The 285737-nt window shown below is 43.8% G+C and overlaps 3 protein-coding genes and 1 long non-coding RNA gene across 27 annotated transcripts; 2 read left to right on the top strand and 2 right to left on the bottom strand.

Moving 5' to 3' along the window:
* Positions 1-1598: 1598 nt before the first annotated feature.
* Positions 1599-73876, bottom strand: ACVR1 (activin A receptor type 1). Of its 3 annotated transcripts, XM_054830093.1 has the most exons (11): positions 73869-73876; positions 68016-68209; positions 34569-34642; positions 25500-25766; positions 24777-24994; positions 19204-19303; positions 16853-16999; positions 13968-14243; positions 10315-10512; positions 3917-4047; positions 1599-2874 (listed from the first exon to the last, which is right to left on the bottom strand). In XM_054830093.1, the coding sequence occupies exons 2-11, from the start codon at positions 68021-68023 to the stop codon at positions 2740-2742; spliced, it is 1554 nt and encodes a 517-aa protein (XP_054686068.1). In that variant the 5' UTR covers positions 68024-68209; positions 73869-73876; the 3' UTR covers positions 1599-2739. The 3 variants fall into 3 exon arrangements, with proteins under 3 accessions (XP_054686068.1, XP_054686066.1, XP_054686067.1); XM_054830091.1 differs by lacking the exon at positions 73869-73876 and having other exon boundaries at positions 68016-68274; XM_054830092.1 differs by lacking the exons at positions 68016-68209; positions 73869-73876 and adding an exon at positions 52511-52529.
* Positions 73877-90709: 16833 nt separating this feature from the next.
* Positions 90710-105942, top strand: LOC129207757 (uncharacterized). 3 transcript variants are annotated; one of them, XR_008577535.1, is made up of 5 exons: positions 90710-91960; positions 93187-95260; positions 97030-97183; positions 100084-101456; positions 101707-105942. It is a non-coding gene; the product is annotated as an uncharacterized LOC129207757 (long non-coding RNA). The 3 variants fall into 3 exon arrangements; XR_008577534.1 differs by lacking the exon at positions 100084-101456; XR_008577533.1 differs by having other exon boundaries at positions 100084-105942.
* Positions 105481-182955, bottom strand: CCDC148 (coiled-coil domain containing 148). 10 transcript variants are annotated; one of them, XM_054829118.1, is made up of 16 exons: positions 182729-182955; positions 163284-163363; positions 158243-158364; positions 153533-153636; positions 152830-152912; positions 152499-152662; positions 152151-152246; positions 151879-152060; positions 144042-144180; positions 141741-141947; positions 126777-126899; positions 123224-123364; positions 118959-119077; positions 112516-112633; positions 109737-109877; positions 105481-107787 (listed from the first exon to the last, which is right to left on the bottom strand). In XM_054829118.1, the coding sequence occupies exons 3-16, from the start codon at positions 158345-158347 to the stop codon at positions 107641-107643; spliced, it is 1869 nt and encodes a 622-aa protein (XP_054685093.1). In that variant the 5' UTR covers positions 158348-158364; positions 163284-163363; positions 182729-182955; the 3' UTR covers positions 105481-107640. The 10 variants fall into 10 exon arrangements, with proteins under 10 accessions (XP_054685093.1, XP_054685095.1, XP_054685097.1 ...); XM_054829120.1 differs by having other exon boundaries at positions 105482-107787; positions 158243-158327; positions 163288-163363; XM_054829116.1 differs by having other exon boundaries at positions 106001-107787; positions 163288-163363.
* A 159-nt stretch (positions 182956-183114) lies between these two features.
* PKP4 (plakophilin 4) lies at positions 183115-285362 on the top strand. 11 transcript variants are annotated; one of them, XM_054829108.1, is made up of 23 exons: positions 183115-183260; positions 213694-213827; positions 226863-226975; positions 239273-239307; positions 241522-241587; positions 243196-243321; positions 243484-243674; positions 244474-245032; positions 249782-249973; positions 251957-252173; positions 254291-254423; positions 257538-257751; positions 272809-272992; positions 274432-274549; positions 275049-275240; positions 275386-275559; positions 276253-276403; positions 278492-278687; positions 280587-280671; positions 280778-280895; positions 282451-282582; positions 283324-283397; positions 283989-285362. In XM_054829108.1, exons 2-23 carry the CDS (start codon positions 213699-213701, stop codon positions 284235-284237), a joined length of 3648 nt encoding a protein of 1215 aa, XP_054685083.1. In that variant the 5' UTR covers positions 183115-183260; positions 213694-213698; the 3' UTR covers positions 284238-285362. The 11 variants fall into 11 exon arrangements, with proteins under 11 accessions (XP_054685083.1, XP_054685086.1, XP_054685080.1 ...); XM_054829111.1 differs by having other exon boundaries at positions 243196-243327; positions 252038-252173; XM_054829105.1 differs by having other exon boundaries at positions 243196-243327.
* Positions 285363-285737: the final 375 nt, after the last annotated feature.

Below are 285737 nucleotides of genomic sequence, written 5' to 3'. Positions count from 1 at the left end.
ACACGGAGCCGTTTCCAACCTGAAGTCACGTCGTCGTTCTACGCACACAGCACTTTTCAGGAGATGCTACAGCTCAAAGAAGAGATGGATCAAGTATTTAACACGACCATCGTCCCTGACATCTAGCAAGATGCTGTGACTCGGTATGTTAGCATTTGAGAAAGGCACTGCAAATTCAGCCAACGCGGCCAGAACGGTTATTAATCATCAGCATGACAGATTGCCTCTCTCCTCCAACACCTGTACTGGAAAATGCTGGAGATGTGAAAACTCAAAGTAGAAAACCTAACGAGCCACTTCCAACTCGCACTGCACACTGAGCTTCCCCCCCAGCTCTGTCTCGGTCCGTCCCCTCTCGCCCTCCGCTGTCCAGACATCCCTGGCTGTCCTCATCTCCGAGCGCTGCAGCAGCCTGAGACCTCCACAAGCAGGCTGCCTCACTTCCTTTTGTTTCAAACACTGACGTTTGTTCCATCATGCAAGTACATGGGAAAGAGATACGTATGTGTGCGCACCTAGAACTAAAGAACTTCAGGCAATACTCTCCATCAGGAACTGTCGCTGACACAGCTACGCATTTTGCAGTTGTAACTGTCAGCAGTTACTTCCACTCCTACAGCATCTTCAGTCCAACAGACCGGTTCGCTCGAGTCTTTGCTGAAATACTGTCCCTCCTGTTATTTAAGTTAGCCCAGCAGGCATCACACACACAAACCAGTTTAAAGCAAACCGGAATGCATTCAGGCAACTGAGCCTTTCTTTGACTAACAATAAAACTGATCAGATCCTGCTTTTCCTATGGTTTTTGCAGCACTGGATCTGCTCGGATTCGCATCAAGTGTAATTAAGAGACCTAGCAACTGGTACCAATTCAGTCTGCTCTGCAGAGGTACTGTACCGCGCAGTCTCTTAGCCCCATGCAGTACCTACCCCGCAAACTTGGCTGTTATTTCTACGCTAGGAATGTAGAAAAAGAAAGGCACGCCACTTGGCCGGAGCAGGACAAGGAAGACTGGGGCTGAGAAGGAAAAGTTACAGAGAAACAGGAGAGCAGAATCTGGCGGACTTAATGCACGAAAGGGAACCTCAGAGACATTTTTTAACCCAGAGAGGAAGCATGTCTGAATGGCTAATTACTATCCAGGTCCTTAGATTACTTGGAGGATTTCAAGCCCGTGAATAATGGGGTTCTTTTCAAGGATGAAAGGGCACTGTCACTTCCGAGTTCCTCTTCCACGTGGCATAACAAGTAAGATGAGAGTATCGAGAGGCAGAGAAAACGGTTCTCTGGGTACAAAGCTGAGTTCTTCCCCTGAGGCTAGGGGATAACGTACCTCCTCCTGCAAGACGTGCTCTGGGCGGTTTGCACGGACACAGCTCACGTCATGGCCAAAGAGAGTACACCAGTTCCCTGCTGTGCTATTTTGGGATCCAGTTCAGCACAGGAAAGACACGGCCAGACAAACAACCGTTAACAGCCTCGGCACCTTGGTGTTCCACCCAGGACTGACCGGGACCAACGCTATCCACCTGCGAGACACCCGCTGCTGCTCTGGTATACCTCTGTACTAACAGGCAGGAAGAGAACTAAAACACTCTTTTGTTTGACTTGAAAACATTCTATTTAATTTATACAAATAACTACTAAATAGAAAAAGTAGATTAAAACAAAATAGTTATTTTTCTGGCAGAGTTTAAATGCATATTATATAGCTTAGAAGAAATAAAATGCATTTTCCCCACAGCATCCATGACCTAAAATTCTAGTTAATTCCTCCATTGCTTTCCTTTTCTAGATCAGTAAGATACTAGACACAATGTCATGTGGGTAATGGCTATATATATGTTCCGTATTTGAACTGAAAATATGTTACAGACCACACACCTACAAATGTGAAGCACTTAAAATGTGGCTATCGAGTTGTAATATGACAATACAGAAAACAATTTATGTTTCAGGTTATATTGTGTTACAAAAACATCTGTGTAAGAAATCATGAAAGAGGCCACATAAAAATAAGCTTTAACTTTATGCACTTATTTTACAGTTTAAAAAACTGGCAAGTGCACTAGTAATAAATAATTTGCAAGTTTTGTATAAACGAGAAATTCCTAATGTTCAGCATTATTGTAAACATCAGTACACATGTAAAATGCAGCTAAAATCTGACAGTTACATTTTCAGTTTACCAAATTCATTTCCTATTATTCAGGCATAGATCAATGTAGTGTACAGCCAATCATATTTTTGGCAAGTCATGTCATTAAAATTAACAGTGACAGTGCAAGTAAGGAATGCAAAGAATTCCTAGTGCAATAAAGAAGAGAAGCACAGGCAATATTGCTGATTAAAATTTACCACTTCCATGTGTTCGCCCTGGGAGTGATTAGGAGAATTAAAAAAAAAAAAAAAAAAAGAAAAAGAAAAAAGCTGTTCAAAGCCATTATTTAATGCCCTGATCTTGTCTTAGGATTTCTCTGTCTTCCTTCAGGCCACTACCTTTGCAACAGTACATCCAGCGTGAGTCCTTATAGCTTGACCATTTCTGAAATGCCCATCGTAGTCACTGAGCAAAGTCCGTCCGGTTCCGATGTCTCGATGTCTCCAAACAGATGGCTTGGTAAGAACTTCTGCCTCTACAAGTAGCCACATGGGGACCAATCGTATAAACTGTCTGGCCAGACTACTTCTGAACCAGACAAATGCCTTCCTATCAGGAGAGCACCACGAGAAGAAGGTCAACAGTCAGCTTTCAGTTTATCTAAGGAATTATCAATTTTGGTCAAAGTCTTTTTGATTCGCAGGGCTGTTAGTCTTGCTGATGGATTTTGATACCAGCATTCTTTCATCAACTTGGCAAGAGATGTTAATGTCTGGGAAAAGAATAAAACACAAAACACACATGTAAGGACACAATCACAAGCCAAGAAAGCACTAGATTGGGTTAAGCACTAACACAATAAGGTTTTATTGTCTCATTAGTACTCAATTTTCAGAGTCTACAGAGAGTTTACTGTTGTCTATCAACTATACAGCTTTCACGCCTTGAAAAAAACCCAGGTTTGATAAATTGGTTAAACTAAGAGAATAACCAGACAATGGGCCGACTGGAGTGACAAACTAGCGTAATTTTTAACAATGGAGTTTTGTTGTTTTTCTAATTAAGGAAAGACTCCACAGAATATCTTTTCAATGAAACAGACTCCTGCAAGATCAATGAAGGAAGCCAGAGAAGGCACAGATTTTCTGTCTGTGATTTCATCATGTCCAGCGCAGCTTTCAACGGCTGGGATTCACTGCTGGCTGGTGCGGCAGCGCAGGTCATGGTCACCAAAACCTTGTAGGTGGGACCTCTCGTCCTCGCTGGCCCCAGCCGGCCATACAGACTCCAACCGACCTCCATAGCATCGGTAATAAGGAACAAACAGCCGGTCAGCCTGGAGAGCCCAGACCGATTCTGCTGAAGAAGATGACACCACAGCAGCAGCCTTTCAGAAGGAGCAACAGTCCCTCACCCTGTAGGCAGGGGAGAGACCAAAACTCTGTCCTAAACCTGCGTGTGTATAAGCCACAGGAAGGCCTACAGAGGCTACCCTGCCCTTCAAGACATTTCCCCTTGGAGGGAGAACAACAACAACATAGGAAGGGCAGCTTTAAAGTAGTTACTGTTAAATCATGCTGCTAAAAGGCTGATCTGGGAACCGCTCAGGCTTAACAGTCAGAAGTTGGCTCCTAGTGTTTTCTTCCTGCTCCAAGACAAAGGTCCATGCCAGCACGCTTCTGAAATCTGTACCGGTCGTGCTCCTGACAAGCAGCATCGAGACCGTTTCAGTTTCAAGTGACAACTGAAAATAACTTCCACGACTGTTTCAAAAGAAGAAAGGGCAGCTCGTATCTTCCGGCACACCCACTTACAGGGTCTGAGAACCATCTGTTGGGAATGTTCGGCCTTTGCTGGTCTACACAGACCACTTTTCTCATGTCTTCAAAACTGGGATCGTTGGGAACCAAGTCATAAAATGGTGGCTTATAGTCTTCCACAATACCTAGTAAGACACAAGAGAGGCATTATTTAATGACTGTGCCAGTGAAAGACTATTTCTGCACAGAGAGAGAGATGACCCAGCCATCTAAGTAGCACAAAAATATTTTTAAAAGTTAACATCAGTGTCAAGCAGCCGTTAAACAGAATAGCGCTTACTACCACAGGAACAGCTTCTTCTACCCAAAATGTTAATTAATTGGTTCATGTTACAATTCCACAAAATAAGAACTACATCCATTTTGCAGATGCTTGAGCCGAAGTCATGAGAAATAAATCCACTTGCCAAAAGGCCATCTTTTATAATGCACGGAGGTTTACTGACTACCACAAAACTGGGATTTCTACTAGCAAACGTAAAAATTTAAGGTCTGCACTGTGGTTTTAATAGGCTTACCACACACTTTGCATGGGTTTATGATTCCCAAAAGAGTCCAATAAGCATGTCAGCATCTACAGACCCTCACGCTGGCACTTCAAATACTTTTATTTCTTGTTATTAAAATAGTAAATACTTGGGCTAATTGGCACCACATGCCACCACAAAGCCAAACACCCGAGAGCCTGTGGCACCCAGTGTCTGAATGCATTTTCCAGGATTCATTGGGAAAGTGAGTTAATGCGTGTGCTCCCACAACTCGTCACCCAGCTTACAGAACACTGGCAGGCTAAAAAGCCTTTTGCCTACTCTAAGGCATGTGTGCAGCACTGAGTTTCATCAGTGGATTAAGCTCACAAATGATCTATAGGGAGTTCAACTTTCTTAGGAAGCCAATTTAAAAACTGGTGTTCAAAGGCAGGCATTTGGGTCAGCAGCTTGGAAAAACAGCGAGCAAATGAGGCCCTCTACGTACAATAGAAATGTGGGCAGAACAATCTTAAAACTGCTTTTTAGCAGACTGGCAGCTGTCCCACAGTCAGACGTACATGAAATCCCAGAGAACTTCTGTTGCTTTGAATATACTGCAGTTGAAAAGAGGTTCTCAAGCTTTGCTACAGTGGTTGGATTTAGTTTTCTTGTTCTATAGGTGATGAAGATCATAGTCCTATAGATCCTTTGTAAAAATCTGTAAATCCCTATCTGCAATGACTAGTCGAAAAGGGAAACGGTCTTCAGGAAGTTACAGCTCCCTTTGAAAATAGTAGGACAGTTCAAAGAACTGGCTACCCGAGCGAGTTACCGTAACAAAGCACCGAGCAGGCTGCAGGGTTTGCCCAATGGTATTCTGACACGGACGCAGGAGGACAGACCGTATTACATGCTGCATCAAGAAGCATCAGCCACCCGCCCTCCTCCTTCGAGCAATTCCTAAGTGCATACACCAAACATCACCCGCAGGGCTGAACCCTTGTTTTTACACTCCTCCTGCTTCCTCCCAGAACACAGAATAACGTTTATTGTGAGAACTAAGAGTAGAAAAACCTCTTGTGTATCTACATTGTCTGTATTTCCGTTTCAGATAAAGCAGTGGCTTCATACATCATATGGCTCTGAAAACGTTTCCAGGGTCATCAGGGTATATCAGATGAACTTTACCACTAAAAGAGAGAGTCTGGCTCTAATTTACTATTTTCACATTGTCTTTCCAAAGTATAGGGTATATAACTGGCTATTTCAGCTAAGACATACAGTAATACGTATGAAATGAACTTTTACTCCAACGGAGTGCTTCTAGAGCACGCTGGTACGCAGCCAAACATCACTGACCCCGTGGGACCACCGCTGGCTCCGCAGCAGCCCATCAGCGGTGCCAGCGAGCCACTGCAACCTCTCGCCCACACCGCCCCGCTCGCAAAACCGTCACTGAACTGTGACACGCTTCCCTCGCACACTGCCCTGGGACAGCGAGCCTGCCACTCGCTACGGGGGACGCCCCAGGGCGTTCAGCCGACCTGCAGCTTGCTGCTTTCTGGACAGTTTTAAGACAACTTCTGTAATTTACAATATATTGTATTTTTTTCCCCCTGGGGTTGCTGGCTTTTTGGTACTCAAATCAACTAGAACTCTCACACACACACTAGTGTTTTCTTCACCTTTATTCCTCGTTACTTTAATGTCAGCTTGTCCTACGCACGCACGAATCTACCCGCTGGAGCAAAGCGGCATCTACACAAACACCTAAGCAACAGACCCAGCCTCGCAGGTAGAACGATGACCACACACAGGGGTGGCTTTGAGCAGTACCCATCTGTCAGCCTCTGGTGTCACTTTGATATTGAACACGATCACAGGACCGGGAATGACAGCGAAGGGTCCCAAGGAACACAACTGCAAGTGCCAGGTACCGATGAAGGAAAGACGCACGGCACTGTACACTAGGAAGGGGGCACGTTCAAAAGCAGTGAACAACCACTCTACAGGGAACAAGCACTGGTCTATCTAAAGAGAGTGAAATACTGATTTGGGGGTTTAAACTACATTTTTCAAGCACAGAGAGAAGTGCTGAGTGGCTCCTGCTGCAGCACAAAGACGAGACACAAGTACTCTTGGTCATGGCGAAGGAGTTTCCTACCACATTTTCCTCCTTATACTAAGCCGCAACAGAAAAATACTGAGAATCACTGTGTCACCTTGAGGACCATTAGGTAAGTTTAAAAAAGCTTAAAAATTTAAAAACAAACATTTGAAATATTAATTTTTTTTTAAAGATCAGACTTGTTAGTCAGATCACAACAACTTCAGAGTCTCCATGAACTGAAGCACTAAACCAGGCTGACCCGCTGGAACAGACTCTGCATTTCCACCCAGTAAATGAGAGATGCCAAGTGTCCATCAGCATGGGATAGCAGCAAAAGTCTCCAGCGCAGGTAAGTGACAGTGCCCTGGCCCACCTACGATACGCCGTCACCCAGTTCACAGAGGCATGCCACCCCGACCTCAGCGTGCTCACTCCCAGTGCCAGAGGCTTCCTGCAAATCAAACGGGGTTATCCAAGTGACCACCTGATAAAGAAATTATTTCCACACAGCTGAACACTTGGATTTGAGAGAAAACATTTACTCCATTTCAAACCAGGAAATGTAATTACTTATAGCAACAGCCAGAAATACAGAGCAACTGGAAGTTAAGTACTGTGGAATTAGTATCACCATCGTCTTAAGACCTGACACGCCCAGTGTCATGACATAGCTGTATCACCGTTAAAAGCGCTTCCAAGGCATCCCTGAGCTCAGCCCAAATCAAGTCACTGAAGCATCCACCCGCCATCTGTGGCAGGCCTGCAGTCCACGCTGAGTCTCACACCACCTTGGTGAAGCCGCCAGCACAACCCAAGCTCGGTAGTTTCAAAGTAGCTCAGGTAAACCGTCTGTGAACCGCGGCCACTGCACCAATGCCTACGTATCAAAACTTCAGCACGGGAATATTTAAGTAATAGGTACCGTTTCATGGAACTTTCATTTCAGGAGGTAACTAGGTAAGACTGTGTGTATTTTTTATATATGTTATGTACAGTGTACACACATACATATAAGCATAAAGGTATATTCATATACAAAGGGAGCGAGACATCTAATATTCCACACAGGATTACCAGCCTCCAAAAACAGCACTGTGGCAAGACAGATTCCAGATGAACGACTCAAAATTCGAGACTGGCAATAAAACCAAACTTATCGAAAGCTTCACGTGAAGTTTTGTCATCGCATAGGCCCACTGCTATGTTCAAACAGACAATACGCTACACGGTGCCTATGTGTGAGCACTCCTCGTCCCGTCACCCACAGCTACGAGCACGGTCCCTCCGCAGACCGACTGCCTCCTCATGCGCTGGCTTCCCTTCCCGCTGCAGCGAGCATCACCTCTTGCACAGTGAATTAATCAACCCCTGCCCAGCAAACCCATCATATTATGGCAACTAGGAAACTACAGTGCTCACAGACTGCCGAGACAAAGTGCAGAATATAAAACTGCGCTGAAAACAATGAAGTTACCGCTTAAATTCTCAAGGCACTCACGCTGACGTGAACTGCAACCCAGAGGTCTCCAAATATTGGGAAATGCAATGAGCAAGCCTTCATAACTGCCTACGACATACATTTGCCAATAAGCAGAAAAATTAAAACCATGCCTTCACAAGACTTTCCTCCTTTCTCTAATTAACCACATACACCTCCATCACCTGAGACCATCACCGCCCTGCAATTCAGCTGACATGTTCTCATACCAGAACAATACCTGTTCTGTTTGCTGCACAGGTCTTCACTGTCAGAGGAGTTACCTGAAGGGAGAAGGATGGCGAGGTCACGAGCTCAGCTCCAGCCACCCCACAGAAAGCTTATGGAAGTTCCCTTCGGCTCCTAGAGACAGTCCCGTGACAGCAAGACAGGAGCTGCTCACTGTGGACCCTGCAAGTTCAGATGCAGCTCCCCAAAGCAGCTGACCACCTGCACAGATCACCCTGCTCTCTTGATTGCAGAGAACCCAGCTGGATCTCTGCAGAGCTATCAGAGCAAGCTCTTGGCTTACAAGGAGAATTAAATTAGCCACCTAAGCCTACCTGATGCATTTTGCTACCCCCAAGTCAGCTTTGTTTAAGCACCCGGGACGTATCCTGGAGAAGACAGGGGCTTTGGACAGTGCTCCAGGCCCCAGGGAATCTCCCAGCTAGCTTGGAAGGTCTGCAAATCTTCTCGGAAGTGCCACCTTCCAGCAGCCTTCTCATAACAAGCCTGACTGCAGTGTTTCTGGAGACAGCTAGCTGCCTGTGGCTGCCATGCTGAGAGTTACCCTGAACAAGGGACCAATAAGATTTGGGGGGGGGTTTGTTTGCTTGTTTTTTACTTACGGTTAAATTATTTTGGCCACCAACAGATAACAGATGAAGTAAAAGGTTCATATTTAGAAGAAGTCCTGTATCTTAATATTTGTTTGCTTCTAGAGCTGCTGCACATTTGCCTGTCCTCTCTCCCCACTCCCTGTAGCCCAGCGTAACACCACCTGGACAGGATTCCCACTGGGGTGCGGGAGTGGAGGGCAGGTAACGTGTGAGAAACAGCACGAGGCAAGTACCTTAACTTCCACTAGAGTCTGAGTCAGGCATCGTTACTCCGTACCAGCTACCGCAAGCCTTCCCTGTCATGCCTTACTGCAGCCTGCCTCTGTCCACTCACTCATACTCTCTCCTTTGGCTCAACAGCCGCTTTTTGAGAACATCTCAATCCTTTCCTCCAAAGTATTCCCTCAAATTCTGACTTGCAATAGTTCCCACCAAAAAAAAGCCCTCAATTCTTCAGTTTGAGCCACCTGACTACTGCCTATCGTTCTGACCATGCCTCCTTCGAACAAGTTCGTACCTGGATCCTATGCTGGCAGCACCCCGGCTGGCACCAGCCCTACCTGCCCTGCGGGGTTCCAGCCTAACACTGGGGCTCAGAGCTACTGCAGCAAGCAAACGACCCGTCGCCTTTTCCTGAAGACAAACCCGTTGTCTGATGTCAGTTACAGAATCCCAGATCTGGATTTCGTGGGAATAGATCAGACACAGAGCAAATAAACGCGTATGACAATTCAGAGCTTCCTCAGATTTAAACATGTCACCGTCACTGCCAGTGTCTGCAGAGAAGCCTGAAGGGCATCTTCTGTGTTCTCCTGCCTGCTTGGGTCCAGAGAGCACGACCTGAGGTCCACAAGTCAGAAAGGACTTCTGACTTGACAAGCACAAGAAATCACACCAACAGACACCCAGCTTAAAGGTTCTTAAATTCAGAGTCCCTTGCCAAGGAAACACGAAGTAACAGTGTGTGCTACGACACAGGATTCCAGCGGCACTTCTCCCAAGCCAAACTGTGCTTTGACTATAGTCCGGCTTTGTGAATGCATTTAACTTGGTAAAGCAAGAGCATCTCTGAATTCTGATCACTTCACTTCTTCAATTCCTACATATTTTCCTTCTGTTCCTTAGGTTTTGTCATGTGAAACAGTCACCTAAAAGTGTACATTATGGTTTAATGACACATGGAAAAAGTTTAGAGACTTTATGATCTGAAATTTTAACTTAACTATGTGGTATGAATTATTTCTCGTCACGATTTAGGATGTAGCAGGGGACGCTCTTTCTTCTCTCCCTGAACAGAAGCGACAACAATACTCAGCCATTGTACCCAACATACCAACAACTTCACCACAGGCAGCAAAGCGTCAGGAACCAAAATACTTCAGAGGTCCAGTATTTTACTGTGCATCCCATGCATTTTGGTGGCAGATGCTTGGCCATGAATTCCCATTTCCTTAACCCCTTCTAAAACCAAGTAAAGAGCCCCAAATACTTACCGTTGCTAACCATGCGTCTAGCTACTTCCCAAAGGACCAGCCCAAAAGCCCAGATATCGACCCTTTTATACGAGTCAAAGCAGTCTGCCTGGATAGTTTCGTCCAAGACTTCTGGAGCCATGTAGCGTTTGGTACCCACACGGGGATTGTTCCCCACATCCAACTGATTCGTGCTTTGGGAGTGCATTACTGCGAGGCCTGAAGGACAGAAAAAAAAAATCACTGTTAAGTCCCCTTTAAAACTACAGCAGCACACATTTAAAATTCCATGTGAGCAGTGACACCCATCAGAGAGTTTCTAACAAAGAAGGAGCTGGGAGTCCAACTGTCCAAAGACCAACTGGGTCAGCTCCAAACCAGCTATCAAAAACAGCCACTGTGTCCGTAGACTTAGACCAATTATCTCCTCAGGGATTACCATTAAGCATGTTATTGCACTGTTGCAAAATGTTGTCATTAAGTGTTTTGCAGCCACTGGATGTCACCAGCACTCTAAGCACGTATACACAAAAGGCCAAGCATCTGTTACTTAGAAGAAAACAATTTTACACAGCATTCACATTTATTTATAGAACTTTTGGGTAGGTGGATATATCCGAACTGTGGGGAAGAGAGAAGAAAAACACTGCATGATGGATATACCCAAGTTAAAAAATAAAGCTGGAAAATAAAAAACACCGTATTTGCAGTAGCTTGAAAAATAAACATCCTCAAGCTGATCTAAAATGAGTCAGTCAAAACCACTCTACCTGGTTTCTACTAATTACTAAACATTTAAGCAAAGAACATTATGTGATGGACTAAATTACTGTAAATTTGGAAACACACAGAGTACTCATTTTGCCATGGTAAACAGAGAGCACTGCAAATTGAACAGCAACAGATGCATGACATAACTAAGCAATAGAAAAGACAACACAAACTCTCCCTAATTTCCTCAACAAATCTTGTAAGAATAACATATACTATTTACATTTAACATGAGTTTGTTTTAGATGAAACTTAAAAAGCTTTTTAAGTCAGTCCCATAAAAAATTAACCAATCACCAGATCATTAATTTCTTTTCTTTCCAAAAAATAGTCTGTACTTCACTGTAACAAAAATTTGGAAAATTTGGAAAACACTTTCCTACAATTTAAATGCACTTCAAGTAATTTCAAGCTGCTAAAAAAACGCTTATGGCACCTCTAGAAAGATGCCATCTATTAACCCCATGACTGCTGAGAAGATAATTTGGAAAGCCTGCTCACCAAGCAAAAAATATTTTTTGTGATATATATATACACACACAGAGGACATAGTTACACACACCCTCCCTATATATTTATGCATTTGTTCATATTCATTTATATTATACAATATGTATGGATTATAGTATTTAAAAAAAAAATTCACACTGGAAACAAAGGTTAGCAAACAAATTTCCTGGCAAACTGAAGACATCAAGACTTTGGAGAACACTTTGATAAAAACCCTACTACTCCATCCAAATTGGGCAAAACAGATTCAATGGATTGACAGGTCAAAGGTTTAAGGCTGAGGGATGCAAGTCAGCATCCCACACACTACAAACTAAGAAAGTGTTGCAATGGGGTCAAGGGACAACAATGTTGTAATCAGGTTCTCATCATGGTGGCATCTGTGCTGTTTATGAGTCAGGAGCAGACCTTGCACTGCTTCAGCTTTTCACCTCAGGAGCTCTCAATGCACATTTAACTCAGGGGCGCGTAACTGCTCGTCAGAGAAGCTTGTAATGGAAGTATTAATTCTTTAAAAAAAAAAAAAAAGCTTGACAGGAATACAAATTGATAAAACACTGGTTTTCAAGACACCAAAAAATCCTCTTTAGTATACTGAAGTATCTGTTAGAAACAAAACTTGAGCAAATTTTGCTAGCGTTCTTTGCACCTTCCTTACAAATACCAGTGTTAGTTTCAAGTGGGCATTCACTACTCTATATGGAGGGGTAGGAGAAGGAGGGAGTAAGAGAAGGGCTGGGCTGCTGCTTCTCTTTGTATAAGCATTATTCTGCTGCTCTGTAAAGTTGCTCAACTAAGACCTGTTGTCATGCACATGTATTGCTTTAGAAGTAGAAGGGCAGAACTTTTCCACAGCACTGACAGCTTGAAGCGAGGCTGACGCCCATCCTTGGACTTTATCGCACAGTTTCTGCTTAGCTAGAACATATTTGAAACAGCCCATGTCATAACTGCAGCCCTGGCTACGCGGGTTGCTGCCCAGAGACTCGTTTGCGGCACGCGTGCCGAGGGACAAGTGGCCAATTCACAGAGCTGCTGCGCTTGCTGCCGGCAGGACCAGGACCGGACGGCTGCGCACCCCAAGCTGCGCTGCAGTTCAGGCGCACGGCACCCGGGCTGCCGGCAAGACAGACAGCTACAAGATGTGCATCAAAGCGATTTTATTCGTCTTTGCTTTCAGAGCTTACACCTATTCTTAACGGGTACGTTGCAAGTGCAGAACTTGGTGTAACCGACAGAACCAAAGTCCAGCTGAGCTCTGGGCAGCTGCACTGAATCTTTCCATCTGCCCGGACTTACAGTCACTGTCATTCTTCTTGTATGGTGCACGTATTGAGACAGAGGAGGGAGAAAAGACACAGCTATACAGAAAATATAGGGCATGAATACATGCCAGAAGCAACAAACTCTTTGGTAACTGTCCTTTACAGATAAGGAACACATGAACACGTCAAATACACGCCTGAGGATTTCATGTTTAAAAAACCAGCTATTTTGCCACCACAGAAACTAACTGGGAAGTGTTTATTGCTGTGCTGAGAAAAATCTCTATCTAGAGGCTTCAGATATTTGAATGTAGTAGATTTCACTTTATTAGTGTGATGTCAATCAATGCCAATATGTGCTTCCCCCTCCTCAGTGTGAACTACAGACTTATTTAAAAGCCAGTCTCTGAAGTTTTGTATTTTCGACTTACTGCTCCATTTTTTATTTACTAATCCCTCTACAAATTTAGATAGGTCTAGGTGCGTGGCTTTCATGTTTTCCCTGTGCGTGTTTCACGTCCCTCAGGCAAAAGTGACAGGAACGATGCAGTGGAATTGTTACTGAAAAAAATTTGTGTCCAGCCAACGTCTCCCAACACTACTGTCCTACCGCTATGCCAGATGTCCCCCAGGGTGTGAAGGAGCCACGCTGCCCCAACTGTTCCTCAGCATCCTGCCAGCCTAAAGTCTAAAACGGGCTGGTGAGAGAACCCAACTTTGGGCTGGATTACCTGGCAAAGGACTCAGGCTGGTGGGACAGCGAGCGTGTAGCTCTGCCACTGGAAGTGGAAGGGCCCGTGCTAGCTCCGCACCGAGCTGAAGCCTGGGAACGGCGGGGCCCGAGGCTCTGCGCGGCACCCCGGGATCCCCCCACCCCGGCTCCCGGGATTCCCCCACCACCGCGGGTCCCCCCGGGTCCCCCCAGATCCCGCCCGGGTCCCCCCGGGTCCCCCCTCCCGCGGGCCGGCGCCTCGGGCTGTGAGCGCCATCTGGCGGCGGCCGCAGCGCCATGCGGCGGGGGGGGGAGCGGGCAGCCCGGCCCCGGCCCCAGCCCCAGCCCCCGGCCCCCGGCCCCCGGCCCCGCGTCTCTCGCCGGGCCCCCGGCCGCCGCCGCACAAAGGAACGCACCCAAGTCCGCGATGCAGCACTGCCCGTTCTTCTTAACGAGGATGTTTTTGCTCTTCAGGTCGCGGTGAGAGATGGCAGGCTTGCCCTGCGTGCCGAATATCTCGATGTGCAAATGTGCGAGGCCGCTGGCGATGGACAGCACTATGCGCAGGCAGCTGACCGTGTCCAGGGTGGTGAGCTGCAGGTAGTCGTACAGAGAGCCCATCTCGTGGTAGTGGGTGATCAGCCACAGCTGGGTACTAGAGTTTCTGGAGGTCATATCAGACGCAATAAAACCTAGGGGGAGAGGAAGAAAAAAGGAAAAACAACAAAGATGACAGTTCCTTCAAGACTCCCCCAGGAAAAGAAGCAATACTACTAGGCCCTTCCTGCAATTTAAAACTGTTTAATTAAAACTTTTCCATGAGTGTACTGCACTGAAAACAGACTGCAGGTATTACAATGGTGAAAAAAGAGCTGACATATTCTGGAACTCTAACTCGAATCTATTCACAAGAATGTATTTATGTATTTTGTCAGTCACACCAAACACAACTACTTGTTAAGACCACATACTTTGGGAAAAAGTACGTCATGGCTCGATGCCACGCAGGACCCCCAGCTGCCCTGTTAGAAACGGGACACGACATTGTATGGTCTGCGATATCCCTTTGGCCAGTTTGGGTCAGCTGTCCTGCCTTTGCGTGTCCCCCAGCTCCTTGGGCACCCCCAGCCTCCTCCCTGGCAGGCCGGTATGAGAACCTGAAAAGTCCCCGACTGCTTGGCAACAACTAAACACATCAGTGTGTTATCAACGTTATTCTCATCCTAAATCCAAACCGCAGCACCAACCAGCTGCTAGGAAGAACATTAACTCTATCCCTGCCAGAACCAGGACATCCTTCTTTTTGAAGGACTCGGGGTGGGGAAGTGTCCAGTTAAACAAGACCACCACCACACGTACCACCTCCGCTGCTGTCCACTCAACCCATCACACTGGAAAGCAGCAGGACCTCAAACAGACAATCCGTAAGTATTTCCATTTTTAAGGACAAGTAGCCAGTGCAGGCTGCTGAGAAAAGGGTTAAACACATTTCGTGTACACATCACATCCCAATAAACAGGTACTACGTGCTGTGCCAACTTCGCCTTTACATCCAAGGTAAGCCTATTCGGAGCACTCCCAGCAATCAACCTTGACGTGTCAAAAACTTGCTGTCCCCAACTGACAGAAAACGTCACACCTTTCTGATTGAAAATTTTGCACCACAGCAACGACTTGCTCTCCCATGACCCCCAATTGCTCAACGAGCTGCAGAGGGATGGCCGCAGCCCGCTGAACGATCAGACCTATGGGACTGCTCTAGACTGCCGCAGCCTCCAAAGGCCTCATCTTTTTAACCGTTCACCAGCTTCCGATATTAGACAGTTCAACTGGCATGCAACTTCCGTGGTGAAGTAAGGCAGAGCGCCTTTACGCACCATAGCTGTATTTCACAATGATTTTCTACAAAGCAACAGAGAAAAATTTCTCTTTGAAACTCATGAACCTCAAGAACTGCTTTCAAAAATGCAATGTCTTAAAACTGAACACAAAATTCAGGAGTAGCTCCCCTCCTGTTACCTCTGAATTTATTGTGTGTCAGCACACTGTTGACCTCAACAGACTTAGCTGGGAAGCAACAAAAGTTTTATTCCCAAGTCAGAGGAACAAATCATGTTTATTAAAAGCCCACATATGACATTTGTCAGAAAGAACACCCACTACTTTCTCTCCTGAAGTCAGATTTCTGCACAATGTGACACTTTTGTAATCTGTGATATTGTTTAATATTGCATCTAAAAAAATTCTGTAAAATAGCCAACAAATTTGACAGTTATCAAGAAAGACTAAACACAGAGAGAGGAACATGGGAAATGTGTAATGTAATTTCAGCCAAGTTACTTGCTCTCTTGGGAAGGAAAGTTCAATAATTCACATTTCAGGAGGCCACCAAATTATTTTTGTAGTTACAAAGGAACTGCTTCAGGAAACATTAGACAAACGTCTAGCAGGATGAGCTATAGAGCCAAGGAATATTCTCTGACAGGAAACAAGAATAAGGAGCCCAAGAAAAACTGATTACAGACAGACTGCGGGTGAGGTAATGTCAGCACACAGAAAACAAGCTGCTGCTTTTATCTGTAAGGGTGGCACACCAGTGAAAGGTGGTCATGCCCACCAGGAACCAAAAGGGCTGTTTAGACTTCAGCCACGGCTCACAACATAAAAACAGGGGTGCAGAAGATTCAAAATCATCTACTTTCATATTTACAGGGAAATGAAATACATCTTAAAGGGGCAACTATAGTTGAAGTTTAAACTCCAAAGGAACTTAGTTTGACCCTGAGCAGAACAGTTAAACAGAAGAAAATAATGGATTCATACTGCAGTTTATTCAGGCACAAGGAAAAGTATTCAAATATTTAAATCTCATTATAAACTCCTCCCCACTTTTTCTCCTTTTATTTCTCCCAGGTAAACTGAAGTTATAAAAAAGCAGATCCACCAGAACTTCCCCAGCTAACACATTGCACAGTGCTCTTTTGCCATTTGGCTGCCAAGGCTGAATTCTTAGCACGTGGGTCTGTGGCACCTTCGTTCTCTGTCTACACACTCTGTTGCCAACAATTGATCGATCTGGTTCACTGCGTCTTGCTAATGCTACGACACTTTCTCCAGTTGCGACTCAGACTTCAGCACCCTCCTGCAAGTCTCCCCTTCCCTTCAGCTATTTATCACAAGAACCTAATCTCAGATTGCAAGATAGCTGAGCAAACCTGCAGCGCTTTGCAAGTGAACTGCTCCATTAACTTGCCTTTACGCCAGCCACGCTAGGAAACATGAATATGGTTGTTCTACTTACCTAAAATATTTTCATGCCGCAGCAATACAGTGTTGTACAATTCAGTTTCCCTGAACCAGGATTTTTCATCCCTAGAAGAGAAGATCTTCACAGCAACATTTTCTCCTTGCCACTGGCCCCTCCAAACTTCTCCGTAACGGCCCTTTCCTGGTGGGGGAAAACACATAGAGAAAGTCGTCAACTAACAATCTTCACAGTGCTGAAGGGCAGGATGAGCTAACAGGATGGCAACTCAACAGCCATGGCCCCAACATCCCACTGGTGTACCCTGACCACCCCTGCATACGCTTTTTACCACTTTACAGTCACACTGTGCTCTGCTGTCCCTTAATTCTTCCTGTTTGCTTCAACTGCAAGCTCTGAGAGCACCGATCTCTCCTCCTTGCACGCTGGTACAGTATGCGGGTGTTTGTACTGGGCAGATGTAATTACTCAACTGCCAGCAACGAAAGCGCTTTTGCAGCTTAAGCAACTTTGGCAACACACTACAAGGTCAGTGTACGCAATACAAATAAATCTATGAATTCTGAAGTTAGGAGGACAGGAAGGATATGTAACGCTGGGGATACAGCCCTTACATTTCTGTTACATCATCAGCCCTTGCTAAAACAATCAGCACAGCCAAGCACACAAAATGCAGAATGACAATTTAAAAAAACAAAAACAAAACCAAACAAAAAACACCACAACAGAACAAACAAACAAACTCCAAAAGACCCCCAAAAGCCCACCAAAACCAGAAAAAAAGGATAAAGAAAAGCCCACCCCTGTCCTGTGGGGATCAGGGCACACTGTCTGCATGCCAAGCTTCTGGCCCAAATAGCGAGGAAGAACGTATGAAATTATCAAGTGCCCAACAGCACAGCCACATCCTGTACAAGGCGCACTGGAAACGTTCTGATCGTTGCCATTTTCACGGCAGCCTGAACACGATTTGTGCAATGAGTTGTGCTAGATTCGACAGCTATCATATCCAAATTCTGCCCTTCGGTGCTCTTTAGAGGCACGCGTGAAGCAGCAGCAGGTGTAACTAAATGAGGAGAGATACCCAACACTGACGCCTCGATGCTGTCACCCAGAAGGGACTTCTGCACAAGCACTTTCACCTGGCTCTGCTCCACAGGCTGAAACACTTGGTCTCTGGAAACAGCGCCAGCCCGAGGCATTCCAGAGACACACTTACTCACACATAGATATACACGCACAAAGAGATACGTCTATATTGCAGGCAAAATCATCATGCATATCATATTCTACAGTTTCTGATGAAGAGAAATTGCAGAGCATCAGAGGATGTACGCTTGGATTTAACGCAAGTGCGAACGTTCGTGCCTACTCAATACGTACTACCATAAGCCAGAAGCAAAGAAACAGTGGTAAAACGCAGGCCCAGTCCCTTCAGATTCACCCGGTTTAGTCTGGGGTTTGATTTAACACCCTGATGAGTTAAAGCTTCTAGTGACTTACAGGAAGGTGTTAACCCATTCTGAGTTCAAATCACTGCAGAACCAGCATAAAACATACTTAAACCAGTGGTTTTTTTCTAATAGAATCAACCATTATCATGCCTTCCTCACCTCTTTAGTGCCAGTGTGGCATCTTGGCTCAATGTCTCTGTCTCAGGATAATTGTGACCCAAATGCTTCCTAAAATTACTAAAATCAAATTTAACACTATTCAATTTATACATATATAAATATATATATTTAAAACTTCAGACCCAGAAGAGTTTTAGAGAAGAATTACTACAGAGAGATCTCTCTCTCAGGGGAAAAAGAGCAGCAACAGTACATCATTGCCTGCACAGTCCCAAAGCAACAGTGCAGAGCAAGCTACAAGACATTCCTGTTACCATTCTAATGGCACAGAATCACACTTTTTTTTTTTAAAATGTCACTTTAGCCACTTTGCTTGACGCTTCTACTCCAGATCTCAAATCTAGATGATCCTTTTCTAATCCTAAAGATTTCTAGTTGAACACTATTAAATGAACAAATCTTTGTTTCACAGTTTGACAGTTTCAAACTTCAAATTGAGCTTGCTTTTCTAAAAACATAGTTTATTTCGCTTACAAAGTACCCAAACAAGTCTAGTTTGTATTTTCTAACAACACCTTAATTTTTTCAATCAAAAAGCACAGATATTTGCCCCTTTAATCTGCATAGATGTGAAAGGAATTTTTTCATTTCACACATAGAACATATTTGGTTCTGGAAAGCTGAAGCCTGAAAAGTTCCGTAATATAATATAAGTAACTGAGGAAAAACAGATAATTAGGATGGGAGATAAAGCTTTCTGTCTGCATTTGCTACCAAGACGTGGCACTCGATGCGAACAAGACTTGTACTAACCTACACACTCTACAAGTGTGATCTGGCGAGCCACCGTTCTTTGCACCAAGAAAGGAAGTCCAGAACCACTTCCAGATGTGCAGGAATGATCCAGTAAATCCTGTTGAAAAGGAAAAGCAGAAGTTCGTAACCTATGAGAAACTACTTTTTCCCCCTGATTAAATACAGAAAGGTACCCCACTTCACAGGATAGGTGAAGTTAAAGCTCATCGGTATCTCTATGGCTCTGGTGATGCCATTTGATCACTCAGGATCAAGACATACTGTTGCCATCACCATACAGATGGGCAGAGAATGCTCTTTGCAAGTTTTTACCACTTCAAAGAACATCCCGCGCATAGAAGAGACTGGCAGGGGAGCCATAACTTATGCATAATCACTCTCTGTTGGAAAAGTTACACACAACAGTGAACAGCAAACAAATCAAGCATCGTTTCATTCTCAGATTTCTGATTCTGGCTCTTTTGTTTGGCATTACAGTATCATTTTGTTTAATAAATAAATCATTTTGTTTAATACATAAGCAACAACAAATTTACTGCCTGTGAACCTGGAAGCTCACTCGTAGCCTACGAGCTACCCTCTGTGACATTCCACTCCTCTGCAGCACTCTGATGTTCTCTAAAAGAATTGAGAGAGCATAAGTGAAGTATCTGTCACCTATTTCAAAAAGGTTAATATCAACTTTTCTTTCCTCCAAATTTTCTACGCCTTGCAATAATTTCAGCCGCTTCAATAAGAAATAAACTTACTTTCTCTAATTCCTCCTATACCCAAGGCCTTCATCCCTATACAGCTAGCAAAACCAGCCTTGATTTCTGAACGTTCCTGCAGACTTTTCCCATTCTTCTGGTTCCCTGTGGTTTCTTCCCAGTAAAGAAGACTAGGACGACACAGCAATGTGATCTGTCAGTATGGGAAAAGCATCCTTTGCTTGTCCGATGTTTTCCTTCAGCTTTTAATCAGACATTTAAGGCCACCGACTCCACTGGGACTGGAGGCTTGCTGCGCTGCTCCGCTCTCCCGCCAAGCCCACAAAGCACGCTCGGGCAGGTGGAGCAGGCGAGCGCCCCAAAACCGAACCCTTCTGGGAGGGCTGAACCGCAGCCGGACCCCCATCGCCCACTCACCATCCTCCTCGCTTTCCAGTCTGAGCATGAATGTACGAAACTACGTGCCCCTGCAAAGCAGTGCGTCAGCCGTAAGAGCAGGAGGAAGGCTGCCGCAGCAACCTTCGCCGCCTTGCTCCCGTGTGCCCAACTTTGCTTTTTGACACAGCAGGAACCACTGGTGAACTGCTGGTTAACTGCACCTAGTGCCGTTTGGGACATCCTGGTCTATCTCGCTGACCCACAGACACCCTCCCAGAGCAGAACAGGTATCCAACAGGTCCTGTATTGTACCTGTCAGACTCACATACATGCCCTAAAAACCACATGGCACCTCAATGTCACCAGACACCTCTGTTTTAGCAATCAAACCCCCAAATTAAGTGCTAAAAATTAACTTAGCAACAGTGAAGAGAAACCAAATAATGCAATACTTTGCTGGTTTGCAGGTAACCTGCCAGATCAACATTTGCAGATACATCCTCTGCAGCGTGGCAGCAGCTGCTGGCTGCAGGAGCCCGTTACCTTCGGCAGGGAAGGGGAGAGATCTGTGCTTTGGTTAGGGTTTGCTTCGCATGCATTACACAGAAACTTGAGAGTTTTCTCCACGTGGAGCACCAGACGGCGTCCACGGGGGAACGGACTCACGTGCCTACACAGACAGATCTTTTAAACCGTAAGCTTTTGAAGCGGCTCCAAACAGAGCGCCCCGAGGAGAACGGCCCCCAGCGCCTGGCACCACTGGGGCTTCTCTCACCAATTGCACGTCCCTGCCGCAAATCAGAACTTCCTTAAAAGACAAAAGACAACACCCAAATAATTTATTGTAGGTCTCCTTCCCTAAAGTGGCTGAACCACACTAGATGAACAGTCCCTCAAAAAAGAAAATTAAAAAAGTCATTCTGTGTTAGATAAGTCATGGGGAATTTTGGCCCAAACTATTCAAGTTTGGTACAGTTATTTAGAACCAAAACCAGTTTAAAAATAAACAAGGTGATAGGAGTACTACCTGGATCACCTACACTAGATATGTCACTGATACTCCAGAAAATTTTCGGTAACGAGTCTTTCTAAACAGTTTTTATCAGTTTCTGGTATTTTTAGTGCATGGAAATAAGACTTTAAACTGCAAGCTTAAAAACCCCACTATGAGCAAGATTCTAATTGAATGGTAAAATCCTATTAGCCTTTTAAAATGCTAATATCCAGCTACTTTTATGGCTAGGACTTCCATACTAGTTCAAATCATTAACAACTGTATTACTGGACTTTTTTTCTTTACAAAGGAAAATAGGATAAAAAACCCAACATAAGCATAATCAACTTTCTAGTATTTCCAGCAAACCGCACTACTGGGCTCTAACCAGATTCAATGAAATCTCATTACTCCTAACAATTTTTTAATGAGTGCTCAAGAAAAAGATAATTTAAGAAAGACAGGAGACTGCTGTTTTGCTTTTTAATACAAACTGAGAGCTCATTTTCCTTCCTGCTTGTATCAGAGGGGAAAAAAAAACCAACACAGACAACAACCAAACTTATCTGCAGCAACTGTAAAAACAAGATTTGAAGAGGCCACAGCTTTGCATTCCCCATTAGGAAGCTTAGGGCTTTAAGCATTTGCTACACTATGGAGACTAAATGTAAACTAATGTGTAACAAAACCAGCGATTTAAAAGTACAACGGAGAAGAAAAATCTGGAATTTAGGAAAGACTTACTGTTTGGATGAACATTTAGAAACATGGAGCTATCAATTTTCTTACATCCCCAAACTCAAGAGGCACACGGGAGGCACCGCAGCCAGAAAGCTGAGGGTCTGCCAGCTGGGAACAAACCAGTCAGACCAAGCCTTCACAGTTAGCAACTTCTCCAATTTCTTTTAAAAAGAATTTTGATTTATTCTTCTCAGGTTTTATCACCCTTTCCAAGTAACATTAAATGTCTTGAAGTGCAAAAGGTTTGCAAATGGAGTGGGAATGGTCTTGCACCGATAAGAGATAAGAGCTGGTAAAAGCTGGGAGTCAGTGCCTGAAGACAGATAACCAGTTGCACACATGCCTGGGTCACGGTGAACGTATCAAACCTGGCTGTTTTAAAACAGTATCACCAAATCAAGCCTTGTGGGCTAAAGAGAGCCAAAGGCATTTAAAAAAAAATATTATCAAGTATAGTTTTTATGGGGCCAAGCTGAAGCAAACCAGCAGGGCAGTAGTAGCAAGCAGCTGCAGTTTGCACACACTTGGTCCTGCAGTTCCATGAAGTGCTGGGACATTCCAAGCTCAGAGGGAGGCAATTTCCACTGCTCCATCTTATAAGGAAGCTAGCGTTTAAAAGCCAAACCTCTGTTATCAGAGCAGCCACCCTAAGGTCCCTCTAGATCAGTAACTTGTCTCTGACTGTACCCAAAAGCAACGCCCTTCATTAGGGTATTACAAGTGGAGTGAATTGGGGCAGTAGGCATTACTGGGAGTGTTAGGCATATGGACGTGTATAAGGGCACTGGAGGATTACTGGGATACTAGAAACGGAGTGAAATAGAAGTGATATGGGAATACTTTAACACACATCATACTTTCCTCTAATGCCCCCCCAGCCTCCAAGCACATTCAGCTCAGGGACTTCCTTAGCTGGATTTTTTATTTTTTTTTTTTTAATATGCTTAACAACATGCAGACTTGTCATCCTGTTGTCGAACGTATACAAACCTGTAGCATCTAGAATAATTGTCGGGCAAGGAGTTCCACTGCTTCAACTACCACTGTGTTAAGAACCACCTTCCTTATTTTTAACCTTGCTCTTGCTCATTTTGATGCCTCCCCTGTTACTGTGCTGCAGAAGGCAAACGACTGATCCATCCTCTCCTTACCCCTTGCCATGTTGTGAGTCTCCATCATCCCCCTCAACCCCTTAAGAGAACCAGGCTCTTCCTCCTGGCTGAAGCGTTGGTTTATTGCTCATTCCCCACACAGGCTGCTTCAAAAAAGCATATTGGGGCATCCAGATGATCAGGAGTCCAATTACTCAGCTTTAACCTGTTCTTCCCTAAAGAAGAATCTTCCCTGCTCCAACAGTATCCCTTACGGCCATCTCAAACCCTGAAAACATACTTGTCAGGACATGCTGTCTTGTGAATGAAAGGGTTTTCCACAAGACTCTTCCAGCACTCATTCACAGCAGTATTTTATAGAAACACCTCTGCCTCAAAACAAAGAGATGCAAGAAATAGTTTCCAGCTCCCTAAAACAGTTCCAGCTGTTGAGTGGTCCCACGGATCTTTCTTTTAATAAATTACCATCACTGGGCCTGCAAAGTGGTTGTCAGCTTTCAGGTAAGGAGGTGCAACCGTTTCCCGGGGTGTTTTGTTGGACACAGTCAAAACGGCTTCCCTAGTTGGTGGTAACCTACACGTTCTAAGGAAGATATTGAAGGTTATTCCTCACTTCAAGAAATACCCATTTCAGTTTCTCTCTCCTACAGAGAGAAACACAAACACACTCCGAAACACAGAAAGAAAAAACCCAGTCAATGTATTTGGTAGCATATTATTGAAAATATTTGTGTTCTGGACCATTTTTCTTTAGCCACTTTTCAACCCTGCAATGAAAGTACATAATGGCGGGAAAGCACCAAAATGGAAAGTGTTTTCCAGCCTCTTAATGTCGAAGAGATTTTTATCTTAGAAATGCAAGGAGGAGAACACTTCTCTTTGCATTGGTTTCAGAAACAAACACTCCTGCTGCCTCCGAAGCTTTACTTGCTCAGTTTCGGTAAAGCATGGGGAAGCTGCTGAAACACTTTTTTCTGGCCTGAAGTGAAAGGGTAAGATACATTAAGTCTTTAAAAAGGAAATACTTTCCCATGTCTTTTTATTTTCCAGAGACTATGCGAACAAGAACATATTTTACAAACTGAATTTTATGTTCTAATTTTTTAGAATTCTTACTGCTCTTCTGTCAACAAAATTTCACTACTTTCCTAGCCGTCCAAGAGCCCTTCTACTAAGATCATGGGAATCAGAGGTTTGAAGTTTTTAAAAGTTATAAATATCTGTGTTTTCTTCTTCCCTTAGGATCACATCTTTTCCAGCCTTTCAGGCTGTCTTTCGCATATCAAAGACACGGTACATTTTTACACATCGCAGATCACTTCAGGCTGCCCAACAATCAGACACACTCTGTTTTGCTGTTCAGGCATTGCTTTGAGGAACATAAACAGTTTGACTACAGTTTATAGTAATTCTCCCAGTCAAAGGAGCTGTACTTGCAAAAGCTATCTTCTGGTTAAACGTCATTTAAACTTCGGCTTTGCGAGCACAGGAACGTCACCATGGAAGCCCTGACGCTACGTGGGATCCCCTGGCAGGAAAAGGTCCTGTTATTGGCCACATCTGGAGGGTACGAGAGGGGAATTCGGAAGCAAAGAAAGTTCACACAAGTTCTCACCATGCACACAGGTTACTTACTGCCAACGTGCTGTCTCCAACATTTGACGCAATGAGTCCCTCAATTGTGCCATACTCTGCATCTCTAGAATTGAGCCTCTCCATATGGTTTTTCTGTATTCTCCGGATGATCAGCACAGCTACTGCAGAAAAAACTATCAAGACTATCACAGGAGCCAGTATAACAATGATTAGTGTTTCCATGCTGTAACCTGCGGCTTCTCCTTGAAAGGTTTGCCCTTAGAAAGGGGAAGAAGAAAAAAAAAGAAGGCAAAAAAACAGAAAGAGAGAGAATAAATAAATACATTTGCAAATTCCCAGAGAGTCTTTAAAAGCAGCAGCACTGACAACATTTAACTTGGGAGCCACCTGGTCTGAGAGAGAGGCATGACCCAGCCGGAGCTACGAGTGTGCGCTTACACAGAGGATGCTACGCAGAGCTGTCAGGACTGCCGGGTCCCTTCAGCACAACCCCCAGCTGTGACTCTGCAATTCACTCGCAGGCAGCGACTCAGCCCTGGCCCTGGCCGCACACTTTAACCCTCATCATTCTCCCAGCAACACAGATCATTCAGCCTGTGGACAGCAGATGAGGGCAGTGGGGAACGCAGCAGAAAGGGCCTTACCGCGTTGGTTAAACCCTTACTCTCGCTAGCGCTGAAGCCATCTCACTCCCACTGCTTCAGATGAAAGCCAAATATTTTTTCTGTCTCAAAACCCACTATTTATTAATTAACCCCTCACCTTTAGAAGAAGGCAACTGTGCAGTGATATTCATGTTGCACAGGTATCCTTGGCAGCACTCAACAGCTTGGTCAGGAGACGGAGGTGTTTTGCACGTCATTTTCCCTTGTTCATAGACTTGGAAGCAGCCTTTCTGGTAAACCTTAGCACCGTCATTAATGCTTAGGGAAGCAAAACATTGCTGGCCTTGGCAACGATCTCCATTCCCGCAGGACATGCCTTCACACACACATTCGTAGCGGACCATATTTAGCTTCAGTTCATCATCTGTAAAAGGGGAGAGTTGAGGAAAAAACACCATCGTTTTCTTAATAGCTTCAGTTATAAGAGATAATGAAATCATTAGGCAATAAAACTTTCTGTTTAAGGGAAGAAATATTACTCGCAACTAGTGCTGAAGAATGACCAAGTAGGAGCTAACGATGCTAATTTAGCCGGTTCAGCAAGACAAAGATATGAGCTCCCACCATCAAAGAAATACCAGTCATATTTGTGCACTCCAAGCACTCAAGTGTCGAGAGTTCAGTGACACTTTACATCACCTCTCACGCATACAGTAACGCGGGTATACAAAATGGGAGGGTTGTCTACACAGGGACAGTCAGAGGAAAAAAACCTAAAGAACAGTGTAAATTTAAACCAGATGTGTTAAACCACATTGTATTTCTATATGGAAATAGTTATTCTCAAGCATTCCAGAAATAGCATTAACTAAATCAAATTAAGGCCATTTAAATTTGCAGTGGACACAGCTACATGGGATTTAGGTTTAACCAGCTTGCTTGAAAAGTAAATTCCCAGAAGACAAGCCTTTGAAGAGAACCTTTCTTAAATTTCCCAGAAGTCAAGCCTTTAAGGAGAACCTCGTGAGTCTGAGTAACCAGGGAGATGAGCAGTGAAGCGAGAAGCAGCACACACTGTCAGCAGGTACAACACCTCCCTTCCAACTCCAGATGCTTCAGCTAAGGAAAAGAACTTTTAAGAGAACATATAGAGTACGAAACTAAACTTCCAAGCATCCTCAGCAAAGCCTCCGGGCATCCCCGGCTGGGGAAAACCCATTCACTCTGCGCAGAGCCGCACACGCTGCCGTCTCCAGAATGGCATGTGCTTTGAACACGCACACCGGGTCGCTCCGGTCTCTGTGGGAGAGGACACCGCTCTCGACTAGCTAACGCAGGACACGGGAAGCCCCAGTTTCCCAGAACGTACAGGTGCCCGTGGAGGGAAGCAGCCCTGTGCACTCGGGGGCTGAGGCGCACAGCTATGGAAAACAGAACAAGTCGCTGCTCTCTGTTGCACACATCCTGTGCGTGCACGCACGTTTATGGCAACTTCACTTGTTTTTACATTCTCTTTTTCAGTTCTAATACATCAGAAAAATGTCCAGCCACAAATACAGTGGATGCTCCTAAAATAGCAGCTGAGCATACCATGTGTTGGACTTTTTCAAGTCTATCATTAGAGTCTGCCCACTGGGAATATAACTTAGTTTGTTTTCCCCTTTGTTTTCTTCCCCTCCTCCCACAATCAACAAATACACAAATATAATTTTCCATATTTGAGCCGCTAACTAAATTAGGGAAAGAATCCTGAAATCAGCCAGCCTCTGTCACATTGATTTCAAGTATTGGTATACACAGTCCCAGTCATACACGTACCAAGCAATAACTTCGCTACTTTTGTGGAGCTCTTTAAAAGAAAAAATATTAATGCCAAACATCCCTATAACCAAAGTTCTGTTCCTTCTCCTCCCGTGACAGCAGCAGTAAAACACAACCGGTATTGTTACACACAAGCCCTTCACCCTGGTTCGCCTGGCTGGAAGTGCCGAAGGTGCTGGCAGAGACCTGCGAGGGCCTGGCTCCCCCCAGGGCCCGGCAGCGCCTGCCCCAAGGAGCACAGGAGCCGTACCTCCGTGAGCACGGCCCACCCCAGACAGCGCCTTAGCAGCAAGGGTTTCATAGCTCCCAGCGAGCGAGACACTTCTGTTGTCCTTGGCAAACGCCGGCCTGCGAGGACAGAGCTGAGGAGGTTTGCAGGCTGCAGTAACAGCCATTTCAGCTATTAAGTAACAGCAGAAATAGCTGCTACACGGAGTACGACAACTAACCTACCATCCGAGAGCCATGCAGAGTAGACAAGGAAAATTCACCTGGCTTGCAGCCTGCTCCAGCCTCGTGCTTCCCTCTTCTCCTGACCCACGGACCCTTCAAGGCTGAGCAAACCTCACGCAAGCCATGGGAGCGGTTCTGGCAGAAACCCACCTCCCCTCATGGGCCACCTCTTGGAGGAGCTCTGCAACCCAAAACGGGCCAGGAAGCGACTGCGCAGCCACAGGGCCGTTAATCAGCCGGCGCAGAGCAAACCTGCCTCCCTCGCATGCAATGAGCTAAGGCATTGCAACCACAAACACTCTACTCGTCCTTCGACAGGGCTGCTCCTGTCTGCAGGCAGAGTGAGCGATCCACCATGATGCTCAAACTGCTCCTTTCTTTACTTAGTTGGTTTTCCAGCTCCGGGGTATATTACCAGGTACCAGCCAGCCCTTCTCTCACTAATGCTCCCGCAGTGCCACACTGGTTACAAAACCAGGCTGAGCTTTACCCGACCAGGAAGGCTTATCTGGGCTGCAGAACTGGGCACAGCACTGACCGCGTGCCCCCATCCCTGCCTCTGCAGGCCGCCGGCTAAGACAGAGCTGCAGCTCAGAAGCCTGAGAGCAGACAGACGGGGTGATGCTTCAGTGAAGACGTCCAAGCCAAACACTGTGCTGTACCCACAAAGCGCTCTCCCCACACACAGAGCCAGCTATGAAGGGCTGGATGTTCCAGCCATATTTCCCAAAACGAACCAGCTGCGCCGGCAAAGCACAGTTTTGTTGGCACGCAGTGAATCCACAGCGGAGGCAGAGCTGGACTGGGTGATACCTCTCCACAGCTCGTGAGCATGGCTGTGCGAGCAAGTCTGCAGGACGGACGTGCCCGGCAAACGCCACAGGCCAGTGGCAATCAAGAGGTTACGGCTGAGGCAGATCAATTCCCCCAGACACACACACTCGGAGGTAAGCATCTACTCAACAGCTCCAGGCGCAGAAGGCTGTCAGGCCAACTACATATGTAGCAGTCGGGCAACTCACGCAGGCAAGAAGCCAAGCTTAAAAATACTTCCATTACCTAGACCGGGTCACGGCATGTATTTTTGTTCTCTAATACAGAGACTCATAGCTGCACTTCTGGCCCATAAATACTGTGCACGCACACACAAAATCTGACTTGCCACACAAAGATACGGAGATTTGCATTGACTTCTCACTAACCAGTTTATTAGTTCATTATTATGAAAGTGTCAAAATTGAAGCTCCTTTATTTTGTTTGCTTATGCACTTTATGAAAGTCAACAATTAAGAGTGCTGACTCTAATTATCTAGGTATTGCAACAGAACAAGAACCAAGACACTCCCCATTCTCATCTGTAAGCTGGAAGGTCCGGTGCTCAGCCACGCTGCGAGCGGTGCTGGTGTGCAGGCACCCCGACCCGGAGCTGCCGGGCTGCAAACCGCCACATAACGATGGAAACAGGCAGATGCAGGGGAAAAAAGACAAGGTACTTTCTTTTTCACATAAACATTTTTACGTGAAGTTTATTTCACACAACCAGTTACCCATCCAGACAGTTTTATTTCATAGTTTATATCCAATTCCTGGACTGTAAACATTTGTTAACTGTTTAGGAAAATACCAAACTACTGCTTTCCAAGGAGAAACACACCACATATGTTTCTGGTAACACGCCTTAACTTTGAGGTGATCTCTTCACATTTAGAAGAGCGATCCGTTTTCCGTCAAAACAGCCAGTACAATAGGTGCTTGGCCACTTTTTCTTATCGGCACTACAGCAACAGTTTCTTCAACTACCTCTGAAAAAATACCTACGTTAACTACGTGATGTGGTCAGCAAATACTGAAGTAATTTTAAAAAGCATAGAAAAGCAAAAACATATATCATAAGAGTCTCAGTTTTCTTTCTAAAGACACAGTCTCTAACTATATTACGCATAGCTTTTAAAGAAGGGCTCTCACAGTATCAAATCATTTCCTTCCAGCAATGCACCACCACCACATACCCTCCCTTTCAAAATACTTGCACAGAGTATCCCAAGGTGGAAGGGACCCGTAAGGATCATCAAGTCCAACTCCCTGCTCCTCGCAGGACTAAATTTCACCTGGCAGATACAGACTAGTATATCTTACTACACAGATACAATACACATTGAGCGCATGCACGCGAGCGGCCGTTCAGAGGGATAACCTACATGACACCACAAGACCTCTCAGTATGCGGCTGGCAGAAAGAGCCAGGTGGCCACGGACGGACAGAGGTGGACAGGCCGACACAAACCAGCCCCTCGCTCACCGAGACGTGCCTTTACAACGGCCTAAGTTTAAGGGGGACAATTCCATCTCATTGATTCCTCTTTACCGGAGAGTGAGGCAAAGCAAAAAGAAGGGACACCTGCGGCCCCAGCCGAGCGGGCAGAGAAGATCCACCCAGGAGCTCTCCTGCAGCCCGGCCCGCAGCTGTGCGGCAGGACGGCGCCGTGCCCCCGTGGCCGCATTCTGCACATGCACAGACGCTGCAGTCATCGGCTAACCTCGGGCACGTGCGGCCGATCCCAGCCCTCAGAGCCACCGGGATCCAGCTTCCCAAGCCGAGAGCCCTCGGAGCCGTACACGGTTGTTAGTTATCCCCATCGTCGAAGGCTTGCTGCTCGGCTTTGAGCGGGACCACCTGCTGAGTGGGGTCACTCTGTTCAAATGGAAAACCCGGGAATCGAACCGGAAAGGTTACAAGTCACAGGCAAAGCTTATTTCAGAGAGCTGCTGAAAGCTCTAGTAGGATGAAGGGGACTTCATGCTCAAAGGCCAAAATATTTAAAAGCAGCAATATTCTTTTTCTTTTTAAATGACCGGGATTGGGGAAAAAGGTGGGATCTGCTAGGGCTTCATATCATAATGAATTGAAGGAAAGCAGACTTGGAAAAATTAAAATCTCTTTAGAGTCTACTTAATTGTACATTAGACAACTCATTTGGTGGTTAGCTTCCCTTTATGATTCTTAGTCATTTCAGGGAAATAGAAAATAATAAACCTGTAGAGACAACTCCTCCATTCAGTTTCTCAATGCATACAGTAACAAGCATTATATATATACATATTATACTATATATACATTATACTATATATATATATATATATATAATACAACAACCACAGAATCATTTTGGTTGGAAAAGACCCTTAACATTGAGTTCAACCACGAAGCTCAGGCTGCCAAGTCCACCACTAAACCCTAAGTGCCACATCTACCTGTCTTTCAAATACCTCCAGGGATGGCGAATCAACTGCTTCCCTGGGCGGCCTACAATGATTTATTTTACATAGGATTTAGTAATTTATCAAAAGCCTTTGAATTTTGCAGTGCTAAGAAACAGCTGTTTGGCCTTATTATTGTTCTCCATATTACAAAACCCCTAAACCAGAAGAAGCACGACTGCTACGGACGGTGACAGTCAGCGAGCTCTGCGGCAGGGCAGAGGAGCAGCCTCCCCCAGCCCAGCTGCTGGAGCGGGGCCGGGCTGTTCCCAGAGCCAGCTTCCCCAGGCCAGACGGTCGTTCTGGGAGTTCCAGTAGCTCCCCAGCACTTCCCGGCCGTGGCGTGACAGGACACCCTGTCCAGCCTGCCCAGCTCTTGTGCCCGCGCTTGGCAGGGAAGCCATGGCAGGACAGGGCCCGGACACCGTCCCCAGTCACCGGAGAGGGCAGAAGCCTCGGCAGCATTTCACGTGCCGTGCTCCTAATGCTGCCATCAGGACCAGGAAATGGCATTTGTGCACACTCGCTACTAAGTGAAAAACCTCACGCTCTTAAGCACAGGCATTACATTACTTCGAAAGTACTCTGCTTTACTCAGGGTTTAGCTTCTTGGGAAATGAAGAAAAGCCTCTTTCCTCACTTTACAGCGCTAATAAAGAAGCAACAGAAGAAAGCGCTGCAATAAACCTATAGAATAAAAGGATTTTCTGGACACTCAAGTAGGAAAGAGATATGTTGCTGCACTTAGAATTCTACAGTGTTTGGGTTGTGGACTTTTTTGGTTTTTTGGTTGGTTTTTTTGTGTTTGTTTGTTTTTTTGAAAATCATAGACTAACAGATTGGTTTGGCTTCAAAGGGACCTCCCAGCCCACCCAGTGCCACCCCTGCCACGGGCAGGGACACCCTCCACCAGCCCAGGTTGCCCAAAGCCCCATCCAACCTGGCCTTGAACACTGCCAGGGAGCCAGGGGCAGCCACAGCTTCTCTGGGCACCCTGGGCCAGGGCCTCAGCACCCTCACAGGGAAGGATTTCTGCCTCACATCCCATCTCCATCTCCCCTCCTGCAGCTTCAGGCCATTCCCCTTGGCCTGTCACTCCCTGCCCTTGGCACCAGCCCCTCTCCAGCTTTCCTGGAGCCCCTGTAGGGACTGGAAGGGGCTCTAAGGTCTCCCTGGAGCCTTCTCTTCTCCAGGCTGAACAAGCCCAACTCTCTCAGCCTGTCAAAAGGCTTTGTGCCTTTGTTTGTTTGTTATTTTGTGCAAAGGGAAGACAAAGTAACTGTTTTCCCCCAAAACATCAACTTTTAAAAACATTCAGAAGCAGCAGATGGGAAAGCAAGCTGGTCAGGGTGCACCAGACCCATCTCTGTGGCCTGGCAGCAGCAGATCAACTTCCATTCCCTCAAGGATCTCCAAAGGCACGCTCTCCCTTGAATAACACCCCAAATGCAGGTCTACACCCCTGGGCTTACCACCTTCGCCCTGGCACAGGCTGCTGGCTCGTAGGCACCGAGCGGCACTTAGACCCCAAGGAAGAAAGCAGTGGGCTCTCCCAGTGCTACTACGTGTCTGATTAGTGAGGAAACCAAAACCTAGGTGACAAGACATAAATGAAAATCTGCTGAGGAGTCCACTGGGTATTGCTGCCCACTCCAAACACTCCTCTCCAATCAGCTTGGAAGGAGGAAACTATTTCCAAAGGAAACAGAACAGCAGTATGACTAGCAAACATGAAAAAAGGGAAAGAGCAGTATTGTTCATGTGTGTTAGACAAGTAATTGATCACAGAAAAGAAAACTCACCATAGGAAGTATGAGGGGAGGAGAAGGGAAGGAATAAAGCAAGAAAAGCAAAGCAAGATTGCCACATCTCTTCTACAAAGTCTTTCACAGGAGCTGTATCCCCATGGGAAAGAAACGCAGGCCCAAAGACAGAGCTCTTTAAAAAGTATTATTGGACAAGCTGTCCCTCGGCACGGCAGCTCCACGTCGTGAACAGGAAACTCTGTTCTTCATAGATGTCCAGTTGGCACAGGCAGGCAGACAGCAAGAACACAACATCTGCACATGTCTGCTCGCAGGCTCCTCCCCTGTAGCACCTCTGCCAAAGCCTCCAGCAGCACATCTGGTCCGGCTCTGCCTCGGCTCCCAGGCGAGGCACGACCCTGTACCTCCAGCCTCAGCACCACAGACAGCCGGGAAAAGACAACGCCTTGGCACGGATTTAGTAACTCTTCTCCTCCGGATCGCTTATTGGCGCCTTTTCAACAAAAAGATAACATTTAAGCCCTAGAACCTACTTTCCTCTTTTTAAGTGGAGTCAGGTCAAATGACTGAGATTTGAAGACCTGCAGGGTCGCTTTGGGTAGGGGTGGGTGGGCTGACAGCGCTGCTCTACAGGCTGCACTGCGCGGGCAGCGCAGCGTCTGATTCCGCACATCGTACGAGAGACGTGAACCAGGACTGCGGACTTTAACCTGCACCTTTCCCACGTGTTTCTCTTCTCCATCCACTACTCTTCATGGTAAGGATGTGAAAGGCAGGTGGTTTAACTTTAAGAATTTAATATAAGCGGTTCTGAAAGCTGGAAAAAAATGTTTTCAAGAAGCAGACAGCGGCACTTAAAGAGTGATAAGAAGGTCCAGTGTGATAACTGCTACCAAACCTTATTTTAAGATAATATTCTGTCAATAACATTAGCAGGTTAATGTATTTCCACAAGAATTCATCCTACATTCCTCCCTTTTTAAATTTTGTCTCAATTTCCTATTCATAGACATGACTAAAGTCAATGAGTAGACCTCTGTGCATTTTTAATCTTCCCCTTCCACTACCCATTCTAACATTTCATTTAATATACTCTGCCTTTTATTATTCACATCAACATTTGAAAATAAATGCATTTTGGCAGAGTAGTTCAGAAAGATATTTCACAAGGTAAATACAAAAGAGCATAGATATGCCATACACCTCTTGAGTCACTTAAAACGTAAAATTGAGAAAACCAAGTTACTCACAGAACCTTTTTAAAAAGCTGTTTGTGAAGTAGCAAGCATGCATCTTTCAGGAGGTCATCTCCCAAAACATCCAGAAGACTGTCATATGAACCATTCCTGCCTCCCCATGGCAGTGGAAATACCCTTCTCCCATTCTGCTGACACAAATCCTAAACACACTGCATGTCATAAAGCCTTTACGTGCACACAACTGCATAAATGATTTATGACAAAGTCACTTTCCATATCCAAAGACCTTACTGGAGCAATCATGGAAAAGTTATCAAACACCATACTAAATAGTCCAAAGAGCCTTCCCAGAGAAAAAAAAACCTTTGCTTTTAAGAACACAAGCCACACAATTGCACCTCAGCCCATGGGCTAGGAAGACCTACTCGTTACATAGCTCAATAATTTGTTATTCAAATAAAGTTTCCCATTTTCCTCCCCAGGCCCTGGCAAGACCTATGCCAATCACACACGCTATAAATTTTATACATAAACGGGCAACGAATATCCTTTGAACAACTCTGAATGGAAAAGCAAACACCACGTTCCTGAGAGGAACATGCCCAGGCTGTCAGCTCGGGAGCAGCAGGGTGTGTGGAGCGGTGCCAGTCGGCTCCGGCAGCTGAGCCGACGCTTGAACCCAGCTCCGCCAGCAGCAGAGACCTATGCACCGACACGCACGTCACTCACCTTGCCAACTTGGGGAGGGAAACGCCATCAGGATCAGCACAGGAAGAATCATAACTCCGTCTACCATTGCAGAGCTGCAGAAAGAGGAGAGACATGAGAGCTGTGTACACTTTCACTGTTGTCTTAAAATGCAACCACTCCAAAATCAGTGTTTAGCAACATCTTTCATCAATTCCTTATACAAAATGTAGAACCACCAAGGTTGATTGGTCTCCTTTTTACCAGGTCTTGTTTCCTAAGTAATTTCCTTAATGTAAAAAATTCATAATTTACTGCAATTTCTTAAATCTGACTTTTTTTTTTTTTTGAGTCATAGAAACATCACGTGCAACTACAGTGCACGTGTAGAAGCATGGTAGTAGGAAAACAGTACCAAGCAGGCATGTAAAATAGAAGATACATTATTTCAACTGGGTATTTAAAAGCTAAGTTTTTGTGAACTGAAAAGAAGGTCTGTAAGACTGCATATTATTTGAAGGGAAACAGAAAAGATCTCAGCCAGAAGACTCTGAATAACTGTAACCAGCAGAAACCGTTGCTAGATGGCAAGAAGAAGAGCAGGATGTATGTAAGGGAGACACCACTCTCAGAAGAGTAATTTCCCAGTGTAAGCTGCTTTTCCAAGGGTTTTCCTTTCAGTGGCCCAGCTCCACGTCCCTGCTGCTGCAGACAGGTAACCGCATCTTGCGTGAAACGGGCTGTTGCCAGCACATCAGCAGAGGCACACGCTCCCTCTAAAGCGGTAAATAAAGGAGTGAATTCTCTTATGTATATCAAATCTTTTCCAGGATACTCGGTCTTTACAACAAAGGAAAAGCCCCACTTTTTACTGTGAAATAAGAAGTATTTAACAGGCTTCTGAAAAGAAGCTTTTCTGCGGTTTCTTGAAGTCTACATTTAAATGATTCCTATTACCAAGGAACAGAGATTAACTACAATCCATCTGCATTGGGATTTAACCCAACAAGCAGGGCCAGATGACTTGGAAGGGCTCGTCCATCCTGTGCTACCATTTCCTACAGAGACTCTCTGGCCTAATCACGTACCATAAAATTTCAGTCAAAAGCAGCGGCAAGTAGCACATGCAAAGCAAAGTTACTCTCCTCGACCGAGGCACTAAGTCATTGCCAGTCTTCTTACGTGTAAGTATTTGTCCTAATTTTTCAGATTTAATTCTAGTGAGGCAGATGAAACTTGAAAATAAATTTGATACTGCCGTTTTTCTTTCAGATATCTTCTGTTGCTGCCTTCTCAAATCATTAGCAGGCTGCTTAAGTGCTTGGTGACGAAAGCCAAGCCATTTACTTCTATATTTATTTCCTGACATGGATTTGTTTTGCAGAATATGAGAAATATTTCAATAATTGCTTCATCATCAGTTAAAATGATCAAAAAATTCTGGACCCAAGTATTCAGAGTTTTCATTCTTACAGAAAGGATCAGGCAGCGCTCGCCACTTAACCTGCAGGAGTGAAACTCACTTTCAAACATCCATTCCCCAAGTAACTTTGCCTTCCTCGTTCTTGACACATGCCAGTGCATTCTTAACACGTGCCAATATTCAACCTTCAGCAATTATGCTGGAAACACGGTGAAATGAAGTCACGCACGGCACGATCACTGAGCAATCCAATAGAGGAAGTGTAAAGCAGAAGAAAGCTATCCCAGGGAACAATGAGTTGCTTAAAGCTCTGGAGCAGCTCAGAGGGGTCCGTTGCTCCAAAGGGGGGGTGGTGGCTGCGGGACACAAGAGCGATACCATCCTCCTGAGCCACCACGTGCGCTTCCTTTGGCCGAACAGCTTACACCAGCGCTTTCCTCGGCATTACGCCCGGATAACTCTGCAAGTCTAGACAAAAGGTGGCTCATGAGACCTGCCCTCTTTCTTTCAACACAGCAATGGTTCAAAGAGCAGAGGCAGAAAACTTTGATTTTAATGATGCCGGGCCACAGCCGCGGCGGAGCTGGGCAAGCCAGCCACCCTGGGGGCTGCTGGGCGGAGGGAGCGCTCAGGGAGAGCCTGCACAGGCAGCCGCTCCACCCGGACGGCCCCTGGACGGCACAAGGAAAAAGGGCTTTACAAGAGACAAAAAATGAATTTAACAGCATGGAGCGGGTTAAGACATTAAACAGCAGCACGCTGCCGACACGCAGAGTGGTTGCCGGGTTTTCTACAGATCTGTAATTCATGGTTGCACCCTCCGTGCCCAATTAAAAAGCGATAATTTGGTTGTTTTCTGCTGGCAGGGAACCATCACATCACCTCCAACGCCGCAGGTCGGTCAGAGACCCGCACATGCTGCAGCCCCCCGCCTCCTCCCGGCCACCCACAAGTCCCACCCTTGGCCCTTCCAGCCCTTCCTTCTGCCAAACCTGGCTGGAGCAGGGAGAGCAGAAGGGGAACCTGCAACCAATTCAGTTCAGTTTTGCAGGAAAGGAGGCTGAACACAAGAAATGTGAGCTGGCTAGAGAGGAAGAATTTAAGAGATAGTATGGAAACCAGGAAAACTCTGCAAGTTGCACGTGCCTATTTGTTTTCTTTTCAAAGTTAATTTCAATTCTCTAAAAATAAATATATATACACACACACAAGCCCCTGCCCTGCATTGCTCGGAGAGAGGAGGAAGAAATCGGCACCCCCTGAAGAGGCAACCAGCCGCCCAAGGGCGCTGGCCCATGGTGACTACTTCCCATCTCAAGAAGAGGAGTTGTAACACACTTGGGGTGCTAGAATCCACTCTCCATCCTCCGATTCCACATGTCCCATGTCCCCAGCCCACATCTGCGCTCCAGGTCAAAGCCAGCGCCAGCTGAGACAGACAGCAGTTCATCAACAAGTATGAGGATTTTCTACCACCCCCACCAAAGGGATCAGATAAGGAAAAAAGCCGTGAAACCTCAGAAGCAGTCATTCTTGATCCCTCATCCAAAACACTGTTCAGACTTCCTCTTCAGCAAAACCCAAGGATTGAGTAACACACCTGAAATTACACCAAATTTTTTTGCTAAATGGACTGAAGTGCCGAGCACAAGAAGGACTGGACAGCTGCCGGAGAGGTGCGCACACCCAAGTGAAGCCACCCGCGGTGACCAGTGGGCGAGGGACCTGGGTCAGGGGCTGCTCCAGCCGGGATCCTGGTCCCACAGCCCAGAAACGGCTTGCCCAGTGCCGGTGGAAAGGCCTGCTGAACGACCCGCATCCAGCCCTGCCTGAGCTAGCAACTGTTTGTGCAAGCCTCTTTGGTAGGGTTACATTTATGAACAGACATTATGAATAGACTTTTCCTATTATAAATGCAAAATCAGACTATTAACAGACTTCATGCATTTCACAGCATGCACGGTCCTCTCAAAGAAAAGAGCCAAATACTAAGAATTTAAACCCTGCTTCTATGAAACTTTGTTCCTGTCGACATTCATTTTCCCGAAAGCCTCAAAGAATATTTCGTCTGCTTTCACCAAGAAGTACCGTGCATACTTACAACAGCCTATAAAAACCCACCCTGCATGTACTTATCGCCAATTAAAATCCTGCGCCATGTATGTGCGGACTCGGTACAGCTCTGGGGCTTTTGGCAAGCTGCCCACATAGCCCTCAGCGCGGCACAGCCCAGTTACACCACCTCAACTGGGTACACTGGGGTTGGGAGACCAGAGGAGGGAAGGAGGCTCTGACCTTCACAAAATACTGATTTTCCTTCAAAAATTACTTGAAAGCAAGAACATCCACTTTAAAAATTAAAAATGACAAATAAAACTCTTCACTGTATTAAAACCATGCCAAACCCTTAATTGCTGCCCTAAGACAAGAGAACATTTCAGGTGGGATCAGGCGAGGTCTGCTCTCAGCCCACGCCGTTTGCCAGCCAACGCGCTGTTTAGGCAGCTGAAATCCTGCCAGAGCCGGGGAAGGTGGCGCGATCCCTCGCTGGTTGCCATTTTGCTCGAGGTATGCCCTATCTGCCACGCACCTGTTAAATCGGCAGTTAAAAATAAGCCTGGAGAGCATGCCAGTTGCAAGGCAGTCGTGGGACGCGGGGCTGGGAAGCCCCTCTCCAGGGGTCCCACCAGGCACCAGCCCCACTCAGAGCCACCGCCGGTGCTGGGGCAGGGACGGAGCTGCACCGTGCTGCGGCTCCGAAACGGTGCTCTGGCTCTTACAGCCGTCTGCGTTCCCACAGTACACTTTCAAGTGAAGGCACCCAAACCACACGCAACGCTGTGGCCAGGCTTTTGCTCCATTTCACTTTCAGGTTATCCCAGTTACAAACTGCAGACACAGCAGGGGACGAGTTTAAAAGTCCTGTTTCCATTGCTTAAGAAACAGAACAAAAAAACCCAAACAAACCCCACCAACAAAAAAACCCCAACCACAGCCAAAGAAGCACCCCCCCCAACTTTTTAAAATGCAATTAATAATACACATACGTTAGAACCAAAATCTGGTTCTAGTGACACCAGCAAGCACATCTCTTCCGCTTACTATTTTAGAGAGCAAGAAAGTTTAGAGAGAAAGCAAATACAAGTTTTAATATGAAGAACGAAACATTCTTTAATAAAACTCCATAGCACGAGATCCATAAGATATCCAGTTACTATCTGGTGTTTGAATTCACAAGAACTTCTTCCCAAGGGGAGGACTGGGATTTAATCCAGATAAAGGAAGAAGAACTAGAAAGCAACCAGCAAATAACACACAAAAATTATTTTCCCTTCTAGACATCTCAATCTTTACTTTTATTCAACTGCAACTCTTAAACGTGCCCTACAGGAGAACTAGGGCAGCTGCAGTAGCCGCGAGAGGGCATTCAAAACCTGAGCACTTGGGGGTCATGGGCTCCAGGCCATACGTCATGCATGCGCACGCCCAGGCCATACGTCACGCACGCCCAGGCCATACGTCACGCACGCCCAGGCCATACGTCACGCACGCCCACGTCGGATGCCACAGGGCAGAGCTGCAGACGGATGAAATTCACTGGCACTGCATCCCATGTCAGTGAAAAGAAGATCATTTGGTTTTAACTTTTTCCTACAAAAGCCTATAATTAGAGAACCTGAAACTTGCTATAGGTCACAATGGGAAAGTCTCTTTTAAAGCGGCAGCTAACAGATTTCCAAAGAAACGTGCTGTAAAGCGCAGATGAAGTGAACCTGCTCCAGAGCGGGCCGGTCTCTACTCAGAAGCCAGCTTTGGATTCCAAAGAAGGAATCAAACTCTTTTCAGAAGCCTAGATGAACAATAATAAGCATGTCATATGGCAGATATGATACTTGGCTAGGATACCCAAATTAACATACACAACTAATTGTTTTAAATAAAAGAATTGATAGAATTCCTACGGTTTGTATTCATAAAGTCCCAACACTTCAAAGAATCTATCCTGAAAACCTCAGTACCTTTTCCACTTTCAGAGCAAATATAAATTGCTTTCCCCTCTCTTCCTAAGCAAGCTATTTGCCTCCCGCCGAACCATTCCTTGCTGGCCTGACAGCACCGCAGGGGTGAGGGAGAGCTCGGAGCCGCAGCTGGGACCGCCAAGATCGCCGCTGCAACAAGCTGCAGGGGAGAGTGGAGCCAGGGGTTACGACGACGTGGAACACCAACCGACACAGCACAGGCTGTGGGGAAACTGCGTTCAGGCTCTGATGCCACCGCCCTGACACAGCAAAGACTGCACCAGACAAAGAGCAAGTCCAATTAGCGAAGAAATTGAAGGTTACGTTTCATCTCAATGGGACGCAGACATGGGAACACGAAGTGCTGGAGGAGTTCAGACTTTTCCGAGGAGATCAGAAGCACCCACACTATCGCTGACAGTCCTGGTGGCAGCCCGCCAAGAGCCCAAGGGCTGTACATATTTTGCATGTACCTCACCAGATTTGTATCAAAAGAAAACATCCATAATACTGGAGTGTAATCCTACCATCCACAATAGCCACACACAAGCTAAATTCATCAACAGCTGTGTCTTTAGAAGGAAAGAGGTTCATTTAAAAGCAATAATTCACAGCTTGCTTTTTTTATTTTAAACTGAAACTCATACAAACTAGCAACCAACCTCAGAACAGCACACACATTCCTAACGTCAGAGGACGGCAACCTTGGGTATTCCTTTCTTAAAGTTTGAACTGTGTCACCAGAATTCAGCAAGATGGAAGCCAGCCACAAACTCCATTTGGCATCCACCTGCAAGCGCACAAGGCACACATCAGTACCCTTCAGCTCAAGAAAGTCTGCCCAAGACTGCCACTGTGAAGGGCTGAATGTCTCAAATTCAAATGACTACGGAAACAGAGAGGGTGAAGTCTGCAAGATACTCGTTCCCCTATATTCCTCAGAATCACCACGCTGCTGAATAAGAATAAAACCACCAGGAGGAAAACAACCTATACAATGTAAAGTGTCACAGAACTTACTCCTCATGGGTTAACAGCTCTGAATATGCTCGTGAAGAACTGCTCCCTAGGTTCTTAAAAGAAAAGGAAGAGGTAACAAAGCACGAGTGTCACTTATAGAAATAAAATCCTGTCGGTCTCCCTCCTGGCTCATGCAAGTAATAATCCATTTATTGCCCATGCCGTCACCCAAAGGCTCCAGCTGACACACCAACTGCAGACACGGCATAGCACGGGACCACAAATCAGAAACACTCACAATGTCGGGGTGGGGGACAGACACATGACGACACGGAGGGACAGCACAACCACTTACCCAAGAGAGAAAAAAAGTCTTACCTAGGCAAAGAGGTGAGCCAGCAGCAGCACCAGCCCCTTCCTGAGCGGGATGGGGCAGACACGAGTCTCACACATACCGCCTTAACGGAGGGGAAGGCAGGGCGCTCTCCTGCCCACCACAGGGGTAATCCCCGGAGAACAAGCGGAGCAGCTGAAGGCCCAGGACGCACAAGGCTCACAGAAGAGACCAAAAATAATGCTAGCTTCCCCATGCAGGTCAGCTGGTGAGCAGGCGGACTCACGACCTTGTATGTGGGCAGCAGAACTTCTCTGTGTGGTTGAAGGAGACAGAAGACAGAAGCGGCTCGTCGTTAGAAAGCCCAAGGGTAAAAGTCCGGGTTGTCTGTAGGTATTGCATCAATACGGGTGTCTTAGGCAACCCGATGGTGGGTGGCTTACTCAAATCAAGAGCTAAGCACAGACATTTTTAGATTGATCTGAAAACCCCAATATACATTGCAACTTCCTGGTGCTTTTGAAGCCACGTGTATCTTTCCATATAATATACTCCCTTGCGGGGTAAATAAATTCACCAGGAGGCAGCTATCAAGGATTACCATTGCACCATGGAACAGCTTTCCTCTGCAGAGCCTGCACGCAGCAACATCCCTTAAACGCACTCACTCACTAAGTCACTGCATATGGTTCACTGATCGTGTCATCGCTCTGAGCATCTTGAAAGTTAGGTATGCAATTCCACATGCGCAAAGAGCCAAGTACACATGGTTCCGTTTATACGGGCAAATTAACAGATATGAACTTGCAAGCAGTTTCATGAGACAGTCAAGTGAACAGGCAAGCATGCAGTAGCTTCACCTTGCAATATATGTGCCTGAGGCATCGAGTAGGTATCAGTTCAAGACACTGTTAGATATACATGAATTACTGTGGCTTCTCACATATTTCACATATAAACAAAGGTGTTATTTTATTATACTACATACATTTTACTGCTACACAGGCATTATTACTACACGGCACACAGACAGTTCCTACCAGAGGGGAACGCTGCATTCTGAAATTGCCATGAAAAAAGCTCCATTGCACAGCTGCAACAAAATTTCTTGGACATTTTCCCTATTAGAAACAATTCAGAGTTGTAGACAACCTTGGGTACCACTTACTTTGCTAAGGCCATTCTCCAAGTGCCCACACAAAATGGAGACAATTTCCATTAACATCTAGTGACTTAATTTGTGCTGGGGCCTTGGGCACAAGAGGCAAGCAAAATACCCTCTCAAATCCTGCTGCAAGACACGGTACTTTTTCCCCTAGAATTGTTCTCTCTCAGAAGCCATTATCTGCTGTCAGGTCTCAGCACAAAACTTCCAATGAAGACAAAGTCCCTCTAATCTAAACAGAAAACCCGGGTTTATCCACCAGCTGTGCCTAAGACCCAAACACAAATATTTTCAAGTTATCAGAAATTGCCTGTAAAAGCTGTTTCTGCATTCTTTAGGGAAAAGAAAATAACCACACAAACCCAAAATGTACACAGCAACAGCTACTTACTTTTAACTTACTCAAAGTCTACCTCTTTAAGACTTGGCCTGTTTTCAGCCAGCTAGCAATACTTTATTTATTAAAGATTTTATCTGTGCAGTCTGTGACGAAGGAGTTCAAGGAGGAACACACTTTCACAGCTTGCAGGCGTTTCAAAATTGCCTATCAAACACAGCTTGTATCACATCCTGGGCGTGTCTGTCTTGACAGGTGACGAAAACAAGAAGTATGGGCAGAAACGCTGAGCTCAGTTCATATCTGCACAGAAAGGGCATATAGTCTGACACGGGATCAGAGTCAAGTTTTATCAGGGTCCAGTTTCACAACCGGCTTGGACCAATCCGGGACAGAGCGGTGCCGAGACGGGCTGTCCAGCCGTGCCCCCAGCAGGCTCCCACCCCTCCTCGCGGCTGCGGGGAGCCAAGGCTACGGGGTAAGCCGGGGCAGGCCAGGCATCAGACCACACGCTGCGACTGAACGCGCGAGGCTCAGCCCAGAGGTGCGACCTTGCCAGTGCTAGCACGGGAGAGGTGGTGGGAACACGGCTGATCTGAGACAGGCATCCCTTCAGTGGTTGCAAAATCTTAGTTTGATTTAAACAAACAAACAAACGAACTCCAAAAATCACAAACAAAAAACCCCAAACAAACAAACAAACAATCACAGTGAAAACATACCTTCAGTCCCTGCAAGAGAATTAGCAAGACAGACAGCAGGGTCTTAACCCTGCCCCTAGCTCTCCAAATAAAATATACTTTTTAAAGCAAAATCCTAACAATCTGCCAAGAAGTATTTTCAGCAGAACATTCCTCTAGGGGTTTTTGGGTTTAGTCTAAAACAAAGCTCCCGTTTTTATTCCTCCCTTTCACTGCCCTTTGGTCAAGCAGTTGCCAGTGCCCACCCCTGATCCAGGCTGGGTCGGGCAGAGCCCTCCCGGCAGGCGGGTCCGGCCCTTTCCTGAGGCCACGCAGAGAACTGCTGGTACATCCCCTACTGATATTTTCTCTTGAAAACCTAAGCACCCAGTCAACCTCGGGACAGTTTCAGAAGGCGGCCTGCGAGACGAGATGACAGAAGATCTCTGCACTGCAGCTTCACCAGTGGCCAAATACATTACGTCATCCCGCTGGAGTGAAACCAGGTGTCAGAACCTGCACCTCTGTCCAGCCCTACAGAGCCCAAGGCTGTGTCACGGCTTGCGTACGCTCCCGAGATACCGGGCATCCCCCCACGGACCTGTCCTACGGTTCGGCCTAACTCTTCCAGAGAACTGCATTATAACCTAACAAAAAGCTGAGGCGGCTGAAGTTATGGTCTAAATAAGATCAATGACTATTAATCTAAGATCAGGATTTTTAAATGCTTTTTATTAACTATTTAAATATTACAGAGATTACCTGTTAAAAGTTTCTCATAGAACACTTCAGCCAACACAAACCAAACATTTCTGAAAACAAATCTTTAGCTTCAGTCTCACCAACAAAAGTCCTAATTTTTCCTCAGAAAATTTCGATTTTTTTCTGGTCTTCCCCTCTCTTTTCTTTACACAAATTTTAAATACTCATTTCTTTGCCTTGGGTTGTTTTTGTGGGGTTTGGGTGTGTTGTTTTTTCTTTTAGTAGAGAAGCCAGGGTTGAATTATACGATGTGAACAGCATTTAAAAAACCATCTCTCACTCTGGCAAGCCCTGCTGAAAGATAAAAAATGTAGTCTAGTTCCTACAAATGCATTCATTAAGCAGTGTCTCACTACAGTCTAGCTCTGTGTTTTCACAGATGCAGGGACCTGAAGAGGTGCAAACGCTTTTTATTTTCAGCCTCTGGTGTTATCAGGCCAAAGCCAAAGTGAATGGAAGGAGCGGCTGGAAGCTCCCTCGCTCGAGTGACCCTTATCTGCGTCGCTATTTCACCACCAGCCAGGACCCTCATTTGCACATCAATAATCTCAGCGGGATTTTGTCTGCCTGGGTAAATCTCTACAATTATTTTCACAGGGCCGCTACCACAAGAATACTCAGGTCCCTTAGCCCAAGCATCCTAACCAGAATGTAACTCATGGTATTTTCATAAAAATTAACTGAAAAAAAAAAAAGTTTTTAAATCCATTTCATTGCATTGGCAGAGTAACTGCAGCATGACACAGCAAACACAGAGCCGTTCGTTAAAATAAAGCCACCAAATCCATAAAGACGAGGAGGAGAGGAGAGCCAGATGCGCCGAGGAACAAGCAGCGCGGCCGCCGGGCACGGGGCTGGCACGGTGGGAGCAGCCTTGGCACGCCGTCCCCCTCCACGGTGAGAGGAGGGACTCTGGGGGAGCCGGGCTGGGCACCTCCGGCTCCTTGCTCACGGATTACCCTGGGATTAGAACAGCATTCTTCAGGAGCGATGGGTTGCTACTAAGTAGGAAAGGTTAAGGGACATGAAAGAGTCAGGTATTCCTTTTGCACCGCCACTTAGAGCTTAACTGCTCCCGAAGCCAGCGAGCAAAGGAAGCCAAATACAAATTAACAAAATATTTTTAGAACAATCAGACTGAGAACAGAAGTTCCCAACACTCTATAGGCACGTGTCACTGAGCAGCCTTTCATCTCATCAGATTCTTTCATTAACTATTAGTTTGGAGTCCAAAAGGCTGAATGCAATTAGCAATCCAGAAAAGAAAGAAACACCCTGCTGCACGAGAAAGTAAAATTCTTCAGTTTATATTACACCACCACAGAATTTTAACAATATAGCTCTACAATTTGGTCTCGCCTGTTAGGACAGGCCAGAGCCGTATTATTCTCTTCTTAAATACAAAGTACAGACGAAACCAAGTTATATTACAGGCACGGTGGTCTGCAACCTTTCTTCTTCCACTGACATCACGCAAATTGGACACTACCGCGCAGAGGCATACAGAACCTCATTAAATCTAGAAACACAACATCAGAAGGTCAGTCATCATTTTAAGATCAATGTAACTCAAAGATGAGTTTAAGGAGCTAGTGAGGTAAAGAACAGTTGCGGGTTTTCTCCATCCTAGAACTCTCCAATGGTATTTCTGTCCCCCTCCCTGGGAACATTAACCTCAGAGTTACTTGTGCTGCTGTTCGCACCACAGCTTTACCCTCAGCCTCCACAGGATCCTTTCCCCTTGCTCTGCTCCAGCTCCCTCAATGCTCCCTGCAAGCTGTCCTCCTTCTCAGGTGAGGCTTCCTAACGCTCTGCAGCCCTCAGCACAGGCCTCTTACCTGCCCACAGAGCCAGCTAACATTCCAACCTGCGTGCTCAAACAGCTGAGATCTTTCCTTCCAAATTACTCTGTCCTAACGTTCCTTAGTTGCTGTTTTAGCCGTGTCTATCTTGGTCACAGAGGCAAACGTCTGTGTCCCTCCTGGTAATGGAACTACCCTTTCACAGTCACACCTGATGTTCACCATTGCTGTACCATGCAACCCTCCGTCTAATAATCAAGCATCTTGTCACCTCTCCCTATGTCAAATTTATTCCAAATATATACAATTCTGACACTTCTTTCCAGAGCCGTTATTAGTGTTCCCTTTCCACCTATTTAACTGTAAGCTTTCAAATTTACACATCTCACATGGCCTTGCCAAACCTGACTGTACTTGTATACCTTCAGAAAACGGTTCCATATATTTACCCAGACTTTTGTTTTAATTGCTGTTACAGATGCCAAAAGCAATCAAATTACTACTTAACAGCTAAATTATGGTGCTGACCTCGCACCTACTCCTAGCTGCAAACTGCAAATGTGAAGTAAAATGCAAGCTAAAACTCTCTTTACAGACAAGTCTAGCTGTGGATCTCCAGATGAAGGACCGCCTAAGAGCAACTCATCTATGATCACGCAGAAACAAAGCCATTCTCTCTTGATTAAAGTGAGCTTATGAAATACAGCCACTGGTGATTTCCAGGGTTCAACATCTCCACACAGAGGACCCAGCCATGACTGTTAATATAACAGCGTGAAGACAAGTCAAAGATAACCTTCATCGACTGCTTCTGAGAAAGGAAGCACCCAAATACGCTTTGGGCCAACACTAATGGGAAGCGAAGGAGTAAGAGACCATTCTGAATGCGATACAAGACAAGACAGCACTTGTTCACACAGAGTAGGTGACCAAAACACTTTTTTTTTTTTTTCCCCCCAATGTCAGGAAGTATTTGGCATAAAGCCCCTTTCCTCTGAGATGAGAATGGACAAGTTAAAAGGGTGAATACACTTTCTACAAATAACCTTTTATGGAAACTGTTCCTACAAAAGGGGCAAAAAGCATTGTCAAAGGCACAAAGAACTAAATTTTGGATGCCCTGCATTATTATTGTCATCAACCTGTCAACACAGATGATAATACTGATGAAAAGGCCCTACAGTCAGTATGAAAAGGCTTCATGTCCTTATTGCTGCTCAGTGGAAATAGAAAACCAGATCGGTCAGCAAGACCAGATTTACCTCCACAGGAATCTGTCGAGTTTTCACCTGTCTCCTGGCCATAAGATAGACTCTTCTGAGTTTCATGCTGCAAAACTTCCCACTTAAAGAAAAACAGTAACAAAAAACTTCCTCAGGATCTCACCAGCATGGATCTGAGTGCTCTGAAGTTAGCAGGAACACAGTTGCAGAGATAAAGCAGAAGCTGCCATGTCTGCCTATGAGCATTCAATTAGGCCAGGAATCATCTTAGCTTCAGCTGGACTAGACACTAAGGAAACCACAATAAAATGGACTGAGGTATCCAAAATTATTCTCAGAAAATAGGCCAGACCAGGCATGAAAACATCTGGGCTTGGCTTGAATCATGAACCACATGAGCAAGACACCCCACTGCCGCCTCCGGGCAGCCGAGCGAAGGAATGCAGAGCAGCACAAAGGTAGGCAGCAGAGGTCTGCTACACCCGCATTTTCTTTCTGCATCTTCCTCCAGCAAACGTGTGCAACAGCCCATTTATCCTGAAGCTCTTCCTACAGCCCAGTCCTGTGGGATTTCTAAGGATGGTGTTTCTGGGGCATCAGGCAACGCTTACACAACCACAGCTGGTCAGCCAGCTGGCTCCAGGCACATACTCCCACCTCTGTGGCAAAAAGGGTTAAGTTATTACAATCCTAGCCTACATTAACATGCACGCCCAACTGGCTAAGACTGTAGATGCTCCAAGTATCTCTTATCCTGTTACACCAACACGCACCAGTTCTCTCCCACCCACCCAAAACACAAAGACAAACCCTTATTTCAATAAGTTACACTAATTGTGACGTGGACGTTTATCCCAATTCCAAGCAGCAAACAGAAGACTTGAGATACCAGAAGAGCTGTAACAAACAGCTTGGCTCCTCTGTAACTTAGCATCGGCACTATTAACTTTTAGCTTTATAGTATTAAACAAGGCAAGTGAACCTAGCATTCTTGCAAGAACTGCTTGCCAAGGTCAAAAAAGCCCTGAAGGACAACTACGCCACACTGGAAGGGACAGGCGATGGGGGAAGCAGGCCATTGACCAGAAACTGCTATTTCTTGGTCGCAACAGTGGAAAAGAGGAAAAAAAGAAAAAAAATATGAAGGAGGAAATAAGCAGAACTGCAGCAATCATTTAAACATAAGCTGCTCGTATGTTTTAGAAATAAGCATGACAGGAGGAAGAGGTCAGGAAGAGACACAGCATATTTATATCTTTAATATAACATAACATGGAAAATGGATAGACTATTTTACATATAACCTACAGACTAGTACAGGAAATTGCATTCCTGGCCACCATATATACTTCTAACAAGCATTTCAGCAGTTTTATTTCAGAGTGGATTTAGCCCGGTCCCTTTACTGGAAGTTGCTGCTACCACACGTGGCTCAGAGCCGCCCAGAAGAGGCCGAGACCTTTCCGCCCATGTGTCGGGACGGAGCACATTTGGTACACACCAGAAACTGAGCTTGCGGCTTAGTTTGTTCCAGAAGGAATCGAGCACATGCATACCCAAACCGCTCTGCGACTCGCAATAAATGGAGCTCATCGGGGGGGATGAGCTTCAAAACCCACACTGGTGCTCCAAGACAAAACTCGGATGCAGTTGACAGCCATAAAGCCACCTGACCCTGAAAGCACATTTTACTGGCATCCCTTCGCCCCCGTGTTGCCCCCCCAGCCAGCAGTCGGTCAGCCACTGGAGGTAAGCAAGCAGGACCAAGATGTGCGTTGGGGGAGAAGAAAGGGGGCAGAGAATTGACTCTTCACTGAAAAAAGGGGGGGACGTGCACACCCGAACAAAACCCCACTGCTATCCAAGTAAGTTAATGTTTAGTTTTCCTTTAATACTTCCCAGCCTCTGCAGCTGTCTCCTCTTGCAGTTGGCACCGATCATTGCCAATCTGGGACTTATTTCCAGTGAAGACGGCATTGTTTTATTGGCTACTTAGGCAGCGCATGCACCATTAATGGAGGTTTTATCTCTCCATTTTCCTGTCAGTACAGAACCAGCCAGTCTGACTCTGTTAACATTAAGAATGCTTATTTTTCCCCTATTCACTATCTCCAAGCCAAAACAACATCTGGAACTTCAGCTTGCCATACACAGAAGAGAGACAGATTAAAACTGGAAAAAGCTACGCATCAGATTCCAGAGCTTTATATGTTTCTGCTTTTATCCAAATTTCCCACATGCACCTTCCAAAACAGCTCTACTGGGAGGAAAAAAAAAACAACAAAAAACAAACAAAACCCCCAAAAACCCACCAAAAAACAAGTCCCTCGTACTTGGGACTCCCAAACACAATGTAAAGCCCTTTCCACTTCAAAATAACCTCAGAAAGGATTATGGGGAAAATAACAGGAATAAAATTGATACAAAAGTTTAGAGTAAGGATTTACCATAGCTCTTTAAACAAAACAGAGGTGACATATCAGTGACCTAGAAAGAAAATTAAACAAAGAAATATGACTGGTGTGTGTTACTTGATAAAGTAATGGGGGAAAAAAAACCTGGCGCCATTTCAGCATACATAAATGTCCCACTTTAACAGACAGCTGTCTCCAGTGTCATTTAAGTATGCTTTTTGCTTAGATCACGTTCAATGAATCATGAAAATCAATACAGAGAAAAAACACAAAACCACGCTGCAGACATGCACAGAAATCGAGCATGTACCAACTAGCACCAGCCTTTTCTGGAGAAAGACATGCCAAATACACACAGACTAGTTTTTCCAACAACATTTTTTAACTCTCACTAGTTAATTAACAGAAGTCATGACTACCGGTTATTTTCCAACCAGCTATCACACTGAAGAGCATTACGCACTTCAGGCTCGCCACCAAAGACACACTCTCCCACTCGTTTGCCTGCTCGTCCCGCGGCAGACGGCACCCCGAGCCGTGACGAGGCCCCGGCACCCAGCTCGCCACGCAGCTCCCAGCCACCGGCGCGTTCAGTGCAACTGGGCGCCCCGGGGAGTGGAGCCGGGCGATCACAGCAGAGACGGTTCCCACCCGCTGCTCACCAGCGGCACCCAAGCCCAGAGTTCCCGGAGCGTGGTGCCATGAAACCAGTCCCCGGTCCTCGCAGCAGCGGGTGCATTCGGCCGGCGCTGCCTCCCGTCCCTCCCCACGGCGCCAGCTGTTTCTGACAGCCATGCTGCTGCGCACTAAGCAATGAATGCTGTCAGAGAAGGAATTTTCATTTCTGTAACGTGCAGCCCCCCCCCCAGACAAGTTATACAGCTTATAGTCCTGTGCCACAGGAAGCTGGCTTGCCGCTGAAGTGCTGCCAAATGCAGTATTTTGTTCAGCTGACAATCACATAAAATGAATTTGAATGACCAAAGCAGAATAAAGTGTATGTTTTCAGGAACAAACAAAACACATGTCACAGGTTTCTACATCTAGCAGCAGAGTTTTAACATGACACAGAGTGGAAGCCAATTAAAATAGTTCCCGTTGAATGGAATCTATCGTGTTGCAAGTGGAAGGACAGAGCGCCAACCACTACACTGTACAACCATTTTAACGGAGTCTCATAGCAATGACTATCAGCTTCAAATAGACGCCCCACACCAGCTTCAGCCAACTTCAGGGAAGTAACAATAGCATACGCTCAAATGGTAATTTGCTACTGAATACGTACAAAAAACCCTCTACGCTACCCTTCAGAAATTACTACTGTTTTAGCAGATTTTTGCTTTGCACCCAGCTGTTGCCTATTCCCAAGGCATCTACTAACTTAGCAGCTATTTCCCTTTTGAGAAGAAGGATTAACTACAAGCAATAGCACTCAGAAGCACCGACATGCCACCAGCTTCCCGCACACCCATCTCTGCTAGGAGCAGGCCTGTGCCATCATGCGATGCCCTGCAGGTCTCCCATCCACACCGCAGGCAGCCCTGCTCCAAATAAAGCTAAGCACTGGCGAGCAAACAAGCAAATTGGAGCTGAATAAATGAATTCTTTATCAATGCTTTCAATACGCTGGGTTTTTAATGTCAGTTGGCTGAATAAACACAGAAATTACTAAAACATCTCCAAAACTCCCAGAATTGACTGAATAATATGAACTTACTTGACAATTTGAGCTAGTAAAAATACAAGTTATCCCTCCTGGTGTGTACAACAGTCATTTGCCTTTTGTTCCTTCTTGTCCTGCTTGCAGTTTTCAGAAAAGATCACCTAATACTCGTCACGGATTCCCAGAGCAAAAATAATCAAGACTGGGGCAAGCAGAGTTTGAAACCAATAAACCAGTGAAATGCTACTGCATGAAGTTGTTTGTTGGTCAGGTTTGCTTTTCATGAAAGGCCATTTATGCAATCAAACAAAATCTACTCTCTGCCTAGAATTTTCCTGATTTAGCAGAGCAATGCAGCATTTTAATACCTAGTTCAGGATAATGCATTAAACTGAAATTTAGCTACCTACAAAAATTACACAGCATAAATCATTTAAGAAAGAAAAGCACTTAATTTTTCCCTTCTTTTTCTGTTCCTTTACTAACACCACAATCATTTTCACTCACTCCAAGTCCTTCAAAGCAATCATTTTCACTCCATTTTCTGGAATCTCCCCTATCCTTCACCTTCGCATCTGCCTTCCAGTCCATGCACTCTCCTTTTGGGCACCTTCTCTTCCGGCTATCTTCTGCACCAGAACTTCACATATACTACATAGCAGATCATTTTCAAACATTGTCACCTTGCTTACAAAAAGATTAGACTGAACTTGTGCTAATGTCAGAGAAAGAAGTTAAGGAAGGCAATAACGAAGGGTGCCTGAAATATTTCCTCCTTCAGCTGGCAGCTGACAGGAATGCGGAGCCTGGGGTTGATCTCATGCAGGGCACCTCAGCAGCAGAAGGCTAAGAAGAGAGAGGCGACTGACTGCCTCCTCCACCCTTGCTTTTTTTTTTTTAAATAGATTTCATAGCTGAATGCAGTGCATGATCTCAAACTACTTTCTTCTAGCTGGGACCAACATCTTTTTTGTTCCCTTTTTCCACATCGGGTTCCGAAGGGCGCAGCCAGGGTGCCAGGCAGCTGTGATCTTTAGCAATGACACTAACCTTCACCAAAAGCCAGATGCTGTGTTGTTGAAGACAAGCGTTGCTGGACACAAGTTAACACTGATCCACAGCTATAAAAACACTGCTGCAAGAAACATAACTCCTAACAACAGATCTCTAAACAACAGCTCTTGTAAGAGATGGCTTCTTACCTGCAGCTGTTTAGAGGGCCATGGATTTCTGGACCTGCAACTGTGCATTACCTTCCAGTTCTCCTCAAGCAGCGAGTAAACTGAACATCTCACTGCTGCACTCAGTCTGTTCACTTTAAAGTCCTGCAACTGTTATACCCCTGCATGAACAGAGGCAGAAAATCTCACGTTAGCACCACACGCAAGCCAGAGAGCGTAAGGCAGTTCTTGTCCACAAGCTGAATGTGAATTCTGAGCAAAGGCTCTGCTCGACAGTCTGTATTTGGCCATATCAACACAGCCTTAGCTCACCTGTCACCAGCTGGGGAGGAAAGGGCAAGAGACATTTGAACAGCTCTGTCATCACCCATGTAGAAGCCCGCACTGCCATCACACCACAACACGGGCTCTGGCAGCAACGCCAGCTCAGCGCAGGCATACTGAGCCATGGTACAAAGCCCAAAACCGCTGAGGCTCCCACAAGCAGGACTGCAAAGAAATCAAACAGCTTCGAAATAATTTTGTGGTAAACTTCCTAGGGGCAGAGTTGCCAAACTAGCAATTCTGGGGAGGGCTGTACGAGCAAGGGATCTTTGCAGGTCTGCACTGCTCCCCAGGAGAAAACAATCCCTGGCCACCTGAAAATCCAGCCAGTCTGCACAAGCTGCTTCAGGCAAGTAACGCTGCCCAGAACTATTTTAGCACCATATAGAGTGTTTCCATCCTTCCTTGACTGCTCCAGTTCTCTGCACCACTGCTCTAGGGGCTGCGTTATGCCACACTGGCATTAGAGAAATTTTCTTACGGGAGAGTAAAAGCTTCTTTGGACCTTCCACACTGCTTTAAGGCTTCACTCGATCTTCATCTCCCTCCTGTCTCCTCCCTCAAGTTCAAAATCTTACGCTTAGAAATGCCTAAAATGACAGTGACAATATTTCGAAGCACTTCATACCTCCGACCCTTCTCAGCTCACGTTGGATAAATCCACAGAATGAATATCCAGCACCCCTGAATGCAGCCATACTCCCCCTTTTGCTGCAGCCACTTTACGTGAACGGGGAATTCTGTACTCGGGATGGAAGTTTCTTTGGACTACTACCAGGAAAAAAATAGCTACAGAAATGGAAAATAAACCCTACTGAGTAATTGTGTGAGCATAATAATTCAAAGAAAAGCTATGCAAAATTCAAGGTTAAAAAAAAACTTTTTAAAACCCCCAAAACAAAACCCCCCACACCACTTGGAATTTTACCTGGTTTTCCGAAATTTTCAAACCAGCATTTTACATTTGCAGAGGTAGAATATTCATTTCAGGTTTTGGTATGTATTTTACATACTTCCAAGTTGATCAAGGTGATTTAAATTACCAAGTCGCAATTTAAAAACATAATTTTACATCTAATTTTGCACTTATTTTCTGTTATTTTCTAAAGAAAGGTTAATTATTGTCCGGCACAAAGAAGCATATTGTTAAGACTAACCAAATACAGACTTTAAAGACCATTTCCCAGGGAGAAAGGCAGCCTTACTAAGAATAACAGGGGATGGAAGGGAAGATGATGACTTTTGACTGTTACTGAGAGCACACTGTGCTGGCTTGCAGCAATGGGGAGGGACAGCCCCCAGAGTGACCACTGCAAATCTTTGCTCTCCCCAACCAAGAATTCAGGCAAGAGAGATGCAAAAAGCATCTGCAAAAGGGAAGGAGGGGGCACATGTAAGTCACAGCTGTGTGGGAAGGGCTGCTTTACACTGCATTTGGCTTATTTCGTTAAGCAAGCCTTAACCAAAGCAGCTCCACGCCTCCAGTTTAATATCCAGGAACCCAGGTTCCTAGTTATTCTAGTTCACATTTTACTATAATAGAAAGCGATACGTTTGACTATTTACTCTCTTACAAATAGAGTATTTCAAAACTTTACTTTTAATTAGAAAACAGGCTTACAACAGCTTGACTGTGCTAATTATGTAAGAAAAATTATCAAAACATTTTGCTCTTAAAGCCCATTTATTAGACAACGGACACCATAGCTGCAGTCACTGAACTAAGTTGACCAAACCCAGCCAGTTGATCTCATCGTCTGGGTGCGGGGCAGTAACATTGCCCTGCACCTCAGTTCATAGATCAGACAAACACGCTCTTCTGCTTTCAGAAGTCCCAGCTGGCTTCCCAGCTCTGAATCGAGGTGACCAGCGGAGCACAGGCGGAGGTGCCACCCGCCCGGGCAGGCGGCGGGACCGGTGACCGCACAGGCAGCCTGCCACCGTGCCTGGCTGAGGGTGCTCGGCCGCCTGCCCGCTCCCATCCCCTTCGGCAGCAAGCACCCGACAGCCCGCGTACCATCTTGAAGCGGAAGATTTGAAGAACTTCTCTGGCATCTCTGAAATGTCTTAGATTGGGAGGGAGTGTTTAAATCACCTTCATTATGCACCTGCGGTGAGCGTTTAATAAACTTTATTTAGCATTTACTGTGTTTTTATGAAAAACAACACACAAACAAAAATACAAATTAAATTAAACCCAAAACAGTCCAACTATTTAGGTTAATTTTAACTTTTACAACAGCAAAGGCAAGTCTATTTCTTCAGGCCCTCTGCCTCAGTAGCGCTTCAGGGGCGGGTCAGTTCTGGGATTAAAATCTCATTATTTCCTCAAATTCTTCCAGAGTCTAAGTTTTAGCTTTCTAGTTTTTTTCTCAATTCAGAGTAAAATCAAATGTTGGGTTTTGTTTTTGTGGGGTTGGGGTTTTTTTTTGCACATTTTACACAGAACATCTTTACTATGTTCATTTATTTTATTTAAACATTTTAAATTACTTACAACAGAGAAGACATGTTTTTGTGGATTTTTATTTGTTTTGCAAAAAGTGGCCTTTCAAGATCAGAGAATCAATAGAATCTCCTTTTAACATTTAGATATTTAAATATTTTCTGTTTCTCAAGAAAATGGTCAAATACTATGTCAGAAAACCCACTGTACTTTTTTCTTACTAACTCACGGTTAGCCGTACTAGCCTAATTTCTTTCCTTTGGTGTTGGTTTGCTTCTTGACACAGTAGCCACTGTAGCATTCTTGACAAAGATATTTAAAAAAAAAAGATAACATATTAAGCATACTTTTTTCTTCAGTTGTTAGAACCAAAAGATGATGGTGTATTGGCTGTAATCCTCAGAACAATTTGGGTAAAAACTATAAGCTGCATCAAGTTGTCAACTAACACATTTACAGACATCTTTTTCATACAAATATGATACGTAAATTGAGAGTGTTAAACCAGACATTTTTGGCCTGTCCAACGTTCATTTTCTAATTCATGTGTCATTATGAATGGGACCTGGGATGCTCCCTGTCCTCCTGGGATGTTCAGCAGTGCGGGCAGAGCACCCGCAAGCCACCCTAAGGCACTTCCACATCTGAGCGGAGCCACCTGGAGCATAACACAAAGGATGAGCAAACCTTCAATATACAGCTAAGACAAACATTTAACTAAAAAATGAACCGTCATTTATGCACTTGTTACAGGATAGCTATAACTCCAAAAGATGAGCTACAGAGAAACTGGGAGAACTGTTCTCCAAGCACCTGAAGACCTAAGGATAAGCAGGCATATTTTCAGTACACCAACTTTCACAACTGCAACATGTTCATTTTCAGAAGAATCCCTCACTTCACACACAACCAAATACACCTCTGGGACTGAAACAAGACCAATCACGTCAAAAAAGCCTTAACATTTTTGGAAGAATGTTTCAGGATTTTGAGGAAAAAAAATACATTTCATATGCTTTTACACTACTAGCACACTGAACCCTCAGAGATTTAATTTTACAGCTGATCGTTCACGTCTGTTTGCGGGGGGGTGGGGGGGTGTTTGGGGGTTTTTTGTTTTGTTTTTTCCCCTTCATGTTCACATTGGTCAGCATTTTAGAAAGAAGCCTTTTCTATGCACACTTAACTGTCATGCAAGAATTTAGCAGATGCTCACCGAGCCCTACTCCTTTGAGCGACCTTGAAGCTCACCCTGCAGAGGGTCATTGCCAGCACAACCCGCACCATGGAGCCTGCAAGGCCTCCAGCCTTCACACCTCCCACCAACAAAAAGCTGTTAAAAACCACCGTCCTCACCCTGTGAGATGTTACATGTCCTGCTAGGAACTGTTCACGTAGGACAATCCTGAGTCAAACACACAATCCGATGCCATCACCCTTCTGCTGACTTGACACCAAGAGCCTTATCATCGTGGGGCCATGGTACCACGGCATACCAGTTAGCGCACTAAGTAGGACACAGAAACTGCAGGGTAAACACCAAGACACACCACCTGAAATCTCAGTGAAACGTTTTCAGCTGCTGGTTTACCCGTATTCACAAAACATTGCGTACGCACAGAGCTGAACAGCACCCATTACCAGCTGACGAGCAATAACTGATTTTGTCATGGACACTCAGCCACATGACTAGCCCTTTGCCACCAACCCCTCTCACAGTGACACACGAGTCCCATGAAGCCTGCCTGAGCGTCCCTCTTTCACCTCTACCCCCCACCAATTACTTGTATCTGTAAAGAACGCCAAACCTCATCTCAGTTCTCCAGAACTCTCCTTTAAGAGGCCTGACAGAAGAGACCTCCACTCCCAGCGTGCAGGTGCTTCACCCTGTAAACCTTGGGACCCCAGGGCCACTTCTGGTTCACAGGCATTTCAATTCCAAGCTGAAGACCCTACACAAAGCAGGTCCTATCAGTTCTCCAAGTTCCAGTCTGAGTCCAGCCTCACTTCTACAAGCAGTTGCCTACACCCAAATTCTGCGGTGCTCTTTGCCTAATATTCCCTCAGGTCTTCTCCAAAGCTTGTTGAAGGAGGTTCCTTTAATCTCCCAGATTCTCCACAAAGTCCTCCAATTTCCCCCAACTGCTGTGAAGTCCCACAACCATATAATCCTACAAAGAAGTCCGTCCTGTTATGAACTTTTCAGGAGCAAAAAGAGCACAGAGAGTACTCCTTAGGGAAAGGACCATGTGCTACTCTCAACTAGGCAGCATCAAGGAAAAAAAAAAAAAAAAAGCTTTCTCCACTCAGCCCACTAGAAAACAGTCAAAAGCTATGAGTTGGGCTCCTTCCTTCCCCAGAAAAAGAGGGGTTTGCCAATTTGTTTTGGTCATCTTGTGGCACACACATGCCTGAAGAAGCACACTTGCTTCTCTTCCCAGATTTTCCATCGCAGCCAGGAAAAACTGTCAATTTCCCTCTTAAAGAGGGAACCCACTGATTTCTTCAGCCAGGTCTCGAAAGAACCATCAAGTACCACAAGACAAGAGCTGCAAGTTAAAGGCTTGCCTGCATCAGAAAACGGCCAGGACCGGTTCTCACTATTCCTCGCAGGAACAGCGCAGGCACCCAAGGAAACCCACTTAGGCCATACGAGGACTGATGCTGCGGAGCAAGAAGGACAAGAGGACTCTGTGCAGAGGAACAGTAGCCTCTGAATTGCATCTACTTCACTTCTGAATAGCCTCAAAATATACATAAGCTCTCAAAATCCCTTTCTTTCGTCTTCATCTGCCACTGTGTTGATGTGCTGTGGCTCTATTAACCCAGCCTTGCGGAACAACTTCAAGTTAATTCACCTTTTCCATTTGCTTTAGTCCACTCCCCAGGGCTCTATATCCAGTAGATATTTATTTTAAAGCTAAGCCAAAACCATTCAAATGCTAACATTTCACGGCCTTCAATACTCTTGTTTGCATGCAGTAGGGCCTCTTTTAGAATAAAGAGCGTCCACTTTGGGAACTAAACCAACATAATTATAATTGGTCTACACGTCAAAGTTTTACAAATCCCCAGACTGGGAATAAAGTGAGTTTTACTCCTAGCAGACCTTTGAAGGCATAAAACTGCATTGCAGACTCAGAAACACCAATTTCTCACCAGAGACTCCAGGAACTGCATAAGAAAACCGACAGCTTCTAAAAGAGAGTTTGGTCTTCTGGCTCACAACGGCCTGTCATTTTGGCCTTCCTAATGGAGAAACAAGATAAAGTTCCCTGAAAATCCTGGATGTTGTTGTACATTAGAGTCCAATAAATGTTTTATTTGAGTGTCTAACCAACATCCAGGATCAAATCCCAACTAAAAAGATGAAGTCAGGCTCTTCCACTCATTAAAATATGCCAGTTTTGCACAAGGCATGAAAATGCCATGTTTCTTTCAAATGGTATTTTAATGGTGCTTCGGTTTTTATTTCCATATTGATGCACTCATTCTTCAAAATGTTGTTTGTGTCATAAGGAACATGTATGGAGGGACGGGTCTAAATAGCTTTAGATTTTAGAACAGGTTTTACAGAACAATTATGCACAAGTTTGCTTCAGAGGTATGGACATGAGTCTTACAAACATGTAAAATGCCTACACAAAGACAGAAAAAACACCCTATTGTTTAGGCAAGTTGGAACATGTTACTCGTTTAGATTATTCTCTACTAAAGGCTGATGCAAACATGCCAGGTCCACAAACACACACAAAAGTGTCTATGTGGCATTTCTGGCACATTTGTAAAGGCTTAACTGACAATCAACTAATGCGAGGTTAAGAGAGATAGCAAAAGCAAAGCCAAGGAGTTCAAGAATTTTTAAGAAGTGCACAGTCCGGACAAAAAGAGTGAAGGGGCAGGATCCAAGAGAACAGACAAGGAGGAAAGGCCAAGTTATGACACATTTGAAGAACAGGAAGCCACCAGCCATACTCCAAGCTGTGCCTTTACTGGTGCTGCACGTGCACGGCACGGGAATTGGCAGGTAGGGGCAACATATCCCGGGTTTCTTCGCAGTCTTTTAGTTGGAGCTTTTTCTTCTGTCCTAGTGGCTTGAAATAACTTGCATGTTTCTTTCTGGGCAGAGAAGGGTTCAAATTATGCAAAGATGTTGGAGGATAGCCAATACTTAAATGATTTAACCTTCATCATAACCACAAAGTAAAGACGTACCTCTGCTCTTTCACAGACCTGTGTTTGGTTAGCTAGTCTGGACAGAAAGGGCTTCTCAACTGCAGCAGCAGGATTCTGCCTGAGAGAGAACTACATCAAAGAAAGACCCTATACTACCTCTTCAGTGAAGACAGCCCCTGAATCAAGATAAGCAGAGATTGTTCCACACCACATTTACGCCTAGTTACCCTTGAGATGAAAAGTGGGCAGTGTAAAAATTGCCATGCAAGCATCGTTTTATCATCATCACTTCATTTAGACTCAGGATGCACACAGGTTTTACAATTCAGTCCAAAAATACAAGTCAAGCGGAATAAAAATTAGTTAGGCTGAAATTCTTTTCCAGACATTCATTCTTACTGGGCATTGATCTAAGTTTTCCAAATATTTACTTTATTTTTCTATTGTAATCACAATCACCAAAAGCACACACACCCCATTTGGTGTTTTGTTGTTTGGTTTTTGGTGGGTTTGGTTTGTTTTCTTTGGGGGGGGTGGTGATGGTGAGGGGGTGTTGGGTGTTCTTTGCTTTTTAATTCATAAGCATCGGCACTTTTTTCATGAACTAAGAGTACATCTAAAGTACTTTTTATTGTCGTTTAACTTGAGCAAGTATTTAAAAGTCAAACTGAAAATAGCTTTTTTAAAATGCACAACTTATTTTAATTCCACTCCTAAGTAGATATGAATTAGCTAATTTAATACTCAGACTAGTGTACTACAAGTCATGTATCTTTTCATTCTGACAATAGAAAATAAGGACTTGCACACAGTATAATAGTACAAGATTGACTGCCACATAAAATCCATTGCCAAGTCATCCAACAGACTGGGATTTGTCCAGCCCATGCAATCAAAATCGATGTTTTAGCAGGTTGCCATACAGAACTGCAGCTTCAACAGGCAGTTACATTCCAGCATCAGTAAAGAGTGTAATTTAATGGATAAAAACCCCCAAAAATATTACTCCTTCTGAAGTCAAGAAGAGTTTCAACATGCAAACGGACATAGATTTTACCAATAATAAACAACCTGCAAGTTACCATCTATCTTTTCTCTAACGTAACACGATACAATTAATTTATTCTCTTAAACCAAACCATTATCTTTTCATTTTATTTTCTCTTTTAAGATTCAGCCTTAAAATGACTTAATTGTTGCAGTCCACCCACACAAACACAAGAGACAACTTTATTGCAGTGGAGAGCCCTAAATAGCACAGTCTGTTTGAGGATAATACAAACACGTATTTTGTTTAATTTTACATTTGTTCCTAGGGAGATTCAGACCTCATCTCTTCTACCTCCAATTCAATACTAACTGACATCGTAGGAAGTTATCCACCCCTAGAACGATGGGTAACGCAGGCAGATCTGCCACCGTGCATGGCATCTCACAGAGGACACGGCCGCTATGCTAGTCACAAGCCTTACAAGAAGGGTGGGCAGGCATTAGAGCCGTGGCACAAAAGCCGCGGCATGCAGAACTTCCAAAAACGTGTGTTTGAGCACACCTCAGTGTAACAACCAGGACCAAGAGCAAGCAGGCAGCAAAGGAACCTGCAGGAACTCTTCCGGGGGAGCAGACTACACCAGGTCCGCTCTGGCACCCACACAGCGGGCCAAGGCACTCTGCAAACAGCCTTGGTCACAGCCAGCAAACTCAGCATGCCCTCATGCACCCAATACGGCAATGGCTTTCACAAAGACACAGAGGCAGCACACGCAGTCCTCTGCGCCTGCCCCGCCACTCATACCCTCAGCAATCCCTCCTTAGCACCAGCACAAAAAACACAAACCGGGAATTAATCCGGGTTAGAACTAATGTGGCACAGACAGACAAAGTTCTAACCAAATTAATGACACGTTCACCACACAGCCACAGACATGCCAGAACAGGATAAAGAACAGCACATGGAGAGGGACAAGCGCGACGCCTTACTTCCCTGGCATTAGGAGCCGGCGAAAAGGCTTGCACAACCACAGCACCGACTGCCTAAAACTGCTCAGCCATGAACCCCAGGCCATTCAGAGAGGAAGGTTGGAGGGGCCTGCTGAGGCACACCGAATCATGAAAGCAGAGATCAGCAGCTTGCAGGACTTCAAAAGGAAGCCACTTCGAGCCTCCAAGCTATCCACCCAGCCAAAGGCAGCTGTCGAAAAGCTGCCAACCTGCTCCTACTGTTACAGGATACTTGCCAGACAACCAGCAGACCTGCAATTAGAAGAGGTGTTTGTTGGCCTCCCTTCTGCAGCTTATTAGCAGAGAGGTAAAGTTTGCAGTCAGAACAAGAAATGCCTGACCTCCAGTGAGCACAACTAGTTACAACTGCTCTGTAAGACAAGGAGGAGGTCCTCCTACCAGCTTCCATTCAACTGAGAATGATCTGTGGCTTCAGCATGCTGAAAGGGAATGTTCCACGTACTTAGGACAGAAGGTTCAGAGCTGCAGCATCATCCCCTCTTCTGTAAAGGGGCCTAGATAATAGCTGTCAGTGTTCCCCTCCACCAGCTCCCACCTCCATCTCTGTTAGCTTCAGACAAGGCAAACAGAGTCCAAAGTCTGCCTTGGACAATCACCAAACTGGAACTCTCCTGATTTAATAAGCTTTTCCTAATCAAACCATAGTCTTCCTTTCCCTAAAACAGACTTGAGTTAATTCACAACAAGCTACAGACACTTCCATGGGCATCTTCTCAGAAGCGCTACACGTAGCGAAGAGTAACATGGTTTGACATCGCCAGGAGTATTTCAAAAGGGGGAGATGAATGGACTAAAACGACTTCTGGGGGTGAGCAGCCATTTAGCTGCCTTTTCAGGTCAACAGGAGAAACAGAACAAAGCGTACACCTAACTCAACAACAACCTGCTGACTCCAGAAGAGGCCAGAGGCAGATGCTTAGGAAGCAGCAAAAGGACACAGCATGCGAAGGTCATTCTTCCACCCTCCTCTGCCCCGATCCCATGCTTCCCAGTCAGAGGTGAATTCCCAAGCCCAAAACTACATCTGGACCGCTGCATTCAATGCTCCGCCCATAGACCTACGAACATAATCCCATTTCTTTCTTAAAAACAAACAAACCAAGCATCTCTTGAATGTCCCACCACAACCATTCTACAACTTAACAGGCACCATGCAAATATTGTATTTTTTTTTTAAACTGCTGACTATTGACGACACATGGTATTCCCCATTTCTTACATCATAATAATGTAAAATCATCACTTCCACTTACTCGCATTTCAATCGTGACTTTAAGACCTGTATAATATTTCCTTTCAAATATTTCTCTCCTCAGCAGAAGAGACTGTTTATTTAGACACGCTGCATCTACACCATCTCACAAAGCTTTCTAGAACGAGACCAAGGCCATATAAAACTAAGACAGGTCCTGAGCACAAAGAAACTGCCGATCTGAAGGACAATGAGTTACGCTACTTGCTTAGGGACTTATGTTGCCTTTGTACTTAAAGACAACACAATCACTTGATACGAGGGAGATTGACGTCACAGCTTCAGAGGTGTTTAGGTGCTGGTGGCCCACTAATTTGCAGGCACAGAGAATGCAAAGCATGTTTTACCCAGAACTGGGCAGAACGCTCCATCCAGCAGGCCCTGAGATCCAGCACGCTGCCCAGCCTGCCAGGCACAGCCACCATGCCACGGAGCAATATTCACGGCCAGCAGTGGTTCAGCAAACACGGTGGATGAATTCAGCATGAAATGAAAGAGCAGATCAAAAGAACCCCATTTAAAGAGGGGATTGTATAATAACTGGCAAAGACCGTGATGCAGCACCTGATGTTGACTACACCGGCAGATGAATCATAAGGTCAGTTCTGGCCTTCCAGGGGAAAGTCGGCATCTGAACTGCTAGCAAAGAACACCATCACATTTCTAAAATACATTACTACTTTATGTGAAAGAAAGTAGTAACATACTTATTTCACTAGGAATATCGGCACACTCTTGATGTTCCTTCTAGAAGACAGCATCCCACGGAATTAACATCAAAGGCTGCATTCAATGCTGCTTTATAATCATAGTTGGTTCACTGTAGATCTTGTTATGAGATCAAAATTTTGAGAGCATGTACTGAATACCAGTAGGACTTACAAACGCACATCGCTTTGAAATAGGAACCTGTGAACACTGAGCTGTCTACACATAATTGCAAAAGACCACATTTTAAAGAAGGGATTACCCATCAGCTGAAACTGGGTCACGTGCATGCTCATGGTGCAATCTAACAAAGAAAATTATTTCATTACAACTACTTACTGCTATTTGACTACACTTTTATGCTTTTGAAAGCATTAGTCTAAAACTGTGTTTTGGCTGCCAGCATAGCTAAGAAAAAAGGAATTTCTTGAAAGCATTTAATGGAATTCCATACACTTCATAGTCAATAGCATTTTCCAAATTCATGATCCCAAAACACATCGTAAATTTATGTGAATTCAGCTTTCCAACACTGCTAAAAAATACTATCCTTCCTTACTTTACAGATACGTACAGATATAAAAGATGTAAATGACTTACATCCTTAATGTGCGGTCACTGAACTTGTCTACAGCAGGATTTAAAAGGTGTGTTTTTAGACGGTGTTGGATGCCTTTGGAACTAACATGCTCTTAAACTGTCTCAGTCTTGACTACCCTCGGGTCTCAAAGCAAATAAACTAACCCCTAATATACGTGCACACCCTCATCAAGGCCAACCTGCAATCCACCCTAATGGGTGTCCATGAAATCTCCTACACAGCGAGGTTGGAAGAGAGCAGTTATCACTCTGAAATCTACTGCATCCAACACCACCACTGCAATCTTCTGCAGCTCTATACAGCTGCACAGATGAGTGGGCTAAGTTTTTAACCTGTTTATACAGTAGGAGAGATAAGACAGTAGGAGAGATAAGACAGAAGAGCAGATATTGAGATGCCCATTTGAGAGTTCAAATACCCAAGAACGCAAGCGAATTCAAGCAGCTTTTTTTTTTTTTTTTTTTTGGCAGGGACAAGTGAGCTAAAAGGGTGCCTAATTATTTTACAACGGCTGTCCCTAGATCCTATTTTAGAATCAGGCTTTCATTAAATTTAAGTATGACTTCAGAGTACCAGCTGGCCAAAAAAAACCCCAACAAAACACACAAACACAACCCACCCACAACACCCCACTGGTGTTCTTTCCCCCGCCTATGTTCTCTTCCTACCCCAGAGCCCACTGCTTTTTCCCTTCAGAAGCGCACAGCTTCTGACAGCGCAATGCAAGGCTAGAGCAGGGGTTGAGAGCGCGAGCATGTTTGAACAGTTTTTTATCCTTCTCCCAGACTCATTTGCATCCCTCCCAAAGAAGCTATTTGATGCTGTTGCTGTGTCTGGCAGTTTTGGCAAGATGATGCAAGTCGCCATTCCTTCCCTGCTGGACACGGACTGAAGGCAGGCGAACGCTGCCGTGTGGAGTTACGTTGCCACATGCCTTTCCGTGTGCCCCAGCCCTGGCCACCGATCCCTCTGTTCTCTCACACACCTGCAGTAGGACTTACTGACCACAGTCGCGCTGCGGACAACTGCAATGTTATCTGTGAAGAGTAAGACAGGAAAAGAAACCCCCTCTGTAGGCTTGGGAAGACATGAAATTTCATTTGGAGAGCTAGCCTCAAAAATAGATACGTTTTACAGGAAATGGCTATATTTAGCCCTCCCCCTTTCACCTCAGCTCCTCAACACACTCGTGTTCTCCTGCGGAAGAATCTTTCTACATGGTGTTAGAGGTGAGCTTTAGCAGATCACCTCAGCAGAAAAAATGCAACCAACTTAGATATAGATATATCAATATAGAAGAGTGTCAGCAATCATCATATCAAATAAACAGCTACTAAGGCATAAAAAAAGGTCACATCTCAAAGCGTGTTAAATTGCAGGCTCCAAGAACATAATACGTCCAAAGTAACTTTATGAGTTAAGTCCACTGAGGGTGAGGCTGAACTTCTGCGTGCACCCTTCAGGTCTTCACAAACACTTTTGCAACTAATGCAGCCATAGTATTCTCTGCAGAGAGTAGGAACATTAAGTAACAACCTCAACAGCTATGCAACCAAAATATTTCCAGTTTTCTAAAGTACGTATAAAAATAAAAGTCATGAGAAAACGAGTAACAGTTACTGTGCAGCGGGACTTACGCAGAGACTGTTGATGATGTCTCCGGAAACATCATCAGGGAAATCCTACTGACCTGGTACTTTCTCAGCTCGCAACTTTGAGATGTGTTACAAGACTTAAAAATAAATAACACAGTTTTCTTCTCTCAGGCTGTTTCATTTAAATAACAGCCTCGCCTCCTATAGTTTTGGCCTAACTATGATTGAGGCCTGTAAAAGCTGATTATTTACAAACTGAAATGGTTGAGGGGTGATCTAAGTCACAGCAATAGACCTTAAAGTTTGTCCCGAATGGGGACGGAAGCAGACAAGTGAAACACACTCGTCACCACAGCGCGAGAAAACAAACAAGCGGAGATTTACAATCAGTAACTACTCCCGAGTCCTGTGCCACTGGGCAAGGAGCAGCACCCCCGTGCCCCCCTTCCTCCCCCAACCCGAAACGAGGCAGAGGAATGCAAGTCTTATCCCAGCAAACAAAATACCGAGATGGAAGGCAAACCTCTCAAAACATTGCACACACTTAACACCTCCAAGGGAGAGCACAGTGCACACAGGAACTTTTTGTTCCCCTAAAATAGATCCGTAACACCTCTGCCAAAAAAAAAAAAAAGTTACGGTCATCAAAGGAACCAGACACGCACTTGAGAGCTTTCCACATCCAGGGTTTCAGCTTTTGCCGATTCCAATTTCAAGGCAACCCAGGACTCCTCAAACAGCACTACACCTCAAGGGCAGAGCTTGGGGAGTATTTACAGAGCGTCTGCTGCATTCCAGGTCACTACCGTTCCTCTGAAGATGAAGTACAAGGATCATAGCAAAGATCCTGTTACAGGAAACAAAAGAAAACCGAAGATTTAAAAATAGACCTGTCATTGCCCACAGCAAACTGCTACAACCATAGGAGTTTTCTTAAATGAAAAGCTGAGCTTAAATGACAGATGAGCCTCAATGCATACCGTAAAAACACGTGAGATTTGGGAAGAGAACCTGTTCTTCTCTGAAAGCTCAACACATCATTTCTAAAAAGTGTTTTTATACAAAAGTGCCAGTTCTGTAGCTCAGTCCCAGAATCTGAAAGTTTCCACCTCGTGATGCCGCCATTACCAACACTGTTTTGATGAATTAGTCCCTCCAGCACACCTACATAAACCCCTACTCTCTCAAAACCTGCTGAAGATGAGTTTCTCTCTCAATTTGGGGAAAATAAAGTGGTTTAGTCCCCCTTTACTGTAAAAGTACTGCTGGAAACAAGTTATTTTAACACAAGTTTCTAGACTAACAGAGTTGGAAAGACTGCCCAGGCAGCTTCCCCTACTATATTCATGCCCCAGATTTCACAGACCAGCATGTGGTTTTAAAAGCCCGGAGGTTAACGTGCAGATCTGAGCAGGCTGAAAGAACGACTGCCTGCTTCTAGCGACCCGTCCTCGCTCACCAGCAAAAGCCTTGACAGGAGCTGAGGCAAAAGTCCTGCCACCCCTTTTGTTTCTCCCGAAACCCAGAGCTGCAGGACTGGAAATAAGCAGGCCGACTTAGTCCCCTACTGACTCACCGCGCAGAACGCCATCACATCTGGCAGCGAAGAAGCGCCTTTAACAGGTTAATATGCCCAGGGGACTTTGGCCTGTAACTTTCTTTTTGCCCATCAAACACGGACCGTCAGCACACTGACACGAGCGATGCCGGCACAGCCACACGTAAAGAGCTCACCGCGATGCAGCACAACCCTGCGCCTCCGCTCCGGGAAGTTTACGTGGTTAGAAACCCCAAAGCACCGTCCCTCTCGGCAGGCCCGGCAGCCCCGTTCCGGGGAGCAGGGCGATGAGCTATCCGCCGCACCCGGACTTTCGCCGCCGCAGGACCGAACCCTCTGTGCCGCCCCCCCCGCCGCAGCTCGGGCTCGACTCCGTGTGCAGCACCGGCTCTGAGGGCCGCGGCACGGTCCTTCCCGGGCGGAGAGCCGCTCGTCACTGCAGCCTTTCCGGTGTCGGGGGCCAACCCGTCCATCACCCCACGGGAATTCTCCCTCCCGGGTTTCACGGCGCTCCCTCCCCCGCGCAGGAACCGCGGCGGAGGCAGCCGGCGGAGCACGGGCAGGGCCTGCCGCGGCAGGAGGGGGGGGCAGGGCCCCTCAAGCCCGCCCGCAGCACCCGTCCCGGCTGCCGGTGCCCCCCCCGCCCCGCCGCGGGGACCCGGCTCCGCCGGCCGGACGCCGGCCCCGCTCCCACGCTGCGGCTCCCCCCCTCCCCACGGCCGGACACCAGCGCCTCCGGCGGGCCGCAGCCCAAGGCAGCTTCCTCCCGCAGCCCCGCGCCACCCGACCCGGGACTCGGCTCGGCCCGCCGCGGCCCCCGCCCCGCCCAGGCGGCTGCACTCACCTCCTCATCGCGGCGGCGGCGGTCGCGCTAGAGCCGCGGCGGGCTGGCCATGGGCGGCGGGGGCGGCGCGGCCGCCGCGCTCTAGGCCCGGCGCTCGCCCTGCCCGCGGCCCGCCCGCATGCCCGCGGCGGCGCCGAGCGGCGGCGGAGCGCTGACAAAGGGGACGGCGCGGCGGGGGCGGCGGCGGCGGCGGCGGCGGCGGCAGCAGCGGCAGCGCCCCGCCCCGCCAATGGCCGCCGGCAGCCGTCACTCCCGGCCCGCCGCGTCACTTCCGCCCGCCGCGCTGCGCCGCGCCCCCTGGCGGCGTCCCGCGGGGCCCGTCCGCGCCGGCGGAGCGTGTGCGGGGGGGCGGGGGCTGAGGGGCCGGGCCGGGCTGCGGGGCTGAGCTGGGCCGGGCTGGGCTGGGCTGGGCCGGGCTGAGCGGGGCTGCGGGGCTGGGCCGGGCTGCGGAGCTGAGCTGCGGGGCCGAGCTGGGCTGTGGCGCCGGACTGCGGGGCAACCCACCGGCCAAACCCCAGCAACCCGCACAGGCGCCGAAGGCCCGGCGGTCTCCACGCTGTGGGCCCCGGGCCTGGCAGCGCCCGCAGCGCTCACCTGGCGCACGGAGCCGGCGGCTCCTCCCTCGGTAACGGGCTCGCCCCGAGCCCCGCGTCCCCGCCCCGCACCAGGCCTCGGAGAAGGCAGGCCTCCGGCCGCCGGGCCCGGCAGAGCCGCGTTCCCCAGGGGCGCGGGGCGGCGGGGCAGAGGAGCGGGTGTGCGGGGAAGCACGGCGGATGACATCGCCCAGCACATGACGTCGCCCAGCAGATGACATCACCCGGCAGATGACATCACCCGGCGTGCGCTATGTACCGTCCCCAGAGATCTGTGAACCAAAGGAAGGGAAAAGCGCGCCTTGGGCTGTGGGCAACTTTGGCGCAGCTTTAGGGTGCGTTAAGGCTACCATGATCTGAACCCCCGTGTTTTGATTGGTTTGGGTCGAACCGCAGTCGCTCTGCCAGTTGCACTAAGTACACGTCGCAGGCACGGCTTTCCTTCTGAGGGGGACAGTGGAGCACATGTCCAGAACAGTTGCATCTAATTGCTATCAACAGAGCACTTAAATTATCACATCGTGGGTTAAGGACATGAAAACACGTTCAAGCCTGAACAATTCTGAGCAGACAGACTACATCGGAAATTCCCACACACTGCTGATCTTTGATGCTCCGCACACCTCCCTGACTTCAGTCCCGTGATACGGGGCTTCCCCGTGCGCTCCGCGTTTCCTCACGACAGTGAGGCGATGGCAGAGCGCTCAGTAGGCAGCGAGGAAGGCAAGTCCCACGACGCCGGCAGCTCGGGCTGCAGGACACCATTCTGTCAGGACTCGTCTGTCAAACCCTGTCTCAAACATTAACTTTGTTCCCAAAGACTTCAGACTTTATCAGACCCTCTGCCATCAACACAGGGCTGCCGCCATCGCCCCGTGGCACGCTCCCGCCCGCCCAGGAGCATCGTTCTGTGCTCGTGGCTGAGCTGGACCGCGTCTCTTTTCCCGGGCAGCGCAGCCGTGCGCAGCTCTGCTGCCCGTGGACGTGGAGCCCGGCGGCTGTAACGACCTGCAGCACGTACCGGCGGGCAAACCGCAGAGGCTTCGTTCCCCATCTGGGGGAGGCAGACGCCAAAGGTCTACGCAAGGACAACGGCAAACCGTGTTCTTGCGACGGTAACGAGCCCCCGCGGCTGGCTGAACCGCCGCCGGCAGCTGTGGAGGCGGCAGGGAAAGGTCTCGGGGCAGAGGAGAGGCGTGCTGCGCCCTGTGTCCTTTCTCATATGTGACGGAGGGCGTCTCATCATTTTTCTCAACGCATACGGCACTTTCCAAGCGGTGACATTAGCATCTGTGAGACGGGAGGTGAGGGACCGGGGGGACTGAAAACAGGAGACACGGAGACGCAGCGTGAGTCAGGCTGGGGCAGGATGGGCAGTGATCACCGCGGTGGTGTCGGGGTGGGAAGCCACCGCTGGTTCCCTTGGGAGAAGGCAGGCGCACAGAGGGTTTGGGAAGTGCTCCCTCAGAAGCTGCTTTGTGCTACAGCCCATTTAGGCACTGCTGTCCGAATGGAGCCAGGATTTGACTCATTATGAGTAATAGGAATGTTTTAAACAGAGAAAAGAATACTAATTCCTTTAAAAATACAGATAGGCTCAACAGTACAAGGCCAGTAATTTTCCACGGCGTACTGCCAAATAATGTGACATTCGAGTAGCTCATGTGTAGGTGTCCCTCAGGAGAAAATACAGCTCTAACAAGGACCGTTTTCCAAAAGAGAAGACTAAAGGTTGGGTATCTAAATACGACTTTACAGAATTGAAGTGAACAGCTAAATTTCCAGAAATGCCAAGCTTCCCTTGAGGCTCCACAGGTGGTGCTGACAGCCAACACTTCCGAAAATGTAGCTGCTTATTTGCAGCCTAAAGCACTTTCGAAAATAGTAGCCCACGTGGTTAATAGAGCTCGTAACAAAGGCTGACACTGTTGGATTAAAAGCCAAACTAATGACAGGTTGCAGGATTTCCAGGCGACATGAGAAACTGCATGGGTTAGAAACACTTCGCATGAAAAAGTTTCTACTTTACTTTTGGTAGAACAACGTGAGCTTTGGGAACTGTCATTGTGTGAGTAACTCACACACCGCTTGCTAAGGGACGGCAGTTGCTAAGTGCTCCTTCAAAGCCACAGAAGGAACCAGGGCTAGAAACTGGAATTAGGACTCGGCAGCTCCTGCCCGCAGCCTGGTGTAACTGGATCACGTACACTTTACACACAGCTGATTTTCAATTAATAGTGAAGAAGAGGGAAGGATTAGGTTAGTGAAATAATCTCAGCATAATCTGTAAAAAATGACTGTTTTTCTGTCCTTTTGAATACCACTTCTTACTCATCATCATAAGCATCCTTACAAATAAATTTGCTTTCCACAAGGTGCAGGCTTTTTTCAATTATATTTTCTGTCGATACCATGTGTTGATAGGAAATTCCAGCTGTAAGTAGAATTTTATCTGTAGTAATGTTATTTGGGGAGAAAAACAGGGCTGAAGTCTACGATGAATATTGTGACGAGGTGTTTCCTTCAGTGGCGGGCAGTGGTGTCTCAGAATTGGGACGGCTGGTTGTGCCGCTGACCGGGGCCTCGGGGAGGATGACAGTGCCGTCGCCGTGTGCCTCAGCTGCCGTGGTGGCACAGGGAGGGCCATAAAACACCCAGCTTTCCGAGTGTTTTACACTCCACCCAGGAAAGGTGGTACGGGTTTAACGAGCATGTGCACACACGGCTGTACAAGGAGCAGAGCACGATTAAATTTGGGGTCTTGCGGTTCACGGCAGAGTGCCTCTTGTAGCTACTCTTTCCACACCAGTGTACATACAGTTTGTAACTCTTTCCTGGATAGCGTTTGTACTAATCGAGGTGTAATAAGGGCACGTCCACGTGAAAGGAGTACCGTGCGCGTGAATTGCCACGCACAGACGTTGGAATAAACCCACTAATGTTAACGAAATACCATGCTCTTTAGAGTGCGTGGGCCCCAGAAACCAGCTGCAAGCAGAGCACGCCTTTTGCTGCAGAGCAGGTTCACCCTGTCATCCTTCCACGTAGAAAGCTCTCCCAACAAGACAGCAGGAACAGCAAAATCAGGCTTCTCTGTTTTGAAGTTATTACCATGGCAACCTGAAACCCTTTGTACTTCATCAATTCTGCCTTTCCCCAGAGCAGCTGAAATTTCAAGTAAGACCACTTCGCAGTGCTCCGTGAGTGCAGAAACAGCTCATGCAGTTTAAAGATCACATGGAGGAAATTTTTGGAAAACTAAGGAGTTGTTGGACCCCAGACCAGTCACCTCATTCAGTATAATGATCTCCCTTTAGACTCCTACGTCTTTTCAAAACTCCTCTCTTTTTCAAAATGTTTTTTTCAGCAAGAAAACCCACAAACCAGCACCACTATTCCTTCTGAAATACACGGTAAAAGATACTTTTTGTTAAGTACATGAAATGAGGCCATACATGAAAAAGCCTACCTAATAATTACTTGGAGCACTGCTAAGGTTTTAAACTCTCTTAGCATTATTAAAATCCGTACATAAAGACTCTGCTTATGTGTTGGAGGTGAGCTGCGGTACAGAAATAATAATCCAGATGACCTTCCAAGCTGCTGCTTGTCATGAATTATTTTCTTTTGCCTCGGGGAAGTTTATATATATATATATATACATGCAAATAAGCAAATCTTTCAGTTGTAATGTAGTGAGGGTTACATCACCGCCCCTTCCCAAGTGTGCGGCACAGCGTCGTTCCGAGTACGGCTGCTGAGAAAACCCCGGGAAGTACTTGGGTTTGAAATTAAAGAGTTGTTTTAATATTTAGCCGTGATAAATTTGCCTGAGAGTACATGTATTTCATCAGGCGTCTGTGAGTCAGGCGCGTGAGTCACAAAAGGAGCTGCGCTCGGGCTGCTGAAGACAGCCGGCGAGGCCTGTCCTAACAGTTCCAGTGCGTGCATGCAAAACTCCCATTCATTCCTCTGCGGAGATTTAATTAGTGTGAGGACCGGGCTGAGGAGGACACGCGTGCTGTCCCAGCTGCTCTGGAAAGGGCCTGACCCCACGCACCTTCCATGTTTCTCCTTGTGCAAGTCCTTACGCTGCGCGCGCGCCTCTACATCGTAAATCCCGCGGACCTCGGTGGCATCAGGGAGCCAGGTGCGATTCAGTACGAGCACAGAGAGGAGAACCCAACTCCAAGTAATTAACAATAACATATAATTGCTACTAATTCAGTTTTACACAAATTACACAGTATTATTAAATTAAGCAAACCATGTTCTTGCATCTGAGCATCAGCAGCACAACTCATTTTCATTCCATTTTTTTTTTAAATAGCGCTTGTAATTAGTCCTCTTTGCTTTCCAAACCGATCACATGCAACATTTTGTTTTTACCAAAACACCCACCAAAAAAGTGTTCAAGTTCTCTAATTGTAAAGATTCGCTTCACACGGCTGTGCAACTTCTTTCTGCTCTGGCTGTTATTTAGGAAGAGCCAACTGGAATTTATTGAAATTATGTCGAAAAATAAATGATGAAAATTGCTCCCCAGCTGGGCGGGAGACCTCGCGTGCCAAGTTTCAGCCCATGAGAACTCTCGCAACTGAGTCACGGGGCAGCGGCCGAGCGCGGGAGGTCGGGATGGAAAAGCCGGCAAGCTCTGTACCATTTCAAACACCGAGACGGTAATAAGGGCGAGCTCTCCCCTGCGGCCGACCGCGCGTCTCCACGGGTGCTGGGTGCTGGCACGCCTCCGCTCGTTGTCGTGCTCGGCGATGCACCGGCCCCTTCCTCCCCGCCGCCCAAGGCACCGTGGCCGGGCCGTCCCCCCTGCCCGCTCCCGCCTGGCGTGGGCATCCCCGGCGTGCCCGGTGCCAGCCCTGTGCCCGACGGCCCCGCTGGTGCGGTCACCCCCCTCTCTTCCCGCTTGGCTGTGGAGGGTGCTTTTTTTGGCCTCTGCTTCTGTCATCTGGCATTTAAACATAACGAGATCTCTCGTTGCTAACATTTATAGCAGCAAAATGTTTAAGTTCCAGGGCTTGTAACACGTTATTAATGTCCCGTTGCCGAGCCCAGCTGAAGGCTCCCCAAACCCTTCTCTGCGCTCGCTCTGGGCCCGTGCCAGCAAACGCACGTCACCCCGGCTGCGTGGCAGCGGGCAAGTGGGAGCCGCGGGGGGGTGACCGGTGAGCACCAGCACCGAGGAGGACAAGCCCACCGGCACTGCCCCAGGTAACGCCTGCCCGCAGGCGCCGCCGGGCCCCACAGCAGCGGCAGCGCGGTGGCAGCCGCTGCCTCCAGGCACCCTCGCGGGGTGTCCCCCACCCACTGCAGGTGGGCGTCGAGCTCACGGTGCCACCGCGCACCGGCTGGGCCAGAGGTGGTGATGAGCTCAGAGCAGGGATGGCCGCGTCGCCTCTGTCTCACCGCGGGGCACGGCTCTGGGTGCCGGTTGCACCCGGGAAGTGCCGGCACACGAAGGGCAGGTAGGGTTTGTCAAACGGTCCGTGCGATGGGGCAGAGGAGGAGACAGGAGAAGGACAAGCTATGGTCATCAGCCTGCCACGACTTCGGTCAGAGGCAGTAATGGGAGGAAGTGGTGTAAAGTGCCGGATTTAATAACGCAGATGCCAGGCCGCGTATTTAAACGCTCCCACCAGTCAGTCTGCAAGAACCGCCTGGGAAGGAAAGCAAGCACGGCACGGTCTGCGCACGTGGAGCCTCCTGTCCCTCGGCCCCGCCTCGCCCCTCCGTGGAGCCCGCAGCACCAGGCTGCCCGGCCGGACGCTCCTGCCTCCCCAGTGCCGGCACAGCGCAGGAGGGCAGCTGGGCGGAATCACCGAGGCAAGCAGAAAGCGATGCCTCGGTCCCGCGGCTGTCTAACAAAGGCGTTCCTGGCTTTTGAAAAAGCCTGAAGTGACATCAAACATTATAAAGAGTCTCTTCTTCCTGCTGCTGTTTTACGCTTTGTTATGACAACCGCCAGGCTGTGGAAGCTGGTCTGGAGCAGTCTGCACCGGGGTGCTGCACGCGCGAGCGTTTCTCCCTCGTGCGCGGGTGTTGCTCGGCACAGCCGCTCTGCAGCGGGTGAGGGACGGTGGTGGCTCCCGGCCATCGCTCACCTTTCTGGCAGTGGTTTGGGGTCGTCCCAAAGCCGCAGGTCCCGGACACCACAGGGGTTGTGAAGAATAGGAAGAGAGGCCTCTGACGCTTATGATTGCAGTGGGAGATTGGAGATGTAAACCCCAAAGGCTCAGTCAGACAACAGAGCAAAGATTTGCCATTTTTAAGCCCCCAGATTTTTGAGCCAGTCTCCAGATCTGTCTCCTTGTGGTGCGGAGCCCTGGGGTCGAATGAGGGAGCCCTCCCCTCTCCAGCAGCAAAGCAGGAGGACAGCAGCTGTCTTGGCCACCAGCGTCCTCTTCGCCCACTCGCCTTTCTCAGGCCTTCGCACCGTGCCGCGGGCTGAGGAATCCTCAAAGGTCTCGTCGCCTGCACCACCCCAACAGACCCACTCCGTGACAGATTTCTTCAGCCTTCTCCTTGGAGGTCGTGGCCAGGCTCTGTGCTGGAAAACCGCGCCGAGTATTTCAGAGCAGCTCTTGACACGTGCTCTTCTGCTCGAAGAGTAGACGCGGGAAAGAGAAGCGGACTGCAGTCACCAAATTCAGACCCAGGAGTGAGAGGAGGTGTTGGGTGTGAGGTCTTGGCCCACCCTTTTACAACATCTGCCAGAGACCGCGATTCAAATGCCCGCAAAGCACAGGGCATGAGCTCAGAGCAGCAAAGGACAGCTCCTCCAAGTAAGTAAAGGCTAAAGGGGTGGCAGGCTCAGTACGAAGATAGTTCTCATAAATCAATTCTCATAAAGCCTGGCACCGTTTTTATTTTCCTCCCCAGCAGCTGATTAAGTAGCTGGTGAAGGGAAGACGTGTAATTCATCGTCTGACTCAGGACAAGCAGCCGAAGTCTGCTGGCTGTGACACTTCTGAACAGCTGGAAAGGGAAGGAGGCAGAACGTCTGTTAACACTGGACGTGACAGAAATAACGCGGCAATATAGCAGAGGGCAGACAGCCTAACACAGTTAAGGGCAGCATGTGCTGTGAGATACCATTATACTTTAAATAAAGCACTTTGGAAGGTCCCTTGTCTCCTCCCTGAAAAAGACACTGGAGCCACCACTCTACAAAGATACAAATTTAGCAGCGCTGGCACTTAAAAATGTGAGTTACTGGCCTAAACACAAGAAGGCTGTGTGTTTACAGCCCGGCTGCAGGGCAGGGCACCCCCGTAGCACTCGGGATTTTCTCCGGGTTTCCTCCGCAGACCCCAGAAGATGTCCATGTGCCCAGCAGCATCACACCACATCATTTTGTTCCCTGCTGGTGGCTGTTCAGGCCCAGAATGCAGGTACAAGAACTGGAAATGTGGCAGGAAGCGAGCGTAAGCTGTGGGTTTGCTTGGCTGCCGGGGAAGCACCTGGATGACCAGCCCTGGACTACTGAGTGACCGCAGGTGGCCCTCAAAGTGCTGTCAGTGCCAAAAGCGACGTGCCTCTCTGAGCCGGGCACCTCCAGTGCACTGTCTGCCCCCGCGCCACTCACCGCCCCAGCCCCTGCCCGGCACCCCCAGCCCCTGCCCACTGCAGCCCCTGCCCACCCCAGCCCCTGCCCGGCACCCCCAGCCCCTGCCCACGCCGCAGCCCCTGCCCCGCAGCCCTGCTGGCACATCCCCAACGTGTCCCCGGGGTCAGCGCACCCCAGCTGCCCGCCTTGGCCTGAGGTCCGAGCAGCCAGGAGGGTCCTGCTCACCGCTGTCCTTGCCAGCTTCCATTACCCCATCTCCTCTTTCCAGGCACCCCGCTTGAACTCCTGATTAACTGGGGGGAAAAAAACAGTTTCTTTTAGCACAGGCACGTTTCCCAGCCCATCACCAGTGACAGGTCAGCGCTCACCGCCCTCTGCACATTTCCATCGAGCTCAGGCTGCCAGGAGCTGCGCTCCTTCCCCGAGCAGCCCTCCCGAGTTACCAGCAGTGCCGGCATCTCCTTCTGCCAGTGCTGCCGCGGGGGGTCTCGCTCGTGGTACCAGGCCAGCAGCGCTGCTGGCGCAGCCGGGGTGACCTGCGCCTTCAGTCTGAGGATATTGATTTCTGAATTAATTTTTCATAAAGGCTTGGGATACACAGCTCAGAGTCAACTGCTAGTGCTGTCTTAAAGGCTGCTATTTTTATCACCTTGATAAAATAATTACTGCTGGAGCTGGAGGTGAGCGCAGGAATGTAAATATTTATTAGCGGGTCTGCATGCAGATGTGGAGATGCAGTGCCAGCTCGGTGAGGACTGACATTTCATCAGCACGCCTTTCCCGCCTGCCAGGTCTGCTGGCTAGCACATAAATAATTACACTGGGAGCTGGATTTGGGTTGGCAGAAGGAGTTTGTACAGCATCTGCAGCACAAACAACGTAAGGCTTTCAGAGCAGCAGTGCCTGTTGCAGTGCGAAGGCACCGCAGCACAGAGAGGCTCCAGGTTGTTCAAGTAAACCCCACGGCAACGGTGAGGCAAGTAATTAATAACCGAAGCAGATGAACAGCAGGAGAGAAGAAAGAGCGCGGTGCTCTGGGCTCGGCTCTGCCAAAGCCCCGAGTCGCCCAGCCGGACACACGGGCTGGGGAGAGGGACCCGTCCTCCCTCGGCTTGTCCATGCTGCTCCTCCCTCCCGGCGGCGCTCTGAAAGGCAGAAGCACTGACACGGTCCGCTTTTCTCCCTTATGATTTGTCCCGCTGTGGTCAGTTCACTTCATGTTCAGCTGCAGAGTGCCAGGGAGGACAGCCTGCTCCTGCTCCTGCTCCTGCTCCTGCTCCTGCTCCTGCTCCTGCTCCTGCTCCTGCTCCTGCAAGAGCCAGAGGGCTCCGTTTTCCCAACTCTTACGTCTTGTTTCCCCAGGTGGTTCTTTACAGATCGGCTACAGCACTCTTCAGCATGTTCATTGATTTGCTTTTTCTGTTTATTTTCCTGCCCTCACTCAAGGACTGCTGCCTTTGACAGCAGCAAGAAGTGTGCCTGCCTGGCCGAGCCTCGGCGGCTGCAGAGCAATGCCAAACCCCACGGCACCTCCCATGGCCGCGCTCAGCGGCCCCCTGTGCCTGGAGACCCCGGACACATGAAAACATGTGTGTCCCCCGTGAAAACACGTGTGTCCCCCATGCGTGCTGCAGACGGCCAGCTGGCCTGGCAGGAGCACGCGCTACCGGCAGCGGTGTCGTTTCCACAGGGCCGTGCGTGGTGTGGGGATTCCCCACCACGGGGCAGATTTGGGCTCGTCACCACAGATCTGAGCAACCAATCTTCAGAGAAAATGATTCTGCTCCAACACCTGCAGCTAGTCAGCACAGAAAGCCATCGTGGGGCTGATTTTACTCATGGCAGAAAAGTCTGGTGAAAACCATGACAGCTTCAGTTAACCCCGCAGATGTCCCCATCTCGTAGGTCTCCTGGCATTCGGTGTTTCAGCTTGCTTTAATTACGTGACGCTGTAAGCTTTGAGCAGAAATGAAGGGACTGGTCCATCAGTGACTGTCAGCGGAGGCAGTCGCAGGACAAGGGCCCGCGCCGGCTGATGCACACATCCTGCACAGGCTCTGCAGAGCGCTGCAGGGGGATCGGGTCCTGTGACGGTGGCGGGGGCTCCGGGGGTGCGGCCCTCTGCTCCATGGAGAGCGTGCTCAGCGTCTGGCCCCTGGCACGGGCACTTTGCGTCTCCCTGGAGCCACATCGTGCTCCATCCGGTGCGGCCTCTGTCCCAAAGGCGCCCATCCGGACGGCCCCTTGGACGCTGTCCTCGCTTCAGGCTCGGGCCGGGCAGAGGTTCCAGCAGCGGCTGTGCCTGACGCACTGTGCGGGTGGGCGGCAGGCACCGACCCCTCTGCCCACGGCCACACAGCATCTCCGCGAGGTGGTCGGCACCTCGGGTTGCCCTGTCCGGAGCAGGGAAAGACGGACGGGAAGCGTGTCAGCGAGGGAAGGGACGGACCATGGAATGCAGAATGGAGGCAAGGTAAAACTGCATCCTGGTCTTGGTGAAAATGGTTCTGTGCTACTGCGCGTTTTTAGATAGCTGCCATGGTCTGAGAAGAGCTGGCTGCATTTCAGTGGTAAGTGAAGTGTTTATCAAAGACATGACCAAAAAAAAAAAGATTCTCTGCCTACTGCATGAAGAAACGTTTCCACACAAGGTGGCACCTGTCTCCTTCCCTTCTGGCCTCGCTCGGGAGAAGCTAAAAGGCACCTGAAAATATTCTCTGAGAATGAACTCCTAGCAAATAGGATGCATAATTCATCATTAACTCGCTCATTAGCCATCATTCCTTTCCTGGGCACTAACAATCAGGAGCAGAAGTAGCTTTTGCCGTGATCAACACTGGTGTTGAGCAGCGCAGGGCAGGCGGGACGGATGAGGCCGACGCCAGGTGAGTCCCCTCCCGAGCTGCGGGGCTCTGGGACGGGCAGGCTTTCCCTCAGAGCCTCCCACAGCAGGACGGTCCCGGAGCCGACGGGGAGCCCTGCCACCCCGGCTGGGGACACCCCAGCCTGCGGGCACTTCACGTGCTGCTGCAGGTGGGCAAAGAGGTTTGTGTACCCCCAGCAGATCTGCTCTGCACTTTATCTGAGGGTGCTTGATGGTTTGTGCCTATAATTTTAAATCACAGTTAAGGTACTTTAGAATGTTTTTTCATACACAGTGCAGACCAGGTATAGCTCTGCTGACATACGGCATGCTTTCGCATTCAAATGCAGGATGCTGAAGAGGCCTGCCTTCCACCGCAGGCTTTTTCTTTTGATCCTGACCTTTCCTCACAAAGAAAATGCAAAATATTATTACATGCTAGAAATACAGCATAGCTAGAAATAGCCTCTTGCGTCAAGTAGCGAGATGGTAACACCACTGTGGCCCGGCTGAGGCGCCCGGGCTGCGCTGGGCGAGGTGTCCACCGCCTACGCCAGCAGGACAGCCCGAGTCCAACTGCCCGATGTGCCCGCGCTCGTCCCCAGGGCGTCCCAGAGCTGTCCTGGAGCTGGTCCCATGGCTGGGAAACTCAGGGAGTTAATTTTCTGCAGCATCTGTCTAGGTTAGCAGACTTCAGAGAACGGCAGAGTTATGAAGGAATTACAGAGATAGTGCCTCTGTCACGTTTTCTGTAAGAGACTGAGGCTCCTGGATCGTGTGGCTTTGGCAAGGAGGCTCCATTTATAGACAGGTGCTGCTCATGCTCAGACTCCTCTCGAAGTGCAACAAATAGACCCCTGAAGGCTGGACGGGCTGCTGGGAGTGCATCCCGGGACCTGACCTCAGCCCCAGCATGGACCCGGCCACCGGCACAGCTGCCCTGGGCAGCACGGGGGAAAGCACACAGCGCTCCGGGCCAGGGCACAGTGCAGGCGGGGCACGGCCCTGGGCACCCAAAACCCTGGGCATCCAAAACCCCAGGCACCGAAAACCCCGGGCACCGAAAACCCCGGGCACCCAAAACCCTGGGCACCCAAAACCCCAGACACCCAAAACCCCGGGCACCCAAAACCCCAGACACCCAAAACCCCAGGCACCCAAAACCCCGGGCACCCAAAACCCCGGGCACCCAAAACCCCAGACACCCAAAACCCCAGGCACCCAAAACCCCGGGCACCCAAAACCCCAGACACCCAAAACCCCAGACACCCAAAACCCCGGGCACCCAAAACCCCGGGCACCCAAAACCCCAGGCACCCAAAACCCCAGGCACCCAAAACCCCGGGCACCCAAAACCCCAGGCACCCAAAACCCCAGGCACCCAAAACCCCGGGCACCCAAAACCCCGGGCACCCAAAACCCCAGGCACCCAAAACCCCGGGCACCCAAAACCCCAGGCACCCAAAACCCCGGGGAACAGGCAGCCCTGGGCGTGTGCAGCCCCCCCGACTGTGTGACCGTGGTGCGCGGAGCCCTGGGCGTGCTGCAATGCAGACCTGCTGTCGGACTCATTACCGCCGTCGCAGGGTACAAAATGCCACTCTTGCCAGCAGCGCCAGTTAATGTTTATCCCAATACTGAGTGGAAGTTAAAGTTTCAGGGTTTCTCCTAAAATCAGAGCTGGGTTGGGGAAGGGGTAGACTTTTTAGTGTATCAAAGCACTGCGGTTCAATTTCAACTTTTTAAAAATGGCCTTTTCTAATATAAAAGGAAATGCATTTCAGAGTAATGAAGTTCCTACATGGCAATCTAGACACCATGTCCTGAAAATGTCAGCTCGGGGTGACATTAATGAATCATTTTTTTGTTCGGGTGTTTGCCGACATGGAAATTCATCAAAATGGACTGTCTTCACTGAAATGCGTTTGCTTTTGACGACAGGGTGCTGCCGAGCCCCTTTGTCCCTTGCAACGCTGGCCGCAGCCTGCACACGCTCGCTGCACCTCACCCCTTGCCAGGGCGATTTCCCTGGCTCCTGGGCTCCCACGGGTCAACCCCAAATACCTTGGCGCTGAGGATGTATCGGCGCCAATTGTTTTAGAAGTTAACCATTAACTCTGACGCAATGTCTGCTCCGTGCTGCTGTGATGCGCTGCAAAATGAAAAGCCTGGTTCCTGTTGTGCTGTTAGACAGGCGTGTTTTGTCGCGGCGCTCTGACTCCGTTCAGCGCGGTTATTTCATCTCCTGCCCGTGGGCCTGGGGTCGGCTCCTCTGCTTTCAGGGACTGCAGGGGGGAGCTGAGTTCAGGCTGGGCACAGGGCAAGCGTCGCGCTCTGCGCTCTCCCTTGCTCACAGCCCCGGCTTTGCAGGGATGGCGTTACTTCTCATTCACCTCTTCTGCGCCGAAACCTGGGAAAGGTTAAATTCAGGTCTCGTGAACACTGGCAGGGTGTTACTGCGTGGGGATTGCACTTATCTCAGCTGAAGCGGTTCAGATTTAAACCCATGTAAGTGAGGGCTGGGGCTGGGGCTGAGAAGTAATTTATCTAAATTCCTGCCTCATGAAATGTAGCTACCATTAAATGTCCCGTTTCAAAATCATCAGAAGAATCACACCAATACTTCCAAGTGCTGCTGCTGCCATGAAGTGACTTTTCATGTTCCTGAGTTGCAGGAAACAGAATTCTTGAGCTGCAAAGGAGTTTCAATACAGCATGAAGAAATTCACAAAACAGTGCTCTTTCTGCAGCTAAAACTGTTTTTTTCTGGCACATGGCAGCCTATGGAGGGACTGAGTTTCTGTGATGGCTTATGCAAATTTAACTAACAACACGTGTGTTTTGCAGAACAGCTGGAATGATGGCATTAAAACGAATGCTGAAATATTGGAATATACAAATATACATACACGATTTAGTTTGTCCAAGACTGCAGGTGAGGTCTGACCCGAGTCGGACGGGGGGTCTGGCCCAGGCGACAACCTCGGTCTCTTCCAGCCTGGCCATCCCATGGCTCAGCCTTCTCCAGAAACTGCAGCAGGGCCCACAACTGCCAAGGTCAGCTATTCGGATGCTCCAGCACTCAGGCGCTCTGATCGGTAACTCCTCCCGGGCGCCGAGCTATGGCACTGTGCCACGGCCCTGCCGCTGAAATCACTGCAAAAACCTCCCCGTGCCACGCTCGGAGATGGAGACGCAAACCTCTTCTCTTCCGCAGCCGCTGGCCGGATGGGCTCGTGGGAAGGGTCCCCTGGCCGGGGGCACGGTGCTGCTCGCTCACTCCCGGCAGCGCCGCGCGAGGGCCTTTAATTGCCGTCATTACCAGCCATCGCTAGAGCTGCAGTCAGTCCTGCCGCCCGGTCGCTCTGGATGCTGTGCCACAGCCGCTCCGCACGCCAGCCAGCCGGGACTGGAGCGGCACAGGCTGGTCGCCCAGTCTGCGTAACACCACGCTCTTCTGCTCGCCTTCGGGCGCAGGATGGGTGCCCGCGAGGGGACCCGAGACCCTCCCACCCCGCAGGCACCCTGGCTCGTGTCCCGCGGGACAGGGACTCTCCGGGGCTGGCCCAGAGCCGCCCCTGCCCACCCTCCGGGTCCTGCCAGCGGCGCAGCGGGCGCAGGGGTCATTTATACAATTTTCTAATGAATTTCTAGTTTGAATGGTTAAGCAGCTCATCTGTTTAAAATGCTCAGTTTTATAAAGATAGACTGCTCCCTCTGTTTGGTACAAAACTAGAGTAACGTAGAGGGTTTCATATCTTAGGCTAGAAAAGAAAAAAAAACAAGTACTTTCAGGGTGATCAGTTTACTCCTACCTGAACTGAACATCAAATGAACATCATGTTACAGGGACTGTAACGTGACTGCTCTGTAATACACACTTAGCAAATCTGGAGGACTTCTAAGATAAACTGTGATTCTTCTGGGATATTTATATGCTTTACTGTACACTTTTCATCTACATCCAGTAAGTGCTTGGCACAAACACTTAAAAAATTAAATGGGACGTGCCAAAAGTGTACTTTCAGAGGATTATCACACTTCTTGAATGACTAAAGCCACTTGCCCTCCAGTCCCACGTCTCCCACAGCACCAGAGATGCCCTCAGTCCAGAAATCCCTTGTCGTAGTGGGCAAATGAGGCATGAACGGTGCCTCCGATCTGCAGCCGTCAGAGATACTAGAGTTGGACAGGGGAGGGATCTTATGGGTCACCTGGCCCATTTACCTCCATCTGCAGGTAATTTGGGTTTACGCAGAAGAGTCACAGTAAGAAAAGTCTCTCTGAGCCTCGTTGGCAGGGTAAGAAAGGAGGAGGGCTGTCCTCCGGCACCCGCGCTACCCTACCCGCACAGAGCCACCGGCCACTCTCACGACCCGCTGTCCCGGCAGCCGGGTCCCGTTCCTGAGCATCCTCAGGGGTGCCGTTCCTGAGCATCTCCTCTGGCAGCAGTGCCAACAGCCCAGTTCCCACCCGGCCCTTCTCCAAGGGCGTGCTGAGGCACAGCGCACCACCACAGCACCCCTTTCGCCTGCATGTCCAGCCTCAGCTCACGGGGCTGTGGGGACCCCTAAGGCCCCATGACCATTTATTTCTGCCCCCTTCCAGCCTCCAGTCTTAGTCCGTGGCTTGCTAAATCCCTAACTTCATGGACCATGAGATTTCAGCAGAAGCCTTGCAGTGTTTGGTGTTTTTAAACCTTAAAAACCTTGGTGAAGCTATGAAGCTGCATAATCACTTACTTGCATTAATGTCCTTGGTCCTCAGAGCTGCAAAGGCGAGGGTATGTCCTGAAGGCTGCAAGAAATCAGTTTGACTTTCATGTTGTTATTTTTAACCCCTCTCATGCTTCTCTCACCTTCTCCCGCTCCGTGGCTTCCACCTGCCCGGTGCTGGCACGCTGGCTGGGGGCTCAGGCTCCTGCGCCCATGGAGTGGGACGGTGGGTGGGCAAGGGGTGCGGGACAAACCCTCCTCCGTGGAGGAGAAGGGGAAAGGCCATGGGGACACATGGCCAAGGATGAGAAAGGAGATGTGTAAAAAGAGAGAGGTGATGATAAATACAGGGAAAAGGAAAGGATGTGTCCGAAAAAGACAAAAATACACATTTCAAGCCTGCTTGGCTGAACAGGGTGCAGGGAAGAGGGAGGAAGGGCAGGCATGGTTTTGTAATACTCCCGCATGTGTGTCCACAAGGCATTGAAGCGCAGAGCCAGCACCGGCAGGACCAGGACGCCTCCGCTGAAAGCAGTATTTATTCCCTTTATGTGTTTCCATCTCAATAAAGTTGGATAAGGCGAGGTCTGGACACTTCATTTTAAAACAACGGAGCCAGCGTAGGTTTGTTGTTGCCTGGAAGCCCCTAATCCTCCATGGGGTGTAGGAAACTCCCAAGCAGCTGCACAAAGAGAAAACTCGGATCCAACAAATTTAGCACGCGAAGCGATGCAGCGGCGACCACCAAGCCCAGCCACGCTGCCTGAGGCGGGGGACCAGCCCAGCCCCATGCTCCAGCCCTGTGCCGGCCACGGGCACCCCATCGGCGCGGGGCGTGCGGGCAGGAGCAGGCAGCTGTGGAGGGGACAGGGCTGGGGCACGGTCGGCCAAAGCCCTGTACGTCGCCTGAAGAAAAATTGTTTCTTGTCCTGTTTTTGAGCTGTGATTGGCCTTGACAAGCACAGCAGCTTTATGAACTCTGCTCAGGCCCTGCATCGTTTGCCTTATTGTGGTCGAAATCTCCTCCCAGCCCTCCCTCCTCGTGCCTGCACCCACAGGCACCGGTGTCTGTAACGTGCAACCACAAGCCCAGAGAGGGAAGGACGAAAGGATAAAAATACCCATGTAAAAAAAAAAAGGAAAAAAAACCACAAGCACCATCTGGATTCAGAGCCTGGAGAGCAGGAAAACGCTGGGCAGGCGGGGAGCAGGCAGAGAGGAGCGTGTTTGCTGGTGCCCAGTCGGGGAGCACTGCCGAGCCACGAACCCACTCACTGCAGCCGGTCCCTCGGGTGAGGGAGAGCCGCGTCCCTGCTCCGTCTCAGCAAACCGGGCAGTGTTTCATCCATCCGCACTTTGCATAAGCCTCTGTGGATGCTCTCAGCGACAACCAGGGGATGTGGGGCTGCCGGGGGGGGGGCTGGTGGCTCCACAGGAGGTGGGCAGCCCCCAGGAATGGGCTGCTGCTGGCTGCAAAGGGGATGGAGCGAGCCGAGAACTTGCTGGCGACGACATCGCCGTGGTTTGTGAAGGACTGAAGCACCTAACTAATAGAAAGAGGCACAGGGGAGCAGACATCTTAACGACAAAATCTTGCATTAGTTTCTTATTGCATAGGACAGGGACGGCGGCTGGACCAGTCGTGTCCGGGTGAGCGTTCGCGGGGTGGCTGGAGGGGGCCGTGGAGAAGCGCGAAACTCAGACGTCACAGTGTGCGGGGCCCAGGAGCAACCTGGTCCCTGGCTCTTTTAAAGCAGAGGAGCCCCTGCACAGGTGAGCGGACGAGCAGCAGGTGGAAAAGGAAAGGGATGAGCCTGACCGTGGACACATGCATTGCGCCAAGCCAACACGGGGCGGCCAGAAGGAGCTGGCAGTCCCCGGGCCCTTAGCGCTCCCCCGCGTGTCTCACACCCGTCCTGGGGCACGGCAAATACTTCCAGCCTGTCCTCCCTCTGCCGCGGGAGCGCCTCAACGGCGGGCTCTGAGCCGCTGGACGACCCTCCCTGTCACACTGAATGATGCAGCACAAACTCGTGCAGACGTACCCTCCGTAGGCATATGCAGCACAGAGCAACACAGAAAATATTAACGATTAAGCTGAGAATATAGTGGAGATCCTTTCTTTTCTCAGGATTGGGTTAAATACAGCCCCTATTCAGGATCTTGCAGATTGTTCCTGTTAAGACCAGAAATTTATAACAAAATCAGGTATTAATTTCTTGCAATCTTTTAAATTCTTTTAAAAAAAAAACAAACCTCAAATTCTTTTATTTCCTGCACATACTGCAGGACACAGTTTTCTTCCTCAAAACTGAAATGTCTCTTTTTACCACCAGTATTGCACCCAGAAGCATCCGCCTTCCACAAGCCTTGACTCTTCTGCCGATCCTTGGCTTTCTGCTGCCAGCGTTGCCTGCGGCCGCAGTTTCTGGTGGGCGCGCTGCCCCCCGCCGTCGCAGTGCCCATGCCCAGCTCCCAGCCCGGCTGTGCCGATGCGCAGCCCGTGCCAGCCCTGCATGCCCACGGCGGGGAACGTGCCCCGGGCAGGCGCTGCAGGCACGCTGACCCCCAGAACAGCCCCAGCTGGGCAGCTCCTACAGCCTGTTCTGAGCAGGGACAGAAACCTAACAGAGCTGAGGTCTCCACCAATTAACAACACTGTGTCCCGAGGCTGTTTCTTCAGCCCCCGCTTCTGAGTACCAGCCATCATTTTATCATCTACAAGCATCTGTGCTTTTGGAAGGAAAAGAGGTCTCGCGCGTGACCCCGCAGCAGGCTTTCTGCTGGCGAGGCTGAAGAAGGCAAAGCCCGGGACTCTGCTCTGCAGCGGAACGGCTCCCGCCCCCGCTGGCTGCTGGCTTTCGCGTCCCTGCCCTGGCGTGCCGCTGAACCGATTTGTGAGTGCTGGTGGCAAAGCGCTCGGATCTAAGGTCGCTCTCTTCCTTGCGTTTCCCTCAGCCACGCCGTGGCTGCACAAAGCCTGCAGCAGGGAGCGGGGGGGACACAGCCGGAGCGGGGGCTGCTCCAACGCAGCCATGAGAGGGGCTCTCCATCCGCCGTGGCGGTCTCTTCCTCGCTCCCCTCGCGAAGGCCACGCAGCTGCCACCAGTGCGGAACCGGGGTCAGCCGGGGCAGGAGCCACGTTGGCACAGAGGGGCACGGGGCAGGTGGGACAACGGGATGACCAGAGCCAGCCCCCTGCACCCGCTGGTGTGGGATCCCAGATCCCAGCTAGGGGATGGAGACCGGTAGCAGCGATGGTTTTAGCGACAACCGTACAGCATCACACCACCACCGGGTTTGCAAAGCACTTAAGAAAATTGCCTTTTTGGAACAATGATGCTTCATGGGATAAAGTATGCTCATTCTCCATGCCACCGGCTGAGGCAGGGTGAGGACAACAGACAACCCGCAGGGCGATGGCAGAGGTCTGGCAGGAGCTGGGGGCTGTTTCGGAGCAGGGGCAGAGCACCGCTGGCGGCAGGAGCAGGGAGGCAGCGGGCCCGCTGACGGCACGACCGTGGCACAGGAGAGAGCGGGCGCAGCCTCACCGTGCATTGCCTTGTGGCGTGCTCCAGCAGCACGCAGCTCCGTGCTGCCCACCCTGCCAGGCAGCGCAGCGGTGACACCGGTGGGAGCAGAGACCACGGGGTCTGCCGGGCCGTGGGGACCTCGCCTGGCTCAGGGCACCCTGAGCAGTCTGCAGCTGGGCTGGTGACACGGCGTGGGGACCGGCAGAGCCGACGGGCAAGGCTTCTGCTTGCCACGGGCCGTTCTGGCGTTCACTGAAGTCTTCCAGGATCTGATCCCCTCGTGCCAGCAGCGGCGCAGCAGCATCGCCCCGTGCCAGTCTCCAGCGCAGCATCAGCCCAGGGGTCCCCGTGCCCACCCAGGGTCTGTGCCCGCGGCAGAGGTGATGCAGCTCCTCCAGCCCGTCCCGTAAGCAGCCCTGCGCACAGCGGCCAGCGTGACAGCAGCAGCCGCCCCCCGAGCAGGGGCTCACCGCAGCTTTACCGCATCGTCCCACGCCCAGCCCTCACACTTTCAAAGCACATTTTGTGGCTGCAGCGAGCGGGAACAAAAAAGCAGCTTAAAGGAGGGCAAGGTGAAACCTAACCCAGCCTGGGCGCGGGGTCCCGGCCTCCAAACCACCCCACTGCTGATCTCTCACTGCTGATCCTGCCTCTCACTTTAATCGCCGCTCTGCGTGAAGGCACGAGAGGAACTCTGCATTTGGAGAAGCGATACGCCAAAACCAACGTTTGCTGTTGAAGCCGATCCTCTCTCCTGGGCCAGGGAGGGAAGTTGTCCAGGAAGGGCACGGGCGGGCAGCAACGACACAGCAGTAACTACAATAACCCCCCGCCGCCTGCGCAGCCCGCAGCAGGGCAGAGCCCGCTGGGTGCCGGAGGGAAGCGCCACGCGGCCGCGTGGGCCGAGGCCGCCGGAGCCGGGCAGGGCCGGGGCAGCACCCCGCATTCCTGCAACAAAGCCAGTAGCGACTCCGGCCAGAAACCGGCGGGTTTAAACCCAACCCGGAGCGGCTTTTTGTGAGGTGCGTGAGGGCCCAGCCTGGCGTTCCCCAAGCGTGCGCGGCTGCCGCCCTTGCGTCTGCTCCTGGTGGGCAGCCCGGCGGGGCAGGGTGCGTGGGCACGGCCCCTCCTGTCCGCCCGGGCAGCATGCGGGCAGAAAGGTGTCTGCGGAGCAGGCAGACGCGCTGCCCGTCCCTGGGAGGGAGCCAGCATGCTGCGTTCAAGGCTACAGAGCGGGTACGGACGGAAAAGCAACTCAACCTTGTCCACAACTCTAAGAAACATTCCTGTAATGAAGCAGCAGTGCTCAGCCCCTCCGGCACAGCAAACGGGGACCTCGCTACAACACAGGGGCCGGCAGATCAGCGGCTCCTCGAATAGCTGCATAGTCAGGCAGCTAATTTCTGCCTGAAATAAATGGGTTTATGGCAACGTTTCACCCCAGGGGAAGACATGTCCTGACAAGCTGTAGTTACTCGCGTGCCCCGAGGGTCCGTGGTGCCTGGTTTTTTCAGAGAGCATTTTACTGACTTCTCCCAAAGCCAGGAACAGATTTATACCAATAATAAACAAGGCAAAACAAAGAACCAGAGCAAACAGTTGATAAAAATCTACATTTTGCCCACCTTGTTTGCTATTCTGGATCTGCGGCAGGGCAGGGGCAGGGGCCGGGGAGGGGGAGAGGGAAAGCTTGGTACCGTTGGCACATAGCCTGGTTTCTGTCATGTAAAAACACTCCCCAGTGCTTTTTCTGCTCTTTCGTGCTGATTGCCAGAAATCACTGCTAGAGGAATACACCAGGCATCTCTTAGATTGTGAATTTTCATAAGCTCTCTGCTAACGAACCAGAACTGCTAATTTAAAAGCTGACACTAATGCACTTGTGTGAGCACGGGCTCGCACGCACTGCTGTGACGGCTCTGGATGAGCCTGCTCCTGCTACGAGCGCAATCTGTTCCCTCCTGCCCAGCCCCGAGACCTGCGGCTGCAAGGGGCTGCAAGGGGCTGCCCAGGCTGCCTGCCTTTGCTCGTAGACCGGGGCTGCTCTCCGAACTGTTGGAATATCTCATTTATCAGCAGCTTCAGGGAGCACGGCGTTGCAGTAGGTACCACAGGAGAGAAGTCAGAAATGAGCTGACTTGAGAAGAACCTGCTCAGGCTTGTCCGGAGCAGACATTACGGCAGCTCGGGCAGGACGCAGTGGGTGGGACGTCTTTCTACCGTGCAAAGGCTGACGTGCGGCTGTCTATTTTAAAATAGCATTTAACATGACTAGAGGTGTTGGATGGGTGCAGGAGCGCTGGCTCTCCCGAGCTCTTCTCTTGCTGGGAGCCTGTCTAGATTACCATATGTTATTCTGCCGTATACTTCATCGTGCTTTATTTGTCATCCTTTAGCACATATGCTTACAGCTCTACTGCCTGGCACTCAGAAAGTCTGAATTTAGCTCTGAATCAGTCACAAACAAACACTCGCCTGGGGCAACGATCTCTGCTGCTCACCATCCTCACTTCCCGACCCTGCCTCGCAAAAGAAGAAAGCAGGCAGTTGGACAAGATGATCATCGCGGGTCCCTTTCAACTGAAAATACGTTCTTTTCTCTTTTCTCTTCCCTTTTCTAGTCCTGCAGCCTCTGCCATAGCAAGCAGGAGGGCAAACCGTCCCTGCAACACCTGAGTTGCCCTACAGTTAGTGAGAGAAGAGCCACACTTCAGTTCGGGAAATATTTAAAGCCATCCTAAATGAGAACAACCACAGAAAAAATAATTACGAAGGAGGACACCAAACGTGAGGGACTTTTTGTACAGGCCATGCAGCGAGCCGACCTGCACGGAGGCAGGCGCCAAAACCTGTGCGGCCGTGGCAGCCGCTGTCCTTTCCCTTCAACGTCAGTTCTGGGAAGCCAAAAGCGCAAGTCAACTGTCCCTTGGTGCAACTGTGTTTACTTAAAAAGAACACGCTTGTTCTTTTTACCTTGAACGCAGCAGGGACAAACACCACCAGGAACATTGCTTACTCACGCTTGCTCAGCCTACCTTAGAGCTAGAGCTGCAGGAGATTTCCATCTCTGCTCGCTCAGCAGGACCACCCTCCAAAATCTTGCCCCTTTGCCACACGCAGCGTGCGAGGGGCTCCCTGCCCAGGGCTGAGCACACCGGGGGCAGGGGGCTGCGGCGGGTCGGGGACGGGGTTTCACTGACCACCAGGCACGGATGTCACCAACGGCAGCTGGGTGCACGGGAACGTTATTTTTAGTTCATAAGCAAATATTTAACTTAAGAAGCTGTTCGTGTGTTCCGAGAAATTATTTTATCATGATACAATTTTTAATCGTGCAGGTGCAGACCTTGCCAGGTGTGTACAAAAATGCTCCACCACGAAATGTGGAGAAGGGGGAGACACGGAAGCGCTGCGTGTAACGGACCAAGGCAGCAACCTCTGCCCACAGGAGTGTGCTGGCTTGGGGCCGTACGCGCTCCCGCCTTGCCGCAGGGTCACTCGCATGACAACGTCTGTCTGTCCCTCCGTCCGTCCAGCCCCCATTCTGCCAATCCTGCCTTTCCCTCTGGCACCACTGAATACTCGCTCCCAGCCGTGCCCTGCGGGTTGCAGAGCACCCACGGGTCGGCTCAGCCCGCTGCAGAGCCAGGAGACCAAGGTCCTTCCTCCTCCTCCTCATCCCCTCGGGGCTGTGGATCGCACGTCAGCGTTGGAGCCATTGGAAATGATGGAGCGGGGTGAGGGACTTGCGCCGTTCCTTCCCTCTCAGCTGCGCTCCCTTCACAAGCAGGTGATTCTTCTGCCCACTCAACCCACAGACTCGTCTGGGCCCAGCGCACAAGCTGTTCCTTCTCCTTCGCACATCATCAACAACAGCACAGGCCCTGCCTGCCAAAATAACCCCTTAACGATGGCTGGGTAACGGCCCTGGCTTCAGCCCCTCTGCGCTCGCGGGCAGTGGGCACGCGGTGAGCGCGGCTCGTGGGCAGGGGTGGAAGCCGGTGCTCCGTCCCAGCTCTGCTGCTCCCGCGGGAGGGCGTTTCCATCGGGGAGCGAGGGCTGCTGAAGGCCAGCGCGGGGCAGAGGAACCGCGTTTCCTCCACCGCAGCAGCGCCCAGGGAAGCAGGCGAACCCCTGGGAAGCCTGAACGGCGGGCTCACCTCCCCCAGAGCGCTTACAGCTGCCGTTTGGGAGTAGCAAACCTTCCTGTCGTAGTCTTTAAATCAAGTGACACTAATTGGACAAAACTGTAAAGATCTGCGTGACAATCGCTGCATTAACTGTGATGCGCGTGAAACATCGTTATATGCTGAAAAATACAGCAATTGCACCGAGCAACTTAGGCAGTTCCAGGCTGCAGGAGGAAGATGTGCGTCTATCCCTAAGGAAAGTTTTTTCTGTGTACCTCATGGTGCAATCTGGTGCACTCTAAAAGGAAAAAGAGACTACAGATTCTTATTCTACAGGAGTGCTGTGGAGCATCAGCAATAAGTCATCTTTGGCAGGCATATGTTAACAGCAGCCAGGGAGGGGAGAGCTTCGGCAGAGCAGAGAAATCATTCCAGCCTGACTTTGGTACGACTCCAGCAAGTCTGAAATATCCATAAGGACCCTGCTCCCATCCCTCCTCAGATCCATCCTGACCCTGTCTTGGGCAAGGTATCCAATTTACACTTTTCTACAGCACTGGTTTGTAACGCTTATTTGCTTTTATACAGTGTTTTGCAATTTTAAGGGTTTGGACGTGTATTTGCTCAGCAAAAGGCTACCTCAGTTACAGCAATTACCTCCCTCGCCCCGTTAGCGAAACAAGACCTCGTTACTGCCTGGATGCTGTGCTGCAAGCAGGCCACACACAATATGTTTTTAACTAGGGCTGCAATTGCAATGGATGGAAATCGTGCTTTGATTTTCTTCCATTTATTTTTAGTGCTTATTAACCAGCTAAATGGCAAGGAAGAAACCCAGCATGCAACAAAGGGTAAAGGCATCTGGATGGAGGGAGCCTTGCAAATCACTTTGAAAGAAGCCAAAGCTGTCATTAAGGACCAGCCCAAAAGATGGGGGGGATGCGGTGGCAGCAGGAGAGGAGGTGGCCAGGAGCAGGGTGGCGAGCCCGGCAGCCCCATCACCTGGTCTTGTGCAACACTTCACAGCCTGGGACACAGGAGACTTGCCTGCCACAGCCAAGCACCCCGCTGGTATCAGGATTTTATGCTGATTTGGGGCTAAGTCGGGACTGCTGGTTGCCCCGTGTTGCAAGCCCGGCACTCAGCCCAGGACCCTGGAGATGGGGGCCCGGCTGGCAACCAGGTGAAAGCAGGACAGCGGGGGGCCAGCTACTGAACCAGGGGCGTGGGGGGCGTCAGGCAACCCAGGCTGCTCGGCCATCCCTGGCCGGGCACAGAAGGGTGGTCAGGCCAGGGGTCCTGGGCACAGGAGCCCCCCCAGCACCCGAGGACGCCCAGCCCCCCACCCTGGATCTGAACAGTTCAGTCTGCAAAGTCCTCGGCTGGCCAGGCCCTGACATATTCACATGGCTCCAATTACAAAAGTTGTCAAAGCTAAAAAAAGAAAATAATAAAAACCTCTGTAGGCAACTAAAGGCTGCCCAGAGGCTGTAATGAGGGCGCTGGCTGCTTCTGCAGGCTCTTCGTGCTTCTCCGCAGTTCGCTGTAGGACGAGCGTTTGCCATAGCAGCCGGGGGACCTGCGGCGGCGATCACATAAATCACAGAGAAGCGATCCCAGACTGCAGCAGATCAAAAGCGTTGGCTGACAAAATCTGCGCTAAAATCAGCCGTGTTTCTTGGTTCAGTTCACCACAGTAATTAATTACCTAGCACTTATCTAATTAACCAGAGCTTTCATCTACCATTCCCAAAGGCCAATGGCGAACGCCAGATTCTGCCCCTCCAGCTGCTGCCTAAAATATCTTCCTGGGCAACATCTCACATCACGTCAGGACAGGCAGCAGGACCAGTATCTCCAGTCTTCTCCCGCTCCTGAAGCACAGGACACTTGTGCACCTCTGTCTGAAATGGCAGCTCGGTGCTGACGAGACGAACCCGAGAAGCACCGAGGCAGAGACGGAGCGCCGGCAGCGATGCTCGGCATCCTGCGGTTCGTGCTGCGAGCAGGGGCGACCTGGCCTGGCCGCTGCAGCACTGCCTCCACGCTGCCCTTTGGTCTGAGCTGCAAGCAGGGGCTGTGGTGGCAGTCCCGGCACTGCCACCTGCGCCCCAGGCCCTGTCCAGCACCCCAAGGCATGTCCTGCGTCCCACCACACGCCCCGTGGCCCTGGGGCAGCAGGCAGCGGTGTGTGCCCCATGGAGCGCTGCCATCACCACGGCCCACCACACATGAGGACGGTCACCAAGCGCTGCCGCGACACCCGTGGCTGACATTGGGCGCTTAGGTGTGGTGGGCTGCTGTGCCAAGTCCCCTGTGTCCTCAGGAGGGGTCTGAGCGGCGGCACCGGGAACAGAGGGGCTTGAGGGGAGGGCTGTGGTGGGGAGAGCCGGGGGAAGGCAGCACGCCCTCCTCCCACGGCCCCCAGAGCCAGCCGGCCTCCCCAGCACCAGGGCAAGCGCTGGCACCCCTGACCGCAAACGGTCCTGAGGGCTCCCGGGCTGAGACTGAGCTGGGTGCAGACTGTGAGAACAAAAATCATTGTCTGGACATCGCTGAGAAGAAAATCAGCCCCTCCAGACCAGGATCGGTCGCTCCAGGATCCATTTCTGAGCGGCAGTAGCCTGCCTCTCTCTGTCACCGACCTGGGCACGGCTCTGGTAATCATCAGGGCCGCCTTCCAGGAGCGCTGCCAATGAGAGAAACAAATACATCGCGAGTCACTTTTTTGTGTTAAGAGCTGTGAGGGTGAAGACGGGGATTAGTGGGAGCAGGCACATCCATCCGTTGGCGCTTGCCATTTTCCATCTCAATTTTCTGGGCCACCCAGGAGGACCATGATGGTTCAAAGTGTAAAAGGCGTCCCGGCCTACGGCAACCGAATGCTCCGACAGGCCGGCCAGGGCGTGCCGAGCCCCCACCTCGGACCCAGCCCCCCTGCCGAGCCCCGTCACCCCCAAGCGCCCAGGCTGGTGCCTTCACGTCATCGGACCGACGCCTGGGGCACTGCCCGGCCCCTGCCAGCATGGCTGCCCCGAACACACGTGCCGTGAGTGCTGGGCACGAGGCGGCTGCTCTGCCGGCACGGGTTGATCCAGGGGGACCCGTGAAACAGCCGGGGCTGCCGCAGCTGTGAGCCGCGGTGCCGAGCTCCGTGCACCCCGTGCTGCCCAATGCACCACCACCCCTTCGCTGAGCCTGCCGAGGTTTGCTGCAGCACTAACTCTTTTTGAACCTAAGAAAAACGCAGGCTGCTTTCAAATTTGCACCGAACGGGGCCAGAGAAAGGCACGGTCTGAAGCTGGGGGGCCCGCAGGAAGCACAGCCTGGGGAGGAGTGCCGCCACAGCGACCTCGAACAAACCCTTGGCACGAAGCTGTCGCCGGAGCCAGGCAGGCCTGCGCCCCGGTGCACACGTGTGTCTGCCACGCGCCCCGGCGCCCGCTCCGCCGGCCAGAGGGCAAGCGGGTCACCAGCACCGGCCCTCGCCGCCTGAGCGTGGCCGTGGAAGGCGAGTCGAGGTTAACAGCGACACAGCTGCAAAACCAGCCAGCCGGGGACAAACCGCAGCGCCGGCCGAGGAGGAACCTCTCACACCTGATGGGGCGAAGGGGAGCGGGCGGAGGGGACCGGCCACTGTTGGTCTTGGGAGCCGCACAAAGCGGAGAGAGGGTATTTAACCCCCTGCAGAGTCCCTTAAAACCTCTTCTGAGCTCCAAAACCCAACAGCTGAAGAAACAGCGGGCTGTTTTCCTTACCTTTGCTGCAGAGTATCGCTTTCAGCTGACTCTGGTAGAGCCGCAGTGACCGAAACAACAGGTTACTCCCGGTGAGTAACAGGGGAGGGTTTGAGTTTGTTTTAATAAGACAAGAAAAATGTTCTCTGGGTTTTGTTTAAGCCTTATTTGTAAAATTGACCTGTATTGTTACTTAGTTGCTTTCCACCTATTAAAGCACAGCAAAGGGAAGGCAAACTGGCCTCCTGCTGTCTACAGAATCTGAATTTAATTTGCACTTGTACTGCGAGGCAGTTATTGGGGACAATAGAAATATAAAATCCTGATTTGCTAAGAGCTTAATAAGCTGTCACATACAAAATAGCACAGTACATTACCCACTAGATATTTCTGGCAGAATTATATGAAAGAGCGAGCTAAGGTTGCTGTTGACTAAACATTTTTTGCCAAACACGCGGCCATAACAGAAGAGATGTCGAAGAGGTTACCGATAGGGATGGATGCCCGCAGCGTGACAGCCCGTGTGGCAGCAGGGCTCTGGCAGAAAGGCAGCCACCCTGGACGCCATGCAGAGCTGCTCGTCCCTGTCCCGACAGCAGGGCTGTGCCCCTCGCGGGGGCTCCCCAGCCACCCCACATCCCATCCTGCCCTGTCCCTGTTCCCGCGGGCGCTGCCCGGTGCCCACTGCCCCCACCCGTCTTCACCCCGTCTCCCCGCAGCAGTGGGCTTGTCCACGTTAAAACCCCACACTTGGACTCGATGGAGGAGGGCGTTCTGTGTCACTCGGACGTGGGAACGAAGACGCACAACCTGCCCGCAACAAGCAGGTGCAAAAGCGAGGCAGCAGCCCCCAGCCCCGCAGGGCTCTGCACCCCCTCGTGCCGCAGCTCTGCCATCCCGTGCCGGGGCCCCGCTGCTGCGGATGCTCCCACTGGGGACGGGGTCCGGCTGCTCGGCAAAGGGACCCGGCAACCCGGGGCAGACCGGGCAGGGAGTTTCTCCATCCTTGTTTGTTTTGGCAGAAATCCCAAAAGAAAATTCTCCTTTAAAAACCTGCGGTTCTGTAAACCCTGATTTTATATTGGCCCCCGTGCTAGAGGACAGACGGAAGAAGCATTTGTGCAAAGCATCTGATCATCATCTACTGGAGACAAGGGAAAGGGGAGGTCATATTTTTGGCTGAGACCTGCTGTCAAAACCAGCCTGTCATGACCACATTCCTCTTCCATTTGAAATCGGAGCACTTCCCCAGCGGCGTGGTGCCCCGGTGCTTGAGCAGCCCGGCACAGCCGCTGCCACACGCGGGCTCCCGCTCCCCTGTGCCGCTGGCAGCCGGATCAGCAGCGCTGCCCTTGCAGCCGCATGCTGGTCCCCCTCCTGCGTTCAGGGAGCATTTTTTCTTTTAATATGTAAAATTTGTCCTTTTTCCTCCCTGACTTCGTGGCCCCTGTGTCATCAGCAGTGCTCACTAATTGCAGTCGGCACTGTTGGTAGAATAAATTAAGTGATGAGCTACTCTGACATCTGGTTTTGCTTTGCTGTCAGTAGGAATACTAACAGCTTAAATTTGCTGAATTATTTTAGATTTTCTTGGCCTGGGACTGATACCCAAGTATGTGCAGCTGTACAGCTGTCTGGACGTAGCGTAGTCACAACCCTAAAGGAGTACCCGTTTGGTTGTAACTCCTGGTTTCGAGACCCTCAGTTGTTCCGATAGCCCCCGATTGCCTGTGAGGAAGCAGCATCCCACCGCGCTCTCTGGGGAGACGTGTCCAGCGCAGCCTGCCGCTGCCACTTTGTGACTGAATCTTGGTACCTGTGATAGCTAAAAAGTACCAACAAATTCATATTTTACATCCAGCTTGTCTGCGTTGGCAGCAGCCCGCACAGGATGAGGGCATTCGCCCAGCTGGTGCACCAGGAGCGGGGACTGGCGGGCGACGGGGAGGACCTGGCAGACATCTGCGTGGGGACGGACCGGTACGCCACGTACCAGGCTGGTGCTCTCCATCGGCGTAAGTACCGTGCTGGGCTGCACCGCGCCGCACGCGTTGTCCATCCCGGGCGCTCACGGCAGCCCCTGCCCCGGGGTCTGCTGCTGCCGGCGTGGTGCCGCAGCGGGCTGGTGCAGGGGCCCCGTCTCCCCCAGCCCAGGGAGGGTGGCCAGCACGACCCCTTCCTCCCGTGCCTCCACCTCCCGCAACGCCCACCGGCAGATATTTCCCTCTTCTCAGTTTTTCAGCCGTTAACACCAGTGCAACCTTTCAGCCATGGTAAAGCTTCTTCTGTTTGAATGATACTTCTCTGCGCCCTCCATGTTCAGTTTAAAAAGCATCATATTAAAAATGAACACGCACGTATTTTGCTCAGCTCAGCAGTCTGGCAATTTGAGAGGCGAAGACCACTTCGCACCACGCATGAACTATGAAATATTGCTGGAAGTATTACATTGACATGAGCTCTAAAGTAAAAACCTTGCTTTATTATTAATTACTCTTTAAGAGCAGCAATACGTTTGGCACCGCACAAAGGCAAAAGCTGTGCTGATGAGTGCTCATACCCCAAGGCTCGGTCCTGTCGTCATTTCTCCAGGCACAAGATTAGTCTTAAATCTGATTCACAGGAGCCAGCGTCACTCACACATCAGCTCACGTTTGGTCCCTCTGACAAAACCAAAGCAAACCCGACTGATGGAAAAGCCTGAGGGAACCAATCTGAAAGGATCCAAGGCGAAAAACCCCACAAGTTTTGCTATTCCCCAGCCTGACAGCAGTTGTGACACAGCTAGAAGAAAGGCGGGCGCTGAGCTCTGGGCCATGCAGCAGCCATCGACCCCCGGGCTCGTCCCTGCGAGGGGACACAGGGCAGAGCACGCAGCAAGCCTCCCCCAAAACGCTTTGTGCAGAGCAGCTGCCAACATCACATTTTTGCAAGTTGCTTAGAAACACAAATGAACTCAAACATACCGGAGGCAGGAACAGTTTCCTGCTTTGAATATTTACAATGAGAATAAATTTTTTAGGCATTGGCAAATAAGTCAGGCTGATGTTCCAAAATAACAACATGCAAAATGTTTTCATATTTAAAACATGATACAAGCCTAATAGACCATCAGTCTCACAGCCAAATGAAAAGAGACAAAGCAATCGGAAAACTGACTGCATACGTTAATTTAACTGTGCTGCTTTACATACGCTTCCTTCAGGTTTTCCAACAGGATAGCAAAACCGAGAAAACGTGAGCCATTTGTCATGGGGAAAAAACAAACCCCACAGCACCGAACACCTTTTGTTTTTAAAGGTAAAGCCGAGAAAAGGATGGCAGGTGAGCGATGGAGCAGAAAACCAAGATGATTGCGTGAGGGAGCTCTGGGCAGAAAGCAGCGGCAGCCTCGACAGCTCGAGATTTGCAAAACGTCTGCCGGCCCAGCGGAGCGGCAATGGAGCGGGCGCAGCGGGCACCACGAGCCGTGGCACAGGACGGGGAAGGGGCCGGCGAGGGGGAGAGCCTGCGGGCAGCCAGGCAGGCGCTGGGGACGGGGGGGACACCGGGGCGGGTGACGCGAGCCGGGAAGCAGGGCACCTGCAAGGCGCGAGGCTTCACGTGGCAAACGCCTGACCCTGAAACCGGTCCTCACCCAGGGGTACAAACCCATCCATCGTCCTGCACGCCCAGCGACGCGGGGGGAGGCGCTCCGGCAGGGAGCGAGGACGGGCTGGGAGGTGCCTGGAGAAGCGGAGGCTTGGGTTGTCCTCACAGAAATTCACCACTCCAAGAGTACGACCAGGACACGGCAAAGAACGGAAGTCAGCACGTGGCGTAAGGACGGGCAACGAAGGGGAAGGTCCTGGAGCGTTCAGCTGTCGGGATGCATCTGTGGAGAGACCTTTCTCGAAGGAGAGACGCCATCTGCGGGCCCGACATGCTGGTCCCCAGAGCTGAACGTCAGCTCTGCTGACAAGAGCAGCCTTCGAAGTGCCGAGGGGAGGAGAAGAGTTAGGCACTTCAGCTGGACAGGCTACAAAGACCCTGAGATGTCTCTCCCCCCTCAGAAAAATCGCTGTTGGCCTCATCAGTGGAAAGAGGCCACAGCGTAACCCTGGGCTCGGTGCAGTCACGTACCTGTCACCTGCCACAGCATCACGGGAAATGACGTTTTTCTTTTCCCTCCTGCCAGCAGCACGGGATGGGCATCTCTTCCATTTCTATCAACTAATCAAACTGCTGCACCACGCAAAATGCCGAGACGTCGCTGTTATAGGCATCGGTACTTCTGGAGGCTTATACGAGCTATCCGTGGTCTGTCTTCTGGGCAGAGAGGGTATTAATACAAAAAAATCTCAGCAATAGGTGATGTAATTATGAGCTTTACTCTTTTGTCAGGTCCCCAAATAGCAAAGAACATGGTATTTTGTTTTGGGTTAAACCCCAGCAGACTGGCTTAGCAGAGTGCACGTTTTCATCATGACAAAGGCCTTGAATTCACAACAATTTAGTATCACTTTTCAAACAGAAAACGCTTGACTGGAAGTCAGTCTCTCGCTGTGAGCTCCTCCCGGCTGCCCCAGTGCCTGTACTCCTCTGCGCTGGTGGGACCCCCGGCCGGGGCGCTGGTGCTGCTCGCGCCTGCACAAGCTGCTGGTGGGGCACGATCCCTGCAAGCCAGCCGCAACGCAAACGCTGTCACTCAGCACGTTCCCACAGTGGCTCATCGTGTGCTGATTCTGTACGTTTTACTTGTATGTCTGTGCTACTGCATGAATTTCAATTATTCTCTCACATCTGCTTTACTCACGAAAGAAACCAACCCCACGCTCGCACATACATCTGCAGAGATTTTTCTGTCATGCTGAGGTTTTGCAGCAGGTCACAAGTGTTGTGAGGTCTGCCTCAGCCTCAGCCTTCGTTTCCACAGGGATCGAGGCCGGGTCTGTTGCGATCACGGACACGACGGTGGACGACTCCTTCGAGCCACAGCTTGAGCAGGTGGTGCTGGATGACGTGGTGGTGCGGAGCACCGAGCTGGACAAGGACCTCACAGAGGAACTACGCGCCTGCAGCACGGAGATTCCTGGCTTTCCCACGCTCGTCAGCCGTACGACGTGCACCCGTGGCTTCTACAAAGGCAAAATGATCTTTGGCCGTCCTCCCTCCACCCAAGCATAACGCCAAGTCTTTATGTTCTTATGTGGGCAAAACTACCCACGCTACCAAGGCCTAAGAAAGGCTGCAGGATCAGACCCACCTGACGCGTTGGAGCTCGTTCAGCAGTCAGAGCAGGGGACGCCTTCAGAACACGCAGTACCGATTTCAGCGTTTTGCCAGGGCGAGACCTCCTCTGCTAATGGGTCTCTCGCGCGTCTGACGGTTAAATTGTGTAACGTCACCTGCACGGCCAGCGCTGCTGTAGCTGGTGGCGGATCCAGAGCGAAGATCCACCCAACAGCGGTCGCTCCCTGGGACAACGCAGGTGCCCGGGGGACCTCTGCTGCCCCTGGTCCAGCCGTTACGCAGGAGCCACGCGCGGTCGCAGACTTTCCGGAAAGCAGGAGGCCGGTAGCTGCACCCTGGCACAGAAAACAGCCCCTTGTCCGCAATCCTGTAGCGAGCCCAGCAGATGGGTTGTGCCGAGTTGTTTCCTACAAGAAGATTGTAACTTCAGAACTACCAAACACAAGAAAAGTGTCAGGAAGCGCGTGACATTTATGTAAACAAACTTTGGTTACTCTGGAACCGTTTCCTTTGCAAAATTAAATGCTGATTGCAGCGTAGATGAAATGTAATAAATGAAGACTTAATAATCTGAGGACTATTTATAAACCTTTGGATCTGCTTGCAAATGCGACCATCTGTGTATTGCTCGAGGCCATGTTTTATTTAAACAAAAAGCCATTTGAGAGGATTAACAGTAGGAACAGCAATAAAATGAAGCACTCTGCCCAGGTTAGCACGCCGCAGGTATACGTTTTGCTCGCACAAAGGACTTCACCTGCTGCGCGAGGGGAGTAGCTGCACCGGGCACGGGGCCGCTCTGTGGACCCCGGTGCAGCTGCAGGACAGCCAAAGGCACCAGCGGAGGTAGGGGAGAGGTGGGGACGCGTGCCCGCGCCGGGTCGCACTGAGCGCAGCGTCGGGTCCAGCCTGCGGCGATGCCCCGGGGCTGCGGCAGGAGCGGAGGGAGCGCCAGCGCCCCGGGACCCAGCTCCCTGGCCAGCACCGCTGCCGCCCCAGCGCGGAACACCACTCGCACGCGGCTCCAGCTGCCTGCCATCCGTGGCAGCTCCTTAGGTAAGATTAAACCTAAATTAAGGGGGGTTTTTCCCCAATTTTCCCTTTCTGCACAGCTTGCTATGCCCCTCTTCCACAGTAATTTGGCAATTTTTGGATTTAACCTGGCAGACCTTCACAGCTGACGTACGCCGAGGAGCTGCGATGACTGGCCCTGCAGACTGCGACACCCCCTGTACTTAACTCCCGTGGGCTTACTCTTCCTCTTTACAAACCTTACAAGTTGTGTAATTTTCTCCTCTATACACAGACACAGCGCACGGGCTTTAAACACTGCGGTTAACAGGAGTTCAGTAACTATTCAAAGGAAATAGCGGGGGCCCTGCGCAGCTGAGCGGGGTGGCCGGATCCAGCGAACATCGCCGTGCGGGAGCTGCGGACCACCAATACAGCTTGAACTGCACCAACACACCTACGCACCCCAGGAGCGCTCCAGCCAAAACTCGCACAGAAATTAAGTCTGTGTTACCAAACTGCAGGTTCTTCGCCCCCATCTTGAGTCGCTGTAAAGGATTGTCCTGTTCGGGTCGCCCCTGTCCGCAGCGATCCTCTCGGAAGGCGATGCCTTTGCATTTGGTATAAACTAAACGACACGCAAAATGAATCCGCATTTGTGACCGCTATTGTTATTTGTTGCTGTTACAAAGGCCGTTCAGACTGTCATCTGTACAATAATATTTAAAGATCTGTCAAAACCGGACGCGTGCCAGAGTGTTTGAACACGAGGTCGGTGTGCGGGAAGCACAAACTGTCCGGCTGAGCGGGGGCAGCTTCGCCCCCGTCGCGTGGTCGGCAGGTTTGGGCACGGGGAACCCCCGAGAGGGAAAGGGACGGGGCACACACGTTACTGAAACAACCTTGACCTGATTTCAGGTAACTGCCAGGGACCGCATCCTGCACGTTCACCCGCTGATCGACTCCCATCAACGATCCAGAAAATCCTCTCCACAAGCTGTAAGAGCCTGAACTGCGCCCGGGTCGAGGGGAGGGCGTTTTCGCGGAGGGTTACCGGCAGCCTGAAGAATTTCCCACTGAAATCACTTCCAGTTCTTACGGTTCAGTTACAGCTTGCCTCCAAATGAATTACACCACCTTTGGAACAGTAACTTACAGGATTTAAGAGTTCTGGAAAACAAAATTTTAACGTATCCAAAACCTTGGGAGAGGATCTTAAGATATTACTGACATTAAGAGCACGAACATGTAGGTCTAAAGATACTTACAGGCACGCTGAGGGGCTGCCCCAGGGTACTCGTTCTCCAGTCCGTATCCTAAAATTGGCTTCATCAGCAACCCCGGGGCCCTTCTCGTCCCAGAACTATTTCCAAACGCCCGGTGCAGCTCGATTTGCCTCCCAGACGTGCGGGTTTCTCTGGCGTCCCTCTTGTCACCCCACCACACCTCATCACGCTGCCGCCTCCCTTCCGCAGAGTCGGCTGCTGGGGCGGGGGGCTGGCAGCGAGCGGGGCCGTCCGGGGTGCTCCCCCGGCGCCGGGACCCCGCTTCCACGGTCCCGCTCAGCTACACCAACAACTTGCCAGCGCTTTCATCTGGGATACAGTCAGTTTGCCACTGTGAAAAAGCAAACTCCACTTTTTTACAAGACAAGCAGATTGGTTCCTAGTTTCCATCCCGCGATCGCAGTTCCTTGGCTCAGAGATTAATCTGCGGGGGAGGAATCCCAGGACAGGAGCCAGCGTCCTCCCAGGACTGAAACAAAATCCCTCCAGTCGCTCACCACGCAATCCGACGTACCATTCGGACTCAGTTCGGCTAAGTCCACGGTCTGCTCAAGAAACACATGCACTAATAGCGACGTACCTTAAGTCCTTTGTGAAAATAATTTAAAACCACTCCAGGAAAAGAAATACGCTACTTGAACGTTTTGCCTCATGTGATGAGTGAGGTTTACTCTGCTTACAGAAACACAGTTCTGGTCATTAACTTTGCAGGAGATGGTGAACTCTCCATTTTTTTACAACACTGTCCGGTGAAGAGATTCTTGGTTTCCTTATTTTGCTTTTAGCTTAATGATCATGTTGTTAAAGGTTGTTCTTTTTTGTGTTGCAGATTCTAACTGTGACACTCTAAGAGTCCGTAGTTTACAGAGCTCAGACTGCGTGTCCTTGGTGAGCTCCTTTTCAAAACACTAACCGTTACTGCAAAGCCCTCTCTGTGCTCCGAGGGGTAAGAGCTGGCGTTGCGATCACTCACGTTTTTCTTTTTCTATAAATACGCGCACAAGCGTGCGTATAAGCTTACGTGCACGTAAACTGGCTGTATTGGGTCTGGCTGAGATGGAGTTAATTCTCCCCACAGCAGCCCTCATGGTGCTGTGCTGTGTATTGGTAGCTAGCAAACTGTTGATAACACACCAGTGGTTTGGCTACTACTGAGTAGTGCCAGCACACATCAAGGCTGTCTTTCCAACATTTCTTTTTCCCCAGCAGCAGGCTGGGGGTGGGCAAGATCTTGGGAGGGGACACAGCTGGGACAGCTGACCCAAACTGACCAAAGAGATATTCCATACCATATGACGTCTGCTCAGCAATAAGAAACTGAGAATAGGGGGAGGAACAGGGTGGGGGCATTCGTTGTTTTTTTTTTTTTTTACAATGTTTGTCTTCCGGAGTAAGGGGTACGCATACTGAAGCCCTACTTCCCAGGAAGTGGCCGGACATCACCTGCTGATGGGAAGTAGAGAATAATCTTTTGCTTTTTGCTTTGCTTCCACGCGCGGCTTTTTTTTGCTTTAGCTACATTAAACTGCCTTTATCTTGACCCATGAGTTTGGGGTTGTTTTTTTTTCCATCCTCCTTTCTCCCCTCCCTGCCTTACTGAAGAGGGGAGTGATAGAGTGGCTCTGGTGGGCACCTGGCCCCCAGCCAGGCTCAACCCACCACAGTCTTTTTGGCGCCCAACGAGGGGCACGAGAAAACCGAGATAAGGACAGTAATTGGAAGAGGTAACGAGCAAAACATTGACTGAACTTACCTTGAGAGTGAAATAGTGGTGAAGGGACGAGAGGTGGATTCTGTGTGTATTGTCCACTCTTGTTTGGTGTTGTGATAGTGTTGCTTTGATTCTGGTGGGGGGAATTTTTTTTCTTTTCCTTGTTGATGTGATTAGTGTGTGTAGTTTTTGTGTTGAATGTATATTTTAATAATTCTTAAATATGTGATTCACAGAGGTGAGGGGTGGAAGCCCTCTGGCACAAACGTTAAGTGGTTTGCAACAGCTGGATACCACAACTGATCTTGCACCAGTTGGAAACTTGACTTTCAGGCACTATTTAACATTTAAGCTGCTTTTCTGACTACCAAAATTCACAGATAAGTTTAATTTTCATGAAGAAGTTTGTCTCAGGCTTTAAAAAATCAGATTGTTAGTCAAACTGCATACGCTTCATACATCAGCGTAAAGGATAGCTGAATTCTGAACCGTCACCCTTACGGAGTCAAAACCAACAAAGGGCTGCAGGAGATGCCGGCTGAGAAGTCAACTTCCCATTAACATTTTCTAAATTAAGATTTTTACATGCAATTAATTTCATCCATCTTTGTACAAAAGTAACTTGCAAAATTTCAGTTTTTCTTAAAAAGCGTAGAAAGCATTTATCATGAAAACAAATGTCCTTATAAGCATCCCCATTTCCCGGGGGGGTCTCGATCATCTCTCGTGGCCAGCGGTAAGGCGAGGCCGAAACGCCCGCTCCTCCCTGCAGAGGCCAGCGAGCGACCGAGGGGCTCTGCAGGAGCTCCCAGCAAGAGCCACCCGCACACGCGCGTCCCCGGGCGTGCGGAGCAAAATACCTGAAGCCAGGTTCACTGACCTGCACGCTTTCCATGCTCCACCGTCAGATGGAAATCCCTCTAAAAGTCCTCATTCCGGCCTCGCCGAATCGATAAGGAGCCCCGATTCACGGCTGCAGGGAGTTGGAGGTAAGCGGACTTCTACCCAGGCTATTCCCCGAGAAACAACAGGCATGAAGACGATGGCAAGACACTGCCTAAAAATCAACGCCCTTTATTTCAAACCCAAATATCTGCTTCATTTAAACTTTCTTTTTTCATAAATGTCTTGGTTTTTATAAAAGATGATAACTATAATCTGAAAAGATTTTGTGCCACTGAAATGATCTCGTAGATCTGCTTTTAACAGCGAGAAGAGAAAAAAAAGACTGCCTGAAGTTTGGGATCTTCCGTTTCTGGGAAGCAGCCTAGAAGCCAGCCTGGTCTCCGGAAGAGAAGAAAATCAATGCTGGTCTCCCCTGCAGGAACATCCAACAGGTTGTGAAGCTGGCCAAGTGTGTTGTAAAAATAACGAGTGACCTCAAATGAGATACCAAAATAAAATGCGCAAATATACACAGAATTGTAATTTTAGCACAAACATGCAAAGGCTAAATCCAGAAGACACACAGCTCCCACGCCTTTTGGGCAGTCTCTGTAGCATTATCCCCCCAATAAAATAACTTCAACACTCAGATTATGTTGCCCCAGTCTTAAACTCTGCTTGCCCTCGGGAGTCCGTCGCCCCAGCTCGTCCCCTGCCCTTCCGGCACCCTTCTCGGAGCGTCCGGCCGCTCCTGACTTTGCACCCTTGAGCAGCCAGGCGCGAGCAAACCTCCCTCCCCCCGGTGCTCAGAGACGCGCTGACATCGGGCTCACGCGACGAGATGCTGCCAGCGTTACTATCCGGTTGAGGTGTGAAAAACTAAACGCTGCTTGTCTCCGACTGCAAAACATTTGGTGCAGAGTCGCTGGATGTGTCACCGGCCGAGGGGCTGCCGCTGTGCAGGCGGGGAGGCGGCACGCGGTGCCTGGCGCGAAACCTCCCGCTTGGCGCCTGCCGAACCGGCGCCGTGGGCTCTGCTGGGAGAACACAGAGGTGGCCCTCATCTACCCCGATCCTCAGCTTTTTGTTTCGACAGCGAGGAATTACTTCTGTTTCACAAAGCATTGTAGGTATGGGATCCGTTAACGCCTATAAGGCATTACAATATTACCTTAATGAAGTTCCTATCATTTTCTAGATACACAACTATGGATGTTCCGACCTTTCATTGTCCTTAGAAATTTTTGTTTAAACTGCTAATTCTAACTTGTTCACATACATTTTACAGTCATCTTATGTAAGGCTTGAAAACATAATCAGTTACAAAATGAAATGACATCAATTTCCCTTTCATTTAATAGAATCACAGTCAGTAGTTTCAGTTCCAAAATAAAGATCCCAGATCTGAAATGTTATTTCTAATTTATAATTTATACTGAAAGATTAATCTGCAATATGAAATGACTGCATGACTGGTTTGCAGTAAATACGATGCAGCAAATTGGTTTCTAAATATAGGCACAGGTTAAGTTTCTTCTTATAAACACAGACTGACAGCCCGGTTTGGGTGGGCAGGGACCTCACAGTGCCACCCCTGCCACGGGCAGGGACACCCTCCACTAGCCCAGGTTGCCCAAAGCCCCATCCAACCTGGCCTTGAACACTGCCAGGGAGCCAGGGGCAGCCACAGCTTCTCTGGGCACCCTGTGCCAGGGCCTCAGCACCCTCACAGGGAAGGATTTCTGCCTCACATCCCATCTCCATCTCCCCTCCTGCAGCTTCAGGCCGTTCCCCTTGGCCTGTCACTCCCTGCCCTTGTCACCAGCCCCTCTCCAGCTTTCTTGGCCCTCTTGATAATACGGAGTAACAGAAACATTCATGATAACAAAGATTTCATAATTGAAAGAATCAAGCAACCTGGAATGAAAGTTATGTGGGATGTATTCACGTATCATAACACAATCCAAAGTGACCATTCTGCAAAGCTATTTTGGATTTATGCTGCCAGTTAAAAACCAGAGCTCGTACTCAAGATGCTTTGTATCCGATTGGCCTGTAACGTCTGTTGGAGTCTTTCATGTAGGGGTGTCCTGTCGCCCTGTAGAAAGGGACGTGGGAATTTACACTACAACAGCTGCCACCCACCAAACCTCCATAAAACCTGCACCAAGGCAGGCGTAAAATGCGTAGCACTGCACGAGAAAGGTGCGTTGTTTTTTTTAAATGATTGCACGCCCTGAGAACTAAGTAGTTCTGTAACACAGCCTAAGGGAAATTTATTTGAAGGTTTCACAGTATAGGCCAGGCGATACCCTGAAGCATCTCTGCTCCTGATATGAGAGGCGCTCTACATTTTAAAAGCTGTAGATTCCGTATCTCGTCTTGGAAGCTTCAGTGGTGGAATTTTTGGTAAAATCTCTTTGGCATAATGCGTTTTATGAAGTCCAGCTTCTCGAAGAGCTAGCTCAACACGAAGTCTAGGGTCAGAAATGATCTGTTAAAATAAACCACAGCAATATTAAATAGAAACAAAGCGATACTTTCCTCATACACACAGTGTATCTTACAGGTTATCTGTGGATGCATATATTTTAAAAGTTTTAAAAGACAGTCAAAAAAACTATGGTCAAAAAGGCCTTCAAAAGCAGAGAAACTCTACAGTGAACAAGCCTTATCTCGCTGCACATATCTTAACATTACCCTTTTTAGTATTAATGATCCCAAACGATTTTAACAAAGAGCCCTGCTTGTCATTCCTCAGCAAAACTCAAAGGGTAGATGAGAATCCGAGCGACTTAATTCAGCCGCCTTACTGAAGAGCTGCTGACTTCCCTAATGTTCCCATCAATACAGCCCAGCTTTCAGCACTTTTAATCCCTTCCTGTTTGTTTCTATGGAATCCGAGTCCTTCTAGCACATTTGTGGTTCTTCTCATAGAACTACTACCTGGCAGTGGCAGTACCACTTCCATTTTACATAGCAACAGTTACTGCCCAGGGAAATTACTTCTAAAATTCGTCAAAAGGTTATTTGACAAAATTTGTAAGCCTCTCTCCAATCCTTCTTCCATGGGCTACAGCGGGGGAGTACAAGAGGGTGACACCGCCTTCCGTTCCCGCGTCCCCTGCCAGTGCCCGGAGCTGCCGGGAAGACCAAGGCTCTCCGTAAGCACCGCAGCCCTGGGGGGCAGCAGGCTAACGTGCTTGGCAGGACTCACGGCTCGCAGTCTGAGCAGTGCCAAGACCCGGCTGAGGTCAGAACAGCAGGAATATTCCGAGAATTCAGGTATCAACCCCAAATACGCATGTTCAGAGCATTTTTAAGCTAAGGCTTTTCAGAACCTCATACATCAGTCAGATTTGGGTAAATTTTAATAGCCAAACAAAAACTACATCTCTTGTACCACATCTCTCCTTTACCAAACTGAGAAGCTTTAAAATGTCTTAAAATGGGAAGTGCTGGACAAGCTTAGTTATAGACATTGTTTAATTTCAGCTTATTCAGTCCTAAAAGAAAGCTTTTATGCCATCGAATGGTATCGCAGCACTTCTCTTTCTGTAAGCATGATTTTCAAATTCCAGAGTGGGAATAATTTCAAATGCATAGACTGAGCAGATGGGGAACTGTAAGGGAATAAAAAAATCCTCCCCTGTGTCGCTTTATTCCATTTGAAATTGAGCTAGCACTGTCCTCAGCGATCTGAGTGACCTGAAAACAGGAGCATAGTTACTTCAGTTTCCTGCTTCATTTACACCCAACTGGGTTCCTTCTCCTTTAGCCCTTGCAGATCACATCCCAACTGATCTTCAATCCAGCAGTCAAGCTCCTATTTTTCAGCTTATGAAGAGATTTGTGCTGTGCATAATCTTCCAGGAAGAAGAATACTCCATAATTAAGTTACCTGTGACATAGCTCTCTTGCGTACAGTCAGGAGAACTTTTACGCTGAGTCAATTCACCTCAAGTACTCAGCACAACACTAACTGGAGCAGGTGAAAAGGAGGCACTCTTTTAAATAAATGCATAAAAGTGTAAAAGGGGTGAGTTTTGAAATGAAATAATAGCAAACAGATCAGTCAAAACGCCTAGTGAACAGAGGGACTGCCTGACAGCCCATTTAGGCCAGTATCCTCTCCCCACTGGTGGCACTGGGAGCTGCTGTTCAGCGAGAGCCCAGGGGTCCTGCGCTGGACCTGAGCGGACCTTCGTGCTCCGCTCTCGTGCTCCTCCAGCAGCTACACTGGGTCAGAGAGATTACCCCATCTATTACTGCCAATGGTTTGGGGGTGGGTTGGTTGGTTTGGGGTTTTTTAAACACACATTATACTCTATGTTCTACTGTTAATATGGCTACTTAGCGTATATTATTCATATTACTACCATATATTGCTATTAAGATAGATGTGTATACAATAAACTATATAGTACGATTACAGACAATTACCTGCTGTTCACTGTACGTATGCAACTTAAACAGTGGCTTCTGAAGATCAAACTCTTCTTTGGTTCCAACGCCCATCCGAGCTTTAGATGCCACCGTATCAGCCACTACTCTAGCTGGATCTAATTTTGCAACGACGGCAACCTAAAATACATGATGTGAAAATAACAGTTACTCTATCTGTGTAGACCTAAGGTGAGAAAAGGTTATTATCAATAATACACGTCTTTGGAGAACACGATCATTTACCCGGTTTAAAAATGTCAAAAGCTGTCTTACACCACCTTGTATCCGTATATAAAAGTTGCAAAGCTTAAAACTTGAATCCAGAATAAAACCACGTTAACAGCGAATAATAATGAGGGAGAATTTTTTTCCTGTTTCCCCGTGGAGACAATTTAATCCGCTGGACTTAATACAGCACTGTGCATGCCCAGAACCACTGTGAAGCGGAGAACTGCCTGCCGCGCGGGCAGGCTTAACACGGAATAACCTGCGCATTGGCAACGCCAGTTGTCAGTCCTTGAAAACATAAACTTGAAAGTTGGCTGGCATTTCCCTGAAGAGAGAGCTCATGTTGCCACCTCATCATACCCCGGTAGGAAATCAGCTTGCGCTAAGCTTTAGGCTACCAGAAAGCAGCAGTTCCCGAACACGTGCACTACTGATCTTTGCACCGTAACAGCGGCGCGTGGCCCCGGCTGCGCACGAGGCCTCAGCTCTGCAAGGATGCTCTGAGAGAAAAGCAGCAGCATCCTCAGCTCTCCAGCAGAGATTGACACGAGCTCTGGCCTTCAAACCAGTAACCAAAAGGAAGCAGCACACTCATAATTTAGCAAAACCCACGTTCCTGGAAGGCCAAACTTCCTTCTTTTTCCTCTGATGGAAACAAAGCCGGTCAGGTCGGTGGTTCACCATTTTTACTGACTCATGGGCAACAACATTGAGTGATACGCCACAAACAAGAAAAAACCCAACGAATTATGTTAAGTGCCTCTGTTTTAACTGTTTAATTTCCTGTGGCTAGATCAGTATCAAAGATTCTCTCAGACACTATATTGTGCAAAAGTCAGTTCAGAGTCTACAGATTTCTGATCCTTTTTTCATTGCTTAGGTTCTTTGTGTTAAAATATTCAGATATAGGCTAATGCTACTTTGGAAAGTACGGAAAGATGCGTGAGCAAAATAATCAAAGTCAGGACACCATCTGAATGGCTAAAACGAGAAAAAAATATTTAAAATTGTGTATGATAATTCCCTCCCTGCTCCCCTTTAATAAAATATCATCTTTGCATTTACAGGCTGTCAAAATATACAGACTGGATGACTTTACTGAAGATTTTTTTTTTTTTTTCACATACAACCAAGGGGCATATTTTATGAAGCAGTATTTCATCAGTGTGAAACACAGAGAATAAATACTGGTTAGAAAAATGTAGTGAAGTGGGAGCTCTACCACACCGGTCAAAGGCCATTCCAGAAGCATCTTCTACTTTGGTAAGAGAACTGGGTCAGTCAGAAGAGATCAACAGGTCATGACTCTCAACCAGCCTCTCGTAAAATCTGACACAAAAGACTACGCAATTCACCCAGTAACTTAGAAAAGACATAATGGAGTTGTTATTAAAAATGCATGGACAACCTAAAATAACACTGTTAATACTGAAAAATATTTAATTGAATCGGATTCTTAAAAATAAAGCATTATTGACTGGAAATGAGCCCGAGTTCAACAGTTTAAAAAAAGTGACTGAAATAACAGACCAAGGATCCCTTTGGTTTATTTATTCCTGTTATGCTCATCTCTCCCACAGATGATGACTTGGAGAATCTCAACTGTGGTACGTTTTCCCTTCTTCCTGACTTCGCACACCCAGATGCTGAAGTGAAAGCGCTTGCAAGGCCACAAAGAGTCCCCGAGGGACTACGGGGAATTTCACTGGCGTGCACTCTGTGCTGGGATGGTTAACCCTGAAGCCAAAGGACATGCTGAAGATGAGGTCGAGGCTGCATCAACTACCGTATTTTTAAGCACGCATAGTCCCGGGGAGAAAGCTGCTGCTGCGTTAGTGCTGTTTAAATTATCCAAAATGAAAAAGGTTTGAAGAGAGCCTTTTCTCCCTCCCTTATCTTCCTTTGGCTGCACATTTAGGCTGCAGTTCCTGGAGTATAAAGAATGTGAACTCCAGGTTTTTCCCTTTAACTTTTGGAGGAAAAAACCAAGGAGATTAGAAACAAAAATATAAACGAAGGTAAAATTACTCCTTCAAAAGTCAGCAGTAGGAAAAAACCCAAACCACTACAGGTACTATGACAAACATTAGCAAGCATTTTTTGGGATATCCTTTTTAAAATAATGTGCAAACGTTCTTCAGAGAGAGATTTAACTCTCTGTGAAAAAGCTTCCCAAGGTCTGTAAGTTTTCAGAATTTAAAAAGAATTTAAATTAGTCATAAATCTTGCCTAAGACTCAAGGCAGACTTACGATTATAAAAAAAAAACCAACCCCAAAATCAAAGAAATCCCATCCAACTCAGAAAAAATAGTATCCATCTATTTTCAGATATCAACAGCTTCTACAGTGCAATTTAACTTCATCGCCTTCCTGTTGTCAGAGTTACAAAGCATATAGGATTTATAACTTGACAGAATTACTGTTAAAGCCTTTTAACTTTGTCATTTATTTGCTTTTGATAGATTATTTTTATCTTTCACGTAATATGACAGTATGTGTTCGTATCATTACTGTATATGGAAATGCTGTATAGAGGAAATAAACCACCTGTTGTCTGAGTGCGTCGAGGCATCTCGCTTTTTCCTCTTCTTCACGTGCTTCTTGGAGGGCCAGTTCCTTTTTCTCCAGCAAGCGCTTTTCCAGCAGCGCTTGTCTAAACTTTACCCTGCAACACAGCATCCACACAAACGGCAAAAACATTAGTCAAGTGTAATTGTAACTTTCTGTTATGATATTTCAGTTTGAAAACTGGTCTGGTGTTTTCTATATTCACCTAACAATAAGACAGTGGTTCATCAAAACACTTGAAAAATGCCAGAAATGCTTTTTCATTTGGATGTGTTATTTTTGTTGGAGTTTTTAGGGAAGGGGGTTGGGGGGAGTTGTTTCTTGGGGTTTGGTTTCGTTTTTAAACAGCTTGGCTAATCTTTCAGATTTCATTTCTGGAATGCAGATTTTTCTCTAGCATGCTTTATATAGCCCTGTTACTCTCCCCCCCCGTTTTCTTTGCCAAGAAGAAATGTTCTCTGACATCTGTGTATGGCAGGAGAACTCCTTCCTATAACCCTTTCCATTAAAAGAAACACATCACTCCCAATCTTCTCACTGGAAGAAGCAAGAAAACTTGAGAATTACATCTTTCTTCAAAAGGAAAAAACTGGAGGTTAGCACAAATAACCCTGAAACTTTACCTACGGCATGAGTTTTGCTGGTCAACTTTTCGCAATAGGTTTTTATTGTCCCGACAGTACCACCATGACCCTATTTTCCTAATAACCCTCCGTCCACTGCCAAACACTGTTTCCGATGAAGCTGTAGGGCATTCTTTGGTATGGCACTTCTGGTCCTTATAAAGGAGTTGCCATTGTCATGCTTTGCATTCAGAGCGTTATCCTACTTTTGCCCTTCAAATTTTAACTTTCCTTTAGAGAAATGGAGAAGGAGCTGCTTCACCTACAATAAAACATGTATTTTTATTTTCTTACTCTCGAAATTTTAGTAAGCTCAAAGGAGTATATAACTTGTGCTATAAACTGAAAAAATCAGAACTAAACATAGAGATATGTTGGTAGCTAGAGAAGACCACTGAATCAATATTCCAATAACAATTATCAGGACAAACAAATTTGTCCCAAGACAGCGGTACAAAGCTGCCTGAGGATGCCTCAGAGAGGCTTCCAGTTTCTTACTGTAGCCACTGTAGTTTAGGCAGATGAATGCTTACAATAATAATCCTCAGAGGTAATTTTGTTCTGGGAGAAAGTCTAAACTGCTTTTTATATGAAGAAAATTTAATAAAAAGCAGATATTAATATTTTTCTGAAAAATGACACAATTATATTATATTGAAAACCTTTCACTCTGCTTGAGCTGACTACTATGATACATGTTCTAAAATACTCCAGAGTTATCAAGTATGAAATTCAGTAGCCTGGAAACTTCTGTAAATTACCAAGAAGGAAAACTGAGGTGCACTTGTCCAGGTCTAATTTCAAATACTCTGTCTCTGCTGCAGAAGTTTTCACGTACATAGGCACGTAAAGCATTGCTAAAGAGAACCGTTTGCTGGCAGGCCCATCGCCGGTCTGAACAGGCGTACGCGATCGCAGTCCATTGCCAAAGCAAGCGTCAGGCAGACCGGGGCCGAGCAAGGACTTGGCGTCTTGCTCCTAAGAAGGTGGTTCGTGTTTTCACGACTGTTACCCTAAGGAGCCCATCATCTTGCTCACGCTGGAGAGACCGAGGCCAGTGTGAACAAAGATGAAGTTTCCTTGTCAGAGGGCAATGGCAGAGCTGTGAAATCTATGCGCAGGAAGGCAGAGAACCTTGTAAATACGTATTCAACTGTACACTGTGTTCCTAATTTGGAACATTGTTCCAGTACTTTTTATACTTGGCTCTAAATGTTTACTTGAGCTTTGATTTCGCAGTGTCCACATCCAAATAAGGTTGTTAATTCTCTTTCACTCTATTATACTTACTAATAGTTTAGCTACTATTTTGTCAAAGTAAACTTAATTTTATAGAAAAGCTTGAAATTAAAATGTCTTAATACTCAATTTTGACTTTAAGTACCACAGTAAGTAACAATTTTAATAAATCCCCAGCTGAAAAATGAGCTTAGCTGATTAGTTTCAGTCAGGCTACCTGTTTGAAGTATTGTGGGTACACACTTATGTAGTTTTTTCATAAGCATAATTTCATTAAAACTCTGCTTTCAGACATTGTCTCATAAATATTCAATAGGAACAAATGACTACTATGTTTATTATGAAAGCTTTAGCAAAACTTAAAAAAATTGGGTTATGATACAGATAAGTTTTTTGTCCTATATCACAACTTATCCTTTCACTGTTGTCAGTTGAATAAATCTCCTATAAACAGTCGAAAGCATTATCGCAGTCTGCTATCGACGGCCCGCTCGTGTTTCCACCCGTGACAGGCTGAACCGATGCCCGGTGTCACCAAGGCACGAGGCAGCTGGGACAGAGAGCGGCTCACACACCGATTCCAGCATTTCAGAGGTTCACCGGCTCCCACGACAAAACCGACGGATCCTTTGCTAATCCACGCTGCAGGTGCAATCAGGGCGCTGTGGCTACGTCGGGGTGCACAGCCTAACCCAGCCCTCAGCTCTAAAGACATCCTCAACTGTCACAGCACGAGCTCGAAGCAAAGCTGCCGTGAGCATCAACGCCGCCAGCAGCCCTCTGGTTTGCCCAGCTTTACGAACGGAGAACGCCCAGTTACTTGTCCACAGCTTTTCTGGATTCTTTCTGCTCTGCGGACCTTCAACGCGGAGCGCTGGCTGGCGTTTCGGGGGGGGGCTGGTGAGAGCTGTGCTTCAGGAAGGGGAAAACCCTGAGGTGGGGAGAGAGGGGAGAGAGGAAAGGCTGCCTGCACGCGTTCCCGGCGAGGAACTGCTGCAAAGAGCGCAAGGGAAGGGAGGGATGCGATACGTAAGCACCTTCCCCCCCTGCATGTGATAAATGCGATAAACAGAGCTGCATGGCCATCGGCTGCCATTGCTCTGTTTCTGTGGTTAGTCAGATAAAACTCTTGCAAAGAGCAATCCTTTCCTCCCGACTCTCCCACCCCTGCCCTTTCAATTCAGGGCCAGGACTGGCAGCAGTTCAGGTGCTGGGTTAAAACGCTTGCAAATGTTTCCCACTCACCGCCTCACCGGAGAACAGGACCGTGCCAATCTATTTCTCATAGGTAGCGAGTAAAAATATTTGCACAATTTCATGCCAATTTAATTCTCAGCCTCCAACATTAATGCAAAATCTATTGCTTTGGGGGGGGGAGCGTTCCTTTAGAATATTTTATGTATATTCAATCCATTCCATACCTAAGGGACCCAATGGAAGACCTGACTGAAATGCACTACGTAGATTTAAAAAGGGAGAAGTGGACTCTTAGACAAACATTTGCCCTTTGGGATGCTAATTCCTGAAGCACAATAAGACTTACATGCATTTTGTAGTTCTTGATACCACATTAAGAGAGAGCTTCAAATTTAGTGTCCTAAAGACGTAGGCACGTAGACCTAACTTAAACATCTAGGATAGCTGAATGCACGATCCTGCGTACGTACAAAGGACCAGCTGCAGCAGATGTCTATCCGTGCTTACAGCTCCACGTTCAACGGGCCACATGCAAACGTACCTTGCCAACGCTGACTTCTTACCCTCCAAGTGGTGCCACCAGCTACCTCAGTGTAAAGCGGTTAAGTCCTGCTGAATGCCAGTGAGGAGGACACGCGCCATTGATCTCGTACCTGCTGCGTTTCTGGAGCATTGCCCTCTCTGAAGCTGTCATCTACTAAACCTTTAACTTTTACTAAAAAAACCCAAACACACACATCAGAACTCTCTGCTTTCCTTTTCAAATGTGGCCAGCCCAAACCTTTTATGATACGTACCAGTAATCAGAGCTCTTGTCCAGACAGTTCTAGTCTCAGGTTCTTAGCCTGAAGGAGTTCAAATCTGCATTTTCTGCATTATCAGCAAGCATCACAACCAGCGAGAATATACAACAGTCCAGGTAAGGGCACCTCCAGCCCTGCTTTAATAGCTGGACCACTGTCAGCAAACAATAAAGTGAATGGGAGTAGAAGAAAGCAAAAAAGGAGTATGATTTTTGCCTACTTGTCAGGGCGTTTGACGGGATCTGGGCAGATCTGGGTTCTAATCCCAGCCCCTGTGATTTTTTTTTAACGCTGTTTTACAAATTTTGTGTGAAATGACTGTTGGAGAGAGACTAGATACTGTGCTTGGAGCAGCAATCATAGCACAATCTTTCTCCTCTCTCCTGTGTTTCTGAATGCAGATAGCATTGCTTATTAGGATTTTGTGTTGAACTCCAAACTCTCGCCAGCTTTTACTTGATCAACGGCTACGGGAACTTACATAAACTTAAACCCACTGGGGTTTGGGCAAGAGCTGGGTGGCCAGCTGCTCGGAAGACAAGAGTTCTAAGATACCCGCAACATAAAACTGCAGCTCCCTAGGAACTTCCAGGCCAAAAAATGAAATGTCCAATCAGTTACATGTCTCGCTGTCAGACAGTCGCTAAGCAAAGTAGTGGTAGAAAGCAAATTTGGACTTAGTCACTTGAAATTCTACATCCAGTTTCAGGTGCCTTTAATCCTTTTCTTTGATCTGGTCGTTGCTCTGGCTATTCAGCATCTTGCAATTACCAAGACCTGAATAAATAGAGCAACACAGTGACTCTACGATAATAATTTCCTTTTCTATAAAACTGATTACTTAATTTTAAGTGCAACTCAGGATAACAGCAAACCATTTTTTAATATCTTCTTGTACCTATTAGAAAATCTATGCGCTATCCAGGCCATATCTTGTACTTGGAGTAGTCACAGTCAGCTCACGATCTAAAAATCTCGTCCTTTCCCAAAAAAGCCTGAGAACAGATCAGATCAGAACTGCGGTACTGGCCTGTGCCATCTTTCACGGTCAATTCTGCAAAGACTCAGAACCAGTTTCTGAGTTGCAACTGGTAAAACATGTAAGAATACTATTAATTTCTACAGGACTGCAGTTCTGCACTGTGCAATCTTTATGCCAGCGTGTCTACCTTAGTTCAGTACAATATGCGTTTTAAAATGCCTTATACCACACTTGCAGCACTACAGTACCTAATAACAGTAACATCTCCCTGCCCTTCTATGATTAATGTTTCTGAAGGCTTTGAAGATGAAAAGCATTAAGTAATTTCAAAGAATTATTAATCTCCACAAACAGTAAGCATTTTTCTTTAAACTGTTTTATTTTGTACAGAAGTCAATTCTGGGAAACATAACGCTAAGCATTTACCGACTTTTGATTCATAATAGCCTGAAGGTGTGATTTTTTTTTCCTTCCTGCATTCCTCAACAAACTGTGCCATTTCCTTATATTTTATTCTGCAATGTTTATTAGCATAAGAAAAGAACATTCCCCAACTGTATAGCATAGCGCAGTACACAGCTTTAAAGAAAAGTCATTTTTTCCTGATCCGTTCTGCTGAAAACTCAGTAATTCAGGTCTGCGTGTTTCTTTCGCTATGAACTAAAAATCGTTGCAGGTATGTTTAAGGAAAGGTATAGATATGTTTGTAGCCTAAGGGCACAGACATTTATATTTAGCTGTCAGCAAGGTCTCACAACAAAATAAAATCAAAGCAGTGTTGCCCACACAATGTGGGAAAGATCAGGTTTAGTATTCTAATGCCAATGATACTTTAACCCTGTTTTAATTACATTTTAATTACATTTCTGGTCCACGCAATTTGGTGGCTCCCTCTATGTCAAAAAAGTACGCCTGTGATTTGAGAGCAACTATGACCAGACTACATACAGGTTTTTTTAATGCTCCTCTGACAGAGGAATTCCTCTATGAAATCAGGTATTTCTTCAACAGGTCATGAAAGGTCTTATTCTGCAATGAAGTCTGGACAACGATTCATTCAAACGTTAACAGGCTGAAGTCCTAAATGCCATCAAACAGGTGGACAGCACCTACAACTAGATGCACAGTTTAAGAGGCTCTAAAAGAATAATAAATATCTTTGAGGCTGTTAAGTGCGTACTGTGCTCCTCTCACTTGCCTCTCGAACCAAACAAACCTGATCGTAAATAATTTTGCAAAGTGGGAACGTAGAAGGTCTTATTACCCAGCTACGAGTAAAAAAATCATGAAGGGAGCTGGTTTTAATGTGTGTACTCCATCACGATTACAACAGTTTAGCACGGTCAAAGGTCTAAAGCTTTAATGGATGTGAATTAATTCAAACCAACAAATAAATTGCATCCAGGATACAATCATGATGCAACCTTGCTGTATGGACTGGGGTAACTGCCAAACAGAAAGAAAAAAAAAATTACTTATCTCAATTTGTTCTAATTTAGAAAGTTGTGAGATCAAAGCAAATTAGATTATAAGAAGTTCCTATTGATACTATAGGTATTCACATTTAATTTCTTTTACCTTTCTCTGTCTTTAACTGCTTGTTCAGCCATTAATTTTCTTAATTCCTCCAGACGTCGTAGATCTTTCTTTTCCTGTTCTTGCCACTCGAGCTGTTTCTCAGCCCAGTACTTTTTCACCTAGAGTTTGAACGACTACAGTAAACAAAAGAACAACCATTCACAAGCCAAGGTAATGAGAACAAATAAAGTTAGAAAAGCATTAAGTTAAAGAAAATCAAATTTTGATCTTTTCAGAATAAAATTTATATTTCAGAACAATATGTGCTAACAAAAGATTTACTAGGAGAACAAGAGGGTGGGGAGTCTCCAGTACAGTAATAGTAAAATCAGAGTGCAGACAGTTTAATGTGAACATAATTTTCAGCTCTGCAAACTGAAGACTACCACTCTTATTTGCTCTTTGCTTTCCTACTCTGCCATCGAAACCTTCACCTACACTGCTCCAGTGACTGTTCCTTGAGTTAAATGCCCTGGGTTAGCTCACACGGCTGGATCCGTGCCAGCCCAGTTCATTTTGGCTGAGGTGGAGAGCCCGCTGAGGAACAGGAGGAAGCACAGGAGTGGTCCTCACGTGAGCATGGGGCTTCTCCAAAGCTGAGCGAGAAAGGAAGGCCTCAAGCAGGACTGAGAAACCTGAGCAGGGAAGCTTATCTGGAAAGATGAGGGGTTTTGGATGCAAAATGAGGAATTGGGATTTAAAGTAAATATCGCTGAAATGAAATTCTGAATTCTTCATCTGAAAAAATTCTACGGGATTCCAGTCCCAAAAGCAGGGCAGTTCTTCAAAGACCACTGGTGGAATTTGCAGCAAGCTTGTAAATCCCACCCTGCCATGACACGTTACAGATGCTACCTTGAAAGAAAACTGCTGCAGTGGTACTTCCCCAAGTTTCTAACGGTGACGTGAGCTAACCTCACAAGCCACCAACCAGCTCAGAAGACTGATACAGCAGGTTTCTTTAGACACAGGAACAAGAATCATCTTCTCATTTTTGAAGTGCTGACTGCAGAATTTTTTTAATACAATTTTCAAGAACATCTGAATTATACTGAAATTCAGTAGCATGACTCTGACACTGCATTCCTAAGGAATGTGTCTATATATATAAAAATATATAAACATTAGGAAAAAAAGCCCTTTAGTTTACCTAATTTCAGCAACTAATTTTCAGGAAGGGTTCAGACATCTGTAGCTAGGAACCTGTGTAGAAGTTCAAAACCAGAGGAACGTATTCAGGGTGTTACACTCCTCCTTATTATGTTAATAATATAAACCAGCTAAACCTACGTAAGGTGATAGGATAGGACCATAATTCCCCAACTCAGCCTATGAAAGGTATCAATTATACTTATTGGCAACATGACGTTCCAGCCATTTCTTGTATCCTTTTGCCTACGGAAAACCCCAGCACACCTTGGTATAAGACCTCCTGTATTTCCTGATCCTGCAGCCTCTTGCCCTACCTGAAGCTAAGCTGACCTATCCTGCCTGGTCCAGTTATTAACACACAACAATAATAACAACACATAATAATGTAACTCATACTCCTGTAATCTCCAACAGGTATCATATATTCTCTTTTCTGTGTTATACTCCATACTCTGCTAGCCCAACAGGAAGAGTTAGGATGACGTGGTAGAACTACAAGGGTTAGCGCTCTTGCAATTTCTCTTTGTTGTACTTCTCACACTTTCATTTCCACTTTTTTTCTTTTTTCCATTCCACATGCAGGTACCAGAAGAGAAAGACAAGCTGGGACAGAGAAATAATGACATACCTGATGTACTTCCAAATCAGAAACCACAAGAATAGCCAGAGAATGGCATGGTGCTTCATACCACCTCAGGGCTGCATGAGAAACCCCTTAATTCCTTAGACCTTACAGACTTCTTGGCAATTGCTATGACAAATAGAAAGAGAAAAGCTACAAAATTCACTAAAAATTATTGCTTCCAACCTGGCCTTGAACACTTCCAGGGAGCCAGGGGCAGCCACAACCTCTCTGGGCAACCTGTGCCAGGGCCTCACCACTCTAACAGTGAAGAATTTCTAACATCTAATCTAAATCGACCCTCCTTCAGCTTAAACCCATTACCCCTTGTCCTGTCACTGCACTCCCTGATAAACAGTCCCTCTCCAGCTTTCCTGTAGGCCCCTTCAGGGACTGGAAGGCCACAATTAGATCTCCCCGCAGCCGCCTTTTCTCCAGGCTGAACAACCCCAACTCTCTCAGCCTGTCCTCATGGCAGAGGTGCTCCAGCCCTCTGATCAGCTTTGTGGCCTCCTCTGAACTCTCTCCAACAGCTCCATGTCTCTCCTGTACTGGGGCCCCCAGAGCTGGACGCAGTCAATACTCCAGGTGGGGTCTCACAAGAGCGGAGCAGAGGGGCAGGATCCCCTCCCTCGACCTGCTGGTCACACCTCTTTTGATGCAGCCCAGGACACGGTTGGCTTTCTGGGCTGCAAGCGCACACTGCCGGCTCATGTTGAGCTTCTCATCAGTCAATACCCCCAAGTCCTTCTCCTCAGGGCTGCTTTCAATCCATTCCTCGCCCAGCCTGTAGTTGTGCTTGGGATTGCGCCGACCCACGTGCAGGACCTTGCACTTGGCCTTGCTGAACTTCATGCAGTTCGTGTGGTCCCACCTCTCCAGCCTGTCAAGGTCCCTCTGGATGGCATCCCTTCCCTCCAGCGTGTCGACCACACCACACAGCTTGGTGTCGTCAACAAACTTTCTCCCGCTGTCCATGTCGCTAACAAAGATGTTAAATAGCACCGGTCCCAGTACCGACCTCTGAGGAACAGCTCTCATCACTGTTCTCCACTTGGACATTGAGCCCTTGACCATGACTCTTTGAGTGTGACCATCCAGCCAATGGATGCTCAGCTATAATTTCTTTTCTGCTTTTAGTAAGTGTTGTAAATTGTTTTAGTAACAACTTAATCACATTGCTGTAAGTATGGATGGTCTGGGGACTGGTTTTTTCCCCCTGCAAGGAATATCACTGCAACAGACACCTCTACTGACATGAGAATCCATCATATTCTAGGGTGTCTAACTGGCCATGTTGTAGTCCCATCAGTAAACGTTTGCTCCCAGTAAGATAAGTTACACAGAAACATGGCAGATAAGTAAAGGCAAGATGGCAGAGTCAGAAGAGAAAACATGATAAGGTAGATAGAGATTTTGTTTTCCTCCTCCACTTGCACAAGCTTTCTGTAGTGTGACACATACTGATGTCACTGAAGCCTTCAATATGCATCATGAAAATACTCTGTTAGGAACAGTTTAGCCTTGTTCTCTTAACGTTGCTTCTACCTGGCAGGTTATAAGAGCACAGCTCTTAGTGACCCTTCTTGCAAACGCGTTAGCATGAGTAGTCCCGCAAGAGTGAAAGAGACTATGTACTCATCAGCATTTGAAAGACAAAGCAGTAAGGATCTATGACATTCTCCAACTTATTTTTTCCAGAAATAATTCTGAAGTCTTAACAAATACATCACAGGTGAGTTGGACTCTAAGCAAGACAGATTTCAGTGTAAAAAATAATCAGAAAAAGAGGTAACATTTTAATAAAAACCACTCCTGGATTTTTGCCCTATCATTAAAATAAGAAGGTCAACACAAATACACGTGACAGCTTGATTTTCTAAAAGCATTACGTTCACTATAGTGGATTTCTGATTTTCTATTAAGTTGAAATTTGGACTTCTGCATCAAAGCCGTTTCCTAAGCAGTCACCATACAAGTACTTGGAATAACATAACACGTTTCTGACATCCTGAAATGGTTAATATTACCATTGTGCTCCAGGCCCACTTTGAAGGTCCTTGTGCTGCAAAGTGCAGTGCGCTATCTTGCGGACAATATACCGTAAGGCTCATTTGCTGCATTGCAGCATACTTAACTGCAGCATTGGAAGCCTTCATAGGCTTTGCCACATCGCTAAAAAGCACAAATCCCTAAGTCAGAAATCCAGTAGTGCCTCTGCGCTGATTTTTTGTGACACGGAGATAGTCACATACGCTTATTAGTTTACGTCTTTGGTTTTTTTTAGAAATGTAATGAAGTAACGTAACTGGTGTAAGAGCAGGCAGCTTTACAGCTAAAATGGACAGTAGCAAGAGTCAACTAACCATTTGCTCACCTCTGTACTAATACTTAATGCTTCACAAGAACACACGGTAGTGAGATCAGGTAAAGATTTTAAAGGCAAATGTACACATTAACATATGCAAAAATGTACAAAAGCGTCTCATACTTTCTCTTTCTCCTGAGCTCTACGAATCATTTCCTGTTCTTTCTGTAGCCTTTCTTTCTCATCTTTCTTTTCTTTTCTTCTGGCAGCTACAGCAGCTTCTAGTTCCGCAGCCTCTTCCTGCTGCACTTTCCACTGTAGAACCTGGAAGAAACGGTTGAACAGACAGTCCTGCAGCAGACTTGTGTAATGCCGTGACCCTGCCAAACCGAGACTAGGAAGGAAACCCATGTAAGCCATTTACAAACTAAGATTTATAATCTTATCAGCAATATATAACACTTAGTGAGCACCACCTTTCCACATGTGAATGTGCCGTTCGCGGCTGACTGGCATAACGTGAAGAGACTAGGTAAAATTGCCAAAACCATCTTTGTAACATCAGATTTTACATTCGGTAAGGTTTAAATTCCTTAACAAACCCACGAATGAACAGAGACCAACGCTAACAGACAACAGTCTGCTCGCATCCTTCGACTCGGGCATTTCTGTAACAGCACTTTGCTTCCAAGCAGGGCTCTGCAGAGATCAGCGGACTCCAGTGACAGAGACCTCACCTTTTGTCAGCTTCCAAACCGTGCAAGATTAGTCTCGGAGCCCTGACACCTGACCCAGGGCTGGGACCTGGTACACCTGACGTCCCACTCTTCTGCGGGAAGCGAGACCCCGGCTGCAGCTCAGCCGCCCGGCAGCCGCCCGCGCCGCGGGTGAAGCGTGAGCAGAGGCGCGGCAGGGACCGGTTCAGCGGCACCTCGTTACACGCAGGGCCTGCCACACTTTGCAAAACGTGTCAGGGACGGGATGGATCGCTTGGCTCAGCGTGCCAAAACTCCGCTCTTGACACATTCCTGACACGCTGTACTGGTTAAACAAGGCAGCACGGCCTCGGTAACGGGTAGTGACCTATTTCCAGTGTTCTCGAGCAGGCCGTTCGCAGACAGCGTGGATCCCCGATTTACCTTGGTGGTGTCAAGAGCAGTTCTACGCTCATCTGTTTCGCGTGGGTTTCAACAGGATTAACGACGTCTCCTTTTGGTTGGCTGGCCGCTCTCTTTGCAATGGATTTGTGAAGTGCTAACAGAACTCCGTATTCCTCAAAGGAACAAGCAATTTCAGCCATTTTTTGTCTGGTTTTCTACACTACAGGAAGTACTTTAATACTAAAATATTAAAATACTTGACACATTTTTTCCACCTTCACTGCATTTCACTAGCTGTGTGCGCAGACTCTATTAATTTTTCTGCTCTGTGTTTGTGGAAGGTTTTTGTTCAGAAACCCAGCGCTCCCTGTGGTCCCAGGTTCTCGCTGAGCTGCATCTCTGAGCGATGCCATGTTTGCCCCGAATTTTGCTTAAATAGCAATTATATTTTGGTCTTTGCAAAGTGTCCCAGTAGATTAAACACTGATATGACTTTCCATGTAGTGCAAAGTAATAACATGAAAATAACATGCAGTTTTAGAGTGGCTGTAAAATTAAACTCTTTCTTTATTAAAAGATTTAAAGATAGCTTGTTAAAGAGATACTCTGCCTGTAATGAATGCCGTATGTACACGGGACTAAGCAGCAGTTACTTTTGCCTCCTGCAACCTGAGTTTATCTTTAAAAGTTCAATGCAGTTTGCCACAATACTCAAGCATAAGCATTAACTGGTGTGGTTTTATGCTTTCATAAAAACTACTGAGTTTTGGGGTTCTTCAAGCAACTTGCATTTACACTGTTATTCACCTAGAGTACATACAACTTTTTCCAGCTTCAACTCCATCCCCAAAGTTAAGAACTACGATTTAGTCGAGCATTAAACTCTTTTAAACCTATATATAACTAATAATTTATATATAACTAATATAATATTTTATAACTAATTCTCAGTGCAGGTCTGGTCATAAATGTGTTTCACCTTCTGAAATCTCCTTTCTCTCCTTTCTAGAAAGGAAGAAAAAAAAGCAAACTAGGAAACAGCTATCTTTACTAATTAGATGTTTTACAGGAAGAGAGCAAAGGCCCAACTCAATAGTTGGTTCTTGCAACCAGGAAAACTTAGGCAGCTAGGAGAAAACACGGCACAAGATCCTGAAACCCCAAACCTCTCTTCTTCCCGCTCTCTCCACCGTATTAGGACAATGCTACTAATTATTTTATGGGGCAGTGGGGTGGAAACAGGGATAAGTTTGTCTGTGCCACAAGTATTGATGGCACTGAAGGAATGTCAAAAAATGTAGTGGGATGGTTTGCAAGGAGGGAACGCAAACGTGCGTACATGGACACTGCAGTTGGGCACGGATGCTTGCAAACGTGCAAGAGGGATGAGTTAGGACACATACATGCAAACTGCACGTGTCCGTATGTATTTGAGCGTGCAGTAACGTAATGGCAGACAGCATAGAAACAGCTATTTTTCTTTTAGCTATTCTTACAAAATGATTTCAAACCGGATTTCAAACTTGTACAGCATGGAAAGAAAAATTAAAAATGTTCCTGCAGTGCTCCTTAGCATAGATGCTGCTCTTCATATAGGATCTTTCTCCTCAGAACTTTGAAAATGTTCCCTTAAACAGGATCTGACATATATAATACTAACAACAACAACAACTGTTAATGAAAGACACATTTGGTAGAGCTTCTTTGGCAGTGGTAAAACTATTCCTTCATTCCTAAAAAGAAAAAAGCACAACTCCCCCACCCCGCCAATCCTTCGACCAGCCAGCCATAGGTGTGTGAGCTTTCTGTAAGAACTGGGGAGCACTCTGAGCCCTTGTGGGACACACAGAACACCTGTTCTCCCTCCCCTCGGTTTTCCATTAATTAGAAGTGACACATTAACATAAATAACCCTTAGACAGAAGTACAGTAATATAAATACCTCTAAGCATCTGCATTAAATCTTTTCATTTTTTCAGAAAAGAGAACTGAATATGACTGGTCCCACTCCAATATATACTGCATATGAATCATTTAAATTCTTCAAACAGGTTATTAAAAGTAGTACTGGGCAAAAATTTTTGCTTAGTAGTATGTTTCCCCCCAGTAATATCATGCTTTCAGTCATCCCAAATACGTTAATGAAGTCAAGCAGTATGTTCCAAATAGTTTCCAATTTTTTATTTAATGACTTGATTAATCAAGACTGCCATATCACAGCATAAATACCTTGAGCCCTTTTACCCAGGCTGCGGGACACCCACATTCAATTCTTTATTCTGTAAAAAGGAATCTGAAACCATGTTTACGGTTAAAATTATTCCAGGTTGCAGAAAACAGAGCAGCTGAGGTTGGAGGGACCTCTCAAGCCCTCTAGGCCACCCCCTGCTGAAGCAGGGCCAGCTACAGCCGGTTACCTCGGACCGTATCGAATCGAGCTGTAACTATCTCCAAAGGGCACAACTCCACGACCTCTCTGGCCAACACATTCTAGTGTTCATCCACCCTCTGGGTAGAAAAGCGATGGATGGAATTTCAAGTGGTTCAGTCTGTGCCCACTGCCTCTTGTCCTGTCACTGGGCACCTCTGACAAGACCTGGCTCTGTCCTCTTTGCAGCCTCCCTCCAGGGACTTACACACGGTGGTGGGATCCCCCTGAGCCTTCTCTTCTCCAGGCTGAGCAGGCCCAGCTCTCTCTGCCTTTCCTCACAGGAGAGGTGCTCCAGCACCTTCATCTTAATGGTCCTTCGCTGAACTTGCTGCAGTAAGAAAGAAATAATGAAGCACTTTTTGAGGCAGGGACCTGTATCCAGCTGTCCCCCATATTAAAAAGAACATCCTCATTTCTAGACTAGGTTGAACCAGGGTCTTCTCATTCCTGACACTGTAGCTGTTCCGCTTGAAAATCACCAAGAAGCAGAAGAGTCTCTCTTCCAGTGTCCAGACACTCACTTGGGAATGTCTTCTCTGCTGTCCACTGTCTGTTCTTTACTGTCAAAGAATTATTCTGGTGTAGAGAGGAACACATTTTCTCTGTAGTTCAGTCCTCACATCGTTCTCCCGTACCAGTTCCCATACTCAGTTCTGGGACTCAAGTCATTTTCTCCTGTCATCCGAGATCTTATTTCTGTAAGTTTGTTCACAAGTTAAAAACATCGAGTCAACAGGCAGATGCTGTCAGATTTAAGCAAGTTCCAAGAAAAAGAATCAGGCGTTTGGCTATGTTTTTAAGCATAACAGAAATGCATTTGCTTGAGGAATATGCAAAGCAAGGATTCTTGTCATGTAGTTCAGCGTAGGGGCACTGCCAAAAGGGCAGGAAAGCAGCAGGTAAGAGGATCTAACCCGCTTTCTTGGGAGAGTTGTCTGAAGAGAGCCACTGAAGGTGAGGGACAGTCACGTATAAGGAGCAGGACGTATTCAGACCTTTATCTCAGGGTCTTCTATAGTTCTGACACTGATAACAAATTCAGCACTAGATGGGGTCTAACCAGCTTGCTTAGCTGGGCAAGAATGAAAATCAATAAATGAGGACTTAAGCAAAAAATTGCTACGTGGCAAAGGTTTATTAGAGGGATCCTACAGAGGAAGCCAGCGGGTATGGGCCTGTCTCACGCAGAGGGAATGACGACCGGATTGGTATGTCTAAGCCACGCAAGAATAAGAATACCATCAAGTGGGGAAAGAAATCCACAGCAGCTCCACATCCTAAAGCAAGTTCCAAGGGAAGTGTCAGCAGAAGAACATTGTAATTGTCTGCTTTCATTAAGAGCAATACATTTCTATCTGTCCTTCTAAACAGAAATATAGAACAATAATAAGAATAGAACGAGGATTACATGAGATGACCATACTAGCAGCTAAGAGACTTGTAGAGGGAAGGTGTAAATTTTCACAAGACCCTATTTTCTGGAGCTTAGCTGTAATACCTGAATGAAGCCTCCCCCACACTGTGAAACTTGTAACACAAGGTCTTCGTCTAAATAGAAATTTTTATTTAGCAATTTTGACAGCAGTCTGCTCATGCATTTTAGCAGTTTGAGAATCTAAAATAAAACGCTAAATTGTTTTGGTTACCCTTCACTTGCTACACTAATAAACTTAAAAAGGAATGTTTTGAAAATGAATATGGAAGAACATGCAATCATTCCTACCTCACTTTTGAAACAGACTGAAGCAAAAACATATACATGAAGCTTTAAAATCTAACAACAAACAAAAAATGAATGAAATCCGCTAAGAGTCTACTCAGATTGGAGCTGGAATAAACTGCAGAAGCATTTAAAGGAACTATAGACTTCTGGAATAACATCATTGAGATTTTGTGAACTGAAATGAGGTAACCATCAAACTATGTAACAAAACAATTGCTTTTTTAAAACTTGTATTTTCCTACACCCTGCTTCACACTCCTTTCAAATTCTCTCCAATAACGAGATACATGCCAATGTAAGCGGGCTCATGGCACGATGCAGCTTCAGTTTCCTCCACCTCTGAGAATCCTCTTCATCCTTTATTGGTCTTCTCTAGATGTTAATCTACCTATTAACCAGGGATCTTATTTAGCTGTTTGGCTGCAATCGTTAGTTAGCACGGCGAGTCCATCAAGCTGGTCTCAGTGAAAGCTGCAGCTAACTGGTACTGCAGGGGACCTGCCGACGAAATGGACGTTGGGAACAGAATGGGCCCAGACGACAACTGACTGAAGGACAGCAAACACCGACAAAGCAGTAAGCAGATACAGGTACTAATCTAGTCTAAAACGATCTCAGGCCTCCTTATTCATTTTGATTAGCAGTTGTTTGCATGGCATATTTTACACCCCAATCTCATGACAGGCCATAATCACTTTCCCTGCTCATTTTCACATAGCTCTTCTGGTAAAGCCTTTTGATTCAGGCAGAAATCAATATTGGGGCACAATGTAGATTTTCAACAGGTTTTATACGAACAAGCGAGCATAACCAAGCATCAAATGTATAACTGGACTCTGCTGACAAAACATTAATCATGCAATGATGTGCCAATAATTCAGTGCATGTCTGCGCTACCTTCTACAATACTATCTGCACTGCCCTAAATCACTCCTAAATGCCTCTATCTATTCAGTGGGAAGAATCTGCTTTCCATTTTTATCTAGTTAGGTTTTTTGAATGCATGAGCCCATTGCCAATCAAGAAAACGGGTAATGACAGAGGGAAGAAAAGTTTCATTTATTCTACTTTCCCACAATATCCATTTGTTCTCTCCCGTAGGCAGCATATGAAGCTAGTTTACATTATCCCTGCCCCTCCCACATTCATCTAATCCATGTCTTTTCATCAAGGCAAAAAAGGAGGCGCCTCCTTTTAAAAAATGATTCACAATTGCAACAAAAAAGGAAACATTGGTAAAAAACAGAAAAGCACTGTTTGCATACTATTTATAAAATGTGATGCAGCAGATTGGCATTATGGCCCATCTTCCCCACATGAAGAGTTAAAGTCATATAGGATAAAATGTTCTTAACGGAGCTGAGCTAAATCAAAGTGCTTTATTATGTAAGAAATATCAAAAATTAGGAATTAAACTGCTGATTCAAATGTCAATATATTTCACTTTTTAAACCACATTCGAACACTAAAACATCTCTCTGCTAGAGAGGAGTTGCAGTCCCGCAGCCTCGTGAGTTTGTGGGCCAGCCTGCCTATAGAGGGGACCTTCTCAAGGGAGCACCGTCCCCAGAAGGTGGCAGGGGCCGGAATGAAGAGTCCCAAACCGGTCCCATGTCCATATTGTCACAGGTTCAAAAATCAGGAGCTAGACTAGCTTAAGTCATGATAACAAAGGATACAGTGGACTGCCTCTTACGGACACCCAGCCGGCATCTGTATTTACCTTGCAGACTGCGCTTGGCTGTGAGCTTGCACAAGACATGGCACCGTGGAAAGCCAACCCTATCCGAGAGCCTGTGGGCGCTGCTGCAAAATAAACGACGATGACGACAAAGGGCGGGCACTGAAATGGAGCATAATAGTGGAGGAATCTCTGTGGCACACATTTCCATACTTTTAATATTTTGCTGTTCAAAAGTGACTACCTGATGCTGAATTTCCAGCATTCCTACAATTTAAGCGTTTCCAGAAAACCCACTATATTCCCCAGGTTTTTCCTCCAGAGGTAGTATCGTACAGATCTGAAGAACAAGAAGAAATCCCAAACAATAATTCTGATTCACCAAGGCAGTAATCTGGGACCACAGAACGCACAAAAAAATTAATGTGCTCTTGATTCCTTCATTCCTATGAGTGCAAAATCAGAAGGGTAGAGTTTACTGTGTCGACAGTAAATGTTCTGTTTAAATATTAAAAAAACCCTAGTAGTTAAACTAATATTGAAAATACACTGAAAACTGGATGCCCTATTGCCTGTTTTGCAAAAAACCCTTACATTTTAGCAGTATAAGCACTGCCAACATTAAGTTCTGAAAGTTTTTAATTACAACCGGCATTTCAAGTACATTTCACAGTTCATGTATTATTAGAGGAGCTTTAGCCAAGTGAATTATTAAATTGCTGTGCAGAACAGAATGCGTACATACCTATTTTCAGTTCATTATTTCAATATTGCATATTACAATAATGTAAAGTACACTGCAAACTAATTAAAGTAATAAATTAGTTCTTTCACTCTAACATCTGAATAGTAATAATGTATTTACCACATACTTAATGCTACAGATACATCTCTCTCAATGCCAAAACAACTTTTGAGATACTTTCCTTGGGAATTCCCATTAAATTAGGACATGGTAACACAGCACCACGTAAGGTTTTCTCTTTAAGCAACACTGACTTACATTCTAAACAGATCTTGAAGCTGCCAAGGGTGACACAAGAGAGTTACCATCAAGCTCCTTCTAGCAACTAAACTGCACAGTTCGGTAAACAAGAACGCCGGACAACTGACTCGTGTAGAGAGGGTCTGCGAAGTAAAGGTCACGCAAGGAGCAAAAATGAGGCAAAAATACCCTACAGACCAAAAGGACATAAAATGACCAGGAGGAACAGTGTCACAAAGCGACTACACAGAGCTCCAAATCTGTATTTTTCGCTGGCTACGCTGTGCCACACAGATATAATAAGCTGCTAGAATTCAGATTCTAAGCAAGAATTCCCAATAATCCCAATAAAGCCAGTACTGTGCCATAACTAGAGGCATGAAAAGAAAATCCTCAGCTATCCCCACCCTGATTCTCTCTAGCTCACTCCTTGAACCTTATAAAATGACCCAATCCCAATACATTTTCAGAATCTCCCACAACTTTATTAATCTCTGAAACATTTCCACACACTGTTCCTTAATGTTATTAGGCTTTGCATGTTTTTTCCTTCTTCAGACTGTTCACAGCTGATTCCAAGAATGCTTGGAAAAAATTTTAGAGGGTCTCTCCAAGAAAAATAACTTCATAAATAAAGATGCTACGTAACAAAAGCACCACCACAAAATCTGAATGAGTCGAGGGAGCATGCAGCAGAGTGCTATTCCAGCACTGGTGAAAGAACCGGCATTGTCATGGTGGCGTCACCATGCAACTGAAAGCAAGAGCAGCTGCAGCAGGGTTGCATGCTCAGAGATGCTGAAATGGGGTTGCAAGAAGACTAGAGATTCAAACACTGTTTAAAGGAATTCGATATAAAAAAATCCTAAGCATAAACCAAGGAAACAGAGAATGCATCTACATATATTTGTCCCACAGTTCTCACTGGCTGTTCTGCAAAGTGGGTAGGAAATCCCCACAAGTAACAGCCATGAAGCGGTATTTCATGTTTCACAGTTGGGACAGCACAGACTACCTGAGCTTAGTGTTATATTGCGCATGTCATCTGTGCCAAATATTGGTATAAGTAGCAATAAAATTCCTATTGTGTGGCAAAGCTCCACATTAAGCTACTGCAGATACCTTTGAAAACAGAGAACAAGGTCAGCAGCTTTTTGGCTTGTCCAGATAGAGCCCAAGCAGTCATTCAGAACCATGAAACAAGCTCTGGAAAGGATGAGCACCAAATTGCATGGGAAGGCACACCCACTCCCTTTCCATAGGATTAATCAGGCTAGAGTCCTCTAGGTCATCTAAGGCTTTCCTACAGCTACTTACGCTGCGCTCATACGAAGCCCAAAAGAAAGAGGAAGCTTGGAATCAACAGAGTCCAAAGGCACAGCAAGAAGTGTCCACAGTTCAGATAACCAGACTGACCTTCTATTGCCAGGACTAGCTCCTCTCCTTTCTTACCCTCCTTCCCAACTTCATTGCGTCATCGTCATCTTCTCTGCCCAGCTTTTCTGCCCTGCTTCTCAATGAATGTGGAATTGAGAGTTACCGCATTTATGCTAAGTCAGAGATACCTCTTCATTTTTCCAGATGGAAGCCACAGGGCACAGAGGGGAAAAAATGCCTCTTAATTGCACGTTTGGATTCAAATCACATCAACCATGACATTTTTCCTTTCTGTTTTTAAGATAAGGACTGGTGCCTCAGAACAAGCTGGTGACCTAAGGAATTCTATTTACAGAGAAAGGGCCTTTTTAGAGCTATGCATCTCTAATGTGTCCTGAAAACCAGAATTAAGTAAAACGGATGTAAAAGGTGATTAAGTGATAAAAAGTTATGGGCTAAAGGAATTACAGGATTGCAACATCAGGTCTTCAGTAAAGATATTCTTCTCAATTCGGTTCCTAATGGACACATCATCCATTCAATGAAGATTTAATAAATTTGGCAAATTTCTTATTTCCCCACACAAGAGAAGGTCATTACTTTACTATAGAACTGGCCAAAGAGCACAGTCAAACTGAGATCACTAGAAGATTAACATGGAAAACTCATTAAAAGGTGACTTTCATTACCAGCAGTGTAGCCTCTTCACTTGCAATATAGATTAGTCGTTAATACTTCAGATAAAAGTAGTGCCTGCTGATCTATGTCTCTTGCCTGAGCAACTCCCTTCCATTCTAAGGTAGAAAAAAACAGAAAGATTTTTAAGAAAAGAGGAAAGGAAATGTAGAGGAAAATAAAAAATTAAAGACCTAGTCTCCCATAGAAGAACAAGGATTCAGCCAGATGATTTCTATTAAGGTTAATAGAAGTTAAGCACATAAATTCCACTTGGGTTAATGGGATAATAAATGCCTTAGACTTAAATATTTTATAAATGAACAGCACAACAGAAGTCTGTGTTACAAAACTGAAACAATTTTTTAAGACACTAATTATACAGAAATGTCTATTCAATGACTACTAAAAAGAAGTACATTCTACTACAAAAAAAAAGTGTTTTCAAACTTACTTGTATTCACCCACAATTTCTCATTACAAACCCCGCTTTGAGTACTCAAACTTTTAAGACTTTCTGCTAGGGACTAGGAAGAAAGAAACGAATGCATGTTGTAAAACATTTGCATCTCCAGGACAAAATTGCTACAGCTTTTCTCAGACAAACAAGCGAGTCTCCACAGTATTTGCACAGCAACCCCGGCACTCACAGGAAGCAATGGCTGGATATGCTCTTTACAGATGGTTTGGGCATGCATGAAAAGTATGAAATTTAGGAAACATTGGACCTACCGGTAATGTGCCGACATGCAGCAGTTTCAACAGCTCTCAGACATGCAGAACTCACAGCACAGGTACTGGAGAGTGGATTTATGCTTGTGCAGTGGGCATCCCTGCCTTTCTGGATTTCCAGTTAATGACTTGTTTGTCAAGACTTTGGAAATCACAGGCAAATTTTTCCCCAACAAAGCTGACATCTCCAAAGAAACTGGGATGAATAGTGGACCTGCTACCGATGAATAATTGTACCAACTGAAAATGAAAAAAACAACTTGCACTAATCAAACCCACCACACGTTGAAATATAAAATATTAACAGTGGTATTCTTGGAAATAAAATTAGAAAGTGTATGCATATATTCCTAAACATAAAGATAATGAGACGGGTGCCTCAGGGTGTGAATACTAGAGCTTATAAAAAGGAAAAAATTAAAATGTATATTAAGAACAGTTCCCTAGAGTCTAAAATATTACATAGCAGTGGGGAGTTTGTCAAAACAATGTGAAAAAGCCATCATTTTTTAAATTCAGAAAGTCCTAGAAAGTCCTTTTTTATAAGCATCATACATATTGTTTAGATTTTCTTGTGTGTCAGTAACCTTATGAACTGACACGAATGTTTAAAATAGCAAATGTGTCAATTCCTAGTATACTGTGGAAGGAAGCTCAGATTTACAAGGGGGGGTCCATATTAAATGTCATGACCAAGTAGGAAATATTTAGCAAGAATCCTTGCTGTTACATGTTCGGGTTCATACGCTGGCGTTCCTGCCTCCTGCCAGCAAGTTAAGCGGCACGCTGGTCAGACATCCTGCTGTCTGCGCCCCATTACACACCGCTGGAAGTACTGCGCGCCCTTAGCCGCACGGCAACACCAAGCACTCAAACTCCTTGCTAACGCCTAATCCTAAACGCAAAACCCCAACACCGCCTGCGACAGCGGTTACAGGGCAGCAGTCACTGAAACAGCAGGTCACTCGGCAGTCCAGCAGCGAGAACGATGATCTCCTTCCTTGGAACAAGACTTCGCTCTACTGTCGTGGTGAAGAACTCATCTGTATTACTCTTGTAGAGAGCGCAGCACCTCCTGAGACCACACAGTTAATACATGACATCAACAGGTATGTCAACAAGATCGACTACTGTGATATTAACAGATGGTGATCTGCAGTCTCCAGTAACTTTCAACTCTAAGAACCTGCTCCTTCTTCTCTAGGCTGGGGATTCTTCTACCCTGAAACCTTCTGATCAGCACCTGGAATCGCATCCAGACTCCACAGGGTCTTGAGTGACAAAACAGCAAATGGTACAAGCTAACGGCATTCCACTCCTGACTTACACGAGACCTATGAGAGGTCCAGTACTAGAGCACGTGGCAATGGGATAATTAAGAAATAATGCACTTGCAAGTTTGTTTGTTAATCTCGGAAGATAATCTTCTTCTGGCTGTGATTACAAAAACGGTGAAAGTTCACATCCCTAGCAGATTTTTGACATTTGAGCATAATCCTCAGTCATAACCTGAAGAGTAAAACAATACACAACTTTCAGTTAGGAAACAGTCACAAGGGCTAGGATTGGTACCTATAAAACTTGTGATCCAGTTTAGGACCCGTTTTTGTTCCCTGGAGCTGAAAGCACGTCTCAATGTTTTTGCTCAAGACAGCGTGTGAACAATTTACTGTTCACAGCTTGTCTTGTATTTCCTCTCTCTCGCCAGTCAGCATTATTCAGAACGTCTTTCTGTTCCTGACAACAGGAGTGTCAACATTTTATTAAAATGTTTAAATATTACGTAGGCTTAAATATTCACACACACATTAACCTTAAGTAAGCTGCGTTTCTATTTACAACTACTTAGCTAAATTGGCTGTCCTTTCTCATACAGTACTATCTCTTCTAGTTCCTTCTGCAGTCATATAAAGAGCTCTTTTGATCCTTTACTACTTTTGCAAAATTTTAATGCAAATTATTTTGCTTGACGTGCCACTTTCTGAGCTGAAGAAGGAAGACCATTCTCCAAAAGAAAATAAGATTAGCATGAGCCGTCAGCTTGCCCAGCTATCCATCCTCAAGGAATTTTGGGGATCACTGGACAATTTCAACTAAATTTGACAGATAAATGCATGTCTCCAACATACTTAAGAACCTACAAGCTTTGATAAACCTAGGAGCCAGGTAAATGAGCAAGATACGTCTCAGGCTGAGGCACCATGTGCTCCTCTGGTTGAAGTTTTGGGGTGCAATGGGTTATTTAAATGGATTTCAGAGCTGACAAGTCAGTCCATGGTCTCCTCCCTGCAGGGCATCCTCGCAGCCCCCTGTTACCAAACCCCTGCAATTTGTGCCCAGTACATAAGATTAAGCATGCAGTCGTGAGCATCCTCAGAAGAATAAAAAGAAATACACATAACAGAGTTACCATGGTTTAACAAACTGCCCCGTCAACTCCAGTGGAGCGTGTGGCTCTGGGTGCTCCTAGTCCTTCCCAAATCTCTTACGGTCAAATAATGCAGAAAGCATTTTCAAATGTGTATGATGTCTGATACAGCATAAATTCTAATTGCAACGCTGGAGCAAACCATGAAGGCAGTTTAAATTAATACACTTCCCACACAATTGGCATAGCACAGGGGGTCCACTGCTGCAGCCCGCCTGGTAACTCAATAGTTACCTTAAGCTTGCAATCACTTGCAATCACTGGTGCTGCCAAACTGACGTATTATGTGCAACTAACCACATAACTAGATCACTGGAAGTAGAAACAATGTGTGGTTATAAATTACACTGCAAACAAATTATGGAACAGGCAATAGCTAAAGTCTGAACTTCTATTTCGCTCAGTATTTACTAAACCCCTCTCAAATACAAGGTAAGGATCTGGTTAACATAATGAGCATCTAGTTATTTATCTTCGTATTCTGCAAATGACTTTTTCTTAATTACCAAAAAGGACAATTATTGTTTTTTCATCTGTAGCTTAAAACTCAGAGACTGTCTGCTTTTTACACACTTCATAAATTCATTTATCAACTACTTCTGTTGTGCGTGTATTGAAAGAGAGTGAAGTTATAAGAACACTTCTGCCTTTTTATTGTGGCCTTACAGTTGCATCACCATAACAAAGAGCATGAACTGCACCAGGAGGTAAGAAAAAAACATTTGGGATGGTAACCCCTTAAATCTGCCGTGTCCTCAGACAAAGTACTAGGTAATACATTGTGAGAAGATTTCAGAGAGATTGATAGATTCAGAAATAACAACATCATGTGAAAGAACACATGTGGTATAGGAAAACAGGGGAAAAAAGGAGGGGTGAAAGGAAAAGCTAGGAAAATTTGGAGACAGTCTCTGCACATGCTTCAAGCCTGCTGCGTATGAGCTTTATCTGACCCCAAAGCCATGTAATTCATCAATGCTGTGCTGACCTCAAACTAATAAATCCAGGTTTATTAGCTCTGGATTAAAAACATACTACTGGGTCAGAGCTGGCTCATCTTTGGTGAATTTTAAAATCTTAGATATTTGCTCACATCTGCTTTGGAGAAATATTATAGCATCCTACAACTTGAGCTCACCACATACTTCCTGAATGAGTACCTGTATTTAAAATTTAGTCTATTATAGCTTCCTTGTATTTCTCATACCCAACAAATGAACAGGTCACCTCAGTGGTGAATAGACAGTGCTTCTTAAAAAGAAAGAAAACTCTTAAGTCTCACTACTTAAATATTAAAAAAAAAAAATCCTGCAAAATGATCAGATTATAGTCAACGTACTAGATCTGATACCTATCCAGCTGACACTTTAAAAAAAAAATCAGTTGTAATATATCAATGTTGATGGCAGTCAAATAATTCAAATCAGTGACTTGACTATATGCTGAATAGGGAGATACAACTTTTTTCCCCTGAGTTTACTGACACATCCTTTCTTCTCATAATACAGGAAGGGAGAAGGAAGGTGATCTGCAACATGCTTTATATGATTTGCAATGTCCCAGTTAATTCCACCTAACTCTTTTCTTTTTGAAATTAATTTGTTAGTTTCTGCCAGGATAAGGAATGAGAGAATTGCTCTCCAAAAATTGACAATGTGTTGCAAGAGATTTTAGCACTGGAGTGGGGATTAATCCTGGAACACAGAAAGAGAAAAGATTTAAAGGCAGGCAGGCACGTAGCTTTATGCTAAGGGAGAAAAAGCCCACCCTATGCATCATGCACAGAAGATTCAACTGTCTTTTTGTCTACTGTTGTAGGTCTTCCCTTGAGTGCCCTTTTAAAATTGTTTTATATGAAGATGGAAAGTACTGGATTATAAGCGTTTTAAGATAAATTCAATAGAAAAATAATGTTTTGAATACATGCAGATACCTTGACTGAATTTCTAAACGTATTACAGCCATTACTTCAATCCTTCAAATGGCGACTCTGAAGCAGCACCCTACTAACACTCATAAAAGATCGCGCTCTCACTTCATTACTGAACTACCTTGTGACATAGAAAAATTCACTTCTCTATGTTGTTTAGAAAGAAGAATTTTACACAGAAAGAGGAATTTTCTCCACAGCATCTGCCGCAAAACCCCAAAAGTGGTTAAATCCACACAGTATAAAGCATACCAAATATGAGGTTCTCAATCACTCATTTAAAGCGTAACCCCTCCATGTTCTTGTTTTGTTTGTTTTCCCATGGCAAACGGGTATTAAAGGTATGTACCAGAAACATTTCCTCTTTAAGAATGTACAGTATATCCTCACTAGTATTATCCATTTCACACTTTCTTTCAGACTACCATATGGCCCCCGTGATTTATTTCACCTGAGCTTCTTGAGTTGTTTCAAAATTCCTCCTTAGAGACTCTGATTTCTGTTGACACAGATTGATCTTCTGTGAGACGGAACATGGGATAAGAATTTGAAAGTCCTTTTCCCAAGTAAAAACTGCTATACCTATTAATTTAATTAAAAAGTAAAGCAGCAGAGAAGTTATCACCTCTTGTCAGTCAGAAGGCCTAGAGTCTCACTGATGGCATAGTTGCTTCTAGTACATTTAAACTAGCTTTAAATAATGTATTCTGTAGTCTGTTTGCTATGCCTTTGGTTTGTTGTTGGCAGATGAAAAGTATATCAAAGTTAGGTGATATCATGTGGTTATTGCAGTAATAAAAAATGCATAGCCTGTCACACATGAATATTTTCTTTCTCTTTTGCATTGCTCAATCTGTACTACAATTAGGAAGAAACTGATTTTCACACACAGAGAAAGAAAGAAAAACTATTTTGAAACTCAAAGCAGCATAGAAATTTACAGAAAGATATCCCTTTTAAACCAAATAAGTAAAACAGGCTAAATGGTTTACTGACTGGAAGTTAAATGAAAGGTGTCATATTCAGACTCTACTCTTCTCCCACTCCATCATTAACAGCTGCTTAAACAATCCACTTTGATTTTAATGTATTTCTGCATATTCTATTCTAGAACTGCTTACATATCTTACAGCATGTGTGTCATAACTTCCTTTTACAGCTGACCAAAATAGGCATATAAATGCTATGACTTTCTCTGAAACCTGCTGGTGTAATGAAAGAGATCTCTCTCTCTCTCACACATTCAGGACGCAAACTCTTCGCAGGCATACCTAGAGTTTACTATACAGGTAAATTATTATAGCGACTACATTTTCCCTCTGGCAAAGTGATAGGAGTACAATTTCCTTACACTAAACTTACTGAAATGCAAAAAATTAAGTCAATTAATGGCCAAAAAGAAGTGGGAGAACAGCCCCTAATCCCTGATTTCCAGCTCTACACCCTTTCCTTTAGAGACAAGATTCACGTTTTATCCCATCTTATGGATCCTCGCCAGGATGGGTTTTTATCGGTGTTAATTAACTCACTAGACTGAGAGTTACTTTTTACCTGATAGCTGCCAACAGCCGCTTTCCACAGTATGATGCTCTGTAGTTGCACACTTCAGAAGAGTAGAAAGACAAGTCTGTAAAATGAACTATAACTGGGTAAAGTATGAGTTTTCAAATGCACATACCCATTGAATCCAAACAAAACCCAGGGATACATTCAGAATAATTTCTTTGAAAAACAGCTAGCTCCTTGCCCAATTTCAGCTTCCGTCCTCTAGCCCTTTCAGCTGTGGAGCTGATCAAAACAAGGTCACAATGATATCCTTTTGTAATGAAAAAAAATGTACCTTTTTCATTCCTCTTCTGGGAAACAGGTGAATTGTTTTTGATCAAACGTTCAACATTTTAACAAAGCCACCTTTGAAAGCAACCCTCGACAAGTGTAGGCCTAAGGGGTTTACGTTTCAAACAGTTCCAGGTTACTGGGAACAGGAGGTCAGAATCCAAAAGACTTTCAGACAACGTTCAATGCATCAGTGAGATTCTTAAGCTACGTGGAGACAATGTAAGTACTCCAACACTTCCTTGTTACTTTTTGTGGGGAAAGAAAAAAAAAAAGAAAAAAAAGAAAAAAAAGACTGACTCAGATTCACAGTTCTGGAATACATGGCCCTTCCTCCTCTGAGACACAGCCATTCCAGAAAGGGGAGCCTGGGTAGAAACCCAACCAACTCACCCCCCCCCGCCCCGACTCCAGAGAACTGCTCCTTGCTCCACGTGGCCCCAGGGAAGCCTGCCACAGGAGTTAAAATGGGGTACTCCACACTTAGTCAAGCCCAGCCAGTTTCCAACCCTAAAGCGGTTAGATTCACACCTTCCTAGGACAGACGGCTCCAGGAACAGGAGACAGCAGGGTCTTCTGTACTGTTACTGTAGTGACAAACTAGCATCAACATCAAAACCTTAATCACAATACGGGTTTTACTGTGACCTTTTACAAAATCAAGTGTTCAGTATTTTGCTGAAAAGTAAGGGTTCAGCAGAGATAACGTTGGTAAAGCGAGAATAATACACCATGTACGCTTCCAGGTGTTAACTTCTGTGCAAGTGGAAAATCACAGAGAGCAGTTTAAACAAATCTTAACATGCCTTTTGTGCCCAGAAATGTGATTCCCCTTACAAATGCCTTAGGCATCAACTTCGTAACACTCTCCTCTTGTGTCCAAGCTCCTCCCAATTTATTATATTCTCTTACAAAAAACCCCAAGGTATTTTTATTTTTTTTTTCACCTCTTAACACAATAAATCACCTTTCAGAATATTGCAAAACCTCCATAACAAGGACAAACAAGTTATGGGATCCATTTTTTCAGGTCTTAGAAAGCATTCTTAAAAATAAACAGAAGGGAAGACAGATATTCATTATTTCTCTGAAAACAGACTAGCATTAATCTAAAAAACTGGTGGTAGTGATGATGAATGGAACATTTCACTTCTACTTCTGAGGATTCTAATGTTAAAAGTAATTCTGAAGTAAGCCTCAGACAGTATAGCTATCAATCCCACTTTGTTGAGGAAGAAACTGAAACACACCAATATTTTGTGATTTGTCAAGGTTACAAAGGAACCCAAGGAATACGATGGCAGACCTTTACTCCTGTAGCTTGCTTATGGTCTCTCATATTGCAAACTGCAGAACAAATCTTGTTCTTCCAATACCGAACTACAGTTCAAACTCTCTGATGGTGCTCCAAGTCCATCGAAGTGAATGTGATTGCAGTTCATACCGAGATAATACCCACAGCATGAAACTCACTGTAAGGCCTAAAGTGTGCTAGGCAATCAAATTCTTAATCAAGAAAAGACAAACTAAGTTTAAGAACAGGTTGAAACACTAACAAGGATCCTCTCTGGTAATGAAACAGAGCATCTTGCAAGTGAAGCTTCACACGCACACTGATCTCTGCCAACAGATTGTAGTGTGCTTTTTCCCCCTAACTGCCCAAAACAATTCCATCAGGTCAGTAAAAACAGGATTATGACAACTAGCTCCAGTAAGTTTTTCTTCACTTAAACACTAACTTCATTTTGAATTTACCAATTAAAAACCAGATTTGCATCTGATAGATTTGTAATTGAACCTACCTTTGCTTTCAGCTCAGCACAAATCTCCTGTTGCTTTTGTCTGGTATGAGCCAACTCTACTTCTGTCTGATGAGCAGCAGAGGCTTCAGCAACAGTCGTCACCGCCTTGAGTAAAAAGGCTTTCCTAGCTTGAGCCCAATTTAATATCAAGACTCTGCGCTGATTCCTAATGAAATTGTAATGATCCCAAGCTTTCTCATGAACAACCTAAAAAAGGAAAGCATTTCAGAAAGGCTGAAAAACTATGCATTAATAAAGTAATTCTAGACATTTTTGCAAACCTTGAATATACTTGGTTTAATTATCGTATCACCAATATTCCTACGGAATCTACAATTTAGAGCCCAAAAGTATTCTGTCAGGTGCCAGGCACGCTGCAGTCTCCCCGTGTCACTCCCGGAGGCAGTGACACCACTCCAGCCCTTCCCTGTTTGCCTGTACCACGTGGCACTTCAGCATCCTGATGGCCCACTGTTCTTTTCCAAAACTTCGCTTTTGCAATATGAATAAATTAAATGCAATGGTTCCCTCCTGCCCTAACGTACATAAAATGCAAATAGGTCTTTTCAATGCACCTTCAGAGATATTGCACGCTTTTAGCAAGATGAGGCTCTTTGTAGCAAATTATGATCTATAGAGAAACAGAACACCAATAAAAGCAGTTGTATGAATGCAGTACAGATGAGAATTAGCTTCACATTTTCTTGCCTAACAAGAAATTTGGCAATAGCTTTTTAGCTTGCCAAGCAGCGTACTGCCACCACCTAACAGAAATGGTGAGCGTTTAATCTTAAATATATCTTCTTTGGCCTTATTCAGTGAGGTTCCCGAGGACACTCAAGCCTCAAGACTTTGACAGAAGTAGTAACAGGTAAGGCTGCATAGACTAAGGCAATAGTCTTGGTCTTAGATCCCCAAAAATACAAGTTACAGGGATGAAGGGGATTCCAGAGATGGCTGGCTGCTCACGAGTGGCAAGGGGACCATTCCTGATGCTTTTGGCAGGAGACGGGGAATGTGGACTCATCTGGCGCCTAGCTCACAAATACTCCTATCAGCTCATAGCTGGATGAAGATAAAGTGGTACCACTACCTCTGGAGGCTCTCTTTGGTGAAATGCACACAGGCCACTGCATCAGAAGTGCCCACTGCCGTTGCTGCTGCCACCAATGCGGGTGAGCCTTGCTAGCAAGCCCCTAAAGCTGAGAAACTCACAAGCAAGAAACGGGATGGAGAGTTTGACTTCTAAAAACAGACCTCTCTGATGAGCTGCTACTGGATCGAGCACTCAGAGCTTGCGCACTGATCCATTCTTCTTCAGAGGGAAGAAGCACAGAAGGCTCTAAGTTTAGTACTCCAATAGAACACAAACGTTTTAAGAATAGATCCTTAGTACTGTTTTAATATTTCTGTATTTGTCATGCTAATATACATACTAAGAGATATCAATTTAATGCAGAATTAAGATTTTTACATTTAGAATTTTAAAATTTTAAATGAACCTTCAAAGAATTAAAGAGACACATTAATAATGGCTATACTTAAAATACACCTACATGGTAGAAAGCCCAGTTTTCACAGGCAAAAGTTCTGAAATCCACAAGAACTTTATTTTTGGTGAAACTACACTAATTGTCAGTATCACTTCACTGTCACTCCTTTGCACGAGGCACTCCTCAAACACAAGGAAGTAGATGGCCTAAAAATACATGCAGAGATAAAAAAAGACTCCCACTTTACTTATGACATCCTGAAGTGTTCTGGCCTTCAAATGGGTTTTCTCTCTTAGTTATGTGCTTATTCACTGTGGAGTGTAAAAGGAATCAGCAATCAATTTGAAAGGCATAATGCATACAAAAATAGCCTCTCCCTGAGAGCAGGAGATAACTTTCCACTCTTCCTGCTATATATGTGCCACAGACCAATTAAAATAACTATTCCTAGACAGTGCGACAATGCTATACATCCTCATAAAAAATAAAAATACGAAGAGAAGCATAATAGCATGACATAACTATAAAACTGTACAGCAAAAGCAATGCTAACAAACTAATTTTGTGAATTTGGCTGTAAGAGTATGTGGAACTGTAAAACCTCCACAGTGCTTATTTTGAAGAAGCGATGTTTTCAAGTTCACACCTTTTGAAGACAGGGACATCCCTTCTTCATTATAAATTTTACTCTGCACAGTGAAGACATTTTAAAATAAAAAACTTTGATAGACATTCTTTAATATAAATGTTCACTACATGATTTATGTAAGAATTGATATACTGATCTAATATTTAAAATGACACTGACCAGATCACGCCTGGATTTGTGAGGGAGGTATCTCTGCAGCATGTCGAGGTACAAAGTCCTCCTCCTCCGAAGATCACTTGGATACTGATCGATAACAGCCTGAAAAACCCACTGATCTTCTTCCTTCCATTCAATGTTCCTACAGAAATGCAAAACAATCAGCCCCAGTATACCTTAACGTTGAAAAAGGAGAAGTTTGGTTGTAGTTTATTTTTAAAGGCCTAACCTTTCAGCGGGCTCACAGTCCTGAACCTGTAAACTGGATGTTGGAAATTTAGATTTACTTTACTGAAACAAAGCAAACCTATATTGCTTTTCTAATGTGACCATTCCTTGTGCCATCATTTGAGTGAATTTCTCCTTTTCTAACCTGGCTTTTTTATTGGGTAATGATACCGTGCTCCTCAAATACATTGCATTAATGAACAGTCACACCACATGGAAAATACAGTGTGAAAAAGGAAGAAGATGATCAGTCTCTATCACTGAACACTAAACAAATTATGAAAATGAAATGAAGTGATAATACCTGTACGCAGCTAAACAAGGAACTAGTTTAAAAAACAAACTTCTGACAGCCATGCACTCGTCAGCAAGGCATAAGAGTCACAATTTTTTAGACTAGGAGGTGTAGCAATCAGTATGCATTCATGTATTTCAGAAAATTAGAGTAGCAAGAAATGACATAAAACTAAAACAGCGTACCACAGGTTTGGATTTAGTAGATTAGATTTTACCCTCAGTCTGAACTCTTGGCCTTGAAGGGATTAACGTCAGGCTTTTATTGTCAGCAATAATGTAAGAGCAGCAACACTGCATCAGACCAAAAGGTCTCTCCATCCCAATGACCTGTTTTCAAAAGTGACTAAAAGCCTAGGGGAATTAAAAGAAGGCAATCACATGCCTCTGCCCCCCACCAAATTCCTGCAGCCTCCCACCGTTCCCAGCGCTCAGGCTTCCTGAGCCAGCAGTGGTGTCGTGGTATTTACTAGCACTGCACTCGGTAACATCTTACAACAGCTTTATCCTTACACAGGCAGAAACATCAGGTATTTAAGAGAGATATTTGTTGCGAGGTGCTCATATGTAACTAATGTTAAACTAGATTTTATGATACAATCTGGCGTTATCTCTAAAGAGAGAACAGTGAACGCAAGTATTAAAAAAAATTCTATATAATCCAGTTTAACACAACTTTTCTTTAAATAACATTGTAGAGTAAAACCACAGTGTATTATCACCATTGTACAATATTCTGGGACACTGAAGGAGGAAACAAGAAAATACCCCTAGATCTGTTCATTTTAAGAAATGGAAAGCTTCACCTACAGACACATCTCAAGAATACAAGGACACAATATCCCATTTCGACAAACTGTTTTGGAAGTCATACCCTGGCAGGCAAGGAAACCCAATCCCTTGATGACATGCATTTCACCTTTTTTCCTCTCTCCTTTCTGCTGTTGTGTGCTTTGCCGTGAAGTTGGGACAAATTTGGACAGAGGTCCACTTATCTTCACCTGCCTAAAGGCATTTATTTTACAGCTTTCTTCAGGCAGACTAATGGACTTTATTCTTACCCTTATGGTCTGAAGAGGGATTTAACCTTCACCCATCTTTCTGGAGACAGCTAATGATCAGAGGTTCTCTCCTCCCTGCTTCAATTCTTCACCCTCTGACTTTCACGACACAAAAATGACTTAGCTTACTGTAACATTTTCAGCACAGAATCATCATTCCAGGATCAGAACGGTGGCAACTTAATGATAACCAAATATGAAGCAACGTTAAGACTACTATTCCCCAGGAACGAACACCTTGTTTCTTGCACTCTGTGTGTACTTTTTCTGTATGTTGTTTTTCTTTGAATAAATGTTAAAGTTACTTTTGTGTTTTATGCAGACAGTATCGCAATGAAGATGGCCAGGTAAGGAGAAATCACATCCTACCTCCTTCAATAAACTCCAATAACACCATCACAGCCATTAGTCCTACAAACACATCAAACCAGAGCGCTCTGCAGTAATAACCTTTGTATTGTATACAGAGAGATTCCCGTCATGAAAGGGTTTTTTGCAGGAAAATACGGAGCAGTTAACTCTCAGCAGGCCTGCTGTGGTAGTGCTTTTGAGTAGCTTATCTGTTTATCAATGGAGTAAAATGAAAGCGACACATAGAAAATTAACTTTAAAAACGACTGAAGTGCCCACAGGCAGCAGTATCAGGTTGGGGACAAAGAGCATACACTGACACTTCAGTCTTTGTTTTTCCACACAAGAGGAGGACTCACAGTCTGCATTTGTCGACAGCTGCAGAATAATTCACAAAACGTAGCCAAGAAAAGCTGGAATTCAAGAGCAACCTAACTAACTTCTCGTGACAAGGCGGCCGACCAGCCAGCTCACAGCTGGCACTCCCAGAGGCGGTGGGCAGGAGGATCAAGCATCACGAAGTCCTACCTTATCTCGCAGCCCACCGACTTCCCCGTTTACGCGAGACTCCAGACGCTTGCTGTGGCGGCGTGCGTTACTGTACAGCAGCGCAAGCTCACGCAGAACAGCTCTCCGGCGCTTGTGCAGTACAGATTTAGGACTAGGAATACTAGGATAGACTTGGAGACTCATTACTACATTAATGAATGTAGTAAAATGTAATGAATTTAGCAAAAAGAATGAATTAGTAAAAAATGAATGAATTAATAAAGCAATGAAATTAATTAAACGTTGTGGAAGGAGACAGCTTTCCCTCTACAAGCTTACAGGAGCGAGATACATACTATTCATACTTTCCGCCTATTTTCCTTTCTCTTCTTATAAACTGTGCGAAATATCTGACAAACTGTTTCTAGGACCCAGCTGTTCGCTATTAAATCCAGCCATCATGAAAAGAAACGGAGGTGGCTTCGAAACCAGGGAGAGAAAAGATCTAGCTCCCGTAAAAAGTTTATTTGCAGCAACTGACAACTACCAAGCAAACTTTGGAGACAACATAAAAAGTGCAATTGCATTAGCAAAAGCAGAATAGCAATGAAGGCATTTCTTTATAGGTAATTGCTTAAATTTCCCATGACAGACAATGAATATAGATGTCTGAGCTGAGTTTTCTTCATACGCTAAGTCTAAAGAAGAAATAGCGCCCCGGAAAGTGAAATGGGGCTAAGGAATCCTTTGAAGAGAGAACGGTTGCAGTAATACCTTAAAACCTTCGAGCCGCAGACACAGTTCTCCAACGACGGGAATCCCTCAGCGCTGACACAGAGGTGGTATCGGAAAGATGTGCTATTTCTGCAACACTTACTGCCTCTCAAAAAACCATCTTGCAACTGATCCTCAGAAATTAATGTTTTAAACTCCTCCCTTTTCTCTAGAGGGAGCTCTTCTATGAAATCAGTTCATTTATTAATTTTAGCATCTGTGTCATAATTTGATATTCTGAGATATAGGGTTTCAGAAGAATTGCTTTAATGAACAAATTAATTATTCTTTGCTATAATTTAAGCCTCTTTCACTGAAACTGTTCCTACTGATGCTGAACAGAGTACAAAATTTTTTTTTCTTGAGATAACACCTAGCATTCTTGTGGCCCCAATATTTTATTTATTTGTTTATTAGAAGAACCACCATAAAACCTTGCTAGCCTTTACTCAGAGGGAGTACCAGCCATCCCAAGAGAGTACTTACTAGTTTATGGGTTGGATTCTGAACTACCTCTTGTAATTTCTGAAAGGAAGAAATCAGTAATCCTCTTCTGCAAGCCCTGCTATACCTCAGTATGGTGCCATTTGAACATGTTATTTTAGTGACACTAATGAAACACTTCCAAGAACTGAGATTCTCTTTTGTAACAATCTACCTCAAATATTTCTGACCATACAGGTCTGTGAACAAATACAGGTCTTCTGTCTCAAGAAGAGAAGGCAGAGGAAGATACGCCTTGGTCAGGAAACATTACACCACGAACTCCAGAGCAGGGAAACCACGGACTGCGTGGTCCAAAGGCCAGCCTGGTGATCGCCTCCAGCACACAAGGGCAGATGCACCAGTTGCTGCATCAGTTTCTGCCTCCTCTCTCTCACATCTCTCAAGGTTCCCTCCAACGTGTATATTCCTCTAACGGCCAGCTCACAACAAATCTCTACCCTGCTCAGAACAGGATGGAGAAGTTAAGGTTTGTGGAAGATACTCTGGGGAGCAATCAGCTAGAGCTACAAGTAGTTTATTGTAAGTAGGGACAAACAGACTGCCCATGCCTTGGTTTGTCAGCTGTGCCAAAATTTGTCAGCTGTGCTGAGATTGTCAGCTGTTCATAGACAAATAGCCAAAAAAAAAAAAAAAAAAAAGCAGCACGATCCAGCCCAGTGTATTCATAACCATTAAATGCATGGAGAATTTCAAAATATCCTGCCTGATTGAATTCAAGATGTCACCTCACAAACTTTTGTAAAATTCCAGAAAGGAAGATGTCATCTAAAAAGAGTTTGAAAAGTGTCAACACATTTTACATTAATATTTAAGCTAATATCAGACTTCTTCAGTGTCAAGATACTGACAAACTTTTACAAGGCTGAATGCATGACCCAAATTTTAAATGTAGTGCTTGCTTTTGTTGTATGTGTCATTCTGCTAGAAAACAGTACAATCCTTATTTTGTTTCAGAACTGAAACACAGCAATTGTCTTCTATTCACCAGCCCTGAGGCAGCTGCTTCCTTTGAAACAGATTTACCCAGCATTAATCCCTGGCTTTACACATTCTAAAGAACATAAACAGCTCAGAAGGGAAGCTACCCTCTCCACCCTATAATCCCCACACAGCCTTTGCAATAGCAATGTATACTTGAGGCACTGCTGTCTCATTGAATCTGCAGACGCACAGACTGCAAGAATACCACCAAGTGAGACATTAACCTCCCTGACCATCAATTATGTCACTGCCAATTGTTGTACCAGGAACATCCTGGTAACAGGCCTGAAAGGAGGAACTAAATTTACTTGACTTAGTCCTCATATCCCATTCATTGGAAAGGATGCTGCAGAGGATACAGTGCTGAATATGCAATACTCCATTCATCCTTCAGTTATCGAAATTATTCGGACATCCTTGGAATTTGTGGCAAAAATATAACAGTGCTTAGAGAATCATCAGCTGTAACACACGCATCGATTCCAAGGCCACAATTTGTGGGATAACTCAGGACTTGGGTATTTCCAAAACACAAGAATTTTTTGTGTTTTTGCAGCAGCAGAAGTGAATTAAGATTATAACACATTCTAACTGTATATTATGCTTGAAAATAACCAAATTCTTCTTTAGTTTCTAAGAGCAATAAACACTGTAATATGCATTCTAGTAGGACTGGAAAGCACACAAACAGTATAGGAGACCAGAATATTATCTTAATCTGATTTTTCTTCTTTGGAAATTTTATGCACATTTCCCAAAATTTCTGTCCAGACAGTCTGAACAGTTAAACAATGAGATGTGTAATGCCAGAAGACTAGTATTAATTTATGGTTTCTTTACTGTACATTCAAGCATATGATGAGAGAGAAGGAATGACAGAGAAGGAATCCTCAGATGAAGTGACTAAGGTATCATGTTATCGTATTTTTCTACTGAGCAACTTCTCCAATTACAAAAATGAGAAAAAAATGTATTGCAGGAGAATGTTTGGTATCTTCCGGTATAGACCAATGACAATAATTGCAAAGGGCTCATTAAGGCTATATTAATGAGTAGAGTACAGCGGATACGTACCAAGGTCAAAAAATCTGTCACTCCATTTTTGACAGTATTATCTGTGTTATAGTTGAATCAAATGTAGCTTGATGAATTACAGAATACCTAAATCACAAGGCTGTATCTGCCAATATAAATTTAGGAAGTGACCAAGAGTTGTGTGTCTTTTATAAAACCCAGATCTTGGAAGTAAGCAATTCTACAAGAACAAAGGCTTGCTTTTTTTGTTGAAAACGCATTTTTAATGTTGTTGTATGTAAAATCATGGAAACATAAATGAGCAAATATATTGAAGATTTGGAGACCAGAAGGCAAAAAAAAAAAAAAAAAAAAAGACTGAGATCTAGCTTTAAATAAAATGCCTAGGATAATTGCTGACGGTTCATTTACGATTTCATGCATTCCCAGCTAACAGTACTGGCACACGCTGATCCGAGTTGGGTAAATTGTCCTACGCAACCCACCCTTACCTCCCACCAGCAGATTGCTGCCACTACCACCAGCTACATCCGTCGGGTGTTTTTTTCCCCATCTAGATATAACAACTTAATTCCTTTAAAGTACCACTGCATATGTTTTCATGCCTACAACTGAATTTCTTTCCCTTAAAATAGGTATTTTATCTTTAAGTCTTGATGTTACTTAATTATCAGTGCAAAATTAGCTAGCTCAAGGCCTAAATTCAAACCTGGCATGTGATCAATGAAAACACCATGGTAGATTTTTCAACCATTTTCATAGATTCTGTTGTCTGTATTGATGTTTGTCTATTATTCAGTAGCACACATGCTGTGTGGATCAAGGGATTTAAATTTATGAATTTTTCACCAAAATTGTGTTGATCATAAACTTCAGCACAATTTTTATTAAAACCACTAGAAAGACTTTGTATATATTTAATGATTTAGTATTTGTCACAGATTTTTTCATAGAGGTTGTTAAAACTTCTTCCGCGAGAGCAACTGTAACAAAATATCACAGACAGCAGCAGAGGAACTGCTGTAAGTTTGCCACTTGCTGCTTCATAAATGTTATAAATATGGGAAAGATCAGAACAATTCTTAACAAGTATCATGCTGTAATAGCTAGGACATTACAGTAATAATCTACAGGGTTTCACGTAACAGAAGAACCTACAGAATATCTGTACCATTTACACAAAAGATAAGTAGATTATAACATCACTTTCTACGAGATCCAACATGTTAAACCTGTTTCAGCACCTCCAAACTGATTCAGCAGCAGTGGCAGAAGATTTAAGTGCTGCACTGTAGGTATATATAGAAAAAGAGGGAGATTTAGAAGCAGCCTGCGATTGTTTTACCAAAGAAACATAGGGACTTTCTTGCTCTCCCCAGGCTTCAAACAATTCCACTGACCTTCCTATTCTCAGTCTTCTTAAAACCTGATGCCATTCTAAGCCAGAGGAATATCAGTAGATGGCAAAAAGAAGTCAAGGCTGGTCCAATATCTGCAACTCAATACCTCCTGGACTCAAGTTAGCTTTATACTATTAATAGATAGGTATGTTACGTTTCTAGGTCATTAGGAATATTTATGTTCTTTCTATAAACTTCTTTATTTACAGAAAAATCTCTCCTCCTTTCAGTTATTCTGAATCAGAGCTAGATACATTTTTTACATTTCTTTGTGATAAGAATTACGGCAGTGATCCAAAATTTGTGAAAAGATTGGACTTATTTATCCACTTTATAGATGAATACATTCTAGATCTCTCTCTGACAGACTGTACTTTTCTGGCATAAATTTGACAAAAAGAATCATTTCTATTCATACAAAAGCATGTGAAGAGAACATTTGATGCACACCAGACTGTTGGTTCTTTAATCCACAAAACATTTTGCTTATTATTTCAGATGAGAGCTGTTGAAAGGACTGCCTCAATTCTCCCAGCTGTGCAAACAGTTACTGACTATTTAACCCCAGAGAGCTGAGCTGTGCATCAACTATTCTCTGCGCTGCATGAAACAGAACCAACTCTAATGGTAAAGGCAACTGCAGGAGCTATAGATTTCAGAATATAGGACAGTTATTTATTTTATACCCAACAAAAGAAATCCAGAAACAGACGTCATTACCTATATAAAACTTTTAAATGTTGATCCATCTCTTGAAGCTTAGACCAGTACCCACTTGCAAGCTTTCGGTATTCATTGATAACTAAGGTCTTCAAATCAGGATAGGGGCATTCCAAAGACAGTAGTGCTGAAGGAACTTCAAGGAAAAGTCTGTTTTTCTCTTCAGAAGAACACGCTAATGCCTGTGATGAAAAAATGCTACTCAGCAGACTGCTCTGCATTATATTTTCTCTCTCAAAAATTGCTAATTAAACTTACAAGGAAAAGCTTACTTTTGTTTTATAGTCTTCAAGCTCTCTTTCCAAAGCCAGGCTTTCAAGGATAAGGAATTCCAAAATTGTCTTCTGTTGATTCTTCACAAATTTTATCTATTTCATGAAATATGTTACTGTTACTTCTTTATCTTCTTATAATATGAAAGCTCTTACTTAGACCTGATTTCCAGTTCTATACTGCTATGCTTTCACAGATTTTAGTGAAGCAGATTTGCACTACTGCAAGTACAGAGGTTACTGAATACTCTGAGTGTGAGTTATATTCTCAAAGTATTACATAAAAATAAATGAAGATGCTAAAAATACAGTGATAACAAATTGTAAAAATAAAGTTAAAATACCAACCTGCTGTAATATCTCAATTGGATTGATGTTAGATTTCAGACAAGATTCCTCCGAGAGGTAACAATGCATTTCAGACAGCCTGAATTCCAAATTCTCTTTTAGTTGCCAGATGGGAACTACAGTATTTGTTTGGTATGTATCCCGCTCCTTTGATAATTTATGCTCTATGTCCAAATGAAACATAAAGCTTTCTCAAACACACAAAATATTACACAGCACTGTGCTTTCTAAATCTAAGCCTGTCAAGACAGGGATTTAAAAATGCAAACAAATAAGCAAGATAATTTTGTCTATAATAAATAATCAAGAAATTAAAAAAAAACCAACTTACCCAAGTCCCTCATATCTGAAAAAAAGTTGTGCTTATGGCTTGCTTTGTCAAGAAAAGTCTTTACTTCTGCTTCTGCTTTTTGCCTGGAAGGTATAAGCATGAGTTTTACAGAAGCTTTAATTTCTTATTCATTAAGTTTTCAAGAACAATAAACCTTAAGTACTCTAATAACTAAGTAAAAAGGGGGATTCTTTGTCTGGGAAGATCTGAAGTGCAGGACTTGGACATGGAGGTGGTATGCAAGCCACCCTCCTCTGAGCAAATAATGCTGTCATTGATCTGCTGTATATACAATACACAAGCTAACAGACAAGAACAATATTAATGTTCCCTGTTGTGTGAACTCAACACGCGTATCTAGAGACAGACTCTCAAGGAATTAACAAGTATCTGAAAACTTCTGATGCTTCTACAATACATGCTCTTCAGATGTTGACAGGTCAACTAAAGAGCTGAGATCACCATGGAGAGGTACGTGCAGAACATCCACTCTATTCTCCCCTCCCTTTATGTGTTCTCTTCATGTCTACAGACTCCCTTCGGTGTAGATCACAACAACTCATGCCCTGCACAAAAAGTTATCTTTAGTTCAGGTATTTTAATCTTTTCCTCTTAATGTCCCTTGAATCAAGTGTGCTACACCACAATCTGTCTCCTGAAGTATTTCTTTATCAATGGCTACTTAAGATTCCTCAGCTCTTACCTGTTCTTATTCAGCCTTTTATGCTCTTGCCACCACACCTGCCGATGCTGTTTCAGCAGCATTTGCTCTTTGTTAATTTTTGAAACTTGCTCTGTTTTTTTAATCTGCAGGAAAAATTAAAGCTTCTGAGTATTTTAAATCTGTGCAATAGCTTTATCAAATGCCTTCATATGGAAGCTTTTAACCACGGAATGGTGAACCTAAAAGCTTTTTCCAAAACTGTGTTTTTTCTAAAGCACAACAGGTTCAAATGTAACCAATTTTAATGAAAAAAAATCTATTCCATTTCAAATCACAATTAAATGAGAGGACAAAATGAAAAAAAAAAACCCTGCAGTCCATTTTCTTCTTTCCCTTTTTCTCCTTTTCTTTCCCATCCCTATTTCCCAGGTGGTGAAGGGGAGGAAGATGAGCAGCAGAAGGAAAAATACACTTTCTTACAGGTGGGAAGATGAAAGAGTGAAAGTGTGTCTTAAGAAAAAGAATTTCAAAAATTGATTACTAAAAAAGAGTGCTTTTTCAAAACCTATCCAATAAAAGAGGCTCTGAAACTGTCTGAGGGCTTCACAAAAACATTGCTTCCAACTTCAGATAAAACAGAAATAGATGCTTTTGAGATAGATGGAGTTCCTGCTTAAACCAGAGGAACAGCCATCGGTGAAAGGCTGAGGAAGCACTAGCCAGATGACTCTGGCCAACCAGCAATGAAGGAGAAGGATCAGAAGTCTGGGGCTGCCAGAAGGCCCCAGACAAGTCGGTTTTCTCCCATCCTCCCACCACCACGACTGTCTTCCAGCTGTTCAGTGGATACTCAGGACAAAGGGGCATTTCAGTTCAGAACTGGCTCCTTTCCTGCTCCTCTTTTTGCTGCCCAGCCACCACCTTTCTCCACCACATCGGACCTCATCCCTGCCCCAGCCAACTTCTTCTGGTTGCAAACCCCCTCCGATTCCAGAGGCTCCCACAATTCACACACAATCCCCTTCTTTTAACTCCCCAGACCTTCCTTCATGCAGATACATAATTCTACTGCAGAATGGCTGCAAGACAAGAAAAAAAATTGGAAACTCTTGTCCTAGTTCATAACAGGGAGAAATTAATAAAGAACTCACTCCACACCTAGTTCAGGAAAGAAATTATGTTCTGAGTCAAAAATGGTAGTTTTCCACTTGGCTCAGGTGGAAGTAAGCTACTCTGTTAAAAATGCTTAGTCAACTTTCCTGCCTGGAAAGCTGGACAAACCCACACATTATCAAGAACGTGGAGAGCAAACCCTCTCCGGGCATGTTCCCCATTCCCTCCGCCGGCTGGGCAGGTGAACCAGCAGGCTTCTCAAAGACACCAGTTGTGGAACTCTGCTGTGCAGCACTCGCGCACAGGTAAGCAAGAATCCCATCGCTTCACCAACCAACAAAGCTAAAGTCTTACTTTAAAACAAAATACCTAAAATTTTGAAACTAGAAATATTTACGCCTCTCAAATGAATCCGAGTTGACTATATCTGGGTGAATATACCTGGTTTCTAGCCAGTCACATAAGGAAGAACCACGACTAGAATTTAGTTTATCCATTGCGGGTTTGCAGCTTTAGCGGCAGTATTTGGGTAAGACGTTGCAATAGGTGCTGTGCAGAGAGTCCGTGACTGTGGACGAGGAACAGGGTGTTTATAGGAAGCTGCATATGTGACTGCACTGTAAGGGAGTTTGAAAACACCTGGTCATTGCTTTCAGTCAGTACGCTACACTGCTGCTGAATCAAAGATAACGTCTCCTACGTATTGCTGACGTATTTTCATGTTTAAAAAGTTATTTACAGCTTCCTCTTGATTACCATTACATGTTTAAAACCAGACTTCAGCAAACAGAATACTATATTTAAAGTAATTTGAAAATACATGCATCTTCAAATCAATTCTAAAACTAAACAAAACCTGAAGTAGATCTGTACATAAAGTCTAATATGCTCTTGAAATTATTTTATAGCAACAGCAATGACATTTATGTATAACTGCTGCGAGATTAGCTTTTTCCTGTATGTGCTGTATTTTTCCTTCTTAAATGGTCAACAACTGATTTACTGTTCGCTTATTTGGTTCTGCCTCAATGGAGGAGTAACCCAGCACTTCAAAATTCGGATAGCCTGAATCAGCAACAAGAGAGTAGTAGGTGGGAACACATTCTATTCTCTGTGGAGCTTTCAGCATATATATTTCACTGCCTACTCAGTTGGAAAACACTTGAAAAGGTGAAATACCAAAAGACAGATGATGAAAAATTAAAGTTTGAATGAATTCAGTAGCATATTGTACTGCCAATCCATGAACAAGTATCTGCCAAAGCTTTTGAAATATTATACTTACATGCATTAAAGGAAGCAATACTATAAAGAACGTATGATTTTTTTCTCTCATTCACTGTCACCCTTTTCTATTTTAAATACAAAGAGAGAAGCTGCACAAGCAACCCCCTTTTTTGTTGCAAAGCCTTCAGGATAGTTGTGTGAACTAGTAAATTGCGCTTCTTGGTACTGCATATACTCCATTGACTACGAAACAGTATCAGAACAACAAAAAAGTACACGATTATGTTGCTAACCAATACATTTCATTTAATAACTTCTGTTCAAAGAACTTCTAAATATGTTTTAGACGTTAATTTAAAGGATTTTTTTTTAGAACTTTATCATAATCCCATATTTCTTCAGCAACTTTCCCTTTGAACTCTGCAATCCCGTCTGAATGAAGACTCTGAATTATATTTTATACATGCCAAAGACATCATCTGATCAGGTCCCTTAGTCTTCTACACAAGAAAACTTTAGTGACTGCATTTTGCGTAGTTTCTATCTCTTCAGCATAGCCTTTCATCCCAAAGGCCATCCACAAAATCGCAGCTGTTCAGAGGAACGGCCAAGGACTGGAGAGACAATACATCGCCATGTTAGCACAGGTTAAGCATACAAAACTGTGTTATCCTTATGCCGGATTTGCAGTTTTCTGAAAAAGCAGTCAAATAACATTACTGCTGGAGGGTTCTCTTTAAAATTGATAATTTTTTTCCTCTTCTATTTTGTTTCTCACTCTAAGGAACTCTTTCAGCTGAATGTGTATCAGTGTCAATTTCTTCAGAAATCACTTTCTGCGAACTTGATTTTTTTTTTTTAATCATGTTACACTTATCAGTGAAACAGTTATACACTGAAAGCAGTTCCACTCTTACAAAGAGTTATCTACTCTGCAGTGATTTTGGATCGATGTTTTACAATATTTCCACGGAACTGAAAAGGAAAACATACAGAGCCAGCCACACATGCTCCAGAGCAATTGGAGACTTCTTGGATGTCTGTTTCTAGCAGTTTGACATACATTCTCCCTCAAAGAGAGCACAACTTTTTAAAGAGAAGTTCTTAAAAATACAAATCCAAAGAATGCATCTGGACATCCACAGCTAAAACCAAAATCAGTTTATTCCTAACTACCTTCACCCTCCAAACCCTGCCCCAACCAGGTGCAATATATAAGTACTTATGCGCAACCCAGTGTAAAAGAACATCCATGTCTTGGCTGTCCCATTAAAAACAAGAAGTGCAGCACTTCAAATTCTGTTGTGGCTTAATAGCCACAGCATGATGATAAGCTGTATGGAAAACAGATAAACTCATAAATAGGTTTCAAAGAACTTCTTTTCTCAAAACAAGCATGTTGAGATTAAAATGTTATTTTCTGCCCACTGCAAAATCAGGAACAAACTATTTAGCATACAGCTGGATGACAGCTTAGACGAGCAGCAGTCTTCTCCTACATTTGGGTTTGCTGTTTAAGGAGCTTGTTCACAAAAATATTCCATGCTTGCCCTGTTGGTTCGTAGGTAACGTTGGAAGCAATCAGAACCATCCCCTCAGAATGGCAAAAAATTAAAATTAATAATAATAAAAAAAAGAAATTCATCAGCTCTCCAATGTTTTATGTTGCCAGGACTCATGAGCCAGGCAATACATATACAAAGGGACATGCTGGGAAGCAAGTCTTAGTACTTAGTCTTCTTTCCAGTTTGACAGCCTTGACTTTTGCTGCTTCAATTCTGCTAGTGACCCTGCTTTGTCCATACATTATAAATCATCATTCTTAATAAAATTAGAGATAAAGTTTTCATTGAACTTTGCTAGTATTAGACAGACTACCTTATTTACCATTTGGGCCATACTGGAGCTATTTATACATTTCTAACTGTCTAGCTCTACATTGACATTTTATGGCTATAAAATCATTTTAATTTCCTTTCCAAGATCTACCTCAGCTCGACTTTTGCAAATCCTCACTTCATATCTTTTTGTTTGTTTCTTTCTGGATCAGCCTCCCCTTCTCACTTATTCCTGTAAGTTCTTCATTACCCCCAACGTTTTGAGTAGTTTATGGCAATTCATGCAGACTCATTACAGACTTGAATATAAACTTCTCCTGTCTTTTTGGGAAGCAGAATCCACACACATTTTGCATCTCTGATTCAAAGAAATTCCACACTTTGACATTAACGTGTCCAAATCACAATAACACTACCTCTGACAAACTCTCGTCTTTTGCCCCCTTTTGCTGAACACTGTTACAGCAATTTGTTATCCCTATTCATTCTCACCTTCCTTGGGCCAGTGAAAAGAAATATGATCACTGAATTTTAAAATCATTCACATTACAAATAATATAAAAAACCATACCTTTAATTTAATTTTTGCAGATGTCATTTTTTCTACTGCAGCAAGTTCATATAGATGTTTGTAGTCAACAGGTTTATACTTCTGGCTGCAAAGACCATTTCTCATAGGAATCACCAGATTTTCTAGTTACCACATAAAACACATTCAGTCATTTCAAATTCTGGAGAAATATTTTAAGCATGAATCATAAAATTAAAGCATTGTAGATAGAAAGTAGAAACGTATATTTTAAACATTAAAAGTTTCCATAACAAAGAGATTGTTAGTTGGTGAATAAGAATTTGAAACAAACATAAGCTAGTAGAAATTATATAAGAAACATTAACCATTTGTCTATTTACAAAGAGTTTATTTAAAAAGGGTTTTTATATGTGAACTTAAAGAATAATTCACTTTAAAATGAGTTTCCTGTAATTTTAGTAAGGTCTAATACAGATATACATAAGTTTCGATTTATGCACTTATTTCACAAATTGGAAAATTACCTCAATATTGTAATCTATGGATTGAGAAATAGGAGTAAGAGGTATATAAACTACTAATTATATGTAAACAGAGTGAGTTGCTGTTACATTTCCCATTGAATCTGCAGCCATAAGAACATCATAATTTCTCTATTAAACTTTTGTAGGCTCCTGGGAAAACAATGTACTTCCTTAAAAAAGAGAAAGGCACTAAACTGCAAGGAAAACATCATACTTGGTTTCTGCTGCATGCAGTATGGATTATAATGTCCACTTTCTGCAGCCCTATCATCAGTATTTGAAAGACTGTGACAGTATTGAAAAAGTGTTGTCCAGAGGAAGTAGTTGTGCTGAAAAAGCATCTGAAGTCAATAAAGATTTAACCAAGCTGGTCTTTCAGCACACAGTGAAGTTAACTTAGAATGATCCCTTTAAGAATTTCATTGAGGGATTGCCATATTCCCCAAAGAACAATTACCCCAAGTTTACCATGGAGTCCTCCTTTGAGTTCACGTTCCTAAAATCCACTGCCTTTATTCCTCTTCCCCCTCACCAACTTCCTAAGAACGATAACTTCCACCACTTCATGGTCACCTTAATCCAAAGCATATTAGGTATACACTTAAAACTGAGTGAGCCGAGGACTGAGACGACCAGCAGCCATATCAGAACAAATCCAGAAAACCAAAGCTGCTAATCCTGTCTGAACAAGGTCTGTCACCAGCAAGAGAGCGCAGCACACTCAAGGTAACCCCAGATACACAGCTGCCTAATACTAATCGACAGATTTTCCTGGCTTATTGGCCTGCGCCAGACTCCCATCAAAACAGAACTGCATGTCTTCCCCTCTAATCATCATCTGCATTTTCCACAGGCGATCCCTTTGCAGTTTCCCCTCTCTGAACTTGAGAGGGTACACCACCTACACAGAGGAAGGCTTCCTCCTCTCCTCCTGCTTGTCAATCCTGCTTTCTTCTCCACTAATCGTCTCAACATGCAAATTATTTCACCAAATCAGTGTTATGCTAAGCAGGTTATAGCCTTGATCTTGTATTATGACTACTTTTTTTTTCTCTATATACCTTACACAAAAACAACATTCAGTAGTTTGATCCACTAATTTCTTCCATTTTATCCCTCCTATGAGCTTAGTATGAATAATCTCCTTTCTCCCAGTTTTTAGGCCTGTAGGCAGCTTTGTTCATCTGTAGGCTTTTATTCCCATCAATCCAAATTTAAAGTTCTCATCCCTAAGTCAGCAAGATTATGTGAAGATTGTGAGATTGCTTACAACATCATCCAGCAGAGATCACGGAACATCATTCCACATTCAAAGAAGTAAAACTTCAGTTGCCAAACCCTCTGAAAAGCCACTCATTCAGATCTTCCTCCTAAGCCTATTACTCCTTCATCACTGCTCCCAAAGGCTTACAGTCACTTCTAGTCTGCTAGGAGTCATTTCAGGCAGTAACAGCAGTGGCCACACACGAGCACGGCAGGAGCTGCAGAGCAATCCCGTAACATTTCTAACTCAGGCTCCCCGCAGGCAAATGCCAGGGAGATAAGTTAGCAGATGCATCCTGTCATATTCATGAGAAAAGAATCAGTAACTTGTTAGTACTACTAAATGATATTAACTACTGCTAGAAGTCCTTAAGTACAACTCCTTGGTATGGTGCTTGTGAATGTCATGATCTTTGAAAACCACGATAGCGTGATGTTCCAGCATCAGAGATCCTCAGTTAATTCCAGGATAGCATACTATCATGCAGGTGTCGGGGCAAAGGTGGGACACTCTCATCTTCCAGAGGACATAAAGATCTAAATCTCTCCGCTGCTGCAGAGACCTCTCTAAGTACCTAGTGTCAATGGTTTTGGAAATGTTCTACATGCATCCTACAGCATCCTACCCTCATGTCAACACATGCACTGACAAAGTCCTCATGCTACAGTCAGCTTTTAGCCTTGCCACTCCTCCTTCAGATCAGGAATTGGAAGTTATTCCTAAATCATTTCACTAGCATGGATCTCTCACACCACTTGTTCTGAATTGTGGTATGGATACCAGGGGTGGGAACCCTGTCTGGGTATGGCACTCAAAATTGCAGTATCCTGACCAGTTTTCTTTGGTCTATGTCAGCATTGCCGCCTCCTTAAACTACTCAATGAAATTACAGTTTGCTGTCCCTGTTTGACAGCTCTCACTCACCACTGGCTTTTGAAACCCTGCATCCTCTATGCCAGCTTTATTCCTCAATACAGCGCAGTAAGGATAAGAGACATGATCAAAAAACAAATCCATGTAATCTTTTTTGCATTCTTTCTTTCACACAATATAAAATGAGAGAAGAGGGTTGACAACAAAAAGCATGGAAAAACAGGATGAAAAATGTAAGAGCGTATACTGATGTACAGTCAGTAATAACAAATACAGTACAGGGAAACAACTAGGAAGGGAGAATGAGCCATGCCACTGAATGAATAGATGGAGAGGACAAGGAATGCTACAGAATAACAGGGAGAAGCACTGGTTTTCTTTGGCTGCGTTGTCTTAATCTGTTGTAACCACAGAAGAATGTATCTGAAAACAGTGAATAAGCAGAGAGAATCCATTTACTTAAAAAGGTTAAACTTTGTGGTACCTAGATTTAAAAAATAGAAATAATAAAAAAGTTGTTACTATGTTGGGTTTCTAAACAAAAAAAAACCTTGCAGCAATGTTTGGAAGCCTTAGAGTTGTCTCTGAAAGTACCCAAGCTTAATTTAGAAACATAATCTGATATTTTCTACACTCTCAAAGTTTTATATAAACTATATAAATATACATAGGTACATATAGAACTAACATAAGATAAAGTAGGTACCTGAGGTACTTCCTCAGGTAATTCATCTTTACCAACTTAATGATGTCCCTCACATCTAAGAAAAGAACAAGGAGGAGTGAAAGACAGGTTCAATTTCCAAACCTCTAACCCCAAATAATTTAATTTTCTCTTTGCTTTCAATATTCTTTTTCCTTTAGCCTGTATATCTGAACTTTGTGAATCTCTGCTACTGTTTCTTCTTCTACTGAAGACTTTAAGGAATTTTCTGAAGTCAACAGGGTCTATCCACGTAAGATTAACTCCAAAAATCAGAGTCTTAGCATATAGGATGTAAACATTGTATGTAATAGGTAATGTATTGGATGTGTCTTATATTTTACAAAGAAAATAAATTTTATGTATTTTTATATGTATGTATACACCCAAAAATATATACACATATATACACACATGAATAAAAATATAAAATATTAAACTTTTAGATTTTTAAAATGCCTTTTCACAATTGTCTATAACAAATATTTGCTAAAGCCTGAGATACAATTATAATGGTAAATGAAAATACTTGTACTGAAAAGCTTTAGCACACAGATCCTCAGTAACTTTACATAAGGAATGGGCTTTTTCTTTCCAACCTCCTTTTTAGGTTCCTTTAGTAGTGAAACTTGCCATTAGGTTTAGTAGAAAGATTTTTTTCCCGTTCACTATTAAAAACACAATGGCTGGAAGCAATATGCCTGACATACGGTTTTGCAGAGGAGTCCATGTAAAACATTAAGGTAAATCCTACAAAGCTATGTCATGACTCTTTCAACTCTCCCCTAAGGATTTTCATTTGCCGCATGCCTACAGAAAGTTTGACAACATGATCCCCCATGGCACCTCAAAGTGGAAAGATTTTTTCCCAAGTCAACCACCAGGGCAGCCCCCAGTGTCAGGACAGGCTGGGGATGGAGGGATTGAGAGCAGCCCTGAGGAGGACTGGAGGATCCTGGCAGAGGAAAAATTGGACATGAGCCGGCAGTGCGTGCTTGCAGCCCAGAAAGCCAACCGTGTCCTGCGCTGCATCAAAAGAGGTGTGACCAGCAGGTCGAGGGAGGGGATTCTGCCCCTCTGCTCCACTCTGGTGAGACCCCCCTGCAGTGCTGCGTCCAGCTCGGGGGTCCCCAGGACAAGAAGGACATGGAGCTGCTGGAGAGAGTGCAGAGGAGGCCACGGAGATGATGCGAGGGCTGGAGCACCTCTGCTATGGAGACCTCAGGCTGAGAGAGTTGGGCTGGTTCAGCCTGGAGAAGAGAAGGCTGCGGGGAGACCTTAGAGCCCCTTCCAGTCCCCAAAGGGGCTCCAGGAAAGCTGGAGAGGGGCTGGTGCCAAGGGCAGGGAGTGCCAGGCCAAGGGGAATGGCCTGAAGCTGCAGGAGGGGAGATGGAGATGGGATGTGAGGCAGAAATCCTTCCCTGTGAGGGTGCTGAGGCCCTGGCACAGGGTGCCCAGAGAAGCTGTGGCTGCCCCTGGCTCCCTGGCAGTGTTCAAGGCCAGGTTGGATGGGGCTTTGGGCAACCTGGGCTAGTGGAGGGGGGTGACACTGGATGGGCTGTGAGGTCCCTTCCCACCCAGGCCACACTATGAGTCTATGATCAGAATGCAATAGCAGCTTCCATATGCAGCTATTAATTGCACAGAGTATTTCATAAGTAGTTTTATTCTAGACTGTGATAAAACAATTAAATTTGAACATGATAGCATACATACCTACCTACATCATTAATCCTATGAGTTGTAAAGAATATTCCATGGTCCAGTGCACTCATTTTTATGTATTTTTTTTATATCTGTTAAGAAACAAACAGATGGTTTGAGAATACCAACATTGTGGATGCAATCTAAAAACACATTCAAAAAACTATGTATTGTTTTCTGAGGAGAGAGGGCACATCTTACTAAAAATGTAATTAGACAGGAATTTCATAAGTTCATCTTTCATTTTAAGAGAGATTTCATGTGTCTTACATCATTTAGCAGCTAAGAAAACAAAATATTATTTCCTTGATGAATCTGTAATGCTGTCGCATAGATCACCTATTCTTTGCTTTGTGCTTTTCAAAATATAACAGTCCCATTGACCCAAACGTAAGGTAAGTTTTGTCGGTGTTCTTTGCTTTTTAGGAATTAAGCTTGAAAAGATCACTCTTTTCTTATATTCAGAGACTGTGGTTTATTTATAGATCCCTATACACCCCCTTTAAGAGTCTCTGTATTAACATTTGTCAACCCAAGTCAACTGCTTCAGCAACAGTGGCTTAGTTCCTGATAAGCAACTATGACAGGCAGCACACATCAAGTATTCACATCATCTTGGGATAAACTTGACATTTAAGATGCAATAAGATATACAACATCGTAAAAAACTTTGATGTCTTAAAAACGTTACTTTCACCTTAATTAAGCATGCATGAGCACCATCACAGGTCTTGCATACAAAGAAAAGCAATAGATCCAAACAAGGTGCGTCCATTGAACAGATTCAATAGATGAATAATGCCAGAAGGGGAAGGTCACGTCCAACCAGCCTCCCCACAAACCCTCTCCCTGAAACCCAGCTCCACTTTACCAAAATTTCCCATACACAAAATTCCATCCACTTTGTCACACCTTTGACATTTGTCTGGTCGCACAGCAAGTAGCAGCACAGTAAACAGCAGACCAGCAAAATCTGCTAGCTTCTGTATTGTGGAGGTACTTTTCTGCTGTTCTAGTCAGTTGAATCAGTTTATCCAGACAAATTCCAAAGGTGGCACAATGCAACAAGGAGGGAAGAGCAGCAGAAGCAATTTAAAGGGAATGACTCCGACAGAGCGCTATTCATTTCAATTAAAAATGTGAGACTGCAACCAAAGATACTTAGCATTGTACTTCCCCGTGAGCTGTTTCTTCGTGACAACATTCTGCCTTGCAGAATCATCAAAACCAGCTACAGTGTAAAAATCTGACCTAGATGGACAACAGTTTCATGAATGAGCTGCCATTATTACTGCAAACAAACGGTAAGTGCAGTTGACATTACAGCCACAACAATACACATACGTACACACACGCTACTGTTCTGGTGCCACAAAGGCCATTAATTCTGTACGTGGTAACTATGCAAGTTACAAGGCAAAGAAAATTCACGACCACCAGACTTTGCACAGTGAATATTCCATGACCAAACCAAGTAGAAAATAGTGAACACTCATTGATAAAGTCTGACATTTCTCAATGCTTCCTCATTGTTATTTATTTATTACATATTCTTCAATGTTATTTAACAATGCTATGAAACTGTCCCTTGCACTAAACCGAAAATATAAAAGCGTCATCTGTCTTCACCCAAGAGTGACCATTCATTAACAATAAAGGGACCTTTTCAAATTTGTTCTGAAAGTAATTGACGATATCAGTTGGTCAGAAGCTACGTTGAACGTCATCATCTGATCACAAAGACTGAAATTAAAGATACATGAGAGTAAGAAAATACGACAATACATGAGAGAGTTCATTCCCTTTTTGAAAGACTAACATGTATTTTACAATCTAATAGTCACCTGTAAATAAGCTCACAGTTCCATCCCAAAGTCTACATGCTCCTCAGAAGTCAAGGGAAAAAGAAAGGAAGAAAAAGGTTAGCACATTCATACTGTTGATTCCATTCTTCTCCACTTAATGCAATTCTTTAATTTCAACTTGTAACCACATAACACTGCGAAATTCACCCAGACACATGAGGTAATTTTCCATATCAGAAGCAACTTTGGCCTATTTGTCATGCTGATGTTTTATCTATACATCAACTTATCTACATATAATTTTCTAATTGCATATATACTTCAGTTAGAATAGTTGTTGGTTTTTTTTTTTTTAAATCAAATTAATTATATATGTAAATCCTTAAGGCAGGGATTTACATAACACAGTGAAGTATTGGATTTACCTTCCTTACTTCTTCAAGGTGCCCAAAGGCAGTTTAAATGTTCCTTCTTTTCCCCCTAAAGGGGGGGACGGGACACACCTTTCTTAGAAAGGTCTTTATTTCTTGGAGGAATCACTGGAAATATAACTGGAACAAGAAATGCTCAACTGCCAACACACAAATCTTTAAGCTATAGGCTGATCAATTTAAAAAGGCATTTAAAGAAAATCCTTTTTGTTCAGGTTGTTTACAAATCTGTAAGTCAGGTTTAGTTTAATATCCCTAGCGTCATAATTCCCTTAGATTTCCAGCCTCCAAAATCTTCTTCCCAGGAGAAGGTGGAAGTAGACACATCACAAAATTCTGTACTTAAAGGGGCCAGAAGGAGCAGGGAGGGGCAGAATCTTAACAACAAGAAACAAAACAAAACGCAGTGAAACCCTGCAAACTGGCATAATTTCCCATAGGATTTTATAATTTTCAGCACTTTCTGGAAACTCCAGCACAATTACAATATGACACAATCTTCCACTGAATTTATGGTCATTAAGGTTGAACCGAAAACCTGAAGACATTAATAATAAAACATCAAAAAGCAGAAAAAACTTTAAGTAAAAATATTTGTTTAGTACTACTTTTCAATTATTTCTTCTTAAGGCTTTCAATGTGAATCACAAAGAAACAAAATCAGACTTTTTTTTTCTTTGCTGAATTTTACTCCTCCCTTGAAAAGTAAATCAACCACATACCTAAAATTAGAGAAAAGAGAAAGCATGGCAATATATTGAAATTCTTTATTTTAAAGCTTTTTTCATTGACCAGTCTAAAACAGACTTTTACACATCTCTTTCTTAGAAAGACTAAGCCATCACAACTCCTAGCCTCATTCAGGAAGACATGAATATTCAACTCTGGCTTGCTATTTCTAGAACACTCGTGAAATTCTTACTAACATAAAAGTGAAAAATAACTGCACCATGTCTCTTATACCATCGGATATAATCTATATTTACACAGGGCCAAGAAAACAAGGGGGAAGAACCAACACATGGGTGCTGAATGAGTACGACCGTTCTCCAGTGAAGCCACTTGAGCTCTACAGATCAGCAGCATGATATTTAAACAACAGCAAGTTCTCTTGAGGGTTTTTGCATACTATGGTTAATATTTACACAGCAGGTTGATTTCCCTCAGCAGAGATATCAACAAGGCTACCACATTCTGAGATTCTGCAAACAGAAAAAATATATCTGCATTAGACTTGAACCAGTGATGGCAGCAGCTTCGACCAAGTTGCCAGAATTCCTCAAATTAAAAGTAGGAATATACATCTACAAGGGAAAACATGACATGGGATAGTCCTGCCTACAGAGAGAGACATCAAAAGTTCCTTGCACAGTCAAAATGAGATTTGCAACAACGAAAACTGGCTTGTCTTTGCCTGCTAGCACTTTCAATTCTTGGCACCCAATTTCCCCATGCTTAAGATAGAGAGGGAATTCAGTGGTATATTTGAGTACAGTGGTACAAAACAAACAATTTACCTCAAAAGACTCTCTGCTCTTTTCACAAGGTTAGTCCTTAGGAAGGGCATTTAAGCCTCCATCATCAGTTCTACGGTCTGTATTCATTCATGCCAGTATTACAGCAGAGGTACTTGCTATTGATATGGGCAAGCTGCTATCAGGCGGTATTCTTAGAGCACAGGGTTTGCATCAGTAGTCTGAGGAAATCCCTGCTGATCTCAGTCTCCCTGGGCTGAGTGGAAGAACTGTGATTCAGCAATTTCAAAGAGCGTAAAATCTACTTCCATTTTTCATTCTTACAAGCATAACTTGTGGAAAATCATATGTAGCAGAATTTTTTTCCTACTTCCTCTGGCATTTCTACTCTAGTTCACAGAAAGTAATGCAAATATTTCAGGGAGTATTTTAATTTTTAACAAGAGCCACTGGATTTTGCATCTCAATACATCTGGCAGTGCCTTTAAGCACCTTTATCCTTTTGCTCTTGAAGAGACCATTGGAATTTTTGCATTCTATAACCTTAAAAGAGCAATTTCCACTATGTCAATCCTCTCATTAAATTCTGAGATCTGTTAGTATTTCTCCTAGTTGTGAGGTCTGTATTAAAGGGGGAAAGAAAAACAATTTAGGGTTAGGCTCAGCATATTTACTTCATAATGACACTTTTACAAAGATCGAATTTTTTGTAGGTTTCAAGACGACAAATTTAATTGATAACGGTGGGTTAATTCTAGGGGTGCTTGCTCAACCTGTACCCTGCAAGCCTCCTGTCAGCTTCAATTGAAATTTTGCACTGAATGAATACTACAGCTTATAACCCAGAATTTACATTTCATGATGAAAAATTATTCATTTTTAAAGGTTTTCAGCTGCTTGAACAGAGCTAACAAGTTACAGCTAATGATTTTTTTTCCACATACCTATATGGTTTTGAAGTTAAATGCTTAAAGAGTAGAAATACCAATTTCAGTAAGAGTTCACTGCCTTAAAAATCTTTTCACCTTCACAGATTACATCAGAATAACTTTAATTTGCATACTTTTCTAAAGGAAAATTATTCAGTGAGTAGTACTCCTTAGAACAAGAGTAACTTCGCTTCTCTTGCTCTGGTACTCATAGTATATTTTCATTGGGAATAGGTTTATTTCTGTGGGCTTTTCTAGCAATTAGTTTATTAACATCCATAAAACACAGCTTGAACCAAACACACTATCCAGGAACTTGGTCAATCCGTTTAATATTTGTGACCAGAAAGATGAAGAAAAGATTCAAGAAGGTTGACATCTTAGCATTTAAACTTTTAAAATACTCTTTAGAATACAGCCACAAGGAAATTTGGGTACCATTCACAAAAAAAGAAAAGGATCTTCTCTTCCTTAAAATATTGTATCCCAGCGGTTAGGGATAAATAGGCATGAAGGAGGAAAACTTGTGTTTCCAATGCCCTTTCTGAAGGGTCTCCTGAGCATTGGAACCAGAGGATTCCCACATATTGGATGGTGGTCTTATCCATACAAATTAAGGGATAATCTATTCTGAAGGTTTTTGAATAGTGCATACACCTCACATCCAAACATCTTAAACCAAAATGAGATATGTCATTTGAGCGTTTAATACAAAACACTTTATCCAATAACTCAAAGTAAAAAAAAAAAAAAAATCCATCTGGGTTCCCTTTCTTGGCTCTGCCCCAGCGTGGTCAGAGTGTAAAGCAGAAAAACTCCAGGAGCCCCGTGGGACAACAGCATCAGGAGGCACCGACTGTCCATCGTGCCACAGCCCACAAGGCTTTGATCCAAAGCAGCTAGGGCATGCCATGCTTTGCTGATCCTAAGTGGTACTTATAGAGCTGTTAATGCTTTGTGTCATATAACATCGCGTCCTTCCAGGAAAACAGGTGGACAATTGTCTGCCCTAACACTGCTGGCATATCTGGAGCTGGCCAGGCCTGGAAGGCTGTGCTCCCGCACCACTGATGGATGCAAGCTCAAGCCCATGCTAACAGGCAACACAAACGAAGGCCTTCCTTCACTCTGCAATCTGCAAGGTGCTCCAAAACCCATGGGTGAGTGCAAGCTTGTCTCCAAATACCTGAGATGCAATGAAGTTTCAGCTCAGATTTGCTCTCAAGAACAAGCAGGACAGGCTGAAACAGAGCGGTTCAAATATCTGAGAGCACTAACTAGACATGGAGCTACCTCCTGTCACCGTGTGAGTGCAAGGACTGGTCAGAAGTTGTAACTAACAGCAAAACCAGATTAACTTCTCACAAATGGAGAAGTGCTTCCCTCTCCACCCACACTATGATAAACGTGATATCATTTTTACTAAAGATACTACCACCACGGAGTCCAAGCCTGGAGACCTAAGCAGCAGCAGAAGGGCAAAGGAGCATTTTAGCTGGAGAACTAAGAACTAGACAACTCAGCAGATTTGGAGAAAAGCTCTAAGAGACGAAGAAAAAGAAACTGCATTAGGGAGCTACAGTTAGTATTATGTGCATAGGAGGATGCAAAACACCTTTTGTAAGTATCAGTAATCTGTATCCAAGTTCGACAGGATGAGCAGTGTCTTGCACAGACAAACCCATCCCCAGCGTGATTTCCAAGCTGACTTCTGGTTGCTCTCCTGCCTTCCCCGTCAGCTAAGTATTATTCTGGCTCTGTTGTACATGGTCAAAGCACAACAACATGGGATTTAAAAATAACTTAAAAGAAAAACAGGTCAGGAACTTCAGCTGGAAATAAAAAGAAAGGGAATACCACCTGGCAGTTTCATTACTGCATCAAACTTTTAGTAGGGTTAAGATTTTATAAGGTTAAATATAATCAGGATGAAAAGATATTTAAAAATTATGAGTAATGTAAAGGCTGGACAAAACATCTGTCTTCAGAAAAATAACTGCACAAGGAGCTAACAATCTGGTCTCTCGCAGGCTTAAAAGAAATTCTATTCCTCTGCTATAGACAGCCTTCCTCCTGCCTGCTTTTTTTGTTTGTTTCTTACCATTCTAGCACTACTTCTATTGATAAACTTGGGAAGAGAGTACTACACTGTGCTATATGAAAGCAAAAATAACTTATTGATGAAAAATTGGGAGTACTTGAAAGCTGTAAGACTACTTGATCCATTGCACCCACTTCTCTCTACAAAAACTTTTTACTACTGTTCCCTGCCCAGCTGCTGTGTTGGCATCATTCTCCCGTATTACACATTTTGGGAACCATCATCCTAATCCGGGCCCACCCGGCCCACTTTAAATGACATGCTTCTTCCAACACAAGAAACACTGTCCTGTTTGAAAGACAACTATGGATACCAGTAAGAGTAGCAGCAGCATAGCTACTCCTCCAGTTTATTTATTTATTTATCCCTTTGACAAATTATTATCTCTTCTTTCTACTGACATGTTTCTCATATAATGTCAGCGTTTTAACAAAACTTCACATATTCACCTTAGCTTCATCTCCTTTGAAAAGACAGCAGGAGAGTACATCTGCGGGAAAAGAAATGATGCAAAAAAACTTACTGGCCATTTTCTGTAATTTTAGGGCTACTGTGTTTGATTAAATAAGTGCTTATGCCCTTCCAGCCTGCCCATTTCTGTCTTCTGCAATGATATCATACATTTGTATTTGATGTCGGCCTTTTAACGGACATTATTTTCTGTTATCACAAATTCAACATTATGACTTCACTAAAGCACTGAAAATGAATGTTAAGATGGTTTTGGAAAGGGCAAGATCTGTATAAACCTGTATTTTATCTTCAGTAACTAGAAAATGTACCAATCAAAATGATAAAAGCACTGCAAGTTAAATTTATTTCTGCTGTAATGCTGTTATATCTAAAAACCTCTTCAATACTATAAAAGTTAATCTAAGCCTGAGTTCAGATACCCTCCTTCAAGGCTTTGTTCAAACTTCAATACAGCCTCTGGGTTGGAAGTCTTGATGCAGCTTAGAAAGAAAAAGCACAAAAGATGACGCAGACATCAAACCAAAGGCTTTACTATGTAGAAAACTGTTCCCCAAGAATGCTAAATCAGCTATGTCTACAACCAGCCATGACTAAACCTTTTAGTAACAGTAAAAAGCATAAGGTTTACCAGCCCTCTGTTTCTCCTCCTGTTGATAATTTAGTATTTCACTACAATTCAGAACTCTTGCAGGTAATAACAAATATGACCTCTTAAAAGATTATGCCTCCAATTCAACTAAACATGTCAGTGCATTCTTAATGTAAACACTTGTGCCTGAGGTGTGTGACAAGTATATTCTTAAATATGGGAACACTAAATATTAAGGCAAGATCCTGCTCCCTTTCATTTAAATAGAAATTAAACTCTCTAGTGTTAGTCAGCATTTCTGGAGCAAGCCAAGCCTGCAGCCTGCCAACCGCCCCCTGGCACCTGTTGCTACTGGTGAGTCCTGCCCAGTTAAGGTCCCAGTTCCATGAGCACTCCCAGTGAGCTTAACCATTAACTTTAAAGGAACACGGATTTCACTGCCTCAATTCTTTGCAGATTCAGGTCACGAGTGTCATTTTTTTCCTCTGAGCTAAACTGCTGCTAATTAACAGAAGGGTAAAATTACTGGGGGGGGAGGCACAGTGGTTAATGATCTGGACATGCTATTTAAACCAAAACTTTTTGTGCATGTTTTAAATCAGTAAAATTATTAAATGTAAAATCAATAATATGAGGCCATATCAACTCTACACAAAATACAGTTTGACAGCATAATCAATGACAGATTAATAGGTACTTATATTTTGTGAGAATGAAGGTTGCTTAATTTCACAACAGCAGGTGTTACAATCCTGTCAGTGGTTCAAGTAAATTACTAGTGGGCATACACAACTACAAACCAGAAATGAGCCACTGACTTCACTGAAAACTTTGAATGCAACATCAGTGGGAACTTTGATTACAGATTAGGACAGATGTTTCCTAAAACATCCAAACTCGAGAAGAAAAACCCCAAACATAGAAGTCACTTATTTTCAGTGCTCTCTTTTAAAAATCTGCAGATTTCTTAAATATTTTGTGGAAGGCTTTCTTCTAGATTTTAAAGTTTAAAGGAAATGTTAATTGCTTAGCTACTGCATGTTTCCATTCAAAGAAGAGCAATATTAACATGCAGTTGTTGGAACCCTCTGATCCTAATTACCGTTAGGGAAAAGAGGCAGAGAATCACTGCCATTGTACGGCATGGAGTAAAAACAACAAACAAATAACCAGCTTTATCCTTTAATCAGATCTATTCTCTTCTAGTTGAGCTATCTCAAAATGGCACCCATCCAGAACATTTTAATCTCCCAGCAGTCAGTCCTTTCCCCAGGAAGAAAATACACAGTATACTACTTCGGTCAAAACAGTTGCTAAAGAAGTCCCATAGTTTGACTACTATTTAAATTTGCATTCCCTAAAGAAAGAATTATGGATCTGCTTGAAATAAAGTCAAGTATCAGAAACTGTACATTTCCAAAAGAGACATAGTTCTTTTTGTCTATGATAATCTCATTACTTCCTCATTAAGTAAAACTTAATCCAAAGTAGGAAGATCAATTTGAGTAACACTTAAAACAATCAGCTTCATGGAATAGGCTGTCACAGTGCAAGGGAGGGAGAAATAGTTCATCTGCTTTCTGTACGTTACAAGAGAACTACTACCCTCCTTCTGTTCTTTGAATAGTCTAAGTAGCAAATCCAAGATAAAATAAACTTTAAAAATGCTTTATATAGAAAAGCAAATAAAAGAAAGGAAGTAAATTTTTAAGAAGTTGACAAGGGACATAAAAACAGTAGGAAATGAAGTCACCCATGTTGGCCACACAACCTTGAATCAAGTGAGTCAGCTGGCATTTTGTTACGGTTTGTTCAAAACAAAACATGCACAATCCCTTTTCACGGACCAAATGCACCCACTTCAAAGCGAGCCAGCTGCAGACAGCACACCTGGCAGTTTCAGAGTTTAACTGAAAGACAGAATGGAATGTGAAAATGCTCTGATGCTTTCAGCGGTTAATTATCACCAAAAGGTTTGGGTGGGCAGGCACCTCCCAGCCCACCCAGTGCCACCCCTGCCACGGGCAGGGACACCCTCCACTAGCCCAGGTTGCCCAAAGCCCCATCCAACCTGGCCTTGAACACTGCCAGGGAGCCAGGGGCAGCCACAGCTTCTCTGGGCAATCCTGGACAAAATCCTGCTTTGCTTAGCTAAAGGCAAAAATACAGACCTTTGGATTTGAACACAAGAAAGTTGCAGAGCTTTACTGTATACTTTTTTATATTATTAATATTCCATCTAGCTTCCTCTTTATTACCCCCCTGTGTAACAAAAGGTAAGTTACAAATTAAACAATATACCTCAACACATTCATTTAAAGATTTATTGGAAGATGTGAGTCTGAGTCATCCATTATAGTACCCTACAATTTTCTCCCTTATATAAGAAATAACAAACATATAGTTAAATCGACCTTTAACTGTCTGACTCGTAAAGCATATTTGCTTATTCGCTAGCCTGTGTGGAAAGCAGGATCTTTGTAACGATGCAGTGAGCAACTTACCACTCTGCCGCTCTGGCACCCGTCAGATAAAATGCTTAAATCTACATTACTCATTTAGCACAACAAAAGTATTACACAATGTTGTAATAGAAAACTGCCATAGAATCAATGTTCCCTGCATTCCAGCAAAGTATCTGGGCTTTGCCTTGACTTTTTTTTTTTTTGCTTTGCCTTTTTTTCTATTAACAGAAAAAAAAGCCAAAGCAGTAGCTTGAGACCCCATAAAGAGATTGATGTTAGTGGAACAAAATATTGCAATTTCAGTTCCAGTTTTGGAACCTAGCATTTCAGCAACCCATATAAAACCAATATAGTCTTTTTATTTTTTAAACAACAAAAAAAAAATCTGATTCACATGAAAAGGAGACTACACCTAACAGTACAGAAAAGTACCAAGAGAAGTAATTTTCTTGTTTAGGATTTCTTTGCTTAATAGCACCAATGAAATGACGTTCCTGGTCCAAAACTTGACCTGCCTTCTAACTGCTAAAATGAATTAAATAAGTTCTTCTTACCTGTATATAACTAGAACATTTAAATTCATAGTAAAAAAAAAACTAAAACAAAACACCAAAGGCAAAAAAAAACCCCCACAAAAACAACCCACAAACCAAAACAATCACCTTGGTAACTTAGGAAAATGCATTCTTTCTCTAACAGGTGGCACTTCAAATTGAACCTGTATGGAAATTAAAAACTGCAGTATTTTCACCATTTAAAATATATTCCAGAACAAAGCCATATTATCCATAGAGATCATTCCAAATTGTGTAAGAAAAAAATATCTGCCTGTCTATTGATATATAAAAGTTTTGGTGCCACTCTTCATCCCATGCACTTAGACTTTCTCCTGAGGACTCTGTTCTGCAGGATAATGGCCATTCTAGTCTGGACCCAACACAGCACATAGCTGCATGTATAAGCTTAAACACACCAAACTATTTTGTGAAGTCAAAGTCAGTATTAAATATTCTGTATACAAATATACAAGAAGAAATCAACGATTGTATTTCTAAGAGCACTAGCATACATTAAAAAAAAAAAATCAGCAAAACTGTGTAAGTAACCAGAACAGAATGTTTCATAGGACTAATGCCATCAGCTAACATACAACTTTTTGATGATAACCTTAAAAGCTGTAAGGCTTTACAAAAGAAGCATCGTTTGATTACAGTTTTCATAGAAGAAAAGGAGGCCTTAATCAGAAAAGAAAGCGTGCTGCTAGAAGTGTAAGAACAGCAAGGAGGAAAGGACTGGGGCGAGAGTAGAAAACACTTCAGATTCTCGGGAGACGACAAGGAACTGAACGACAAGAGAAACTAAGGAGGTTACGGAGGCGACAGCTGGGGACAGACCAGGCAGCAAGGTAAGCCAGCACAGGCAGACGCGCTGGCTCGCCAGTGGCTCACCTTGGAAGGTGATACTGAAGCGCTCTCGATTGACCGCGACCACCCTGACGTGGGAAGCACTGACCGTCTGTTTCTGCCAAGAGGCACCATTGCAGAGGAGATACAAACTCCTCCCTGCCCTTCAGTGCACAGTGCAATTGCTTGTAACCTTGCTGAACCAAACAGGCCCAGCCTCATACAGAGGATCCCAGTTGCAAAAGGCATCAGTGAAGTTGTAACATCATAGGCAATCTGGTCTTACACAAAATAAGCATAGGCCTGCTTTTTTCTGCAAACAAGTTATGCCTATGCAGAAGGCAAGGATTCAATTGCAATGACTTCTTACAAAGAGGTAGAATGTGCACTGTAGCACAGAAATTTCAAAGATGGATTCTGTATAATACTGCAGGGCCAACGCAATAAAGATGTAATTTTACAGGCAGGGATAGTTAAGGAGATAGATCTTAAAGGAACTTGTGTCCTATAAGACACATCGCATCTACTGAACTGTCAGACACTAAAATAATCAATACTAAGTAGCAGCAGAAATTCAGTGGAAGACAGCTAAAAAAGCTCAGAGTATACAGAACTCATCAAGTCACTCTAAAAAAAAAAAATTACCTACTGAAGACTGGACTTAAAAATTCTGTATAAACTATCTGGATTACAGTTGTTAAATCACAGCCCCATTGCTGTTCAGACAAGCCAACTGATGTGATTTTTGTTTCCAGTGCAGCAAAATGAACAATTAGAAATATACAGTTTTCAGGTCACAATAGTTTTATTTTCTTTAAATAGCTAAAGCCCAATTTTTAGAAAAGCAGGATGGGAAACAGAAGTGCACTTCTTTGTTTTATAGAATGAAACAGGGGATTTTAAATTGTCCTCACCTTTAGCACATGCTTCTGTCTTTGCTCTTGCCTTCTGCGTAGCATTTTAAATTAAAGCATTTCCACCTAGCCCATTTTCATGCTAGCTTTGTTAACGATGTTTTTTTCTTTTAAAAAACCAAGATCTGTATGGAAAGGTTCACTGACCAGCTGCTGGAGGTCTCCTCCCCACGGCTCTGCTGACAGACCAATTTATGTAACCATTTCTAATGAACTTCAGGCAGAAGTTAGCTGGCTTAGTTCATCTAGATAATATGGGAGTACACTTTATCAGTGCTTCATGAACATAGAACCATAGAATGGTTTGGGTGGGAAGGGACCTCACAGCCCACCCAGTGCCACCCCCTGCCACGGGCAGGGACACCCTCCACCAGCCCAGGTTGCCCAAAGCCCCATCCAACCTGGCCTTGAACACTGCCAGGGAGCCAGGGGCAGCCACAGCTTCTCTGGGCACCCTGTGCCAGGGCCTCAGCACCCTCACAGGGAAGGATTTCTGCCTCACATCTCATGTCCATCTCCCCTCCTGCAGCTTCAGGCCGTTCCCCTTGGCCTGTCACTCCCTGCCCTTGTCACCAGCCCCTCTCCAGCTTTCCTGTAGGCCCCTTCAGGTACTGGAAGGCCACAATTAGATCTCCCTGGAGCCTTCTTTTCTCCAGGCTGAACAACCCCAACTCTCTCAGCCTGTCCTCATAGCAGAGGTGCTCCAGCCCTCTGATCAGCTTTGTGGCCTCCTCCAAACTCTCTCCAACAGCTCCATGTCTCTCCTGTACTGGGGCCCCCAGAGCTGGACGCAGTCAATACTCCAGGTGGGGTCTCACAAGAGCGGAGCAGAGGGGCAGGATCCCCTCCCTCGACCTGCTGGTCACCCCTCTTTTGATGCAGCCCAGGACACGGTTGGCTTTCTGGGCTGCAAGCGCACACTGCCGGCTCATGTTGAGCTTCTCATCAATCAACACCCCCAAGTCCTTCTCCTCGGGGCTGCTTTCAATCCATTCCTCGCCCAGCCTGTAGTTGTGCTTGGGATTGCGCCGACCCACGTGCAGGACCTTGCGCTTGGCCTTGTTGAACTTCATGAGGTTCACACGGTCCCACCTCTCCAGCCTGTCCAGATCCCTCTGCATGGCATCCCTTCCCTCCAGAGTGTCGACCACACCACACAGCTTGGTGTCATCGGCAAACTTGCTGAGGGTGCACTCGATCCCACTGTCCATGTCACTGACAAAGATGTTGAACAGTGCCGGTCCCAGTACCGACACCTGAGGGACGCCACTCGTCACTGTTCTCCACTTTGACATGGAGCTGTTGACCACAACTCTTTGAGTGCGACCATCCAGCAAATTCCTTATCCACCAAGTGGTCCATCCAACATACTACTCTAAGGCCCATTTCTCCTTAAGCCAAGATACTTTTTCCTATTATAACCTATGAGAAGCTACGGCTTTGTCAGTTGCAGTTATTTGCACATTTATAGTTACACTTAAAAGCAATTCTGCATCAGCCCTCTCCGAGTTTAAGATTGCTTCACAAACCGAGCTTAAGCTGAAGACACACAAACAGGGCTAAGAGCCATTGAGGGGGGGAAGAGGAACTTGAGGAAGCAGGACCTGGTGAGTTAGTGCTGACACCAAAGGCTCTATCACCGTACCTTAAGCTAGCCTAGCTGATTTTTGTCTGACAGTAGCACAGCTGTCTGCAGCCTATGAGATAGCGAGCAAGAGGGATAGATAATTCATGTGATTTAGAAGCCACTACAGGTTATTTTGTCAGGAGCATCAGTATCATTTTGTACAGCTTTTGCCAGTTCTGCTTAGCCAAATTTGCAGTAATGTGCAGGGAAGTATTTGGCACACCTTCGCTTTAAAGTAATGCATAATGTTGTCTGATACCCTACTACAAAAAACAAAGCGTGCTTGTCTGAAGCCTCTCATTTACAACCACTGAAAGTGTACAGTCCATAAACAAGAACCAATCTTCTTTTTGCATATACATTTTCTTTATTGCCTCCGTATTCATAAGGATCTCTATTCTATATCCCTAGTCTGGTAAGAAAGATTACAATTTGTTAATTTCTCAACATTTTTTCCAGGCCTCAAATACAGCTTAGTAATAAGAATGGTAATATTTTGTAGTCAGTAGGAACTGCAAAGGATTTTAGCAGGCCTTCACCTGTCCTTGAGCAGATACAAGTACCTGCATTCTCCAGAGCTGGGGTTTTTGTTTGTTTGTGTGGGGGTTGCTTTGTGCTTTGGTTTTTTTTTTTAAAGGTTGATAGTCTCTACAAAAATCACTTACAAGCTCAGGACCTGAAAACCCACAGAACAATGACTGTTAATCACCTTTTCTTTATTGGACACCCCACTCAGCTTTTCCTTACATCCTCCTACCAAATCATCTATTTGGCTACTGCCAAGCTGCCCGGTTTTGTCAGAGGCAGTAACACCCAAGAGCAACCCCGGCTTACAGGTGCACACGTTTTGAAGCCTGGTTTCACAATTAGCTGGCTTCAGCAGCCAAGCTTACCAAAGGACTTCCCTTCACGGGGCACTTCGTCCTACCCTCCCACCGCAGTGCGCTACCCCCAAGCAAAATACTAACAAAACCACTCATGGTGCCACACTATAAGCTGAATCAATATATTGGTACAGGATTATTTTTTGCCAAGAAAACCGTTTCTTAAACCTGAATCAACTCGGCAACTGAGCTGCATTGCAGCCCAGCAAGCGGCTGTTCCTCAAACCTCCGTTTTGCTGAAACAGATACCCAGGGCAAAACATTTCACATTGCTGCCAGAAGAGGAGGTTCCCCGTTCCCTCTGGTCACGGCTAATTGCAAATCCCTTAAGTCAGGCATTAGAGGCAGGAACAGTGAGCTAGATCAGAAAATTGATCCAACTAAAAAAATAAGCGCGTATGTTGTGGGGAGGTTTCTGGGGAAACTGGATCGATTTTCTAATGTAGCTCACTGCACAGTTCCACAATCGTGTTTGCTGGCACACGGAAAGCTGGAGAGAGATCATGACAGGGTAGCATTGTCCCTTTCCATTGCAGCTGGGCTTGAGCCAGGTTAGAGTGGCTGCATAATCAGAAACTTGGTGATCTTGCTGAGCATTTTGCAGGATCTAGAACCAAATATTCAGACCTGATGCTTCAAAGCCATGGAAGAAAAAAATTATGAAAATACAAACAACTTGGCAGTATCCAAAGAGTCTTCCACAATATTTTGTTTTCCCACAGGGAGACACACATCTATACCCATGATAGAGCAGTAATTCTGAATGCCACTGTCTGAAACTTAAAATTTCTGTAAAAAACCTCGCTGAAACAGCAAAATGTCAGTCCACTACCTCTTCAGAAACACACCTTCTATTAGGTGCCACACATCCCCAGCTGAAAATAAAAAAACAAGAGAACATTTACTGCTTTTTAAACCAAATGAAATTACAGTTTCCAACTACCCAAAGTCAATCGTATCACGATTGACTGAGTTGCTGTGACATCAACACAATGGCTTGCAGTAACTTTTGAAATAAAATTGTAGTTTTAATGAGGGGGGAAAAACCCCATGCATCTAAATAATTTCCCCAGTGAATGCTAAACAGCTGCTCATTTGTTCAGTTAGCCTGCCATGAGCAGCACTCCCTTCTCCAGTTATTTTTTTTCCAAACCTTTGTAATTTCAGTACCTGTAAGAGATTACAGATAAACCAGGTAGCACTAAATAGTTTCCAGAAAAAACAAAGAGAAACAAAGGCAACACTGTTTTTGTGACTGATATTTATCTTCACAATCCCGCATTTCCAAGGACCAAGCACTTTCTAGCCACAGTGCCTGTGTGCTTACATCAAATGAGAAAACCTAGGTAATCTTGAAATAGAGAAATAATCACAAAAGTTAAAGACAGGCATGCCTGTGTTCTGCAAGGACTGTGAACATCTGCGGCATATAAAAAAATAGACTTCAATTTGGATTAATTTCAGAATAGATTAAACGAAGCAGAAAAACATATTAATGATTTGAAATACTGAAGGAGCACAACAGCAGCAAAACAACCAGCATATACCCGTTAACTAAATTGCTTGTCTAAAAAGCTGGAAAACAAGCACAATCATTTTAAGAGATCAGATTTAAGGCTCATAAGAAACCAGGAAGGTTCAGAAGGAAAACATGCCATTAGATTTTTATAAGTTTTGCAAACATAATGGAATTGGAGCTTTCCAAATGACACTAAGAATGAAAACGAAAGATGATCTTACTTTCAAGTCACATCCTGAAGAAGGTGAATAAAAAGAAACAGCAATTATTTGTTGCTGATCCTAAAATTGATATAAGAGTTTAAACATGTATTTGACAAAGGCTACTATCGGCTAATGGAAAAAGAAATCAAAAGAATCACTACACCATGCAGCTCTTCGTATTGGAAAGTTAAAATGGGGTGCCTTTCCATAACATATTTTGTCCCTATTGGGCTCAATACAGTGATAAACGGGCGGGAATTGATGGCCTGTGATACACAGCAGTCAGATAATGTATTGGCTGCTCTGGGTGCCAAAACAAATAAAAATGCTATGACTGTATGACTAATACCAGACAGAATAAAATAGCTGTTCTTCACTTATAATCATTCAATATATTTGCAAATTTGACAGGACCTCAAAATATTATTTTTAATTCTTTACACTTCTATTGTATAAACAAACTGGCTCAAGATCACTTTCTCCTCCTTGCCATTATTTCTTACCCTTTCCCATCGTGCCCCAGCGGCAAACTCCAAAATACAGAGAGACCTTGCAGCAATGCACAGCTCTGCAGGGATACAGGGTACACGGAACGGCCTGTTCCAAATAACCTTGAAAGTTACAGCCATCCACCTGGACCTACCTCAAGTCTGGAAGGCCCAGAGATGGCATTGTGCCACGTTTCATGTCCTGCCAGTAGGCTGTACCTTCCACAGTCACAACAGTAACGTTCAGAAATGGTTCAGTTTACCGGGGAGGCAAGTAAGCTTCTTCATTTTCTAAAAGCTGTTATCTGTGGAAGCTAAGCCAATGTAACAACATCCAAATTACAGGTTAAAACCAGTTGAGGCTGATTTGAAGTTGATTTAATTAATCCAGTACACCTTTGGTAGAAGCAACCTTGCAACTAATGAAAGTCATTGCTTACCCAGGTTCTGTGCTTTCTCCTCCCTTTATTCTCAATCTACTTATTCGGATTTCACATTTTATTTTTTTTCCTTTTCTCTTGCTCTGCACTCTCCTTTGACCCTTCCCCTGCTTATCTTATTTCACCCTTGTTACCCTTTGTTTTACTAAGTTTCTGCTATTATTCCTCTGACCTCCTGCTTCCTATTTCCTAGGAGGAGGCCACCATTCTGGTTTGGTAAGATCTTTATCCACTTAACATAGCATGAATCATGAGATTTTCAGGGCAGTGAGGAATCAGGACCCCTGTTAACAGCTGCCAAGTGTTTTCCATTTGGCATATGATCATACCGTAGGAGTTCCTACTGTATTAATCCATACAAATGGCAAGAAATATTACAGAGATTAAAAGTTATACCAATAGTTTCCAGCATAGCAGATGACATTCCAGGTAGGAAATTAAGAGAAGGGACTACATGAATTCTGCAGTTATGGGTGACTCTCCATGTTCAGTTACACCCTATTTTTTACTACAGTTCCCTTCTGAACAGAGGGTAAGGACAGAGTTCTACTTGTAGCGTCAGCACTGATTAAACCACGTCAGAGTTGTCACGTGTCCTTATACCAAGATAAAAATATGGTGCATCCCATTGCACACTAAATTGGAGAACTAATCTGGATGGAAAAAAAGACACCAGTAAAAACGCAGGTACCATTTTCATGGTTATTTTTCAGCAGGATTCCCACACAGTCTGTGACAATGCCACAGGGGAAGGGGTTGAATAAGGCAAGTGCTTAAAGCAGCAAGAGCTGCTCACTGATTACACCCCAAATCCAAGTCTGCCTAGAGGAGAGCATCTGGAGCCTCCTTAATGCACTAGACAAGTATTTGGAAAAGATAAAAGGCAAAATCATAATAGAGTAAAACAAGAATACATGCACTTCTGGGAAGATATGAGCGGCAATTTGATCTTGGCTTCTTTTAGCCATTTACAGTGTCATCCCAGTAGCCAATGAAGCAACAAGCGTCCTATCGCAACAGCAGTAGGCTGGAAGGAGAGGAAATGGTATCAGTCTGAAACCCTGAGAAAAATAGGAAGGTTTTGTGTTCAGGACGGTCACCTAACTCAAAAAGAAGACCAAGCATTTAACGCACGCCCTCTCTCACCCAAACCCATTTTTAAAGTGTTTTTACAGAATCTTCGGATATATTGGCTTTTCTTTTCTCCACCTATGATACCCTACGCCATAAATAGGGTTAGGTAAGTACTAGAAGGTCAAAACGGTGAGACTTTGAACACTGCAGAAAGTATTTTTCTTCTCTTACACGGACGCCTTGACTTCATCCGTCAGGGTCCGAGCAGAGCGAGGGGCTGTAAGTCCCGCCGGGAAACCGGCGTTGCCGTACTGCGGGTCTCCGTGTGTGGCTCTTCACGGCCCGCCGGGAACCACCGCAGAGCCCGAACCGAAGTCGGCTCCCGGTGCCGCTCCTGCGGCGGCAACGCGGTCCCCGACGACCTCCGAGGCCGCCTTGGGCGGGGCAGGAGGCACCCCCAGCGGCAACCCGCCGCGACAGCCAGCCTCGCCGGGAGAGCCCGGCGGGGGCGAGGGCACGAGCACCCCCGGCCACCGGCAGCGGCCTTCGCGGGCACCGCCGCGGCGGCCATTTTGCAACCGGTTGCTCCAGCCACCTGCGCCCCCGCCCGCTCCCGCGCCGTGCACGGACACTCACCGCGAGGAGGCCGGCGGGCTCCGCGGCGGCGCCGGAGCAGCCTCCCGCCCCAGCGGCCTCGCCCGGGCCGGCGGCCCCGCCCAGCGGGCGCTCCCGCCTGCGGCCACCCTGGGCGCGGTTCGGCTGACCCCGCCGCGTACCCTTCGCGCGGCGCTGCCGGCGGTTTCGCGTCCCGGCCCGACTGCGACCCCCGCGCACCGCGCTGAGGGGCCGGGCAGCACCTTCCCCTCCGCACGGCATCGGTAACCATGGCAACCTCAACTCACGCCGCCGTTGGCGGGTTTAACGCGAGGCAGCAGCCAATGGAGCGCCGCCCGGTGCCGCGCCTGGCCAATGGCAGCGGGCGCAGGGCAGGGCGCTGCGCTGACGTCACGAGCGGGGCGGAGCAGGGCCAGGCGGAGCGGGCGGCGGGGCTCGGCGGCGCCGGCGCCACCACCGCCACCATGGAGACCCCGGGCTAGGGCCCGCCGCGGCCCGCCGGCGCGCTGAGCGGGGCCGGCCGCGCCGCCCCGCCGCCGCCTCCCTCCGCGCGGTGAGTGGGCGAGGGCTGGGGGAGGCCGCGGGCCGGCCGGGGCGCCGCGCGGGCGAGGCGAGGCGGCGCGGACGCGGGGCAGCGGGGCCGAGGAGCCGCCGCCTCGGGCGGACCCGCGCCGCCGCTGCCCGCCCGCGTCTTCCGCGCTGCCGCCCGGTGCCTGGCCGCGCAGCGCGGGCCCTGCGGGCGGAGGTGCCGCCGCCCGGTTCCTGCCGCGGGATCCGCGTCGGGCAGTCCGGGCGGCGGAGCGCGGGAGCCCGGGGGCGGGCGCCGCGGGGGCAGGTGCGCGCGGGCCGGGCCGGGGAAGCCCGAGCGGGGGTCGCGGCCGGCCCCGCGGCAGCCGCGGGTCAGGGGCACGGAGCCCGGGCCCGCCGCCTTCAGCCCGGCGCGGCCGCCTCCCTCCCGGGCGCGCCGACTTTCCGCGGCCGCGGGGCGAGCCCGCGGCGGATGCGCACCTCGCGGCCGCGCCGTGCGCCGAAGGCCGCCGTCTGCGCGGGGCGGTGCGCGGCGCTGCGGCCGGGGGCCGGGAGCCGAGCCGCAGCGGGCAGGGCCGCCCCGCCGGAGCGCCTACCGCGCCGTACCGCGCCCGCAGCGCCACGCAGCCGGGGGAGGGGAGGCGGAGGGGGGGGGGGCCGGGGCGGCGCCGCGAGTGCGGGTCGGGCGGGGGGCACGGCGGAAACTTTGGGGCATCGCGGGTGCCGGCGGGGCGGGCCGGGCCTCTTGCTCTCGCCCGGGCAGCGTCACCGAGCCGGGCAGCGCGCTGGGGCGGCCCCGTGCCCAGGTGCCGGGCCGCGCCGGTCCCGGGCGGAGCGGCGTGAGGCGTCAGGCAGCGGCGTGCCTTCCGCGGACCCGCGCCCCCCGGTTCTGGGGCAGGCTCCCGTCGCTGCGTTCCCTGAACGTGATCGAAGCGCGTGGATTGTTTTAACCTTTGCGTGACCGCTGGGCTGGGAGCTGCGGTGCCTTCGGCCGAGCACGGCCGAGCTGGCAGAGGGTCCCCTGCCCGCGCAGGGCGAGCGGCGATCGAAGCCCGGAACTTTTGCGGTTTCCCCCCCCCCCCCCCGCCCTCCTCCGCCGGCCCGACCGAAAACCTGACCACGATCAGGGGGGAAGTCGCAGGCGCACGCTCCGAACGCCTCAGGGCGAGCGTTGTGGCACACGCGGCCCGTTGCCGGTGGATCTCGGCTGCGCGCAGGGCGCTCTGCGGCGGCCAGGGAACGGGGCGAGCGTGTCTGTAGGTCCCGGTGACCGTGCAGCCGCCGTGGCTCGGGCTGGGAAGTGAAGTCCTGGGGGAGCGAAAGTAATACTGACACTGAACCCAGGCTGCTTCAGCAAAAACTGTGATTTATGTGATTGTAATTTGCGTGGAAGATAGAAATACCCAGTGCCACAGAAAACCATGGTTTGGGAGTCGAGCCCTCCGGCCCTTTTCCCCTCCCAGCCAACGCGTCGGAACGCATCAGCGTCTCGCTGAAGAAGGACTGTGTCTTTGGAAGGTGCTTGTGTTTGGCCCGTAGACCTTTGTACTTTTCTTTTTTTTAATAACCTTCTGCTCTGTGTTAATATTTTATTAACCATTGCTTCAAGATTTGACTGTTTGAAGGAAGAGGTGTGGCTGGACTTGCAGTAGTAATGTTTCATTAAGTAGCTTTTCAGTTTTTTCAGCATTCATATTTTTTGATAACTCGGAGTTCAGCGATTAGAAGACAAGTATGAGAACATTTTCCCCTTTAACTAATAACTGTATTTTTGAGGTAAACACCAAATAACATGTTCACTGAGATAAAAAATAGGGGAACCTACAAAACGTATTTGTTTAGTTTATGGAGATACTCTAATTTGGTCTTGTCCGTCCCAGTTAAAATGGGAGGAGTGTGTTTTGGGGGCAAAAGCTTACTGTTGGCACTGACATGCTGTGGTGTTTCGTTAAATATTAGTGCGTTACATGCAGACGAACGTAACCTGGCTGTGAAAAGACAGATTGCAGTAATTTTCTCCTCTTGTCTAAATTGCTTGTAAAGTGCTATCTTGCTACTGAAATAAGTTGCTATTAATATTTTTAAATAAGGTAGAACAGCTGATGGGCCTTTCTGGTAAAAGTGGTATCTTTTTGCTTCCTATCTTGTTAGATGGTAAGGATAAATAGCAGGAATAATAATAATAGAAGTTCCGCTGCAAAACGCGGTTGGAGTAAGTTTCGTGAGAGACTGGTCTTCTGTAAGAGGAGAGAATTTGTTCTAACTCTTCTTAAAATGTCGACGACACACCACACCTTTTGGTGTTTGCTTTTATAGTAGCAATGCAGGATCCTTTTACAATGAACAGATGAATTCAGTCACACTGTAAACAAGGAAGGTGACATGTTACATTACTTCTTTATAGCAGCTTCGTGTACTAGCAAAAGAGCATCGGTAATGCATTTGCGGTATTTTTTACATGTGCTATGTAAAAATCATAGTCATTTAATTAGTAAGCTGTGTCAGGTGTTTAGTATAGGAAATGTGCATGCATTGTGAGAAAAGCCTCAGTGGAAGAAACACTCTGCATATTAACAGAACAGGAAACAAATAAGAACTTTACGTACTTTTGCTTCTCTTTATGTAGATTATTTAAATACATTTATAACATATGAAAGGCTAAAGCAGTTCCAAAAGCTGTGAGACTCTGAGTATTGTCTTAATTTTGTTGGGTGTTTTTTCTTAATTTTGATGCTGAAAATGAGCAAGTTCTGCAAGCATTTATCTGATTATTTATTTGGTTCAAGGAAGCACTGACTAGTGCAGGGATCTCACTGAGCTTAACAAAGCTGTTACAAGTGTAATCGAGAATAATTGGGTTTATTACCAGAACGTAGTTATTGTAATATGGTAAAGACCCCTAAAAAGCAAGCAGAACTTGTGATACTTGTTTGGGGAAAAAAATGCCTATGAGCCTGTTATTAGACATATTTTACATTGCTTTCATTGACTTTCTTGTTATTTTCAATCAAATCAGTGAGCCTAAGTTAAAATTGGATTCCTCTGTATGAGAAGCTGCAGTCCTTTTAAGCTATTTACAACTTAAACAGAGCAGTCCCCGTAAGCAGAGGGGCTTTTCTAAACCATAGGCAAGGTTTTAGCTGGCTGCCGTGGCAGGGAAACCTGATGGCGACCTGGGAGCCTGCCCTGCGGGGCAGCCCGTCTGCGCCTTCCGTTCCCGGAGGGCCAGCCCCGTGTCCGCGTGCTGCGGGCGTGCAGAAACGCGGGGCGAAAGGCTGCTGCCGCCGAGCTAACGAGTTGGGAACGCTAACTTCATTTGCCAGGGTTTGGTGGGAAACAAATTGTAAGAGCTGCTGCAGAGAGAACCTGTTTTGTCGTCTTGCGTAAAAAGCGCGTGTACACCTGAGTAACGCATGTTGGTGTGGTTCAGAATTTCTGGTTGTGTTTGTGGGGGTTTTTTTCCCCTCTAATGAAAATGAGACGGCAAATTGTTATGAATACGCATGCACTGCCACTCCAAAAGTAATCTGAACAGGTTTGAACTTTACTAATTGGGGTGGGGAAGAAGTTGAGCTGGCATAGTTTTATGTGCAAGTGAAAGAAAGCCAGACCTGAAACCAGAGTTTTGGGGCATGGCTTGTAAATATTGCCTGCTGCCGTTCCTATCTTGATTGCAAATATTGCTGACAATAACGCAGTTCAAATACCAGTGAAGATGGGAAGTAAATACGTAACAGCAGCCGAGCGCAGAACCAAAGCCCGCGGCAAGCCCTTCTCACTGTAAGCTGAGTTTGGTTCCTGCAGCAGAACCACGCCTAACCAACTCGCAACTGGAGCTGGAGGGACTGCCAGCACCAAGCGGTTCTCTGGGCGCGCTTGGTAGCTTTTCTGATTCTCAGCTGCTTTTCCTAAGGCCTGTGATATGTCCTAGTTCATTGGATAACTTTTCATGTTGTTTTTATCCAAAGGGAATACTCATTTATTCTGCTCGGGGGAGGTTTGCAGAGGGAGGGAGGAGATGGATGGGGACAGCCAAAAGCTGCCTCTGGTGACCTTCCCAAAGCTTTTGCTTGCAGCTTCTTGTCAGTTAAAATCTCTGCAGCTGGCACCAGCGTTCAGACCTTTGCTCCTTTCCCGCTCGCTGCCTCTTTCCCTCTCTGCCCTGAGTGCCTCGCACGCTCAGAGGAGCGAGACGTGCGTTTCAGGAAGGAGGAAGGACTCCTTCGGTTTCACAGCAGGTGAATTTATTTATTTTTGAATAGTGAAATCCCCAGCACGATCACTGAAAGGAAAGGCTTAAGGAGAAGGCGCTTTGAGTGGTACCTGGCAGAGGTGTAATTGCTCTCCGAGCCAGCGAAAGGCAGGAGGACGTGCCCTTCCCGTCTGGCCGCGCTCCGCGGCGGAGCGGGCATGTGTCACGGGTCAGGGAGGTGACTCTAGCACGGGCTTGTCCTCCTTTCAGGTTGGGCTTCCTGAGTCAGCCCTCCGCTTCCTGGAGAGCGCTGCGGCTGGAAGAGCGCAGCTCGGGCTGGAAGAGCGCAGCTCCCTCGCCTCCCCTTCCCTCCCTCCCCCGGAGTCAGCCGTGAACCCGAAGGCAGGAGCTTGGGTGACGGTGATCCGCGGAGAGTTTCTGTGGCTGTCTTGAGCTTCGGCTCCTTTTCATTGCATCCCACTCTTACAGGCAAATGAAGACAGCATCGCTTTGGGAAAAGTTAGGGAAATTCTTTCTTAGTGTTTCAGTATTTTTAAACAAAATTCCTTTTTAACGGAAATCTTAAAAAGAAGTTAGGCATACTTTTAATATACATATGTTTTCCTCCTATTATTGCAATTTTAAGATATTGTGGTTACAAAAGAAAAAGAAATTACTATTTTTCTCCAAAATGTCTCCATAGCCATCTCTTAGAGATCTCCCCCCCCTTTTTTTTTTATTTGCATAGCATTTTGCAAAGCTCTTGCCTAGCATTAGAAATTGAAGACCAGTCAAATTTCTGTTTAATAGCTTTTAAAAATAATTTTAACTATGTCTTTATTTTAGTGGAGAAAATAAAACTGTGAACTGTTACTTCATTTGAGTGTGATTTGATACATTCTTCAAAGAATAATTAAAATTAAGACTTCTTCCCCCTCACCCCCATGTGATGGGGCCTCTTGCTTACAAAAGCCTTGTGATCTAAGAGTTCTAACTGAAACGTGATTTCTTGTGAACCTTAAATCAACAGTATAGCTAATCATAGAATCATAGAATGGTTTGGGTTGGAAGGGACCTTAAAGATCATCTAGTTCCTTTTGATGCAGCCCAGGACACGGTTGGCTTTCTGGGCTGCAAGCGCACACTGCCGGCTCATGTTGAGCTTCTCATCAATCAACACCCCCAAGTCCTTCTCCTCGGGGCTGCTCTCAATCCATTCCCCGCCCAGCCTGTAGTTGTGCTTGGGATTGCGCCGACCCATGTGCAGCACCTTGCACTTGGCCTTGTTGAACTTCATGCGGTTCGCATGGTCCCACCTCTCCAGCCTGTCCAGGTCCCTCTGGATGGCATCCCTTCCCTCCAGCGTGTCGACCACACCACACAGCTTTGTGTCATCGGCAAACTTGCTGAGGATCACTCGATCCCACTGTCCATGTCACTGACAAAGATGTTGAACAGTGCCGGTCCCAGTACCGACACCTGAGGGACGCCACTCGTCACTGTTCTCCACTTGGACGTGGAGCTGTTGACCACAACTCTTTGAGTGCGACCATCCAGCCAATTCCTTATCCACCGTGTGGTCCATCCATCGAATCCACGTCTCTCCAAGTTAGAGACAAGGATGTTGTGCAGCACAGTGTCAAATGCCTTGCACAAGTCCAGGTAGATGACGTCAGTTGCCCTTCCCTTATCCATGGACGCTGTAACCCCATCATAGAAGGCCACCAAATTTGTCAGGCACCATTTGCCCTTAGTGAAGCCGTGTTGGCTGTCACCAATCACCTCCTTGTTTTCCATGTGCCTGAGCTTAGTCTCCAGGAGGGTCTGCTCCATGATCTTGCCGGGCACAGAGGTGAGACTGACCGGCCTGTAGTTCCCTGGGTCTTCCTTTTTACCCTTCTTAAAAATGGGGGTTATGTTCCACCTCTTCCAGTTGGTGGGAACTTTGCCGGACTGCCAGGACAATCTAACATTCTGATTGGCATTGTGATTAATTCATTATTAAAGAGAAGAAAGGAATCTATTGTAAAAACCTTTGAAGGTGTACGAGCTGAAACTTGCTTTCTGCATCACAGCTCAATGGGGGGATTTTTAATGTATTTACTGTTCGCGCGACGGCGGGATGGTAATTGTGGGCAGTGAATAAAATTACCCTTTAGCTATTGGGTCTGCAAAGCAGATGGTTCATAGGTATCATGTAGGTTGGATACTTAGCCAGCCTTTATTGTTTGTTGATTCATAAACAGGAGTTTAGAGCGCTGGGTCCCCGTTCCCTTATGAGCGAGGTCCGTCTCGGAGCATGAAGTGGGAAGGCGCTGGTGGGATTCCCTTGGCTGGAGAGCACTTGTGCCAGCTGGCAGCAGGGCAGAACGCAGCAAGAGCGGCTCTGCACAGCGCCGGTTCGGCCCAGGAATGCCCTTAGCTTAGCTGGAGCCATCTCCAGACGCAGCGAGAGGGAGAACGTCCCGGAAGGAGATGAAGGGGCCGAAGGCGAGGAGGCAGGGCAAGAAGTAGCAGAGATCTGGGGAGCAAGGGAGGAAAGGGAGGAGCTGGACGCCATGGTGCCAGACTTTGCCTTTTCTCAAATGAGGTTCAGCTGTAAGGAAACAGGGAAGAAGTGTCAGAAAAAATATGGATTTCTGTTTGTTTGCGTGGGTGAGAAAAACTTTTCCTCCCTTCTTAACAAAACCTCATTACGGCACGTATGTGGTGTGGAAAGCCTTAGGCTGTCGCCCGTGCTATACTTTTTAACATTTTTTTTATAAATGTACTCAAAAGCATTTGCATTACACGTGTTCAAATAGAAAGCATCTAATCTCTATCTTAATTTGCTTTAAATGATTTTGCTTATGCCATCTCCGCTAGAAACGCAACGCGAACAGGAGACTTTCCAGTTTGTTGTGGATTTCTGTCCTCTTCCCGCCCAGAAAGGCGGCGGCAGGCAGTGCATCCTTAGCGCTCCTAAAGGAAATCTTTTCAGTTCCAAACACGGGTCCTTCATCGTCTTGTATTAGCAGAATTTTCTGTTGTTGTGTAACACGTGAATTGAGTATTCGTGCGTTTGTTATCACGAGGGTAAATCTGATTGGTGAAAACGAGTGAACTTGTAGTCGTTCCCGTTAGCCTGTTCCTGTGGAGGGGGGTTCAGGAAAGCTTGCTCCTGGGTCGGGACGAGGTGCGTGTGCTGCTGGGTCAGCCGGCAGACTCCCCGCTTCCTTTCAGGTTTCCTTTGGAAACATCCGGTTGCTGGTACAGCGTAAGCACAGGATACAAATTCCCAGATTTCTTCCTGGATCGATTTGTGCGTACAATGCTGGTACTCGTATATGTTACCTAACATGCTGAATTTCAATACAATATCTCCACTTAGAATTAATTCTTTTACTTCATAGTGGCAGGTTTTGTAATAATTCCAGTTTACAAAAAAAATTAAAAAATCCACTGATCTCTGAAACAATTTCAGACAAATGATAACCGTGACTTCCATGTCAGCGTGACATGCTTAAAAACGAAGTGCTTCGTATCTTTCGCAAAAAATAAACCCAAGCTGTTGTACGTAATGCAATTGATTTCAAGGGCTTCTGGACAAGTGAAGTGCTGGAGTGTTAACGGGAGAAATTCCGTGTACAGATGTGTTTGTGTGACACTGTTCACTGATTGTCTTTTGCAGATTCCTACTTAATTCTTGCATGATATCGAAAGATAAATAGGGAGACAGATCTTAAAAAGAGTTAATATTTTTGTCTTGTTTTTATTTAAAAACAAAATTGTCAGATTTTGTTACTAAGAAATAAGACAGCAGTATCAAAATGATAGCATATCCTGAATGGAGATTTCATTTGTACTGTCACGGTGCCTGAGCTCCAAATTGTTCTGCCCTTTTGTGAAGTACGGGGGAAACCCATGCTCCACAGAACTTGGAGACAAAAAGGCAAAATTTAAATAGATAGATGAAACAAGTGGAGGAGAAGATAGCAAGAACGTGATTTTCTTGTATTACATACCTTCATCCAGGGTGCTTGTGATCGATCCAGTAATAATGCTGAGTTGTTGGTCCATATTATTTGATACAGCCTTAATCGAAGAAAGGCTAGCAGAACTTGCTGTCTCTTGCTGCTCAATGTCCTTCCTATCACGTGTCGTCCTCCTAACTAACGTAATGAAAGTAACCAGTGCCGTATTTTAGCCGCAATAGAAAATACTGGCATGTGAGACGATTGATACATCACTTGTTTCTGGGAGCATGTTTATATTTCAAACAGGAGATGAAAAAACATTGAACTCAAAAATTTCAGTTTGGCTCGTAGATCTGAGAGATGTGTCTGTTTTCTCTGTGCTATTTGGACTATCCAATAAGAAAGAAAATTACTGAGTTTTCTTAGTTTTACTGTTGTTTAGCGTAAATCGCAGCAACAGCATGCACTGAGATTTGTGAGATTTCACTGTAATTAAATACATTATTTTCCAGAAGATGCTTTTAGAAAAATCGTTGTTTAGAATTCTTTACAGGATAGTAAAGACTGACACAAAAACTTACTGTGGTTCAAAGACTTGAGTTTTTTTAAGGCAGTTCTGAATTTCTGGTAGAGAACACTGCCTATTGTGGGATGCTTTTTTGTTCAGGCTGATGTAATCAGTCTTCCAATACTGAGAGAGTTTTTTAATATTGTTGTGGAACACAGAGGTTATTTTTAAGCAACACACAGAATTCACCAAGTCATGTACTGACACTGCAATAAAAACCAGAAAGCCAAAACCAACAACAAAAAAACCCAAACCAAACCACCCCAAAGATGTTCAGTAGCTTAAAATATGTTGAATTAGCAAGGCAGACTGAATGCAGGAATTGGATTTGTCTGCTGAGCTGCTGAGTTTTATCTCGGCCGACAGCGAGTGCCTGGACAGGAGCAGGAAGAGCTCTGTCCGTCCGTCCGTCCGTCGCTCCTGCGCTAATGAAGTCGGAGAATTTACTCGCGCAGTGTAGGAAGATAACACTTTTTATTAAACTTGATATATTTATTGGTGTTCATGACTAGATTTTTTTTATATATCTCTTTAGCTGTAATAGATAAAAAGGTGCCTTAAATCACAACTTGCCTGCTTTTAGGAACCGTGCGGTTCATCAGGCTTAGAAAGCCTCACCTTACCTGAATTTGAGCGGATGCTGCTTTAGAGATGTAGTTGTGTTATTTATGTTGTATTATTAAGTTGTCTTCTATTACTAGTATAATGATTTATTCTATAATATAAAAATTAACGTTTCAGAAGGACTGAAATTTGAAATGGAAAAGGAAGATACATTTTTTTGTTTTGTTTTAGATAGCAAAGTTGTTGCAATTTTTCCAGACTTTTCCTTTGTTTTCCCTTCATCTCAGAGCATCACAGGCATCATATTACAATAGAACAAAAATATTTTACTATGTAGTATTTCAGATAACTTTTGTTACAGAAAGTTGAAAATAATGCTTTATGTATAGCTGTGTGATCTTATTTTCACATGTTCAAATTGTAACAGATTCAGTTAGACCATCTGATTAAAAGCTCACTTATTGGTTACTTAGTCTTATGTGCACATCTTCACGGATTAAAACGATCGATGGAAAAATATTGGGTTGGTAGACTAGTTAATTTGCACGCAACTTCAATGCCAGGATGCTTCAATACAAATAATAAAAATACTGTATTTCACCAATGGAAGCATTTCTGCAGGGGTCTGTAGCAGGTTGTTTTCAAGCTGCCGTTTTGCTTGCTTTAAAGAGCACCTGCAAGTCCTCAAGGTCCCGTGTTCGTTGGGGTTTTTTCCCTGGTATTTACTGAGTAAAGTCTGCACTGACTGTTCCCACCCTTGCATGTTGTGATTGCGCATTGTGAAAACAAAGTATCTTGCTATGCAGACACTTGCTGCAGTTTGAGGCATAAACATTATCTTCTCTTTGTGAATGGAAGCTGCCGTTGATCACGCTTTGGAAGCCCGTCGCCGCGTGAAAACTTAGGACAGCACCTCCTTCCGACGCATTTTGCCATCGGAACAGCAGCTCGGAATCAGCTTCATCTCAGTCCAACAGTCGAACACATTCTTCTTCTCGTATAGAATTTTTTTCTTACAAAATCAACTACTAACACTAAGCAGGTAACTTCTTCAATATTTCATGCTTCTCTTGGAGCTAATAATTGGTGCTGTACGATCCTAAGCAAACTTTTTTTCCCCCAGGTTCACCGAAACAAGCAGGCAATGGGTAAGAGCATGTTACTGTTGTCTGCGTGGCAAACAGCCACCTGCCCGCTTCGGCTTTTCTTTCAAAATACCTGATGTGTCTGTCTCACTTCCAAGTCTTTAGATGGGCGAACTTAAACACGTTGGAGGCAGGGGAGACCGGATACACTACTGCATGAACTCCGTTTCTGCTCTTGCCCTCCATGCCCAGGGTCTCGTGGAGGCTTCAGCTTCGGTCTGCTGCCTTAAAAATAGCTGTAGCTGACTGAAATGATTTGCATTTGCACAGAATTATAGCTAGGCTAGAGATTTTTATCTTGGGTGCAAAAATGCCTTCTAATTCTTGAAACTCAAGTGTGGCGTGTCCTTTTCCACCCAGTATGAATAAATATTAAGCGTGAAACCTCTGCAATGTCATTCTACCAAAGTTCATTCCCTAATTAACAGCCAACTTCAGAGCCCCTTCTCTGGCAATTTATAACAGCCTCCAACAGAAGGAGAGCAAAGATGTAGTTGTGATAACTAAACAGTCGTCTTTACTTTCTTAATTTTTACAACTTCTCTTTTATCAACCTTTCCATCGTACCGCTGTCTTTTATATTTACACTTGTCAATGGGTTTTAGAATTTCTTAAAGTAAGGCATCAGGTGAAAATCCTTATGGAAGAGTGTAGGCTATTGAAATTCAAAACTCTTCACTTGCTTGGCCTGTATTGCAGAATCAAGTTTTGGTTCCAGACAAGAGATGAATAACTACTGTTCTTCAGCATCTTTTCTTGCAAGAATCTGGCACTTGTATTTAAAGGTTTTGAAAGGAGATTCTTTACAGAATATGGGGAAAAAACCTGGGAAACAGCTAACATTCTGTATTCCTTCAAAATATTTCTCCTTCATTTTACACAGCTTTTTAAGAGATACTGTAAACTGGGACTTTATCGGCTTTACCCTTAAATTCCCATCATTCGGCTGAATCTAGTAATTCAAGATTGGAAGCTGTCTTGTTTGTACAGCCGACTTGTTGTCTTGTGGTGGCCGGGAGAGAAACCCGGGGGTACAGAACTGCATGCTTCCCCGGTCCCTTTTTCTCAAGCCTCTGCTGCAGGCCATCGTCAGTCCGGATTATCGTGCTAGATGAACCTCTGGTCTGATGCAGTGTAGCTTTCGGAAGTTCTTATGGGTAGCTGGATTTACTACATACGTTTGTTATTTAGACTTTCTCAGTCTCTGTTTGACACGACAATCCAAGCTAAAGACAGTGCTTATAACTGAGGATATACTATTTTATGAAATAGAACGCTTTCTTATTTTTAATGCATTTAATAATCTCTTACATAGTGCGTGGAGTGAGCAACTGGCTTTACAGCAGTACTGGCGGCTTAGTTTGCCTTTCAAAGGACCTTCCTGATAGACAGCCTTGTATGGTCCAAACTTTACACTTCTTGCCAGTGTATTTTTTTAATATGAATGTGAAGCAGTTTGGTGTGACGTTGCCTCGTGATGTAATGTGTTAAAATTTGTAAGATTTATGGCTTCATGGGTGTACAAACACAAACTGCGCCTTTTCAGTTTTAAGTGCAGATTAACTTTCCACCCAGCTTTTCCTTGAAGGTAGAGCTACTGTTCAATATAATTAATCTTGTCCAGTATACGGGAAGTGGACCTAGTAACGTGGAATGACATGGCGCTAATGCCTGACACTATTTCTGTTTTGCCTTTTTTATCTCAAAGCATTTATTAGGAGGTGCAGGGACTGTGCCTCTCACCTGGCCAGTGTCAACATGACTTCTTCATCTAGATAAAAGAATATGTGGCTGTCAAAATATCCGCAGTATAGCATTTACGTGTAGGTTTGTGTGTTATCTACAGGTAGAATGGTGATTTACGTGTGCAGATTTACTTGGGTAGGGGACATTCAGCATCTTCCCCAAGTAAGTTGTCATTTATCATGACACAACTATGATTGTGTAGATTTTCTCCTGTGCTACTCATTTTAGATTGCTTAGAGCAGCTATGGCCTTGACCACCTTGACTACCTCTAAACTGAACAGACAGGATCAGATCCCCATTTAATCCCAGGTGAACTTAAACCAAACTGTGAAGTCTTACCAAATGCCAGTTTGTACCTTTAAACATGGTGGAACCTGAACGCGTGACTCTAAAAGTCCTGTGCATGTCCAGATGTACTTGGCGTTGTTAGAATGCTATGGGTAGATGCTAAATGTCGTAATCGCTTTGATTATTAATAAGTTCAGCTACTGGACGAAGATATTGGTGTATATTTTATTCAAGAGCCCTAACTGAAATGGCCCTACCACAGAAGGAAAGCGAGCAAATCACCTTGATTTGACCTTAACATTTTCCAGTTGCAAAGATGCCAGCAGGATGTGAATCAAAACAATACTGACTGTAAACACATCCCAGAGGAGCTGGCTACTTTCTGCTGTTTTAACTGTGTGGTTGAAGTAGTTTGACTTCCCTTATGGTAGATATGATTTTATTTGTGTAAATAGAAAAATTAAATCAGGTATACCAGTATGATAGGAATCCACTCTAAGGATCCTAACAGTGCAATTACAACAGTGAAGAAAATAGCCACCAATAAATCTATTCTCAAGTGATATATTCAGTGTATTTTTTTCACTTTTCCAAGATGTTTATTACACTGAGAAATTTCCTAATTTATGGTTACAGAGATAAATTTCTTTATGGTCATTTAAGACCTATTCAGTCTGCTCTGGAATGTCTCTCTATCCTCATTTTTACCCCCAAGTACTCATAGGAAACAATCTCTCCTCAGTCTCTGTTTTGTAAGGTTTCTGCCTGTCAAAAAGGAGGGTTTCATCCCTTTATCATCGTGACAGCCTTTGAATTCAGTCAGACCAGCACAACCAGCTGCGAATGTGAGAAATAAGACCTGTGCCAGGCACTGAGTTAACTTATATTTCATTGTAATGGATGCAGCGCTGCAGAATCTCTGCTAGAAGTGTATTCTTGATGTATTCTACAATGGCATGTGCCATTACTGTGGCCGTCTCGCAGGAACAGCTAGTGAGTCCATGTTCTTCTCACCAGTCACTTCTTTGCGATGACCTTATTGTCTGTTACAGAAACTTTCATTGGTCACCATCTGTGGCTTGGGTGAAGAACAGCAGCAAGATTAATTCCTCGAGGTCTTCTGTAATAACATGCCTGTTCAATGCCCCAAGCCCTTCTTGCCTACCAAAGCCCCCACAAATTTGGAAGACATGTGAAGACCAGTTGTTTTGGCAGTGTTAAACATGATTAATCGCAAGGGAATTCCTAGTGGAGAAACGTCATTCCAGATGGAGCTTCTCATTAACGCTACTTTTTTGTCTTCCTTCCCATAAACAGGCTGAATATGTAATCGCGATCATTTGAAAGTAGAGACCATGTGTAGCTTATTCTGTCTTAGGTACCTGGTAGGGTATTACCTGACCATGTTTTCTGTACAGACAAATGTTTTTGTTACTCTTGGAATTTCTTTGCTGCTTTAGCAAGTCTTGTTTGGCTTGATTGTCTGTAACTTTCACATAATTCCGTTGTTATTTGACTGGGAAAACAACAGTTCTCAAAATTCATGGACTGTAGATTTCTCCTCTCCCCTTAGGGTGCTCTACTTTTTCACTTGTATCTCTCTTAAAGTAGGTATGCTTTCCAGATAAGTAATTCTCTGTTGGCTTAGATGTCTGTTGCATGCTCCCATGTGTCATCCCTTCCACCGCTGTGGATAGACACGGATTTGTTTGGTAGCAGGAGCATCGGGCAGCTCTACTGAGCTCAGCAGGTTGATTTCACCACATTGCTTTCTATTTCATAAGATTTGTTCCTCTCAAATCGAGGACTCCAGTTACAGGTCTGCCTACTTAAATTATCCTTCTGTTTTTAAAATTTAAATCAGTCCATAACAATGTGGTGCATGGCTATTTTGGCAACTGATTTTTTTGTGTTCTTTTAGGCTCGAGTGTGTTGAGTAATCTTTTTTGTTGGTATAATTGCTCTTTTGTCACCATATCCATGAAATGAATACCTGTGCCCCACCATTGTGATGATTGTTCATACATCAATGTCTAGAAAAGCTAGGTCTTACAGGACCAAGCTTCCAGCGGTATTTGTTTCCAATAGAGCTTCCACCCCAAAGTTTGAGTGGCCACTACTAGCAGCTATCTCTTCTTTGGTGTTGGAGATTCACTAAAAAGCGTTAATGGTTATGCTGTAAACTCTACCCTTTTCACGTGAAGGAACACCAATTACAGAAATGAGCAGTCTCCAGGGAGGTGACTTCTCTCTGAAGTTGAAAGCTGCTAACGTGACTTTTCCTATCTTTTGAATTTTGCTTTGGTCAGTGGTTCGTACAGTTCACCAATGGACCAAGTTTATAACTGATAAGTTGGAAATATCACAAAGCAGTCTGTTGTGAAGACACGGAATCAATGGTTTATTAAGGAAGACTTTTGTTGTTGTTGGAAGTTTGTAGCTTTGAGCATGCTATGCTTGGCAGGGACGCAAGTCTTTCCATCTTTTGCAAATAGGCCGTCGGTGAGGTTAGATCAGGTTTCACGCTGAATTCTGAAGAACTGATGAAGTTCATATTGCCAGTCCAGTAAGTAGGGTCTCACTTTCATGAGGACTGACTTGGGCATAATGAGCTGTAAAGGCTCGGCCCACCTCTGTGAGGTGTTTGTTGGTGACAAGTATGGAACAAGTAACCGGCTGCATGTCAGAGCGTTGTCCCGTGCCAGTTCTACTACATTTTCCTTCATTTAAATGCGTTATATTTCTGATTCCTGCTGAGGATAGGAGTAGTGATGGTGATGACCTCAGTTTTGAAAGAATGTCAGACTGGCTTCTCCGAGATGAGGGCTGCCTCCCTGGCATCCATCTCAGCCTTGGAGACAGGCCTGACCCGCTGAAGCACAGGCGTGCGGCGCGGTGCGACGCGGCGGCCCTCCCGCGGTCCCCGGTGCCGGGAGCGCTGCGGCAGCAGTGTGGGCAGGGTAGCGCACCCGGGAGGAAGCCTGGGTTGTCCTGGGCCGGGTTATCGTGATTCTTCTGTGTCTGCATGTCACTGCAGCAGGCACGCGGGCTTTGTTCAGCGTGGCGGGGCTGCGTCGAATGCCAGCGTTGCTCTGATCCCTGCGTGCCGCCTGGCTCCTCTGAGGACAGAAGCTCTCCGGAGCAGCGCAGGCATGTTACTCTATCGGTTTGGTTCCAAGGAAACGCCACCCTTTAAGGTGACCATAAATGAGAAGTTAAGGGAATTCTGGCTTGTCCCACGTATCTGACAGAAGTGTTGGGCACATCCTTCCTGTGGCGCAACAAGAGGATGCTGACAAGCCACAACAGCATCGGTATAAAACCAGATACAAATGGGACAAGGCGGTACGTGAGTGTGTGTTTACCTTGCCGTGTTTGGACATGTGGATCTGAAGTCTGCATTAATAGCCTCGCTGAAGTCTATTTTTAAAACGTATAAAAAAAGATTTTAACGATGTTCATCGGAAGGTGTGCTGAGAGTTATTTGGAGTTAACCAGCAGCATTACTGTAGAGAAACAAGTTACAAACTCTTTGCCATCGCAGGGAAGCGAGTTCTTTAAAAATGTTATTTGAAGAAATAATTATATGCAGACTATATAATGGAGACATTTTTAATTAAGTTCTATTGTGCTTTTGTTTGACAAAAGAGGTGGAATGTTATACGCTTCCCTTAAACAAGAGAAGCGTAAGGTAGATTTTTGAGCCTATTTTTCCCCTCTGTTGCTGGGCATGTTAACATTGCAGCTTTACCTGTCTGGTCATATGAGAACTGAACATGTTCGTGAGCGTGTGCTAGGTGAGCTTTAAAAGAAAAAAAGAGGTTAAGCCCGCTGTGGAACCTCTTCTGTGCCTTTGCTGAAAAGCTCCATTTAAAAATTTTTGGATTCGAAGTGGTCTCTCAGAAATGGAAAGGCAAAAAATGCAATTAGGTAGATCTGTCCCCTGTTAACATCTGTAACTTACCCCGCTGTCTGTGATGCTGAAAAGATAACTAGCAGCTGACATACAGCACCTTGCTGAAATGTTTCATTTTTAGATAGCATAAATGATATGTGTAACAAATATTTTCAATTCCTGTGTTATAGTAATAGGGGTGTTTCTTGTTGATTCCTCCCTTTCAAATAGGACTGGGTTTAGTGCTTTATTCTGCTGAGGGGTGCTGGGGCTTTGTGTGGCTTGGGGTGCTTTGCTGGTGCTCAGCTGCTCCCTCTTCCTTCCTTCACGGCGCTCAGAAAGTTCAGTTCAATATCAGCAATCCAAAATTGTATATTTTTATGAAGCTTAAGTAAGGCATTCTAAAAAGGGAAAGATATGCCTCTAACTACAATTACTATTTAAGCGCTATATGAAATAGCAATCTTGCAAGTTCTGGAAGTGCATTCTTTCCTGCTGTTGTCATCCATGAGTGTATTTCCTGAGTTGTTATATTGACGTTTTCCTGGACTTGCACGGTGCAAGCAAGAGCAGGCTTTCTCTGGTTTGAAAGTGGAAATCCCCTAAAACAGTAATTAATTGTTGTGGTTTTTTAAGACTTAAAATTGTGTAATTTTTCAACTCCTTCATGTTATTGAGAGGACTTGCTTTTGATAGCTGTGTTTTAAACCCCTCATTTTGAGCTTTATGTTAAAGCACAGTGAAAATACCTGATTAAGTGCGTAACTTTTCTGGGGTAGAGTTGCTTATTTAAATATATCAGTATTAATTGTCAGGCATATCTAAATCCTAACTCTGAGCATTTAATTGTTTTCTATTATCTATAGTTATGAAAAGGTCTAAAAAATCAAGTTTGTTTGAATTTGGAAGGGGGGAAGAGCACACCAGTATCCCATTTAGATGGAACAGTAACGCTTAAATAATCGATGTCACCGATATTGTCTAATACCTGGCAAGAAGATAGCAGTAGCTTTTAAATATTATCCTTGATTATTGTTTTGTCTTGCCTGCAGTGACTTCAGTATTTCAGCTGTTACCACGTTTCCCCATAGTCTCTGTTTTGTATCCAAACAGAGACAACTCCTACGTAAAATTTGCATAGCTTTAGTTGCTCTCTTCTGACTTTTCAGTTGATCCAGCTTGAAATTGGGTGCACAAAGCTGGTTGTGCTTCTGTAGCTAAGCAGACTGGGAAGATTGTGCATGTCAGTGCAGTGGGGAACAGAAAATAAGCAGGAGTGATAAATGAGGTTTCGGTTTTTGGTGTTTTGGTTGTTTTTTTTCTTTTCCCCCCTCCTTTTTCCTTGTCACAGGAAAGTGTGCTTTGATTACAGGCATCCCAACTTCGTGCTGTTTTCCCCAGAGCTGTTGTCTTGTCAGTTGGCTTCTGTACTGCATCTGTTCCTGCTCCAGTGCAGGACTTTGATCGTCTTCGTGGCCCGGCTGAACTTGAATATAGGCGAGGCAGGATTATGTGTGTGGAGGTAATAGGAAATCAGTGGATATCACTGGGATGGACAGACAAGCTTCAGGGTTCGGTTTGCATTGCCATCAGCTGCTTTTGAGCTTGGCATCTGGTTTTAGACAGATTCTCCTGTAGCTTATGATCTCTGAACTCAAGGACTGCGCTCCCTGCCCAGCCACCGCCTCCAGAACACCGACAGCGGTGGAAGCGTTCCTGCTCCCCCGGGTCACCCTGCCCGGGCAGTGCCTGTGGCAGAGCCCCGTTTCAAGCCCGCTTTCGATGCGAGTGAACTGGTTTGGTTGTTACTGCTCTGGTTACAGCTTTCTAACAGGCTGGTCTGCTTACCTCTTTTCCCCCGCAGAATTTTCACCGACGCTATCCAGGCTGCTTGTCAGAAGGCTGCGTGGCAGTGTCGAAAGCTTTACGTTCAAGGTGTATTTCTTCTAGTGCTCGTCGTAGAACAGAATTGGGTAGATTTGATATAATTGCTCTTGACAAATCCACGCTATTTTTTAACACTTGAAGTTCTAGTGCCTGTGGCTGGTTTTGGTGTGCTTAATTTTCCATGCTCAGAAATTAGAATTAGACTAGAATACGGGACAGGGAACTAAAAGTGAGAAGTAAGAATGATGGTGATGTGACCAGTATTTGAGGTTCCTTTGAAACTTTGAATTTGAGCTTTTAAAATACATTTGAGTCATATTTTTAGTCTTTCAGGAACTGAGGCAGGAAAGCTGAGTTGCGTCTCGAACTGGTAAACGTCAATGCAAAATATTGCCATCTCATGACAAAATTGTATGATGGTAGGAGAATTTACAGGAAAAAAGTTTTTTCACTGGGAGAAGAAAATCACGTCTTAGCATCATCGTAGAGTGCCGCATAAAGAATTCCTTCCACAACAGGAAGCCTGTGAATACTGGTCTGAGAGTTTCTTCTGTTTTACCTGAGCTTCAGTGAAAGACCTGAACCGTTTGCCATCATTCAGTATTTGTTTCCCTTCTTCACCATTTCCACACTTAATCTTCATTCCTTCAGTATATAGTTTTCTATCCTACTCAATTTTCTTGTGTCTGTATACTGAATTGTCTGCGTTTTGTACTGTAGGCATCTATTTCAGACCGTGGTTAAAATTATTGACATTATTTAATGTACTATTGACCTGACTTTTTTCCATTACAGCGCTTCTGCAAAAAGTCTTCGTGCCTAGCCAAACATTTTAGCCTAAGTGTGTCTAACTTTATAGTTACGCTTCTGTCATCCACCCCCTACTGTGGGAAGGCATGTGGTTCACTTTGATAGGAATAGTTCATATAATTTTGTATTTTTCAACATTGGCTCATTCACCTTGCTTTATGGTTTTCCTCAAGTTACTCAGCTGTCTTTGATCTCCATTAATCATAATGTCACTTGTAAATTTTGGTGCTTCACAGCTCTTCATCACTTTATACAGTATTAGGAGCAATACTAAATTCTCTATAGACTAGAGATATGTGTAATTGTACTACCAGTACTTAACGTTTTTAAGGGTAAACAAAGTAAAAAATACCTCAGAAAAAGAATACCAATGATACCTCTTTTTTGGGGAGGTTGGAGCATGGATTGAAGTATTGGTAATTTTGGCCGTAAAAGCTGGGTGCTTGTTGTCTAATTCATGTAGAGTTTGCTACCACGTGCAATTTTTTTTTTAGCTTCTAGCTTGGAGAGCTCCATTTGCTTAAATATAGAAGTTTGCACGTACAGCATTCTTAGCAGTGAACTGAGTTTTGCCGTGCAGTTCTGTTTCAGAGCAAAATGAAGAGAAAACTACAGTTCAGTAATTGCTGAAACTTCATTTTTGCTAATCTATAGCCATGTTTATTAGAGAACAGAGGTACTCCCCGATCTATCTCTATGGTATGCAAGAATTTGACGTTCCTGTAGTAGTCATTTGAGCAGGAACAACCATAGGTTGCATTTATGCTTTTACTCAGAATACATTTTCAATGTCATCAGTTTCTAAATTTTGCAAGTGTGTAGTTCGATTCTTTTTTTTCTCCCTGCTAAACCCTGTTTGAGCTGCTGCTTGTTGGTCACTTGTTCCTGAACCACAGTTCTCAATGCAGAGAGGGAGACTGCAGCGTCAGTAAAAATACGAGAGTCTGTGATACAAGTGGAATCACACCGCTGATCTAGTCTGGCTGGTTTTTAAAGGCAGGATGCAGCGGGGGGTTGGTAGTGGCTAGTTCCAGACTGTCTCAGTGATGTGCGTTACACCGCATCCCTCAAAAACTTGCATTGACAAAACAGGGAGAGCTGTGGAAGTCTGTAACTCTTCAGCTGCCTTTTAAAATTGTGGTTGTAGCTGTTAATTTTTATCATTGGGAAAATTGTTTATATCATTTTTTTTTCCAATATACTATATGACAAAATTGAGGAGGATACTTTTATAAATGCGTATAAAATAAATTTGGTTTCATAATGCTCCCAGTTGAAATATATCTGACTACAGTTAGTGTGCATTGTAACTAGCAATAACGTATAGAGTAATACTTCAGTAATAATTTTACAGGGCTAGGAGAAAATATAAGTGGAAATTGAATAGCAGCTGCAGCTAGTGTTCTGCTTGGTAGCGTTTATATCTTTACTTACAGTTATTCTCAGTTTAACTCCCGTTTGCTTGTTTATCGGAGTTTTCAGGTGGGAGATTGGAAAAGTACCGGTTTGGAGCTCGTACACTTTGCAAGTGTTTGGTAGCAGCACTGCGCAGCGTACAGGCACTGCGGTCCCTCGGCTGTTGTTCTGTGATGTTCATTCTGAATGACTGCATACCCCAAGTTAATGGAGATGTTCCAACACCAAACCAAGAATTTATCCTTCTACGAATGGTCGAATGAATAATTGCTGGATGACTTTGTCACCTGACCGTCTGTTTGGAAAACCCAAACTGCTGTGATGCTACATCTCCCCCCTCCCCGTCAGCCTGCACTAGGATAAGACTGAGCTTTATCCCTCGAGCTAGATCTGCTGTTTGTTTGCTCGTCTGTGGAGCCGGTTGTGAGCGCTGTGCTCTGCTGAGGCGGTTCTAAATGGCCGTGGGTTCGGCCGTACGGGCAGGGCAGAGCCATGCAGGCTTGGGGTGGTCCGAAGGAAAGGCTCAGATTTGGGGTCTGTCCTTTGTCTTTTCTTTAAGGCATGGAGCCTCGTTGACTTAAACTACTGAAAACTCTATTTATTGCCAGTTATCTTGTGGTACTTCATACGTTTGTGAAGTGTGGACGCTCCCCAGGCATATCCTTCAGGTGACAGAGATTCTTCTTTTTTTAAGGTGAGCTACAAATGGTGCCTCAGGCCTTGAAGGATATGATCGTAAATATGCCTTTATTCAAAATGGTTGTCTTGCTCTACCTGTCTGATCTCTTCTGGTGAATGGTTAGTTTGAAAGCCATAAAAAATATTAATCTCATAAGCATGTTACAACTGGATATTTGTGGATGTAGAATCTTGCCTGCTCACTGGAGTGGAGTTAAAGTATGTAGCCATCGGCCAAAAAAAAAAACCAAACCAAAAAACTGTCTTTTAGTAGGAGCTATAACAAAAATACGTTTATCCAAAAGCTAGGGTAATAATTTTTAACATTTTAAAAAGGACATAGCACCAAATGTCTTTTGAACCTGCACACATTTAAATAAAAAAAAAGAGGAAAAAATGTATTCTGGAAAGAAAAAGGGACAAGGAAGGCGCTAAATTTAGCAGTAAGATAGTTGAACACGTCTCCCACGTTTCTCAGCAGCGTATCAGTTGTGTGTAGGTCTCTTTTGTTACTGTGGGACTCGGTCTGCACAATTGTGGAGGTGGGTTTTTTATCCTGTCATTACAGAAGTCAGTTTCTTCCATGTTTTCATCAGATAATATATTTACTTCCCTGGTTTCATCCTTAAGTCTACATGACCAGAACTTCTGCACTGCTAATGTCCGTGAAGAAAAGTGATACCTTAACAGAATGTTTAGCCTATGGTGTGGTGTTTGAAGTATCTTGACTTACTGCATCTGGAAATGTTAAAACCTTTTTTTCATGTAAATGCTTGAGCCGTCTTTCACATAATCCATTTTTAATTGCTTGCATCATCTTTGCAAGTGGATAAGTTGTCATCTGCTGTCTTTTCATCCGAACACACAACTATAAGCTGGTAGACGTAATACAGAGCTTGTCTTAGTTCGGTCACTTGGTCGCACCAAGCTTGAGAATGCAAATCACTGCCTGGTGTGTAGGCAAGCAACACTCCATCCTTGTAGCTAATGGGAGCTACTCATACCTAGAGGTGTACTGACATGTCTGTGAACTAACTGAAAAAATCGGATAAATTTTAATCAACATCTTCATCTAAAAGCTGTAGAAAAGTAGTAAGTCTTGTTTTGGTTTTGACTTTCACATATACTGTAAAGGATGAAAAAAGAAGGATCTTTGACCAAGAGCTGAGATGTGCCTTGTTGCTTAAGTGTAGATTTATAAGAATAACTTAGTTCTATGATAAATAACATGTCAGTGTCCCAGAAGGTTGATTTTTTGCTTAGTGGAACTTTTTTCCTTCTGTACTAATGAGTATTGCTCTGATGTCCTTGGTGATTTACTCCTGTTGCTTGAGTTAATCTTGTAGCTAGATAAATATGAGGATTTTCTGTGATGAGATGTTCCTCGTTGTTTTTCTCGTGTTTCCCTGCTGAAATAGATACAGTCTATCCTATCCTAGCTGACACCGTTGGTGAGAATTGTGTTACCTCTTCACTGCAAATTACTCTGGTGGCTGTTGTTGCTGACCCAAAGGCAGCAACGGGAGGCTCAGAAACAGGGAGCGCAGGTAAGGAGAAAATGTGGGAGAACGACCTGCGTAAGGAAGGCAGAGGAATACGAAGGGGAGTGAGTAAGGAGCTGTGGAAAAGCACCGCTTTTCCTGTCTTGCAGGGAACCTGGAAAGGTCTGGCTTCTCCTTGGGTCTGCACTGCAAGGAGAGGGATTACTTGGTGCTGGCAAAAGTATCTGGATATCTCTACGAAAATAACAGGAGGAGCAGTGAGGGGTGGGGAGTAGAGACTAACGACAATGAAGAATTAAAGCATGGTTTCCTACACTCAGTGATTTCTCGTATTTCTTCTCTCCTCCTCAACTGTGTATTCTTGTTCCTTCCTTGCATCAGTGATTACATGGCTGCAAGATCGGCTGGTTCAGAAAAATACACCCCCAGCTCCCCCCAAAAAAGCATAGCTTTGTGTCAGATGAACTCACTGAACCTGTTTGCTTTGCAGCTGTTTGACCATTCGATCAGACACAAAAGAAAGTATTACCCGTTTTGGCACCCCAGAACCTCACAGCGTGCTTAGAGGACTGGTATGAAAGCCAGCATTGGCAAGCTGCGAGAGAAAACTGGTGAATCTGCCCCATCATCAGTGCCGGGGTGCCAAGAAGTCTGCTGTGTTTGTACCAAAGGAGAACATCTGGGAGGGTTTTAGGAGTCGGTGCTTTTGCGTGCTAGACGAAAACAAGCTAATTGTGCATAGTGGAGGCAATGGGTGTCCTCTGAAGAGGCAGTTAAAGCGGCTGTTTAAACGTGGTTTACTCGAGCAAATCCCTGCAGTTGCCCAAAGAGATGGTCTCTGCCGTGCACTCCTTGGAGTGAACGCTGGCTCCTTTTGATGGCCTGGTTTGCTCTGATCTGACGTACGGCATGGTTTCATGAAACTGTTTGAGTGAACATCCACGGTAGAGAGGACGGAAAAGCCGCTATTTAGAGAATTATTGTAGGGTATTTCAGACTAGAGGCTTTGTTTTCCTTGCATCTAGTTTGAAAATGTAAATGCAGGCCAGCCTAGAACTAGATTGTCACTGCTTCGGTTCTGTTGTCCTTTACTTTTAAATAGGGAATTTCAAAATTCAGAATAGGTGTTAAGAATTTTCTCAGATGTATGCTACAAGATGAAGCATTTAACAGTTTTTCTGAAAAAATGTTTAGATCATTGAAAATACATTCTTTTTATCAGAGACTGAAATCCACAAAAACCAGCAGTAAATTCTTACTGTTCTCCTTGTCTGCTGTTAATCTCCCCCAGAAGTTTCAAAGGATCTCACGGTACGCTTTTGAGCTTAGAACTGTTTACATCATTCACAAGTGTGTAGTTCTGTGACATCCACCAAAAGATCATCTCAAAACATTTAAATCTTTCAGTTCTCATGCATTCTTTGCTATAGCAGAGAACTTAAATCTCTAAACTTTTCTCTCGTATCCATTAATTTCAAGATGTGAATAATGTATGCTGAAGTGCATTGCACAGAGTAGTAGAACAGTAAAATACGTTTTCTGAGTTTTCATAGATCTCGGTATCTTTAACGTGCAGGAGCAATTTGAGAATGGAAAGAGCTGGAATACAAGGAAGCTTGAAGGTGCATTTGTAAACGGTACCCGTGTGTATTGTGGGGTTCATCAATGCGTAAGGTTTGTGGGAAGCAGCCCCGCATCCATCCTGACTGCAGTTCAGCAGCTGGGATACTGCAGTGAAGGGTTGTCGGGAATGAGGATTTGGGCGGGCCGGGAAACACGTAAGAACAAAGTCTCCCATTCTGGGTGAGATCTAACTGCTGGGCCGTGACACGAGAGGCAGGCAAAATAACGATGAACCTAGTTTTTTCAGGGGTGAAGTCTGGTTGCTTGTTTTCCAGTAATGAATCAGTTATCCATACCCAAAGGAGTGATTAACACAACTAAGTCCAGGGAGTATCTTCAGCCAGTAAATCCCAGTCTTGCGTAAGGAAGAAAGAGGTTTTCTTATTAACTCCTCAGGAGTTTTACTCGTACCTGATTTTAAGGCTCTCACGAATCCTGCGTTTGGTATGCCCTGTTCCCGTAAGGTGAATATGAGAATCTAAATTGACTTTGAGTTCCTTTCCTCAAACAGCGTGCCCATACGGAGGCACGGCGGTGGGGACCGGGTCCTCCGTGGGGCTGGCCGTGGAGAGCATCTCCCCGTGCCTCCCTCGCTCGCGCGCCCGGCAGCTGCCTGGCCACGCAGGGGGTCGGAGGGAATGAGCGTACTCCTTTGCGCTGCTTAAGTCTGCATGTAAGTGTGTGTAGGATCAAAGCCAACGGCTGTCTAATCTTGAAATCAAGATTAGAAAATCAGTAACTTTGCCAAGAAATGTGTTAATTGAAAGAACAGCAGTTAAAACAACTGCCTGTGTGGAAGGGTATAGCTCTCTAATTACACCTCTTAACACTGATTTAGATGTACATTTAACACTGACATCCTCATCAATAATTAATTTGATTGGTTTTCATGTGAGTGTTAGTATTAGAGACTTGACGTTGGGTATATTTTCTGTTCAACTTACCATACCTTCCAACTAGTTCAGATGTACATTTTCTTGACTGGTTTGTTAGAGAAATTTACTACAGATAGGTTCAAGAGTTATTTCACAGTGTTGGGGTGAGAAGAGAGTGAAGTGACAGATAAAATTATGGAAAAGACAAATTGAGATAATCTCACATCTGTGCTCGTTATATCATATTTTTGTAGAGGTTTTTAGTCGGTCCACTTTTAAGCATTCCTTTAGGCAATTCACTTTGAAAGTGATCACTGACAAGGAATCAGCACTACATTTTATAGTACTTTTGTGGCACATCATAGAAGCTTCAAAAAAGTCAAGGTTTTTTTTAAAGTAAGTAGAGAAAAAAAAGCTGTGCTTTTCTTCCCCATATCTCTTAAAGAAAATTAAGAAGTTTCTTTTGTTTGATGGAATAAATATTGCACTGATTTCAGTGTTTTAAGGTATCTCATAACTTACCGTTGTAGGTGAACCTTTGGAAAGAACTGGCAATTTAAAAGTATGACCATGATGGCACATTGTACTGGTTTTGGATGGGATAGTTAATTTTTTCATAGAAACTCCTACGGTGCTGCACTTTGCGTCTGTGACCAAAAGAGTGCTGCTGGCACGGGGATGTGTTAGTTACTGCTGAGCAGCGCTTGCACAGCCTCAAGGCCTTTGCTGCTGCTCACCCTGCCCCGCCAGCGAGCAGGCTGGGGGGGCACAAGGACTTGGGAGGGGACACAGCCGGGACAGCTGACCCCGCTGACCAAAAGGTTATCCCATACCATATGGCATCGTGCTCAGCAATAAAAGCTGGGGGAAGAAGGCAGGACGTGACACTCGGAGCGATGGCGTTTGCCTTTCCAAGCCACCGTTACACGTGGCAGAGCCCGGCTTTCCTGGGGATGGCTGAACACCTGCCTGCCCATGGGAAGCGGGGAATGAATTCCTTGTCTTGCTTTGCCTGCGCGTGCAACTTTTGCTTTCGCTATTAAACCGCCTTTATCTCAAATCCACCAGTTTTCACACTTTTGCCCTTCGATTCTCTCCCCATCCCACTGGGGAGGAGTGAGTGAGCGAGCGGCTGCGTGGGGCTGAGCTGCCCACTGGGGTTACACCACAACACATCTAAGTATTTAATTGATTTAAAGCTACAGACATGCATAACTGCATAATTGGGAATTCAGTGCTGCTTTTTTTTGTGTGTTTTTTGTTTTTTTTTTTTTTTAATTTAAAAGATTGGCTTCATTTATTATTGTACTGTATTTTGTGCTTCTCTCCTGGAAGTCCCAAAGCACAACGGACACTGCCCTGGTTACCGTGCAGGTGAAGACACATCGGGGTGTATGGACGAGAAAGCGGCCCATTTCTGAGAGAAGCTCATGTGTGACTTGTGAGAGTTTTCTGGGATTTGGCCTTTTGAGTACTTAGCAAATATTCCCAAATGAAGGGAGAGCTTGACCAAGTGGTTTTATTGCCAATACAATGATATGCTTGCAAATGTAAGTCCATTTAGAAACCTGAAACACTGAGCTGCAGTCATGAAAGAACTATGGAAAGTGATTTAAAAAATTGGGTGTGACCCAGGGAATCATAACGTGTATTCTGTGATTCTTTGGGTTATTACATCTTGATGAAAGAGTTGATTTTTACAAGTAAAACCTTAGAAGAATACATTTTTATTTTCTAAAACCTTAAAAGTTACATTTCTCACTTTGGCTTTTATATCACTATTAGAGCACATTTTTTATTCCACTTGCTTGAATGCTATTTAATCGGTTCTTGTAGAAACAACGGTCCTTGAAGCTTTAGGTGTATGCCAGGCTTACGGGCGGCTTAAAAATCTGTGTGGCAGCCTTTGTATTTGCAAGCTTGAAATGAATAAAAATGTCATTTCCAAAATAGCCAGATACAGCTGGTTATTCATCTGGTGGCACTTTGGAAGCCAGGTAGCATGTAATACCACTTCATAGCTATTCAGTTGCAGTGACCCACCGTGGTCTCCTTCAGCCACGCGCACCCACCGGCCTTTCGACACAGATTCAGACAGTTGGGTGGCATAAAGTAACAGTGGAAAAAATGGTTGTTATCCTTTTTTTCTCCTTTTGCCTCTTTTTTTCTTGTTGTTGTTAAAAAATGAACTTACTGTATTCTAGCTTCCCTGGTAGAGGTAGGATGCTGGTAGCTGGAGGACATGGCCCGTCTCTCCGTCTCTGATGCCCCCCGCGCTGCCGGGAGGGGCGGGCGGGCTGAGGGCGGTGCCGGCCTGCGGAGCACCCCCTCCCGCTCCCGACCTGCGGAGCTCCCGCTCCCGGCCCGCGGAGCACCCGCTGCCGGCCCCGCTCCTGACCTGCGGAGCACCCCCTCCCGCTCCTGACCTGCGGAGCTCCCGCTCCCGGCCCGCGGAGCTCCCGGCCCCACTCCCGGCCCGCGGAGCACCCGCTGCCGGCCCCGTCCGGTGGCCGGAGATGGGGAGGCACAGCGGGCGCGGCAGGGCCGGGGAGCGGCGCCTCTCCCTCCCTTCTCGTGCTCTCTGCGCTGCGCTCCCTACTTCTCTCACCAGCTCTCTGGCAGCCAAGCGAAGAGCCCGTTTATTCGGAGCCAGCCAGGAACGGCTGGGAGGCGGGCCGGGCCGGAGGCTGTGGTCCAGGTGGGGCTGCCGCCTCCCGCCCCTTGGGGCTCGGCGGCCTGGGTGGGGAGGGACGGGGGGCCGCGCACCCCGCAGCCTGCCGCTGTGCCCCGCTCCCCTGCGGCCGGGGCACGAACGCCTGCCTGGCGGTGAGGAGCGGGGCCGGGGTGGGCAGGGCGGTGGCCGGGCCCCCTGGCCCTCAGAGAGCAGGGTGTGGGCCAGGTGAGGCTGGACGTGGTGGGAAAGGCTTTGCTGGGGCGTGGAGGTGCTGTGACTGTGCTGGGAGGGGAAGAAACATACTGTGGACTTCAGTTTTTTAGATAAGGACAGAGTGGCATGGCCTTTGTATTGCCACGTTACTGGTTTGGTCCTGTTGGACGGTGAGGTGAGGGAAGAAGGAAAAGGAGTTGCTGGTTGTGTGGCTAAACTAGCCTGCTCAGATTTCCCTCTGCAATCCTGACACCAGAAACCTGGCAGCATGGTATTTGTGCAATTTCTTTCCCCTGTTCCAGAAGATAAACGCGATATGGATGTGAGGTGAGAACAGGCTGTTTATACAGGCTCTTTCCAGGTTACTGGGCAGTCTCCATGCATGACCTGCAGCTGCTGAGGGGGGGAGAGACCTTTCTCCAGAAAGCACCTGAGCCCAGGTGAGGCTCGTGCTCTAACGTGGCTTTGGAAACAGCTTTTCTTTCTGTGTTCATGGTGGTAGAAGCGGATGGGTGACCAGGCTCCTGTAGCTTATGTTACCCCCATGACTGCTCCGATGCCTCTCATCGCTCATCTCACTTCAGTTTCTCAGAAGCTGTTGTTTGATTCCCTCAGTGCCTGATGTGAAACTCCACATTAACCGTGCTACCAGCTCTCAGCAGACCAGAGCAGTGTGGTTAACAAAGACCACCTGCTAACGCACTTGGAGCGGCTCCTGAGCAGCAGCCATCCCACTCACTGTGCGCATGCCACTGTACACAAAGCGGAATGAAAATACTTTTTCTTACATCACCTCTCTTCTGGCTTCCACTCATCTTTTCTGCCCCAGGCTGCCTGTACTAGAAATCCTCTGACAGCACCATGCTCTACCTGCGTTTGGGCTCTGAGCATAGGCACAAGTGCAGAAAATGTCCTGACAGGGCAAGCGATCCGTAGGGTGATTCCAGAAGAGATCCCTTGAGGGTCAACTCAACTATTCCAACCGAATCAGAAATGTGCAGCTTTACGGCACAGCCACGGATCTTGTAGATTGTCCGGTGTCTTTTTAGGGTGGTGCGTGCCCACCTGAATACTGATTCAGCATTTTAAAGGCAGGTGGTGGAGAAGGGATGGTCATGGTTAAAACAGGTGAGGACTGACAAGACTTTGGGTCCATTCCCGGCCTTGGAGCCTGTTTGCAGTTTAAGCTGTGTCTTGTTCTTTGTGAAAGCTGGAGAGCAGCTGTTTGCAAGGGCAGGGAGTGACAGGACAGGGGGAATGGCCTGAAGCTGCAGGAGGGGAGATGGAGATGGGATGTGAGGCAGAAATCCTTCCCTGTGAGGGTGCTGAGGCCCTGGCACAGGGTGCCCAGAGAAGCTGTGGCTGCCCCTGGCTCCCTGGCAGTGTTCAAGGCCAGGTTGGATGGGGCTTTGGGCAACCTGGGCTAGTGGAGGGGGTCCCTGCCCGTGGCAGGGGTGGCACTGGGTGGGCTGGGAGGCCCCTTACCACCCAGACCAGGCTGTCAGTCTATGAAATGAAAGGAAGGTAGCTGCTGTTCATATTTGTCTCCTCTAGGAATATTGAGTTTGTTTATTTTGAAAATCTAAAATGAAGTATTGACTACTTTTAACATTAGAAATCATGAGCTTTATTTTCTTTTTTCTGAAGGAAATTAAAGCATGGTATATGTGCAGAAGTTATGTGAATACCACCTACTTGCTATTTTCAAAATATTAAACGTATTTCATAACTATCTTTGTAATATCAATTAATAGTGACTTCTATAGTTAAACAAATGAAATGCTTTTTTTTTTTTTTTTTTACATGTTCTGGAATTGTTGGTGTGCTGCCTTTGCAATAATGAAGCTTGGGATTCTCAAATGCTAATCCTGTCAGTCCTTTCCACGCTATCCATAGCCCAGGGCAATTGGTTTAACTGTAGTGTTTTAATTTCCTCTTTTGCAAAAAGAACACTAGAAGCATTATTCCCATTAATTTTTTATTACCATAATTAGTCTCTTCCATGGTTTGTTCCTGACAGCAAAGCATTCTGCTGTTACATGTCATTCTTCTATGCTAAAAACTGCACATGTGGTAAACTTTTCTAATCCTGGGTGTTCTTGATGTTTAACACTAGCATTTTTCGTGCATTTTGGATTTTGCTACTCTTAGTAACAACCACAAGATAATGTTTTTAAAATAATCTTTAAAAGTCATGCTGCCAGCTTGCTTCTGCCTGGCCCTCACGTTCTGTATGTAATCTGGATTTCAATTTATGAAGGGGAAGCACAGTAATAGCAATATATGTTGATATTAATAATACAAAGTTTTCTGCTAATTTGGTTGAGTTTGGAAAGGTTTTAGAAAAAAAACAATAATCCCAAAAACGTGAATTTTAACCATCTTGGCTCAAAATGTAAACTATTTTAAAATATTGTTATTGCAGGCGAAATGCCAGCCCCTGAGCAGACCCCGATGGTGGAGGAGGGGCTGCCGCAGACAACGCAGGAAACTTCCACAGGCCCAGGCATGGAACCAGAGACTACCGCCACCACCATTCTAGCTTCTGTAAAGGAACAGGTATACACCTTGCTTTCAGCAGTTCGGAAACTCACTGTGCGTTGTGGAGCTAACCATTGTCTTTTATTGCATTGCTGGAAGAAAACATCATTTTTTCTAAAACATGTTGCCTAGCGTTAGTGTAGTATATTTTGTACATCAGAATGTTAGAATCTGAATATAAAGGGTTCATTTAATTGCATTGAACAGAAGCATCATTATGGTATTCTGTATCCCTTGGAACGTATGCCCTGTTGTGGTAAACCAGACCTGAAATGCAGGTTTGATTTTGGTTTTTTTTTTTTAAAAAAAAAAGCTGATGTAGAATTGGTGCAACATTGAGAGCCAGTCTTTTTAGTACACTCTGCAAAGTTGTGTACAGTGTTACAGAAATTTGCACATAAAGGTTTTGGTATGATTAATTGTATTTTGTTAAAGAATGGGTTTTAACCTTTGAGTTTGGTTTCAGTTATCAATACCAAGATAGTAATATATTTTAAATCTGCAACACATTTATGGGCATATATCTTAGTGCTAGACTCTATAGGGAAAATAAAATTGTGCTTGAAATCAAGTTCAGCTTAAATTTGTAAAATTGTTCAAGGGGAAAAAAATTGCAGTTTTACAAAGAAATTCTAACTAAAGTTTTTGGGTTTTGTTTTTAAAAAAAAGAACAGAGAGAAGGGATCGTTTGGCTAGCATTGTCAGAACTAGAAATAAGAATCATCTTTCTTGGATAAAACATAAATAACATCGGAATTTCAGAATAAATCTGCTTTGCTGTCTCTGTTTCAGAACTTCTTTTAAGATAAGTCAGTACTCAATCCAAGATATTAACTCTGAATGCAAACACTTGATGTATTAGTTCTCATATGTTGTCCCATATTAATATTTAAAAAAAGAAAGTGAGAATTAGATCATTTCATCTTGATATCAACAGATTTCATACCCATAGAACTTCATTCTTAAATGAAAATTTTCTGCAGGATGATGAAATTTGGCTCTTTATTTTCATGCCTAAATTAATAGTTTCAAAAATATTTTAAGATGACAGTAGCAACCCTAATAATTTCTTTGTGATATTAAAACTAATATTAAATCTTCCAGTGCAAAGGATATTAATGCTGGAGGCTGTCGAGATACGAGTAAACACAGTCATCTGAGTTAGTGATCTTAAGTCACTTCCCATCGTCTCAGACAGTAGTTTGCCTTGTGCCATCTTAGCTTCTCACAAATGTCAGTTAGAACTCATATGCTTAAAGTACAGTTGTGGTGATTTTCAGTTGGCCCATTTTATTTTGCAGTTCACAGAGAACATGCTCGTAATGGTAGCTTGGATGACGAGCAGCATTGCAGTAAATGGCAGTACTGTAATTGCTGGTGATCACCAGCCAGTAGTCTTACTGTTGTGATTCCTGTCCAGATTGCTTCTGCAGTTTTGATGCAATGATGATTGCTTAAACTGAACATACAATTATGACAGCATTGTCTATAATAGATTGATACATAAGTATGCAGTAAAAAAGCATTTGTTAACATTCCCTTTCCTACCCAAGAAATGTTTTGATCTTATTCTTAGAGAAAAAACGATAATGGAATATTTCTTAATTTTAAAAAGGAGATTAGAAGCTCTTCCCCTTTCCAGTCATAAAAAGACTATTAGACATGTGGACTGTTAAGTAACTCAATTCTGATGAAAGGAAAAAATAAAATTAAAATTGTATTTAATAGTTAGTGTAACACAAACTTCAGAACTGTAGCTTAACTTTAAAATGTATAGACACATTAGAAAGAATATAAGGGGGAGGAAGATGTGAATTGTACTTCATTCTTGAAAATGATAACGTGAAAGAATTAAGAGCTGAACTGTTGCTTTTTGGTATTTTTTCTGTTGATAATAATTATGGACACTGACATACTCAACACCCTTCCTGTATGGCAGAAAGCCCAGAACAGAATATTTTCCAGTGCAGTTATTTACTTTATTAAGCTTAAACAGAAACTACTATGCTGTTTGCTATGGCCTAACTTCCTTTTATACAGGAATCTCTCTTGATTTGCAGTAGGTCTGTATTCGTAAGAATTGCCACACCTTAACTTCATTGCTTCAGAAACACTACAGTGGAAACACAATTCAGAAAAGCCTTTGTTATTACTTGTCAAATTGTGCAAGATTTTAACTTAATAAAAACTTTTAAAATTACTACAGTAGTTCTGAAATAGGTAGATAAATTTATTGAATGACATTGTTAAGCTTTCTACCATAGTGGCATAGATACAATTGTAGGAAAAGGTTGCACAAATTAGTCTGTGAACCCTACAAGCCACTTTAAATAAACTCTCCATTCGTTTTTTTTTTTCCTATGACCCCACATCAGTTTAAAGCAACTTTTTTGCCAAACTGGAGTGTGTCCTCTGAACTCTGAATAGTCTCATTGAGACAGAATTGTGAGACAGCTGTGTAAATCTCCCTTGATTATATTTTAGGAATATTCAGTTTTAGTGATTTAAAATAATGTGTGCAGAACAAGTGTAATCTGTGAAGAAATTTAGATTACTAGAACTTTGTGCTTTTCTGACAAAGTTCAAGGTTTGTTTTAATGTAAAAACACATCCCTAATTAGTGTAAATTGACACTACCACCATAACCACCACTGGCTTTGGGGTAGGGGGGATATTTCTTTTACCAGTTTAAGTTATTCTGTTTGCAGATACAACAGTTGATGTACTTTTGGATGAAAATCAAGGGAAGGACTGACTCTTACTGGTATAAGTTGCATCTCTAGTGGAAGAATTCCTTTTTGAATGCAGGGAAATCGTAAGGCTAACTGTAATGAAGTTGAAACATATTTTGGCCTTTTTTTTATTTTAGTGGATTTGATGATGGGTTGTGGGATTGGGTTGGGGTTTTTTGGGGGGTTTTGTTTGTTTGGGGAGAGGGTTGTTTTCTGTGGATTTGTTTTGGAGGTAGTTTGTTGTTGCTGGTTTGTTGGTGGGTTTGTTGGGTTTTTTTGGTTTTTTTTTTTTCCAAAACTTGTATTTAATTTCTAAAATGTTATGAAGTTTCCATGCTATAATGGATAGAAGTATCTTAGGAAATGCTGAAACAGGTTTTAAGTAAAACTAAAACATTAAAATATGTTTGTCTATATTTCTGAATCCTGAGGAGTATTTGGATAAAAGTTTAGCTGAGTTCTGTAGGGAGTCTCTTATCCGTATTAAAAGTAAGTTGAGTATTTTCATGCTAAAATAACAAGTTGTTAAAAATTGTAGGGGCAACATCATAGCAGTTAATTTTTTCCGGGGCTGTGTTCAGCTCCGGGGTCCCCAGCACAAGAAGGACATGGAGCTGTTGGAGAGAGTGCGGAGAAGGGCACAGAGATGATGCAAGGGCTGGAGCACCTCTGCTGTGGAGACAGGCTGAGAGAGTTGGGCTGGTTCAGCCTGGAGAAGAGAAGGCTCCAGGGAGATCTAATTGTGGCCTTCCAGTCCCTGCAGGGGCTCCAGGAAAGCTGGAGAGGGGCTGGTGCCAAGGGCAGGGAGTGACAGGCCAAGGGGAATGGCCTGAAGCTGCAGGAGGGGAGATGGAGATGGGATGTGAGGCAGAAATCCTTCCCTGTGAGGGTGCTGAGGCCCTGGCACAGGGTGCCCAGAGAAGCTGTGGCTGCCCCTGGCTCCCTGGCAGTGTTCAAGGCCAGGTTGGATGGGGCTTTGGGCAACCTGGGCTAGTGGAGGGTGTCCCTGCCTGTGGCAGGGGGGTTGGAACTAGGTGGGCTGGGAGGTCCCTTCCCACTCAACCACCAGTCTGTCAGACTGTGATTCTAATGTAGGGGCAGCTAGTTGGCAACTACTCCAGATTGATTTGTGGAATCACTGCTACTTTACACGTGCAAGCTGTCTGCAGCTGAATTTGGAATGGATTGCTGCTGAACTGGCAAGATTAAATGGGATCATTTGGAATTGTGAATTTCCTGCTTAGCATGTTAGTTTTCCTTTTCAGTGATTGGGCTGAGAGAAAAGGTCTCACAGGGAAAACTACCCATCGATCCAATTTTCAAAAGTAACATGAATATGCTGGTTTTCTTCGCTAAGAGAGAAGCACTTGCAGCAGTGGCAGGTGGTTTTCTTTTTGTTTCTTTGTTCTTTGGTCTAGTTGTTTTTGTCACCTAAAGATGGACAACTTTTCACCTTTTCTTTTGTAAATAGGTGACGATAGAGTAAGAATGATTAGATATGCTTTTGGATGAATAATCATAAATCTCTTGGATTTTCCTAAGTTTTTTTTCCTAGAAGCTTTCACTTCTGTTCAACACTTCAGCAAAATCTTTTCCTTTTGTATAGCTGTATTGAACTATATCATATATTTAGAAAGCGTGCACTTTACTTTTCTCCCTTCTTTAATAAGTACAAAATTCTTGAGATGTTTTATCAGGGTTTGCAGGGGGGAAGGCAAAACCCTAACTTTTTCAGGTGGAAGTGGAGGAAAGAATGCATTCTTCATCCAGCAGAAAATTTATTATTCAGTGTTTAAAACCTTCTTTACTAGAATGACAGTATTTTGATATTAAGTTTGGGCGATTTCTTTACCAGTTCAGTTATGTAGTGCTTTATATCAAGTACTCTGTAATCGGACTGTGTAGGCATGTCATTTCAACAAGATACCTGAAAAAAGACTTACTAAATGTACTTTCAGTAATTAGGCACAAACGTTGAACATTCCAACTTTGATATTCTGATTTGCATGCATCTAGTGATAAATTAGGTGGATAAATGCATATCGATTCTGAAGTGAAGGCTGTACTTTTTATTAAATGGACTTCCAAGCTTTGTGTGAGTGAAACAAAAAATCTTCGTCAACATTTTCTGAATAACTGGAGGAGCTGGGTTTTTTTCCACTTCTCTTAACATTGTGTTCAATTGCACGGGTCTTCCTTAGTTAATCCCCGAACTTTGAAGTTTACTGTTTCTGCTGTTGACAAGCATTTCCAGGTTTGGTGAATCTAGTCTGAGAAGTCGACTTCCCAAGGCTCTTATTCTAGGACAAAATATATGCCACTCCTGTCTCAGATGAAATGACTAACTCGTTTCCTTAATCAAAATTCTGTGTAGTCCTTTATTCATATGAAGGTCTAGAAATTAATTTTTCTTTCTAGCATGTACTGTTAGGCTTCTGAGGAGAAACTCCCCTTGAAAAAGATCCTGCCTAGAACTGTGGGTACCCCTGAGATATACTGGAGTATTTATACCTTTTGTAACACTTCTATGTTTAGATTACCAGCCTATCTACTGAGCAGCAACTGAGCTCTAATCACCAGCTGGCAGAACAGTATACTTGGCTTCTGCACCAATTTAAAACCCCCTAGCATTGTAACAAAGAGTTTCCAAAGAGGATGCTGCTCAAATGTCGTCAGTGAATACCTCAAGTGTCATTCTTCCTTTCTACCACTGACTAGGAGTAAGCTTTCTATGAATTGCTTAAATTTTGATCCCTCATCAGCTAGAGCAGCACTAAACTGTTTTACCAGGCTAGTGAACCATGCAGGCATAAAAGTATTAAGGGCTTTAATGGTCTACTGCTGTTGAATACAGAGTAAGCACGATCAGCCAATAATTGTAGCTGTGTCATTTCACATCCTGTAATCTGTGGTTCGCTTTACCCTGTCCAATTTTTTATCTTTTGTCTTCTATTTTGGAAGATACTGAGATACTGAAAGCATGCAAATGCAGTTGTGTGCGTGAGTAAACTATAGTTTTACAGAAAATGTGAAGGTTGATCTAATATGGTTAGTTAAAAGTACAGGTTTTTTTCCTGTAGAGAAATTAAAATTTTTCCTGGTAGAGAATTAAAATAGTAGGTCACTCCAGTATGATATTCATGTTGGAAAAACACAGTATTCAATGTGTTTGCTTGATCTAGCTCTGAATTACAGCAAGTGGAAACATGTAGAACTCTGCATAGATTAGTGCAGGAGGTATAAATGCACCTAATTTTGTCTGTCCTCTTTGTTGCACATTTGTATCATAGAAATGTCCAAAATGTAATTGCCTTTTCTTTGGCACCGTTTGAACTTTCCTAGGCAACGGGAGTTGTGTGGCTCTGCACTGCATGTTGCAGTTGAATGAGAAATGGTAAATGCAAGGTGAAAGTATTCCTCTCATGTAGGCTATGCTTTCTTAGATCGACTCAAACTACTGGAAGAGGCTCAACTGAATTGTTCAACAGGCAAGATATTTATGATTAGGAAAACATTTGGTAGTTAAGCTTACAATTACATTCTTAATATTTGACAAAGACAGTGACTTTTGGCAATTGTAGCAACTTGGTATATCCCAGTGTTACTACAATTTGAAATAACATCCCATCCTAGCCCTGTCTTCTATCACAGCAACCATTGAGAACTGTAGAAGCCGAGAAGCTGCAAGAGCCACATCTCTCTGTCAAGGCATCATCTCTCTCAGATGTCCCAACTGCCCAATCTTGGTCTGACTAGCCAGACACGTACCATTCAAAAAGAGTTTGTGAGTTGTCTTCACTGCTTTGTGCCGTTCCTGCTGATTCTTGCATAGTTGTCACCAGAAAACCTTCGGTTAGCCAGTTGGACCACTGTTTGTTTAAAGTTATCTGTGTTTTGCCAGAGGTTTTCAAATCACAACAGGGCAGGAAGAAAGTTATATTTATTTTCAAAATTGTGCATGTAGTCTCCTTGTTCTCATCCATGTTACTGAGGGATAAAAGTTCCTCATAAACAAAAATGAAAATGTTGGATCTCTGCAACGTGGCATCATAATGAGATGCAAATAGGAAGCACAGAGTTGCCTCAACCTTTTATTATCCAAAGCCTGAAGCAGGAGAATGACAGTCTTCATGGTCAGTCATACAAATTACGTTCCCATTGCTTATCTGGTTTCAAATGTTTTCTGTGAATAGCCCAGCATAGTGTGGTGGCAGTTGTTTTCGCTTGCCAGGAAGCCACAAGCCGGTCAGAGGTGCTCGGCTTTCAAATGACAAGTGACTGGTGTAAGTTGTCTCTTCTGTGTCTTGTGGTGGTGAAGACCTTGAAGTGTGTTCTTGAGTGGGATCTAGACACTGTTGCAGATGAAGTATTGTTTGGCACGCAGAGCCTGCCAAGTACGAGCTGTTGTTGGTCCCCTGGGGTATGCACCACAAGGTCGGCACCCCGTGCGGGGTTGGTTCCTCCTCTGGAAACTTCAGCCTCCAAAAGGAAATTACACAGCTCAAAAATTTGATGGGTTTTCGTTTTCACTCATGGAAGTTTGCCTGCAGTCTGCATGATCGCCTTTCCAAAGCAAGGTGCTTTCTTTTTCTTGAACTATGTATGTGCTTCCTGTTACTAAAATGTAATTGTATTTAAAGCTGGTAAGTTTTGTAACTTCGTGTAGGTTGTGAATACAAAACCTGTAGTTTTATAAGGTGATTAAGTAGTTACTGCTAAACAGGTGAATAGAATTATAGGGCTTTTTTTCCCCCTCATTGTATATTGGATAATTTTGAAAAAGAGTAGCTCTGGCCAAGGCATTGTAGTGTGTGTGTTTCAGAAGATTTGGTTGGTCCTTTTGATGCAGAATGGCAGCATATTCTGTAATCTACATCCACAACTTTAGTATGTTCTGGCCGCATAAATGTTCTTCTGCAAATGAAAACAAACTTATTAATTGTTTTATTTGGCTTCTGTCATGCCATTTTGTCACATGCCAGTAGTATAAAAATCAGTTAATACCGATTTTCGCCTAGGGCAGCAGCTTCTCTCTGTTGCTGGCAGCCAGCATTGTATGGGAGCATCCTGTTCAAGGAGCATGCTCTCCCACTACTTCCAGAGAAGCTGCCAAGAGAAACAAATTCAAATAGATTCCTGCAAGAAGTAGTATACTGTCTGATAGATAAACATGGTGGTGCTAGGTATCCAAAGTGGTGTAAAACACCATTACAAGGAAGCCTAAACTATGGAGATGATCAATGCACTTATTTAGAATTGATTAGGACTTAGTTTTCTGTAATACTATGATTTAAGATAAAAAAAAGGCTTAAAACAAGATGTATTCCATCTGTAAAGATGCTACCTCTAAAATTATCCCTCATACGTATTTATGCAGGTATTTAAGACACATCAACTACAGCTGCAGATATCAAATTTCAGAAGAGACATAGAAAAGTCAGCACTCATTGTTTCAAAAAGTATGTAAACTTTGCTACTTCATTGGGACCATGGGCTGCAACGCATGAGAACTTTACTCAAACTAGAAAATAAAAATGAAATTTTTTTGATGCTTTGCCTGTACTTGCAAAAATACATTAGATCTTCCTAACCATCAAAATGATTTTAAAATGGCATGCCTTTTACACCTTTGCAGTTCAGTGCACTGTGGGGTTTTTTGGATTTTTATTTTTTTTGTCAGCATCAAAACTGTAAAGTTATGAAGAATACTGTAAACAACCGATGGTGTTGGTCCAAAATCAACAGTGCGAGTACCTCATAAGAAGTGGCTGAACATAGCGTGGTGGTTTTTTTTCATCTTATTTCTACTTAGCACAGTTTTTCTGATAGAATATGAGCAATTTTTGCACTGAACCTCACAGCAGGTATGACATCTCTCCCATTGTAAGTAAGGATCAGATTTGAGACCATGTGAGGAACCTGAACACACAAGTCCAGGGGACCCAATGAAATGCATCCCAGGGTCCTGAGGGAATTGGCTGATGTAGTTGCCAAGCCACTGTCCAAAAAATTAGGTATGGGTCAGCAGTGTGCGCTTTCAGCCCGGAAAGCCAGTTGTATTCAGGGCTGCATCAGAAGATGCGTGGCCAGCAGGTAGAGGGAGGGGATCCTCCCCTTCTACTCTGCTCTTGTCAGACCCCACCTGGATTCAGCTCCGGGGTCCCCAGCACAAGAAGGACATGGAGCTGTTGGAGAGAGTGCAGAGGAGGCCATGGAGATGATGCGAGGGCTGGAGCACGTCGGCTGTGGAGACAGGCTGAGAGAGTTGGGCTGGTTCAGCCTGGAGAAGAGAAGGCTCTGGGGAGACCTTAGAGCAGCCTTTCAATATATAAAAGGGGATCGTAAGAAAGACGGTGAAAGACTTTACCAGGGCCTGCAGTGGCAGGCCAAGGGGAATGGCCTTAAGCTGGAGGAGGGTAGGTTTAGATTGGATGTGAGGAAGAAGGTTTTTTTACCATGACTGGAACTGGCACAGGTTGCCCAGAGAAGCTGTGGCTGCCCCTGGCTCCCTGGCAGTGTTCAAGGCCAGGTTGGATGGGGCTTTGGGCAACCTGGGCTAGTGGAGGGTGTCCCTGCCCGTGGCAGGGGTGGCACTGGGTGGGCTTTAAGGTCCCTTCCCACCCAAACAAGTCTAGGATTTGAAATCTCACTAATCCTATTTTTTTTTCATTGCCTGAAATTCTCAAAAATCCGAGGTGATTATTGGAATTGGGTGGACCTTTATTTTCCAGATGAAAAATTTAAATATACTCTGAGGAGCTCTCAGGGAGGGTGGGAAGGAAACTATATAACTATTAACACTGTATAAAGAAAGCACATTGAGAAATGAGAAAAATACAGCATATCTTCCACTTTCTTTTTCTGTATTTTATCTTGATCCCTTTTCTGTGCTGAAAAAATATAGTATTTTCTGTAGCTGTTACAGTTTTGTAGTGTTTTAGAGAAGACTTCTTTTGCATTGGTCATTCTTTCAGTTTCAGTGGGGCTTTTTTGTCTTTTAAACCTGTAATTGTTTTACACTTGTAAAATGTAAATCATTATTGATTTTTCTGATTATTTCAATTAACTGGTTCACCTCTTAAGCATCTTTAGGACAGAATTGTATGACAAATGAGTTTTAAAAGCTGTGATCATGTAGATGCAAGCTTGGTTGATAAGAGGGAAAATAAAGTCTGGGCTTGTGTATCTGATTTCTGCCATTGTAACTGTCGGAACTGGAGTTTTGTCCTGTTTCCTTTGTTACATGTTCCTTTTTAATTCATTCACTTTATGTAAAAAGGCTTTCTAGACAATGTCAACGTTTTTGTAGGATTTGGTAATTTACTCCAATTTTTTCCTGGAATGCAAAATGGCAAAAGTTGCCTAGTGATAACATTTGCCTTATAAATTGCCCTCCTGCATAAACGCACGTGAGCTGGTGTAAAGGGCTCTGTTACAGTGCAGGAGAAGATAGCGAAGGGAGGAGAGAGCTCAGACGAGTGTGTATTCATGGCATGTATGAAGAGTGTTTTCTAGAATAATGTTATTTTCATTAATGCCCCTGCCTGTAATGAAAAGGCAAATTAATAGAGGTTGGTTGAATGGAAGCAAATAATGGCTAACATATGTTTTATTTTATTAATCTGATTAAAAGATCAGTAAATAACAATAGGCATCTTGAGTCTCGTGTTCAAATTCATAGTTTGTATTAATGGCATTGCTATTTAAATATTGATTGAAAAGTAAGGAACAGGAAATGGCTGTAAACATAAATGTTTTATGTTATTTCTGCAAACAAGCAGTGCAATACTGTTTATTTTAAAGATTTGTTTGTTACATGCTATATAATACATCGTGGTTTACTTGGAAGAAGCTTGTCGTGTTGACATTTGCTTCAAAACTTACAGAGCTTCAGCATCTGAATGTTTTTTGAAACTCACAGCACTCTCCACTAGCATGTTAATGACTGGCTGGTGAAGCGGCTTTCAGATGGATGTATTATCTATATTCAGACTTAGAATTGGAAAATAAATTCTCATTTTATATTTCTTTGACCTTTTTTTTGCTTAATGCACTCTCCCTTATTTTCTCTCCAAAAGAAAACTCCCCACACGAACTGACTGGGTGCATGTGTACCTCTTTGGTGTAACATAAAGTCAAGTCATGCTCAGACCTAGCATCAGGCTGTGACAACTGGGTCTCTGCTGCTGGATGCAGTTACATGTCGTGCAATATTCTGATATTGTTCAGAATAATTCTTCTGATATTATTCGTACTTTCTAGTCCATATACGGGCCCATGAGATTTGCTGTAGTCTGCAGGTTATCATGCTCATGAGGTTTTTCATATCAGGGCTCAGGATTAAAAGGATTTAGCTTTAGAATTCTGTCTAAAAGCAGGCTTTAATAAAATCCAAGTTTAGGACATATGTCCTAAAATGCTCTTTCATGTCTGAGCATTGACTGTGCTCAGCTTTTCTAATGCTGAAGCTTGACGGCTTAGATGCCAACCTAATGGAAGGGGTGGTCAGGAGGAAGTTGAGGACCACATCTCCCTCCCGCTGCCTCCATTGTTTACGTATTTATTTTTAACAGAACTAAGAGTATTCTGTTCTGTTGAACTGTTCTTAGTAGAGCAATAGTAGAAAAATGCAGTCTTGTTCTGTGGATGCTTGTGTCCTGTGGCAGTAGCGGGTGAGTTCCACATCCTGGAGGCAAATGGTTTTGTTGGCCAATATTTAGAATACTAGGGTGTGTTTATTCAGTTTGGTTAGTGAGCTCTGAGAAATGATTGAAAGTGTCTGTAATTCCTTGTACAGTGGCTTGTGTGGCCTGTCTTCAACAGTTTGTTGTATGGAGCTCGAATCGGACTTTGAGCAGTAGCTTGGTTGGGGTTTTTTGTCATCTAATACAGAGTTCGGCAGTGTGGCAGCTGCTGTTTGACTTAGTCCTCAACTGGCTTCCTAATGAAATCAGTGTTAATTAGCCTTCTGTTTGGGGGTTCTTGGAGGTAATCTTATTGTGTTGTCAGTAGGAAAAACTTCATCCCTACTTCTGCAAGGTAAATCTTGGGTGTAGAGTATCTTTTTACTACACTGTTACTCTGACCTCTCTTTTGCACTGCAGCGAAGCCCTCCAGGACTGGAGCCGAGAGAGGCAGAGAGGTACTTGCAGGCTGCCAAAAGCCATAGGGTGCATTGCTGAACCCCACTTTACCTTACTGAAAAGGTGGACAAACTGCAAGTAGTAGAGAGCTCTTTCAGGGACCATCAATCAAAGTAAAGCATTTAAGCCTCGTTCCATGTAGTGTAAGGTGTGAAAGAATAGTTTGCATTCACTATAATCTATGAGCGAAGGTGGCTTTTGTAATGTGGCAAGCTGTGCAACTACTGTGTAATACAATTACATGATTTACATTCAGAAAAAACCCTCCTATTAGTAATTTGCTCTTTAATTTTAAAGGAATGCTTCTGTGCTGTATTTGACTTTTATATAAGACTTGTTTCATCAGATTATTAAATATTGGTGTTCATCTATTTTTAAATGGTATTGAACAGTTTAAGTAAACTTCAGGGAATGTAGAATATCAGTTTGACAAATAATACAATTGCTTGATAGAATCCTCTTCTATCATTAACAAAAGCTAACTGGGTGAAAACATCACTGATATCCCTTGATGACATAGCATAGATTTCAGAGTATCATGTTTATAGAAAATGTTTCCGGATTTTAATAACACACAAACATTCTGTGCAGCACTTGTATTTCCCATGTCTTCTGAGCATTATGTTCCAAAAGCCTTTTACAAAGGCTGAGGTTTAGTACCTTTGACCAAGAAACGTAACAAGAGCTGAAATCAGGAAAGGTGAAATAGCACGTCTCTACCCTCAGCCAGTTTGAAATAATAAATTTTAAGGTTTTGAATACAGAAGTCAGAACATAGCGTAGCTTAGGATTTGAAGGTTTGCAGCTGGAAAGGTTAGGATACAGTATTTTCCAATATACCTTGTTTATAGATTAAATTGAAGACTGACTTTATAGGCACTGATTTTGTTAGATTGTGGCAACATAAGGACACTCAAAAATTTTAATTGCAGGAGGAATAAAATCCAGAAATGCTTAAACATGTTTTTCCTTTTGTAACAGGTGATAAGTCAATATTTGCATGAACCACTGATTTAAAGAACCATTACATTCCCACTTTAATCTTCTAATAGTTTATTCCACTAAGGAAGAGTCAAAGCAAGAAACATGATTGTGATGAAACAGTGATTGTTTCAGAATTAATCCACACCCATTTTTTTAACACCAAGAATGCTTTTCTTTTTATTTTGAAATTTCAGGAGCTCCAATTTCAAAGACTTACCAGAGAACTGGAAGTGGAAAGGCAAATTGTGGCTAATCAGCTAGAAAGATGTAGGCTTGGAGCAGAATCACCAAGTATCGCCAGCACAAGGTACAAGTCCTGATGACTTTACTTTCATATGTCCCATAAATTAAAAGGCTTCTTAGTGATGCTTATGTCCTACATACATATATTTTCACTGATAGCTGTTCACCTTCCATTAATATCTGAACTATAAAAAACCGTGCAGATTTGCTATAAAGAGTTATGGGACAGCTTAAAGAGGCCTCTCTAAGAATTGATTACATATTCAATAGAGTGTATGTAAAACTTTAATTTCTCTTTAAATATGTCGAATTTTACTTTTAAGATTCAGCCAAAGAGAAGTACAGTAGAGTTATACATATTTGTATCAACGTAACAGTGCTAGTTAAATGCAGTAATGGGGGTTTTTTTGTTGTTTTGGTTGGGTTTTTTTTCCTGTATTAACTTATGTAGTTTCATCCAGGTTTTCTGAAGTACTTTCTGTTGTTACATTTGTTTTCAGGGAACATCTTGCTATAAGTGTATTGTTAGCATATTTAAATAGTGTGAAACATACCTAATACATTTCACATACAATGACAATAACTATACCAAAGCATTTTGTTAATATTTGAGCTGTAACTAATATTCTGATTATTTATTTTATTTTAATTCCTTAGCAAACTTCTAAACTCTGAATGTGTTTGGGCACTCATTCATCTCAAGCATATCAAATGATTGGTCACTCTTGAATCTGAAAGTCTTGATAATGCATTCTCTTATGAACCATTCATACCTGCATTTCAGGTTACAGCAAACTTCATGTTGGCATGTACATAGAGAGTATGCTCTGAACATTATTATTTTTTGCCTTAAATACTATTTGTTTCTATATTCTGTCAGCAGTAAACTTGAGTATCATTCTGAAGTGTTTCCTCCTGTGGCCATAATAAATATTTCTGCAAGTTAAATGGAAAGATTTTCCTACAAAAACTTAAGAAACAGGAGGTGATTATTTAAAAATAAATTTAAAAAATCCAGTGTACCAGCTACCATAGTTGTTTCTGTACATCAGACTACTTGACCCAAGTTGTCATTTGACAGTATTGTTACTACCATGAGAACTTTCGTTTAAGAAACTTTGAAATATTCAGAAATATTCCTTGGACAAGATGACTATTTTATACCCTTCATACTTGTCTATCTTCCCTCTGGATCCAAAATTTCTCCAGCTGTTACTCATATTTTGTTTTGAAAGCTAAAAAAAGTTAATTGCTATGGAAGAATAAGTAAAAAGCTTCAGTTATTTTATGCCTCCAACCACTTTTCATTCAATTTTGAATGTCCATTTTCAGTTAATTTGCCTGAGTAATACAAAGGAAGAGGTTGTTCTACATCCCAACTCCAGAGAATTTCACGTACAAAGAACACCAGAGTTAGCTTATCCCACAAATAATACTGTGTAGGTTTTGAAATAATGTACAATTACCAGTATCTACACAATAAGTTAGAACCTATACTACTATCATTTACCAAAATGGAAAACATAATTTATAGCATCATGGAGTAATTTCTTCTTGTGGTTACTTCCTTATGGCTAAATGATATTTATTTGTATTTATAAAAAAAAAGATTATAAAAGTTTAGGGGGAGAAAATACTAGCACGTCAATTGATTTGTAGTATACTTTGGTACGAGTACATTTGTGAATCTAGATAAACTCTTCAAGTGCTTGTTTTCTGGGCCATAAATTTTCCATAGTTATTAATAAAATATTCTAAACATTTAAAATAAAAGCCTAATTATAGTCTTTGTTCTTACAGACACTTCTGTATTCTGACCACTGTTCTTATTTTTCTAAATTTTCTTATCTCAGCTGAGTCTGGTCCTGTATACATGAGAATGCTATACTACATTACTTTTTTACTGAGGGACATGGGATTAAAACTTGACTTAGACAATATGTTCTGAGATCTGTGTGTCCTTGGTTAATTCTTTACTTACTCTTTAACGTGGATATCCCTTTTAAGAGATGTGTGAGAAGCTGAAGAAAATAATATCCGTATTTGAATTAGATGCTTTCATTTCTTCACAACCAGTTGTTTCCAGTGTAGTTAGAAGAGTTGTTGAAAGAATGAAGGTAAAACAATCTCTTGGAGCAGTATCACAGCAGACACAAATATAGCAGCAAAATTTATAGCCATAAAAAGGTACTTGTGTTTCCCCGAACTAGGTGATGTAAATGTTTTGCTAAGACAAGAAATTAAATAAACACGAAGAGGGCATGGAGACAAGACTTGGAAACTGAATGCTGTGTTGAGAGATGGGTCATGAAGAGCTAACAGCCTGCTCCCAGAAACACAAAGAAGTTAAGCATTTAGAGAGCAAGATGATGTTTCTCCTAGCCAGATGTAAGAATTGTCTGAGAGAGTCCTGCATATAAAAAAAACCCACACAAAACCAAAGCAATGACAAAAACTAGAAAAGCAAGCAAAACTAAAGCATAAGATGTGTATGCCTTTTTATCTTTTGTTCAAGGTTTCTGTCCCTCAGGAAATCAACAATGCTTTGTTTCAAAGATAGTGCTTTAATCTCCTTTAATATGGTTAAAACCTTCGGGAGCATTTCGTTTCAGAGGTCCAGCTGAAGGTTTTGTTGAAGTCGGTGGTCATAGCAGTGCCTCTGACTTACCCACTTCTAAAGTGGATTCCTGCAAGCCGGCATTGGCCTGGAGGTGGTGCTGCTTTGCAAAAGAGATGCTGACAGGAAGTCGCAGGTACTTTTGCATACGCCTGTCTTGGTAGTTGCAGCTTGGGCTTCAAGCTGTTGTGGGTGTCAGTCGAGTCATCACTGAGCCAGCTCATCACGCAGTTGCACAAGTCGTAGTAGCAGCTGCCGAGGGAATGGGGAAATGCGACAGCACTACCTTAAAACAGCTTCAACTTCCTTGCAGCTAGTACGTGGAGCTTCTCAGCTAGTCTTCCTGGCTGTGAGCCCAAACACTAGCATGGTATGAAGTGCAGGCCATGCAGATGTACACCTGGATAAATCCATCTGGATTTATCTATCTGGAGGTAGGCACTGGTGATCAGACTGTCACCTACTTGAGCGCGCCTGAGAAGGACTCCCATTTCAGAAGCGTGGTTCATTCTGTTACTGCTAGTCCTTAAGAAATGTGTGTATTCCTTTGTACGCATGAACAAAGCAAAACAAACAGAAGGTACGTGTAGTTTCGGTTTGTTAGTCTGTTGTCCACCTCTATTACAAGTATATTGTAAATGCAAGTAACTCATGGGAGTAGTTGGCTGTTTTGCTCTCTTAAGAGGAGTGTGAAAGGTGAGAACGAGCAGGTCCTAAGCAGTTGTAGTGTAATGGGTGGAGGAGGAAGCGCTAAGTCAGCTGCAGGCCTGAATTCCAATACGGCTTTATTTTTGTGTACCTGTAGCTTACTTGCCTATTAAAATTATTTCTTCTCATAATTATTTTTATAAATGGGTATTGTGCTCAGCACTTCTGAGATCTTTCATGGCATCCTGTACACTTTCAAACCTCTTAAGAGCCTAAAATGATACATGATTAGTGTTACATGCAAGCAGTAAATATTTTTACCCGCATTATACGCTACAAGATGGGAGAAGATAGCCTGGGAAAAACAATGCGAGCTTTCAGTTGTATCTCTTACTTTCGTTTCATGCTAAAACATGCACAGGTTTCTGTGAAGAAGCCACTGGGCTGTTCAGCCTCCCATACAAACAGATACGGCACTGCAGCTAACTTTCATCTCGGTGGTGGCGTATGTGCTGACGCGGGTAGATGGCAGTAGGTACCGAGGGTCAGTAGTCGGGCTCGCTTTATCAAGCACGTTGCCTAACCTCTCAGGTGAGAGTTGGCTGTATGACTCGCACAGCTGACTAATTCTTCTTGTGAGTTATCTGTTGTGTGTAACTCATGAAAACTGTGGTGTTGTGAACCAAAAGGCTCATACTTAGTAATTTAATTGTAAAATACCACACTTGTAATAGCAGCTTGTCACAAGCACTTTAACAACAGAAAAGTATATAAGTGGCACGCTAGACTTCATCAGCATGCAAGTCCTTTTGGCAGTACAGTAAATAATCAAAAAAATGTTAATGCTTCAAGTACTGAACGGTCAGTTTGTGTAATAATGTGCCTACATGAAGTCTTCTGAGTTTTGTAAAAGTAAATTTATTGCATAGCTACTAGGATGGTTTTTTTTCTCTGCTTTACATAGCAGATAATCTTCTTTTCCCAGTGCCAGCTGAAATACAATGTGCACTTTCTGTAGTAGTAGAAAATATTCCCAAGTGATGTAGTAAAATATTGCACTCGGTGATTGAACACTGTGAACTTTGTGAGATGACCATGTATTGCATTTCATGGTCACACATTTTTTTCTCGTGAAATGGTCGAATGCTTATTAAGAGTGTAAACAGAGCAAGTAGTTTTACTTGAAAGCCTGCTCACCATCGTGTTAAGCTCTGTAACTTTTGTTCCACTTGAGGAGCAGTAACATGCGAGACACTTCCAAACCGTGTGCCGCCCCCACGCTTGGGCATTCCACGGCATGCAGCAGCAAGTTTATCCCGACAAGATTGTTCACGGTGTAATTATCCTTACAGAAACTAATTTCATTTTGTTTGTATGATGTATCAAATATCTCAGCACTTCCAAAAGGTATATTTGAAATGGCTTTCATGTATTGCAATACATGTCATCCCCAAACTTTCATGGCAAATTATAAGTTCCGTACAAATTACCTTTAGAAATCAGTATGTGCTTTCGGAGCAGGAAGAGGGAAGGAATCACAGTAATTTAAACTATTTATTTATACTAATATTACACTTATTGAAATTTGAAAACAAATCAATTAAAGGGCTACATTTAATTTAAAAGTGAGAAAGAAAAGATATACTTAATTTTCATTGCAGAGCTTCAGCATAAAAGCAGAGCTAAAATGTATTTGACAGAATTTAGCTAAGTAGTGAATAATTTTAAATCAAGATCTTCTAGTTGATCATCAAAGAGCTGTTGGAAGATATTTTGGGCACAGATAGTAATAGTCCATTTATCCCAACAGTTCAGAGGAAACGATGATTAATTCCGTCGTTAGTAGCTAGCTGGGAACTACTTGCCATGTTAGACAGAATAAGCGGTTGTCAAGTCACCTAACAGTCGCTGATGCTAAACATTTGGAGGAAGTACCCATCTCTGCAGAACAAAGGAATCTCCCTTTGTTAGAAATCGGTCCATGCTGTGATTGTTTTAGGTGTTACAGTTCTTACTTAGTGTGTTATAAATCTTCAATCTAGCTGTAGAGTTTCTAGTCTCTAGATTACAAATAATTGGGGTTTATTTTATTATGTTTTATAATAGTTTTATAATGATATCTTGTGACCTTAGTTTCAGAACTTGTGAATAGACTGTGTTAGGTTTGTTCTCCTATTTTTAAAACAGTCTCATCAAGTGACTATTTGATTGAACTTTGAAATGCCCTTACTTTAGAATTGTCTTAGGAAATGAATTTATTTTTTCTTATCTTTCATTTCTGCTAATTCCCGGGGGGCGGGGGGGGGGAGAAAAAAAGGAAGGAAAAACAAGAACAGAACCATTGGTCTAGAACTTCGGCAAATTTTCAGGATTTTTTCATGTTTTCTTCACAGCCTGGTTCGGATTTGCTTTTCTGACTGTAGCTGCAGGTTAGACAGAAGTTTCCATTGATGTGTTTCCTTCTGGTTTGTGCAGTTTCTTACTTGCTTACTTCAGGTCTCCAGGCAGTCCTGGGAATGTAAATACAGTACGAATCATGCTCATAGGTATTTTCATTAGTGGTTAAGGTGGACATACAGCCTTTGATGTGCATGCAGTATGTGTTGTGTATGTTCTAGGTTGCAGTTCTACCAAATGACTGCAGGAAACATTAGAGGGTCCCCTACTCTAATTTTTAGATCCTAAAGAGTCACTCTATTTCCAGTCAATCCATCATTTAATAAGGCTAATAAAGATGTTTTACTTAGTGAGTGGGTGATCAAAAGCACTTACCTTCAGAAAGAGAAGACATCATTCCAAGTCTCTGATGCTGAACGCTATGCCTTTCCTTTGGCACTTCAGCTGCGGCACTCAGGCAGCATCAACTGTTCTTTTCAAATTACAGGGTGTGCTGTTGTTTGTCTTGAGTCCACAGAAGTTTAGAAATGCTTATTTTTTGCATCTCTGAATGAAAAATGACTGAAACTTGCAAAGCTTCTTGTTATAGCTCTGGTATTTATATTTTTGTTTTCTGTTTACCCAGACTGTAAGCCTTTCTGAAATTCCATCAAAGCTTTTGAATGCCAGTAGAATTGAGGAATTTTGGAGGTTTTTTTATGCAATTTGCTGATGTTCAAATATGAAAAAAAAAAATAATTGTATCTTACTGATGAGTTGCTCTGGTGATAAATTGAAGAGTGATGATTTAATATTGACTTCAGCTGCATATGTAAATACTTATTATCTTACCCAATAGTAGACTGAGCTACAAAATAGGATTGTTATTTTTACTGTGAACGTACATCTACCACAGACTACAGATTGAGATGCAGTAAGTGACTGCGTGTCAGCTGAATTATGGTAACTGTTCACACGAGTGCTCATGCAAGATGACCTGAAGTCTCTAGTGGATAGTTGTGATGGATCAGGCGGTACCCGTTAACCTGTCACCCTCTGCAAATGCCTGAAGGACTGAAGGGGCAGCGAGTGTCATGGTAGTTACTGTGGTGCATCATTTAGCTAAAATAACACTTGAAAGAATGTTAATTCTTTCCAAAGATAGTCAGACATGCCAGAGACCTGCAGTTTGAATTACTATTTTGTGGTACAGGTAGGAAGGCGTTGGCGGTGGGCAGAGTGCTGTTACTACTGTCACAGTGCTGACTGTGCACGGTGTCGGACAGCATGGGACGGCACGGACAGCATGGGACGGCACGGTGTCGGACAGCATAGGTTCTGCTGTCCATGGGGCTGGTGTTTCCCATGCCCAGCTGTTCCGCGTGGCTGCCTGCTGTGGGGGCTTGGGAGTCTCAACTGCTTGTCAGTGTTGGGTTTCAGACTGAAATAGCATCCTTCAGTATGAGTGACCACGTTTGGGTGTAGTATTGCAGCTACAGGTTTCTGAATTCATACCCAGAGCACTAATGCTTGCCTGTGTCAGCTGAAAACATCTAGCGAGTGGTGGGACTGTTTGCCGTTTGATTTTCGTATGTGGGACTTAAGATGGCTTTGGTACTTTGTACAGTGTCTAGCAGAGTGGGTACAGGAATTAGGCATGTTAGTGAAAACAAGAAGATAGCTATCAGAAAAGCTGCAAATTACCTCATTTAGTTAAAATATTTGTGAAAACATCTGCTAACCTGTGTCAACAGGAAAAACAAAAATATGAGATCTCGTTATACTGATTTTGATGGTTGCCAGTTGCTTGTAATGTGTATTACAAGTTTATGGAGTTTAATATGTGCCATTTTATTAGAAAAATCTCCCTATACCAAGAATTTACTGTTATACAAAGCTTTAAGCTTCACACTGCATATAATTGTAAATTTGTTCTTGATGTAGATATATAAAATGGAAGATAAAGGGCAGGTAAAACAATACATTCAGTCTTACGGGCACTTAAGTTTTGGCTGGCAGCTCTGCCTAAGCAGCAAGCATGAATCCCTCCGAATAAACCATTTGCTACTGGGTGCCTGACAGAACAGATGTATTCCAATGATGAAAGCTTAGCCAAGCAGTAAACTAAAATACTAAAGAAATATGTGTGAGGTACATACATTTTCAACAGAATTATATATTTAGCTTTTTACAGCTTTTCACCATTTTAGAAATATTTAATAAATAATACTTAATTTCTTCCGCTGTTGCCTTTTTTGATGACAGCAGCGGTATATTCAAGCAGTTAAGATAGGCAGTGGAAATCACTACTTTTCTCGGAAGCAGCACTGTTTAAATCAGAAATACATTTAATCTTACGGAATACTTCCTAAGACAATAGGCTTAAACTGTTTCATGTCATCTATAATACCTGCAAAAGATGTATGTAGCACCAAGAATTTAAGTTAATTATCCAGTCTAGAAACTGAAGATCCTAGTTGCGTTTACATAATTTTTTTAATAAATAGTATACTGCTGAAGACATCTTAACAAAAATTAGAAATCTGTGTTTTTCTTAAATTTTAGTATTGTTTCTGTGACCTTGCCATCCCATATACAGGTACTATTGAGACCTGGCCATGACTTCGACCGACCAGTTCTGCCTTCGAAGTGTGGCCAGGTCCTCCAGCTATCATGGCCATTCAGTTGGGACAAACGTTGACCTCCTTTTCTAGCTTGGAAAGCCAAAGCTGGAAAGTGCTTATCTGAGAGCTATTGCTTGAAGAATGTAACATGGTACTAGTGATACTTAGTATGTTTTGTCTCTACATGACTTCATACGAAACTTTTTCCATTTATCAGATTTATATTTTTTCTAGATTGGCAGCTAGTTCGATTTTGTCTCTTAAGACATCAGTTTTTATAATAAGATGTAAGATAGTAAAGAAAAGGTGTGAAATTAAGAAAGGGAGAAAACTAAACAAACACACACCAAACAAATCCAGATACTTAGGAAATAGAAGTGAGAAATAAAAATGCAAAGGATCAAAAAAAAAAAAAAGTGAATAGATTGATTTCAGCAGAGTTTGTATGCATACTCTGTCTTCAGTTACCAATATTTGTGTTACTGGCAAAAAAATTAGTGTTTTGGTGTATGGATTTTAAATGCACTTAACGTAGAGTTAGTTATGTTTTTATTTAACTTATTCTTTGTGCTCTTGTGAAGCAGATTGAGAAGAAAGAGAAAATTCTTTTCACGTACATGACCGTATGTCTGATATTTTATCTATGCTTTCCCTCCGTAGCATTTAAAAATAGCTGCTATACTGTAATAATATTTATTTCTAACTTCTTTAATTAAAAACTGTATACATCAAACCAAACTGTTCTGAAAGAAAAATATAATTTCTGCATGTCTACCCTACTAACCTAATTCTTTTTCAAGGATAATAGTAGGCTAAAATTAAGTATTTTTAGAAGTGCAGTGCTCTCTTTAGATATATTACATGTTAATATCAGGAAGAGACAGCACAATGACTAGTTAATGACAGCAGCTGCTCATTGGTAGTGCGGTGTTGGACCACGTTGGTTTTTAAACAGTGGAATAAAAAGCATTAGACTTACTTAACAAAGCTGAAGGTTTTGGTAATTTAAAAACATTTCATCTGGAAGGTGACAAAATTAGAAGATGAAGTCAGTAGGTGGTGGATGCTGGACTTTTGCAAAAATAATAACAATCAAGTTAATTTCTTAACCAGTTTAATTGTTCATGAAGTAGCTTTCTACTTATGACCCATAGTCAGAGCAGCCTTTACCGTTCACAAGTCCTGTACATGTAAAGAAGGTTCAGTTAGCCAGATGTGTTGGGCAGAGATACGTCTGGGGTTTTTTATAATCTTGTATAGGTAAGAGTAATGTATTTCTGTATGCTTAGCACTTTTTACCTTTGCTAGCACCACAGAATGATGTCATCTCATTGTAAGGAATTGAGTTTCCAGAAAGTCTAAGGAATAAAGTAGGAGGTGAAGAGTGTAAAACTTGGTGTTGAGGTAGCATAAGGGGCCACTGTTTGCAGTATCTATCAAATAGTCTTCATATATCTTAATTTCAGTGGAGCAAAGTGTTAATGAATAGGCTAACAGTAATTGATTAAAGAACCCATTACATCCTAGTTTACTCGGTGAAGAGTAATCTGTGAAGAATTCATGTAGATTAACAATCAGAACTCAGCTTTCAATAATTAAAATTAATTCAGTTTCATACAAATTCTTTTGAATTCAATACCAGGTTTCGTACAAATTTCCTCATGAATTTTTAACAATAGAAATATTTTTAAAGGTTGCATAAAAATAGTTACAAGTTCAGCTTACAAGCAAAAAGCCAGTAAAGTTGCACAGAATTTGCTTTGGCATGTAGTTACAATCCCCAAAATATACCAAAGAAACATTCTGGAGTTAATGCACTAGTTAGATTCAATGGTAGTGTACTAGAAATGAGATAGATTTTTAACTTTTTCTTTAAATTGCATGAACTTTAGCCCAAGGCTGAGCAAAAATTGAGGTTTGGTGGTCTTGGCACTGCATACTGCTCTGCATAGCCAGGTGATGGTGGTACAGTTCCTTCGCTGCAGAGTTCCAGGGGCGTCTAGATACTTTTGGTTTTTCACAGAGCTGTCTAGCTTGTGTACCGTGTTCACTTGGTCTGTTCTTCTGCGGAGAAAGTTAGAATAGCTTAAGAAATAACCATCTGTAGAGCTTATTACCTCCCGTTAGCTGGAGGCTATGACCTTCTTTCCTGAAACGCCTTAGCAGGTTCTGTCACACAAAATCTGGGTTTGTTTAAATCCCAATTTAACCTATGCCACTGAAAGCAGTTGTCCTGGTTTCGGCTGGGTTAGGGTTAAATGTTCTTCCTAGCAGCTGGTTGGTGCTGCGGTTTGGATTTAGGATGAGAATAACGTTGATAACACACTGATGTGTTTAGTTGTTGCCAAGCAGTCGGGGACTTTTCAGGTTCTCATACCGGCCTGCCAGGGAGGAGGCTGGGGGTGCCCAAGGAGCTGGGGGACACGCAAAGGCAGGACAGCTGACCCAAACTGGCCAAAGGGATATCGCAGACCGTGTGACGTCATGCTCCATATAGAACTGGGGGGTGGGCCAGGAGGCGACGGAGCTCAGGAACTAGCTGGGCACCGGTTCTGGGTGGTGAGCAATTGTGCTGCGCGTCACTTGGTTTGGATGTTCTCTTAATTATTATTGTCTTCCTTTTCTGTCCTGTTAAACTGTCTTTATCTCAACCCACGAGTTTTACCTTTTTCTTTTTGATTCTCTCCCCCACCCCGCTGGGGCAGGGGAGTGAGCAAACGGCTGTGTGGTGGGTTTGGCTGCCGGCCGGGTTAAACCAGGACAGTAGTTTGAACTCATCCTCCTGACGACACTCAGGCGAAATGACAGAACTCACATGGTCACAGTAGCTGAGTTTTGGGGAAGGTAACTGCTGGTTGTTGTAGGATAAGTTCTTAAACTGTCCCAGTTAAACCCACGGGATGGCATTCAATTGAACTAGTTGCTTATCCTGTTTTGGCATGCTGTTGGATTTTGTTTATGTATTTATTTAGTGCTTCTGACATTGGACTTTTTGTAATTGGTAGCTGTGGTAGAAAGAAGTAAAATAATACAGATTTAGAAATAGATACATCTTACTCAAAAACACAGTTTCATGCTGATATTTAGACATCATAACATCTAATGGACTTGCCTGTTGTTCCTTTAAATAGCTTTTTGTTTGGAAAATAGCAGCTTATAATCATTGCAAAAATTATTTAATATTCAAAGTTTGATAGTTCATATGAAGAGCGAGGAAATACATTTTTCCATAAAAATACGTAGAGTATCTAATTTTAGTAATACATGGATGAATTTTGCATTTGTCTGCAAAGGTAGCTGTGCATCAGTAGTTATCAACACGTGAAATAACATTGCTTTGTAGAAGAAACAAAATGGTTAAGATAGTTTGATATAAAATAGTTATTGAGAAGTAGGGGTTTACACTGATATTAAACATCTGCTTGATCTTGTGAAATAGTTGTTTCTTAAGGCTTCTCTTTAACCTTGGCAATGTAAATCTGTTATCTCTTTACACTTAAAGGTGTTTTGGTACGTCATATGGTTTGAACTTATCATATGCGAAGGACTAGAATTCTCTCTGGAAAACTGGAAAATGAAATAACAGTAAAAATTATAAGTCTGTTTCTGTTCATTGTTTTCCAATCTGCATTACACATAGAAGCAAAATGCACTAGAATTGGGGTTCCCAAACTTCCTTCGCCAGACCCTACCATGAGCAGCGAATGCTCCTGTCTCTGAAGTGGTTTGCTTACTGCTAGTCATGCACATAGGACTGTGCACGCTTGCTGTATACTATTTTATGTACGTCATTAGACCTTAAATAGGAAGAGCGTGTCATAAGTCATGCTCTTACTTGTCCTCTTGAAGATAGGTTATGCTGCTTTATAATTTGCCATACAGTAAGTTACAGGGAACTCCCACTGAATAATCCAAAATTAAAATCAATAACCAACGGTTTAGTTGTCAGATGCTGCGGTGTGTTATTTACATGGGCTGTTGAAACTTTTATCTGCTGGGGTTTTTTGGTACAATTTTGTATGCTTTGGTTAAAAAAAATAAAAAATCCAAAGTAGCCATATGGTTAATTTTTGTGATTTTTTTTTTCTTTCTGCAGCTCTACTGAGAAGTCATTTCCTTGGAGATCATCAGGTATTATCGTTTATGTGTACATTTTGCTTTAAGCCCAACCGTCTTTGTTTTCTTGGCATTTGTTGCTTGTTTCGAAGTGAACTGAACATTAGCAGCAATGCTACGTATCTTTTTCAAGTATCTTTTCTAAAGTATAACATTAATATTCTCTTTCTCACACATGAAGAGACTTGTGTGTTCCTCTGTTACTGTAAAAGCTTGTTTTGGCTTAGAGGTAGTTGCAGGTACACTTTTCTTGCACCTTTTTGTGCTTTTGCATTTTTGTGTGAGATGTGACCATAACAAAAGTCGTGTGTAGTGGGTCTCCTTTGCGATTAATTCAAAAATACTTTTGAGTCTTCCCTTTGGCAGGTAAGGATCATGAAAAAATACTATATGGTTTAAGCTTGAAAACTGATTTTCTTTTCACTTTTTTTCGTTACTTACCTGAGAAAATCTCCAGTTAGTGAAGGTTTTTCTGAGAGTGCTTTTTCTATTTTGGTATCTCAGGACAGCTTGAATTTCCTTTCCAAAACAAGAAGTGTTTGTCTTGTAGTACTTCTGCATCTACTCCTGAGTGTATTAGGTGGAATGGATACGCCTGTATAGTAAAAGTGATGTTCAAGTGTCTGTTGAAATAATCCAATCTGTCCCTCACACATCAGAGCATTTAACTAGTTAAGATTTTGCACCAGTTAAAATATTTAATACTGAAGAGTCAATCTTCTGAACAGCTGTTGTCTCTTTAGAGTGATGAAGTGTACGTGCGGAAGTCAACACGTCAAAACCACACAGCAGGACCAGAAATGGGACCTTGACTCCCTGCAAATTGCTTTTTGCACTGGATCGTGTTTCTCTAATTCAGTCATGTACTCCTGACAGAATGTCATGTTAAGCAAAACTGGTGTAATGTAATCAAAATGCAGTTAGAATTTTAGGTAGCTTGTTAAAAGCTTTACTAACCAGGTTCTGCATAGTGTTAATATCATATCTTTATATAAGGATGCATGCAGTTTTAAGAGCTATCCTTCTGACAGATCTCAGTCATTGTTTTACTGATTTATCTCAACCAGTTGCATTCCATTTCTTTATTTCCTCAATTTTTCCTGGAACTTATTCTTTGTCTATTGTTCGTTTTTCTCTTCGACTTTCTATTAGTTCCCCTCTTTCTTTCATCCATCCATCCAGCTCATATTTTTACTTTATCCTTTCATTCTCTCCTCCCATTTGTATGTTTCTTTTCTTCAGAAATCTCCTGTGCGCATCCCTGCTAAGAAATGACTTAACATATGTCAAAAAATCATACTTCTATTTAAACACTCTATGCATTAATATAAATCGAGATGTGTATTTCTCACATCTCTGTATCTAAAGTAGGGCTTTTCTGGAGTAATTTCTTAGGAGTGGGCGTGTTTGAAAAAAAATGTATTTTTTGCTTAGAATTTTCTGATATACATTTCATTTAATGTTTACAGTTACGTTGTGATTATAGCATGATTGTAGGTTTTACTTACAGATTCACTCTTGAGCTTTATGTTAAAGTGTCACTACATGATGCTTTACCAGCTGCAATCTGAAAAATACTGAAGTTAAAGATGAATGAAAATACTGCCATAAATCACCTCTTTTTCCTGATTGCAGTTAGTGGTTTATATCAAAAAACATCAGGAGATGATGTGATAAGATGTGACCCTAGCCGAAATCGCTTTATGCATCAGTAGAATTATGGAGAAATTTTTAACAGAAATATAAAATGATGTTGTTTAGCAGATGCTTATAATTAGAATATTAGATCAGCAGCCATTTATAAAAAGGCTATTATTTTATTCAGGGCAATCTCCTCATGATTTATAGTAGCGGAGAAAGATAGAAAGACAACAATTCGTTTTATTGTGCGTTCTTGCCTTTGTTAGAGAGCCTAAACAGTCTTTACTTTTTAGTATTGTGAAAGCGTTTGCTTGGTGGCAAATGTGTGATGCAAGCGAGGTTTTGGTTCAGACTGCTGTCTTTGGAACATCTGTATGGCACTGCACAATTGAACTTTATTCTTCCTATGTGTCTCTCCCCAAATTGATTATTTGTCAGTTTGAAATTGACTTAGTATCATGTAATATCAAGTAACTAAAATAACAGGGCCTTGTATTATTTAAACAGAAAAGATTGAAGATTAAAATACTGAAGTTTAATATAGAGTAATCTAAATGTCCCAGTCCCCACAAATCTTTTATTTTACAGACCATGTAATATCCACAGATGTCCGTTCTGGTCTGTTATCAAGTTGGTGTAACAGGAGCTGTGAAAGTGAGTTATTTCAGTGTTGCTTCTCTGTATCATTTCTAGGGATACTGATGGTTAAATTAATGGAAGTGTAATAACACTTCTTACTAAATCTTAATTAAATTTGGTCATAATACTCCTATTATAGTAAATTAATTAGTGTCAAATTTTACTAGATGGTTTTGACCTAAGAATGTACTACTGATAAATAACTGTGCTGACTGCCTGTAATTTGTAAGATCTATTGATTTTTTTACCTATTTTTTTAATCTAGTATTTGAATAGTGTTCAAACATTCATCATAATAGCAATTAACGCATAACATTTTTAGTATGAATGTTCCATTATGGCTAATTGTACAAATAGTGAGACACCAGCGTTTTATGTAGAGTATTTCTTTACAGCTTGGTAGGTACAAATACTCTGTTTTTGATTTCTCTTCTGAAATACGCTGTAGTAACAGCTGTTATAAAGTGTTTCCAATAGCTCATCTGTTACGACTTTTTTGTTTCATGTTTTGTGGGGGATTTTTTTCTGTAAGTGCCACTAGATTTTATATCGGGATATTTTTTGTCAGTTTGAGAGAGTTTTCATTAGCTATTGCATAGACTTTATTTCAGCCCTTTTTTCCATCTTTCTCCGAAGTCACTAGCATCAAATTTCCACAAACTTCGAACAGTTTTGCCTCTTTCTGTAACATGCTGTTATATTCACGTTCAAAGAGCACTTAGCAGGCTTCACTGCCCACAACTCGCAACTTTTGACATGAAGCAGTCGCCGAAGTTTTGACTAGACTGCTGCTTCTTGGCATATTTCTTTTGGTTTCCGCTCTAGGCTCATCCTTATATTTCTTCAGCAAGAATTTACGTATCTGGTGTTACCTTTAAATGTAACCCACATTTCCTACTACATCTCTGATGTCTGTTCTTCATCAATAAGTCTAACATGATGGCAATTGAATGCTTAATATTTCTGTCAAAGTAATTTTGATTCAGTTTTTCTTGTTGTTTCATGTTCTCATCTTTGTCTTTTCTTCCAGACTATGTTTAACTTTTTCCTTTCTTCATGATAGTGTTGTGATATCTCCTTTGCTTTCTGACACTTGCCTTAGCTGTCTGTAAGGTTCAGCTAATATTCTTAGAACTGAAGTTAGCTCAAGAGTTGTTAAAAATAGTATATGAAGTAAAAAAATGTATAAAATTTGCAGTAGCTTCTGTTGATGGTAACAAACAGGGATGAAATTCAACTCGGCCTTTTACTTAGGAAGCTCTTCAGATAATAGGACCTTAAGACAAGTGATAGCTATCCTCTGTGCACTACAGCACAGTTGCACAATGTTTCTACTCTGCAAAGTATATTTACTAGGTAATGAGTTATTTTTTTTCTTTAAGACAGGTTGCAACGTACATTTGAAAAATTAGAATTGTAGAACTATATCAAAACTCCAGGAAACAAGATTCTCAGACATTAGTATTAACATTCTTTTCATTTAGTAGATGATACCTGTCTACCAGTAGACTCTGTGTATATTGGAAGTTCTTCGTTAGTGTGTGTGAGAAAAGTATTATTATTGAGTTTGCAGGAAACTTACATATGAAACATTGGATTTATCTAATTTATTCATTCTTTCAGATCCTCCAACTACCAGTGCAAACAAACCCCGAGTCTCAGAGAGTGTTCATACCAATGCCTATGACATTAGGACAGAACCGGAGCAAGGGACCCTCTACTCACCAGAACAGACATCTCTCCATGAAAGTGAGGGTCTGTTGTGTGCATTTTAAATATTAGAATGTATTTCTGTATTGACTGTATAAAAATGTAATACAATTATGAATGCAACAGATAAGAGGTATATAATATTTTATTTTTGTGAAGTTGGTCAGTGCTTTTATTCTTACGCTGCCTTCGTATCTACAGGGTCTGTAGGTAACTCAAGAAGTTCAACGCAGATGAATTCTTACTCTGACAGTGGTTACCAGGAAGTAAGCAGTTTCCATAACAGCCAAAACTTGAGCAAATCAGAAAACAGACAGCAGCATTCCCTTACTGGAACTGCTAATAACCATTTGGTGAGAAGCTCACGAGCTGAAGGGCAGACATCAGTCCAGGTATGCTCAAAATAGTACACTTCATCTCTGTCTGTACGCTGTCTGTAACAGTTCTAAACGCAATAATTGTATAGCTGCACCTACCTTCGTATAGGCTGGAATTAATGTTACTAAATAACACTTATTTAACACCTTCACTGGTTAAAAAGCAGAAATGGCTTGCAGCAGACATAGACTTGTTTGCTGAAATCAGCACATATGTGATCTTGTTCATTCACTGCAGCTGAAATTAAGTAAAACTTCTGAGGGTTCCTGACTGCAGAGTATGCTGCTGATACTATATCAAGAAAGTATCATTCAAAATTCAGTTGTGATACTAGGGGAAACCTCCCGAGAATTTAGCCTGTATGTAAATTTAGTGCTTAAAGGGAAATGGTATTTGTCTTCCTGTACCCTCTGCTGTTTCTGGCTTTTTACCCCCTCTTTTTTTCATTAATCAGAATGATAGTAAGATAGTAATCGACAAAACTTTATTAGCTTTTTCTAGAACTCTTTGCATGACTGTTCCTGAATTTCCAAAGTGGTAGTGAGGAAAGAAAGCATAGGTGCATATTAACATAGAAAGCCAGATAAGAATGAGGAATGGAAGGGTTTTTAATGTGAAATTGCCTTTTTATATATTAAAAAATACTGGTTAGAAAAAAGTTATTATTTAGGGAAACTGGAAGGAATGATGGTTAGGGTAAAAGCTATTCTTCAGCTCCTTTTATATGTTGTTGAATTGTGTGCATTTCCTGGTGACTTCTCTGTCTTACAGGACAAAATGATAAAACTAATAAATGTTTTTGTTTTTAAACAGCCTTCAGTAAATATTGCTACCAACCGAGTCATGAGACGTGTCAGTTCAGTCCCATCCAGAGCGCAGTCTCCCTCTTACATGGTCAGCACGGGTGTTTCCCCTTCGAGGGGGTCGCTGCGAACGTCTCTGGGTAGCGGGTATGGTTCTCCGCCAGTCACTGAGCAAAGATCCCTTACTTCTCACGCATATTCATCCACTACTCTGCCGGCACAGCGGGCAGCATCCCCGTATGCTGCACAGAGACCTGCCTCCCCAACGGCTGTGCGACGGATCGGCTCGGTCACGTCCAGACAGGCAGCAAATCCCAATGGCGGGACTTCCCAATACCAAGCATCGGTCAGAGTTGGCTCTCCTCTCGCCCTTGCTGATGTACAAACCAGAGTAGCTTCACCATCCCAAACTCAGCTGGGATCTTCGTCCCCAAAGCGTTCCGGCATGACTGCAGTTCCACAGCATTTGGGTACAACACTGCAAAGAACAATTCATGACATTGAACAGTATGGACAGCAGTATGATGTATACGAGAGAATGGTCCCTCCACGTCCAGATAGCCTTACAGGTTAGTAAAAAGGTAAAGATGCAGCTTAAAACTTGGCACAAACCTACAACTGTGGAAAACCAGTAATGCAATAGTTTTTTTTATGGATGAAGCATTGTAGCCGCAGCACATAATTGTGGTGGATGTATCAAATCAGTTGTAAATACTGATGTCAAACACTACGTATTAATCATACCATAAGTTCCCTGAGAATACCGTATTTTTCTTTACTTACTAGATTGCTAGCCGTGCATCAAATTAAATCATATGTTTTAAGTAGCTAAGTGAAATTCTGAGTCTTCCAAACAGAGGCATTTCAATATTTTCTAAGATAAAGTACATTTAAAGGAATGTGCAGGTTATACACTAAATAATAGATACTAGGCTGAAACTAGTTTTTTGTCTAGTTCTTTCTTAAAACATGTAACGTAGTACAACTGAATTTTAGTCTTTTTTTCCCTAATATCAAAGTACTTCAACTTACATATAGGGTAACCATTGTAATATTAGCTTAAAATAGAGCCCTAAAAGGTAGAATCTATTCATCTGAGAGGCAGTTCTTATTAAGGCGCAGTTACTTTACATTTTGTGTTCTCTGTGTGTTACTGTTTTTATTCTGACCTTCATCTAAATGAGCACAGACAAGGTGATTTTGCAGTTAGACCATATGCTCTTTTGAACAGACTGCAATGTCTGTTTTTTCTTTTAAACTATTATACTGCAGGAAATTGTAAAATATTCTCATTCCTCAGCAAAAGGTGTAAGGTGTCTTCTCCCTCACCTCTCTTCAAGACAGAGTAATCTACCAGTTTGATAAGCAGAGGGTGGAAATCAGTTTGATGTGACAGGCTATTCAGAAGCTTAAATGAATGCTGTCCAGTGGGCTGCATAATTTGTGATGTAACAGCAATCTTGTACTCTTAAAATATTGTTAAGGTACTTTACAAATACCACTGCTTGAGAATATCACCTTGTCTAAGCAGGTGAACTGATACATCTTTAGAAACAAGAAGTTATTGGGATAGTGAATCAGTAATTCATTAACAGATGCTTTAAATTTAATGCTTTTAGTATTAGGGGAGTGATTAGCAACTGTGGTAGTCAAGCTTAGAGAGCATCTTATTTTATAGCCATCTCCACTGTAATCTTTCCAGGAAACTTGAAATGGTATGACTTTCCTGTGCTCTATGTTGCAAACTATGAGTAAGAATCCCTCAGCATTATAAAAAACCTTAAATTTTCTAGTATAAATTAGTTTTCATGTTTCTCTAGGGGAAACAGTTCAATATAACACCTGAAATCTTAAACTCAAATTTGTATATGATCAGTTTTCTGAGAGGAAGTTTGCATGGGGGGAAGGTTGGTACCGTAGCAGCCTTCAGTATAATCCAGAACTCTTCCCTGCTGTGTAAGCTGAAGGAGAGGATGGATATGTGATCAGGTCCTCTCCCCCTCCTGCGCTTACAGTCTCTAGGAAGGGTATCCGTGTGGTGCATGTCTGGGAAAACTGAAATGTTGATGAGTGTCTTCCCAGGAGATCGCATCATCATCTTGCAGGTGTAGGTCCGGTTGCCTGCTTTGCTTTGGTGAAGTCCCTCTATTTTCACCACCTATGGATGTGTTTTCTTGGTGATGACCTGTGAGACCCCCAAAGGTTTCCTTGGCAGACATTATGATAGAACAGGTCTGTGATTTTGGGGGGAAAAATATTTGTATGCAGGATACATTTGGTTACACATCTGTTGTGGTTTAACCTGGGCGGCAGCTAAAACAACCACACAGCCGTTCGCTCACTGCCCCCCACCCTCAGTGGGATGGGGGAGAGAATCGGGGGGGGGGGAAAGTAAAGCTCATGGGTTGAGGTAAAGACAGTTTAATATGACAGAAAAGGAAGAGAATAATAATAATAATATAATGTGATAAAAGAATATACAAAACAAGTGATGCACAGCAGAGTTGCTCACGACCCACAGACCACTGATGGCCCGGCTGGTTCCTGAGCTGCGGTCTAAACCCCCAAGGCAGCTTCCCCCCAGTTATATACGGAGCATGATGTCATGTGGTATGGAATATCCCTTGGGCCAGTTGAGGTCAGCTGTCCTGGCCGCGTCCCCTCCCAGCTTGTTGTGCACCCCCAGCCTCCTCCCTGGCAGGGCAGAACGGGAAGCTGAAAAGTTCTTGACTTGGTGTAAACATCCCCCAGCACCAACCAGAACATCCACGTTGTTCTCATCCTAAATCCAAAAGACAGCACTATAGCTGCTACTAGGGAGAAAATTAACTCTATCTCAGCCAAAACCGGGACAATATCACTATTTAATTGTATTTTGAAGTTGTTCCGCAATCTCCATCGTTTCGTTACCTTTGCATAGTTCACTTAGCATATTCTATTGTTTTCATAGCTGCTAAAGCTGCAGCGCCTGCAATGGTAACACTGAAGTGGACAAAACAGTAATAATTTTATAAAATAGTTTAAAAAATATCTTTTAAACCCCAAAATTACGCTGTTTTTTATGCTCTACTTGAATTTGTGAATCACTAAATATTTAAATATGTGTTCGTCTTGGCTATACCACCCATACGTTACATAATTATTTTGCTAGCTTTCTTCTAACTCTGTTAACAATTTATGATTTGATGTAGTGAGTAAATGTTGTAGATAAACTCTGCATATAATTTTAGGCAAGAAAGATGACAATAAATTATGTTGTAAGACTGAAAAAATTAGGCTAGCAGTCTAGGAAGGGAAGCATGAGAAATGCTGGTCTGAGACCAAGTGGGATGTATGTGATTGTCACACTTATTTACTGTAGGACATGGGAAATCTATTTGGTCATCTTTACTCTGAAGAATTTAATTAAAAGAACAAAACTGGTGAAATCATGAATAAACAAAGAATCTTAAGAGTAGAAGGAACTGGAGTGGGTTCAAAAGGAGCAAAGGGGAGATTAGGCCATTGCAGGATGCAGTAAAGAAAAGTCAGAGAGTGGAAGGGGACCCCATGGCAAGGTAAATCTCAGAGGCAAAAGGAGAAGTATTGTGTAATTGTTTCAAAGGAAGGAAGTAAAAATTCAAGAGACTGGAATACAGATGTTAAAAGCTTTTCAAAATTAAAGAGAATTTTCCTGGTAGTTTAATATTCAATCACCAAGTTGGTGTAGGTGGCAAAAGTATTATGTAGCAATTATATAATACATCAGTAAACTAAGTTTGAAAATAAATATGGGTGTGGCTTACGTTTTATTAAATATGAGCATCTGAGGCTTGTTTAGGTTCGGCCAAGGAGACTGTCAGTTAGGAGTGTGTAAGGCAGTGAAACAGATGATAGAGAAGTGTGGGAGATTACAGACGAGTATTGAAACACAGCAATTCTGAAATGCTTCCAAAAGAATTTTTTTAAGAGTAAGGGCGGGGGAGAAACCAATGAGCGCAGAAGAGCTATTCCTTGGGGGAATGCATCCTCTTAGTTGCAAAAGCTCTGTACCGTCAGTTCTAAGAGTAGCACAGAAGCTGACAAAACTCACGTAGGAAATGGTGAACTACTCTCAGAATTAACTGAATTCTAACTATCTCTTTCTACTACCCGGTTTAGTATATTAGCGCTTCTGTGTAGACTCTGGAAGCATAACTTAGAAAATGGGGGAACTAGGATGCTTTAAATGAAAACATTAAAAACAGATGAGACAGTTGGTGGAGGGTAGCTAGTTAGTACAGCACCAATACCAGGAAGCAAAGTATATAGAAAGCGTGCAACGGGAGGGGTGGTGCTGTATGTCAAAAAGTGTTCCAGGGCTGAAAAAGAAGAAACGCAGGATTAAGACTGTAGCACTAACCTCCTAATCAGGATGGCAACAGTGAACTTAATAGGAGATTGGTTGCTAATTCAGTTAGCAAAATAGTAAGGGGAAAATAGATCAGTGCTGGTTACAGAAGTACAGTAACACACCGGAATGCACAGAAAGAAATTCTAGGCAGCATGAATGAAGTTTTCACGGAGCAGATAGAGGGGGAACCTTTGCAGGGAGAAGCAAGTCTGAACTTGTGCAGTGCTCTTCAAAATGCTGTTATTGAAGAGCTGTTCTGTACCTCTGCCAATAATGTACTTGGATCTAGCACTGCAAAAGTGGTAGCAGGACGTCTGCTGCTGAGGAATTTAAGTTGAAGAGATGAGATAAGTTAAAAGGAACTTGGGAAGGACAGCTGAAAGGCAAGGTGAAAAAACAGCTTCTCATACAGCTGCAGCATAGTAATATGTATACACATCATGGGCTATTTAAACCTTATAAAGACTTCTCCACACGCTGAAAGCTCTGTTGCCACTACCAAGAAGACTTTTGCTCTTACTGCTGGGTATTGTTTCATTTCCAAGTTTATGACCCCCTTTAGGCTGTGCCCTATTTCACAGCTGGATTTCTGTCAGGTTCACACCTTACCTTGTCATTGCTGATTCTGTGAACTGCACGTGCTGACTTAGCTTTTACTCTGTACGTTTTAGACTTTCTACTATAAAAGCTACCAAAAAGATTGAGTTGGAAAACTTAAAGTTGTCAGTGTACGGACAAAACTTTTCATCAAAGAAATGCTGTTTTGTCAAAGAGTCTTTCAGTATGGCTCATTTAATAATGGAAAGAAGTTTAATGAATAAATCTTTATAACTGTAGATATACCTGACACCTTTTCTTGTCTAAAAGAAGAAAGATTCAAGCATGACAGCTTTATTGTTTTTAATTGATATGGGCCATGTACTTATTTCCCTCTTCTTGGTTTTAGGCCTGAGGAGTTCATATGCTAGTCAACACAGTCAGCTAGGACAAGAATTACGATCAACGGTATCTCCTGACTTGCACATCACCCCTATCTATGAAGGCAGAACTTACTACAGTCCAGTGTACCGCAGTCCGAACCATGGAACAGTTGAGCTCCACCAGGGATCCCAGTCGGCATTGTATCGAACGGGGTCAGGTGGGTAAAGGGCTTCCAAAGCTCTTCCATCAACTGTGTCCCAAAGTTGTGCTTTACTTACTTACTGGAATTTTGCTGGAACCTATGGCATATAGGAGAACATATGAGAGAGATGTGATGCCAGTTTAAAAGGAAAAGCTAGATATTATAAATTAACAGAGATAGAAACTAGGTTTGAAGGACTTAAAATAACCAGCAGGAATTAAAAAGCTTTTGTGATGCTTGCATGCAATACTTGGAGCTATATATCAGTGTCAGCTTAGGGTTATTTTCTGTCTGATATCACACACTTAGGTACATCCAAGCAAAGCGTATTTCATGACACAAAAAATTTATTGCTTCCTCTTACATTCTCTGTGCAGCATTCTCTTACAAATTGAGTTCGTTCATTTTTTTCTTTATTCATCACTACAGTAAAATGATAGTTTGCACACTTAAATTACCTACCCCGTCTTTCACAGTAAAAATACTGGGTTTACCCAACTTCTCAGCAAAGGATAATGTTAAAATACTATATCTGAAGATCATATATTGAAACTGAAATATTTCTATAGTGTTTCAGAGAATTGCTACTTGTATATTATGAAGTGCATAGACATTAAATTAGTATTAGAACTGATTTTTACAAATTCACAGATTCACAGACTGGTAGGGGTTGGCAGGGACCTCTAGAGATCATCTAGTCCAACCCCCCTGCCAGAGCAGGATCACCCAGAGCAGGTTGCACAGGATGGCGTCCAGGCGGGTTTGGAATCTCTCCAGAGAAGGAGACTCCACAGCCTCTCTGGGCAGCCTGTCCCAGCGCTCGGTCACCCGCAGAGGGAAGAAGTTTTTCCTCATGTTCAGATGGATCTTCCTGTGTTCCAGTTTGTGCCCGTTGCCCCTTGTCCTGTCACTGGGCACCACTGAGAAGAGTCTGGCCCCTTCCTCTAGACATCCACCCTTTAGATATTTATAAGCGTTGATCAGATCCCCTCTCAGTCTTCTCCAGGCTAAAGAGACCCAGCTCTCTCAGCCTTTCCTCATACCAGAGATGCTCCAGGCCCCTCATCATCTTCGTAGCCCTGTAAAGAGAAATGTAATACATGTTGTAGTGCAGTTTGTTCTTTAAGGTTGATTAATGATTTGTATAGTCGAGTAATTTCCATAAACTCTCAAAATATTAGTGTTATTTAACTTAGTAACTCTCTAGAAATATTTATAGAGAAGTATCCAATTTATATGTCATGTTTTCACACATTTGAACATTGCTTTTTAATTTTTTTTAATGTAACTGAAATACTAAGGGTATGGAATGTTGAAGGAGGTAACAGTTTTTGCAATTCTCCTGTCTTCTACAACCTAGAGTAAACAAATCAAGTTCATCAGGTTGTGTCATTGAGGAAATATAACTAGAAATTGGAATTCTCTGTTTACTTGTCTACCTGATATCACTTACCTTGGAAGAACAAAAGCTACCACAATGGCTCTGTTAAGATACACGTTCCTGTTTCTGAAACGACCAGCTTAATCCTTGAATTCCTCCTCTCGTTAGCTTTTTGTCAGGGAAAATGTACGTGTAGTTGGGAGAAGGAAAATATCATATAAATTATAAATATTTTTGTTTATTTTTCCTTTTTAGTACTGTTGGCAAATTGATGTTGCTGTTTGTAATTTAATTTTATTATAAACCTTGAAAACATGTTGCATCCTGATTTCTGCTCAATAGCACAAGATGCGTTTCTTACTTTAAATACGCGTTGAGGCAAGCTGAGGCATAAGCCTGATTCCACCAGACCTTTAGTTCTGTAACTAACCTCTCTGTCTTCCCTGGGACATTGAGTAATTGCTCCCTTAAATCTGGCGACAGCTTTCAACATTGAGCACTGTACACCTTTTCAAAACTGATTTTTATTTTTTTTCTTACACTTCTAACCAAGTATTGCCTCTTCTTTTCAATAGCCATTTGTTACCCAGTTTGTTTTAATACTGATTTTATACTAGGAGTCGGAAATCTGCAAAGATCATCCAGTCAGCGTAGCACACTCACATACCAAAGAAATAATTATGCTCTGAACACAACAGCTACCTATGCGGAACCCTACAGGTCAATGCAGTATCGACTGTCAGAGTCCGGTTATAACAGGTTGCAGCACGCAACGCCTGCCGATGATGGGACCACGCGATCTCCATCCATAGACAGCATTCAGAAAGACCCCAGGCAAGTCCATTTATGCTTTCAAGAATCATACGTATTCGTTGTAATAAGATTTTTAATGCATTCCCTGAGTAGATATGGCACTTCCTGCATATTCCAGTTTTGCGTTGTTCAAGTGATCGTGACTAATTTAGATATTAAGATCTATAACTTTATAGCCAAAGTAATAAATGCAGTCTACTAGTTACGGTAAGAAAGACCAACTTTTATGCATTTATTAGTTATTACATTTTTCTTCTGTGTTTATTTTCATGTAGAAGTTATTACAGGAAATACTTATAAATTTGATGAGAATTGATTGGATTATTCCAAATATTTTTGAGTAACTCTACAGAGCAACCTGTAATATTGTAGTAAGTTTTCTCTTTATGGGAATGGGAATCAGGGTTTGAAACTTAGTAAGTACATACGTAATTTATTTGAATGAATTTTTCATGAGCAGCTTGCTTAAATTTCAAAACAATTTAAGTTTAAAAATGATACATAAATGTACCATTTTGAAAGTGAATACACCTTCATATTTTTAAAATAGTTACTAGTTTTATGCTGTAAATGTATGTACGCAGTGTGGGCGTGTGACAAGTGTAATATCATCATTACAGTTTATTAGCAACACTATTGATTAAACCCTTGTATTTTAAAATGGGAGTATCAAAACCCAGTCCGTGCAAAGCTTGGAGGGATTTACGGCACTGTTTATCTTCAGGGTGGGGATGTGATTGCGAGAGAGTCCAGTCCGTCCTCAGATTGCCAGCTCATCTTCTGAACGCTCCTTGGTTGTGAAAGCATATTGCACGTGCTGCAGGTTTAGAGACCAGATTAATTTTATGTAACTGAATGGTACATTCATCTAAATGATGTTAGTAGGAGAATCTTACCTCTAAGTAGTAACGTTTGCTAGCTGCATGCTACTCGTGGCCTATTCTGGGATGGCTTACAAGAAACGTTACTTAAAACAGGGATGCTTCACATTCATAACAAGAAACTTTAAAGAAACTCTGACTCAGTTTTCATTGTTGATGCATCTTCTTATCTTGTAATTTCGCAGCGGAATAGTTTTTACCTTACATTTTAACCCGTTTCAGTTTCTGATTTGCATATAATGCTATTTCAGAGGTTAGGTTAGTGCGTTACAATAGCCTCAGACTGGGCTACTTTAAAGCATCACTCTAGAATAAGAGTGAGGGAGCATTCAGAAAGCTACTAGTTTTATTAGAAAAGTAGCTTTCCCTAAGGTCTTCCTGTCATTAGTATGGAGAAATAATCCTCTAAGTTGTTGAGCAGTTCAAAGCAGGCACATAACTGAACTTTCCCTTTTTGGTGACTGTAGGAATCCCAAGGAGTCCCGACTGGCCAGGCTAGCATTAGCCTTTGAATAGCTCCCCAAGTCCTATTCTTGGACCACCTTCTTTTTTTTTTTTTTTTTCTTCAATTATTTGGATTTTTGAGCATGGGAAAACTTAGATACTACTTTCTTCCCCCCCTGCCCCCAACTATACAGAAGGACTATAGCCCAGCAAATATTAATGGCTATATTTCTAAATCTGTGAATTGGGCATGGATATGTTTAATGACTTTTCCAGGATTTGTCTGTGCAAAATAATTTTTTTTAATGAAGGAGATTTGATTTTAATGATTTTAAGTTTATAGTCCCTGAATAACTCAAATTATGCAAACTTCCTGCATCTGATCATGATGATGAAATTTCAGGCCGTGCAGCTTTTGTTGAAGTATAATGGCGCACTGAGGAAAAAAAGGTGTGGAAGAGATGCACCTGAGCAGCATTGTCAAGTGGATATCTGTTGCATTATATATTTAAGTTTTTGGAGATGTATATAGGTTGCAGTGTTTGAGTTGGTGTAATTTTAGTATATATACATATTTGTGTGATCAACAACAGGCTAACTGAAGAACATAGGATATAAAGCATCCTTTTCCAATTGAAGACTAAAAGGTGATGTGACTCATAGTTACTCTAACATACCTGGTTTTCTTCCTAGCCCTGATGCTCCAGAACAAAACCAAAATTGTTGAAAAACACTTGTTTTACTTGTTCTACTTAGTAAATAAACCTACATTTATAACTAATGCCTTCTCTTGAATGCGTTCATCTAACGAAGGGAGTTCGCTTGGCGAGATCCAGAGCTGCCTGAAGTCATTCACATGCTTCAACACCAGTTCCCGTCGGTCCAGGCGAACGCAGCTGCCTACCTTCAGCACCTGTGCTTCGGGGATAACAAAGTAAAAATGGAGGTACTGTGCCGAGGGCATTGCTGTTCCTGGGGAAACTGGAAGAGAAAAACTAGACCTCTTGCCTCTTTTGGGATTTTTTTTTTGTCATAACACAGTATTTTGGACCCTTTTGTGTTTCGCTTTGTACCAGTTGTATGATAATATTGAAGTACCTAGGTGTGTGTGTAATTACACACACATGCACGCATATATTTTTTCCTGTCATAAGAGGCTGCATGGAAATTATATGAAAATATTTCACATTCTAGTTGTGTAATCTAGCAGAACTGTAAAGTATGTTTACCAGAGCCTGTTTTTGTGTAACCTGTTGATGACTAGAGACTAGGAAAAACAAGAATTTTGGAAGGCTTTACGCTGGTTTTGATCAAGATATGTTAAGGCATCGTAGGGAATGAGTGAGCTGTCAAGCAAAGGAAAAAAATCCAACGCTAGAAATACATAGAGGATAGTATTTATGTCAATATGATGCGGAGGAAGGATACATCTGAGTGAAAATTCAGATTATTGTTGAAATTTCTAGAAATTGCATGTGAAGAGCTGCTCTTTTTGCAGAGTAGCTATGAGCTATTGATCTGAAGGAACTTGCTTTTTCATTCATATAATATATATGTGATCTGTTATTTTCAGTATAAATATTATTTATGTTAATAAAAAATTGGTGCAACTTTTATAAGAAGATAGCCCAACACAATTCACTGTTGCTGGAAGGCAGATGAAAGGATGGTGGTGGTTTTGATCTTTTGGTAAAGATCACAGTGATACTTGGATGTAGACAGATTTGTAGGTATTCTTGCTATTTTATAAGGGATATGGCAGCTTACTTAGGAATTCTTGGGATATTATTTATTTGCATGTGTTCATCTATAAGGGATCTTGTGTTTCTTCACTGGGGGTTGTTTAGCCTGGAGAAAAGGAGGCTGAGGGGAGACCTGATCGCTCTCCACAACTCCCTGGAAGGAGGTTGTAGCGAGGTGGGTGCCGTTCTCTTCTCCCAAGTAACAAGCGATAGGACGAGAGGAAACGGCCTCAAGTTGTGCCAGGGGAGGTTTAGATTGGCTATTAGGAACAGTTTCTTCACCAAAAGGGTTGTCAGGCCCTGGAACAGGCTGCCAGGGAAGTGGTGGAGTCACCATCCCTGGAGGTGTTTAAAGGACGTGTAGATGTGGTGCTCAGGGACGTGGTTTAGTGGTGGGCTGGGCAGTGCTGGGTTAACAGTTGGACTGGATGATCTAAAAGGTCTTTTCCTACCTAAACAATTCTATGATTCTATATAATCAAGCTCATAAAACCTTATCCAAAGAAAAAGATCTTTTTGATTTAGAAGACAAGTTACAGTAGTCAGAGACAACTGTAAATGTCGCCTGCCTTCCACTTAGTGTGAGAATTTTGGAAGAGAAAATTTCTCCTTTTCAAACAGAGGAGATCTGTGTACTGGCACAGTTATTTCTTTTGCATGGGAATAATCAGCTGTTAGAAATTCTTCAAACGCTGTGGCAGATAGAATGCAATTGCCTGACTTCTAGAAGAAAAGCATATTCCTGCGCTTTTGGGAAAGCAGCCTTACGTCAGTGTCTCCTGATGAAGCTTTCAGTCTCTTATGAAGCAGCTGTCCCTTGAGTTGGGATGGTGGGTAGGGATCAGCATGTCTGGAAAACATGATCGTATCTGTGGCAATAGGAAAGTTGCCATTCTTGTTCCCTTCAAAGCAGAGGTCAGCACGAGAAACTATCTGGAATAGGAAAGGATCATAACTATTTTAGTGCCAAATTCAGTAAAGCCTTATTTGAGGACTGCTTTTGTATTTCATGTTTTTCAAAGTATGACTTTAAAATGATTTGGCTAAATCTCAGTTATGTTTTCATTGAGAATAATTTTATTATTCTTGTGTTATGGCCAGTGAAAGACACTGACCTTTTTAAACCAAAAATCCATGAAAACTTGTACACATGGATGTATTTCAAATAGCCTTGTGGCTTGCCAAACTACTCATTATACGGGTTAGAATAGAAAAGGGGCCTCTAAAAGTGCTTTTAATGCTGAACTGGGGAATCCTTAGGACTGTTATGTTTTACATCGAGCTGTTTGGCCCAGAACCACATCCTGTATAAGCAAAGTATTCAGGAATGATGGTGTGTATCTCTTTTCACCATGGGATCCCCTCCTTAGGGCAGCAGCAGTTTAGCTGCTGTAGCTGTGGGGTTTTTAAAGAGATCCAATACCAACTTCATTAGGCATGTTCTATGGATGGTATGGCACAAAAGTTATTGTCCTGTGCTAAAATAATACCAGGTTATAGTAGATCAATCTTACATTGCAAAATAGCTGATATTTTTTGAAACAGTTCATAGAAAGTATTTTGGTAGTCTTTTGGTGGTGATTTTTAATTTAAAATTAACATTAATCTTATAAGTAATAATATTTAGTTATCTCTTTAAATTTTTTTTTAGTAAATATTACAGATTTATAAAATACTTTAATCTTTTATAATTTCTGTAAGTTATTTTGAACAAAGAAAAGGACTACATGGAAATGAGAGCTCAAAACGCAATGTTAAAGTTTTTAAAAAACATATAACAAAGAATAAATGCAACTAACCTGCTTTACAGCAAACAATATAAAAATTTCTTTTTGTTTTACGAAATTTCTGCAGAGTAGACCTTCCTTTTAAAAAGAACCTCAGATACGCCAGTAGGACTGGATATATGCTGATTTAACTGATTTGTGTGCGTGTGTGTATGTGTAGCTAAGTGTAAAAGTTGGCATTTAAATATTTGCAAATTCTTATTTCTAATATTCCCCAAAAAGACATTCTGAGATACAGGAAATTGCTTTAAAAACTGCATTACAGGGAAACAAAACTTTAGCATTAACAGTTCTTCTGTGAACACAGCAAATATCTGAAAATGTCCATCAGCCTTTTCAACAAGGATGTGAGTGGTTCACAGGAATTTTCAGTACAGTGTAACACCAAGGTATATTAATATTGACCAACAATATTTCTTCTTGGAGTAGAATGGCATGTACTGTACATGTAAAAATAAAAGCCTTTTAAATCTGTAAAGTGAAATGGGTGAAATTGATGGGTGCTGATGTTCCCGACATTCCATTTTCTAGGTATGTAGGCTAGGAGGAATCAAGCACCTGGTTGATCTCTTGGATCACAGAGCCCTGGAAGTTCAGAAGAATGCTTGCGGCGCACTGAGAAACCTTGTTTACGGAAAGTCTACTGATGAAAACAAAATAGCAATGAAGAATGTTGGAGGCATACCTGCCCTTTTGCGATTGTTGAGAAAATCTGTTGATGCTGAAATAAAAGAGCTTGTAACAGGTAAGTTTTGAATAGAAACAAGCGGGGAGCTATAATACAGATTATTTTTCTGAAGTGGACAAGACTGGAATAACTGGTAGTTGAGTATATTGACTGGATTTTTATTTTTTGTGAATAAAAAATCAAATATTTTGGTTACTGACAGTTAAAGTATTACCATAGAAGTATAGATTCACTGGAGAAGTGAATCTTGAGGTAGTTGCACTAAAGTTCCACTTAGGGTAAATTTTCCCCTGGTAGGATTCTCCTACGTACACGGCTAGGTTTTGGATAGGTATTTCTTTATTGACCCCTAACGTTTGTTTCATTACAGCCTTTTTTTTATCATCTGATGACTACAGTTTTAAATAAGATCTTGCACAATTCATAAGATGGACCCAAACTATGTAAATGTGTGTTAGAGAGAGAAAATTGCAAGTATGCAAATTATAGAAGCATCTCAGTGCCCATCCTGCTAATATAGAGTCATGGCAAGTGATTCTGTACACATTCCCAGTCTCTTGAGTATAAGATAGCAGATTTAGCTTGTAATTCATGAACCTACTTGGCACTTGGTGCAGACAGAAAATGCAGAAATAATAAATGATTTACAGTTCTAATGCATGAAGGAACTCCATGTCCGTCGAAACAAGGTGATCAGAACAATTTGTTGGGTACTGCATGCATCTGCTCTCTCTTTTTCTTAATATGGGAGTGATTTGTCCATGAACATTTTAGGGGATTGAAAAATATGAGAGCATAGCAAAAAAGCAGAGTTTTCACTTTCTTTAAACAGTTCCTCTTTCAAGTTTTAGTAACTCCCTCATTTGATGTTGTTAAACTACAAAGCTTAGCTACTTACCTGCTAAGCAAAGCTGCACAACAGTGCTCAAGTTAGAAGTAGGAGAGGTGTCATACTGGACAGGAGCCTTTCCAAGCTATTTCCTTGTTTAGAAAAGCTATGGAGTAGAGAGGACTCTGTACAGAAAGTATCCAAAGCATTGAAGTTTAAGTTCATATGCAGGCTATTTTCCTTAAGTATTTTCCACATAAGCAAAGTTAAGATAACCTGCAGCTTTCATCTTCTCTCTAGGAGGATACAGTTTTTTCCTTAAGAAGTAATGTAAATGGAATACTTAAAACTAGAATTACACATTAGCTGCCTTGTCTGCTCTGCAAAATTCATGTTTTATGCATCTAAATTACTTGTGCTTTAAAGATGCTAGGGATGGTTCCACAGACAAAACCAACATCGAAGTCTTAATTCTAGAAGGTAGTTAGTCACTGTTAAAATACCCACAACCCTACGCTGTTATCTTTCAAAAAAGCACATCATCTGTAAATAAAAAGATTTTTCAAATAAATACAGTATTTCATTTGAATTGCAATTAAAGATGACTACTTCAGAAAAAGTGACTCTTACTTTTTAACACGCACGCACACACATTTTTAATTTTTTAACCAGCTACAACAAAATGGAAAGTTTTGACCTAATTGTCTTCTGGTTAAGTCAGTGGCTTTGACTTGTTAGAGTTAGACCAACACTGAATGCTTGAGAAGAATCCACAGCAGACTTTCAGAGCTTAGGGGTTTTTAAATGCTTTCTATAAATAGCAACATAAAGAAAAGAAGTGGAAAAGATCCAACGGTTATTTGTTTAATAATTAAAAAACTCCACCTGTCAGAGTTGTCAGAACTAAAACTAGCAAATCACACTGAGTTTACTATGTTCCCAGGTTAAGATAATGTAAACACAGAGAAATTAGTATCAATCTACACCACTAGAAACACTTTATGTCTGATTTCTAGTTTAAAAATCAGCACTATCTGTTACTGCTGTAGTTTATTCATAATTTTTCATATAAAATGAATTTTCCAGTGTAACATTTCTTAATGAAGTACAATGCTTTTCTTTTTCCTGAGGATGGTCTTTCTTCCTTACTAAATGAATTATACTTTCATTATTAGCAGTATCAATTGCCTTTTAAAGATAACAGGTATATTTGGTGTCATTACAAGTGAAATTCATCCAGTTTAATGTGCAGTTAGATAGGTGAAAACTTCATTATGCCAGATAAATGAAATTAGAATAACAAACTTCTTGCAATCTGTGTAGATATTTTCCACATTAATTCATTTATATAAATTTTGTGAGGAATTATTTGGTCAAAAGCAATCTTTTAACCTCAGAAATTATTTGGGAATATGCCCTATGATTAACTGTGATAAATTTGAAAAGCTAGCATAATGGGGGAGGGTTTAATTTCACAAACGTGTTTTAGAGGAGTTAGAAAATGGTAGGAATACTGGGGTCTATATTTGATTAACAGTAACTGAAATGACAGGATTGAAATGCAGAGAGATAAGTGGAAACTAAATAGAAAGTTACATTAAAAAAATACAGAAAGTGTAATTACAAAACTACAAGAATGTTTTAAGAGGGAAGCAAGTCATCTTTTTAATGGCTATAGATTATTCAGAAAATAAAATGTGCTAAATCACTTTTCGTAATCATTACATGAAAATGAAGGAACACCTTTTTAAAAAAAAAAAAATCTTTAAAAGTTGGCCTTTGGAATGCATTGGAGGAGGATAACTCTTCAGTGAGCTTTCTGCAGCTTCATTTTCTCCATCGCAGCTGACCCATGGCAGCCTTGCTGTCTTCTGCTCTGCAGTCAAAGAGCCCTAAGAAGAGAAGCTACTCTTTTTTTGGTAACTGTAACACAGTCCATTAGATTTCGGCACCAGGCTTTCTGGAGGCTACCGTTTTTCACGTTCCAGCACAGCTTCAGCACTCGGCAACAGAAGTATTGCTGGGGCCTTCCTGCCTGTGTCCAAGAGCAGGTGACGTGACGGAGGTGCACTGGTTTATGCTCTCTGGTTAAGTCAGCACAGCCTGGAATCAATCTGTGAATTTCAGGGTCTCGTGGCTTGGAAGACCTATACAGCAGAAGACTGTCATGAGGTAGAAATCAAAATATGCATGTCCTTGAACCCAAGTGCAGTTTCTAACAATTGAGCCTACTTTCAAGAGACCCTCAGAAACAGCCCTTTAATATGTAAAAACATAGGAAACGTTGGTGTACTCCACTACTGCCTGTTCTCCAGAGAAGGCGAGTCAGATGCCTACCTTAATAGAGTCATGTCTTGATTTTCATCAGATCTTCAGCAGCAGAGATGAGCCACAAACCATTCCCTGCCCAGAGAGACCTCTGATCTGCTCATTTGAATGGTCGGGTTTCTGTCAGGATTCCTCCCTGAAGGGTCAAGCAAGTGCCAGTGCTGACCCTGGGGGAGCGGTAAGTTTTTATAGCTGGAAGGAGGGGAGAATGAGCACAAATTCCAGCAACAATTAATCACTAGCTTAGCTGTATAGTAAAGCTCTGTCCTTAAAGGGGAAAGAGGTTGTTGTTGATGGTCCTGGCAATTCCTCATAGTTTATTTCTTCAAATTAGTACTACCTCAGCCAGTTCCGTTGAGAAATGCTGTTCTCTGTCCAGCAGCACGATCTTTTGTATACACAGTGTCATCTTTGTGAGAGATGGCATTCTTGCAGCAGTTGACTCTGTGCATTGTCGCTTGTGTATTTTTAGAAAAAGGACCCAGGGTTCTGCAGTTCCAGGCAACCTGAGGTAACTTTTGAGAAGGTACAGAAGTAGCTGCGAGTCCCACACAATTTTGCAAACTAAGCACTCTGTGAAATGGGTAGTTTTCTTTCACAACTTTCATCTTACTATATTATATTATATTTATTATATTATATTTACCTCAATTCTACTCTGTATACAATCCAAAGTACTTTGTGATCAACTGTGTAAGACCTGCAGAGGTAGCGTAGATCATCCGTGTCCAGCAGTGGACCTCCAAGCTGGTGCAGCTGCTGAAGAACTCTTAATAAACCTGCTGCCCATTTGGTTAGCACCACCTGATGTGAGCAGTGGTGGAATTCGTTGCAGTAAACTCGTCTAGAGTCTTAAAAATCTGGATTAAAATGCCAAGATTCAAAACCAAAATAAAGCATAAAAAAAGGTGGCTGGATACAAAGGAGAAAAAAAGTTCTTTGCCACTGGTAATGCCAGGGCTCCATGAACAGTTGAGCCCCACAACACCCCAGAGTACAAAGCCATTCAGCAACAAATGAGCAAATCGTACTTTTCTCTTTCCCATCCATAAGTTTTATCTGCAGATTTTTCTTTTTCTCTTTTTTTCAACCCATGACTTAAGCTTGACTTTAAATAGCTAAAGCTGTTGACTGGAGACACAGACATAATTACGTATTGCTGTCCTGTAGAAAAGCAAACGTAGAGTTGATCTGATGTACGCTGGAATAGGAATTAACAGATTGCCGAGATTTGCAAAGAACGGTAGCTTTGGACACACAGCCTTTCCAAGCTCAGATTTCAGTAGGTATGTGCTGTAAGAATACAGAGCTGTTCTTTTTCCTCTGTTACTACAATTGTTTATAGGACAAATCTTGACCCTGGCAGATCTAAATTAGCACGCTATCTTCCATACATTACAGCACCAAGTGAGCCATTTCACAGCTATTGTCAGGTCGTGGGTTCCAGTAATACTCTCCTGAGCCCAGTATGGTAGTCTTGTGTGCAATCACAGATCCATCTGCCTACACACAGTTTGCTTGCATCCGTTCCACCCCAGAGCATTATGTGCAGCAAGCAGCATGTAGAAACAGACTGTTACTATTCAGTGTTTGGAAAAAACAGTTCTTCATAAATAATTTCTCCCCAGTTGAAAGTAGCCTATGGAAAATTATGAGAATTCAGTTGATTTTTCAGTATTTCTGTGACCTATCTACAGGCAGTAAGTTTAGATTAAAAACAGTTGCAGTCACTAAATGCAATAACATTAAGTTTTGCCTTTATAGATTCCAAACTACCAGTTTTCACTAGATGTTGCAGTTCTGGATGTTTTTTTTTTTTTTTTTCATTCTACTTCATATCACCTTGTCCAGATCACATTTCCAGGACAAAATTTGGTCCTTGCTGCCAAAGTCTTGAGGTCTTTTTTTGTTTCTACATAATTTTTTGGTACATTGTGCGAGTTAAGCATATGTCATCCTCACAGAAGTTCACCCAAGTTGTCTTCTCTACATACAGCTAGATGAGCTGTGTGGTGTCCACTGTTGTTACCAGGAGTATCATAGCTGGCATGCTGGACCTAACTGACATTTCCTCGTCACAGATCTTTGAACCTCCAGGTTCTGAGTAAAGTGATACAAAAACATGAAGACTGAAAAGAGGACTGTATTACTCCAGAGTCTTGCCCTTTTTCCTTATAATAGTAATTTCCTTCTTAGGAAGAATAATTTTCTCCATTATTCTCTAAATATTCTTTGAATCCTTAGGGGAAGAAAAAAAGAAAACAAAACAAAAAAAAAACAAAAAAAACCCCAAAAAAACAACAAAAAACCGAAAACTACTCCCAACAACCTCAATCACTGAAATTTAGTGGTTTAAATTTGTCTCTCTGTTTCTGCTCTGTTTGCAGTTTGTAGAAGTTTCAAGTGCTGTTAAAGTGTCATCTACATGAGGAAGGAACATCATCAATTAAAATGATTTTCTATCATTAGAGGTGCACTGGAAGAGTTTGACCAGCATCTTAGAGCCAGAGACCCAGGACCTTTAGAAGAAAAACCTGATTCTTTCAGATTTTCAGGAGAAAGTTGTTAAAGCAAACTCTCTCTGATGCATTATTATGTATAAGTGTTTCTTCAGTTTGGTTCATCTCTGCTCCTTGTAAGCACTCACTTCTGTAGTCAGTTCCTCAGAAAAGTCTTCTAGATGATCCTTTTTTTTTTTTTTTTTTTTTCCCCTGGACCATAGTTTATGTTAGATAGTCAGGATCATTTGGCTTTAACCAAAGCTTGTCAGGTTCAAGGATGGGATCTAAATTATTAAAGATTTCTTCTCTGTTTTCTAAGTAGTAGGGGTTTCAGTCTAGAAAACCAGAGGTTTATGGGCAAGGCTTTTATTTTTGTTTATTTGCAATTGTTAATATATGTCCCCGATCTATGTGGGAAATATCCTCAAAACACCTAACAGTGCTGTACCTAGTTGCCATCATTTCTGGGGAACAGGGTACCTTGGCTTTCCTCACCCTATCTGCACCCATTAACTCAAACATGAGATCTATTGTGAAGTTGATGGTGTTAAAACAGAACTCGGTGCAGCATCCATAAGGCAAACCTCAAATACCTTGTCCTTGCACCCGTAGTCCTCAACTTCATTCATGGTATTGTGTTTGGAGGGTTATACTTTGTTGTTGCCTCCCATTTGCAAGGTTATTGTTACTTCCACATACTTTTATCAGCTACCACTAATGGTCCTGTCCCTTGTTGCCTCTTCTGTTTATTTATCTGAGGTCCAAAATAACTTCAAAGCCCTCTAAATACCAATCACTACATCTGCTGTCAGCAATTTTTGTTATGCCAAGGAAGATGACAGATGAGGTCAAAGAACAATCCCTCTAATCTACTTTAGGAGGCTGTATAATTCAGTATTTTCGACTGGTTTAAGTGTTTCTTCTTTGAGAGTCCTCTTATGCGGGACTTCGGGCTTCTGTTTTCGCAGAATCGTGGAACAGTTGAGGGTGGAAGGGACCTGTGGAAGTCATCTGTCCACCCCCTGCCTGAGCAGGGTCACAGAGAGCAGATTGCCCAGGACCAAGTCCCTGTTTTACCTGTGTGACAAATATTTGTCTAACACCCTGGTTTGTGATGTTACATCCATTCTAAAAATTGTTTCAGGACAGGGTAGGAAAAGGATGAGTGGGCTCTAAAATACCTTCAGTGAGAAACTTCTGTTAGCTGGCTGAAAGGATGCAGCCGACTCTGTCAGTACTCCAGTGTTTAGTCCCTAAATTTTGCTAATTTTGAGACCCAGTGCATAAACCTATACATTTTCTGTCAAGATTCTTTTCTTAGAGTTATTAGGATTTTTATATTAACTTTGTTGGGACCCAGTCTTACAGAAGATGAACATCTACATCTCTAAACTTAAATTATACCTCTCAATAACCTGTTGAGCATTTTTATTCTGCTTTCATCTTCCCACATGATCTTGAATTATTTTTTTTTTTCTCCTATTCAGCCTCTTTAGAGGAAAACATATTCTGGCTCATCATAGTTTACATAGCTCAATACGAGTGCCTGTATTTTATTATGTCTTGGACGTACATCTTAGCTATTTAAAAGCATTTTATCTACAGTTAAATCAGGGTTATGTGTTTTTATTATTTTTAATACTTAAGCTAGAATATTTCATTCAAGAGCAAGACATGTAGCTTTTTTCTACACTAGGAAATATTAAATATGACCTGGAAAATTTCTTTGGTTTTGAGAATGCAGATATGTTCCTTAAATGTTGTTTTCATTTTTATTCTTACACTCTAATCAATTTAAATGACTGGCTAAAACTTTGGAGATAGGTATTTGTGTTTGTTAAAGATTTGTGTTCCTTCTCACTTTTGATGCAAACATCAAGGTAAATTCTCTGTCTTGTCTAAAATAAATTTTATGACAAAATTGTCCAACCATTGCTCATACCAAAGCAGTTTTGCCAACGACAGTGACTGCAAATTCTCATGTAGATAAGGCTCTCAACTTTATCATGCTACTGATTTTAATTTCCTGCGTAGGATTATTTTGGATGATGTTCACAGAAATGTTATTTTAGCATGGTCATCTCTGAGAGCTGTAAGGGTCAGAATTTCAGGCAAAAATAGGGCAGGCAGTCCCTGATCAAAAAAAAAGAGAAAAAAAAAGACCGCTTTTCATTAGAATTACAGAAGCTTTCTCATGTGGCATTTTAAACTCTCCTGCAAAGCTTACTGATTTTGGGTTTTATAATTGTTTTTAATTTCCCCCCTGTGGTGCTGTTACTGCCAGTTTCCTTCCTCCATTAAGAATTATCCATGCTTGGTAATGCTGATATCTTTTGAACTATAGCCTGCTCAAGTTTTCCTCGCCTCTGGGCAATGTCAAGCACTAATAGTGGTTTGTGATTTTTCTGCTGCATTTTAGAGTGAATTCACAGACTAAGCAAGAGCAAAAGTGTAACGTGAGTAGTGAGCAGGAGTTCCTCTCCTTCCAAACCCAGGCGTGCCAGGGACAATAGAGGTCTGCTTAGGTAGGTAAATGGGCTTGGTGCTCCTCTTGCTACAGAGTTGTTTGTGAACGGGATGTTCACCAGTCTTCCACAACGATGGAAGTTGCAGCTAACAGCTGTTGAAAAATAATTTTTTGGAAATTCATCCTATACCTGCGGTTTCAAACTGTCTCTCTGGACTTCGGGAGATGATTCTGTAACAGTTAAATACTTGTTTTTAAATGTGCCTCCACGACAATGAGGAATAAAAACGCACTGTTATTTAAATGACATACAAAATTATACTGTAATCCCAGAAGTCTCTTAGACCTTACCTTAACACAGCGTTGTACCAGCTCCTACCACCATTTTCCTTATCTTTAAATGGGAACTTCCCAAATTATAACTGCCTTTGCCTTCAGGTTTTATTTTTTAATAAGCATTAAATTTGGTCCCTATTACCTTAAAATAAGCACCCTGGAAATAATCAAATTGTATTCTCATTTTTAACATGAGGACTAAAGGGCTGTGTAATACACAGTTTTACTTTGTAAAATAAACAGCTGAAGACTTCTCCCAAATTAAGAAATAGAATGTCGTGGTGAGAGCTTTTGCCTTCACATACTGAACACAGGGGTAATAAATCATTAATTATTTAATCAAGCTACCTCCTTGAGAGTCCAGCTGCTGGGCAAGTTTTGACGTAGTTACTCAGTGGAACTCTAGTGACTTGCTCTTCGAACATCCCAGGCTAATCCTTATGGACAAGTTAGTATTTGCCAAAGTTTAACGGGCTTCTTGGAGGGATCGAGTTTGGGGAGGTCCTCTGGCTGGTCTTTTCAGTCTGTGCCGGTGTGCCCACATATGAAAAAAGATGCTGCTGGCTATTCTCTTCCAATTTCTTCACAAGCATCAGAGTGACAGTGTTCCTCTGAGGCCAAGGAGGTGCTGCATGCCACGTCCCTGATGGGTCTGGCCAGGGCTGCTGCAGCTAACTGCATTGGTCCGGCGGTGCCTGCGCAGGGAGCGTATCGTCCTTTGCTGCCTTGGCGTTTCAAACAGCACCCAGCTGCTCCAGCCTTTTCACAAACTGTAGGTTAGCCGGTAAAGATATAGAGGCAGTCACAATTAAAGGCTGAGGGATTTACGTCTATGTGAACAACCATACAGTAATATGTTTGGTTGACCTGAAAGGGCCTCCAGGAAAGCTGGAGAGGGGCTGGTGCCAAGGGCAGGGAGTGACAGGCCAAGGGGAATGGCCTGAAGCTGCAGGAGGGGAGATGGAGATGGGATGTGAGGCAGAAATCCTTCCCTGTGAGGGTGCTGAGGCCCTGGCACAGGGTGCCCAGAGAAGCTGTGGCTGCCCCTGGCTCCCTGGCAGTGTTCAAGGCCAGGTTGGATGGGGCTTTGGGCAACCTGGGCTAGTGGAGGGTGTCCCTGCCCGTGGCAGGGGTGGCACTGGGTGGGCTGGGAGGTCCCTTACCACCCAAACTGTTCTAGGATGCTATGATTTTCAAAGCTAGGTCACCTAGAATCAGGCATGCTGTTTTCCTCTGTGTGTTAGGTAACTAATAGTAGTTTGAGACTCAAAATAGAATTTTTCTCTTACATAACTTGCTTTAACAACAAATGTTTGGGGGGCGGGGAGGAGATTTAGGTGAGATCTAGTTTGCATCACAGATGGCATGAAATAAGGTTTCAAAAACTTAGCTATAGGCCAGTGAAGCATTTAGATTTCTCACTATTAGTTATCCATGGAGTACTTTTCTGTGACTGTATACCCTTGCTAAAGAAGAGATTTATGGTATGAAATTGGATGTGGATTTGAAATAGCTTGCTTTATGTAATCAAACTGTTAAACCTGAAGAATAAGTAAACCTCAGCTTATTTTGAGTGTGTAAATGAATAATGCGATAGAAAGTTTTGTGAAGCCATAAACAATTTTTGAGAATCACTGAAAACTTTTATGAAAAAACCCTACACAACAACTTTAAAGAGTACTTTTTTTAAATTATTATTTTATTTCTCAGTTTGTAATCAATTCTCTTTTGTTACTGGAAGTCTTGTGGTACAGGAGCTGGAGTTAAAAATCATAAATAATACTTCTAATGTGGCTCAAAAGTGGGTCTGTGATGCTATTAAAAGTGTCAAGAATCTCTGAGCACATAAACATGTGAAGTATCCATTGTTGTAGACTTTTCATCTTTAGTTCCTCAGGATTACAGTCTGCGAAGGAGATAGTCTCGTTTTGCTGTTTACAAATTAATTTGTTATTTTGCTCTATGTCAAACTATTGGAAGGAAGTGTGTAATTTTCACAGAAGTAATACTTCTGTGGAATAGCAGGTGATTTAAAAAGTAACCAGACAGTGGGTACAAGAAAGAAGTCCAGTTGTAAGCAAAAAAATTAAGCAGATATCCTGTCACACAGGAAGTGTAAAAATATGAGGGAGAGTGCGTGGGTGAGGTACGGTTCCAGAAGAACGAAGGTTGTGTGGTCAGAGGGTCTGCGATCTGCTGCAGCAGAGCTCCGTCTGTACCTGTTGCTATCTGCTACCTGTTGGCTATTGACGGGAAAGTTCAAGCGGTGTCTCCTTCAGAGGTGCCGGGAACCCGTCTAGTTTTGCACGGAGGTAAAACCTTACTGGTAAAAGCAAGTGCTTCTTGTATTGGAGAAGACTCGCTTACTCCTGTACATCAGCTATTGAGGGCAAAGAAAGGGGAGGAGAGCAGGAGAAGAGTAGGAGTTGGAGGTTTACTGTCTTGTGCCAGGCTGGGAAAAATTACATTTAAGAGCCTGGAGTTGGGAAGGGGAAAAGAGCAACTCTAAGACTGGCTGTCAGATTTCTGTTGCCATTTGGTGAGGGTCAGGAACTGTGGGAAGAGGATGCCCGAACACCAAGATGAGTATAATGAAAAGGTGGTACGAAGAATAAGAAGAAAGGAAGCAGCTGGACTTGTATTTTTTTAAATCTTCAGAAGTTTCTGTTGAAACAGACAGTAGGTTTGGCTGGTTTGTTCTTGGTTGCATAGACAGAAGCCTGGATCGGGTGGGACGAGGCTGTCGACGGCAAGATGTAGCAGGCAGAGGAAGGAGTGAGAGTCGCAGCTGGCTGTGCTCATGCAGCGTCAGTGGGACAGTGAAGAGGAACAAGGAGCAGACAGCACAGGCACGGTGCGGCGTTTGCTTCCTGGAGGGACATTGACAGAAAGTGAGGTTTTTTAAAAAATAGATCCCTAGCTTTTAGGGGGTCTTGGCATATGGTAACACCCAGGGAAGCAGATTGCTTGAACACAATGGTTTGTCACTTCCAGATGGTGCCGAGTCTCCATTGCGAGAGTCCTTGCAACGATGTCTTTAGCTGCATTAGCTGCGACTCCCCAAACTGCTGTTCTGCTGCATTCTTTTACCCAGCTGTCGCATGGTCCTGTGAGGTCTCTCCAGTGTATGCATGATCCATTGCTATTGATCATTGTAAGATAGTGAGGTGTTTTCCGTGTAATTTAATCATATTCAGACAACTGTCTTACATAACTGTTTTGGCAGATTTCATTTCTATGGACTATTTACAAGTGTCTTTTATATATACTATTTAGCCAACTCTGTAACAGGATAAGCACAGGGCAGTCTCTGGAATAACAAGATTCTTCACCCGTGATGTTAATTAATACATTAAAACACAAAAAATGCTCTAGGCACAGCAGGAGCTGACTGGGGGAGATCTTCAGGACAGTCCAAAAATTCCTGTCCGGAGAGCTTTTGCACCAGTTAGTAAAAGCTCTGTTGTAAGGAGGCTAGGAGTTCAGCCAATACAAGTCAGTCCATTGCCCCATCCAGGGAATCAATGACTTAAATGTCAAATAAAAATGCCTTGGATTTAGAAAAGGCAGCTGAAACATTTGTGAGGGTGTTTTGGCTCTTACGAGAGTTTGCTGTACAGTCTTCGCCTAATTGCCAAAAAGTCTGTTTCCTAGGAGGGTGAGCTGCTGAAGAAAGTTGTATTATTCATGGACAGCCAAGTTAGCAACCGTAATATCATCCAAACATTCAAGTTGTCTTTGTGTGTGAGCTAAACCACAGAGATAAGAATGTCTAGGAACCACTGCATGACACATTAAGTACTTTGGCTGCCTATGTCATAACTAGAAATCAAGACAGTCATAAATCTCCTCATGTATGTGTCCCCCTATGGAGCCCCCTTAATAGTTTTACTGAAGAGAAAAACACAGGATGTTTTTCACAAAAGATTTTTCTTTCTTATTTTTGTGTGACTGTATTAAAAACTTTTGCTGTCTTATAAACTTTTGGGTTTGTAAACCCTTGTAACTTTTACTGTCTTGTGCCCCCACAATTTATTTCTGAGGAAACTAAATGTTCAAGATCTAGTCAAACTGAAAACCATATGGTTTATAGTAGCAATTTTATTGGGCTGTTGCGGAGATGCTGTTTAATGTTTTTTGCTGAGTGTACGCAACTGTTCTACTTTACGTTTAGTAAAATACTGTATGTGAGAAAAATTTTGAGAGTAAGATGAGTACCTGGTGAGAATTTAGATGAACTTTAAGTTGTGTTTCATGATGAAAAAGATGTTTAAGTGCCATCTTTAGCATATTACTTGTATATACAGTTCTGCTGATAATTTATGTCAGATCTCATACTTCTGTATCTGAATGTCTTGTAAGAATAAACAGGGTAGGGAACTACAGAATTCTGCCTGAGGATAAAAGATCGATAGCGGTTTCATTTGGCTAATCGGTGAACCTAAAATAATCTAGACTTCTTGCTATATTTTCCAGAAAGAAAGTTTCTATAGGATTTTTACATTAGCTTTTTTATGTTCAGCTCTGCATTTAAGTATCTAATATCCCAGGCGTACAAGGCAAGAAAGCAGTAATATCAGTGAAGGCCATTCTTCCCATGTTTATCACTGAAAAAAAAAACCAAACCAGCAACGCCACATATCTCCCCCTCCATTGTTCATCTTGGATACTGGCTTTCCAGGTTCCACCTGATCCAGAATCATGTCGCATCACACACTTGGGACCTTTACTGAAAACTCTTTAATGACTAGCACCCATCTGCCAATCTACCTTCTTGGTCATTTTTTCAGAATTTTTTCCACAAGACCTTGTGTTTGCAAAGCACTGATGATCCTTCAGCCATGGCATCCGTAGATTTGGTTTCTTCTTGCTTCATTTTTGCTCCTGTATTCTTATGAGCTTTCTTTTAGCTGTTGACTTCTGCCTGCAAAGTTGTAGAGACTGCCAATGTAAACAACCTCTCTCATAAGAATATTGCCAAATCTCTTCCATGTTCCCTTTTAAGTAGTAGTTTATAACTTTACTCTCCAAGTTTCATATAAACCAGGATAATGATCTGTTTCTTCCCTCTCCAAAACCTCTTTCTTTACGGGGTTGTTGAAGACTCACCCTTTGGAGGTCAGGTGTTCATGCCTTTTTTTGAATAGGATGAAAAGTTCAGAAAAATGCCTTATCTCTTCTGATAAATATGCCTTCTCATCTCAGACTGCCGACCGAGTAGAACTAATGAGGCAGCAAATGACAATACCACTAGGGATCAGGTTATGCACTCACAGAAGGCATGCGGTTTCAGTGGCATCTGTACAGAGCACTTGTATTTTTGAGGTTTACCTGCCTGGTTTTAGCTGCCCTTCAACTGCAGGCTGTACCGTTGTCCAGAGTACAAAGCATGATACGCTTCTCTTAATGGAGCGGTGGCAGTTCTGGTAGTGACCTCCTCCACGTAACCTCTGTAAGTCAGGAGCTTACTGCTGGTGGTCACCCGTCGTTGTAATGTCCATGTCAACGGTTATTGGAAGGAGGTTACCAGCAGCTGCTTGCTTCGGAGATGTTTGTTCTGTTCATGTAAATATTCACATCTTTCCTTCTACCCTGGAATTCTCCTGGGAGAGGAACCTACTGGTAGTGCAGGGTGCCACTGCTGCCAGGCACGCTCGGGAAGCAGCGACACGGGTGCCCCGCTCCATTCCAGCTGCAGTGACTCTGCGTGCATGCCCACAAATGTGCATAGAGGTGAGAGACAGCAATAAAACTCTAGTTCATAGTGAATGACTAAACAACTTCCATTTTTTGTTTTACGTGAAGTTTTGTGCTGAATTAATCTGGCAAGTCCGTTAGTGACCTCGTTAGGAACAGAAGCGTCTGCTATGGCATGTTTATACCAGCTCGCACTGATTTGGCACATTGCCTGGCATACTACAAAAAAAGACAGATTTTTCTTCCCGTTACAGGTAGTCGGTATGGGACTGATGGTTAGGTATCTAAGAAAGATAGTAGCTTTAGCAAGAAGTCCTGAGCTCAGGGTACATATGATTCATAACGATGGAAATGTGTTTTGCAATCGAGCTGAGTTTGTGTGCTTGTAGGGAGTATTCCTCGACTCCTGTAGTGCGGTGGGGACTTCCCCTCTCCCATCCGGTAGCAGACGGGGCTGTACCTACGGACAGAAAGAAAGGAGCACCTCCTGTCAGTCAGCGTGTGTTTCTGCGGAGTATTTTCCCTTGAGAAGAGAGAAGAGTATTTACTCACTAATACGCATGTTTTCCTCCTCAGTACTGAGGGAAACCTAGCTGCTGATCTGTTAGGGTTATTCTGATTATCATCTCGCATTCCAAGGCTTTCGTCAGGGAGCTTACGCAGCAGCCAGACAGCTGGAGTGAAGGCTGCCGAATACATTGTAATCTGAAGTTTAGAAATATTTGCTTCAGTCTGTAAAGTGAATCTTTTAACGGCAGCTCTGCTGACCACTTGTCGACCGATAATGTTGGAATAACATTGAAGTTACATTGCAGACTAATTATATTTCTTTTGGTTTTGCACAGGTAAGTTTTATTTCTCCTGTTTAAAGTGATGTCTTTTAAGTTGTTAATGTTGCTTTGAATTTGTTTGCTGAATCTTTTCTGACTTTCCTACAATGGAAATCTTTTCTTAAGGGGTTCTCTGGAACTTGTCTTCATGCGATGCAGTAAAGATGACAATCATTAGAGATGCTCTGTCAACGCTAACAAACACTGTGATAGTGCCACATTCCGGATGGAACAGTTCTTCCTTCGATGATGATCACAAAATTAAATTTCAGACTTCCCTAGTTCTGCGCAATACTACAGGATGCCTGAGGTAATTTGCTGTTCTAGCAGACTCCCTTTTACAGAGTAATCATGTTATTCAACAGGTCTTTTTTATACTGTAATATTTAAGACAAAAGAGCTGTTGCGTTCTATAAATTAGATGTAGTTCTATGACTTAGGCAGCTTTTGCATTTGGGGGTTTTTTCCATATTAGAAAAATATGAAAAGTACAAAGTTAGTCACTGAGAGATGTTACCTATAATGGCTAGTGGTTACCTTTTGGATGTTTTTTGTATAAATTACAATCATTGCACTTTTTCCCTATTAATTACTGCAATTTTTGTATTGTGTGTTCGGCTTCTGAATATTATTTACAAAAAGAATTGTGCCTTTGGTTAATCTTTATTGTTGTATACATTTAACAAATCATGTTTGTACATGGCTACATGACAGTAAAGAAGTGTTCGACTATTCCCTTCGTAGATTTCTCAAACAGCAGTAAGGAGGAAAAAAAGTATTCAGAATAATAAAAGGCAAAACTAAAATATCTGGAAAGAGAATTCAGGAGCTGGGGTAGTATATCAACTATGTCTGTTCATTTGTGGGTTTGTTTATCAGTTTAATTCATTAGATTTCAAACTGTGTTCCATTAAACAGCAGACTAAGGCCATTGTGTTTAAACAGAACTGGGATTGCTTTTTATTTGCTGGTAACCCTTCTAAACTTCAGAATATTTTCATAAACTACTTTGTTGTTGTTGTTCATTGGGTTGTTTTGCACTGCTTTTGAACATAGGGTTGTGCCAGCATAGCGGTGCCAACGTTTTTTTCTAGAGAAAAAGCACCTGTGTGGCCAGGCACAGTGGCATTTTTTCAGCAGCAGTCCCATTTTCAGCGTGCATCCAGGCTCAGCGTAAGCGTCGGGGTTTGCGCTATGGTGGCCTTGAAGGCAAATATTTGTCTGCGTCATTTGCTGCTATTCTAAAGCACAGTGCAGCCTTTTCTTTTCCCTACGCTCCAGTTTATACGTTTACACATTTATACTTCTGTTGAGGTAGCACTATTACAAGTGTTAATGAGGCTGCACCACAGAACAGATCACTGAATGGATCCAATTCAAAAAAGGGGCAACAAAGGGTATTTCTAGCACACAGGCTCAGCAATCCGTCCCACAGCACGTACCAACCATAGCTTTGGGCATGGACAACAGAGAGGGCTTGGGATGGAAAAGTCTGTGTGGAAGGGGGTTCTACTCACACCAGTTTTGTCAGTGAGTCCTTGCTATCTTGCAGTTGCAGTTTGGAATCGTATTTATCTTTTCTAAGAATTGGGAGTGGGGTGCTGCACAGAAGGGTATGTTTGCTTTTAACTTCTCAAAGTCAGTTATCAATCAGCTGTATAAAAACCTTCCGCAAACTGTCTAATGAAATGACGGTGTGCGTGTCTGTCTGTGAATACACTGTGTTCCTTTATCATTTCAACCCTTCAGGAATCTCAGCTCCGCAGGTGAAGAAGCACGGAAGCAGATGAGGTCCTGCGAAGGACTGGTCGATTCACTGCTATACGTGATCCACACGTGTGTGAACACATCAGATTATGACAGCAAGGTGCGTGCACATTTCATTGAAGTGATTTTTAGTGCGAAGCCGTATGTCTGATAGGATTTTTGGGGGTTTGTACAGTGTATCGTAGCACTGTGATGTGCTTAGCTCAACTGGTCTCTCCCAACCCCAGTTTGCTGATGCACAATCAAATTCTGTTGCATAATGCAGTGTAACTTGTTCTGTGCTTTTCATTTTCGTCAGCGCTGGAGTATTCATTCTTTAATACAGTAACAACAAGCTCTTGTGCTTTTCATTTTCAGAATACTAAAAAATAAGCCGCTATAGTAGAGATTACTGTTATAAACATTCCCATATTTGAGGATATCAGGAGAAAGATTGCAGTTTTCCCAGAGAAACAGACAAAGGAATGCCCAAGGCCCAGAATTGCAACTTGGCGCTTGTGCTCCAAATGCCTTTTTACCTCTGCCTAATTTGTTTGGTTTGCTTTATCAGTACGTGAGAAAGTAACCGATTACATGACATCCCTCTGGTTTACTTTCAGACAGTGGAAAACTGTGTGTGCACCTTGAGAAACCTTTCTTACCGTCTGGAACTGGAGGTACCTCAGGCACGTTTGCTAGGAATCAATGAATTGGATGACTTGTTAGGAAAAGAATCACCTAGCAAAGATTCAGAGCCAAGTTGCTGGGGGAAAAAAAAGAAGAAGAAAAAAAAAACTTCACAGGAGGATCAGGTTTGCCATTGTCCTTGTATTACAAATATGTCAACTGTAGTTTAGCTAGTGATGGGGGGGAGTACATAGCTTGAAGAAAAACTAACATATGTTGAATGAAAATACAGAGGTCTCATGTGGCTACAAATATATGTTCGTTTCTCAGTGGGATGGAGTTGGCCCTATCCCGGGATTTTCCAAGTCTCCTAAAGGGGTGGAAATGCTATGGCACCCATCTGTGGTGAAACCGTACCTGACGCTTCTGGCAGAAAGCTCCAATCCAGCTACTCTAGAGGGCTCTGCAGGATCTCTCCAGAATCTTTCTGCGGGCAACTGGAAGGTATCTGAGTTCCTACTCTTCCTCCTGTATCTGTATTTTAGACGGGTAAATTGGTACAGTTTATTTTAAATAAACAGAAAAAGCTTTCTTCCAGTGTGTATTAGATCAAAATAATCTTCTAGCCTCTCCTAGCTGTGAGTTCTGGTGGGAAGATACTGTCAAAATAAGACCAGCATAAATAAGTTGTTTGTATTTGCTTTATTCTTTGTATTACTTACTTCCATACATTCTTGCTTGTGGCCCTTGCATACAATATGTTACAAAAGCACCACATGAGGACACTTTATTAATGTTATATATTTGTCATGGAGAGATTAAAAAAAAAAGTTAATTGCTTCCTTTGCTGTAGAAAAGCAGCTAAGACTTTTTCATTTTATGACCATTATAAAATTGGTCTTAAAAAAAAAAAGACAAAAAACCCCAACAGAAAAAACCAAAACCTGTTCCCTTTTCAATAATTTGTCATCTATTAAGATACATTGTCCATTAGACCACTTTTTTAAAATACTGCTTTGTAAGAGGAACGAGTGAGAAACAACAGAGTGCCAACCCTTTATAAGAATAGAAAAGATATGCATTTAACACGTCTTTTCTTTGGAAAATGTCCCCTAACATACTTCAGAATTATCATTTAGTAAGAGATTATTTGAATCAGAACGTTGTACTATGTCTGTAACTGGAGTTTTATTATAGTTTGCAGCGTACATTCGAGCTGCTGTAAGAAAAGAAAAAGGACTACCAATCCTGGTGGAGCTGCTGAGAATGGACAATGACAGAGTTGTGTCATCTGTGGCAACGGCCTTAAGGAACATGGCGTTGGATGTTCGGAATAAGGAGCTTATTGGTGAGTACAGGACTACTGAAGAAAACACGATTACCAACACGTCACACCTTGTGCGGAGAAAATATTAGGATGAGATTCTACCAATAGAAACAGCATACTTGATTTACTGTATCATGTCAGTTGTGTCACAGAAATTCATCTTTTTGACAGCAGTAGCTTTTCAGAGTAGTATTGACATTTTAGTTTGCCTTTAGCCATCTCGCCTGGCAATCTCTTTACAAGGGATGGAAGTCACCTCAGCTAAACTAAACTGGACAGGAATCTCTCAGGACAAAATATGATGGAAAACACAACTCTGCTTCCTTGGAGCTAAATGGTAACCTTCTCAGAGGGTTTCAAGGTCCCTTACATGTCCTAGGAGGATAGGACAGCTCTGCTGCCAGTACATCAGTAAATACTTTAATAGTATTGGATAGGGAGAGAGGGAAGAAATCCTCTCCTAGTAAAATATTTCCACGAAAACCCAGATATAGAGCAGTATATATGTGTCTCTGCTGAATTAAGTAATCAACAAGGGTGCTTTCTAGAAAATCTTACTGTTTCCCTTTTGTCAATTTTAATGTTTAAGACTTTAAGCATTGATCTGTTCCTTTCTCATCTAGCATTTAAAAAAACCAAACAAACAACATTTTTTCTGCCTTGATCAGGAATCTCAGTCTATTATGGCAAGAGTTGAACATGCCTCAGCTTCAGAGTGCTGTGGCCTAAATGAACCCTGCTAACACATGTCATGATCTAAAAAAGTTTCATTTTTGTTACAGAAGCATTTTCTGTGTTGTAGGCTAGTGGGATACGTGTATAACAACTATTTATACAGATAAGAGTATCATTGTTCTCGAAAAGATAAATGCAGGTGAACAGAATTTTGTTACATATTTCTGAAGCTTCTCCGTCTTGGATGTTCAGAACATGTTTTCTTGCACTGTAGGTATTACCTCCATAAGAAATTAATAAAAAGAAAATTCTGTTCCATAGCACAAGCCATGTACAGGTCATACTCAGGTGATGTTCTCTCTTCAGAATTTTTTCCCCTTCCTGCAGGACTTTGCAGTTCAGGAATGCACCTCCGCCTGTTTCCTCTCCCTGTCAAAGCCTTAACGATGAAAGAATTGCTGGCTTTCCAGATACACTCTGAAACTCACCTTTGTATAAAATATTTTGAGACATGAAGTGAGTCATGTATTGCCCCATGCTAGCAATCTATTTTATGCATCTTTACTGCTGTTGGTAGGGGCAGGAATAATGGGTTTAAATGGTCTAAACTCTGAAGAAAATAAGACATTGAGGACTCAAACAAGTAACAATATAAATTGGTATGTGCAAACACGTGTTCCTGAGCTTGCTGAAAGATTGGCAGTGACAGGGTGCTACTGTATACAGCATTGTTGGTGGTAGTTTTCCAGTGCGTTTGAAAAGTTGTTCCTTTTTTTGGATGCTTTTTTTTTTTCCTTAGGTACGTTACGCAAATAGATAGCTAATGGCTGTGTGTAAAGCTTATTCGTTATTCACTGTTATGTAAAAATACACATCTTCAATAAAATCAATTAGTCATTCAATTAAGTGCACAGCCTAAACAGGGAAAAAAATTACTTAGCTTTAATGTCCTTTGCTGGGAGTGCGATTATTCCTGTGTATCAGGCAGTAATTGAAATCTGAAAGAGCTGAGACCTGATTTCTTATGGGTAACAAATGCGGTGAACAGCATGTCTGAAAGAAAAAAATTCCAGGTTACTGTAAGGATTTCTTTAACCCTGCCATAAATGAAGCCTAGGAATGTGCACCACTCCTTCAATCATAACAGCTTAACATTTTTCTTTGAATGATTCTGCTTTCTCCAAATCATTCCTGTTTACAAATGCTCCTGTTTTAATGTAAAAGTGCAACTATTCACATTTTTAAGCTAAAAGGAAAAAAGAAATTCTCTCTTGATTCTGTGTAAAATGTGAATTCTTGGAAGGTTTCCATTGTTTTGATCCTGTGTTTTCTTTTTATTGCTTTCAGATGCAGTTTCGTGATGAGTCCTAGAATTTCAAATCTTGAGTACCAAAATGTATTTTTTTACTTGGTTCTGTTGATGTGTTTTTATAGGTAAATATGCTATGCGAGATCTGGTCAATCGACTTCCAGGAGGCAATGGTCCAAGCATATTGTCTGATGAGACGGTAGCAGCAATCTGCTGTGCTTTGCATGAGGTCACTAGTAAAAACATGGAAAACGCCAAAGCCCTCGCTGACACTGGAGGAATAGAAAAGCTGGTGAACATAACAAAAGGAAGGGGTGACAGGCAAGTAGGCAACAAGTTCATACCTAAACTGTTTCTCTATTCCATTTAAAATGCTTAAGAATCCGGGAAATGTTTTTTTAGTACAAAAAGGATCTGCTTTTGCAGTCCTGATCTGAGTAGCTACTGAAGTCTGAATCACGCTGGGAAAGAAGAGGCGGTCGGTAACACCATTCTCTTGGGGTGTATTCTTTATCCAAAGCTTTTGGAGGCTTTTAGAGTTGCACGCAGTAATCACATCAGTGGGGCCAATTCAGGTTAATGGTATTAAAAAAAATTGTCCCCTTTTAAATGCCTACAAGAGTAATAGAATATTTAGAGCTTTTCAAAGTCAGGATACGTTGTTAGCACCTTTGTCAGGACGTATCACAATAGCTATCAATTCTATCTAACATGGCCATTCGGTAGGTTGTAAGGAAGACTCGGCCTACCAAGCAGTTTACCTCGCCGGTGGGATTTTATCTTGCAAAACAAGTGTTGATTGAGAAGACCTGGCTGCCCGCAGATTTACTCGGCTACGGCTGTGCCACCCCCTGTGCTAGCGGTTTTGTTGGCCGAGTTCAGTGCAGGGCTTGGCTGGGCGCTGTGTTTATGAAGTAGTAATACAGCCTTTCGGAACCGGACAGCCGAGCGTCACGGCACAGGAACGTGTGACGGCTCCCGCGTGGTGCAGGGTCAGCACGAAGCCAGCCTCCTGGACCCCATCTGGCTTTGGCCAGCACCGCTGCTCTGTACTCCTCAGCAGTGTGACTGATGCCAATCGTATTAGCAGGACTCTTGTGTAAACCAGGATATCCCCGATCTCCTTTCTGAGGGTTGCAGAAAGCCCTGGGTACGGTTCCCAGCGTTTGATCAGGTGTTAAAGGAGAGAAAAGGAAGTTGGTCCGCAGGAATTAAACATACCGCGTTTTTAACAAAGTCTTTGTCTCAAAAGGAACTGCGGGCCATATTGTGAGTAGCCACAATTTATAATACTTTATATGTTTAAGGGACACAGACTCAGTTCAAGTGCAGGTGTGAACGCAGCGATCCTTTATATGGCCTCACTGATCTGTGGAGACAACGTGTAAAGTTGCATCGGCACTTAGATTTGAGGCAACAGGGTATGCTAAACAAATTAAAATCCTGTGAACATATTAGCAGTGTCTACTCATAGATTAACACTATCAACTGCATTTTTTTTTTCAGTCTTTTCTTTCAAAAACTGTATTTGGACGAATCTTCACAGTGACAGAAAAAGGCATATGTTTAACACACATTTCTTGCTGTGGCGTTTCATGTTAAACCACTGCTTCAGTACCGCTACCAGCTTACTGCCATTGCTCTTTAAAAAGACAGCTACAGCAGTTTTCCTAGCCATGCACTCGAGAGTGGAAAAGCGTTTTTCCCAATCAATAAAAGTTTTCAGTAGTGCAACACAGAACAAACAACAAAGTCTCGCTACAAGGATGTCTGGGGACTTTTAATATCAGCTCTCTTTTATTTGTTTAGTCTTTTTCTACAGCTAGGAATTTTGTACAATGATTTAAAGTACATAGTCTCAGTTTTTATGAAATGCACTAAATAGAATGTTTCTTTTCATGATTTTTAATTCTTGCGAACAATGACAGCAGCTGTCTCAACCTTTCTATCTGTATTCCCCACGTGGGGGACCTGAAGAGACGTTTTCTAGGCCGGAGAGGGAAATGATCAGGCTTCATCAGGTTCTGCACCTGCCTTTTGTGGAGGCTGCTGACACAGCTGTGTTCACACTGTGGTAATGCAGGCATGCATTACTGACCCCTGGAGAGATGACCTGGCTTGCTTCACAGCATCAAGGTTTAAGCTGTTATGCAGCTCAGGAACATTGTTCTTTAAGTGGAAAAAAAGTGGCTTTCTAATAATGTAATATTCTTTACTTAGATCATCACTGAAAGTTGTCAAGGCAGCCGCCCAGGTACTGAATACATTATGGCAATACCGAGATCTCCGTAGCATTTATAAAAAGGTAAATTACAAAATCAGCCGACACTGGAAAATAGTTCTACAAAAACTCTTAATTTAATGAGAAAAGCTATTTATTTCGATGTTTTTTTCTTTTTGCCACTCCACAGGATGGATGGAATCAAAGTCATTTTATTACACCGGTATCAACACTGGAGCGAGAGAGATTCAAATCACATCCTTCTTTATCAACAACAAATCAGCAGATGTCACCTGTCATACAGTCAGGTCAGTCAAGAAACGTAAAGAGATTTACTGAAGGGGTACCTGGCATCCCATTTTTTTAGCTCAGACAGCCTCTCAGTTACTGCTAATTCTATCTAAAGCACGGCGGTCGTGCTGTCTCCCCTCTGTATTTAAACGTACGTACTTCACGTACTCTGCGTGTTACCTTAGCCGTTACTGTCGGCAGGCTTCAGGTTCCACAGGACTGGTGGATGTCTCTACGTTAGCGTTTTAGTTTGGATAAGGAGCACTTTGAAGCAAACCTGCCCGCTTACTCCTTAATGCAAATCAAACAGCAGTCTCCGAACGTGTGAACCGTATTCCCTTTGGATGAACCGAGACCAGATGGTGCTTCCGTGCACTGGTACGCTCCAGCTGCAAAGGGCGCTCAGTTGGTGGCACCAGGTTAGACGCGGTGCTCAGTGAAATCCTCGGGGTGCGCGCCTGGACTTTCTACCAACTGCTTCCCTCGACAAAGCCGCTCGTGTGGTGCGTGGCTTGGCGTCGTAGAGGCAGCCTCACACAACGCGGGTACTTGATAGCGCAGAAAGCAACAGGCCGATAGCGAGGAACCTGCTTTCCTTCCCAATTATGTAATGTTCCATTAGGATGAGCAAGACGCTTGGCCTCTAACAGTTGTTCTTGTTTCAGTCGCTCAGTTGTTAACACACACGTTACATTGACCTGTGTCAGAATTTTAGTAACACCCCCAAATTGAGCTTTTTTAGCCGTGAATATGCCAGGATCATATCAGTAATTAAACCATCCATAATAACACAAAATTGTGACATAGGATGTAATGGACACAGCTAATGGAAGAAGGTATCATTGATTAATATTTTGAAGCAAAATTTCTAGAAATTATTTTTAAGTATTTCTATCCTGTGTCACTGGAGTCTTTCTAAGCCAACAAAACCTGAGTGGTCTGTAAAACAGGGAAGATTTAGCAGAACAAACTTTCTACAACTACAGCAGAGATGCAGCTGTTCACTATAAGAATATAACGTAAGTAATCCATGGTTATGATCTTGTGACGATTGTCAGCCGACTGGAGCACAAAATGCCCGAGATGCACTTCTGCATGCTAACCAAAGAACAGTAACATGAGTGTGCACATGGATCACTTCAGCCAGGCAGACTAAATTTTCCTGTCCCGTCCCAAGTGATAGGATGGACTTAAAGATTCTGTTGAAGTATAACTTCCATAAAATCACAAACACGAGCAGGAGTGTCATCTTCTAAATGCAAACAAATTACGTCATATGCAAACTGAAATGGGTGAAGTCTCTTATTTCAATTGTAAGCATTACAGAGCAGTGACTCACCATTAAATATACGATTATAATCTCATGGTATGTTGTTGATAGCTTTTGTCACTGAGGTTCTCCATCCAGGAAGAACTATGCACCAGCTTTGGCCATTAGCCGCATCTCTCTCATTCGTGAATCCCTGAGGGAGGAAGGGATGAGGAGAGAACAAGGAGAAGGTTGGGTTTGGGAAAGGCTTTTGTGGTATTTACTGATAATCTTTCTTTCTGATAATCTTCCTTCTCTCATAGTTGGCAGCACGTCCTCATCACCGGCTTTTTTAGGAATTAGAGAACCCCGCTCTGAATATGATAGAACGCAACCGTCTATGCAGTATTATAATAATCAAGGCGATGTCATTACGCATAAAGACATATATACTGGTAAGATACCAGTGAGGTGAACTTTTAACTGGAATATGTAAATATTCCTTATATGAGGAGTTTATACAATCATAATATGGACAGTTGCGTTAGCAGGCTTGTTACTACTTAATGTTGTTTCCCATTTTTATTCATTATAATCATTGCATGTAGAAAAAAGCAGGTTTTTCATCTGTCTCTGCTGTTTTCTTTAAAATTGCACACATTACCAGAATAAGGGAAGATCTGTTTATATATCAGGGACATGAGAGGTGTTTGGAATTTTTATTTTCATTTAAAATCCTATTACAGAAAATCGTTTCACTACGCACATTATATATATATAAAATTATTATTATGCCATAAATAATACTGTGCAGTTGTATATTATAATATAGTATTATGTTATTAAATTACACAAGATTTATTCTCTTCTTTGATCTCCCTTTTCCTTCTTACTACTTGACACAAGTTGAAAAACAGTAGAGATGACAGTGAGTAGAGAGAAGGAAATTCCTTGTTTTAAAGGTTATTAGTCTGTAAAACAAAAACCAGCAACGCAAAAAAAGCCTCTTGGTTTCAATTTAACTACTGCCGAGGGACAAAATTTGCCTGTATTATTATATTGTATTATTAGTAGATACTAAAAGCTGCAGACTTAATTGTTTGGGTGCTACATAATTTCTTCTGGGTAAAATAGGAGCAAATAGACTTACAGACGAAAGAGTAAAGACGTTTATGCCATAAACTCTTTTCTCACAGGTTCCAGCAAACCTTCACCAATTTACATCAGTTCCTATTCCTCACCAGCAAGAGAACAAAATAGACGACTACAGGTGACGCCAAAATTTTACTTTGAAATGCCACTGATAGCAAGACTCAGCATATAGTGCTTAATGGAACTTAAGGGAGTTGCAGTATACTTTGTAATATTCGAGTGCTTTTTTAGAGAGTATATCCATAGCACAGTTAATTTGTTATTGGGCATCAGTGCACTTAAACTGATAATTGCTTATGTACTTCTGTTACCTTTGTGTTTTCTTTTTATAGTCACATATTTTAGCATGTTCTTCTTACGGTGAGATCTGAGACCACTTTTCTGACTTGACTTTTTTTTTTTGGTAGGTACAGTCAGGTTCTGTACTTCCCACTTATGCTCTAAAATTCCTACTTTTGGAGTTACTATCTTCCCAGTGAATGCAGAAGGAGACATACAGGCAGGCTTAGAGGTTTTTCCTCCGTTCAGTTTCATTTAAAAATTAGGTACATTTCATGGAGGTTTGAAACCCATGTTACTATCATCATTGGTAGAGCTGCACTTAACTGGGTAGGGACAGGTTCTGTATAATGTGTGTAAGTTTGAGAAACAAGTATTTTCTCTGCTAATTAAATTTTGAAAGCTTATTTTTCTATCATTTTGTCAACAGCATCAGCAATTGTACTACAGTCAAGAAGATACCAACAGAAAAAACTACGATGCGTACAGATTATACTTGCAGTCCCCACACAGCTACGAAGATCCATATTTTGATGATCGAGTTCACTTTCCTGCTACTTCAGATTACACAACACAATATGGACTGAAATCAACCACAAATTATGTAGACTTTTATTCCACCAGACGATCCTCTTATAGAGCAGAACAGTACCCAGGTTCACCTGACTCCTGGGTGTAGCATCAAAGAGAAAAAACAACAGTGTATTTCTCATCTGGCTTGAGAAGAAATGGAATGGCCTCATTTGTTGTTTTGGGTATGAAACGTGAAAGTGAAATAAAAGAAGGAACAAGGAAATTTTTTTGTTGTTTTTTTGAGTGAGGAATTGTCAGGAAGAAAACTGGAAAAGATGGGGTTTTGCTCTGTTTAGATGTTAGGTATAATTACTTGTAGCTCCTGTAGTCTGGTGAGGGTGTGGGCGATGTGATGAAAGGTTTGAGAATTGAGTAAAATGAATTTGGAAAGTGTAGGTCAGAGCAAATTAAAGCTGATTTTTTTTATGTGAATAAAAGTCTTGTTCTGATAGTTTGTACAGAAAAAATAAAATGGATGCCCTTGTTTTATTGCTATTACTAAATGTCAAGATTGTATGCTACTACGTCTTGTAAATTTCTTTTGTTGGTGTAAATATGGAAATGCCACATTGGTTTAAAGTGCCATCCATTTGTAATGCAGTGTGTCATTTTAAAAGGAATTTGAAACATCATGCAGAAAAAAAAAATCCAAGAAGATGTTATAAATTTTAAAAGAAAAAAAAAAAACTTTTAAAAATGAATAGTGTAATTTTGAAGCACAAAGTCCAGTCCAGTATATCGACACCTCTCCCATTCCCTGCCTATTTCATAAGAAACTTCACTGCCATTTTCTATGCACATGGAATAACAATAAATATGGACGTCTCATCCATGGAAAGCTGTCCCCTGTTCATTTTTTTTTATTTTTTTTTGTTAAGTTTTCTGTGCGTGATATTTGGAAACAAATACCATGAAAATGAAACCTACTTGCATGTTTTTAAGCAGGTTAAATGTATCAGAACACTTGGGCCATTTTCCCAGCTTTCTTCAGTGCATATATTCTGAATTTGTGAGGCTGGCAGACCAAAGCGTGAAGCTACGCACTGTCCTCTTGTTATTCCTTAGACCGGTATTTTTACTTTTGATTTGGGCGATCCAAGGTATGTCAGAACTCTGTTTTCTTCCCATTACTCCTCTACTCCTCCCCTTGCTCTCCCCAAGAAAATTAAGATGATCTTTCTGTCATAGAAATTATAGTCTCCATTTTGACTACATTCTGCTTGGATTTATTTACAATAAAAATCTTTGATTATTTTGAGTAACTAAATCACATACTTTCCTCATGCCGTAGAGTCTGTTATCTTTATACTGTCTGTAATCGTAGTTATTGGTCCCCATCACTGCACTTTTCTTTGGTTTTCAGTGTTTCCAAATATCCTGATTGCATCAGTGAAATGAGAAAAGGTAAGAACTGCTCCAATTTTAGCTTACAAGGCAAATTCACTTTTCCTTAATTGATTGGGCTACTTTGGCCACCAGACCGTAAAAGGGAAAAGAAACGAAGGGGTAAAGAGCACCATAAAATAGCGAGTGAGGTCAGTCTGCGACACGCAGCCATGCAGTCCCGCGCTGGCTGGAGCGCAACGTGTGTTGCTGAGGGCCAGTG

The sequence above is a fragment of the Grus americana genome, chromosome 6, assembly GCF_028858705.1.
Source record: "Grus americana isolate bGruAme1 chromosome 6, bGruAme1.mat, whole genome shotgun sequence".
Lineage (NCBI taxonomy): Eukaryota > Metazoa > Chordata > Aves > Gruiformes > Gruidae > Grus > Grus americana.
Note: the sequence above shows the minus strand (reverse complement) of the source record. Positions and strands in the feature narration are given on the sequence as shown.

What these genes read in the sequence shown, in the direction of transcription:
- ACVR1 (XM_054830093.1), bottom strand. An exon ending in TCCCTCCCCAAGTTGGCAAG is followed by an intron (nt 25,767 to 34,568) that starts GTGAGTGACGTG and finishes CCCCTTTTACAG; the next exon opens with ATGATGAACTGAAGCTAAAT. An exon ending in GCGGCATGAAAATATTTTAG is followed by an intron (nt 14,244 to 16,852) that starts GTAAGTAGAACA and finishes CTCTCCCCCTAG; the next exon opens with GTTTTATTGCGTCTGATATG.
- CCDC148 (XM_054829116.1), bottom strand. Translation starts at nt 163,342, where the DNA reads ATGAGTGCACTGGACCATGGAATATTCTTTACAACTCATAGGATTAAT. An exon ending in TTCAGATATGAGGGACTTGG is followed by an intron (nt 152,663 to 152,829) that starts GTAAGTTGGTTT and finishes ATTTGGACATAG; the next exon opens with AGCATAAATTATCAAAGGAG. An exon ending in CAATTGAGATATTACAGCAG is followed by an intron (nt 152,247 to 152,498) that starts GTTGGTATTTTA and finishes TTCATGAAATAG; the next exon opens with ATAAAATTTGTGAAGAATCA.
- PKP4 (XM_054829105.1), top strand. Translation starts at nt 213,699, where the DNA reads ATGCCAGCCCCTGAGCAGACCCCGATGGTGGAGGAGGGGCTGCCGCAG. An exon ending in ATCTCTCCATGAAAGTGAGG is followed by an intron (nt 243,328 to 243,483) that starts GTCTGTTGTGTG and finishes TCGTATCTACAG; the next exon opens with GGTCTGTAGGTAACTCAAGA. An exon ending in AACAAAATAGACGACTACAG is followed by an intron (nt 283,398 to 283,988) that starts GTGACGCCAAAA and finishes TTTTGTCAACAG; the next exon opens with CATCAGCAATTGTACTACAG.